This window comes from Ochotona princeps, chromosome 14 (assembly GCF_030435755.1).
Source record: "Ochotona princeps isolate mOchPri1 chromosome 14, mOchPri1.hap1, whole genome shotgun sequence".
Classification (NCBI taxonomy): Eukaryota; Metazoa; Chordata; class Mammalia; order Lagomorpha; family Ochotonidae; genus Ochotona; species Ochotona princeps.
The window spans coordinates 60,730,326-61,018,683 of record NC_080845.1 but is presented as its reverse complement, the minus strand read 5'-3'; the positions used below and the strand labels follow the sequence as shown (position 1 = coordinate 61,018,683).

At 45.4% G+C, this 288,358-nt stretch overlaps 2 protein-coding genes and 1 non-coding gene across 4 annotated transcripts; 2 read left to right on the top strand and 1 right to left on the bottom strand.

Annotated features, from left to right (window-relative positions):
* The first annotated feature begins 80,531 nt into the window (after positions 1–80,531).
* LOC118759985 (U6 spliceosomal RNA) lies at positions 80,532–80,638 on the top strand. The gene has a single exon (XR_004996509.2). It is a non-coding gene; the product is annotated as a U6 spliceosomal RNA (small nuclear RNA).
* A 23,125-nt stretch (positions 80,639–103,763) lies between these two features.
* S1PR3 (sphingosine-1-phosphate receptor 3) lies at positions 103,764–116,218 on the top strand. 2 transcript variants are annotated; one of them, XM_058672415.1, is made up of 3 exons: positions 103,764–103,953; positions 108,723–108,840; positions 114,636–116,218. In XM_058672415.1, the coding sequence occupies exon 3, from the start codon at positions 114,771–114,773 to the stop codon at positions 115,884–115,886; it is 1,116 nt and encodes a 371-aa protein (XP_058528398.1). In that variant the 5' UTR covers positions 103,764–103,953; positions 108,723–108,840; positions 114,636–114,770; the 3' UTR covers positions 115,887–116,218. The 2 variants fall into 2 exon arrangements, with proteins under 2 accessions (XP_058528398.1, XP_058528397.1); XM_058672414.1 differs by lacking the exon at positions 108,723–108,840.
* Positions 116,219–124,930: 8,712 nt separating this feature from the next.
* On the bottom strand, positions 124,931–283,264 carry SHC3 (SHC adaptor protein 3). Its single transcript, XM_004581265.4, has 12 exons — positions 282,411–283,264; positions 240,202–240,272; positions 182,419–182,482; positions 179,912–180,031; positions 177,378–177,431; positions 174,310–174,361; positions 169,046–169,172; positions 159,680–159,830; positions 158,361–158,448; positions 155,511–155,669; positions 146,994–147,289; positions 124,931–125,294 (listed from the first exon to the last, which is right to left on the bottom strand). Exons 1-12 carry the CDS (start codon positions 282,900–282,902, stop codon positions 125,142–125,144), a joined length of 1,827 nt encoding a protein of 608 aa, XP_004581322.2. The 5' UTR covers positions 282,903–283,264; the 3' UTR covers positions 124,931–125,141.
* Positions 283,265–288,358: the final 5,094 nt, after the last annotated feature.

The following is a 288,358-nucleotide window of genomic DNA, read 5'->3' as shown; positions in this document are numbered from 1 at the left end:
CTTGGCTGCCCTACAGGTAGGGGCCTTTCTGCTCCATGGGCTCCTTGTCTGTGATAGTCACAGGGCCATATGCTCTCAGTTCCCAGGTGGGAATCTTAAACTCACTCTTCATGGAACTTGCTCTGGTTGTCTCCCCAAGACCCCAACACCCCAACCTGTTGCACCGCCACATGTCATAGGAGGTGAGTTTTAAGCTGGTATATCCCTGACAAAACCTTTTGCACACTGCCAGGCTGTGTTTTTTTTTCTCCTGCTTTTATCTCCTGTCATAGCAAGTGACTCGTTCTGGGGGGCCCATCCCTGGGGTGGGACCAGGACTGGCGTGAAAACTCTTCAAAGAGTATGATAGGCTTTGGAAATTTCCTCTATAACATTTTGTCAAAAAAGTTCATAGAAGATGGATGCTATGGAAAAATCATGTTTGTATTAAAACAAAATTTTGCACTAAAATGAAGTTATCTTTTAATCTCATCTTTCCATGAACATTGCTGGTTTATTCCCCAAATGTCTGTAACAGCCAAGATTGGATCAAGCTGGACAGAGGAACCCAGAACCCCATCTGGGTCTCCTACTGGGTAACTTGGGCTATCACCCGCTATCTCCCAGAATGCACATTAGCAAGAAACTGGATCAAAAGTGCAGTAGCAAGAACTTGAACCCAGATACTCCAATACGGGATGCCAGTGTCTCAGGCAGTGACTTCATTGTTGGGCTAGAAGCCCACCCTGTCCCCTGCCTCTTCCCACTGACAAGGAAAGCCATTAAAATACCTTTTTTTGATTTTGCGTATTTTTATTTTTATTGGAAAGGAAGATATACAGAGAGGAGGAGAAAAGACAGAGAGGAAGATCTTCTGTCCAATGATTCATTCCCCAAGTGGCCACAACAGTTGGAGCTGAGCCAATCTGAAGCCAGTAGCCAGGAGCCTGTTTGGGTCTCCCACACAAATGCAGGGCACCAAGGCTTTGGGCCATCCTCAACTGCTTTCCCAGGCCATAAGCAGGGAGCTGGATGGGAACCAGGGCTGCCGGAATAAGAATTGGTGCCCATATGGGAACGTGCCAAGGCGAGGACTTTAGCTGCTAGGCTATCACGCTGGGCCCTAAATACTTTTAATGGCAGTCATTCCAACATTTTCTTGATTTTATATGTAAATATGCATGATATATGTTCTAAAAATCGGGGGTGGGGTGGCGAGGGCATTTCCTGTGGCATAGTGAGTTAAGCTGCTATGCGGGACACCAGCATGTCATATTGCTGTGCTTGGGTTTGAGTTCCATCCTGGCTGCTTGTGATCCTGCATCCTAGGAGACAGCAGATGTTGGCTCCGGTGCTTGGGCCCTGGTTACCCCTGTGGGAGGCCCAGATTGAGTTCCAACTTCTGGTCCCACCACAGCCTGGTCCCACCATGGCTGCTGAGGGCACTTGGGGAATGAAACCATGGACTGAAGATCCTGTCTTCATTTCTCTATTGCTTTCTTTTTTTTTTTTTTTAAGATTTTATTTATTTTTATTACAAAGTCAGATATACAGAGAGGAGGAGAGACAGAAAGGAAGATCTTCCGTCCGATGATTCACTCCCCAAGTGAGCCTCAATGGGCCGGTGCTGCACCGATCCAAAGCCAGGAACCAGGAACCTCTTCCGGGTCTCCCACGCGGGTGCAGGGTCCCAAGGCTTTGGCCCATCCTCAACTGCTTTCCCAGTCCACAAGCAGGGAGCTGGATGGGAAGTGGAGCTGCCGGGATTAGAACTGGCGCCCATATGGGATCCCGGGGCATTCAAGGTGAGGACTTTAGCTGCTAGGTCACGCAACCGGGCCCTGCTCTCATACTCTCTGGCTCTCATACTCTCTCTCACACACCTCCGTTGTTCCGTATTTCAAGTAAATGAATACAAACAATAGAAAAGAAACTTAAATGAGATCAGAAAATCTCAGAATCTATTAAGAATATAATAACCTGTTAAAATAACCTCGGTATCTTCAGCACTTCTCCGTATATTAAACTCACTCCTTCTGTATCACTTTTAAGGGACTTTAAACTATCATTACAATGTATGTGTCAAATTTGTTTCAACTCATCTCTTATCTTTGGACCTTCAACATTCTCTTCCCCTGTAAAAATCTCTTGTACTGTTAAAGGATGATTGGTTGCCGGGCTATCAGTAAGACGAACTCTCTGCCAGGTCAAGAAGGAGAAGTTGACAGACCATTGCGAACTAGTGTTTTCTCATGTGAATCATGCCTCGTACTCTTTGCCCAGTTCCTTTAGCATTTGGGTTTACGTTTTCAGAATTAGAGCACAAAATCTTCTTCACAAAGAGTGCCCAACTACAGTTCCTTTTAGCTGTTTGTCTCTGTGCTTTGTTCAGTATGCATACCACACCTGTTCGTTTATTGTGCCTTGGGAGGGAAGGGAGGTCAGATCCAACAATGTTCAACTCCATCGTCTTTTCCTTTCCACATCTCATTTAAAAAAGCTTTTCTCACATGACATGTTTTGTCTCCCCAAGCTCACCAATATTTTCTTTCATTGTATATATATTTTTGAAAATTAAAATTTCATCTACTTGCGAGGTATTTATTTGCATAGCATGAACTTCAAAATTTTCCCTCACATGGTCAGCAAATTTTCCAATTTTTGAAATTTTGTTTTTCAAACAAAAGATGCATTTTTTTAAATACTCCCTTTCTCCTATATTAAATTCTTATGTATGTTTGGATCTGTTCCTGGATTTTTTAAGAAAGATTTTGATTTTTTTATTTATTTGAAAGTAAGAGTTACAGAGAGGGACACCGCGAGATCTGTTGGGTCACGCTCTAAATAATTGAATGCTCAGGGCTGTGTCAAGCAGAAGCTAGGAGCTTCTTCCGGGGCTCCCACATTGGTGCGGGGACCCAAGCACCTGAGCCGTCTTCTGCTGCTCTCCCAGATGTATTATAATGGAACTGAATCAGACAGATCTCAAACCAGCACCCACTTGGGATGTCAACATCTCAGGCAATGGCTTCATCCATCGTCAGCCCCATGTTCCTGGAATTTATGTTGTATTTATGTTGAATTTATGTTGAATTTATGTTGTATTGTATTGTGTTGTATTTATGTTGTATTTATTAGTCTATTTGTATTTTATTAGTCCATTTTTTGCATTCCAGAGACATTATTACAGTTTTCTTTTTCAAAAAGGTTTATTTATTTTTTAATTATTTGGAAGGTAGAGTGACAGAGGGACAAACACCATTTCTTACCCAAATGGCTACAATGGACCAGTATGGGCCAAGCTGAAGTCAGGAGCTAAAAACTCATCTGCGTGTCTTGCACAGGTGGCATGGGCCAAGCACTTGGTCCAGTGCTGCTTTCTCAGGTGGAAACAGAGCAGCCCACACTCGGACTCACACTCTGCTTTGGGATGTCAGTGTTGCACATGGCAGCAAGATGCATTGTTTCCGCATGCTGGCTCCACAGTCTTAAATTGTTACAGTTTTCAAATATGAATCTATATAATTTTCAAATATGATTCTGTTTCCTGTATATATGGTTCAGATGTGTCCTTCTGAAGTTCATGGATTGGAATTCCTGTGTAGATGGTGGGGTCTTTGGAAGATGACAGAGATTGGATGAAGTCATCAGGGTGGAAACCCCGTGGTAGCATCAGTGGTTTCATGAGAAGAGGAAGGGAGACCCGAGCTGGCATCTGCTCTGTCTCATCATGGAATGCCCACGCCAGGTGAGGATGGAGCAAGAAGCCCTCACCAGGTACCCAGCAGGTGCCAGCCCACATTCTCTGACTCCTCAGCTTCTAGGATCACAAACCAAATAATCTCTTCTTTATGAATTACTAGCCCGTGGCTTTGTGTCATAGCACAGAAAACACACTTAGACAACACTCTCGCCTTTCACTGTTCTAAGAAAGTCTAACGTTTTCTTCTCCCATGTAAAATTTAAGGTGAACGAAATGCATTGTGGGCCATGTTTTCCAGCAACCTACTGCTGGGCTCCAGGACGGCCATGACTTGTTGTGCCCTGCAAAGCCACCCTGGTGTGTCAATGATAAGTGCGAAAGGCAGGTCTTGCCTGCTTTTTCTTTGGTGAGTGTATGCTTCCCTTCCTCAGAACTGAAATACAATAAAAAAAAAAAAAAAAAGGAAGCATAGATGTGGTGCCTCACACTGCTTCATGCAGCTGCTGTCCTGTGAACCTGCACAGGGTGTGGTCTCAGCTTGGAAGAAGGCAGCCGACAGTGAGTTCAGTGTACAGAGAGCCAACAGAGGCCAAGTGCCATCTGAAGCTGACAGGGGCAGGTGCTGTCGTTAGAGAGAGACTGCCTTGAGTCTGACAGACACTCCATGAGTCTAAAGTGCAGGAAATTGAGCTCTTGGGGTCAGCAGCCAGATTCGACGTGCTGGAGGGCAGGTGTTCTGCATAGGGAACGCAGATGCTAGCAGCATCAAGATGGAGTTGGGACGTGGACCTTCCACTCCCTCCCCAGGAGTCCAGACCTCTCCTTGCTCCTCACATTGCAATTATGATGACCACTCCTGTGGAGCTAAAATGAGGATAGTGAAGACAACACATTTCCTACATGAGAAGAATCAGCACCAAGAGTAGTGAATGAGTGAACAAGCAGGACCTGCTTTGTGGGCAAGCAACTGGGCACATGTACTGAGCTGCGGCTCCAAAGGGCTTGCCCTTGGGTCAAGGTTCTGCTATTGTCATCTTGAAGTTCCCGACCATTCTAAACAAGAGGCCTGCTCTTCTCCTTTTTCTGTGAGCCCGGAAACTGCTTAGGCTGGTCTAATCAGTGACTCAGGGAAAAGGCAGGCAGACTTGCAGAGATGAGCAACATGCAGGCCCACTGTCCCTGAGGTCTCAGCATAGAGGGGTGTGTGGCTTGGCCCCAGGAAATCCTAGAACAAGGTCTGTGCATTGGCTTGTGCTGCTCCTAACAGTGTGTGCAGGGGAGTTGGCAGGGGACAGTGTGAGGGTAGGCCCCGAGGTTGTCAGGAAGGGCAGCCCATATCACTCCTGTCCCAGCAGATAAATGTGCTTCACAGCAAGACAAGCCCGCTTTAGAGGTGCAAGAGGGGCCAGAGAGAGGCAGCGCATGGTGGTGTTTGGGTCATGGTGGGAAGCATTGACCAGACACTGTTGGTGGAAACCAGAAATGATGTGATATGTTAGGGGAGGATGGAAGCAACCAGTGGGGCAGGCATCCTACAAGCACCACCAGGATTCACTAACTCACAGTAAACCCCTTCCTGCTGTTAGGCACTCTTAGTCTGGGTGGTCATGCGCTGGCTCTGACATCTGACAACTCTTTCCTCCCTTGCCCCTTGGAGTCTGTCCTCATGAATATTCAGAAAGCTGTTTAATTCATGTCATGCCATAGGCCTTCTCAGATGCCTTAAGGTGGGGAGCCTGTGGAGAAGGCTGACGTCTGCCTGCTGATGGTCTCAGCAGTGACCACAAGTGTTCCTGACCCTCCGTCTGGGTCTCCAGGATCATTCCTCACTCCCACACTCAGCCCTCCAGCCCTTGATCTCAGCATGCAGAACCAATGACTGCTCCCCTGGCAAGCCCTTCCTGCTCTGGCCTTGACAATACAGAGTGCCCACCATCTGGGCTGCAATTGCTCTTGCTACACGAACTCCCTCAACACTATGCCTTACAAGGTATGGCAGGAAAACTTCAAAAATTTTTTTTAAGAATTTTATTTTTGGTGCTGTTCACAGAGTTGAGAAGAATGTATGGCCAGGTAGAGCACCAGTTAGGGTGGGAAGGGCCTGGGAATGGGGGAAAGTGGATGAGACAATTGTTTCCAATTTTCTTCTCTTTTCTTTTCTTTTCTTTTGTCTTCTTTTCTTTTCTTTTCGGATTTGGGGGAAGGGGAAGGGAGAGGGCCACTTCCAACGGCCTAACTGCATCAGTCCCCGGGATGGAGATAACCACTTGATGTCATCCCAGGGTCCCCAATGCAGAGCATGTTCTGAGGGCACTGTTAAAGCTTTGAGATGCTGTTGATTTTGTTGCTCCAAGGTTGAGGAAATCCTTCCAAGGTCCATTGGCTGACCTGGTCTCTACTTGTCCAGAAACTTACTGTCAAACCTTGCCCAGGGGAGTTGTCCAATTTGTTTTGCCCTCCATGGTATTAGACATTCTTTGCATGCCCCAGTGAGCTCACATGCCCACTATGTGCATCTGGACATGCTGTTTACTGCACAGGCTTCAGCAACCGAGGAGGTCCAATTCTGACACATGTACTCCATGGTCATACATAGATTCTATGATTTTTCGCACTGGTCCAATTGGGGTGGGGAGTCCCCAAAGAAACCCCACCAGAAGTGACCCCAAACCTGACTACTGTGTGTGCCAGCCAGTGTAGGGTTCAACTCAGTCTGTCACCCACCTCAGCCTACACACACACTGGTGGTTGCAGTTTCTTGGTCAGCTCTGTCCCCAGCCCCATCTCATAGGTAAACCAATGGATGCTGTGACCCAGCCCATCCCTCCCCACTACACACTTGGCCTTCACAGACACCAGTGGGTACTGCAGCCCAGTTGGAGTAATCCACAGTAATCCCTACCAGGCCTGCTTGCAGCCATGGTTCCTGGTTCAGTCTGTCCTGCATCCCATTTGGCATTTGTACAGATCAATAGATGTTGGATCCTAGCTCAGTCTGATTAACTTCGCTATCTGGTTCACACTGGTGCCAGTGAGTGCCACCACCTGTCCAACCAGTACCATCCCCAGTCCTGGTTCCCATGCCTGCCAGTAGGAGCTGCAGCCCCTTAGAGGGGTGCCCACCATTTCCCTACTAGAGCTACTCCCAGCCTTGGGTCTTGCACAGGTGGTTCTGTGGTCTAGCATGACAGGATTTGCCGCCAGTCCAAGCACCTGTTATCTGACACTGCAGCAAAGCCCAACCAGCTTGTATTTACTCTGGTTCATGCATGCCACCAATGGATACAGTTGCTTAGCCCAGCCTGACTCTTGCCCTGACCCAGCTCACATACAGACAAATGGGTTTTGTAGTCCTGCCCAGTCTGGTCTGACCCCAGTCTCAGCTTTCACACTCACCAACTGGAGCAGTGGCCCAGCAAAGAAACCCCTGCAGATCCACAATGGGCGTGCTCTCCCCCACTGGGTCTTACATGTACAGGTGAGTGCTGTGGCCTAGTCTGGCATGACTTGCCTCACCTTGGTGTTGGGAGCCATATACTATAGCCATACTGAAGCCATTTTTGAATATAGATCTAGGTCAGTGGAAAGTATCAGCTAGCGAAGTACAAGAAAAACCAAGTCCTAAGACACCCTGCGGTTCGCAAGTCATCTAGCAACCCACCCTGCTCTGACCACCCTTGGTGCCCATGACAGGATATTGGCTTATGCCCTGCCTGCAAGCATCCTCTTGTGAGCATAAGGGGGTTTGGGAAATAGCTACCCAGAAAGAGCTGTGAAGCCATACCCTGGACCCTATTTCCTCTTTCCCCTCACCCATAGATTCTGTTTTGCAGACTATAAAGCCTTGTGTGTGAAAAATAAAATTTGGTCAGCTTGATCAGACCTACTGTCTTGCTGTCCGTTTCTTGTGTCTCTTGTTTCCCATTCTCTCCCAGGCTGGTCGCGACCCCCGTTGACTGTCCCACTGGACAGGACACCTTGGTATTTGCCAGCAAGTGCTGCAGCCTGGTTTGGCCCAACCTGCAACAGTTGCAGCTCATGCTGGTGGGTGCTGCAGGGCAGGCGGCTTCTGAAAAGGCCCCCAATGCTCCTCCCACTGGATTGGACTTCCCAGTTGGGGTTAACAATGATGGCTTGCTCTGGGTTGGTCTGTCTACTTACACTGCAGAGACTACAGCTTTGCTCTCCACTGTCATGCTTACTGGAGCAAGGCGCTGTGCTGGGGATGCCCACATGGCTAGGAACAAAGGGCACAGCCTGAGAGAAACTGCATCATCTCCATGATCTTGGACATCTGGAAGCAGAGCTTTCAACAGGCAGGCATCGTGACAACCATGGCCTGGCCAGCACAGTAGAAGCAGTTAAGAGGAGATTCTTACACAGAGGTTATGACTAAGACATTCTTGTATTCCTGATGCCAGAAACCACAAGACAACAAAAGTCTGTTGTTCAAACTGTTAACATTTCTGGCTATTGTTCTATGCAACTGTAGTTAATGAATACAAGAGCCCAGTTAACACTCTTGAATTGGACCCAGCATGAGGGCCCAATACTCCTCCCCTTGCAAGCACCAAGAGGGCTCCATATGGGCACAAGTTTGTATCCTGGGTGCTTTACTTCCTATTTAGCCCTCTGCTTATGATCTGGGAAAGCAGTAGATGACGGTCCAAAGCCCTGGGACCTTATACTCATATGGGGAACCTGGAGGAAGCTCCTGGCTGCTGGATTTAGATCAGCTGAACTCCAGCTGTTGTGGCCAATAAATGGATGGCAGATCTTTCTCCAATAAAAATAAATCTTTTTTTAAAAGCAGCTAGCACTTTCGTTTTTTTAATTTTATGGGACAATTTCATACGGTTTGAGATTTCCGCCCCCCCGCCCCGCGCCCCAAGTTTTCACCCCTGACTGATTTTCCCTTTATTATTAAAACAGTATAGTCCTTCATAAACAGTCATAAATCCATCAGTCTGCTATCTATGTGTGTCCTGACATTTCTGATACAGACAGTGTCAGACAACCCATCATCCCATTGTCTAGATATGTCCAACAGTTTCACTGGGAGTCCATCTTTGATTTGAAAGTAGGGATGCGTATTGCATTATATCTTCACATATGGATATGGTAGTCTCTACCACGCCATTACTATACATTTCTTTAAATGAGAAACCACAAAGCAAAATCAACAACAGGCATGAAGTTAAAACAACAATAACAACAATTATAGCACCAAGGAGTTGAAAAATGCACCACTGAATAAGCAACACATGGATGATGAAGAAAACACAAAAGCCTCTTGGATAAAATGATGCCACTGTGCTATCCATGAGCTAGCAATGAATTCAACAAGAAAAAAGCAATCACTTGGAGGAATGAAAATGAAATAAAAAATATCAAAGCACATGGGATGCAGCAAAAGCAATATGGAAAGGGTTATTGAACTTAGAATTTTCATGAAGGCTGCCTTATAATAGAGAGAATACATGGTATTTGTCCTTTTGGGATTGACTCATTTCACTGACTATAATGGTCTCCAATTGGAGCCATCTAGTTGTAAATAGTATAATTTCATTCTTCTTAATAGCTAAATAATATTCCATGGAATAGATATACCACAGTTTCTTTAACCACTCTTCTTTGGACGCACATCTGGATTGTTTCCATGTCTTTGCTATTGTGGATTGTGCTGCTGCAAATATAGGATTACAGATCCCCTTCTCATATGCAGACTTCATTTCTATTGGGTATATTCCTAGGAGCGGGATAGCTGGGTCATGTGGTATATTTATTTGCAATTCTCTAAGCACTCTCCATACTGATTTCCACAGTGATTGTACCAGCCTACACTCCCACTAGCAGTGAAGGAGGGTTCCTTTCTCCCCACATCCATGCCAGCAGGAGTTGTTAGTTGAGTTCTGAATGTAGGCCAGTCTCACTGGAGTTAGGTGGTATCTCAATGTGGTTTTCATTTGTATCTCTCTGATGTCTAGGGAGCCTGAGCATCTTTTCATATGTCTGTTAGCCATTTGAACCTATTTTTTGGGAAAATGTCTGTTCATTTCCTTTACCCATTTTGTTACAGGGTTGTGTTTTTTTTTTTTTTAATTTTGTTGTTTGTTTTGTTTTTTTGCTGTCCCTGAGTTTCTGAAGCTCTTTATAAATCCTGGATATTAGTCCCCTATCACCTGTGTAGTGTGCAAAAATTTTCTCCCATTCTGTTGGTTGCTTCTTCTCTTTGTTCGTTGTTTCCCTTGCTATACAGGAGCTTTTTAGTTTAATGTAGTCCCATATGTTCATTTTGGCTTTAGTTGCCTTTGCTTTTGGTGTCTTTTTTAAGAAGTCTTTCTCTGTTCCTAGATCTTGGAGTATGTTTCCTATATTTTCCTTTAATAGTTTGATGGTTTCTGGGTGTAGATTTGGGTCCTTGATCCATTTAGAGCTGATTTTCGCATAATGTGACAGGTGTGGGTCTTGCTTCTTAATTCTGCAAGCTGCTATCCATTTGTCACAACAGCATTTGTTGAATAGTCCAGGATTTTTGCCTGAATTGTTTTCAGTTTTCTTGTCAAAGATTAGTTGACTATACATGTGTGGGCTCCCCTCTGGTATTTCTATTCTATTCCATTGATCTTCTTCTTTATTTCTGTACCAGTACCAGACTGTTTTGATAACCATTGCTCTGTGGTATGTCTTGCGGTCTGGAATTGTGATTCCTCCAGCTTGATTTCTGTTTTTCAGGATCGCTTTAGCTATTTGTGGTCTTGTGTGATTCCAGATGAACTTTTGTATCATCTTTTCTATTTCTGAGAAGAATGTTGTTGGGATTTTGATTGGGATTGTGTTAAATCTGTATATTGCTTTTGGTAATATGGTCATTTTGATTATGTTGATCCTGCCAATCCAGGAACATGGTAAGTTTCTCCATTTTTCAAGGTCTTTTTTTATTTTCCTTTTTAATGTTCTGTAGCTTTCATCATAGAGGTCATTCACATACTTAGTTAGCTTAATTCCTAGGTATTTAAAATTCCTCTCCTCTATTTTAAAGGGGACTGTACTTACAATTTTTTCTCATCCATGGAATTATTTGTGTACACTAGTGCCATTGACTTGTGTTCATTAATTTTGCATCCTGCTACCCTACCAAAGTCTCTTATGAGTTCCAATAGTCTCTTGACTGAGTCTGTTGGTTCTCCTATGTAGAGAATCCTGTCTTCTGTAAATAGAGGTTTTCATTTCCTCTTTTTCAATTTGGATTCCTTTAATTCTTTCTTCTTGCCTAATAGCTCTGGCAAGGACTTCCAATATGTAAGAGCAATGGTGACAGTGGTTTCCCTGTCTAGTTCCAGATTTTAGTGAGAAGGCTTCCAATCTTTCTCCATTTAGTATGATGCTGGCATTGGGTTTTTTGTAAATTGCTTTGATTGTGTTGTAGAATGTTCCTTCTATGCCTATCTTGCTAAGGGTTTTCAACATGAAGTGGTGTTAGATTTTATCAACTGCCTTCTCTGCATCTATTGAGGATCATATGGTTTTTATTTTTCAATTTATTGATGTGATGTATCACATTTATTGATTTGCGGATGTTGAACTATCCCTGCATGCCTGGGATAAATCGCACCTGGTCCGGATGAATGATCTGCCTGATGTGTTGTTGGATCCAATTGACTAGTATTTTATTGAGGATTTTTGCATTTATGTTCTCAAGGATATCGGTCTGTAGTTCTCTTTTTCTGTTGTTTCTCTATCTGGCTTTGGTATTAAGGTGATATTAGCTTCATAGAAAGAGTTTGGAAGGATTGCCTCTCTTTCTATCATTTGGAAAAGATTGTGTAGGATTGGGGTAAGTTCCTCTTGAAACGTTTGGTAGAATTCAGCAGTGAAGCCGTCTGGTCCAGGACATTTCTTGGTTGGGAGGGTTTTAATTACTGATTCAATCTCAATGCATGTTATTGAGCTATTTAGATTGTTAATTGCTTCTTGATTCAATTTTGGTGGATTGTATATGTTCAAAAATCTGTCCATTTCCTCTAGGTTTTCTAATTTGTTCGCATATAGTTGCTTGTAATAGTTCCTAATGATTCTTTGTGTTTCTGAGGTATCTGTTATATTTCCTTTCTCGCCTCTGGTGCTATTGATGTGTATTTTCTCCCTCCTCTTTTTGATTAGTTGGGCTAGTGGGGAATCTATTTTGTTGTTTTTCTCAAAGAACCAGTTTTTTGATTCATTGATCTTATGTACCGTTCTCTTGGTCTCTGGTTTATTTCCTCCCTTATTTTGATGATTTCTTTTTTCCTACTTTGCCGTTGTTTTTCTATCTCCTTCAACTGTAAGGTTAACTGATTTACTTGGTGCCTTTCTGATTTCTTAACATAAGCTTTGATTGAGATGAACTTTCCTCTTTTTTTTTTTTTTAAGATTTTATTATTATTATTGGAAAGCTGGATATACAGAGAGGAGGAGAGACAGAGAGGAAGATCTTCCATCTGATGTTTTCACTCCCCAAGTGAGCCGCAACGGGCCAATGCGTGCCGATCCGAAGCCGGGAACCTGGAACCTCCTCCGGGTCTCCCACGCGGGTGCAGGGTCCCAATGCATTGGGCCGTCCTCAACTGCTTTCCCAGGCCACAAGCAGGGAGCTGGATGGGAAGTGGAGCTGCCGGGGTTAGAACCGGCGCCCATATGGGATGCCCGGGGCTTTCAAGGTGAGGACTTTAGCCGCCAGGTCACGCCGCCAGGCCCAGAGATGAACTTTCCTCTTAACAGTGCCTTGATTGTGTCCCATAAGTTTTGATAAGTTGTGTTGATGCCTTCATTTGTTTCAAGCAATTTTTTAATTTCCTCTTTTATTTCACCACTAATCCATTGCTCATTTAATAACATATTATTCAGTCTCCACATAGTTGCAAATCTTCTTGAGTGTTTTGACTTCTTCAACTCCAACTTCACTCCATGATGGTCTGAGAATATGCATGATATAATTTCCCTTTTTAAAAATTTGCTGAGGCTTTTTTTGTGGCCTCTAACATGGTCAGTTCTGGAGAAGGTTCCATATACTGATGAATAACAAGTGTATTCTCTGTGGGATGAAAGGTTTGGTAGATATCAACTACGTCCATTTGCTATAGAGTTTGGGTTAGTTCTGTTGCTTCTTTGCTGAGTTTCTGGGTTTTTTTTATCTGCCCATTGATGTTAAAGGTATATTAAGGTCATCCACTATGATTGTATTGGAGTCTATTTCTCCCTGTAAGTCCATTAATGTTTGTTTCATGTAGCTATATGCCTTGGCATTTGTCCCATGTATATTTATTATGCTGATCTCTTCTTGCTGAATGAATCCCTTGATCATTATATGGTATCCTTCTTCATCTCTTTTAATGTTTTTTACACTGACATCTATATCATCTGATATAAGAATGGCTACCCCTGCACATTTTTCCTTACTGTTCACTTGGAATATCTTTTTCCATCCTTTCAGTTTTGGTTTCCTCTGATGTCTGTTACTGAGATGTGTCTCCTATAAGCAGCAGATGTTTTTTGATCCAGTCCTCTAATCTATGGCGTTTGATTGATAAATTTAAACCATTTACATTCAATGTTAATATGGATAGGTGGCAATTTGGTTCTGTCATCTTAGTAATGTGCTGTTCTTTAATTGAGTGTTCTGTTGACCTTTTAGTGGGATTTTCTCCAAATATGCCTTTGGCTTTGGTAGCTGCTATTTCTTTTCTCTTTCACTAGAACATCGTTGAGTATTATCTGTAGGCTGGTTTGGAGGACACGAATTCTTGGAGTTTTTCTTTACTGTGTAAGAATTTTATTTCATTTTCAAAGACAAAGGAGAGCTTTGATGGATACTTTATTTTGGGATGAAAATTTTTCCCTTTTAGAATCTGGAATATGTCACTCCATTCTCTTCTGGCCTGTAGTGTTTCCTCTGAGAGGTCAGCTGTGAGTCTGATTGGGGTTCCTCTATAGGTCACTTGATTTTCTTCACATGTACGTTTAAGGATCTTTTCTCTATGTTTACCATGTGTCGTGGTGAAGATCACTTTATTACCATGTGCCATGATGAAGATCGCTTTTGATCAACGCCATTGGGAGTTCTGTGACCCTCCTTATATTGTTTTCCAATTCTTTCTCCAGATAAGGGAAGTTTTCCTTCATTATTTCATTGAATACACCTTTATTCCCAGCTTCTCTTTCTGTGCCTTCTGGGACTCCCATAACTCTTATATTGGGTCTTTTAATCACATCTTTTAGTTCTTTTTAAATTGTAGTTTGACCTAGCTCGGCTTCCAGCTTTTTGTTTGTTCCCCCTGGTGACAAGAAAATATCTTCCAATTCTGATATTCTTTCTTCTGCTTCATTCATTCTATTTTTAGAATCTCCATTGTACTTTTAATTTGGTTTACTGCATTCTTAATTTCTGATATATCAGCTTTCTTTTGATTCATTTCCTGTGTGGCATATTCTTTAAATTTCTTGAATGCCTGCATTATGTGCCTCTCATTATTGTTCAGAGCTTTATAATGAGTTTGCTGAATTCTGTACCCCCCCATTTTCTTTCTCAGTTAACTTGGAGGGTTATAGAGGCTTTTGCTCCTTTGTCAGAGAATCTTCAGGAACATTCGTCCTGTCTCTGTCTCTTCTTTTAGCTTTTGTCATTGCAATTCTGGTGGGTGGATTCTTCTCCTTAGGGCAGATTTCCTAGATTTATCACCTACAGGTGTACAAGTCAATTTTATGTTCAATCAGTGTCTCAGATTATGAAAACGCCAGCTGTCCTGACTAACTGGGTGTTGGTGGTGCTGATCTTGTCAACACGTGCTGGCCACTAAATCTGAGTGCTACCTGGTGTTATTTTGAGTGGAGACCGTAGAGTGCAACAATGCAACTGTTTTCTCTGAGGGGCCTGTGCAATGCTCTAAGCTGGAAGTGGTTTTGTTCCCAGCTTGGCTTTTGCATAGCTCAGCTGTCTTCCCTTCAGTCTAACCATGCCTGGTCCCATGGAATTGGCACCTGATTCTTACTGGTTTAGCAAATGCACTTTACCACTGCTCCTCCCATCCTCTGAGCCTTTGCCCCTCTGTGCAAGATGGTGCCAGTAGGATTCCAATGGAAATCCAGTGCTGCTGACCATCAGATACAGGGAACACACAGACCCTGCAAGATGTGAATTGGCACTGCTTTCCCTGTGGTCTCAGTTCTGTGTGATTAGCTAGAAATGAGTCCGTGAGCCTGGTGTGATAGCCTAGCACCTGAAGTTCTCATCTTGCATGCGCCCGGGATCCCACCAATCCCAGCGGCCTTGTTTCCCATCCAGCTCCCTGTCTGTGGTCTGGTAAAGCAATTGAAGATGGCCTATTGCTTTGGGAAACACATGTGGGAAACACAGAAGAGGCTCCCAGCTCCTGGCTTTGGATCGGCTCAGCTCCGGTCCTTACATCTGATTGGGGAGTGGATCATCAGATGGAAGATCTTCCTCTCTATCTCTCCTCCTGTTTGTATATCTTACTTTCCAATAAAAATAAATAAATCTTTTTAAAAAATGAGCCTGCTCCTGGCCGTCCCTTCAAATTCCCACTCTCTGTCCCACTACACAAGATGGTTCCTGGTGAGGCATTGATGAAGAATCAGAGCTGCTGGCTTTCAGATCCAGGACCTCACAGACCCTGCAGGACATGAAGCTGCTGCTGCCCTCCTCATGGGATCAGCTTAGTGTGATCAGCCATCCCTTCAGATCCATACTTTCTGCCCCATCACACAAGATAGCACCTGATCTCTGTGCTGTGAGATCCGCCTTGCCACTGATCCACCCCCCGGGAGTCTGCCACTCCAAACTATTCAGCAAGTTGGGCAGGTCTGCATTCACCTCCTGAGCTCTCTGCATGAACCCATGCTCCCACCTGGCTGCCACAAGAGCCTTGGCCACCACTGGATCACTGTCTGCCACTGGAACCCAAATCACTGGAGTTTGGATCGCTCTTCACCAGCTGCTGGTGGGTTTTCTGCTCAGTTCACTGCAATACCACTCTGCCATCGCCGCTGCTTCTCTGTGTCCAGGGGGTCTGCAGTACCTCCTGCCAACTGTCTGATCTCTGTCTTTTCTTGTAATTTGCTCCCTGTGCTTCACCCTAATGATTTTCTCTCACCCCAAACCTGTCTGAATCCTATGCTGCTATCTTGCCTCTCCTAGCAACTAACTCTTGAATCACCAGATAGATTCTCAGGAAAGCCTAATGGTCCGTCCTGTCTCTCCACACTGTCCTCCATATGCCTTCATCATAACATTGATATCAGCTAAAATTATCTATTTGTGCCTATTTACCAGAAAGATAGAGGAATAGACACACACACAGTGTGATCTTCCAGAGACTGACTCACATCCCAAAAGCTAGGGCTGTGCAAGGCCAGAAGTGAGAGCCAGGAATTCAATGTGGGTCTTCCATTGTGAATGGCAGGACCGCAAGTACTTGAGCCATTACCTGCTGTCTCCCTGGACACAATTGTAGTAGGTGCTATCTCCTTCATGTTGTGATTTCCATGTTTTGTGATGAGCCATATACCTTTTTATTGCATCCTGGACATTTTATTCAGTGTATGTGAATACTCTGGATCCCAAGACATTTTTTTATTTTAAAAGGCAGTCACAGCATGTAACATTAACACACAGTCTGTCCTGCTTTCTTGTATAATGGTTTTAATGACAATTTTATTCTGGGGGGGGGATGATTGTAGTATCTACTGGCCCACTGAGTTGGTCTTGTCTGATCATCTGGGCTCACCCAGATCCCTGCTGATGCTCCCTGAGAAGGAGAAGGGAGTTTTTTCAGGTCATGGGCTCCTGGATAGGAGAAGTAAGTCTCCACCTGTGTGGATAAAAGGCACTTACTTCCCACACAGGTGCTGCCACCATGGGCTCACCCCTGCTGGAGCTCCACAGTGTCTCCGGTTGGGGCAAAAGATCCCAGAGGTGAACGAACTGCCTCTCAGACAGGACCACCTTCACTGAAGGAATCCTCACCAGTGCCACCAGGGGCTCAGGGCTTCAAAGGAGAAAGGCCTCCTTCATTCTATGGGTGTGAAGGGACTTTCATGGGACAGCTCCTCCGTATGCCTCAGCCTCCTTTGTCTCTGGGTGGAGGAAGGAATTCTTCAATAATTTGAGGCATCCACAGGCCTCTGGGGCCAGGCTACCAGCTATGGAGGCATCTCTCCAGTGTCCAACTCAGAGGGAAAAGATAAGGATCATGGAGAAGGATGTTCCTGAAGACGGAAGCCATGCTAAGTTCCCAAGTCCACCACCAGGCTTGGGCTCAGGGATGGTGTGGGCAGGACAAGGGGAGCAATGGGCCTACCTAGGCTGATCTCTGTCACCAGGCTGAGGGTTGAGGAATACTCGGCCTGAGTCACTTCCCATTATTCATGTCAGAGCACACAAGATTGTCGCTCCACTGCTCCTCTGGCTCTGGACCCCAGAGGCTGACAATCATCCTCTTTCCACCTTTAGAGTGCTCTGGCTGCTCTTTTGTTGTTTTGGGGGGTGTTCTTAGTGCGGGTGGGGGAACAGAAAGGTTTGGCCACACAGTGTCATCTAGACAGGAAGCACAGGAAAGAATTTCACAGAGAGGGACAGAAGCCTGACATGTGTGTGGCGTGTGAAAGGAGGATGTGTGTGCGTGACTACATATGGATGCATGTGTCTATTAGCATGTGTGGACAAATGACTATGCGTAACAGTGTGGTGTGTGGTATGGTATCTGATGTGTGTGTAAGATGTATATCTTAAGTGTAGGGTATATGTGTACAGTATGGTGAATTGTGTATGTGATTTGTGGTACATGTGAGTATACATGGTGTATGTGTGTACTGTTTGCAGCATTGTGAGTGTGTGATGTGTATATTTGTGGTATTTGGTAGAAATGTGTGGGAGCTTGTGGTATAGTGTGTGTGGTATGATGTTTCATATATGTATTTTTTGTGGTGTGTGAGTGTGGGGTATGTGTTGTGTGTTATGTACAAGTAAGCTGAGTGATGTGTGTGGTATGGTGTGTGGTAAGTATGTGTGTGTGTTCTGTGGTGTGGAGTGTATGATAAGGTGTGTGGTGTACATATGTGTTTGTAGTGTGGCTGGTGTGTGAGTATGCTATGTGCGTTCTCTGTGTGTGTGTGTATGAGGAAGGGATGTGTGTGTCTGGTTGATGAAGACAGCTGGATAAAACACTGATGACATCATCTCAGCTCCTAACAAGCCGTGTGCCTGCGGCTCCCCACCACACAGCCGGCTCCGCCCCCAACAAGCCAGCACAGGGATGGAGGCAGATGCTGAGTCAGTGCAATCTCCAAGCACAGGCCCGGGATGCTGGGCCCCACTTCCCTCTTCCTCTTCTCTCATTTTGACCTCCAGTGATGACGGGAAGCCAGGAGAGACGTGGGCACACTCAGACTCTGCATAGCACAGATGCCCACAAACAGATTCTCGCACGTTCCTGGAAGGTGTGGCGCCTCAGACCAGAATGACTGCAGTGCTGAACACAGGTGGCCCTAACATCAGCAGCTGTGTGACTCTCACCCATCAAGCATGCAGCCCGAATTCAGAGTCCAGCCTGCCCCCTATCTCGCAATGAGCCACTGGCCAGTCATCTGCCTCCCTGGCTTCCTGCTGTGACCACAGGTCAGCAATAACTGAGTCTTGTGAATCTTGTGAATCCAGCTTCTCTCTCTATATTAACCACAGCAGGAAGACAGCTGTGAGTGTTTTGGAATTACATGGCTGTTCTGAGAAGGGACATCCACTCAATGCTTGGCTGAATGACCACGGCAGCAGCAGCAGCTGAGCCCTGGCACGAGCCGACTTGGGTCCCTCCAGGAGTCCACACAAAGTCTGACTTGAATGGGGTTTCTGAAGTATAGCATATCCTCATTGCTGCGTGTTCTGTCTTCCCCTTAGTCATTCTGGAATGTTTTCTGGGGGGCTGTTGGGGAGGGATATACACAGATTCCAGCTTCCCCCACAGGAAATGACAGCGAGATGAAGGGCACAAAGCTTGGGTTCATCAAAAGAAAGGGGATTTCTCAATCCCATTGTTGTACTGAGGTTGAGCCAGTAAGGAATCCTGTCACCAATGGTGCCCTCTGCTTTGGCAGCCTGGTCTTTGGGCATGCTGTGAGAGGGAAGAGGCGATGAGACAGGAAATGAGAACCCACAAGCCCAGCTCCCTCTCTGGGTTGGTTACATGTTTGACCAAAGACAATCCTGGGGTCAGAGGCATTGAGGATGCCTGGTGGTCTGTTCTGCCGCTGGTGGCTGGTTGGACTTAGCCACTCTGCAGCTCCCACAAGGCTCCCGCTCAGAACAGGAGCAAGGCATCCCTGAAGTCATCCGCAGGGGGCCTCCTCAGGATGGAGGCAGATGGAGGGTTTCTTCAGAGGCTAACCCTATGGGGATGAGGGCAGCATGACCTTTCGTGTGGCAGTGGCAAAGTGCCATCTGTGCTGAGGCCACCATAAACTAGGGTGGTCTCCAGGGGCAGAAAAAGCCATCTGGGTCTAGATTTTCAGATACCAGCTTGGCTATGGGACAAGGCACCAGTATCTCAGGCCTGGGCAACCTAGACCCTGCAGTACCTGAAGGGAGAGCTCAGAGCAGTATAGGGGAGTATGAGGCATCCTCTGTCTTCCCCTGCCCTGGAATCATTTGTAAAGTGAGGCTGAGGAAATATCTGAGACTAAGGGAACACTGGTTAGTGGGGTGGGAGTTTTCTTGTTGTCTAATATATGGAAATTCTCAAGGAAGAATGGTTGGGGTGCTTACCCCTGCAAGGTAATGGATTTAGGACTTGGGAGCTTTGGGAGGTGATTGGGTCATTAGGATAGAGCGCTCTCCCCCGAGGATTAGTGCCTGGGGGTTCCTAAAAGACCCATGCCTTTCCATCAGTTGACAATGCAACAGAGATGCACCTTCTATGAGCTGGGAGTGGGCCCTCATCAGATGCCAAATCTGCTGGCATCGTAACTGTAGTCTCCCCAGTCTCTAGAACACTTGTGAAGCATGAATGTCCATTGTCCATAAGTGCCTAAGTGACGATACTGTATTACAGCAGCTTGGATAGACTAAGATTGTGAGAACATGAAGTGGGGTGCTGCCCTACAAATGGCTGCCTGTGTGGAAGTCGATTTGTGGCTGGCACAGAGGATAAAGGTTAGAAGAGTCTGGAGTGCATACTAAGGCTTGCTCTGCTATGAAGGGAGCATTCAGGATGCTTCTGCTGCAGGCTCGGAACAAAAAGAGGAGAGCTCCAAAGGTCGGTCTCATTGTTCATGGAGAAATCCAAGCAGTTGTGAACAGAATACTTGCAGAAAAGGGGCAGTGAAGGTCATTCTAATTAGGTTCAGACAAAAATGAAGAGCATGAGAAGGACAATGGGAGAAAAACCATCCTTGCTGTAAAGGGAGAAAAGACTTGGCTGAATTGTGCTCTTGGTCTATGGTTTTAGGGGACCCAGAATTTGTGAGCAATGAAACTTCATGATTGGTTTCAAAATTTGTACATTAAAAACTCCTAAGCAAACTCTCAAAGGTACAGTTTGGCTTCTCTTAAATATTTATGGTAAAAGAATGACTTAAAGCCAGAATCATCTGTCAAAAGGGAAACAGCATTTAATTTTGGAAATTTTGCAGCCTATTCATCCCTTAAAGAATGAGATAGACTGCTCAACAGTGACCACCCCAGAGTGTTACAGGGTGATCGATTGCCCACCTCAAGGGAAGCTGGGTGCTAGTCACCAAGATACTGTAAGAATGACTTGGAGGTTTATGGGGATCACTGGAGACACAATTTGGGACATGAAGTCCTGGAAGACAGGGCAGAGCTGCTGCCCAGAGCTACTCCCCATTTACACTCCCTCCCTATAAAATGTCACAATACTCATTGAATCCCCAGACAGAGATCCGGTGAGCTCAGTGCAGCATGTTGTGCCCAGCACAGCTGTGGAGGATTGATCAATTCCATCTAGATTCCAAAGGATGCCCTAGAAGGCAATGGGGTCAAGGCAGAGATCTGCTGCCAGGGTGGTCCCATCACAGACAGCCCCCACTAGAGCAATGTCCTTCAGAGCCATGGAGATAGAGTTGCTCTGTTAAGATTCCATGACACTAGACCCACAGGAGCAGGTTTGCAGCCCAGGAGAGACAAGGGTATATGACCCAGGCACAGAGAGCCACCTGAGGGGCAGGGCCACCAGCCCAGGGCACCTGGAGGACAGAATACAGAGTCAAAGCCTCATTCTGGAGCCTGGAGGCTTTGTACTCACTTGGGATCTGCTACCCTTTCCTTCTTCTCCACTTGTCCCTTTTGGAATGGGGATGACTTTCCCCTGCCTGTCCTCTGGTCTTGTGTTTTGGAAGCAGGTAATTTGCTTGATGTCACAGGCTCAAAGCTGAAGGGAGATCTGGCTCATGGTGAATCATGCCTTCAGCCTCACCCGCACCTGATTCAAATGAGACTCTGGCTGTGGACTTTGGTGCTGATGCTGAAGACATCGAGTATTGTTGGGATGGAAGGAATGCATTTTGCATGTGAAAGGGACATGAACTAGGGAGGGCTGGCTGTGGCATTTTATGGGCTGAATGTTTGCATCCCTCTCAAACCTGTGAGTCCAAATCCTAGAGATCAAAGGCATATATAAGAGGTGAGGCCTCTGGGAGGCGATTGGGTTACGGAGGTAGACGCTACAGAAGTGGGACTGTACCCTTATAAGAGACCCCAGAGAACACTCTCACCCCTTCTTTTTAAAAAAAGACTTATTTTATCTTATTTTTTGAGTTAGAGAAAGAGACAGAGAGATGCTTTTTCCATCTACTGGTTCACTTCCCAAATGGCTGTAATGGCCACAGCTGGGCCGATCTGAAGCCTGCAGCTCAGAGCTGTTTGGGGTCTCCCATAAGGGTTCAGGAGTCCAAGGACTTGGGCTATTCTTTGCTGTTTTCCCAGGTCATAAGCAAGGAGCTGGATAGGAGTTAGAACAGCCAGGACATGAACCAGTGCCTGTGTTACATACTGGTGCTATTAGTGGAGGATTAGTTTATTAATCCATGGTGCTGGTCCCACTCTCACATCCCTTCTACCGTGAAGGTGCCATTCATGAACCAAGAGGTATGCTCTGCAGGTGCCACAGTGCCTTACTGTGTCCGACACTGTGAGTCACCTAGTCTATGTTGCTTAGTTATAGCAGGTTATCACTCTCCTTGGAAAGAGAAGCAGCAGGATGATAAACTTTGAAACCTGGATGTAATGAAAAATCATGTGATTACAAACAAAGCAAAGAAGAACCCAGAGCAATCCTCAGCAGTTCCAACACAATCCTCCAGTGAGAGGCTGGAAGCCTTGGTCTCAGGCTGACCATGCTCAGCCCAGCCAGCTGGCCTCCTGGGAAACGGCTCAGAGGTTTAACCCCTAGGGGAGCAGGCCCATCAGGGCTTGCTGTGCTGCTGCTTCTCCCTCCACACTTCCTGTTGGACAAAGAACAAGAACAAAAAAGATTGTGTAAGTGCTGGGTAGGTTACAAGCTGTGGCTGCTTTTGTTTGTTTGTCTTACAGAAAAATACATGCTGGCAAAATGAGGATTTGGGAATTGCAATCTAAGAAGGAAATGACAGTTTCCCCATCACCAGATGCTGGCCAAGGGGGTGAACTGCTGTGCAAGGGGGTAGACAGGGCTGAGAAGTCCTGAGTGGCTGTCTGATCTCCAGTATTTCAGTCCTACAATGTGCATCAACGCATGTACCCTGAGATGGGTTTTACAACATTCCCTGCTGGTCTCCTCTGAGCAGGAGACTTCCTAGGAAACAGGCACACCCCCTGGACGATGCCATGAAAAGCCTTGAAGATGAAGCAGGAGACTTCTTAGGAAACAGGCACACCCCCTGGACGATGCCATGAAAAGCCTTGAAGATGAAGGCAGGATGAAGAGTCACACGCACTTCAGGGATGTGCTTGTGAAAATGTTCTGGGTTCTTTATTCCTGAGCCCCACAAGTGCTGGAGTCAGGGCCTGGCTGGCTGGAGGCTGGATCTGAGCTTGCAGTGGTGGGGACATGGACAGGGGACTCTAGGGGGCTGTGGAGTAGTAGGTCTGTCCTACTGCTCCCAGGGCCCCAACAGTCTCAGAGAGAGGAGGGGTCAGGAAGGCCTGAGGGCTCATTCAGGGTCAGCGGGACCCTTCTCAGGAGCAGAGAGAAGGGTTGGGGGCAGATGCCAGGTGGCACAGTGGAGGCACAGTTGTGCAGCTGTGTATAGGGGGACGGGGGGAAGGGCAACGGAGCACATGGGCGGAGGCTCTGTGAGTCTCAGCCTTTGCAGCAAGCGAGTGTATGAGCATCTGTGATGGGTATGTGGAGGCCAACAAAGTGCATGGAGGCAGGTCTGAGGGCTAAATGAGAAGTGATGGGATAGGTGGTTTGTGCTCTGCTTTTTATTTTCTTTAATACATTCACTTGTTTGAATGCCACAGCAACAGACAGAGAAAGAGACATTTAGTGGTACCCTTGCCAAATAGTTGCAATGACTGGGGGCTGGGCCAGGCTGAAGCTAGGAGCCTGGGGTTCCATCCTGGTCTCTCATGTGGGTGATAGAGGTCCAGACATGTGGATCATTCTCCACTGCATTTCCAGGTACATTAGCAAGGAGCTGGGTGGAAAGTGGAACAGCCAGGACTTGAACCCACTCACTGATACATGATGCTGGCATCTCAAGGAGCAGTTGACCCTGGTGCCCTGGTTTGGCTATGGTTGGAGTGTGTCCCCAAGGATTCCTGGGCTGGATGTTTAGTATCCCTAGCATGGGGAGGATGGGAGGTGGTAAAGCTGCTTAGAGGAGCCTATGGGAGGTTGTTGGGTCACTCAGGGTGCTGTCTTCGGAGGAGACTCACATAATTCTCACAGAACTCTGGTCACTTCCAAAGAGAGCAAGTTTGGTGATAAGAACAAGCCTGACCTCTGAGTCCATCCAGCTGCCTGACCCCCTCTGTGGCCTCCCGCCCAGACTCCTGCTATGATGTCATCCCTCAAGAAGTTTTCACTAGACCTCATTAAAGCCAAACAGAGGCCAGGACCATGCCCTGGGACCTCCAGAGCCATGAGACACAGAAACCCATTTTCAAAGAAAGCACCCAGCGTTGGGCACTCTGTCACAACAGAACACAAAACCATTGCGACCTAGAAGAGAGGCCGGAAGTCCAGTGGGTGAGTTTCTGACTCTGGCAGGCAGAGTGGTGGAGGGGTGGTGAATCATACATTGCCTTCTGTGCTCCTCTGCAGCCTCCCGGGGCAGCCATGGCCCTAAGTGTGAGTTCCTGCAGGCTCATGTGTGAGTGATGTTAGCCAGGGAGACCAGAACGAGATGAGTAACCAGGCAAGGATGGAGTCAGGAGTGCAGTAGGGGAGAGGATACGCCTGCCAAGGCTGAGGAAGAAGCATCCAGAGCTGTGAACCAAAAGTCTTCCAGGAAGCCAGCTATGCCTGGGAGGAAACACCATACTGTTGTTCAGACAGAACTGAGTTCTGCCACAGTACATGCTGCAAGGTTGCCAACATGGGTGGGCTCAGTGGTAAGACACAGGTTGTAGAGGATGGCATTCCAAGTCTGCTGGGGAAACAGACTGTGTTCAGGGGTGAGGGAACCTCCTCCTCAGGTGATGGTGGCTGAGCGGCATCACCATCTTGCCAGGATGGGAGCAGGCTGTGGCCAGCACAGTTGGAGGCTCTGTCTGGCTCACAGATGTACCTCCCTGGGTGGCAAGATGCTTGCGATAGCATAGCGGATAAGGGTTTGCCTAGTTCTACATGCAGGTCAGTAAAGGCCAAGAACCCAGGGCACCTGCTGAGTGGCAAGGAAAGAGCAAAGTGGGATAAGGAAGGAAGGGACAGAACTTGGGAATGAATGTGAACGAGGCAGGGAAAGGAGGTGCCATCAGCAGGAAGAGTCCTCCAACCCAGCCCTCCCCTGTTTTCCCAAGTGATTGCAGGGAAGGCACGTGCATGTTACCATCCTAAGACACCGTACACAAGACCATGCTCCTCAGGGACATGAACTTTGGGTGGGTGCCTGTGCAATTAAGAGCATGTCTGTTCTCCAAAACCTGACAGGCGAAGGCTAAACCAAATCTTGCTTTTCTTTTATCAAAATGAGTGATTTAACTTCCTGGGTATTTAAACAACATTCAGTAAAACATTTTCTTCTCTATTGAATGTCTGAGTTTGTTTCTTGTAAATATTGATGAAATGAAGATTCGAGAAACTTTGGTTTTTATTCCATGCCTGCGAGGGCACACCCTTGGCACAGGATACTCGGTAAACGCAGGACCAATGAGGCCGTTTACCAATCCGGTTCAGCCAGCTGGATCAGTGCCAGCCACTTCCCCTCACGCAAAGACATGGGGCATTCCTTGATTTCCACTGCAGTGAGATTACAACATCCATTTGTGCCCATTCCAGGAAGACACGGGCAAAGGAAACAGCTGGTGCAGGTGCTGTTGGATTTGACGGAGATCATGGCCCATCATGGGATTACACACATGTATGGGTTCAAATATAGGCCCCTTCTTTTTTTGTTACTAACATCACAATATTTATGTTACAAAATTACAGGAATATTGTCTATTATGGTTCTTCTCGTGTAAGAACAACTGAAATTCCCTTCATTTCAAGGAGGGAGAGAGGTTACATATTTTAGTAACTGTACCTTTTGTATACTTTAAGTAACTCTTTTTTTCCCCCTTGGGCAGTTTTCTAGATTTCTCTCTCTTTTTTTTTTCAATCTTTACATTAGTAATTAGGGCACAAAGGTTCAAGGGCTATAGGAAAGTGGGTAAGACTATTATTTCCACATTTTTTTCTGTATCTGGGGTAAAGGGGGAGATAAAGAAAGAAGTCCCACGCAGCCTCCCACCCACCCCAGGTCCCCAATGTGGGGCATGCTCCGAGGGTCTTGCTCAAGTGATTTTGATAATTCAACAGTTATGAATTGCTATCAGTCTCGCCATTCTAAGCACAATGAGGTCGCTGCAGAATCCACTGTTTGACATAGTCCACCTCCGTTTGCCCAGTTTTTCACTGCCAACACTTGGCTGGGCCAGTTGATCAATTTGTTCTGTCCTCTGTTGTGATATGAAGTGTCCTCTACAGGCTCCAATGTACTACCACATCCTCCATGTGCACCTCATTATGCTCTCCACTGCTCCGTCTGAGCCTCTGAGGAGCCTCGGCTCTGGCACTTGCACTCCATGGCAGACCATGGAACCTGCATTTCTCTTCATGGTTAGGGATCTGAGTCCAGCAGTTTGATTGGAGAGATCCCCAAAGGAACTTTGTCTGAGGTGATCCCAGACCAGATTCTTGTGTGTACTTGCAAGTACAGGGCCCAGCCAATCGCCCCAATCAGCTGGTGGTTGCAATTGCTGGGTTGGTTCTGTTTCCAGCCCTGTCTTCCACTGGAACCAATGGGTGTTGCAGTTCAGCCTGATTCTGCCCACTTCATACTCTACCCTCACGGAAACCAGTGGGAGCTGCAGCCTAGTCAGAGCTACCCACAATAACCCCCACCAGGCCTGGCCCCTGCCCTGGTTCCTGTGCTTGCCAGTATGCACAGCAAACTAGTTCAGTCTGTCCCACATCCCATTCACCTCTCCTACGTGTCGATGGGCATTGAAGCCTAGTGCAACCCAACCAACCCTATTATCCAGTCCACACACATGCTGGTGGGTACTGTTCTGTCTAGCCACCCCTGCCCCTGTCCTGATTTTCATGCTTTCCAGTGGGAGTGGTAATCCAAGAGGGAGGTGCCCACTATTTCCCTCCTAGGCCATTCCCACTGCCAGATCATGCACTTTCCAGATGGTTCTGTAGTTTAACTTGACAGATTAGCCACAGGTGCCAGTATTTGCTATCTGATAATGCAGCAGGGCTCAACCAACCCTCACCCATTCTGCTTTATATTTGCACCTGTAGAGACAGTCAACCAAGCCTGGCTTTTCCCTGATCTGGCTCGCATGAGGCCCACAGGTGTCATAGCCTTGCACGGTCTGGTCTGCCCCCATGCCAACTCATACTCTCCAGTGGGCGAGGTGTTCCAGCAGGGGGCCCTCCACATTCCCCCTACCAGCTTCACCCCCTCCCTCCCTGGTTCCTGCTAGCGCTGAGGCACAGTCTGGCATGGCCTGCTTCACATCGGCATTTGCTAGTGGGTGCTGTAACCTGGTCTGGCCTGGCCCACCCCCAATTCTAGCTGGCGAAGGTTACAGCCTAGCCCAGCCCAACGTGTACCCTATCCCAGCTGTAATGTGTACTGCTATGGGTTGCGACCATACCTGGCCCGACCCACACTGTTCTAGTGCTCAGATTTGTCAGCGGTTGATGTGAACTGGTTCAGCCTGGTCCTCCCCTGACCTGTGTCAAATGTATGCTAGTGGATACCTTTCCCTTGCCTGGTCTAGGCTGTTCCTTATCGTGCTTCCTGCACTTACCTGCAGGTACTGTGTCCTGCCAGAGGAGTTGCCCAGGCTCCTCCATCTGAACCTCTCCCAATGTATAGGCCTCTTCTTACGCACTAAACTTTTTTTAGATTTATGTATTTGAGAGGCAGAGAGAGGAGAAGATAAAGAGTGGTGGAGAGATGAAGAAAGAAAGAGAGGTGGAGAGAGATATCTTCCACCTATTGGTTTGCTCCCCAAATGGCTTCAGCAGTTAGGACTGAGCTAGACTTAGGCAAAGAGAAGCCAGGAGATCCATCCAGGCCTCCCACATGGATAACAGAGACCCAGTTACTTAAGCCATCTTCTGCTATTTTCCCAGGTTCATTACCAGGAAAGTGGATTAGAAGCAGAGCAGTCAGGACTTGAACAAGCCCTGTGATATGGAAGGTTATAACACACTGTTAGCCCCCAGTAACAGGCTTAATGTCTCTGTTTCTTATGAATGAAAAGATAGCTATGAATCTTCCAAGCTTCTAGCATAAATAGACAGGCATACCGGTCAGGAAATGCAGGCATGGATCATGATAACATTTCAGTCAATGATGGGTCGCAATGTACCACAATAGTCCCAAAAGATTATATGAAATAAACTGGAAAATTCCTATCACCTTATAACATTTGTGCCCTCTTAGCTTGACTGAGAGATCTTAATGAGGTTGCTGTAAGTAGGAAACCACCTAAAAGATACATTTCTCAACATGTGTTCCCATTGTTAAGCAATAGATGAACTCAGCATCATGACACTTATTCTTGTAGCATTTTCCATGTATTAGATTATCAGAATTCAAAGCAAATGGAAACAATCTCAAGTCACTGCTAAGGCATGACGCCCCCAGCTCTGGTTCCCTTTTGGCAAGGGTTCGCGGGTGCCTATGCTACAATACTCACACAGCTGCAGGTCAATAAACTCGCAGTGAATAAGGGAACCCTTTATTCTCCATTCAAACATACATGGGCGAGGTGTAGATGACTGGGGATGTCAGATTATAGCATAGAGTTCTAGTGGAAGTGTCCAGTGGTGGGCCTCCAGAACACGGTCATTGTGAGAACCATGAGGAAAGGAGCAGTCTATACCATGGGAAATCCTGGGCTCACCTGGGTTCCTCCAGGTGCTCCTGGGAAGTCTGGCAGGATTCCCTCCACACACAGCTGGGCGCTCAGTTCAGGGATTCTGTTGTCTTCACAATGATAGGACTCACCATATGGCTGCTCAGAATCAGCTTGGGGATGATTCCTTGGAGCGGAGGTTACTCTTCCCTGCTATCACTAATGTGAAAGAGCCAGGAGACTGATTCATGGGTGTTGGACCAAATCCCTGTTACTACCAATGTGGATGGCCCATGGAGAGGCTTTGTGGGCACTGGGCTCTCTGCTTGTCTAGGTCCCTTTCCCTGATGCAGTAAGCATAGCAGTGATTCATTCTCTCCATGGAAAAATAAAGGCAAGGAAATAGGCAGTGCCAATATTGAAAATGCATGGTGGAGACCTCTCATCTCTGCCCCAATGAGCTGCTGAGAGCACACGGGTGCCTGGTCCCTGCCTGGCCCCCAGAGTTAGACACATTGCTTCTCTGTCTTCTCCCTCCTCTGGAGACCATGACCACAACTTCCTCCCACTTTTGCCGCCTGGAACCTCTTCCGCTGGCCTCTGACTCTTCCTCGTGCCAATATGACTCTGGATTTTTTCCTTCTCCTTGCTGTTCCCTCATGGAACGTATCATCTTCTCCACTGACTGGACCCCAGGAGTTGGCTCTTGCTGGGTCTGCTTCCTGAAATCTCCCCCATGGAATTACTGGGTCACTTTTGAATCCATTTAGCCCTTGATGTGGCCACACAGGACTGGCAGAAGGACCCTGGGCTGGGTCAGGGAGGTCCAGGTTGGGTTGTGCACCCCAGTTCTGTGACCTTGACTATGGTCTTGGAAACACGTGCTGATTGAGATTTCACCACACTGACTTCCTTGCCACTTCGACTAAGTGTTTTTGTAAGGTAACTGTGATTCAGAAAGAGACATGCCATGTTTGCAGGGTGTGTGGGGCCTAGGCAATGTTCACACCAGACCTCAGGGTTCCAAGCATCTGTGGACCCTTACGGGATGTTTCATACGATGATCGCTGCTTCTCAGTGTTGTTATGATGAGCAAAAGGACCTCAAACACACAAAAAAATGGGGTACATGGGATGGGCACGTTTTATCCACTGCAATTTTCCAGGCATCCAGAACTGGACCCCCCAGTGCACGGAACAAGTACTAATGAAATGCTTTTGCGCTGGGCAGAGGCAGGATCTCACAAACCATAGTCATAGGAAGAGTTATGCAGATGAGGGCACCTCCAAAGCTGATACAAAATGAAATGAAACAGTAAGCTCCTTTTGGTGCAAAAGCACCAAACATACAGGCACATCGTCAAAAAACTCCTGGAAAATGCATATGATGTAAAAGCATGCACGAATTTCAACATGCTATTTTGCACCAAAATGAACTTATCTTTTCATTTCATTTCCCAAGAGCTTTTTGAAACACCCTCGAGTACTCACGTGACTTACTCATTATCCACTTTCATCCTCGTCACACCCTCTGTGGTTGGGTGCCTCCAGCACCCAACCTAGAGCTTGGCACCTGCTTGCCCCTTGACAACTATGTATGTGCTGCCACATGAATGCAGCCACATGGAGTACAAAAGGGGCATGCCAATCCCTTGGCTACCATGGTCCCAATCAGGGGTCATGTACATAAGGAAAAGAGGCCATTTATTTAATGTTCACTCTAGGTTAAGCCTTGCAAACATGCTTTTCTGGGACTCATTTCTTTTAGTTCAAAGAAACTTTTGCCTGCTTTGAACAAGAGGAAACTGAGGCCTTCAGCACTGAAGTGGTCCATAGGCATGAGAACTCAGAGAATCACAGAGAAGCACTCTTCCCGTGTCTACCACACGGTGAGCACCGAAGAACATGGAGATGTCCTAGCTGGCCCTTGCTCACTGTGCCACATGGCCCTGGAGGGAACCAAGTCTCAGAGACACCCACCCTGGGGTTGTCAGGAGGCTGTGCCCTGAGGAAGTCACCCTGAAGAGTCTCCCCCTGCACAGTGAGGTGGGTACATGGGGATGGGTGACCCCCACAGCCTGCACTGGCATCTGTGCTGCTCCCTCCTTGTCTGTGACAACACCGGCTGCTGGCACCCCTTCCTTTTTTACAAAATGATAATAATAATTAGAAAACAAATCCCCTGTCATTATTAGGGGAAATCCAAAAGCAGCTATTCCCACCCTCTTTTGAGGAAGTCCTGAGGACCTCATGGGTTGCTATCAGATGCTTAGGACAGTGACTGGCAGGCAGAAGTCATGTAACAGCCTCATCTGAATGCTGCACAGCTGTCTCCCTGGGTGGAGACACCCTCGTCTCTGGAGCCTGTGCAGCAGGACCTGCCAGAGCCCAAGTGCATTTAGAAGACGGCCTGGGGCTTCTGTTTGTCCAGAGGTGGCAGGGTGCAGATCAAGAGGGCGTTCCATTTCCTGATGGGCAGCAGAGAAGGCCACGCGGTGATGGCCTCTCAGAGCTGCCTCTCATGTTTCTTGCTAAATGAGACTTTTTCCTCAGTAATGGCAAGAAAATGCATTCCCACAAGTAGATTATTCTGGAAGAGTTTCCTTGCATAGTGTCTCCAGAGAACATTAATATATTCATGAGCTGATCACTTTCCAAAGGCCTTCTCTCCTGACACTGCTACCTGGAGGAATGAAGCTTCAATGTGAGTTTGGGTGGGGACAAGCAGTGTTCAAACCACAGCACAGCACAAACTTTTGCATCTGGAACCTGTCCAGGAGTTGGAGTGATCAAGCAGTTACACATCATCTCCTGTACTCTTGACTGTGTGGGAACAACATTACTTAGGCTGACAGGGTATCTGGGGAATGAAATCAGACTTGGAGCAGGTCTTAGTAGCTATGCTAACTTGGGAGATGAAACACTCACACAGGTCCCCATGCCCAGTAGGACCAGCCATGTGCATGAGTCGAAGTCTTGGGTCAGAGAAGGAACATGCCATGCTGGTGATGAAGCTCAGTGTATCTGAGAACAGAATCCAAACCATGAACCCACGGGGACAAAGCTTGGTGGATGCAGGAAGAATGAGCCAGAAGAAGTGGGCAGGGGTACAAGTGGTAAGGAGGTTGTGTTTTAGTCTCTGCATGATCCGCGCCAGGGCATGCACGGAGTAGGACGTCATAGCCACTGAGTGATGTTTCCAGTCATCCTGGCTGAACAGTTTGTCGGGCAACAGGACGCCACCCTCGGGGGCGTGGGGGCTCAACTCCAGGCCCAGGAATGAAGATGCCAAGGAACACGGGTGCATGGTGATTCGTATAAATATTCATGGACTTTTGCTGAATTAGAAAGCCAATTTGAAAAGGTAACCTATTTTATAGCTCTACTTGTGTAACACTGACAAAAATGACAACATTATAGAGTTAAGAGGGTAGGCCAGTTTTGTGGCAGGGGTCAGAGACAGGGTGGCATGAAATGGGGAGGTAGGTGTGGGTACGGGAGTGCTGTAAGATGGTCATAAGATGATGGATGTTGGAAATGGCCTGTGTTGATGCCTCTATCAGTGTTAGCATTCTGATTATGATATTGTACTATTTTTTGGTAAGATATTGCAAAATTGTGAATTTAAAATCGTATTCAAAGCAAGCATTTAATTTCTTTATAAAGTGAAGGGACACCATGAATGAATGTTAGCTAGAAAAGAGTGGATGAGGAAGGACTCCAGGCTTAGCTAAACTGTGATGGAGCAAGGGCCTTGGCCGTGAGGACACCAGGGAAGGCACATTGCAAGAGGAAACAGAAGAGAGAAGTCCTGCTCTGATAAGCACACAGACCGGCTGCTTGTGTGTTTCCATGACAACTCTGGTAAATGTGTTTTATCATCACCAGTTGCTGTGCTGTATTTCTTTAGGTGAATGTACCCTATGTATTTTGTTAATCCTCTGTTGACAGATATTGCGTCTTTTACAATTTTTCTGACTTGATTGTAACTGCACGTAGTACCTCTATGATATGAATTAATCACTGTTATAAAATAATGAATCATTACAAGTCCTACTTTTATGTGTTCCTTAGTTAAAAATCTGTCAGATATCTATTATAAATTCCTCAAAGACGGAAACCGTGCCCTGCCCTCGTGGTAAAACTGATGCAAGGAAATAAGATGTTCCTCACCATGAAATCAATTCATACTCTCTCTCTTTCGTTTTTTTTTTCTCTTTCTAAATGCTAATTTTCTAATGGGCCAAGGAAACTTTGAAATTGTGACAGTAACTATATCATATACTGTTAAGTTGTGAAAATACTCACTTCAAAAATACAAGTTGGGAGGAATTCCTTCAATATCACGTATGTGGTTTGCTTGTGATGGTCTGGGATTCATTCACTACTTAACGATAAATAGCAGAAGCAGCCTAAATTTCAATTGTTAAGTTTTAATTCACATTATTGATTAGAATAAAACCATAAAAATGAACAGAAATTCAATTTGGAATGACACATAAATACTAAGTGGTTTAGAGAGGATATTTAAATGTTCTAATCAGCAAAAAGGCTAGACCTATGAGGTTATAGACATATTAACTATGTTGATTAATTTTTTCCACAATGGCTTATCAAATGTCACTTGTCCAGCGAATAGTATCATTTTATTTGCTAATCACACCTTATTGAAAATGTGATAGAATACAAGTAAAAAAAAAAGATGACATCAGCAAAAGTGTTGTTCCCTAAAAAAGAATGGTAAAAATAACCAGGACTGCCCTCACCAACTTTGAAGAAGTTCAGAGAAACAGTAAAAGAATACCACAACCAAGGAACCACCAAATCAAGAGAACTCCATTTTCAGAGCCCAGTGTGGTAGCCTACCAACTAAAATCCTTAAGTTAAACGTGCTGGCATACCATATGGTGCCGGCTCTAATCCTGGCAGCTCCACTTCCCCTCATCCAGTTCCCTGCTTGTGACCTGGGAAGGCAGTCGAGGATGGACAAAGCCTTGGGACCCTGCACCCGCGTGGGAGATATGGAAGAAGTTCCTGGCTCCTGGCTTCAGATTGGCTCAGCTCTGGCCATTGTGGCTACTTGGGGAGTGAATCATCGGATGGTAGATCTTTGTCTCTCCTCCTCTCTGTACATCTGACTTTGCAATAAAAATAAATAAATCTTTAAAGAGAGAATGAGAGAGAGACTCTATCTGCTCTTTACTTCCTCAACACCCACAACAATCAGGACTGGACAGGGCAAAGCCAGAAACCAAGAACTCTGTAGGTCTACCATGTGGATGCTGGGAACTAAGGCGTTTGGGCCATCATTTGCTGCCTTCTGGGTGGTTTAGAGGGAAGCTGAACAGGAAGTGGCAGAGTCAGGACTCTATCTCAGGGGATCTGTAAGGGTTATAGGGATCCTAAATGGAGGCTTAACTCACCTTGCCACAATTAACCTTGATTTTCTACTGGCAGGAGAGTTTTCCAAATCTCTTCCACCCAGAACCAGAAAGAGCTAAGTAGATATTATTTATAAGTTACTGTACACATTTGTTCTAATTTGCCTGGAGGCTCCTTAAACGACACAAATTGCTTGCTGTAGTTCAAATGTATCCCCTCCAAAATGCAGGTGTTGTCAATGGAATAGCACCAAGAATTCTGGCCTTCAAGAAGTGATTAGGGCAGAAAGCATTTTCCTTCATGAGTGGAATTAGTGTACTTACACAGGAGATTTCCGGGGCCAGTGATGTGATGTAGTAGATAATGCTACTGCCTGCAACATCCTGCAGCCCATATAGACACAGGTTCATGTCTCAGCTGCTCTGCTTCTGAGACAGCTCCCTGCTTATTGCCTGAGAAATAAGCAGAGAGGGGCCCTAGTCTTGGGCTCCTGCACCTCCATGGGATACCTAGAAGAAGGTTCTAGCTTCACACCAGCCCAGTTGTGGCCATTGCAACCCTTTGGGAAAGAGAGCCAATGGATGGCAGTGGCAGGCTTCTTCTCTCTCTCTCTCTCTCTCTCTCTCTCTCTCTCTCTCTTTCCGTTAGCTCCTCTCTATATGTAACTCTGCCTTCCAAATATATAAAATAGGCCTTTTTTTTGCTTTTAAGAAAGAAAACTTCACTCAGCATTTAGTCACTCTTGCCGTTCCACCTGTCCCATGATGCAGGTAGGAGGCCTTTACAGATATCAACACCTTGAGCTTAGGCTTTCCAACCTTTGTTAACTCTGAGAAAATAAGTTTCTGTTCTTTCGAAGTTACCTTGTCTCTGGCGCTTTGTCACATAGCACAGAAGGGCTAGGATAAATCTCATCTGTTGAAAGAGTGGCAGAGGCTGCTTAGAAAAGATACAGGGTGGATTGTAAGCTCACAGGTGCCTGGAACAATAAATTAGGAGTGGAGACTAAGAACAGACCACCTAAAGGCCTAGGAGAAATTGGGGATATGAAGATGCTGCAAAGAAGTTTCATGTATGGAGATAACTCGGAAAGCTGTGCACATGATGGTAGACAGGCAAGATTCAAGCTCAGAGAAGCTGAGAAAACCTTTGGTTTTCTTTTGTTTTTTTTTTTTTCAAGGAAAAATTACTTGATGTTTATTTACAGTTTCCATGTCCATCAATCAGTATTATGCTATATTATTAATTGATCTTTTTTTCCCTTTTTAAAAATGATTATTTTAGGATGCAGTTCCATAGGTTCTGGGATTTCCCATCCCTCTTCCCCAAGCCCCACCCCTCCGCTGATTTCCTCTCTAGTATTACAATGGGTGGTCCTTCATGAACAATCACAAGTCCATCATTCTACTATCGAAATGTTTCCAAGCATTGCAAACATGGACAATGTCAGCGAGTCCAGCATCCTACTGTCAGGATATTTTCAACAGGTTCACTGGGAGTTCATCTTTGGTCTGGATGCAGGGACGTGTACTGCCACATTTGGACATGTCAGTCTCCACCACACTTCTATTATAACTCCCCTTAAGTACAGGGCCAGAAAACACAGTCCACAACAGGGAGAAAAACAGAATTATTTCATCAGCATGAAGTTAAACAACATGCTACAGAATGACCAATGCAGCACTAATGTGATGAAAAAGAAAGTAAAAAACGTTCTTGTAGAAAATGGTGCTACTGCATGGCCCATAAAGTGCTGCAGAAATGACAATAAAAACAAGAACATCAATGCCCATGAGATGTAGCAAACACAGTATTGGAAGGGACACTTACAACATTAGGTGTTAACAATCAGAATGTCTTATATGAATGATCTATTAATGAATCACAAGGACTTACTGAAAAAGACACGAATGAATAGGGAGTGCGAGAAGGTAAAATTCACAGCAAAAATAATTGGATTTGAAACCAAAAAGCTACAAACTGAAACATGAAAGAGCCATTCCCTAAGAAGATGAGCAAAACAACCCCTCAGCCATATTAACAAACAGCATCACAAGAGAATAACCACTTAAGGTTTTTAAGTTTCGCTTATGCCAATCCCTACATTCGGAGCAGGGCTCACTGTGTGGTGAAGGCATGAAGTAATGCAGAAGCAATCTGCCAATCCCGGGAGAGGTGTCTGTCTTCTCCCTGCCTCTTTCTTTCTCTCCCACTGTTCTTTCTTTTCTCAGCTGTTAGAATAACTGAATACCAAAATTTTGAATGACATGGACAGAATGGACCGCTTTCTAGAAACACAATCTACCAGACTGAATCATGAAGAAATACAAAATTGAAATACACCTGTCACAAGTAAGCAGATTTTACCAGTTACCTAAAATTCTTTTTTTTTAAGATTTATTTATTTTATTACAACGTCAGATATACAGAGAGGAGGAGAGACAGACAGGAAGATCTTCCATCCAATGATTCACTCCCCAAGTGAGCCGCAACGGGCCGGTGCTGCGCCGATCCGATGCCGGGAACCAGGAACTTCTTCCAGGTCTCCCACGCGGGTGCAGGGTCCCAAAGCATTGGACCATCCTCGAATGCTTTCCCAGGCCACAAGCAGGGGCCTGGATGGGAAGTGGAGCTGCCGGGATTAGAACCGGCACCCATATGGGATCCCGGGGCTTTCAAGGCGAGGACTTTAGCCGCTAGGCCACGCCGCCGGCCCAAGTTACGTAAAATTCTTGACCAAATTTCTTTGCTGCTGAATTCTACCAAATACAGCAATACTTGTCCCTTTCAATTTTTTACCCCCAAAACTGAAGAAGGTAGAACACCTTCCAGCTCGTTTTACGAGCCCAAATTCACCTATTGTTAAATCACACATGGATAACTCAAGAAAACAACAGACCCACACCCATTTGAATATTGACCCAATAAACCTAAACAGAATACCAGTAGTTTGTGTCACCTATTAAAAGGAATTTACAGCACGAAAAAGTCAATTTATTCCTAGAATACAGGTAGTGTCAACATACCGAAGTCAATCATTATAAAATATTACATTGATGCAGAAAAATAATTTGATAAGAAGCAGCATGCTTTCATGATTAAAAAACAAAGCTCATTAAGAATATAATGAAACTCCCTCAACATGATGTGGAAAAACTCGAGGCAACATCTTGTTCATTGATGAAAGACTGAAAGCTTTGCTTGTAAGATCTGCTTGTATTCAACATGGTACAGGACAGTCTAGATCTACTGCAACCATACACAAAAATCAACTCCAAGGCCCAGGGCAGTGACCCAGTGGCTAAATCCTCGCCTTGCGTGTGCTGGGATTTCCAATGGGCACAGGTTCATGTCCCATATGCTTCACTTCCCATGCAGCTGTGGCCTGAGAAAATGGTTGAGGATGGACAAAGCCTTGGGACCCTGCACCCGTATGGGAGACCCTGGAAGAAGCTCTTGGCTTCTGGCTTCGGATTGGCTCAGCTCTGGCCATTGCAGCCACCTGGGGAGTGAATCATCAGATGGAAGATCTTCCTGTCTCTCCTCCTCTCTGTGTACCTGACTTTCTGATAAAAATAAATAAATCTTTTTTTAAAAGTGCAGCACCTGAGACTCAGGTGTTCACATGGGATGCTGGCATTGTAAGCTGCAACATAACACACTATGCCACAAGAGCAGTCTCCATATATCAATCTGATCAAAAAAAAATTTCAAATATATTTGTAAATACATGTGATCAGGGTCAGATGTTTAGTCCAGCAACTCAGATGCTGGCTAGGATACTTACATATCACCCCGAAGTGCCAGAGTTCGATACCTGAGTCCAATACATGACTCCAACTTCCTCCTGGAAGGCGGGGTCTCTTCTGCCCCCCACGTGGGAGACCTGCATTGAGTTCCCCGGTTCCACCTTAAGGTAGTGCTCAATCCTGCCATTTCTGTCACCTAGAAACTCTTCATCTTTCCCTCTTTTTCTGCCTTCCAAATAGGTATGTATATATATATATATTTAATTAAGTGCTTTTCTAGTCAAGGGAAATGATCTCGTAATAGAACAAGCCTACTTTACATATAGGCTCAAAACAGACCTCCTCAATTAAACAGTGGATTCAGCTATATTCTGAGATGAAAAGAAAATAAGAAACAAACAATTTCATGCTTAAGGAGTTTCCAAAATCACATGCCAGTAAACAAATTTGCTGATTGTTATTTAAAAACTAAGAAAAAACATACTTGGAGTTTAGCTTGTCCTTATTTTCCCATTATTTTATTACAGAAATGAATTCAATATCTCACATGATATCCACAGCTAGTGCTTTTAAGTTATAGGAACAGGTAAGGAAATTTAAATAATTTATCAAGCTTCATTGTATGAAACTTTGTTGTAATTTCCAAATCCAATTATTTCGTCTCTAAATCCTTCCCTACCCACTTCCTTTTTGGCATAGTCTTCGTATCCACCCTACCCTGTGCCTTTCTCCTTCCCTTTGTGGCCCCATGCTGCCACCCCAGTCCCTGGATAGTTAGTTGTCTGTGTCCTCTGACCTCGCCACATCAAGGGCAGGCAGTTGTGGCTTTCCCTCCCCCACAGAAGGTTCAGAGTTCTGAACTCCTAAAGAAACACAGGTTTTCCCTAGACACAGTTGGAAGAAAGAAGGCAAAGTGGGGGTAGAAGGAAATCATTTCCCTTGGAAAATTTTCTAAAACCTAAACCTTGTCCCCCACCCCCATGTCACTTTGACCCACCTATTCATTTCATGTTACCTGACCATCAACCCTGTCATGTTCACTTTGCTTCCCCTTAGCATCACAGCGATAGATTAATGTGAGAGAGGGACCCACAGCAACCTTCTCTTCTGTCTGCGGCCCTGTGCCACATGGCCCATGGTGATGCCCACCCAGGTCTCCTCACAGCAGCCACCTGCCTAGCTTCACATCTCGCTAACAGACACTTTTTTTTAAACAGTGGTATTGGGTTTAAGGTTTCAAAGTCCAAGTCCCCATTGTAGCGTAGCTTCTCACTGAAACACACAAAACTGTAGAAAAGAAATGAGGACACTCCCATTAGTGAGTTTTGCTAAAGATCACTGAAAATAGAAGAGAACAGAAATTATTGAAATGCTGCCAATGCTAGCCCACTCACCAAGCCGGAGGGAGGGTAGCAGAATGTCAGCACCACGGCCATCACCACAGTCTTAGACTCAATGGTTGATTTTACCAATCTAAAAGCACAGCGGGAGTGGATGGCTATGTGGTGCTTGGGAACCTGCATCCCGTACCAGAGTGTCTGGATCTGAGTCCTGACTCTGCTCTGCATTCCAGCTTCCTGCTCTGTGCGCCTTGGGAGGAAGATGTGATGGCTCAAACACTTGGCTCCCTGCCACTCATACGGAGGACATGTCACTTGAGTTTTAGGCTCCCAGCTTTGACCTGGCCCTGCTTTGGGTCTTTCAGGCCTTTTGGGGAAATGAATCAGCAGGTGCAGTGCTCCATCTTTCAGATAAACAATATTTTTTTTTTCAAAAAGTACAGCTTTAAATTGGTTATGATTTTTAAGGCTTGAAAGACTAGTTTGTATGACTGGTCCATGGGCTGTGAAAGATTCTATGAGCTCTGAACAATTAGTGGAGATAGACTTCGTTCACCTTGAAAAGAAGGGAGCCAGACACTGTAGGCAGTATTGGCTCTGAATGACCAGGGGCAGGGTTTAGAAGCATTTTAAATGGTTGATGGGAATTAACAGGATCCCTCTCTCTCCCTCTCCTTTCGCCTTCCCCTCCCTCTCCCTCTGCCCCATCCTTCTCTTTCTCTCTTTGAGTGTGTCTGTACCAGCAATGTCAGGGCACACTTAAATAACAGACTGATGGATTTATGACTTCTTATGAAGGACTATAATATTGTGATAATATGGGGAAAATCCCAGACCCTGTGGAATTGTACCATAAAACTCAATACATATATATTATGTATTGAATATATATATTTCAAAAAAGAAAGAAAAGAAGTAAATCTGAAAGAAAGAAAGAAAGAAAGAAAGAAAGAAAGAAAGAAAGAAAGAAAGAAAGAAAGAAAGACAGACAGGCCTGGCATGGTAACCTAGCGGCCAAAGTCCTCACCTTGCATGCGCTGAGATCCCATATGGGCACCGGTTTGTGTTCCGGAGCTTCCGTTTCCCATCCAGCTCCCTCTTGTCACTTGGGAAAGCAGTCAAGGATGTCCCGAGGCCTTGGAACCCTGTACCAGCATGGGAGACCTGGAAGAGGCTCCTGGCTTCTGGGTTTGGATCAGCTCAGCTCCTGCCGCTGCGGCCACTTGGGGAGTGAATCAACGGACAGAAGATCTTCCTCTCTGTCTCTCCTCTCTGTATACCTGACTTTCCAGGAAAAAAAAAAATGTAACAAAGGAAAAAGAGAAATGAAAGAAAGAGAAGAAGAAAGAAAGAGAAGGAAGTGGGGGGAGGGAGGAAAGGAAGGAAGGAAGGAAGGAAGGAAGGAAGAAAACAGGCTTTTGATTTTACAAAAACAAAATTTTTGTTTACAAAACTGATTACTCAAGTCCAAATAAACCATTTCTTTTTGTGTTTGGTATTCCTGGGATTTTTTTAATAGAAGCATAGAAAAGCAGGTTCCTCAATTCTGACAAATCTCTAGGATTCTAAAATTAATGTTCATGTTATATGATTCATTAAAAAATATGCATATGCATTGAAAGCTTGGCAAGAGTAGCCTACAAATACCAGGGTAACCCAGGGACTATAGTGTTTGCAAATTAAATAATTAACTACAAGTGGCACAATTTCTGCCAGCATCAGTTTATAAAGGAATTTTAAAAGGATGCAACGTACAACTGCCTTATCCAGGAGACAGACAGTGGCAAAGCCAGATCACCCAGTTTTTGAGAAGAGCTTCCCAATGTACTTCGTTATTCTTAATTCATTTATTAAATAAAATGAGTGTTGCACATTTGTTGTAAAGCAGAACGTGTTCTGGGATCCAGGACATTGCTTGATCTATATAGCATCTTGTTAAGGATGTTTTCCAATCACTCACTTTGCCTCTGATCAAAACGATGTGCAAGTTCTCAAGTGAGCAAATGGAAACGCTTGAAGAAGTGTCCCAAGCACTGGTGCTTGTGAATTATAGCAAAAACAAGTGAAGACCCAGTTGTTACGAGCACTCCACTTCCAACTTACGTTGTCTAAAACCTTAAGACCCTTTGTGTAAGCCAGCGGTTTACTAGCAGGTTAGAATATAAATTCACATTTCCTCTTGTGTTGCAAAGTCATAGAAAGAGAGAATAAATTTAGAGTATCTTTTCTAGTTTGATTGACTTTCAGATAACTTAAAATCGAAACCCCTGTGGAACCACATCACAGCGTTCCCATAAAGCTTAAGGTTAAAGCACACAGAACTTTGTGTTAGGGTTAACGCAACAGGTTCTGAAAGAAACCCCAAAGTTAAATCCAAGTAGAAAGAGCTCCTCGGTGGGGAAACGTATGATAGAGGAAGCAGCATGCTCTAACACTTAGAATCATCTTCCTGAAGAGAGTATGCATCTCAGGCTCGTGATACGCCTCAGCTAGGGACAGAAATGGACTTTATTTAGATTAACATCTCCTTTGCCCTGCCCTTCCTCTGCTGTTTCCCCTTTCCCTCCTCCCTTTTCCTGTCTCTGCTCCTTCTCCTCCTTTCTTCTCTTCTCCCAATTGTCAAAGGCAGAAACAGTTCCTGCAGCTAGGAAACCTGATTCAGGCAGATTTGCCTCCCCATTCGTGTCACGCAGCAAGTGTTCAAAACATTAAGACAGTTGGCTATCTGGTGCAGCAGTAGGACATCTGCATCCCCTAACAGAGCTCTTGGGGTTGAGCCCCAGGTTTGGTCCCAATCCAAACTTCCAGCTAATGCAGACCTTGAGGGGCATCAGGCAACGGTTCAGGTTCTTGGGCCCCTTGCCATATACATGACAGATCTAGGTGGGTTCTCAGTCCCTAGCTTTGGCTTAGAACTCTGAATCGAAAGTGGGTATGTGAGAGACAGCCTGGAGTTTCCTAGGGGAGATGGATAATGGCATGGATTAGAAGCAAGTCATGGCTCTTGGGGTGGATGAAAAGGGTCAGGGATGTTTGCAAATAGGGGTTAAGCTATAGAAATGATGTTTTTTGTTATATAAGCCAAACCAGATTGTTTGGCTCTTCTGTTTCCTCATTTCCTACTTTAATACAATTTGATTTATCTTGTTTGCTTTTGTGGTCTGCTCTTTTTGGTCAAACGTGAGGAGGAGCAGGCATGCTCCAAACTGAGTTGCCTGGATTTGAATCCAGTCTCCGGCTCCTGACTGCAGCTTCCTGCTAGTGTAGACCTTGGGAGATATCAGCAGGGCTGAAGTACTTGGGCCACTGCCACCTTGTGTGGGAGTCCTGGATTGAGTTCTGGGCTCTTGGCTTCAGTCTTACCTGGTCCCGGCTGTTGGGATGTTTGGAGAGGGAACCAACACATGGGAGCTCATTGTCTTTGTCTCAAATCAAAAAGAAACCTAAATGGAGAATTTCTGGACACTCTGCCCCAACCTGTGCATTTGCTGCTCCTCAGGACTCAGTATAACTGCCCTGCAAACAGGAGCAGAGTGGCCCAGATGTGGGTGCTCTGCAAGTGTCTGCATCTCCTTCTGGTTGCCACTTGCCACCCTAGACTCATGACTCTATCATAATGAAAGCTTACAACTCCCAGTAAACAGAATCCACAGTTTGCTAATCTCATATTTCCATAGGTCCTGACAAGGAACATTTAAGTATGTAAGGAGATAATCCTGCACATCGGGATACAATGCTGATGTTTCAGTAGGACTTGTATCCTTCAGTAGGACTTGTATCCTTCATAAACAATCAAAGGAGGGGCCCTGTGGTCACGCTGTCTCCATAAAAGTGGCCACGCTGACTAGCAGCAGCGCTTATTGCAGTGTGGACTTTATCCTATCAAAGGTGTGAACCAGAGCCTTTGTAAACACCAGATCCCCTGCTTTGTCCAATACAAGCCTGAAATGACTGACCGTTCATTGACACCTATCTCTGCTTTTGCTGCACTTTTGGGACATCTGAACCTGACTCAATTCTTGCAGATTATGTTATAATCAAACTCGGGCTCGTGGGGTTCTCTTCCTGGAAGAGGCTCAGGCTCTGCTGTCCACAACCGAGGTGGGCAGTTTGAGCCTCCTTAACTGCAGGGAGCTGGATCACATTCCCAAGTCCCAGGACCACCCACCTGCAGCTGGATGTTCACGGAGTGTCCCACACAACCATGTCTCATGCCTGTGGTCTCTGAACAAGTAGTGACAAATGCTATGTCTTCTGTTTCCCAGAAATACATGAATGCCCTGTTCCTGACCAGGAAATGCTGGTGGTTTTGTTGGTATGTACAAAAGGAGCTGGCCTCACCCATCTCCAGGGAGACCCTCAACAGGTTGTAAGCAAATCAGGAATTTCTTTAAAATACGCCACAACTTCTAGGAACCCAGACAACCTACGGTCAATTTCATTACAAGTATATATCTTCATCTCTCAACTGACTTTAAAGGGAATACTTTAATTTTCGCTATTGAATAGCAGTTAAAATTCTGGGCTTGGAAATGTCTTTACTTGGATTCACATGTCAGCTCTACCTTTCACCTCACATATGACTTAGAACAAAAAAATTTTAAGATTTTTATATATATAATATAATATATTATATCTTAATATAATATTGGAATGTATAAATATATTTACATATTAATATAGTATATATTATACAATATATATTATTGGAATATATATATATATTATTAGAAAGTCAGACATAGAGAGAGGAGGAGAGACAGAGAGGAAGATATTCCATCTGATGATTCACTGCCCAAGTGACCACAACAGCCAGAACTGAGCCAATCCAAAGCCAGGAGCCAGGAGCCTCTTCTAGGTCTCCCACACGGGTGCAGGGTCCCAAGGCTTTGGACAGTCCTCCACTGCTTTCCCAGGCCACAAGCAGGGAGCTGGATGGGAAGTGGAGTAGCTGGATCATGAACTGGTGCCCATATGGGGTCCCAGCACATGCAAGGTGGTGACTTTAGCTGCTGGGCTACTGCTAGAACAACAACAAAAAAATTTTTAACAATGATTAAGTGATAGTGTGAGTGCCGCTAAACTTTTTCTTTTGATCCCTTTCTCAATATTAAAATCTCTGTGACATCAATTTCATAGTATAAGCTTAGAATTTTCTTATCTTTCCATAGACTTTAAATCACATAAATAGGTCTGAACTACTGATCTTTTGAAAGATGGGCATATCAAATTAGGCAAGAACACTTTAAAAAATTTTTAAAACAATTCCTTTCCTTTTTTTACGTCTGTCTGAATTTTGTTTTAATCTCAGTCTACACTGAGACATCTTCTACTGCTTTTCCGAGGCGTGTTAGCAGGGAGCTGGATTGAAAGTGCAACAGCCAAGTCTTGAACCAGTGCCCCAAAGGAATGCCGGTATCTCAGACAGAGGCTTAACTCACATGACACAACGCTGGACACAAATTCTAGAAATATATAGAAGAATAAACAAAATCTGATATCCCAGATATGATATCTGATATCTAATATGAATGATCACAATAAGATACACAGGAAAGCATGAGTCATAACAATTAATACATGAGTTGACCAATAAAAACCAAAATAAACAGAGAAGATTTTAGAGATTTTAGAATTAACAGATAATAACATTGAAATAATCACCGTATTCCATATGTTCAGAAAGTTAACTAATGGAAGCTATAGAAAAACAAAAACAAAGATAAAATGAGATTGTCGAATGGGACTGATAACAGATTCAGAACTGCGAAAGACAAGGCCAATCAATCTCAGAAATCACAGCAGAAATTATCAGAAACACAACAGAGATGAGGGAGAGATGAAATAAGGCTTTTTAGGATTGTTTTTCTGGTTTTTGTAGAGAATGCCCATTGAATCTTTAAATATTGAATCCATGATAAGCAATATTTTTCCACTTTCTGATCTTTTACTTCTTTAAATTTATTCCTGTTTTTTAATTTTAGATATCATCAATAGGATTCATTTCTTGATTTCTTTTTTTAGTGTAAAATTTTTAATAAAAATCAAAACATTATGAACAAGTGTTTCAGAATTATATTCCCAACAAAAGGACACCTAACAAACAAAAACACAGCATTGCCCTCCCAATAATTGATTTCTCTTTGGATGAGATCATTATTGATACACAAAAATGATGCTATGTTTCGCATGATGATTTTTGTAACCCAAGACTTTAATCAATGAGCTATTGGTTCTGACAGCATTTTGGTGCAGTGTCCAGCTTCTCTTTGTACAAAGTCATGCTATGTGCAGACATGATATTTTGAATACGGTCTTTCAACTTTGATGCCTTTGATTTCTACAGATCATCTTTGAAAGAGAAAAATTTCATCTCGGCCTGTGAATAGAGTTGTCAGACAAAGGAGCGGACACAGGTCAGAGGGAAGCTGGAGCGTAAGCCTGAGTCCCCAGAACACTGTTCACCCCATCCAAGTCACCTTCCCCGAGGGTTTGTCCCTGCATCTCTGGTCCAGCCCTGCCAGGGCAGCAGCCCACATGCCTCCCACGGCCAGGGCAGTGAGGAAGTACCCGACCTTCTTCACGGAGCTTTCAATCACAGCTGCAAAGCTGAGCACTGCTTGTCCCAAGCCTGTCTTCAACAGTGGGTCCACTGGACTATGCTTATCCAAATGTTTGTTTTAGTGCCTTTTCTTCTGTTCTCATCATTTTTACATCTTCTTTTATGCATGCACAATGCAGAGAGAGTTATTCTTGTGATGGTTATGCATTCTCAGTGTTTACTTTCATTTATTTTTGTATCATCTCCTAAATTCTCAGATGATTTCTGATTTTGCCTCAAATACATCGATATTCTTTTTCCTATCATTTGCACATCATGCCCTAGGATGTTACATTGCATTTGCTCTGCTCAGGTTCATACCTATATTCACAAAAATTGAGTGTGAAGCAATTGCTTCCACAGATCCAGTAATGTAAGGGAGTAAAGAGACAGACTATGTTTAGCTGTCTTCTTTTATAAAAAGATTGATTTTATTTCTTAGAAGGGCAGAATAGCAGAGAGAGAAAACGAGGGAGGGCTGCAAAAGAAGCGAAAATTCTTCTATCCACTGATTTACTCTACAGATGGCCTCACAGTCAGGATGCGTTTAGACCTAAGCCAGAAGCCAAGACCCCCATGTGGGTGGCAGGCACCCAGGTACTTGAGCTGTCTTCTGCTTCTTCCCCAGGCACATTAGCAAGCAGCTGGATCAGAAGCGAAGCAGCCAGGACTCAGACCTATGCTCTGGCATGGAACACCACAGGCTATGGCTTACCGCACTATACCACAACACCAGCCCCCATAGATGCTTTCACGTAAAAAGTGTATTGCTCATTGACATAGAAGTACTTTTATAAGCATAAGTGCTACTGAAAAAAATTTTACCAAATTATAAAAGTGTTATTCTCTTATGACTCTGTGGTCAGCACATTCCTGACAGCATTTCTAAAATGTGCTTTTTATGTTTCATTGATATTATTATTTTATTGACAAATCATGTCTCATTATTGATGTCAGGAGGGTGACAAATGTGACTTACAGGGAAATTTGAGTCTTATGTATAAACTGTTGGTGAAAAGAAAGGCTGGTAGAATTATGAATTCTGTGTTAGAAGAAAGCCGAGGTGGGTATCATGCCGCGCAATACAGCCCTGTTTGAGGAATCTAGGTTTTGGGAAGGAAAACAAAAGACTAACCAAGCACCTCAACCTAAGGAATAATACAGTAGCAAGTTAGTAGCGTTTTCTTCTGCCTCTTATATCCACAGGCCGGACAAGAATAGCTCCAACAGAAGCTAGCTCTCTTTAGCCAAGGAAAGGAGCTGCCTTCCAAAGCATTAAACTTGAAGTCAGTGGCTGCTCTGACTCACCACAAGCAACACACAACACACTGTGTTTCTATCCTTGCCCACACCAGGAAAGGCCATCTGGGGAGCTTGGACTTCCAACCTCATGGTTTAATGAATGACTCCAGCACCAGCTGCTCTCCCTGTCCTGGGAGTACTGAGCCCCAGCTTGTATTCCTCCTCAGCACTCAAGGGCTCTCCCTGCCACACCAGGCTCTCATGGAGACCACATGAGGGAGGACCCTAGATTTCCATCCACTCTCACAGTAATAAAAAGTCGAGAATGGAAATCTTACAGGGAAAGGAGAAAAATAACAGGGCCCAAAATACATTCTCAGAAATAATGGCAGACCGTATCTCAAATTGGGCAAAGGTCCCAAGGAAGATCAAAGAAACCAACACCACGAAACAGCAAAACAGAAGGTCAGAAAACTAAAAGCTCTGTTGTTACGTGGAACAGTAAGGGAGAAAGGGTATGTGGCTCACAGGTGAGGAACACTTTGGATGATGATGGGTGTCTCATTAGAAATCAAAGACTAGAAGGAAGGGATATAATATTCTGTAAGCGCTAAGAAGAAAGTACAGTCCACACAAAGCTTTCATCCTTTGGGATAAGAGAAATCATAACATTCTCAGATGAGAGAAAATGAAGAAAATTTGTCATCAGCAGCCTGACTTTAGGAGGATTGCTAAAATAAGTTCTTTAAAAATAAGAGATGTGATTGGAAGTCTTGGAACATTGGGATGAAAGAAAGAACACAGTGAAGTGTGAGCATGTAATAGAATTCCTTCTTCAGCTTTCTAAAATACGCTTGACAGCTGTGGCCAAGCTGTAGTGATATCTAACATGATTCTAAATGTTTGTGAAAAATATTTAAGAAAATTTGATCATAAATGAATGAAGATAAGGAACATAAAGGCAGAGTTGGTTTTTGTATTTCATTGAAATTGATAAAATCAGACTGATAAATACACAACTAAATCAACCTTTATAAAAGCTATACAAACAAACAGACTCTAAAAATACTAGACAGGCAAAAATTGAATTGTAGGATAAGTTCAAGTAACCCAAAGCCACCTCACTCAAATTTATATGTCAACAGATAAGCAGAGAGTGAGCAGAAAAGAAAAATAAAATGCTTGTTCTTTAGTGTATATCAGCAATTGCATTAAATGCAAATGTAAATTATATAAATATATCAATTTAAAATGTAAATGGGCAGCATAGATTAAAAACCACAACTTCTGCTGTCTGTAAGATACTACCAATACGGGCAGGATGAAAGTAAAATTATGCCATGCAAAAATTAACATAAAGATAACTTGGAGAAAAGTTATTGGAATCATACAGTTTTTTTTATAAGCAATGTAGTAAATTAGAAATCGATAATAGAGGGGCTAGTGTGACGGCTCATCAGGCTAACCTTCTGCCTGTGGCACCATCATCCCATATGCGTGCAAATTCAAGTCCCGGGTGCTCCACTCCTGATTCAACTTCCTGTTTAGAGCCTGAGAGAGCTCCTGCGCTCTCTTTAGTCCTTGGGCTCCTGCACCCATGTGGGAGACCCAGAAGAAAGCTCCTGTTCTGACTGAATTGACTCAGCTCTGGCCATTGCAGCCATTTAGGGTGAAACAGCAGATGAAAGATCTTTCTCTCTGTCTTTACTCCTCTCTGTATATCTAACTTTCCAATGAAAATAAATATTTTTTAAAAAATCTAACAGTTCCTCTAATATACAAAGAAGTGAAGATACATTGTAGTATACATTCCCAGTGAAACTGTTAAATATATCTTGACAAAAGGATGCTGGACTTTCTACCATTGTCTATACCTGTAATGGTATATCTACAAGTGTATACAGGATGCACTTGAATAGCAGAATAAAGAACTGGTCGCTGTATAAGGGGAAATCTGTGGTGTGTATGGGTGTGGGAGAGGTAAGTAGAGATGATGGGAGGGAGAATCCCTGAGTTTATGGAGCTGTATCATAATTTTTTTAAAAAATTTCAAGGAAACCTAACAAACAGATAAAAAGACACAAACCCCAAACATCAGGGATGAAATAATGCCTATCTCTATAGACTCCATGAACCTCAAAGGACAGTGAGGGGATGCCATGCGGAAGTCCACACACATACATTTGATTACTTTTGTGAAATGGACCAAATCTTGACAAAATACAATTTGCAAAAGTTACCCAACAACTCAACTCGAATAGCTATGTAAATGTTAAATAAATGAAACTTGTAATTTAGTCTTCCATCTTCCACTTCCCTCCCCTACAAGCAGCTGCAACAGGTAGGTCTGGGACAACCTGAAACCATGACCTGGAAGCTCCATTCTAGTTTTCCATATGGTTGGCAGAGACCTAAGGACTTAGACCACCTTTTCTAATTTCCAGGCACATTAGCAGCAAATTGCATTGGTATGGGACTCTAGTCAGCACTCGGATACAGGATGCTAGTGATACAAATGATGACCTGACCCACTGCTCTGCAATGCTGGCCCCTCAATAAGGCTTTAGAATGTCAGTTTATAGTTTACATATAAATTATGTTTATATATACTAGCGATAAACATATGGACATCAAAAGCAAAAATAGAATGTATCACAACTGCTCAAAAAGACAATGGAATACCCAGTTGTAAATCTAACCAACCTGGGCTCGGCAGCGTGGCCTGGTGGCTGGGGTCCTCGCCTTGATCCCATGTGGCCGCTGGTTCTGGTCCTGGCAGCTCCACTTCCTCTCTGTCTCTCCTCCTCTCAGTATATCTGACTTTGTAATAAATATAAAATAAATCTTAAAAAAAAAATCTAACCAACCTGAACAGGACTCTAAGTAGAAATTACACAGTGCCAATGCAAGAAACCAACATAGGTCTAAATGAACAAAAAGCATACCGTGTTTATGGATTGGAGAGTTGGCAAAGGAAAAGTTCCATCTGTTCTCAAACTGGTATTCAAGTTTAATACAATTCCCTATCCAAATTACACTTTATAGGTTATTTACTTTTTAAGACTGATTCAGTTTTTATCGGAAAGATTTACAGAGAGAAGAAGAGATACAAGGATCCTCCATCCCCAAGTGGCCACAACAGTCAGAGCTGATCTGATCTAAAGCCAGGAGCGTCTTCCGGGTCTCCCACACGGGTGGAGGGTCCCAAGGCCCTGGCCATCTTCCACTGCTTTCCCAGGTCACAAGCAGGGAGCTAGAAGGGAAGCAGAGCAGCTGGGACACAAATGAGCACTCACATGAGATCATGGCGCATGCAAGGCGAGGAATTTAGCTGCCAGGCCCTACGGTTTATAGGTATAGACAAAATAATCAAGTTTATATGGGAGAGAAAAATAACTAGAGTAACTAAAATCATTCTGAAAATTAAAAATTAAAAAGCAGAAAGTGTCAGCCTACCCAATTCCAACACTTATTATGCAGCTAATAATCAGGAATGTGTGGTTTTGGGAGAAGGAAAGACATAGTTCAAAGGATACAGAAGTCAGAAAAATGCAGGAGGGAAGTATGTGAGGCTATGCAAAGGGCAGCAGTGTCCTTCAGAAGGTGGGAATGTTCCGCCTGTGGACTGTCCATCTTTGTGAACTTGTAGTACTGCCCCTATTGGGGAAAACTGAGCAGAGGAAACACTGGGTCTTTCTGGATTGTTTCTTCCACAACCGCATGTGAATCTTCAAGTCTCCCAAAGCAAAAACTAACAAATTACAAGGGAGCTTTCAAAATTTCATGATAATGTGCATTATGGAAAGACAAAAAAAAACAGAGAAAAGCCTATGGACTTTGAAATACTTTTGCAGCAAAGTCAATTATCTTTTCATTGCATTTTCTATGGAGTTTTTGAAGTAACTAAATGTGCTCATTCAGACAAAAAAAAGCATGGCATCCTTCTAGCATAAAATGCAAGGTATTGTGAGTATCAAGGTTTGCCTCAGTCTCATCAGAACAATGATAGGGACTTGCTTTCTTTCACAAACCACCCACCTTGATTTGTTCTGACTCAGCCACTCCCAGTCAGAATCATGCTGGAGAATCAAGACCCTCATCTGTAGCCTACAGCGCTCTGCGGGTCAGACCCAGGGCAACTGACATCAACTGCTCTGCCCCATCCAAGCATCCAGAGCTGTGCCCTGTGTGAGGTCTGGTCCCCGCTGCCCCACTTGGACCCTCTGCTCCCCGGACCAGCCCTCACTGGGCCTGCCGCTGTACCCCGACACCTCAGCTGCCAATGAGGCTGGATTTGAATCTGTCCACTCTGCTCCCAGCCTGTCCACAGTCCCTGATTTTGAGCGAACACAGCAATACCTGAGAAACAAGGAATTTGAGTTGAAAAAAGCAAAAAACAAAACCCTTCAGTGAGATACAAAGTGCTGCTTCTGTTTGTCCCACAGACTCCAGAGGTGATGTTCCTGTCTGCTCAGAGGGCTTCTGAGCCAGAAAACTCCACAAAGCCAAAAGAGAGGCAGGGAAATTCCTCCGAACGCTGGACAGCAGACCAGGAATCCAGCTGTGATGTGGAAAAATCAACAGGAGCTCAGACATCGCCCGTGGCAGCACTGTAGCCAGAGCTGTTGGCAGGGTGGGCTCTGGGAGACATCATGGGCTGGCAACGCATCTGTCCTTCAGTTTCAGTGAGGGGTAGGAGTGCTGAGCTCTGGGGAAATAAGATGGCAAAGTCTGTCAAAGACGTTAAAGGCATGACAATCTCTCTCTCTGTTTGCTGCATCCACCCCTCCAACGCCAGGCCCCTTGTCTCCTGCCCAGCTTACACTAATGCCCTGTGACAGTCTCAGCCTGGAATGTGGTCTTTGAAACATTGGTCCAGCTCCAGCCCTCTGTGATCTTTCAGAGCTTTCATGCAGCTGCCCACATCTCAAAGGAACCTTACAGTTCCCAGAGAACAGGAGAGAAAAGCTGGGAGAGACGGAGACAAGGGAGGAGTGGGTGAGGTGGGGAGAGCAAGGCAGTGTGCATCACCAAATCCCAGTCCCAAGCGGGAGAGGAGAAATCAGAGTTGCACATTGGCAGAAAGCTGGGTCAGAAGTGGAACAGCTGGGACTCGAACCGGCACCCACAGAGGATGCAGCGCTGCAGACACGACTTTACACGCTATACCATGGTTGTGACCTTGTATAAACTTATTTTCCATTTATTTGGTAGAGGGAGCGTGATGGGGTGCAGCCATTGATTGCTCGCACCTGCTTGTCAGGTTAATTGACAGTGGACAGGGTAGGGCACCCTGCCCTTCCTACGCCCTCTGGCACTGTTCAAGTTAATTGAAGGTGCAAAAATTTCATCCATCCCTCCTGTCTTCCGTACCATTCAGAACAACTGACAGCACAGAAATTGGTCCAGAGGCTCTGCGCACGTGGCTGCTCCTGCCTCCTTGCGCAATAGATTAGTTAACTATAGAAGTTTGGGCTCTGGTCACCCTCTTCCTGCCTGAAACTTTGTTCGTACTGCATGGCTCTCAGTCTGATTAGAGGATCTCTCTCACCCTCTGCAACACCATGAGTGGTGCAACTTTTGGGAAACTGCTCAACCTTTGCCATGATCAGTATCCTCTACATAAAACCAAAATAGAAACAATAGCAGATTGTATTTCAAATGGGCCATAAAATGGGTTGAAAGGTTTTAGTGGCGACATTTCCTGAAATGTGTGCACACGTGGGGTTGTCAACAAGTTAATGAAAAAAGCATATTATGAACAATTATGTATAAATTTTAAGGTAATTTTTCTTTCCATTTTCATGAATGTTTTTGGAGTTCTGTCATGATCATAGAGGTGATAGATTATTGGGAGGGTCAAATTTGTGTGTACAGGGAGTGCATTTGGTACAACAGTTAGATGCCACGTGGGATGCTTACACAGAATGCTTACAATAGTGCCTGGGCTTGAGCCCTGTTGCCACCGACTTTCTAAGGCACATCCTGGGAGCTCACAGGGGATGGCTCAAGTAGTTTGGTCCTTGCCAGCCATATGAGAGACTCACACTCAGTTCCTTGCTCCCAACTTTGGTCTCTGATGTTATAGGCATTTGGGGAGTGAGCCATTAAATGGCAGTGTTCTTTCTCTCCCTCTCTCTCTCCCTCTCTCCCTCTCTCTCTCTCTCATTGTGGAATGTGACAGAGAGATCACACTGGACCCAAGTGTAGGATGTTAAGAGGAGTCTTTATTGCCCAAGCTTGGTGACAGCAGCTCCTGCTACACTCCAGGAGTCATTGCATGGCACAGGCAGCCAGGGGTTTTTAAGCTCTCATCCTCCAATCAGACTGAGAGCCACGCAGTACAAAGTTTCAGGCAGGAAGGGAGTGACCAGAGCCCAACGCTCTCCTATACTTAACTAACCTAATAGACTAGGAGGCAGGAGCCACGTGCGCAGAGCCTCTGCACTGATTTCTGTGCTGTTAGTTGTTCTAAATGTTGCCGAGGGAGGAGTGGGGCGCACTTTTCAGGCCTTCAATTAACTTGAATTGCGGGAGGCGATGTAAGAAGGGCTGGGTGCAGAAACTCAGCTTCCCTACCTTGTCCACCATCAATTAACCTGACAAGCAGTGTGTGCCATCAATGATGGCACCCCATTACAACAGAGGGCAAACCAGGCTGAGCCCAGGTGGCTCTGGAGGGATTCCCATCCCGTGATCTCCTTTCCTGAGGCTTCCAGGTGCTGCAGCTTGCTCCAGCCTGATTCTGCCTCACAACATGAGCAGTTCAGCCCCACACTTCCAAGCCAGGCCTCTCCCTCTCTCCTAGCCATCAGGGGCCCCTCCTCTGAGAAGAGCACTGTCTGAGAGAACTGATTTTCCAGCCCCACCCACACTTAAGAGAGAACCACTCAAGCCAATAGTCTCACCGACGACATTTAAGAACCTTCTGGAAACCATAGCTTGAGCGTACAACTCAGAAATTTTTCAAAGGAAATGACTTAAATCCATAAAAGATTTGAATAGGTCCCTGCTGTTTGACAGTGTGAAAGCTCTGTGACTTTACTTGCCACTTGTCAAATGGATGAAGCCTGTGCAGTATGAGTCCAGCACCTTGGAGACTTCCGGGGCAATGCAATAGGCAAAGCATGCATCAGTAATGCTCTGTGGTTTGCAAATGTTCTTGGGGAGTCATGCTCTTTTGTTTGTATTCTATGCAACTCTGAAAGTGAAAGCGTTTGTTTTCCATTTTGTCACCTTCCTTGTGTCGCCCAGACCAGCCTTCAGGAGCAGCGTTTGTGCTGTTCCAACGTAACCTTCAACAAACAATGTGAATGAAGGTTTTTAAAAAAAATGAATCTGCCAGAAGAGCGACAAAATACATGACTACAAGCTTGTTGAAGGTATACATCATAACAGACAGATCTCATGGACAAGCGTGCGAAATATTCTTTGCATGCTCACTATTCTTTTGAGAGCTCAAAAAGACAACCTTTCTTGTGCAGGCTGTCCCAGGTCTGCACACGGTGAATCTTGCACACTCACCAAAGAAGCTGCAGTAGCTACAAGGTCGGTGGAGCAGCAGGGAGAATGCAGGCGTTGTCCCTAAAGCACACTCCAACGCCTAGGGGAAACAGGATACAGAGGCACCATACAGCATCTCCTGGTCTCAGAGACAGTACTTTTCAGCAACTTGATATAGCACAATGCATCACGTGTCATTATGCCCTGGTTCCCAGCTTGCCAGAAAGCACCATGTCAGCTCATAAGTGAATTTTCCGGAAGGAATGTTTGTGTCATCCATTATTAAGCAGGTCCACTTGCTTAAGTGAGTGACCAGGGTTAACTGTGATAGATTTTTGGGAAGCCCTTGTCAAGCTGGTGTTACTGCTCTGAAACATCTAGTTGAAGGGACATTCTGGACACTACACCAGTATCTGCATACAGATTGTAACTTCGGTTGGACCCTCTAAAGGGGACTCAAGCTGTAGATGTGCCACTTGTCACGTGGCTGACATGGCACACATGATGGTCTCAGAGCTGAGCAGGCATGCCTCACATGAACTGTCATGTGTTGACAGGCCGTACCTGCTGCATCTTCATACAGGAACACCAACTGACCCTGCTCATGTACCTACCTAGGAAAATCCAGACTTTACAGAAATGCTGACTCCACACTTGGAAATTCTGACCCAATCATTCACAGTAGCCAAGCTTCTATGAAGAGATAAAGCTAGGATAAGCTGCAAGGTGATGGCTGTTGTGAAGTTAAACAAGGTCACAGATCCAGTTTTAACAGGGATTCATCATGATGGTTTCCTGGGATGCAAGTTTCTTACCAGTTATTCCACTAAACAACTGCAGCATACATAGTTAGATTTTTTTGGTTCTTGATTTTTATTGTGATTTTTTAACTCTTTATTGTGGAGAGGTTTAGAGATACCAAAGAAGAAATGCTGTGACTAACTGCTCTCAGCACCTGCAGGTGTGTGACAGTTAGGGACCCTCTGCACTTTCCCTCTGCATAGCCAGTGGCCACTCTGGGTACTGATTTGCAGGATGTATGTGCAGGAAGGTCTGGCTTTGGCCACTGAGGTCTTTCAATAGCCCCCGTAGGAAGTGGGACAAGATGGAAGAGTGGGCCTCCTTCTCTCAATCCCATGTCCATTGGCCAGTGCCCTGCTCCAACATCTCTCAGGGTGGGCACAGCTATACAAGACCTAGTGCATGAGTGCTTCCTGATTCAAAACAAACTGGAGAAGTGGGCGAACTGGGTCAAACGCTTCCTTAACAGGTGGATCCCAGAGAAACGCTGGCTTAGGTGCAAGGGAATCCTACAAGCTCCGCTACCTCAGGCTGGGGCAGCGATGGCCTGCAGAGTGAATGCCATTCACGGCTCTGTTTTATTCAAGGCACGAAAAGTGTTACAGGGAAAAAACGGAACAAAATTGAAAAGTCCGAGTTTGTAGCCTTTGTGTGTGGGTGCTTTAACAAGGCCATAATTCCATTTTTATACTTTCTCTTATGTTCAAAACTTTCTGTAAGAAGCATGCATTAGTCTTGCACTCAGAACAATGTATGGGATGAGTAAGAAGGGTTTGATCTGTAACTGAAGCTGAAGTCTTGCTAAGCTTAGTGGGAGGTGGTGGGAAGGGTTTGTCCAGGGACACAGAGTCACTGCAACCAATTCCTTCTTGTGGGCTTCCTGTTTCTAAATAACATCTTTTGGTTTTACCTTTTTCTTTTACTGATTCATACACGGTTCTGGCTGAGAAGGTTGGCCCTCCGAGATGTGAGTTGCTGCCAGCATCTGGAGGTAGCAGTCCCTGAGGCTTCCTGCACCTGCTGCCCATCCTTGCCTCTACTGTCTACAGAGGGCCGGGCACTCCCTGTAGAGTTTCGCAGCTTTCCGGAGGCATAACTGACACACACAGTTGTAGGCATTGATGGTATATGCCCTGATGATTTGTATACAAAGGCATTCTTAAAAGTTTGTGGGGAATGGGATTAAAAGGCAAGTTTATTTTAGTGCCCAAACGTTTGAAATCATATACACTCATACATTGTGAAGCAATGATAACCCCTCTAAGTTACCGTGTACATGACCATGGGTGTACGTGTTCAAAAAAAAAGTCAACATAGAAATACAAACATTACATGACCCCACATACTGCGCGTACTCTAACACATCAGATTCATGGTGATTGCGCAGGACAGGGAGGTGGGGGAAATGGCAAGATGTTGGCCAGAGAGTACAAATTTTCAGTTACCTGGTGAGTAAGTTGTGAATTTCTGATGTGCTTACACGATGAGCTTCTGACGCACAGCTGGGTGACTCTTGTTTACAATAGTGTGTTGTGCACTGGAAGTCCCCTTATACCCTGGAAGAAATGTGTACTCTTAGGAGAAAGGGCAGCTAGCATTGTTTAATCCTGTTCTGCCATCTAGGAATCAGCAAGTTCCTCCGTCCAGGAGACTTCTGCGTGCATCTCCATACCATCCACACTGTGACACCCACCACGCCCACCATGCACCTGCCACTCTTGAAGTCTGCAGCTCTCCATCATGTGTGCAACGTAGGCACAGAAAGCTCTGGGCCACGCTGGGAGCTGTGTGCTTCTCCCAGGCCCTTGTAAAGTATTCATTGTCTTCAGTGAGTTCATGGCTTTTACAGCAATTATTCTTAAGCTTTCTTTTAAAAACAACTTATGTCTCTAAAATTTTGATGAGTCATGGACCTTCTTTTCAAGGAAATGGGAACACACAGGCATGCATGTGTAGAATCTTGCATGCTCTTTCAGGGAACTAATGCATGTTTAGAAACACATGCGTTAATTATATCAGGAATCTATGTGGAAAAATATAAAGAGAGTAGATGGTGCACACTCTTACCAAAAAGTGATAACCATATGTGGTGTTGCGTTTGTTACTTAGCTAGTCATAGTCACTCCACACTCCAAAATGTGTGTGGAAATGAGTGGAATTAACTTTGGAGCAAAAAAAAAAGTCAAGATTGATACTTTTTCATTACATGAATTTCCATAAACTTTTTGAATGCCCCCCCATATTCATGGATTTCAAAATTCTCTTGCACTAAAATGAACTTACCTTTCAGTTTTATTTCTACCCAAAACTTCTTAAAATGCCAATAGATTTCAAAATGTCATTTTGTATGTGATAAACACATTTTTTACCTGTCAATTAAAAAATTGCTCTCTCTACTTCTCAAATAAATAAAAAAATTAAGTCTCATGACAGCAATAATAACACAGGAATACAGTGCTTTGGCCATTTGAGACTTAAAAGAAAGCAAAAACAGTAGCTTTGTTTCTATTTCTAAATGGTAATTCAGAAAATAAAATAACATGAGATTCTTTAGCCTTCTTCCTCTGCCCTTCCTTCCTAAGAGTTTCGTTCTTAGTTTTAAGGTCCATGAGATATTCGATCAAATGCCATTAACAAATGTGAATACCTCATTTATCTATATAAATTGATAATGAGGGGGTCCAGCATGATGGTTCAACTGGCTAACCACCCAACCTCAAGTCCCAGCATCCCAGATGAGCACTTGTTCATGTCTCAGATGCTCCACTTCCCATCCAGCTCCCTGCTTCTAGCCTGGGAAAGCAGTAAAGGATGGTCCAAAGCTGTGGGGCCCTGCACCCAAATGAAGACACAGAACAAGCTCCTGGCTCCTGACTTTGGATCGGGTCAGCTCCAGCAATTGTGGCCATTTGGGAAGTGAACCACAGGATGGAAGACCTTCTCTGTTTATCTCTCCTTCATTCTGTAATACTGCCTTTCCAATAAAAATAAATAAACCTGTAAAAATCATATAATGTTACTGAAAGTAGAGAAGATTAAAATCTTCCACCATCCCAAATCCTTAATAAAAGCATTTCTTATTTGGTGTTGTATATATCACTTAGAGTGTGTGTACAAAAATTTGTGGAAAAATGTAATTCAAAGATAAAAATTTAAAAAGGACACACAATTACTTAACAGAAGCTCCGATGAGTTCCAGACACTTTTGTAAGTGACATGGACAGCTGTTTAGTCCACCCCTACAGAATCAAGAGTCCTGGGAACTTAATCCCAGCAGGGTAGACAGTCTTGCATCATCAATGGAAGGAAAATGAGGAGTGCTATTTAATGTTATTTCCAATGAAACCGGAAGGAATGAAATCAGAATGGCAAAGTGGATGCCTAATGTTTTCCAATGGAACCTCTCCTGTAATTGCCCTTGTTCAATGTGAGAAATGAGCTAGGGCATTGCTTGGTGGAGAAAGACTCGCTGGGGGAAGCTTTCCTATGCATTTTTCTACTGGTGCTTTGTCTCACTGTTGGCAAACAATCCCACAAGAGATGCCATTGTGCTGGAGTCCCCAAGAAACAAACTAGCAAAACGTCTTGAGTATCCCAGAAAACATGACCTTAGTAGAGAAGATGGTGTCATTTTGGTGAGAATCTAGACCCAAAAGAAAAAATGGACGGAATGGGATAGGAAATCCAAAAACAGAGCCACACTACACAGACTCCTGAATTTTGGCCAAGTTTCAAAGGCAACTTGATATAAAAATAACAATCTTTCCAATAAATAGTTCTGCAAGAACTGGATGGGCATATGTCAAAAAGATGACATGGGCTTGTTTAATTCAGCTGTGTCGCTAGTGGAAAAAAAAAACCCTTCCATTATAGTAAGAAGGGTGGTGTAAATGTTGGGACCATGAGGCATCAGTAGACCATGAGACCAGCATGGGACCTTGTATCTTTGGTAGATACTTGTGAGTATTATTAGGTTAATGTAACAGAGGAGAGATAAAGAACAACAATAGCAGAGAAGATCGTAAAGTCAACAGTTTCTAAAGTGACTTTTTTTCTCAGAAGGTGAGCTATAACATAACATAATGTGCAGGGCCACGGGAAACTTGTGGCCTATCAGGAGACAAAGACCTCAAGTCACTGAGGTGATTCTGTTGGGTTGTCTGTCGCACTGAGGTTGAGCTGTGAGTCAGGAGAATGCCAGAAAGACCTCAGGGCTAGAATCTGGGAATAGTGGTCTGATCTAACGTGTAATACTCAGGTGAACTCAGCTCACGCACTGCTGGCTGCCCTACTCCTGGCATCGAAACCACGTGGCACGCAAGGGTTTGACTGCACTTACTTCAACACTTGCCAAGTTCACCAGCGAAGTTCAAAAGGAAAGTGCAGTTACCGTCATTCTGCTGAGAGAACTTGTTTGTCCAGAAAACACGTCTCATGCCTCCCAGCTCTATCTGCCTCTCATTGCAGCAGTCAACACGGCAGTGTCTGTCCGAGGTTCGCCAAAGTTTCGTATTCGGAAATGAGCAAGTCCTGCTGCCTCTGTGCAGTGAAAACAGCCCAATTGGTTTGCCAGAACCCACAGACGCTGAGTCCCAGGAACTCTGTGTGTGGTCTCGCACAGCCTTACCCTGCCAAGGGCAAACTCTGGACGCATCCCCTGAGCAGGTTCACCGGGGCTAGGGGTTGCTGGAGACAGTCACAATCCCAGACCCCCATCCCAAGACCACATTGACTTTTCTCCCCTAAGGCTGTCATAGCCTGGAAACTAGTGCAGAGCCCAGACTAGTGAGACATCTCCAAGAGCTGTGATTAGATGTTTCAAAACGGTCCTGTTACTCTGGAAAAACTCCAGTCATGCTGATAGCCCAACAGAGGAGCTGTGCTCCTTACAGAATCCAGGGAACCAAGGGACATTGGATCTCAGGGTGAGGAAGTCGCAGCTTCCTTCGTTTCTACCTGCACAACTGTTCAGTCATCTCAGCAGAGGAAAACCTCCAGGACTCCATGGGAACAAACGTAAGCTCTCTGTCCCACCATTAGAGTCTGATGTCTGTCTTCCCCAAAGGAGGTGGCACTAGGGGTGCAGGCAAGAGTCGCCCAAGGAAAGAAAAGGGTTATTTTTTTGTGTGTGATGAAGCGGACAAATGGAACATGAATGCCCTGAATCATTTTATGAGGAGCAATAACGCTTTGCATTTACAAGGAGGCTTTCTTCAGAAGATCTAAAGGCCCTTTCAGAGCTTCTGTTTGCTGCAACCTGAAAAACAAGACACTGTTGTGAAATAAACATCAAATACCCAAATCCTGCCGATGCAAGAAAGAAAATACCCTGAGAACCCTCCCACTCTGCGTGCCCACAGAGAAAGCTTGTGGCAGGTAGAAGCAATGGCTGGGGGCGTGCACGGCTCTGGCGCCACAGCCCCACAGACCCTGCTCCAGCCCACACTGCTGCCCTGCTCCTGCAAAGGAGGCTGGGAGCAGGTGCAGGATGCCATGCCAGTCTTGGATTCCTTTTCGTAGAAGTAAGTGTTCCACTTCAAGATATTTTTAGGTTTTTGGCAAAACAGAGAGGGGGAGACACAACATTCCCACGTGTCCAACACCCCCAACACACATAGCCTGCCAATCACCTACAGAGGTTTACTTCCCAAATGCCTGCGACAGGTGGGGTTGGGTCAGGCTCCAGGCAGGAGCCCTGAATTCAACCTGGGTCTCCCATGGCAGGAATGGAAGTACCTGAGGTATCACTGTTGCCTCCCAGAGTGCACGTTAGTGGGAGACTAGAGCCAGAAGCAGAGCTGGGGAGCAGCATTGTCTTGTAGCTGGTTCAACTGCTATTAACAATGCCAGCATCCCTTACAAGCACACTGGCTTGAATTCCAGCAGCTGCAGTCCTGACCTGCTCCATGCTAACACGCCTGACCAAGCAGCAGCAGAAGGTCATGTGCTCGTGTTTGTGTCATCCATGTGGGACACATTGATGGAATTCCAGGTTCCTGGTTTTGGCTGTTTAGGGAGTGAATGAGCAGATGAAAGATACCCCTCTGTCTCTCTGTGTGTCACTCTGCCTCTCAGATAAATAACACAAATCTTTTTGAAAAAAGAAGAAAGAGGGCCCGGCAGCGTGGCCTAGCAGCTAAAGTCCTCGCCTTGAAAGCCCCAGGATCCCATATGGGCGCCGGTTCTAATCCCGGCAGCTCCACTTCCCATCCAGCTCCCTGCTTGTGGCCTGGGAAAGCAGTCGAGGACGGCCCAAGGCTTTGGGACCCTGCACCCGCGTGGGAGACCTGGAAGAGGTTCTTGGTTCTCGGCATCGGATCGGCGCGCACCGGCCCGTTGCGGCTCACTTGGGGAATGAATCATCGGATGGAAGATCTTCCTTTCTGTCTCTCCTCCTCTCTGTATATCTGACTTTGTAATAAACTGAATAAATCTTAAAAAAAGAAGAAGGAGAATAACTGGAACTCAAATCTAGGCTCTCCAATATGGGTTGGAGGGGTCCCAAGCAACTGTTCCAAATGCCCACCAATGCTTCATTTTTTTTTTGATCATGCAGGCCTTGGTGGGCACACACAGCTAGAATCAGCCAGAAACACCTGCAGCAGGCACAAGAGGAAAGGGAGTCCTGAACCTCAGCGTGGTACAGCATCCTAAGTCACAGGCCAAGGCGATTGCCCTGCACACAGCGAGGTACAGCGGAGGAGTCCTTCAGCTTAAATGACGTGTTCAAGACCAAGGCACTGATGGAGTGCTCACTGGGTGTCAGACGCTCCTGTTTGCATATCTGACCCACCAAAATCCTCCCCAGCAGGCGCATGTAGATGACAGATGCTGCTTGTGGCACCTCTGGAAATGGGATCACAGAGTACGGCACAAGACCGCAGCCTTGCTGGGGTCAGCACTACTCTGCTGCTTGGTTTCATTGGGATATCTGCGATTCACTCATGGACATGGAAGCACAGGGGACCCAAGTCTTCAGAATAGAGGATGAGTGATGTGGCACCTGTAGGTACACAGGTGAGAGTCAAAGGTGAGGAAGGAGAAACCAACCTTTCCCAACAAAGCTTTTTGCATTGTTCTGCAAGTAAGCTTGAGTTTTGCGGCCACAGAGGTCTTCGTTTCTTTAAAATAAAAATGACATAGGCATTAGTGCTGTGGCATAGCAGCTAAAGCACCTGCCTGTGGTGCTGGTATCCCATGTAGGCGCCAGTTCAAGCCTTAATCTGATTATTTTCTATCCAGTTCCTTGCACATGTGCCTGGGGAGGCAGCAGAAAATGGCCCAAATACTTGGGCACCTGCACCCAAGTGAGAGATCTGGTTGAAGCTCTTGGCTTTTTGTTTCTACTTGGCTAGCCCTGGCCATAGAGGTCATTTGGGTAGTGAACCATCAGATAGAACATTTCTCTGTCTTATTCCCCTTTCTCTGTAACTCTGCTTTTCAAGGAGATAAATAATTCTTTAAAATAGAATATTATGGGGGCCCGGCTGCGTGGCCTAGTGGCTAAAGTCCTCGCCTTGAACACCCCGGGATCCCATATGGGCGCCGGTTCTAATCCCGGCAGCTCCACTTCCCATCCAGCTCCCTGCTTGTGGCCTGGGAAAGCAGTCGAGGATGGCCCAAAGCTTTGGGACCCTGCACCCGCGTGGGAGACCCGGAAGAGGTTCCTGGTTCCCGGCATCGGATTGGTGCACACCGGCCCGTTGCGGCTCACTTGGGGAGTGAAACATCGGATGGAAGATCTTCTTTTCTGTCTCTCCTCCTCTCTGTATATCCGGCTTTCCAATAATAATAAAATCTTTTAAAAAATAAAATAATATGGTTATTAGATAGTCCTTGCAAAAAAGTTGCAATATACTGATGAGAAAAAAAATGATATTTTCACCTGGTTCTACTAATTCTGTGTATATGTTATAGAGTAGATTTTATTAGGTATATTCTGGATTTTTTTTGCATGTACAACTGATTCTATTATAATAACCTGAAGCTAACCTTCTTCATTAATGGAAGATGCATATTAAAAAACTGCAAGGATTTTCAATCTTTTTGTACCAGCAGAAAGTTGTCTTTAAATTCTATGTTTCCATAACTTTTTGAAGTACTCTCATATACTCTAAAACATAATATTACATGAAATAGAAATATGCATTGTTAGCTGTCAAATTAAAAAGTTTTAGTGGCCAGCATTGTGGCAAAATGGGTTAAGCCACTGTCTATAACACCAACATCCCATTTGGGTTCCAGTTTGTGTCCCAGTTACTCCATTTCACTCAGAAAACCACGAGTACAAATGCGTTTGTTTTAATAGCAGCAGCAGTAAACATGGTTAATGATTGCTTTTAAAGCGATGCCAAGTTTTAAACACAATCTTAAGGTCTCTGAGCAAAGTAATGGTTAGCTGGCTCAGCTCCATGGAAGCTCCCCGTGGAAGACACAGGCATTGCGGAAGAAGGCTGAGCGTGGAGGCTTTGGGGAACCAGGCCCTTTGTTGTGTGTCTTTGTCTTTTCTCCCTTGCACAGTCATGGAAAAGCTGTGTGGGGAATGGCAACAGTAACAGACTCCAAGTCTAAACCCGTTACCTCTCAGGCCTACAGCAATGAGCAGTGAGATGGGAAGGGGAGGCTACTGCTGTGCCTCCTGCCCTCTTGTTCTGTCTGCCCCCAATGGAGGATGACATCTCCTAGAGGGCAGAGGACTAGAGGAGGGGCCACCCTTGGGAGACCCTGGGAGTGCCCTTCTCACAACAATGCAGCCAGAGGAGGCAGCTGCTGCTCAAGTCAGCCCATAAGAACTTATTGTCACTCTGTGTAGCAAGAGTAGTGATACAGCAAACTGATTTAAATCACAGGTCCCAGGGTACTCCAGAGATGTTCATGGAGAAGTAGAATCTAAAGTGTTGTTCCAAAATCTACGAAAAGCTTTTTCTCTCTCCTTTAACAATTATTTCTCAGGTCCGGCACGGTGGCCTAGTGGCTAAAGTCTTTGCTTTGAATGCGCCAGGATCCCATGTGGGTGCTTGTTCTATTTCCAGCAGCTCTGCTTCCCATCCAGCTCCCTGCTTGTGGCCTGGGAAAGCAGTCGAGGACAGCCCAAAGCCTTGGGACCCTGCACCCACGTACAGGAGACCTGGAAGAAGTTCCTGGCTCCTGGCTTTGGATCGGCGCTGCACCGGCCATTACAGTCACTCGGGGAGTAAATCATCGGATGGAAAGTCTTTCTCTCTATCTCTCCTTCTCTCTGTATATCTTTGTGATAAAAATAAAATAAATCTTAAAAAAAAGAATTATTTCCCTGCAGGTAAGGGGAAGTGGAGACTGATGGTTCAATGCAAACAGAGTCTCAGTTTTGCAAGATGGAAAGCGTTCTGCAGAGGGATGGTAGTGACGGTTGCACAGCAGTGTGGATGTGCTCAGTGCTACTGAATGCTGCACCTGCGGAGGATCGAGATGGTAAACTTTGAGTTACGTGTATTTTTCCACAATGAAAAATCTGTTTGATCAGTTTGCAGACTGTGCTTTTCCCTGTCTTCCGAGTGCATCAGTCACTAGTTGACAGGACCGTGTTAGCCACAGGAGCACTACTTTGCTTAAGATAGAGTGCAAGGTGACTTTGGGGGTACTCCATTCAAACTCCTCCTTAGTTGATGGTGATGGTGATGGGATGACGATGGTGTTGACGGTGTGATGATGATTTACGACAAGGTGATGGTGATAATGGTGATGGCAGAAGAAAATGATTAAAATAATAGTATGAGAAACCATTTTATAAATGAGAAGATAAAGCTTAGAGGCCCAATAGAGTGCATCCACAGCTGAATACATCCATTTTCTTTTTCTTTTTTTAAGATTTATTTATTTTTATTGCAAAGTCGGATATACAGAGAAGAGGAGAGACAGAGAGTAAGATCCCCATCCGATGATTCAGTCCCCAACTGACTGCAACAGCCGAAGCCAGGGGCCAGGAACTTCCTCCAGGTCTCCCACGTGGGTGCAGGGTCCCAAGGCTTTGGGCTGTCCTCGACTGTTTTCCCAGGCCACAGGCAGGGAGCTGGATGGGAAGTGGGGCTGCCGGGATTAGAACCGGTGCCCACATGGGATCCTGGCACGTTCAAAGCGAGGACCTCAGCCACTAGGCCACCGCGCTGGGCCCCATCCATTTTCTTAAAATGTGTTTGTGTGTACAACACAGGCCATCCCTGAGGTCCCTCCAATCCTTCAGCAATGGTTATGTTATTTTTATTTCCAAACCGTATCTCTTAGTTTTATCCTCCTCACGTCCATCATCTCTGTTCTCATGTTACTAGTAAGCCTTTACAGGGCCAGGCATCTGCAGTGGGCAGAGTTCTCAGAGCCCATTTGCAGCTCTGGGAAATTACAAAAGAAATTCTAAAGCAATTGTGACATGATTTGGAAGGTGCAGACATCATCATCACAGCTGTTCTTTCGGCCATAAACCTTGCAGCAGGTGTTTCAGGTGGGTAGCGGAGGTTAAGGGACTTCTGAAGTCCTATGTGAAGGACGAAGGAAGGAGGACCCAGAGGATGCCCTGACCTCACCAAGAGTACCTGATGAACACAGAACTTTGGAATAAAGTCATTGCCAATAGAAAGGCTGATCCATTCTCCACGATGGCGAAGGAATTGAAGATGAATTTGATGCCCACAGCCACATCTCCCCAGCCACTGCTGGAGGTTCCATGTCCTGAGAGTCTCATTGCAAAGACCCAGCCCTGCTTTCCTGATTCTTAGTTTACTGCAAATCCATATTGATCCCAAGTCTCCATTCTAATAATGAAGTTCAATGTCCTATCTCATGTTAAAGAAGTTTCCAGCATCTTTGCGCAGGGGTGTAGGGACCATAATTTGTGGACAGATATACTAGGTCCACTCAAAAGCGTGGTGCTCTCAGTCATTAGAATTGTTCCCAAAAGAGGTCTAAGACTTAAGCTGCAAACCTGGATTGTGGTATCTGGTGGAAAGAGGAACACTTGATTATTTCTGTAGGTGCCACAGAGAGCTAGGCTTTGGAATGACAGAGGTGGGGGCATCTGATTACTTCAACGGGAAGAGAAATAGGTCTTCTCAACATTTCAAAATTGGCTAAATTTTAGAATAGTGTAATTTACTTTAATCTGACACACAGGCTCTCCCATGCACACTCACGGGAAGTATGGAAACTCTGTGTTCAGCAATAGGGAAGTAACAATGTAAAGGTATAAATTCCCAGCAAATTCTTACCAGATGTGCCCCAGTATCACCACCATTCCAGTTGTATGATTTACTCTGATTAAATGTTTTCTTTATTGAGTCAGGAAAGGATGATGATGGGGGGAGTGGCAAGAAGCAAAATCTGATGAAGGTATTTTATTGAAAACTGTAGCCTCAAGTATCTATGTAACTGTGTCACATAATACAATGTAATTAATGAAGTTAAATAATAAATAATAAAAAAAAAAGAAAAGAAAAGTGTAGCCTCAAATCCCTAGAGATGCCCTGGAATTCAGCTGCGTCATCAGGGTTGTGTTCTGCCTTGTTGGCTAAATAGGAGACCAGTTGCTTAGGAACTCAGTCCCTCATGTGGTCTAAAAAGTGTTTGTGATTCCCTTAGGAGTTGTTTGAGCATTCAATATAAGACAATGGCTTTCTTTTTTTTTTTTTTTTTCAGATTTATTATTATTGGAAAGTCAGAGAGACAGAGAGGAGGAGAGACAGAGAGGAAGATCTTCCATCCGATGTTTCACTCCCCAAGTGAGCCGCATCGGGCCGGTACGCGCCAATCTGAAGCCGGGAACCAGGAACCTCTTCCGGGTCTCCCACACAGGTGCAGTGTCCCAAAGGCTTTGGGCCATCCTCGACTGCTTTCCCAGGCCACAAGCAGGGAGCTGGATGGGAAGTGGAGCTGCCGGGACCAGAACCAGCGCCCATATGGGATCCCGGGGCTTTCAAGGCAAGGACCTCAGCCGCTAGACCACGCCACCGGGCCCGACAATGGCTTTCAAAAAGACCAGAAGCAAATGCAGCTCACACTCTCTGTGTGGACAACTGCAGAGCCATTATTAACCTACCTGCTCTTTTGGGCCAATAGGAGCCTCAGGGCTGAGGGTAAACCAGAACCAATGCCCTGAATGGGAGCACACATGAGCTCCTCCAGGGAGCACTCAGTAGTCTTGCACAAACACCTTCCAGGGGCTTATCACAGGCTGTCATTGTGGGGAAGCATCCCGAAGGCTGGTGTCGGCTAAAAGGCTGATGTAAATGGAATGTGGGCCTCCCTTAAGATTCAGAGATCAAAGTACCAGGAAGAACAAATCTGAAGAGTGAGCAGCTTCACCTGGCTTCTGGCAGTTCTGGCAGTGGTCAGCAGTTGCCTTCCACAGCCTGGAAAGATGAGAAACCTTGAGGACTTTTTATTCCCTGATGTTGTTTGAAGATAGTTTGTCTGGAACTCACATTGTAAATTCATTGCCATCTAGTGATGTTGGAAGGTGAGGCCTGCCTTGAAAAGGTGATTAGGTCATTAAAAAACAGCAATGTTTTTTTTTCTTTCTTTGCACAGGACTGGGTTAATTCCTGCAGAATCGAATTGTAGGCATGCCTCGCTATACTTTGCTTATTGGCTTTTAATTTTTATTTTTATTTATTTGTCTGAAAGGCAGAGAGACAAAGGAGATCAGGGAGGAGCAGGGAAAAGCAAGAGAGGAATTCTCTGGTTTATTCCCCAAATGTCTGCAATGCTCAGGACTGAAGCTAGGCCAGAGTTAGGAGTGGGACACCCAACCCAAGTTTCCTGTGTGAGTTTCAGAAACCCAACTTTGAGACATGCCTTGCTGCCTCCCAGGGTTCACATCAGCAGGAAGCCGGGTTTGGTAGCCTGACACCAGGCACTTTCATGTGGAATGCAATTGCCAGGCTATGCCTTGCTTAGTTGCTCTTCACAGATACTGCATGGCTTGGGTTGGATGTGGGGAGGGGGTTGGGAGCTAGCATTTTCTTTTGTTTGGGGGAGGCAGAGACACCTAGAGAGAAACAGACATTTTTCTGTCCAGTGGTTCACTCCCCAAATGTTCACAATTAGCTAGGACGGGCTGTAGCCGAAGTCAGGACCAAGAAACTCAATTCAAATCTCTCACATACGTGGCAGCAACCCAACCAGTTGAGTGACACAACTGCCTCCCAAGTTCTGCATTGGCAAGGAGCTGGAATCAAACCCAGGTACTTGGATCTCATAACCAACATCTTAACCACTAACTCAAGGATCTATTCCAATACTGACTTTTTCTTAACATGTTGAAGATTTGGAGCAACTTTGCAAAGGCAAGTCTACCAGCCACATTTTTTTGACAACTCAGATGATCACTGGCATTTTTAGCAATACTTTTATTTTTTTACTAAGGCATGTACATATTTTTAGACAATGTCATTGCACATTTAATAGCCTACAGTGCCGTGTTACTATACTGTGTGTTTACTGAGGAAAACCAAACAATGTATATGACTCACTGTATTGCCACAGTCTGGATTGAACCTGCGACATCTGTAAATCTTTCTGTAATGACCCTGGGATCAGGTTGTCAGGGTGAGGCTGCTCCTTGTATCTTGTCTCTTCCACATGCATTATTTCCTCCCAACAGCCATCGTATGAAGCAGCAGGAAGCCCTCACCTGATTCAGCCTCCCAATCATAGACTTGCCAGGCTGCAGAACCAGGAGCTGAGTGAAATTTGTTCCTTCCTAAATGATGCAGGTTCATGTGTTCTGTTACTGCTACGGGAAAATGTGGGAGGGGAGGAATGGGACTTCAGACACACATTCTGCCCTCCACAGGTTCTTAGACTGTGGAAGACCTGAGTATTTTAGTTAACCAACAAGGTTCACACCTATCAACTCATTCATGGGAGAATTCAGATTCCCAGGACCCATAGCCAGGAAATTTAAGGTCCTAGGCTCCCACAGGGCTGAGGGAGCGGGGCCGACTGATAGGATCGCTGGTAACAAGACCTGCCGTTCTAACCCACACACCACATTCCGCCTTCTGCAGTGCAGCAAACATCACTCAATTCTGAAACCACCTCTTACTTTTTTACCTGTTTCAAACTAGTTTTTAACTAGTCAGCAGCATCTTGGTCAATTGAATTCTTAAAGACATTTAAAATATAGACCCTGAGTATCCTTTGACCAAACAATGGGATTGATCTGTTCGATGGAACTGCACAGTGTATAGGAAAGACATTGCTTTTACCAGAGCATTCTTGGGATACCAGTTCAGTAACGCAATGATCCAGACAGGCAATTCATTCTCAACAGACTCCGATACCCTCAGCCCCCAATTCCATCTGTATCACAAATCTAACAGCCCCATGCTTCAACTGGGAAGAATTTTGCTGAAAGCTCAATCCCCAACTCATTTTGTGGAGATGGGGTCATTTTAATAGCAAACTCCCTGTTTTCTTAACACCCCCATCTGACCAGTACCCACCTACTGACATATGGAATACACACGGTCCCTAATTTGTGATGATCTGACTGCAATTTTTTAAAATTCCTGGAGTCAATGCTGTGGTATATCAGGTAAAGTCAGTTTTTGTCCCAGTGGCTCTGCTTCTGATCCAGATGCCTGCTAATGTACCTGAGAGAGCAGCGGAGGATGGCTCAAGTCCTTGGGTCCCTGAACCCACATGGGCGACCCGGGAGAAGCTTCTGACTCCTAGCTTTGGATCAGACCAGCTTTGGTTGGCCCCGTGCACCACTGCTCCCAGCCCTGCTTCCCCTGCCAATACAGGTGGGCTGTATTGACTGGGTGCGGGGGCTTGCTCCAGTCACCTGTTGTTCCTTCAACAGAAGTACCAGCTCTGCTGGACCAGCAGGCCAAAGGGCTCCGTCCTTCAGGCAAGAGTATATGTAGTCCTGCAAACATTAGGAATCAATTGTAAGCCCTTGCCCAGAGTGGTCTGAGGACGGAGAATGGAAGAGTCCTGCTGTGGATGGTACAAATGTGGATCAGCTCTCCAAGAACAAGAGATGAACCTATGCAAGGTGTCTGCATGTCATAGAGCCAGCAGCTCTATGGGTCTGTTTTCCATTAAATGAGTGGCAAGGTTTTGGGGGGCATTTTCTATTGCTTTTAACCCCAACCAGACATTGCTCTAATAATACACAGTCAGTGAATAAAAATTGCTGACACAGGTGATTCTGCCTGAGCTGTATCTCCAGAGGACAGGTGTATATTGAGATGCCACTGAGCCCAGATACAGGACCTGTGGGGTTGAACACACGTATTGTGTTTAAGTGTGTGAGATGAGAAAAGCTACAGAATAGGGCCCGGCAGCATGGCCTAGCGGCTAAAGTCCTAGCCTTGAACGCACCGGGATCCCATATGGGCACCGATTCTAATCCCGGCAGCTCCACTTCCCATCCAGCTCCCTGCTTGTGGCCTGGGAAAGCAGATGAGGACTGCCCAGAGCTTTGGGACCCTGTACCCGCATGGGAGACCTGGAAGAAGTTCCTGGTTCCCGGCTTCGGATTGGTGCACACCGGCCGTTGCGGCTCACTTGGGGAGTGAATCATCGGACAAAAGATCTTCCTTTCTGTCTCTCCTCTCTGTATATCTGACTTTGTAATAAAATAAATAAATCTTTAAAAAAAAAAAAAGCTACAGAATAAAGAGTCTCCGTGATTTCCCCGAAACTCACACACTCAGGTCTTCACACACATGAAATAACCCACATGAAAACACTGTTGAATTAACAAGGGGCCTTCAAGAGGTGCTGGGGAGTTTTTATTGGAGCACGTGATGGGAAATGTTTGGAGGGCATGGCACTGCCAGAACAATTATTAGGATCTTAAGGGCTTGTCTCTCAGCAGGTTATCTCCACTCTGAAGTGCTCAGAATTCTCCAAGTTCTCATGGAGCTGGCGTAGAGGCGACTGAGATGAGAAAAGAAGGAGAGAAATACACATTGATTCTTTTGGAGTTTCTGGTAGAAAATTCTGTTTAAAAAATCCAGTTCTCCAGTCAGGGAGGGAAAAATCAGATCTGTGTGAAGTGGATGTGTTTATGGGGAGAGGGGAGGAAGGCAAGGTGCTGAGATGCCACCTGCCCATTGCTTGCCCCTGTTATTGTCATCTCCTCCTCTGGCATGTGGTCAGAACCTGTGGCATGCCTCTCGGTGTAGGACCTAGCTAGGTGATGCATGTTGCTTCTTGGTGAGGCCACAACACACATACACATGAGGGTCTGCCTTGCCAAGTACATAGGAACACTGCTGCCACTATTGAAACCACACTGTCTGTGGGCAGCCTGGAAACTGTGACCACTTATGCCCTAGCCACAAGGAGGCCCTTACTTATGCCAAGAGCTTGGAAAGGGGCTCCACCTTCACGTGAGACCACCAGCACTCCAGCCTTGTGAGCTCCAAGCAGAGTGCCGAGTGCACTGGGCTCCTGACTCACGTTTGTTATGAGATCATCAAAGATGGCTCTTCAAAAAACAAACCAACATCTATATTCTTTATGTAATGATTCGAGGGATTGCTAGAAAGATTTTGGCTGCAACGTTTTACATTCCTTCCAGGAGCGCACAAGGTTTCCAATTTCCTCACATTGTATTCAATGCTTATTACATGTTTTTGATTATAGCTGTGAAAAGGATGCACAAACTGTCAGAATTAAAATGAAGCTGTCAGCACTAATATAAAAGGTAATCAATAAAGCCAGGAGGTTCTGAAAAAAAGGTTCTTATGCATGATCACTTGATAGTAACCATCACACAAGACTCCGACAGTCACAAAGGAAGCCACTACCTAACACCAGAAGTACTTCTAGGACAACAGCTGTTCAGCAACTGTTCAACCTTGGACTAACATTACCCTAGTTGTAACTCATGGCCAGCAAAGATCACTGCTTCAGAGTATGTGATTATGTTCATACCATTTTTTTTTTAACCTTTAAATCTTTACTTGCCTCAGTCTCCTTGAGGCCATAGCTAACAATGGCATGCACATGCCCAGTGCAAGGCTCTGGTGTTCCCAGATGCCGTTGTTACTATTTTTTAAAAAAATTTAGGCCAACAAGCCAATCTAATGACTGTGAAGTGTGTTTTGATTTGTATTTCCCTAATGACAAATTTTCATGTACATATTGATAATTCTGTATTTCTTGTATAGAACTGTTTAAACTCCTTGCTCATTTTTAACTTGGTTACTTGTCTCTTTAATCTTCAGTTATATGCATTCTTTATGCAGTATAGATACAAGTCCTTTGACAAATATATGATGCTCAGATTCTCCAATTCTGTGGGTTGTCTTCATTTTCTTAATGTATCTTTTGTAGAATAAACATTTTTAATTTTGATAAAGTCTGACTACTTTTTCTTTTTCCATTTGTGCCTTTTCATTACCCAAGAAAGTATCACCTAACCCGATATCATCCTTGTTTTCTTCTAATAGTTAAAAGGTGCAGCTCTTCCATTTGAGTTGATGAGCCATTTTAAGTTCTTCTTTTGTGTACAATGTGCAGTTTGGGAAGCCCACTCTCAGTTTCCGTACATGTCTATCCAGCTGCTCCAGGAACATTTATTTAAAATGATTCTTTCTTCCACTGAACTGTTGAAATCACTTAGTCTTTGTCAAAAATCAAGTGGCTCTAAATGCAATGGGTTATTTATCAATGCAATGGGTTATTCTATTCCATTGATATATCGTGATGCAGTCTTGGTTACCGTAGCTTTACAATAAGTTTTTCAATTCGAATGTATGAGTCCTCTAGGTTAGATTTTAGCGTTCAAGGTTATTTTTGTTATAAATATCTACTTTTGTAAAGTTGTATCTTTTTTTCTGTTTTTAACTTTTTAAAAGATTTATTTTGCTTATTCCAAAGGCAGAAAAACGAGAGAGAGAGAGAGAGAGAGAGAGAGAGAGAGAGAGAGAGAGAGAGAACAAGAGCTCTTCATTTGCTGATTGGATTTCCAAATGGCTGCAACAACCAGCATTAGGTCAGGCTGAAAAAGGAACCTGGAATTCCATCTGGGTCTCCCACGTGGGTGACAGGGGCCCAGGTACTTTGGTCATACTCTGTTTTGTTCTCAAGCACATTAGCCAAGAACTAGATTGGAAGTGGAGCAGCCCATTCTCCAACGATAGCTCCTGTGGGATGCCAGTGACAATTTAACTTGATACACCACAATGGCGGACCCTTCTTTTGTATTGATCAGTGTAAGTAAAGTTTCATCAGTTATGTTCTTTTCAAAGTATAATTCTGATCTCAGTCCTTTTTATGTTAGTTTTTCTGTTTCATTAATTTCTTCTCTAATCTTGATTATTTAATTCCTTCTCTTTATCTCAGGTTTAGTTTGCCCTTCCTTTTTCCAATGTCTTAAGGCAGAAGTTTAAAGTATTCATTAATTTCCTTTATGTTTTTAAATTATGGATATTTTATGACATTAATTTCCCTCTAAGTCTTGCTTTAGCTACTTCCCCCATGTTTTTGCATTGCTATGTTATTCTATTCATTCACCTCAGATAATTACTTCATTTTGCTCTTTTTCAGAAAAAGATTTACTTGCTTATTTATTTAAAAGGCAGAGAAAAAGATTTTCCATCTGCTGTTTCATCCCCTGATGGCAGCAGTAGCCAGATCTGAGCCAAGCCAAAACTAAGTACCAGGACTCTCTGCCTGGGGCCTCAACACAGTTAGCATGACCCCAACTATTTCAGCCACGTTCTACTGCTTTCCCAGGTGAATTAACAGGAAGCTAGATCAGAAACAGAGCATCAAGCCAATATGTCAAAATTTGTTGCCAGTGTTGCCAGTGGCAGCTTAACATGCAGCTTTACAAAGCTGGAAAATACAGACATCAAGATCATGACCCATGCAAGAGTGTGTTGTTAACTTCGACACATCATGCATTACTTCATGTCTTTCAATGGACTACTTTATACTTCATTTCATTGTTTTAGAACCATATACAAAAAATTCTTTGTGTGATTTTAAATTTATTGGAGCTAGTTCTGTGGGCTAATATGTGGACACTCCTGGAAAACACTCCTTATGGCTTGGTAAGGACTAGTGTGGGGGCAATTTGCTAGCTAGCTAGAGACTTTGAGCATTTGGGGTATCCTACTGTTCTTTCTGCTGAGAAGTAAACCATGAATTTTATTTGGGTTCCCTTGTCTTGAAACCCATTTTTCTCTTCCTGCTGTCTTTCAACATCTGACTGTGGTGCATGGAGTTCAGCATGGATCCTCTCAGGTGATCATATCTGGAGTTGGCTGAGCTTCCTTAGTAATAGGAAATGGTTTTCACCAAATTTGGTAAGTTGTGAGCATTTTTACTTGAGGTATTTCTTCTGCTTTTTTTTTTAAACCTTCTTCTCTAGCTGGCACCTCCCTTGCTCCTGTATCTTCAATCAGCTGCCCCTGCGGGAGAGGATGAGAGTGTGCAGCTTGTAGTAAAAGAGCTGAGTAAGAAATGAAAGATCTGGTCCTCTCAGCTGTGCTGGCCTGGAGCTTCTGCAGCACAGGGCTGGGAGTGAGGAACACCGCAGCTCACCCAGCCTCAGTCCTGGGGAAATAAAACCCATATAACTGTAGATACACAAACACAGGCACACGCAAGAATATAGACCATCCCCATTTGACTTAACAATGGTCCAAAATGAGATTTTTTTTCAACTTCTCCCTAATACAAAGGGGACACGCATTTGGTAGACACCATACCTGGGATGTTGAATTTTGATTTTTCCTGGTAGCATGGTGTAGTCCTGCTGATGCTGGGCAGGGACAGGGACAACGGAGCCACCATCGTGAGCGAAGCACCCGAAGTGTTCCATTGTGCTGTGCTGCTGAAGGGTCCACCCACAGGAGGATTGGGGAGGTTTGGGCCATTTCCACTTACACCATTGTCAACTAGCAATGGATTGTAACAGGAAGTAACTGTTCCACTTCCCCGAATTAGCGACTGGAAACAGGGACACCCAGGGAGCCACAAGCACATCAGCACCAGCTCCTGCTTCCTCAGTACCGTTTCCCAACTAGCAGAAGTGCAAAGTCCTAGAGATGTGCCTAATTCCAGCACAGGAGCAAAGAAAACACAAGATGGGCCTGAAACATCTTATAGCATCAGAGGTTAAGAAAATGTTCCCAAAACAAAACAAAACAAAACAACAAAGGTATTTGACAGAAAGTAGGAGCCAGTCTGAAAGAAACCCCAATGACTAAAGTGGAAAAAAGTTGAGTAACAATGAATAAGGAGAGTATCAGATTGCAACACGTAGAATGCAAAAAATTCCCATGTGTACGTGGTGATGTAGATAATGGTTGAAAAATAAATAAATGGGGGAAACGGTTGAAATTCTCCAAATAACCAATTTAGATGGAAAGAGGATTTGAAAAAGTGGCTGTGGCAAGAAGGATCTACCACCCATTGCAGAAGTAAGCAAAGGAGACTCGCAAAGAGATAATCTCCAAGTCCAAGATGTTTACTGACCATCATGGAGGTACTAACACAGGCCAACAAAGCTTTGGATGCTACTCCAAGTGGTGGGTCTTATTTCTCCTGCCTGAAATGAGAGTTGAATTTGGCAACTCACACCTGACCAATGGAGTAGAAACAAACAACCAAACAAAAAACAAAACAAAAAAACCCATTGCAACTTGCTGGAGGAGGAACCTGGTAAGTTGCACCTCAACCAGCTGATCTCAGCTTTCATCAACAGGGATGTTGTCTGGTACCAGACACCCCCTGATATGAGGCAGTGAGTATATGTCATCAGGACTCTTTAAAAAGTTCTTGGAATGAGTGTATGTTTGCTGCAGTGGTTGAGACACCCATGTTTCTTATCAGAGTGTCTGTTCCACTTACAATCCAGTTTCCCATTAACATATGCTTTGGGAGGCAGCTAGTGATGATTCAAGTACTTGAGTCCCTGTCTCCTGCATTGGAGAGCTAGACTGAATGCCAGACTCCTGACTTTTGCCTGGCCCAGCCGTGGAGGATGGCAAGAGGGAACTGATAAGTTAGTAAGCAGTGGAGATTACGAGCTCCTTGATGATGTGCTGTCAGGTTGAACTCCACATCCAAAGATGATCCCACAGGATTACATCACCCAGTACTGCTGTTGTCATCTTAGTTTGTGCAAGCACACCCTATAGTGATCAAAAACAAAAAATTATCTAAGGATGTAGCTCCCAAAATGTGTCCCCATTGTTAAGTGATATGAGACTGTATTTTGCTCAAGTCAATAAAAAGGAGACCATCCTATTGGCAGATTCAGGTGCTTTTGTTACTCCAAGTCAGTCTTCAATAGGGGCTTGGGTACCTAAGGATTTCTCATCGAAATCCTAACACTCTCACTTTTGGAGCTTTGGGGTATTGTGTCCCCCTCCCCCATCGTAAGTGAAGGACTACATGGTGTGGTCTTCAGGTCACTCGCACACAAAGGTGCTGAGCCCAGTGACAAAAATTAGTCACTAAACCGACCCTTTGTTTTGGTATCTTGCTGCACGTTTCCTGTAGAAACACACTTAGCTAAAACAAAACTGCATTCAACGGCAGGCCATAGACGCAAATAGAAGCCTGCGAGACCAAACAAAAACTAGGGATAAACAATAAAATGTTCCCAAAAAAGAACCTTTGTGTAAACTTTCAATTGTTTGCCGGAGAACGAAGCAGGTCAGGGGTTCATAAGGATTTGGCCCACATGGGCTTCAGAAAGGCAGTGTGCCTTCATGAAAATGAGGCAGCTAAGCTGGGAGGAAACTTCACATTCTGAAAAAACCCTGACTCAAATACACTCTGATTATTCCCTGAGGCTCACATGCAGCTTCCTGGAGAAATTATGGGAAACCCACATGGATCTTCACAAATATTTCCTATTGAGAGCTGCCAGACAGGGATCCAGGGCATTCCTTGAGGTAGCAGGACCCTGAGAGGAGATGGGGTCTCCACATGAGACCTTTGGGAGCTGGTGACGTCACTGCTTCCTCAGATGCCCCTACAATGCAGGCGAGCTCAGGACCCGCTTCAAGGTCCAACGTATTTCATCATTTGCTGGGAATCTGGATACTGCCATGGTGACTCAAGGAACGAAAACAAACCAAAACCAACTGGAGGGCAAACCCCCTGAGGGACAGGTGTGTGATGAGGGCACCTTCACTGGAACCCTGAGTGTGAGCCATTTCTCCTTCATGAGATGAAGGAGAAATGGTTTAACAGTCGAAATTTGTGTCCAAATAGCAATATTTGCAGCACACATTGTGTCTTCTGGCTATTTTTTTTTTAATTTATTTATTTTTATTGGAAAGGCAGATATACGGAGAAGAGGAGAGACAGAGAAGAAGTTCTTCCATCTGATGGTTCACTCCCCAAGCAGCCACAATGGCCAGAATTGAGCCAGAAGCCAGGAGCTTCTTCTGGGTCTCCCACACTGGTGCAGGGTCCCAAAGCTTTGGACAATCCTCGACTGCTTTCCCAGGTCACAGGCAGGTCACAGGCAGGGAAGCTGGGCTGCCGGAATTAGAATCAGCGCCCATATGGGATCCTGGTGCGTTCAAGGCTAGGACTTTAGCCGCCAGGCTATCACACTGGGTCATGTCTTCTGGATATTTTTTACGTATTCTATTTCGTATTTATGCCTGTGGCACAATAAAATTATACATCCCTAAAGATGTTCGAAAAGTTCAGGGAAAAATACCTCCTACGAAAAATACTCTACATATTCACATTTTTTGCACCAAAATTAACTCATCTTTTGATTTCATTTACCCATCTACTTTTTTTAAGTATCCTCCTGTCTGTCATTATGAAGTATCCCAGAAATGCAAAAAATGAGTAATGCATAATAAAATGAATGGGCACCTGTGTCCACACTCCCCTAGTCTCCTTATCCTTGTCCATTCCACAATGCTCTGGGTGGCCCAGTAAGGGAGTGGGGACCCCTCACCCCACCCACCTCTCACACTGCCCCGCACCTGACATCTTACGTGATTTATCACGTTTGCTTTACGTGCCTTTGAACGCTCTGTGAATTGTGTCATCATACATGCATTCCTGTGCAATTTGCTTTTAGCCCTTGAGCATTTTGTTTGGGAGGTTCATCCACATCGTGGGCAGTATCTAGGTCACTCTGTCTCACTTTGTAAATGCCCTGCCATTGATTTCTTGCGGCTCCTGTTGATTGGCATGAGGCTCATTGCTTTCGGCAGAGAAACCTGCTCCTGTGAATCCCCTGGTGCGCGTCTCTTGCTCAATCGTGGGTTTTCTTTGGGACACAGAGCCAAGAGAATTCTAGGCCTGAGGACCTGATTATTAGGTCCCACCTTTCAGACTGGGGTGTGACACACATGCTTAGATGAATCACTTCTAAGAAGGCCAAGAGCGTTGGCAGCGTCCAAACCCACCGAAGCCAGACCCTGACGCAAATAGATTTTAAAAAGGAAAACACATGAGGTTCCGTGACTCTGTTAGGCTTTTGGTGGACTTGGGTTTTTTTTAAAAAGGTTTTATTTATTTGAAAATCAGAGAGTGAGATCTCCCATCTGCTGGTTCCTTCCTTGGGGTGGTTGAAACACTGAACCAGGCTAAAGCAAGGAGCCAGGAGCTTCATCTGAATTGGCCTCCTTGGTAGGTGGCGGGAGACCAAATGCTTCAGCCAGCTTCGGTCTCCTTTCCCAGGCCATTAACAGGGAGCTGGATAGGACACAGAGCAGCCAGGCATGGACCAGGAGCCGTATGGGATGCCAGCATCACAGGCTGCAGCTCTATCAGCTATGCCCCTCACCCACACCCTGACTGTTGCGCTGTTTCTTTGTTTAAACCAAGAATGAAAGTCATACTTGGTTTCAAACTAAAAGCATCCAATCCAGACACTGTCAGCAAAGGGAAAGCAAGAGGGCAGGAGGGATGGAAGGAAGCAGGGAGGTTTTGTCTCACTCTGGAATCACTGCGGGCAGACAGCAACCATGCTGGTCCTTCGGGGACTGACTCCAAAGAAGGAAGACTGAGCAAGGGGGGTGGTCAGGGTGCTGTTGTAAGAAGTGTGTGTGTATGTGTGTGTGTGTGTGTGTGTGTGTGTGCACGAGGGCAAGTGCAGACACATATGTATGTGTAAGGGTGAACACATGTGTTGGCCTGTACATCAAAGTGCATGTGTGCTGTGTGCTCCTGTGTGTGTAGAATCACGTGTGTGCCTATGTGAGTGTCCATTGTGATGGAGAAGCACAGAGTGATGCTTGCTGCACACGTCTCTTTCTTAAGTTGAAAAGTTAACTGTACTTAATTATCTGCTCTAATTTTGTCTAAAAGTCAGGGAGGTAGACGAGAGCAAACGATCTCCTACCAGCTGATTCGCTCCACAAATGCCTGCATCTCCCACGTAGGAGTTAGGCATCCTAATGGACCATCCATCACCTGCTGCCTTCCAGGGTGTGCATTAGAAGGAAGCCAGACCCAGAAGTAGAGCTGGGACTGGAACTCAGGCACTTCAATTGGTACCAAGGAGCCAACGCCGTGGTATAGTGGGCTAAGCCACCACCTACAGTTCCATCATTCCATAAGGTCACCAGTTAGAGTTCTGGCTACTCCACTTCTGGTCCAACTTCCTGCTAATGCACCAGGGACAGCAATGGAAGCTGGCCCTGGTGCTTGAGCAGAAAAAGTTCCTGGCTCCTGGTTTCAGCCTGGTCTAGTGCCAGCCACTGCAATTATTGTGGCCACCTGGGGAGTGAAAGAGTAGATGGAACACCTCTCTCTCTCTCTCTCTCTCTCTCTCTCTCTCTCTCTCTAAGTCGGCCTTTTAGATAAATATAATAAATCTCTTTTTTAAAAATGCTGCACTAGGGCCCGGCGACGTGGTCTAGCGGCTAAAGTCCTCGCCTTGAAATCCCCCGGGATCCCATATGGGCGCCGGTTCTAATCCCGGCAGCTCCACTTCCCATCCAGCCCCCTGCTTGTGGCCTGGGAAAGCAGTCGAGGACGGCCCAAAGCCTTGGGACCCTGCACCCGCGTGGGAGACCTGGAAGAGGTTCCTGGTTCCTGGCTTCGGACTGGCGCACACCGGCCGTTGCGGCTCACTTGGGGAGTGAATCATCGGATGGAAGTTCTTCCTCTCTGTCTCTCCTCCTCTCTATATATCTGACTTTGTAATAAAATAAATAAATCTTTTTAAAAAATGCTGCACTAAATGTCTGCCCCTCTATCTCTCTCTATTTAAACTTTCCTTTCTGTTTAGCTGGATAAATTCTCCCAGTTTCTTCTATCAACACTCTTGAGGGACTTTTTAAATAATTTTTTTTTTTTTTTTTTTTTAAATGTCATGGCTATTCAATCACTCTTTTTTTTTTTTTTTTTAGATTTATTTTATTTTTATTACAAAGTCAGATATACTGAGAGGAGGAGAGATAGAGAGGAAGTGGAGCTGCCGGGATTAGAACCAGCAGCCATATGGGATCAAGGCGAGGACCTTAGCCACTAGGCCACACTGCCAAGCCCTTTTAAATAATTTTTTAAGCTGCTTGTGACAGAACAGGAGTGTTGCTTGATTTGTCTTTCTCTGGCTAATGCCTGCCAGTTTTGAGTCATCCAATATATCTACCCTAATGTAAATCCCCCAAGTTGGGATATGGTTTCCTACCATTAGGGATAAGGATGTTGGAAGACATAAATGAACTGAAGTGCTCGCTTTGACAGCACATATACTAAAATTGGAACAATACAGAGAAAATTAGCATGGCACCTGCGCAAGGATAACATGCAAATTCGTGAAGCAATCCACATTAAAAAAAAAAATGAACGGAAAACCTTTAGCAAACCTGGAGTTTGCCAAAAAAAAAAAAAAAAAAAAAAAAAAAAAATCTTTGAGGCTTTAGGGAGGGAGGAGCCTCCAGGCCTGGAGGTGCAAGGTGGCACACGCATGCTCTGCCCAGGCGCCTGGCCTCCACTCTGGGGTTCAGCACAGCCTGAAAACATCCCTGCTGGAAATGCGCCAGCTCAGCACTCACAACCGAGCGGCTGCCCCTGCAAGGTGGGGGATTTTCTTCCCCTTGCGTGGGCAGGTTATTGTTAGACATCTGGAGTGTGACCCTAGACACCCGGTGCAGTTTATTTTAAGCTTCAGCGCGCAGACAATGCCCACATACGCCTGATTGGGAAAGTTCAAAGGCGGAAGAGGCGCTCTCAGAATAGAAACTTTTACTCCCTGTGCTCTCAGTGTGGCCCGAGTATGTGACAGTGGTGACAAGCCACCAGCCCAACCTACCCACAGCACAGGCTGGTAGCTTCCACCCCACGCATCCTGGAGCCACGGCGCCTGGACGTGGAGCCAAGGTCAAAGCTGTGGACAGCCCACACAAATCCATTGAGAAACTTGCTATCTGCAGATTGTGCATACGAATTCTCAGAGACAGAAAGCCGGAGCATTCATATTCCAAACACTCCAGGCCAACAATCTGCCCTTCTGCGCGCACACACACACACACCCTCCTAACGTCCTTATTGTTCAGGGATTCCTTTGCCCAGTATCTCACAGCAGAGTTACCTGCCCTGGAACTCTCTTCAGAGTCCATGCCTCCTGTCTGACACCTCACGTTTCTCCAAGGCAGTGCCTCATCTGTCTTCATGTTTCCAGAGAGGAAGTTAGAGAGCTGATTCTGTAGATAGGCGACTTGAGTATGTTCTGGCTTGTCTAAATTAGCCTCTGCCAAAAGACAAGGACCGTATGTTGTTACTCACTCTCTGAAGCTGAACTATCCATCTGGGTTGTGAGAGCCTAGGAAGGACAGGGGGAGACAGAGAGATTAGTCAACAGGCACTGAAACATGGATGAGTCCTGGTATTAGATACAACCGTGGGGAAACTGTGGCTTACAATCGGTTATTTCAGGGCAACAGAAGGGACGTAGGAAGATCGTCACACATAAAAAGCGATTCACCTATCTAGAGATGGAAATTCAAATGGCCTGAGCAGATCATTAACATGTGCACCCCATAAAAATGTACACGCTATGCATTCATTCATAAGATGCCCAATGAGTGGGCACTTGACCCAGCCATCAAGATACCACCTGGGGTGCCCACATTCCATGATAGAAGGCCTGGGTTCAAGTCCTGGCTCTGCTGCAGATTTTAGCTTCCTACTGACAAGTGATGGCTCAGGTGCTCGGCTCCCTCTCATTCACAAGGCTCCCGGGAAGGAGTTCCAGGCTCCTGGCTTAGTTCCGACCCCACCCCAGCCTCTGCGGGCATTTGCAGAGGGAACCAGAGAATGAGAGAATACTTTCTCTCCACCTTTCACAGGAATAAAGTAAACAATTTTTTTGTTTGTTTTACTGGTTAGACAAATAAGCAAACAAATAAATGGATGACTGCTGGGAGCAGTCTCATTACCTGGCTAGCCCGGGCATGAAGAGCTCCCCGAGCCCTCTTTACAGTCCTCAGTGGTTCCACTGGCAGAGCAGAAGCATTCGATGCTCTAGCACCAGTAAGGCCAATGCCACATTCCTGTATCCACTTAGAAGCCCTGTAGACTTTCTGTCCCCTGTAACTCTCAAGCAAACTTTCAGCTCTGAGGTTCAGGAAGCCTTTGGGACTTTGAGGAAAGCGGCTGAGGACACACACATTTGCTCACAGAAACACTCTATATTGCTCAAATTGTCAACTTCTCATCCTCAATAGCCAGCTTCAGCTTCTGGGACTGGGGCCCCTCTTCCTCCATCACAGACCATGTCCCCCAAGAAAATGGGCTTCCTGCAAGAGTGCACCATCCCTGCCTGGGACTGGGTTGCCTCCCTCCCAGGCTCACTGCATTCTGCACAGAGTCTGCTGGGGCCTGCAAGCTTGCATGTTCCACTTCATTAATTGTGCCTTTCACAACACCACTCTTGTGAAACAGTCTTATACAAACATATCTCAGACAGAAGCAAAAGAGACAAAAACATCTTTTTTTTAGGTCACCTAAGTGTCTAATCCCTGGTGGGATGGAATTTGGAGGAAGGCTCTTTGGGGAGGTAGGTATATGAGGCTGAGAGGCAAATAGTGATTTTCATGAGTGGGACTGATGCCCACGTAAAAGGGGCCTCACTGTCTCAGTCTTTTCCGCCATGTGACAATACACCAAGGTGACCCTGTCAGCTATGAAACAGGAAGCAAGCCCTCACTGGATGCCAAGTTCGCTGCCACCTTGGAAGTCCACTGGACTTCCAAAATGATGAGAGGTTTAAGCACATACAAGAGGAAATCAAGCAAAAAAAAAAAAAAATCCAAGTCACTGTCATCAGCAAGTGATGCTTCTCAAAGACACCACAGTTCAAGCCAAAGGAAACACACGCTGTGGTTGTCGTAATTCACCCCCAAGAAAGCACACAGCAATGAGGTGGGTCCAGCGTGGGACGGTGTCTCCGGTGCTGCAGGCCATTCTTTGATCACTTTTGTTCCACCTCCACTGCTTTTCAGAATGGTTTTGATAAACTGAGAGAGCCTTGCAAAAGGAAATTGTGGCACATAGAGGGTCTAAAGGTTGAATTTGAACTCTTTCTGACAACCAAAGATGGTTTAGAATGTTTTCCGTGTGGCAAACATGCTGGGGATAAATGCAAAGGCTGTACCAGTTGGGGGCGTCTTGAGTTACTGTAGATGTTGACATTTTAGCTCCTTGTCAGCCAAGGGTTCTTTTTTGCATAGCCCCCTGCCAATGAGTCGGTGATTTCTATGGCCCGGTCTTGGGGTTCCAGATGATGTACTCTGGTGGTTTAGAGAACACAGAATGGATTTCAACCCACTCTTGATTGTTTGGGAGATGGGCCAATCCAAACCTCAGTTTAAGGATTTCACCTCAGGCGCACTTCTGGGTGGTCATAACCACATTGTGTGATCTGAGAATGCTGTGTTTGTACACATGCATACACATGCATGTGTGTGAGTCCCTGCCCAGACACAAGGACTTCCAGCTCAGTTTAACCAACCCCACTGTTTGAGGCATCATATATTTGTACTAGCTGCATTGTTCCCACGGTGTCTCCTTGTCTAGGCTTTGGTGCACAGATGTTTGGTCCAAAAGCTACTGTGAAGGTTTTCTGTAGGTGTGACTCACCCTGAAACGTGTAGACCTTATATAAAGAAGGTGACCCTTTACAATGTGGGTGGGCTTTGTCCAGTCAGGAGAACAACTGATCCCACCAAGGGGGATCTTTAACATTTAAGTTTAAATGTGAAATGTTTAAATTGGATGATGCCAACCTGAGTTAACCCAAAAGAAAGATGGCAATCTCAAAACTAGATGCGATTGCCCCCTCGGTAGCCAAGAGGAGTTGGTTCCAGGACCCCACACAGATGCCAAAACCTGAGGATGGGTGCAGTATTCTCTGCAAAACAGTGAAGCTCACACCCCCCTGTGTAGCTTAAAGTGTCTCTAGATGGTTTATACTGTTAGGATGTAAACGCTTTGTCAAGAGCTGTGAACCCTTGTTGTTCAGGAAACAATGATGAGAGAAAGCCTATGTGAGCCCAGCACAGCTGCAGTTTTTAGCAAACACATTCCATGGGAGGTGGAGCCTGCAGCCATGGAGCTGGCAGATAGAGACTTGGAGTATGGAAAGGACCCTGGCTCATTAAAATGTCCTGATTTGGTTTCTGTTATGCTATAACAAGCACCCAAAGGTAGACTGAGTTATTGTCACTCTCTTGTTGGATAAATAACTGGGGGACCCCTGGGCTGCACGTGAGTCCAGTTCAGGAAGAGCCTTTGGAGGACACCAGTGACTGCTCCCTGCTGGAGGGGTTCATAGAGTGGGCTGTGCCAGGAGGCTGCTCCTGGGAAAGGGTGCTGCGGCCAGCACTAGGAGCACCCTGCTGATGCTCATGGGTGGGGTGAGGGATCCTCATCAGAGATTCCCTGTGTACATTCTCCCACTGGCTTCCTGTCACATGAAAGCTAGAACCCTAAGCTCCTATCTAGCTAGCAAAGACAGCACAATGTCCCTCAGGAGGTCGCCATCCTTGTTCCTCTCTGTGAATGTGACACCTCACACAGCAAAGGGTGTAGGTGGCATCCCAGCTGCAGCTCAGCTAATGTTGACAGGGACCATCACCCAGGCTTCTCCAGGGGGCCCTATGTAGTCACAGGGTCCCCGGGGGGGGGGAAGTGGGGCCAGCGGAGATGCCACCTGGAGGCCCTGGGCCAGCAATGGTGTGGCTGACTATGAAGACAGAAGCTGTGAGCCCAGGATGCACTGTCCTCTGTAACTGCAGAAGTCTAGGGTCCCCTGGAACCTCCAGACAGAAGCTGGCCCTTACACACACCTTGGTCCTAGCCCAGTGAGAGCCAATCAGGATGTCTGGCCTAGAGAGCTATGGTGTAATGAGTTTGTGTTGCTCTAGCTGCTGGCTGTGTGATCGTTTGTTACAGCTGTCTTAGGAAACAAATGCCAAGCCCCGCAGGATCCACCTGTGGCCCAGGCAAGTTCACCTGCTCTGAGGACTGACTTTCTCATTCTTCCCCAGCATCTCAAGCTGCTTCCTACTTCAGCTGTTCTTTTGCTTACAGTCTGTAGTTACTCCAAGCCATGGGTCACAGCCACAGGAAAGCACATACTCTGAGAGGTCTCCCACAGTCACCCATCAGGCTGCTCTGCTTGCTCACAGCAGTGAAAAGCTGGCAGCTGGGGAGACAGATCTGCTATAGGTTCAAGGCTATCACCAGCAGGTTCCTTCTTAGGGATCCCATTGTGATTTTTGATGTGTCTATGTCTGCTTGCTCAGAAGCGGTACGCATGAAGGGAGAGGCCCTTTGTGAAAGACTGCGGAAGCGGTGGGCCATGCAACAGGGGATATCCAGGAAAGGCACAGTGCACTTTGCATGACTGCGTCGATCAGCAGCAGTAATGGGCTTTCACCTGCCTTAGCCTGGGACGACACACCTTGGGAATCTCTGACTTTGTGGAATGTGTCTGTTGGGGTGAGACTGCTAAAAGGTGAGGACAAGGGGGAAGGGGACAGTGAGGAGGTTTCTGGGCAAGGCCACCACGCCACCACAATCATCCAGCCTGTCACCCACACATATGCAGGCACAGATAGAAACACCACCCCTTCCAGACACTTCCACTTTCACCTTCCTTCCTGACTCCCACCTTCACCTTCTCGCTTCTTCTTGACAAGTTTTGCCGTTTTCTCCAGCATGACAGAACTCAAACAATGCATCACTCCTTGGGCTGCCTTAAACCTGAGCCTGGTAGGGACACACAGACACTTCAGTTACACTGGCCCATTGCAAAGACTAGCACGGCTGTGAGATGAGCTGGGGATGGAATATTGTTACAGGATGAGACACAAACCTGGAAAATCCCTGGTGGTCCCTTATGCTCCTACTTTGCAGAGGCACAGGTGGCAGTTAAAACATCAAGGGTATAGACTTAGAAACATATGGTTGGGACAGACACTGTAGCACAATGGTGCAATGGGTTAAGCCTCTGCTTGCAATGCCAGCGTCCCATGTGAGTGCTGGCTCAAGTCTTGGCTACTTCACTTCAAATCCAGCTCCCTATTAATAGCCTAGGAATAACAGCAAAGGGTGGCCCAAATACTTGGTTCCCTGCTGCCCACAGGGGAGACCTAGATGAAGCTCCTGACTCGCGGCTTTGGCCTAGCCTCACCCCAACACAGCCCCCCAGCCATTGCAACCATTTGGGGTGTGAACCAGAGAATGAAAGATCTCTCTCTCTCCTTTCTCTCTCTCTCTCTCTGTCTCTCTCTCTCTCCCTCTTTCTTTCCCCCACTCTGCTCTTTGTAACTGTCTTCCAAATAAATAAGCAAATCCTAAAACAAAAACAATTGTTTTGCCTAGCAGATGTCTTCATTCTTGTAACAACTTTTGAAATCAATGTCTTCGGGTTGGAACAATGGCTCAACTGGCTAATTCTCCACCTCCAAACACAGGATCCTATATGGGCTGCATTTCATATCCCAGCTGCTCTACTTTCCATCCAGCTCCCTGCTTGTGGCCTGGGAAAGCAGCAGAAGATGGCCCAAGTCCTTAGGCCCCTTCACCCATGTGGAAAACTCAGAAGAAGCTCTTGGCTTTGGATTGACTCAGCCCCAGCTCTTGTAATCATTTGGGGAATGAACCAGCAAATAAAAAATCTTTCTCGGGCCCGGCGGCATGGCCTAGCGGCTAAAGTCCTCGCCTTGAACGCACCGGGATGCCATATGGGCGCCGGTTCTAATCCCGGCAGCTCCACTTCCCATCCAGCTCCCTGCTTCTGGCCTGGGAAAGCAGTCAAGGATGGCCCAGAGCACTGGACCCTGCACCCGTGCGGGAGACCTGGAAGAGGTTCCAGGTTCCTGGCTTCGGACTGGCGCGCACCGGCCGTTGCGGCTCACTTGGGGAGTGAAACATCGGATGGAAGATCTTCCTCTCTGTCTCTCCTCCTCTGTGTATATCTGACTTTGTAATAAAATGAATAAATCTTTAAAAACAAAAAAAAATCTTTCTCTGTGTCTCCTCTGTAAATCTACCTTTCCAATGAAAAAACATAAAAAGAAATGCATGCCTTTCAATTAATAAAATCACTTTAAACAATATTAATTTTTCATAAACACAAAATCTATTTTGTTACAGTTTCTTAAGTTTATTTCATCAATGTTTTGTAATTTTTTAGATCTCTCACCACCATGTTTAATTTATTGTTACATATTTTTGTTGGTGTTATAAATGAGGATGCTTTCTTTAGGAGATAGTTTATTGCATAGAAATATTACTGATTTTTATATGTTGAGTTTGTATGCTCAACTTTATTGCATTTGTTCCTTAGTTCTGAGTTTTTTGGATGGTATTGTCAGAGATTTGCTATAAGCAAGATCATGTTATTTGCCAAAAGAGACCATTTTTTCCTTTCTTTTTCACTCTGGATGCCTTTGATTTCTTTTCTTTGCCTAATTGTTCTGGCTAATACCTCCAGGTCTAAGTTGAGTAGAAGTGATGAGCATGGGCAGCCTTGTCTCATTCCTGATTTTAGAGAATGCTGCCTGAAGATTCTGTTGAACCTATCAAAATTCCAATGACTGTTTTTTCACAGAAATGTGCAATATCCTGAAACGTATAGAGCCACAAAACACCCCAAACAGTCAAAGCATTTGTTCAACAAAGAACAAAGCTGGAGGCATCATTATGCCTGACTTCAAAATAGATTACAAAGCTACTGAGAGAGAACAGAACCTGCTCCCCAAAACACAGTGCTCTGGCTTGTTGATTATTTACAGCGGCAGGTGCAAGACCCCTCAGAACCTCCTTCTGCTTCTGAAAACCAGGAGACAAGATTTTTGTCACACAGATGCTGTTTCAACACCAAGAAGAAAGCCTTATTCTCATCATGTACAACAGCAAGTTGAAGGCCAAAGAAGCCTGCATGAACAAACTTGCCTATTCCTGGTCACTGCTCCACCCAGTCAGTTACACCAAACCAAGACATCCCCCTTCAAGGAATGTAACTGAAGGACTTCAAATCAGGACTTCTAAGAATCGCCTGTGCTCCTTCCATACTCATTGAACAGTATTCAGAACAGCCATGAGTTGGGATCAACCTAAGTGCTCATCAGTTAATGAAGAGCTAAAGCAAATGGACTCAACACAAATGCTACAAAAAGTTTTGTGGAAATGCCTATGATGAGAAGCTATGCGTGGCTTTAGAATTTTTTGCACCTAAATGAATATCACTTAATTTCATTTTTTGCCAACTTCTTGTGGTAACATTGTCTGCTCAATGAAATACTAATAACTTGTTTGAAAGAATCAAATTTGGGGGCCAGCATTGTACAATTGGTGGTCTCTACTGCAACATTGGTGTCCCTTATTGGTGTGCCAGCTTTGAGTCCTGAATGCTCTGCTTCCAATCCAGCTCCCTGATAATGTACCTGGGAAAGCACCAGAGAATGACCTAATACCTACACCCCTTACCATCATGTGGGAAACCCAGGATGAAGTCTTCGAGTGAACCAGCAAGTAGATCTTGATATCTCTCTTCCATCTCTGCTGCCCAACTTTGCAAATTAATTAAATAATTAAGCTTTAATAATAACAAAACTTGCCATTTGCAACATTTGCCTGGTCTAATTCTTACATGGAATCTTTAAAAAGTTGAGTTGATACATACTGGTTACTCAAAACCATGTCAATTCCATAATGTTGCAAATTGCTGTTGATGTTATATTGGGACTCTTAATTGACTGTGATGATATTCTACCAGCTCTAACTTCGGACCAGAAATGGTCTCCTCAAGAAACCGTTCAACCCATCTGGACAATAAGTAGCTGGACTCTATGCTTGGTATATGTTTGCAAGGAAAGAATCTTGATTGAATTTGAACTGTAATGCTGCATCAAGGTGGAGGATTCCACCAGGGGGGGAGGGGAGGGGGAGGGGTGGGGGGATTCCCAGAGCCTATGAAACTGTCACATAATGCAAAATAATTAATAAAAAAAAAAAGTTGAGTTGATAGAAGCAGAAAGTAGAATGGAGATTGCTGGGGTGGCAAGATGGGAAGGGTGATGGGAAGAGTACTGGCCAAATTGGCTGAACTCAGGTAATATAAATACAGCTGGAGATCTGTTATGCGATGGTGCCTACAGAAATAACAATGTACTGTACACTTGGAAATTGCCAAGAGATTAGATCTTAAATGTTCTCACCACCGAAGAATGATAAGTATGCAAGAAGATGAATGCATTAACTAGCTTGATTTAATCACTGCTACACCATGCAACATTAATACGTATATTTATGTATATATTTTAAAGCTCCATATTGCGTGCTGTAAATACATACAATTTACATTTGTCTGTGGGAAATATACTTTGGAAGTTACTCCCAACCTTTTAACAAGTTCAAGAATAAGAATCAAGATGTAAGTTTGTTTAGATGCAAAAACATAGAAAACGCCTGCTTGCTTGGTTTTTTCACATATGACTTCAGTGCATAAGTACAATACACTGCACTCAGTCATACCTATGAACCTTCATGTGTAGCTGGCAAGGTACCTGCTCTCCACTCTCAGCCCTTTCCAGCCAAGCCCCTAAGAGGAGGCCTCTATTCCAACCTAGTTAGCCCAAAGCTGAGCTGCCCCATCACACCCTCAGTACATTGGATGCTGAAGTCTTTAACAGAAAGCAGAATCCATCACGATGGCAAATGTTTTACAAATCAAGTCCCATTATAAGTTGAGTTTCTAAAGTCCCAGGAAAATGTGGGAAAGGACTACCAAAAACTAGTGGTAAAAGTAGCTCAGGTAGATGTTCCTCAGCGAGCCAGCTTCAATCAGACCAAAATGCCACCCTCTCAACACAGCTGGGAGTGGACAGCGGAGAAGGGCTCCTTCGGAAGGGGGCTCCCATGGGTTAAAGTGCAGGACTTGCTGCTGTAAAAGCATGCCCGCCTGAACATGCACAGTGGACACTCTCTAAGGCACAAATGGCTCCATGCGTTTCAGTACCTGTGCAAAGATTCCGGAGGCAATTTGAAGCAGCATTATTCTTCTGTCTGAATCTGTCAAATGGGTCACCTTTGAGGACAGACCTTCTGACCCCCTAGGGTGTCTATCTGATCCTGCTCTCACTTGGAGTGTCCGTGTTTTGGAGTTTAATAGCTCTCTGGTACCTCCGGAAATCACAATCTGTTGTTGAAGTATGTTTCCAGGTCTTTACGCTGGATCTGCAAATTCTTGTCTACATTGCCCTCATGACCAAGCACTGGGGACCCCAGGAAGGTTTCTTATCTGTTAAGATTCTTGCCTGATGAGCACCCTTTGTTGGTTACCTTCTGCAAAAGCATTTGGAAAAAAAGAGTGCTGCTCAGTGTTAAATGTGCCTGTGATTCTCAGAGCAGAGAACACAGGGGAAAAGAGGGAGCAGGATCCTGTGAGCACCAGGAAAGCTGGATGCCAGTCACGCCTTTACTTAACCCTTTGTCAGGCCTCGCAAATGTCCCTGCTTGGAGGATCATCTTTAAGAAGTCTCCAGAATGGAAACAGGCTGGCTCCTATTGCAACTTAACTCCCACGCTGCTCATTTCTCCTGAATGCATTATCCCAAATACATTATTTGTTACGTTGATGGGCCTTGAAACTTTAAAAGGAAGCAGGGCTCATGGTGTAGGAGCATCCTGCACATGCCTTTGTTAGGGTATACTTTCTTGAAGATTTATAAGACATCCCCTCACTCTGGGCCTCGGTTCTGATTCTGACCTTGGACGGCACCTTGTCCTTTTCCTCCACCCTGTGCTTGCATGTCTGGGACGTCTCTGCAGTCCCTCTACCTACAGACCACATACTGTTGTGACTGTGCCATTCTGCAAAGACTTTGATCTCAGTTCCTGATAGCCCATCTGGTCTGGTGTAGGAATTTATTTCCTCTGCCCTAAGGCAGGTGTTGATAGAGTCACAGACCCCCTTCATTTTCTCAAGAGTCACCCCATATCTTATCATCCTTCACCTGGGTCTTGGAGCCCATTGTTTGTAGCTCCCTTCTGTATCACCTATTTTGTGCCAATTAGAACATCACATTCCTGCTACTGTGCATGAGGTAGGCCCCTGGGCCCCACAGCGTCTGCCCTAGACAAGTTCAGCCTAAACTCCCACAGCCCACTGGCCTTGGCCCCACGCCTTTGGCTCTGGTCCACTGTAACTGCCATACCCCCAAAGCACAGCCCTCACTGGCCATTGTCCTTTTTGGCCCATAGTACCTCAAGACCACTCAGAAGTCTGCACTGGTTGGGGAAGCTCCCGGGAGCTGCCTTTTGGGAGCCCTGCTTGGGATGTTTGCCTTAGAGATGTTACTATGAGAGTAAACTCTCTTTGCCTGGTGTGTGACACATCGTGTCCTCTACGGTTCTCTTGCTGTCACAAGGAGCAGAATTTGTTTGCTTGTTTTTAAGGCTGAATAATATCCCACAATGACAGAGACCATGGCTTTCAATCCATGCACACATGACAGACGCATCATGGCGATTGTGAATCTTGCTGCAGTGAACCTAGGAGACCTCACTCTCATAGAGGATGTAAAGAACATCGAAGCAGAGAGGGAGGCAGTGGCTGGGAGAAGCTGATGAATGCACGTAGTGTCACAGTCAAGGGAGAAAGTTGGCTGGCTTACTGCCCAGTTAAGTGGCTCCTGTGTTGACTGCTTTAGATGTTTTAAAACAGGAAACAGATAGAATTTCAAATGTTTCATCACAAATTACAAGGAGACTTCAAAAATAGGTGGAAAAGTTGAATGAAAAGACCGGAAGTTTAAAATCCACACATGGTTTTTACATAATAGGCATGTTCCATGTGCCTCATTTGGGCATGGACATTTAGCCCAATGGATTTAAATGCCAACTAAGATATTCTGTCCCACACTGGAGTACCTGGGTTTAGCTCCCAGCTCTGATTCCTGACTTCAGCAGCTGCGAGCACGTGCTCTCTCTATGTGTGTGTGTGTGTGTGTGTGTGTGTGTCCTTGTCTGTCTTTATCTCTCTCTCTCTGTCTTTGTTTCTCTCTGCCTCTCAAACCCATGGTATTGGTATTACTGCTGCAATAGTGTACAAATCTCAAACATCATTGTTCCATGGAGATTCTCTCTCCAATTGTTATTAAGGTTGACATAGCCAAAAGGCAGCTGTGGGAGAATGCTTCAAAATCGGTAAGGATACAATGGGGAAAGCCCATTGGGAGATGGATGGCAGCCAGGGGCTAGGTAAGACAGAGGAATTTGGAAGATGGCACATCTGGGTTTGTGCCCTACAGGCCTCATCTGTGGGTGTGGGGAGGTCAGGCATGGATGCCAGGGGGACACTGAGGTCAGTGGATAAGCAGGAGGATGAGAGGAAACCTTGGGGCAAAGGGTGAGGATGCAGGAGAGAGACAGGAGGGCGTCTTGGTCAGAAGGATGGAGGTTTTGGATCCACACGGAATGGGAGGCAGAAGTCAGGCAAGGAGCAGATCAAAGAGGGAGGGTGCCAATCTGTCAGGAGAACCTGGCAACTGGGACCCCAACAGACACTGATGTGATGCCAGGATGCTCCAGACATGCTGGCTCCAGTGCTCTGGATGGTGGCCTAGGCCTTGGCCTGAGGGGTTTGCCAAGTTGCCCAGGTCATTCTCCCAGCCCGGTGTGCCCAGGAGACTTCTGCAGCGCCCACTAAAATGCTGGTTCTGGTGCAAGAACTCCAGGGAGGAGGGGCCTGAGACTCTATCTTTCTAACAGGCTCTCAGATGCTGCCTGCCAAGGTACATGGAAGATCAAGGCCTTACAGAGTTCTGTAACAAGACTTATTACTGCCTGAGTACATATCAATCGAACAACCAAAGCATATCTGAAACACACATACGCTTCTGGGAATACAAACTAATTACAATTTCTAAAATGACACCATGTGTAAGTACAGTACTACCTACCCACCTCAGCTCATCTGTTTTCCTGTCTCCATTCTCTTATGGAGAATGGAGTTCCCAGGGATTCCCCCAAGAGGGTAGGCCAAGGCCTCTGTCTTCCTTTTTTCCCCCAAGACTGCAGAGGAAACACCTCCTCTCCATGGGCAGATGTGGACCCAAAGAAGTCAATGAGTCTCCCTGGTCACACCCAGAACTAATTTAACCACATGCCTCAGAGAAGGGCAAGAGGAAGCCAAAACCCAGCCACATGTGTAACCAGCCCTGTAGATCTCTTGGTGGCTCTCACATCTCCTACAGATCCTCAACCTCCTGTGACATACGTCTGGTTTAAGACAAGCCACAAAAGGGATGAGACTTCAGTGTCCAGGGCATTAATGGTCAGAGACAGCAGGGGGGCAGTCCCCCAAGCAACTCTCTAAGGGTTGCTGGGGGCTTCAGTGACAGTATTAGCAGCTATGTTGAACGTTCTGGGTTGGAGCTGGTGTTGTGATGCAATGGGTTAAGCCTCTAAGACAGTGGCTTCCTGTATCCGTGTACCAGTTCAAGTGCCAGCTGCTGTACTTCCCATTCAGCTTTCTACAGTGTCTGTGGGAAAGCAGTGGAGGATGTCTCGGGTGCTCGGGCCCCCTACCAACCACATAGGAGCCCAAGGTGGAGCTCCTGGCATCTGGACTCCGCCTAGCCTAGCACTGTCTGTTGCAGTCATGCGAGTGCGGGGTGACCCAAAAGAAGGAAGATCTCTCTTCTCCTCTCCCCTTCTTTCCCCTAATCTCCTCTCCTCTCCTCTCCTCTCCTCTCCTCTCCTCTCCTCTCCTCTCTTCTCTTCTCCTCTCCTCTCCTCTCCTCTCCCTCTTTCTCACTCACTTCTATCACTCTACATTTCTAATTACTTATTTAAAAAAAAAAAACAACTCTGGATTAACACAAAAAATACTTTTCTTCGGTTTACTCCAACTCAGATAAGGACAGTGGCAAAAAAGAGTTTCGTTTAATAGTTTCTTTCAACATAGTTAAGAAAAAATAGGTTAGAATTTCTAGAAATGCAAGTTGTGATTGGTCTCAAATATGCACGACTCATTGTCAGACCCATGAGCATCAGAAACAACCACTAAGCAAGAACACTGGCGAGACAGCAAACTCAGTCCATTCAAGCTGCAGAAAGCTGCTTTGTCCAGTTCTGAGGTCCTTGCTGGCACAAACATGCACATACCCACATGCGTGCACACGTTCACATGCCCCATACTCATAAGCCTGCAGGGAATACCCATGCACACATTTGTCAGTACATACACATGTACATACATACACCAAACACACACAGGCCAGCGTGACCACCTGTGTGCATAGTCACACATACACACACACACACACACACACACACACATACACACACGTGCTCTCTCTCTCTCTCTCTCTCTCTGCCTTTATCCCAGGGTCCTTCTGAGCTTCAGGACCACAGAACATCTGAGGAGGCAACTCTGCCATCTCCAGGCTTTGACCCTCTGTGGTCCAATCCCTGGTTGCCAGCATAGATTTCCCTCTTAGCTTACCCTAAGCAACCAGCATTTTAACTGAGCGAACACAAGACTCCTGACCTTGGAAAGCTGATAAGTGAATGGCACCTTGTTCTTCCTCTGCAAGGGGGCTCTGTTGGGCATATCTCTGCCCTCTGGGCTCTACACTCCCTCCTGAAGATCCCAGCACCAAGCCCTGTCAACACCCAGAAGTTCCACCTCCTGGGGAGTTCACTGCTATCATCAGTTCATTTTACTCATGTGAGGTGAAAATATATGGAGGTCATTCTATATAAACACTAGCATAACTACAACCACCCCCCCCCCCCCCGGCCCCCAAGGAACCGTCAGGAACGGGATCTTTTCAAAGCAAGCAGACCTGGAAGCTGCATTTGCAACATGTGGAAGAATGGAATGCTGCCCTCCCTCCCCTGGGACTGGGACTAGTTTGAAGTATGTAGATTCTCAGAGATGCCTTCCAAGGGTAAGAGAGACCCCAGCCTTCCCGAGGTCTGGATCTCAAGGAAGATGCAGCATTTGGGTAAGGGAATGCTGGCAGCCATGGGAGGAACCCAGAAGACTCTACTGACAGACACTGCTGAGAGAACCACAGGAAATGACGGTGGTGCTCCCCTGCCCACGGTTCCAACACGCTGCTACCTCTGCGGACGGAGGCAGAGATCAGCCGATATTTCACAAAATCCCCCAGCTTCAACAAGGTCACCGGAAGCAGATGGTGGAAGCCCAGATTCTAGGACAAATAAATATAATTCAAGGAAGAGGAAAAAGCTCATTAAGCATAATCACAGTCGCAGAGAAGGACAAGAACATGACCTGGGAGAAGCAGAGTCCAAAACAGCCTCTGAGGGGATGCTGAAAGCGTTCCTGGGTCCCTGTGAAGGGTTTCAGGACTCCCATAAACACTACAACCTAAGTCCCTTCTATAAAATGTATTGTGTTCGCACCTGCCCATGTACCTTAAATCATCTCTAGACTGCTGATCGGACTTCACATGATGTAAATGCCATGGAACTAGCCGTCACACTCTATCTCTAGAGGATGACAAGAAGAAAGTAGATTGTAAATGTTCGGTACAGATACAATTACTTTCATTTGTTTACTTTGTCTACCGGAGAGGCAGAGATGCAGAGACAAGGGAAAGGTCTCTTTTTGTCTCTGACTTATTTGGGGCTATTCTACTTCCCCTGCTGTTCACAGGCAACACACACTCTGGTCCACTCACAAAGGACGTTTCTCCACCCGGGGCAGCCCCCACTCACACCGAATATATGTCCCCTCTATCACTTTTAAAGCAATCCTGCTTTCACTTGTGCCCCATATGTGTGCCTGCACTTTGAATTCTTCTCTGCGTAGGGGCAAGAACCTGGATTAGAGATTAGGGTATGTGGACCTATGTCGAAAACCACAACCCTACTGCTTCGCAGCTGTGTGCCTCTGGGAAAATTGATGAAGATTTCCGTGTCTCAGCTTCCTCACCTGGAGAACAGGACAGCTCTGGCAGCGATCGGGGCTTTCTGAGGAACGAGGGAGCGGCCATGGGTGATGGCTATTGGAGCAGTGCCTGGCACAAGCTAAGTGTCAGCAGTGTTTGCTGGGATCACCTTTCCTCACCCCATCAAACCTCCTTCAGTCCTTTCTACTTCGAGCCTATGGCCCTTGATGCATGCGTGAAGAAATCAGCAGTTATGGCCTATATTCATCCCCACACTCGTTTTTCACCTGCACCGCCAAGTAAAGCCTCTAGCAGCCAAGCAAAATCCAAGTTCTTGTATCAGGCTGTTGGCATGTGCTGGAACCGTGGGCAGAGTCCATGGCCCAGCCTTAGCAGAATGCAAACCTAGGAGGTTTGCTCACAGCCTCTGCAGCTACTGCCTGCAACCAAATAGAGGGATAAATACCCCATGCACTTCAGGAACCAGCTGTGGCAAAGTTGCTCCAGCATCCAGCTCCCTCCACGACGACTTCCCAGGGCTGGCTTCCTTTGTCTTGATGAAGGCAGGGCCTCTTTTGGTCTAACTGGGCTTGGAGCATGGGAGCTGCTGCAGGTGACACCACTGCCTGTTTGTGGACTTGGATGCAAACATGGTCCCAAGCTCTGCAGCCGCTGTCTTCATCAGGACAGCAGAGGGAATCCAAAATGCTCTCCCCGGCACTGAGTCTGCCCACCCGTATTTCCTGTCTCTCTCAGAATACACAAGCGCTTACCAAAAATGTGCACATATGCACAAACACACCAGCCATCACCTGCATTACCAAGTTCTTCCTTCCCTTGCAAGCTCAGCAGCTCCTGTCATGAGCGTTGGTGATTTGTTTTCACATTCTCTTGTGATGCTACAAGCTGAGTGGAAGAGGTTCCCCTGGGGATCGCACAGCAGGCAACTTCGCTCCCAGGTGAAGCCACTCTGAGCAAATGTTGTTGTGGCCGGCCTCTTGCTGCAATTACAGCGACCCCATTTGCTCCCCTTTCCTCTTCTCCAGTCGGGTCCCTGGGCTGGGAAGGGCTGAGACAGGAATCGGTGGTTTTCCTGCTTATGGGCTATGTGACTTTGGATGGCTTTGAATCCGGTTTTCAGCCCGGTTTTCTCCTCTGCAAAGCACAGCAAAGCCTTTCTGTTTCACAGAAGGGTGGAGCCTCGAGCAAGCCCATCTTGTCTTTCCAAAGGGCATTTTCGAGCTGCCCCTCACCCACCACCTGTGTCTCCTTTCAGTAAGACATTGTTTCTTCACAGCGTCGCTTGCTCGCTGGATACTCACCACGCACACAGACGTGTTTGGAGACATGCTGAAGACGGATGCCCACCAGGTTCTTTTTAAGCCTGTTGCACGATATCACTTCCTTCTAGGCATTCTTCCAACAGTCTAAGAGCTTCTCATTCTACTACGAGATGGTTAAGTACAGAGGGTGGTCACTTGCCCAAGGAGAGATTAATTTCCATTCTGTTATCAGTTAGGAGCAAGTCTATGATGGTTTTCAAGCCTTCAGGTTTCTTCCAGAGACGACCAGCTTTAATATTCTCCCTGTCCTCAAGCACTGAGGACTCTCCCTGTTTACCAACTTGGCATGATGTGTCTGTGGGCTGTCAGCTCAGATGTGCTATTCAACCTGCAGTTCAAACCATGCTGGTCCGGAGAGAGGCTGTTGGGAAGAGGCAGACAGGGGCTCTTGGAGGAAGCAGGAAACAATCCAGGTCTCACTGGGGATCTCAGGCTCTCCTAGGGGAGCCCCATGGCTGCCAGGCAGGAGGGGAAGGCACAGCAGGGAGAGGAAGGTGGGGATTGGGGGAAGGACAGCCTCTGCTATGTCATCATGCCACACCTCCAAAAGTGTATGGTTTGTGCAAAAATCTAGGGTGATTTTACACACACAGTAACACAGATACACCTTGCTTGCTGTTCTGCCTGCATGCAGCACTGTGGCTGAAAAGCCCTGCCACCACGCCAGCTACTGTTGGGGACAATTACACAGTCCCCACCTCTCGCCTCTCCAGCCTTGCTTTAATCCACAAGCTTTCCATGTATCTGGCTGAGCCTTTTCAAGTATAAACACAGGAAGGAATTCTCACAATGAAACAGCTGATGAAAGGGTATGTACAGTTAAAACCTATGGCGGTGACCCCAGAATGTCCTCCAGAACGGAACCATGTGTCACATTCACCCCAAGAGATGCGGACACAAAAGCAAGGGGGACCAAGGGCCTAGTCAGACACAAAGAGACAAAGCCAAAGCCCGAGCCAGGGCAGCCTCTGAAAACAGTGTCATGAAAGCAAACAGCAGATACCGTCTGCCCCCTATCTCCTGGCCTCTCGCCTCAGCTGCAAGTGTCCATGCCCCGCCTGTAGCTAGCACAGAGATTTACTCTCTGAACTGAGGGAGTGGTACAGCCCACCCTGCAAGGTTCAGTCGCAAGCACCAGGAAGTCGTTCGCTACTAGGACATGGCACCTTGGTGGTATTTTTCCCAGGATTTAGATGAGACCAATTCTACACAGGGGCAGAAAAACACCACCTGCATGTGGCCTGCAGATCACCAAGGTCCATTTGGCCATCATAAAAATTCTCTACAGAGCTCAGCACCTACAGCATCACAAAGGGTGGACACCAGGAGCACCACTGACCAACCAGGGAGAGAGACCCGAGCTGAACATGCACTGCCCCCGACTTAAGTCCTTCGTCCCTAACCCCTCGGGGGTTGTGCCCTAGCCTCCTGCCTCCTGGCTCCATGGCCTGCAATAAGTACATCCACCCTCTTCACATCCCATGTCACTGATTGGCTTCCTGTATGTCCACCTTGGGGACTTAGTTTTGGAGGTTCCATAACAACTCCTCCAACCAGTGTAGGGGGTTGGTTATTCTAAAGTCGCTAGGCCCAGAAAAATGACATTCAGTTCTACTTTGACACTAGCTAACTGGGGGTGAATGCCAACCCCACAAGGGGGTGTGTGCCCCAAGACTTCCTCTATGGCAGAGGTCAGTCATAAATGGGGCACCCATGATGCCTATATTTCTGCCCAGACAACCACCACCTCATGCCCCTCTCAGGCTTCCTGGTTTGCCAGAACTCACAGAACTCAGAAGAATAACGTGTTTACTGCATTGTGGGCTGATTATAAAGAGGGTTCAATTCAGGAACAGCAGGATGGAGAGAGGAATGGGGTAAGTACAGGTGGGGGGCATGGAGTGCCCATGCAACAGGTGCCCCTGTGTGCCCAGCAGCCTAGGAGTCCTCTGAACCCCAAATCCCTCCTGTTGCTCAAGGGTTTCAGGAAGGTTCCACTACACAAGCACAGCCGATGACTTCATGGGCCATTGGTGATTGGCTCACCGTTCCCTCCTTAAAGGTAAGGGTTAGGTAGGAAATTTTCCTTCACCTCCACTCCCATGGTGGGGTCTGTCTCACCACAAGTCTCCATCCAAAGTTACCTCAGGCCCTAGATACCAGATTGTCACTAGCATGCAAAGAGTGAGTTCTAAGTGTTCCTGAAGCCCTGCCATAGCCCAACACTCATGTTTTACTACAGCTCCTAGGCCAGGACTCCTGCACACAAAGTCAGACATGTTCCCTCCCTCCCCAGCACACATACAGCCTGTCACACATCACACGCTCCTACAACACAACATAGCATACACATACACAACACAGACACCTATACCCCATGTTGCATAGGATATACATTATATATCTCACACATTTTACATAATGTGGTATAGCACACATGTATACCACATACCCTACATACAAGCATCATCGTCACTCAGTCTACAGTCACACATATCTGCCACATATCCCACACACACACAGAAAACACACCACACACCCATACAACACAACATACATTACACACCATAGCCACACATTATATACATTTACCATACACATATTCACCATTTTATACACAACACATACTCTATACTCTACATACCCCATACAGCGTATTACACTACTTACATGTCACACATGTATGCTATAAACACACACCTGGATATTACACACAACACATACTGCATACTTTACAACCCTACGTAGTACCACACAGTCTCCACATCACACACACATAACATTCAACAGTCTGCATACCCAGCACACCCCACACAACACACATCCCACAAACAGACCATACACACACACAAGTTATGTTTGTGAATAGTGGAAATTCAAATATTTTCTTACAAAATATGAATTGTGCACAGAATGGAACTTCTAACTGGTCCTGGTTGTGACACAGAAATGGATGCAACACAGATATAAAGGTAGCCTCATGGGACTCCACAAAACCTGCTTGGTGGACCTCTCTGTCCCCAAGGGGACTGGAGCCCTTTAGGTTCCTATAGTGAGTCAAAGACATCATTTGGGTCTAGACTGGTTATGGCACAGAAGGTCAAGTTCTAGTCTGCAGATCTACATCCAGCTCCCTATTTTAAGCCATTTCTCTTGAATTCTGTGCAGCAGACACAGCAGAAAGGAAGAGGCTTAGGGTTACTGCAACCACAAGACCGGTGCTCTGACATTACCCAAGACTGCTTTCTACCTGCTACAAGCCACTGTGTCTGCCGGGGCTCTGCAGAGAAACACAGCCAGTGCATGTGCGTGCACGCACACACGTCATAAACAAGCGGCTCACACACAGTGCAAGCTGACAACCCAAGCTCCATGTTGGCGTAACTGTCCCATGAAGAGCCCAGGGTCTGATCTCTTGGGACCCAGCCCCACCCAGGAGGAAGACCATGAGTCATTCTCACACTACTGATACACACACTCATCCCAGCCACATTCACAGCTGTGTTTGGCCAAATATCTGGGTACTCCGTAGCCATCAAACGCCACATGAATATCAACCGTCTTGCATACCTGGCAGCTCCCACCCTGAAGAGAGGTGGGATGCCAGTATCCTGTTGTGTTGGCTGCCAGGGGAAACACCTACCTTTATTTCCTTTTTAAACTTTTCATTAAGTATGTAAAGCTATATAGCAAATACATATGTACATAATTTTATATATAGTTAAATCTATTACCGATAGATAGACCACTTAACCTAGGCGACATGTTCTGAGAAATGTACTCTCAGACTATTTAATTCTTGTGCCAACACCTTAGCATGCACAAATCCAGATGGTCTAGGCCCATCACTTGCTTCAGCAGCCCCTGTGTACAACCAACAGCCGTCTTCTGCTGTTCTCCCAGGTGCATTTGTAGAACGTGGGTTGGAAGTGGAACAGCCAGGATTCAAACCAGCCCTCAGGTGGGATGCCTGCACTACAGGTGGTAGATTAACATGCTGCACCACCGTGCCAACTCCATGCCCTAAGTTTGTTTCCCTATAATGTCATTAAGCTTATTGCCCCAGCTCTTCAATTTACCACAAGCCGGGAGTCAAGTCCAGAGACTGGGTGACTGATTGAAGTTAAGCATTGTTTTGTAAAAGTGAAAATAAATATGTAACATTATATGACATATATACAAGGGTACTTCAGAAAGCTTAGAGAAATAGTTAAAAATTTAATTTAATGCAACACATTTTCAAAATCTATAAGTTTTTCATGCATTTGAAAAACCCTTTGAAGATCATGTCAGCAATACAGTATCTGCTATGCTGCCGGCTCCATTTCCCCACCATGTGATGCCAAGTTGAGCAAGTTTGAGGGATGCTGAGATTGAACCCTTCCCACGGTGTTCACATGGTGAGTGCCAGTTGTCTCCATGAACACAGAAGACCTGTTTTCTCTGGTGAGCACTGCGCTTAACCAGTTCACCGGCACACTTCCACATGAGGCTCCACATGCCTGGCAGGAGCACTTCACTTCACAGAGGATTGTAGCAATGAGAGGTTCCTAATCCTCCTCTTGCTTCTCCATTTATGAGCTACTGTTCACCTTGGACCAGCAGTACAGAGCAGATTTTTATGCCAGAGAATGTTAGAAAGGGCAAACTCTTTCCCCCAGATGATGTTCTCCAGGGATTCTTCGAGGGCATGGAGCACCCTTGTCGGGGTCCTGAGTCTGCCCCAGGAATGCGACACTGGGCCACTGAGAGGCCTGTGTGGGGAAGGTTGCGCAGGATGGGGAGCGACTGGGGAAAGGCAGTCTTGGTGATGCCACGGGGCTATTCCTTGTTTCTCTCTTAGGCAAATGGACAGTAGTGATTGCAGAGCTGCATCAGTGGCAAGCGCTCAGCCTGGCCGTTAAGACACGCCTTGAGGAACCTGCATCCCTTCTCAGAGTGTGGACTGCAGCTTACAGCCCTTTTCTAACGTGTGGGTGACGAGTCCCTGCTGTGCACAGGGGAGATCAAGGTGAAGTTCCCAGCTCCTAATTTCAGCCTGCTTTTGCTGGGTTGGCTTCATTTGCCAGGCACACCCCCGGTAAGCATTGGCCCTGGTGCTCCGAGGCTTGCTCTGGACGAGTCCTCCACAGGCCAGAGGGCCAAACAGAAGAAGGGAGCTGCAGACTTGGTGTCAGCACCACCTCCCAGCACTCCCCAGGGACATCAGTCACACCAGAGCCGCAGCGCTGTCCGGCCAGGGGTGACAGACCGGCTGGAGACTCGGGCCTCTGGTTCCATCTGCTTTCGCTCTCTTTTCCTTCTTCCCTGCTCCTCCTTCTCCTCCTGCCCTTCCTCTTCTTTCTCCCCCTTCCCTCCAAAGCTTCTAGAAGGTTTAAAGTTTGACAGAGATATCTTCTCGGCGGGACCCTTCAGTATGAAGACTTGGCCTGAATTGTTTCTCTACAACAGGATAAATCCGTGTGTTGGCGGGGAGAGGGCGGCTGAGATGCGATGGCTGAGGGCCTGGGCGTGGAAGCCCCCTGGAGCCCCAGAAGGAATCCAGGGTCAGGGCGAGGACTGGCACGACAGGCCAGGCGGGAGGGATAGGGCAGGCAGGAAGGAGGGGGGCCGGAGAAAGCGCCGGGCGCCCAGTGCTAACCACAGGCCAACCCGGTGGTCGGTCCATTTCAAGCGGAAATGGCAGCGACCGGAACAATGACAACACTGATAGAATAACAATAGTGATCACGATAACTCAGGTCTTGGCTGTCAGCGCAGCAGGCTCCTGCCCAAACCCTGTCCGCCGACCCAACAGGGAGACTACTCCCGCCGAGTCCTAGGACCTCCGGGATTAGCACCTGGAGTACGCCTGGTGTGCACAAGGACGAGGGAGAGGAGGCGAGCGGGAAAGGCTGTCCAGGCCGGTAGGACAGAGACCAGAGAACTGGGGGCGCTGGAGGCTGGGGGGCGGGGAAGGAGCTGCAGGCGGAGAGTCGGAGGAGGGGGCCGGCAGCTGGGGACAGAGAGGGGGACCTGGGGAGGGGGCCCAGAGTCACTGGCGGGAAGATGGGGGGCGGGGAGATGGGGATGGGGGCGGGAGCTGCCGAGCCGGGAGGGCGGGCCGCTGGAAAAGTTTGCGCCCTGACTAGTCAGGGCAGAGGCTTGGAGTAAGAACGCGCTTGGAGACACGCTTGGAGACACGCGACCGGGGAACCGGCATTTAGCACGGTGACAAGACGAGTCCCAGGGGCACCCCCAGGCCACAGGCGACCTGCAGAGCCTCTTGGTTACGTCGTCTCACAGCCCCGCGGGGTCCCTGAGCAGAGAAAGAGGCACCCCGGCTGACCCTCGCCAGGATGCCGGCGACCCAGCGCCCTTCCCAGCCCCAGGTGAGCCAGGGCGGGCCGGGACTGGAGGAGACAGGGAGTGGGAGGCTAGATGCGGACGCCAAGACTGGGGTGAGCAGCCGGGACCACGGCTCCACTTTTCGCCAGAATTCCAGCGGTCGCGGTGCGGCAGTGACCGGATCGCGCTCTGCGCCTCTGGAGCACTCCGTATCCGCACCCTTCCCCGGGGCGGCCTGTTGCGGCTGCCCCGCCAGGGAACAGAATGACTAGGAATGCGGCGTTTAACGCGGGTCACCCGGGAGGGAAGTCAGTCTCTGGGGACTAGTTCCCGCTGTGCTTTTGCTTGAAAGAGCGAAAAGTTAGGCATCTCCATCCTCCAACTTCAGGGTTGTGGGCTCGGGGATAGGGGAGAGCTATGGTAGTTCGCCTGGAAAAATTTATTCTTCTGAATTACATATGCCACGAAATTCCATCTTTCCGGACGTTGCTCGAGCAAGGCGATCGGGGCTGTCAGACTGGGGCTGGAAGACAAAGTTCTCCACACACGCACTCGTTAGGTTCCCATGCAAAATCGGCGCAGAGCTTTCTGAGCCGGGAGCAGGGTTTGCCAGAGGAGTTTGCTGCACAGCCACGTAGTCCTGCCGAGGGTCGCTGGGCGCGTCTCTGTCTCCTCCGCTCCTTTTCTGGCTCCGGGCACTCCCAGTGGCATTTTTCTTTGTGGTGTTATTATATTTAGACCTAAGAGAGGGATTTCTCATTGGATTTTAAAGGCAACACACTTTGGACATCACAATGAATAAAGACTGGCGACGGGGGCAATATTATTTTTAAAATGCAAGGCCAGCCCTGGGCATAGCACACGCTCCAGCAAGCAGAAAAGGGAAAGAGTGTGTGCTTGGAGTGTGTGACAAACAGGGACCGCAGATTCAGGATAGGACGTGGTGCTGTGTGCTTGCATGTGCACACGGAGGAGCATGTACCTATGTGGACATGCACGTGTGACCTTGTGTGGGGGCACTCGCGTGTGTCCATGGACTTGAAGGGTGGTGGAAGTCTGAATGGGTGCAGAGGTAGGTGCTGGGGCAAAGGTGTGTCGCTCTTGAAACAGCACACATGGAATCGTCCCATACACTCGCATCTCCCTGGAGCCTGCTCTGTCACTCCTGTCTCCTGGTACCAGGGGGAGGACTACAGAGCCTCCCGCCCCCATGCTGATGACCTCATCCGTGGACAACCACCCTCGTCTGCATGTGTGTGAATTTCTCAGGTGTGCGACTGCTCTCCTTGTCTGCCATTTACAGGTGGCTCAAGCTCTCACTTTCTGTCGAAGCAACTCGCTGTGTTGGCTCTGTGGTTTTAGTCCTCTAACTCGGGATGGCTTTTCCTCTCTCTGGAGTGTCATGGCACCGGCTAGCTTCCACTGGTTCTCTTCTGTGCACCTTCAGGGAGTGTATATACTGCTTTACCCGGCAAAAAAAAAAAAAAAAAAAAGAATTTGAGCCTTCCTGAAAAAACTGGGGCTTGTCCTGCTGTGGAATCCATTCTCGGGCCAGCCCCTGGCACTGGTTTCCAGGCCTGCCAGTGCCTGGCTCCACCCTCACCGCGCTGTGTGAGTTGAGCCTGCAGGCTGTGGCTAAGTCACCTGAGCCTTTCTCTTCCCTCCACTTGTCTTTGAAATTCCTTTCTCACCAGTTCTGGAGACTTTTCATGCAATTCCCTTGCCATCCATTCTCGGTTGTATTTATTGTCTTAGAAGATGTTCCGTAAGCTGCTGAAGATGTGTTTGGAAAAAACATACATGGATATGCAAAGGATTTCAAGGACGTTTTGCCTGAAAGTGAACTTTTAGTTGTGTTTCTCACGAACTTTCTGAAGTATACTTGAATATGCTAAGTGGAAGTGTGTCTGGTTTCAGTGAGGAATGCATTTCAATTACTGTTTCATTACAGCTACTGGGCTTAAAGCCCTCCCTCTTTCTCCTCTCTCTCATCTCCTCTCCTTTCCTTCCTCTCCCTCTCTCAATCTGTTCCTCTGTTATTAAAGAATTGGAGCTGTGTCTGTAAGTTGAGTTAAGGTGTGTTCATCAGAAAGGTTGTCCAGTGGGGACTGGGGCATCTAGCGGGTGGGTTTTCAGGATCAGCAACCCCTCCTTGGTGTCAGTTCAGTGCACTGAGGCATGGGTCAGTTGACCACACTCTCAGTTGAACACTGACACTCTATCAGCAGTAGCCAGGAGTGATTTGGATCTATAGCATGCTGGACAAGCGCTTGTCACCTTGTAAAAGACGAATGGAAAGCTGTCGCCTCCCAAGGGCTTGGTCCTGTGTCCACACCACATGGGATCTAGCCCAGCTGGCTCTCTTGGACCAGGGACAAAGGACCCCTGGCCTCAGAGTCCCCTGTGGACATTCAGGAGGCTCCAGATACCATGGGAAAAAAGACACACTGTGCCAGTGTTATGCCCTAGCACTGAGGACAAATGGAAACAACACAAGCTGGACCCTGGGCAGGACACTGGCTGCACAGGCCTGTAACTGTCTCAGAATCTGTTTGCCCACACTGGCATTTGTCCGGTGGCAGTGGCTTTCTCTCCTTTTTCCTTCCATCAAGGCAGAATTACAAAGAAAAGAGGACAAACAGAGAGAGAGAGAATCTCTTTCATCCTGGCTCACTCTCCAAACAGCCACATCAGCTAGGACTGGGCCAGGCCAAAATCAAGAGCTTCTTCTGGGTCTCCCATGTGGGTACAGGGGTCCAAGCACTTCAGCTATCCTCCACTGCTTTCTCCACACCCTAGACATGGAGCTGGATCAGAAGTAGAGTAAGCAGAATTCAGATCAGTGCCTCTATGGGAGGCTGGCATTGCATGCAGCAGCTCTACTCGCCACGCCACAGCACTAGCTCTAGCAATGACTCCTGACAGTATTTCAGTCTTGTTCCGTCCCCCAACAAAGAGCAGTGTGAGGAGGGGGAGTTTGCAAAAAGAGTGGGGGAGAGACCAGGGTGAGATTTTGGAACCAAATACAATTACCTTCCCGGGGATAAACATGACGCCGAAGAGGCTGTGCCTGGGATAGGGCCCACATTTGTCATAGCACAGAGCCCTGTCTGCTAAGGAACGGGGCATCAGGAAAAAGCAGGACATCCCACCAGGCCAGCCAATTCATTTCCATGCCCCAAAGAAGGAAAGTAGGAGGAAAAAGTCACACTTCATCCTGTTTGTCTGTAATGGCTGTTGGTTCCCAGGCTGCGGTGTTAATGGGCCGAGATCAAAGAGACTGGCCTGGGAGGCTGTGTGGGTGATGCCGGCACTGGGTGATGAGGGAACTCTGTGAACAGGGTGAGGTCACCCAAGAAACCCAGGGCAGAGGAACGTACTCATTAGCCAAGGAACCTAGCTGCTGCAGGGAAAGGGCCAGCGCGTTATATTCTTTCTGAATTCCTCTACATGAAAACAAAACAAAGCAAAAAACTTGCTTTCCAAGAAACTGTGCTTACTGGCAAATGCCTGATGTTTGAATTCGCTTTGGAGAATGGACGTGTGGACACCCCTGGGAGGACATGACTGAAAACCTCAGTAGCCAGTCTCCAGCCGGACAGATTTCTCACTCTCTGTGCTTTCATTTTTGATGCAGGAAGAGGGGTCCAGACTTGGGGGAAATATTTTTTTGTCTTCTTCCTTTTATAGCTTGTTTATTTTCCAAGTGGACATGTATAGAGGAAAGTGAATTGCCAGTGCAGAAAGCACATCTGGAATCCATCTAGGCTCCTTCCAAGGCCCTCCTCCCACACCAGTGTGTGCTGGTGCTGCTTGGTTTGGGGGTGGAGGGCACCCCAGACACTGGAAGGGGCTGACTTGGGTTCCTCCACCATGGAATCATATTCCAGAAGCTTCTTCTTTTCTCTCTTGCCAAGAAAGCAAACATGCTGGTGTGTGGCTGTTTTTGGAGAGGAGGAACTTCTGGGTAACCATGTCCTGAGGGAAACTGGGAGGTGGGCAGCGTCTCGATGCAGACCATTTAGTAAGATCCCAGCACAGAGCTGTAGAGGGGCTGGCTAGCACTGTGCTTGGAGTCATGCTTCGTGCTGAGACTCTAACTCAGGCTGGAGGCTCCCAGCAGGGCAGCCCGCTGCTGGAACCTGGGTTGGTCAGCGGTTTGTCCTGTGTGTGAATGGAACAAGGCATAGACTCTGCCCCAGAGCTTGTCTGTGCTCTTTCTAACTTGGTACAGAATGAGTCTGCATATACCTGTATATGTGTGTATGTGTATACAGGTATATATTGAGTGGAAGTCAAGCAATGACTGACAGCTGGGCACACATCTTTTTAAATTACACAGAACATTCTGAAATTCACAGAACCTTGCCAACTCAACAGGAAAAGAAAAACCAAAGCACAGTTTAAGCATGGGCACCGTGTGAATCCTGCCCCCTGTGCAGGGCCATCCCCCCCCCCCCCCCGCCCCGCCACACTCCTCACAAGCAAACAGACCTTGCAGACTGGCCTTGCCAGCATCACAGCCTCACTGCTGGGAAGCCCAGGACCTCTATACCCATCCCAGGGGCTGGCATGGTGGGGCAATGGCTAAAGCTGCCACCTGTGACGCCAGAATCCTGTATGAGTGCTGGTTCGAGTCCCAGCTGCTCTATTTGTTCTATTTTTTTATGTTAATTAATTTTATTTTTGATGTTGTTTATATAGTTGAGAAGAGCATATACCCACCTGGGTCACTGATTAGAGTGTGGAGAATTGAGGCATGGGGGAAAATGGATGAGACAATTTCTTCCAATTTTTTTTTTTTTCTGGGAAGGGAGGAGAAGAGAAGAGGAAAGGATTGCTCCCATCAGCCTAACTGCTTCACCACCCAGGGATGGAGTGCCGCCACTCAATGTCATCCTAAGATCCCCAGTGTGGAGCATGTTCCAAGGGTACTGCTTTAGTGATTTCAATAGTTCTGAGATGCTGTTGGTTTTGTTGCTCCAAGGTTGGTTGAGGAAATCCTGCCAAGGTCCACTGGCTGACATAGTCCACCTTAGAGTCTCCACTCGCCCAGATACTTGCTGTCCAGGCTTGCCCAGGAGAATTGTCCAATTTGTTCGGCCCTTTATCCTCTGCCGTGGTACTAGACGTCCTCTGCAGGCCTCAGTGATCTGTCATGCCCCCCATTTGCATGTGAGCATGCTGTCCACAGCACAAGCTTCAGCAACCAAGGAGGTCCAATTCCAATACGTGCATTCCAAGGTCAGACCCTGGATCTTGTGATTTTCCCTGTGGTCCGAGTTTTGAGCCCAACAGTTCAGTTCAGGGTAGGGGGGGTCCCCAAAGAAACCTCACCTGAGGTGACCCCAGACCTGGGTCCTGTGTGTGCTGGTATGTTCAGCAGACTGGTCCGGTCCATTCTGCATCCTATTCAGCTGTCATATACACCATTGGGTGCTGCAGCCTAGCTCAGCCCATCCGACTCTGCTATCCAGCCCATATGAGTGTTGTTGCCTTGTCTAGCCTGGCTGCTCCGCTTTCAATCCAGCCACCTGCTAATGTGCCTAATGGAAGATGGCCCAAGTGCTTGGCTCCTTGCCAGCATGAGGCAGACTAGGACTCCCGGTTTGAGCCTGGCCCAGCTCTGATCCTTGCAACCATTGGGGGATTGAACCAGCAGCTGGATGATCTCTCTCTCTCTCTCTCTCTCTCTCCCTTTTCTTTGTAACTCTGTCTTTTAAATTAAAACACACACAAACACAGAGACACACCTTAAAAGAAGAAAAAAGATCAATTGCAAACATCAGCTCAGAAATCCATCACAGCTGGCAAACACAGGACACGTGTTCACTGAGTGAGTGTCCCACTCACCTGTCATCCACATGTGGCCACAGGACAGGCTAAAGCATGTCTCCACATGGCAGTGAGTTGGGGCAGTGGGTCCCTGTGCGCAAGGGAACCAGTGAGGACTTGTCACAGCCACAGGCATGACTCACTGGAGTGTCCTGGTGAAAAGCACCACTCTATCGTGTGGATTCCAGTTATGTGTACAAAGGTCAGAAAGCAGCTGAACGCACCCAGGTGGGCAGCCTGACTGGTGCCTCCAGGGGCCAGTCCTGCTCTGCTGTACTTGCATGCTTGACTCACTAGTGACTAGGTTGCAGCCTTCTCTGAGCCATGGGCAGGCTGGCCTGGCACTCCTGCAGCAGCTGACCTAGCGGTGGCTCTTCCATCCACTGGCTTCACCCTGAGCAAGGCTTGTTGCATCCAGGGGATGGGTCAGGGAGAGGGGCCAGCACTTTCCTGCATCGTCTCCAGGTCTCAGGAGTGGAAGGAGGCACAGACATACTCCGTGATGCACTGTGACCTTCCGATGCATACAAAATCAATCCGGCTGTGAGCCCAGCACTTCACTCACAGGCTGAGCCCACTGTGTCAATATTAAGAATGCAGAAGGAATAAGCTCTTAAAGTCCAGAGAGAAGCATCTGCTTTCCAGTTATGCCAACATGCAAGGAATCATATTTAACAAGCTCAAAAACAAAAGTTAGTTTTGCAGAGATATTTTATGAGCACTTCATTCATGAAAATGATAAATCAAGCATGAATGGAAAAGCACCATGCCCCTCAAGACTCACAGCCTCTGGCACTTGGACACTATTTCCTGCTGGCTACCCGTTTGTATTTCTAGACTGTTTTTTACTTTGATTAATTTTCTCTGTCAGGGAAACCCCAGCCATGTGGCTTTCTTCCTTTCTTCCCCCTTTCCCCTTCCATCCCCCAGAGCAGGTCCAGGGCTGACCATTGGTCAGGGGGATGCTTCCCTCCTCTCCTCACCGTGTGGCATGGCCAACGCCAGGCAGGACGTCAGAAGGCTCCATGAGCCTTGTAAAGGGTAGAATGAGGACTTCACGAGGGAAACAGGTGCAGGAAGGAGTTAACACTAGAACAGCAAGATGTACAAAAAGAGGCCTGGCACAGTAGCCAAGAGGCTAAAGTCCTCGCCTTGCACATGCCAGTATTCCATCTGTGCACCGGTTCTAATCCCGGCAACCCCGCTTCCCATCCAGCTCCCTGCTTGTGGCCTGGGAAGGCAGTCGAGGATGGCCCTTGGGACCCTGCACCCGCTTGGGAGATCCGGAAGAGCTCCTAGCTCCTGGCTTTGGATCAGCTCAGCTCTAGCCAGTGCGGCCACTTGGGGAGTGAATCAGCAGATGGAAGATCTTCCTCTCTGTCTTTCCTCCTCTCTGTGTATCTGACTTTCCAATAAAAATATATGTATATATATTTTTTTAAAAGATGTACAAGAAGACCTGATGCTGGCTCCATGGTGTAGCAAGCTAGGTCTCTGCCTGTAATGCCAGAATCCCACATAGGTGCCAGTTGAGGTCCTAGCTGCTTTAGTTGCAATCCAGCCGCAGTCCTCTGCACCCGTAGGAGAGCCCTAAAGGAAGTTGCAGGTTCCTGGTGTAGGCCTGGCCCAGCACCGGGTGGTGCGACCATTTGGAGAGTGTACCAGTGGTCTGTCCTCACCCCCATAGCTCTGCCATGCAAATAAGTAAAGCATAAATGTTTGAAAAAAGTTGTATACAAAGTCTTCAGAAAGTTAGAGGAAATAACTATTAAAATGAAAAAAAAAAAAAAGTAGACATGGCTTCCAACAGTTTGGGCACAGAAATGAACTTGTCTTTGAATGCCATTTTCATGAGCTTTTTGAAGCACCAGTGTGTTGTACTAAGGTTACTGAACAGAACAAGGAAATGGACTTGTATTTGGATTTCTGCCTTAGTTGGGGATACTGGATTTGCACCATGCATAAAATATGCTAGTTTCAGGGCAGCTGGGAGATGCTCTGAGATGAAGCCCAGATATGTAGCACCATGGGCAGTGCAGATGGCTGCCTGGCACGGGGGCACAGGAACGGGTCTGCAGGCATGGTGGGAGCTGGGCTGGTGTCGGGGTTCAGCAGCCCAGCGAAGGCTGTGGCTCTCTTCTGGGGCTTGTTGACTTCACTGGCCTCTACTGTGACCAGTGCTGCACTCACCACTCACAGGCAGGCAGCCAGGCAAGGAGGCAGAGCCTCCACTGAGCACAAGGCACCAGGAGGCTCCTGTGAGTCTTGGCGAGCCAGTAAGGGGCATGGAGCTTCTGCAGGCAGTCGATGGACAGCGTGCAGGAGGCCAGCACAGTTACTTTTCCTCTTCAAAAGGCTGTGGGCAGTTGTTATTTTTAAGGGGCCAGATGGCCTCAGAAGATGCTGGAAGAGCAGGTGGAATTTGTCATGGGGCTGGAAGGACAGACAACCCTTTCAGTAAAACTCAAGAGCGGGAGGAGCAGGAGGGAAGGCTGTTGACAGGCTCTGGGAGAAGTTGCAGCTCAGGTCTTTGGTCCTGGCTGCGTCATCATCCAGGCAGGTGGCAGGAGCTGAGCCAGCATGGCAGGGCTGGTGTGGAGTGACCGGGAGGTTGGGCAGGTGGCTTCCCCTTGTCCTTTAGGTCAGACCGCAGGTGCATGTTCTTTTCCTTTTTGCATGTAGATGAGGTCCAGGCCAACAGAGTGAAGATTTTCCCCATGCTTGGTTTTCGAGCTGACCTCTACCGAAGCCCTCAATGGTTCCCATATAGCTGTCACTGAGGGGCCAGAGAAGGGGCAGGGCACAGACGTCAGCCTAGGCAGCCCCAGGACCTCCAGATCCCATGACCTTGCAAGCTCCAAGACACTGAGAGGCAGCTCTGCAAGGAGACCCAGCAGTCTTTTGCCCACGTCGGGAAAACTCCAGCCCTCTAAGTGGTGTGCAGGAGAGACGCCATGGAGGGAGGCTGCTGGCCCTGCACGATCACAGCACCTGGAAATCATTCCACACCCTCTCCTCCTTCCCCCGCTTCTGCTTCTCAGCCTCATGGGCGAGTCCCTTCCAGGGACTGAGGCTCCCACTGGACCTTGACTCTTGCCCAGAAAAGCGCTCACAGGTGCATGAAGCCATTAGATCGTATCACACCCCAAACACAGTGTCCTCCAAGGCTGGAGAGTGGTCTGTACATACCTGATTTCTAAACATCATGAAAAACAAAGTTATCTCCACCGGCCACACACTGTGGGCTGTGACATCTGAACCTCATTAGGTATTTCACGTCTTGGGTGATTTTCACTTAAGTATGTTTGAAAAGACAAACGCTGCCTCTTGGCCTTCATGCGGTAGCTAAGATACTGGGCTCCTACATTAGACAGCAGGTGGTGGCCACCAGGTGTGGGTCAGGATAGGATAGGGCGGATAGCAGGTGCCCAAGGAGAGTGAAAAGGACTAGTAGCTTGCAGCACACTATGGTAGCCACAGCTCACAAGCACTTGCTACGTATCCCATAAAGAACAAGAGAGGCGTGTGGAGGGCCCAGCACAGACACAATAAATGCTGAAGGAGGTAGAAATGCGGATTGCTCTGGCTTAAGCTGATCATTACAGGTGGTACACAAGCATCGAATATAACTGCAATTGTTATTAAGTTCATAATCTTTTACCAAAACATGTATTTTTTATCTGAAATGCAGTTACAGAGAGAGAGAGATGGCAAGAAAGACTGAAATCTACTGTTTTTCACTCGCCAGATGGCCACAATGGCTGGAGCTGGGCTGGTCCAAAGCTAGGATCCAGGAACTTCTTCCGGCTCTTCTGGGTCTCCTGCAAGGATGCAGTGGTGCAAAGACTTGCTTTCCCAGGCAACTTAGCAGGGAGCTGAATCGGAAATGGAGCAGCTGGGACTTGAACCAGTGCCCATTTGGCATGCCAGTGCCACAGGCAGAGGCTTACCCTACTGTGCTATCATGTCATCCCCTAATGAATGATATTTTTTTTTTTGAAAGTAGGTGAGAGGTGAGTCCACCGTGAGCACTTCTGCCTTAGATGGCGGGGTCTGCTTCCCCCATGACATCACAGAGGGGCTGGGTAGACCAAGCCAAGATCTAGTGGAAGAACTGACACCCAGAATCCTCCGAGTGCCTGGTTCTGGGCGCGCCACTTCATCCTGTTGCCATATTCCCAATTAGATGCTTCTGCCAGCACAATGCATTGACAAAATGGAACCTACTATTCAAGCCACTGAATTTTCAGTGAGTGAGTGCATGTGGCTTGCACACTTTGGGCTGTCTTCTTTTACATTCAGCCCGCTCGTCTTTCACGCTTCTGCACCTCTGCCTTCCCTGCCAGTTCTCAGCTGCTCCCACTGGGGTGCCCATGAGTCATGCTCAGCTTTAGGGCTGCATGGTCAGACCCGAGGGCTGTCCCTGGGCTAGATGGATGGTGCCCCCAGACCTGATCTGTGCTCCTGGCCCAGGCCCCAGAGGAGGCATCCAGGAAGTGTGGACGTGTCTCACAAGGGCAGTCCGAACAGGCCGTGGAGTCTTGGATATAGGCAGATCCAGCTCCATCCTGTTTATTTGCCCTGAGAAAATCCTGCTTGTCTCTCTGGGTGAGTGGGCTTAAGGTTTCCCAGCTCCTGGGCGGGACATGAGGACTAAGAGGTTAGCATTTCCCGTTGCTCTGAAATTTCCAGATGGGGGTGTTATCTGGGTCTGTGTGGCCTTGTGTGAAGTCTATTTTGGCATCTCCGCATCCCTCCACTTGGGATCGTGGCCTGTGGTTAATGCTGTCCCAAGGCCTCGGCGTTTCTCCCGCATTTCTCTGACACTGTTGTGGCTTGCTGGGCACCATCCCCCTTATTCACCCACGCCTCTCCTTTCGCCTCCTTGCAGGAATCCATTTTCTGTGACACCCCTGGCTTCTGCATTCCTGAAGTCGCAGCCCCAGCAGGCCTGGTCCCTTGAAATGGACGTTCCTCGGGCGCCCTCTGGAGGACCGTGGAGGTAGCCGTCCGCGAATGCCGAGCGATGGCCACCGCCGCCCTGGGGAACGGGACACTACAGACGCATTACAGCTACGTGGGGAAGCTGGAGGGCCGGCTGAAGGACTCCTCCGAGAGCAACACGCTCACCACCGTGTTCGCCCTGGTCATCTGCAGCTTCATCGTCTTGGAGAACTTGATGGTTCTGATCGCTATCTGGAAGAACAATAAGTTTCACAACCGCATGTATTTCTTCATCGGCAACCTTGCTCTCTGCGACCTGCTGGCCGGCGTGGCCTACAAGGTCAACATCCTGATGTCAGGCAAGAAGACGTTCAGCCTGTCGCCCACCGTCTGGTTCATCAGGGAGGGCAGCATGTTCGTGGCACTGGGCGCGTCCACCTGCAGCTTGCTGGCCATCGCCATCGAGCGGCACCTGACCATGATCAAGATGCGACCTTATGATGCCAACAAGAAGCACCGCGTCTTCCTGCTCATCGCCATGTGCTGGCTCATCGCCTTTTTGCTGGGCTCCCTGCCCATCCTGGGCTGGAACTGCCTCCACAACCTCCCTGACTGCTCCACCATCTTACCCCTTTACTCCAAAAAGTACATCGCCTTCCTCATCAGCATCTTCATTGCTGTCCTGGCCACCATCGTGATCCTGTATGCACGCATCTACTGCCTGGTCAAGTCCAGCAGCCGCAAGGTGGCCAGCCAGCACAACTCGGAGCGCTCCATGGCCCTGCTGCGCACCGTGGTGATCGTGGTAGGTGTGTTCATCACCTGCTGGTCCCCGCTCTTCATCCTTTTCCTCATCGACGTGGCCTGTAAGGTGAAGGAGTGCCCCACCCTATTTAAGGACCGCTGGTTCATCGTACTGGCTGTCCTCAACTCTGCCATGAATCCGATCATCTACACACTGGCCAGCAAGGAGATGAGGCGTGCCTTCTTCCGTCTGGTGTGCACCTGCTTGGTCAGGGGCCAGGGGGCCCGTGCCTCGCCCGTCCAGCCAAATCTCGACCCCAGCAGAAGCAAATCAAGCAGCAGCAACAATAGCAGCCACTCCCCAAAGATCAAGGAGGACCTACTCCACACGGCTGTCTCATCCTGCATTGTGGACACGAGCAAAACACTGCACAATGGGATCCTTTGCAAGTGAACCGCCACGCGGCTCACTGTGCGGCCCCATCTTATTTATTCCATGTGTGACTGCATCTGCGTGGGCCTTCTTGTGGCTGCTTGGTGGATGCCCACTGGTCTGCCTTGTAGACACACTGCTAGGGAGGGGGCCTCGGGAACTGCTAGCCATGGAGGACATCATGCCTTGTCTGTTGGAGGCTGCAGGGACTTGGAATTTACGAAGTTGCTAACATCATCCACTCCTTCCCATTTAATCACAGAGCCTACTGTTCTCGAAGAGGGCAGTCAGGGACCATACCACACACACACAGAGAACCTTGTGCCTCTGGGTGACACGCGTCACAGCATGTATTGCCCATAAGGTGGAAGGAAGGGTCTCTCTTCCTTCCTTTCTGCGTCATGCAGAATTCCTGTTCTAGATTTTCCCTATGTGGTACCTCCATGAAGTCTTGACACCCCAACATGGCTGTGTAGCAGTCTCTGCAAGCATGTTCCACCTGCACCTCTAGGTACCAGGACATGGATGCACTTCAGGTGTACATGCGATCCCTAGTCCCCTCAGACCGGCATCAAGCCTCAGTCACAAGGTCTCCAGTTTCCAAGACTTGTTCAAAGCTAGCTCCGCATGTGCAAGAGTGACTCAACCCAGCCCTATGATCCTTCATTTCTGTGTTCCTATACAAGCTCATGCACATCCACAGAAAAGCCAGCCAAGTTCTTCCACATGCTGGAGCCCTTGGCCGACCAAAGACAGACCCCCTGGGGGAGAGGCAGAGACTGGCCTTGGTCCTGTTCACCTCCCGAGTGCTGGAGAGCCATCGTCTGCCCAGCGTGACGGGGATGACCCCGGGGAAGAGGCTTCTAGTACCCTGGTTCCACATCAGGTTTGATTCTGCATGCGAAGTGTCAAGTCAGCATCATCCATGCAATCGCTAACTGGTGGCTGGGGCCATCGGTAGAATCATGGCTCCACAAAGCCAACTTGAAGAAGGTTGGGAGACATGATCTGGTAGCCACACCTACATGCTGCCACGGTTCCACTTTACAATGAAAGTGGAGCCTTGTTTCCCACACAAAAGGATGCTGTGGAAGACGTTGTTCTGCAGGCCCCTGCACTCAGATTCTCCGCGCAGTGCCCAAGGGTGAGCACCTGTGAAGCCAGCGCAAGCCCACTGAGTACCGCGCTGAGTACTTTGCAAAAAAATGGACAAAAGCAGCCAGCTTTTAGAAGCACTCATTCACTGGTGACTGTCACACCACCACCCCCAAGTGCTTTCTGGGTTCAGTGGGGACTTTTGCCCAGGACCTACAGGAATACTCAACAACTCCTGCAGTCTGTCATGGAGGAGCACTCCCGTGGGTCTTGGGTCACCACCACACACTGACCAAAGACCCCCTGACTCTTGTTCCTAAGGAGACAAACCAAGTGGTGTGCAGATGCTCACAGTGGCATTCTCTGTGTCACTGCAAAGCTGATTCTCCCTCACTGGCATGAGGAGGCACAGGGCATTTCTGGGAAAGCAAAGCATCAAGATTTGGAGTGAAGCCTTCCCACACTGAGAATGAAAGCATTTCTGCACTTTGTGTCACAGGTACGATGCTCATGGGGACCCCGGGATCCCTCTGCCCCTGAGCTCAGTCACCCTACACTCTATCACTCAGTTTCCTGACAGCCATTAATGCTTCTAAGGTATCAGAGCCACCAGTGCCATGAGAAGACTTGCCTGTGATGCAGGTGCCTATGGGAGAACACAGAGGCCAAGAAAGTCATTGTACTTACTGGATAGGAACTAAAAACCAAAACCTGGCTTTGAAACCCATCTGTATCTTCCCAGCCAGCCCGGTAGCAGTAGCTTAGAAACTGTGGGATTCAGAGCCTTCCCTTAGAAGTTTGGAGACAGGGAATCTTGTACGCCGCCGAGCACCTGTGCATCAGATATCTCTTCAGTTAGTGCCTTTGCCATTTCCAATGTATGTTTGTTTAAGAAAGAAAAAAAAAAACAACAACAAATAAAACAGAAAGCCTTTGTATAAATGTGTTCTTGGAAGTCCATTGTTTTCGTGGGGGCCACCCTTCAAGATAGGCAAAGTGGATGTGCCTGCTCCCTCCCTGGCACCTGCGCTTCTTAGCTATTCAGGAATGAAAGCGCGCTGAGAGCCCCACAGGCCCTGTGCAATCTCCTCTCCCACCCCCATCGTGGATGGCGCTTAATGAGGTGAGCTAGGTGTCTTTTACAACAGCTGGCGGACATCCTGCGGGGTTCAGGAAGAAAAGGGCCCTTTGGAGGAGGAGAAAATCCTGAGTCTTGGCAATGAAAACACAGCCCCGAGATAGAACACTGGGTTTTGCTTTGTCGGCTGCTGTCTGTGTGAATAGAGGGGGCAGATCGGAGCCAGTCCCTCTGCCAGCTTTCGTGTTTTGCAGCCTCTGTCGGAGGTCCTGCCGAGCCCATCCTTGGTGGAACCGTTCTGGAGGTGACATTATGGTGACTCGGGTTGGGATGCCTGTACCTGACACACCCGAGGGCTGCAACTGCGAGCCCACCCGTCCAAGGCCGACTGAAATGCCCCAGCCAAGCCCACCCCTTTGTGCCCCTGACGGATGGAGGTTTCCTAGGAATCTAATGAGGGAACTGAGAAACCTACTTTCTAGGGGGAAAAAGTCACACTCCATTCTCTCTCTCTCGCCCTCGCTCTCGCTCTTAACACAATGCCAGACCCACATTCAAGCACAGGAGATTTTTCCCAGTAGCTTTTATTGCCAGACTCACACTGACAGTGAAACAATTAGCTATATAGAAAATGGTTTTACTCAATCCTCAAGTTAACTGCGCTGGTCAAGGGCCTTTCACAGAAATGTAACAATATACATTGTATAGAAAACATCTAAATTACTCGGCCAAGTCCATGCTTCTCAATTGTGTCTACAGGTTGACACCTCAACACCCAAAGGTTTTTTAGTATCAAATTTCCAAAGGGTTTGCCACATGGAGCAGCGACGTTCACCCACCCTTCAGGTAATCAAGGCACAGAGTCCAATCGCCAGTTACGACGACAAGAAGCGCGGCGTCACCTCCACCAGGCAGCTCCTTCTCCCTTCTGGGCCCTAGTCGGCTCGCAGGGATGTTGCATGATCCCCTCGCTGGGCGGACCAGAAGCCCAGGAATGGGCTTGTGATGGAAACCCCATGGTTTCCAGCATTGGACTGCCTGGTCTCAGAAACGCTAGCCAGGTGACTTAGGTTTGGTTGCTTAGGTGAGTGAACAAAGATTTAAAAACTTGGAGTGGGCTTTGTGTTTCCAACTCCTCAGAGACAATGCCCTAAAGGCCAGGACCCTCTCCATGTCAAAGTCAGGGGGCGGCCAGGCAGCTACAAGCCAGAGCACCGGCCGAGGGGATGATTTCGCTTCTTGAAAAGTGAATGCGGACAGCGTCGTCAGACAGTATGCATTTACCAGTGTGTCGCATTTACCACCCAGCGGCTTCTTAAAAAAGTAGCAAACATTGAATTTACATGGAGTTGTCTCCTGATCCTGGGATTTCAACACCCAATATTTAGTTTTTGCATAAAAAGAAACATTCACATACTTGATTTTTACAGTAACCCAAAACAAGTATATTCAGAAGTCAAAAAGAACAGAGAACATTGTTTGTAAGTCACGCCCCGTTATGACCACAGGGGGCAGGCAGCTAGCTGGCCACTCCCCAAAGGATTTTTCATTCATTTCAGCTTGGCTCGCGGTCACTTGATCTCTGTGGTTACAAACATTGATTGTGTTTAAGGTGTGCATGAGCGTGAACTCATGACCTCAGCAGCCTGGGGCCAGGGCACTCACTCCCTGTCTGCATGTTTTTCTAACTAGCTTCTCAAGGTGAGACAACAGGAAACAACACAAAATTAGAATCCTCTGAGGTTTCATTTCTGACTCTCTCTTCAGTGAGAAGGGTCCTCCCAGCCCTAAGGAATGAGCCTGTGTGTCTGGGGACTCTCAGGAATTTGCACATCAGGGGCATCTGTGCCAGCAGGGAAGGAAGAGAAGGAAAGTTAAGACCACTGGCCCCACCTCTACCCCTGGCATTCGCTCTGATGCCAGCCGTTCACCTGTGCCAGATGAGCTCAGAGCCTGCCACACCTCCTTCTGTGTCCTCTGACAGCAATGTCCAGCTTTTCCAGAACCTTCTCAGGGTCTCACGGCAACCTAAGTACCTGCCTTCACTGGACCTCTTAAACCTGGGCACCCCCACGTCATAAGGGCTGGTCCCACTCCAAACCCTTTGTATGTCTCTCCCCTGTGAAACTAGAAAGGTAGGCAGAACCTTCACACACTTGCTTCTCTGTGCTCTGAGCCTGCCACAGGGCCTGCCACCTCAAAGCCGATGCACCAGTGAGCTTGGTAAGGAAAGCTGAGTAGTGCCCACCGTGTCCCCTCTCCTACCAAAGGACAGTCAATGCTACCTCCTTCCCCGTTGACTCCCAAGGCTTCACATCACTTTGACTTTGCAATTGTCCTTGTAAGTGGCAAAACCACAATCCCAACAGGGCGCACCTTGCAGAGCCAGTCTGCGTCCATACACAGAGATGCTTGTCCATTTTAATCAGCCAAGTGTGCGCAAGTGTGTGTGTATATATATGCAATTCACACTCAAAAAAATTCTTGTCTGAAGTCGCAGTTCTCCTGGCAGCCATAAAACACACCAGTTGGAAAGCTGCATTTGTTGCTGCAAACTTATAAATATGTATAAGCCCCATTATAAATAAATTGTGGCTGGCAGATGGCATTTTATGGAGTTATCAATGTTTCATCATCTTCCACCTATAATTTCCCAGCATGGGCCCTGGGATCCATGGCATGAGATAGAATGTAAACTTCATCATGTGGGGGCGGGGGGAAGCCATCAACAAGAGACTGAAAACTCGCTCCAGTTCATGCTTCTCAAACTCATAGGGTACCCACACCAGCACCAACTGGAGACTGTATTTAAAGTGCAGATGCTCAGGGATGGGGCCCAGCAATCTGCAGGTGCACCAGCACGAGCGACTTATGCTGCCTGCCTCCCAGTCTAAATCAGCTGATCACCAGTGCCTGGTTGTGTCCCAGGACTGCCCTGCCTGAGCATGCACGGGGAGGTCTGAATCTGTCCTCAGAAACATCTCTCTTCCAATGCTGGGCTTGGTGGACAAACAGCCTGGCTTCCTCCCCCTCCACCGGGCTGACTCTGCAATGCCCCCAGCTGCCCACGTCAGGCCAGCCTTCTGCGTGCCCCTTCTTTCTCCATTCTGAGGCTCACTGCACAAGTGAGCAAGAACACACACTCTAATTCCCCGCTCCCCAGGTCTGTGTCTATGAGCCCTGCTATGGAAGCGGCCACCATGCTCCCTGGAAACAGTGCCAGTGTAAAATCAGAGGCAGGAGTGCACTTGCTGCTGTCATAGGGTGGGACTTAGGAAGCCCCCCCACCTCCTGCCAGATTCAGCCAAGGAATGGGTCCTTCCAACCAGCCTACCCTGTAAAGCCCCCTTCCTTGTGGTCCCACACGGGGCTTTGCCGCCTATGCTCAGAATGAGGTCTTGTCACTTTGCCCTCATCAGCACCAGTGCTTTGTGAGAAAACCCAAGTCTCATCCTGAGACCCTCAGGGATCCTTTGCCAGGGTCCTATAGTGGCTGATTTGCAGTCTTCCTACAAAATTCTCCCATCTGCTCCCACTTGACCATCCACAGAAGCATCCAACCTCGGGTCAACAGGAGAGATCTAACACCCTAGGGGGGGAAATGAAGACTCCAGAAAACAAGCGTTCTCCACGCTTACACAATTCACCTGCACCCCCTCCACACACACTGTCTCATAGTGCCACCCTGCAGTCTAGCGTGAGCCCAGGCTCAGGTCTGGGGTACCCAGTGTGTGACTGATGGTCCTGGCTGTGCAAGAGCTGGGCCTGGACAGAGGTGTCCAGCACAGCCAGCACTACCTCCTGGGAAGGGCTGCAGTGTGGGCTCGGCTCCCAGGAAGGCCATGTGGTCTGGCCTGCAGGTGCCACCAAGGCAGATGAAATGAGGACCAAGGCATCCATGTTTTGAAGCATCACTTAGGGAACAGAGTCCCCTTCATCAGTGATTCAACTGATGCTCCAGAGAACACTGCATTTTAGAGCTAGAGCATCAACAGCACCCCCAAGACAGGGTGCGGGGGACTGGGTGTGGCCGCTCCTTCAGCCACATTGCTTATGCAACCCCCACCCCCTATTCTGCAGGGGGCTACGTAGGGGAATCTTGTGGGTCAAGATCAAAGCTAACCTCAACCGCACTAAATCACACTGACACTTGGAGGGCTGGCTGGCCTGAACAGGATGCAGACGCAGCTTAAAACGGACTGAGTCACCCAGAAGGGCAGCAGGTGAGGGCAGGCCACTCCTTGGGAGCAGAGAGGGGCCCTTGAGGATGGCCAGCCTTCCTCATGCTCCTGCAGACCTCAGGGGTCTGTGTGGAGTGGTAGAGGCACCAGGACGGGGCAGCAGGGCCTGGACACACCCATGGGCCCAGAGTGATCCAGCATGTAGTGATGGCGCCCCTGTGTGCACGGCATTGTTTTGCTGTGCCTGTGGTCAGCAGCCCTGCCCTGCCCAGAGAGCGCATGAGGATGAGAAGCCTTGAGCTCGCATCTGCCTCTGAGGTTCCAAGCACTGGCTGGCATCTGGCGGAGTTGCAAACACTGAGTGAGTGGAAGAACTCTGCAGCAGCAGCCTGCAGGGACCTGTGCAAGGTGTGGCCCTACCCAAGCATAGGTCCCCCACTGCCACGTGTGGCTCACAGGCAGGGCTCACCCACATGGCATGTGATGGGGGATGAGACAGCTGGTGTGGACTCCAGTTCCCTTTACAAGGGACAGGAACCGGGATCAAACAACTGCCGGTGGCCCTGACATCTGAAATCTGCTCTGAGAGCGTGCTGAGGGTTGTGCCGGTTTACTCACAGGGCGCTGTCCAGGGCAACTCTGTATTTGGAAGTAACGTGGAAAAGAAAGGATATGACTCTGGTGCTTTAAACGGTCTAAATTGTTTTCATGCAATAGTATATTCTAGTTGCCCACCACCTTTTAATAAGTGCTCACTTCAGAAGAGATCAAAACCTCAGATTTACTTTCTTGAGGTGCCAGTAAGAGTAAAAATACAGCCAATCAAACCATATGCCACTTGCATCCTACTTTGCTAACATCCTTAATGGTTGCTTTTTTTGGTCTGTGGAATGCAAGACCTCAAGAGAAGCTTGCTTGATATTTTATTTAATTCAGACATTGCTAGTTGACTCCTCAACTATGCCCACCAGCCAGGGCTGGGCAGGGGTCAGAGGCAACAGCTGAGAACTCAGGCCAGGTCGCCCACGCAGGTGGCAGAGCCCCATGTGCTGAGTCATCACCACGGCCTACCAGAGTGTGCATTAGCAGGTAGCTGGAGTCAGGATTCGGAGCCGGAAATCAAACCCAGGCAGTCCAAAGTGAGTAGGATGTGGGTTAAATCTTTATAGGCTGTGGACTTTGGCACACAAGAGAATTGGACCTGCATATGGCCTACAGGGCCACAGGCCTCCCTGGGTGCATAAGTACAGTGTAGCTCTCAGAGCCACTGGATGTCGGGAGCCTGAGCCAGCTATTGCCAGCATCCCCACCCAGCCCATCACGTCTGGGTGATTTGGAGCAGCGCAGCCACATGGCACTCCAAGAAGCCATAGGGCAGACCAGAGTGGTGCCAGAACCCCAATCCACCAGAGAACACTCAAGAAAATTGATTCCATCATCTGCATGGACCCCCAAAGGGCAAGAATTCCAGAGAAGGGTAAGAGTGAAACCTGGATTATGCTTCATCCCCACCCAGTAGCTCTTCCCTGTCCCACAGTGCCGGGCACGCCAACCAATGGCTGATAGCACCACGCTGTCCCGCCTGGCTCCAAGTGAACGCCTGCCACCTGTCCTGAGCCACTGGACCATGCAACATTCCACAGGCACAATTAGAAAATCACAAACTCCACATCCCTTGCTCCTCTTGCAGTATCCAGGCTCTCACTGCATAACTCCAAGTGTGTGAAGGCATCTTGTTTCTCACAGAGCAAGTGTGCCAGATGCCACGGCTGCCACCACCTTGGGGAGGAGGAGAAGGGGTCAAGGCTGTAGCGCCAGTGAGTGAACAAACACTTTCACAGCCTCTGTCACATCTCAGGGTCATCTTAGCCAAGGCATCTCGAGGACAGTATAAGCACTACCAGCTTCTGACACCAAACGACCCATCAGGAAATGACAGTGGAGGGAAAGTGTCCCCATTCCAAGCGAAACCACTTACTGACACTGAAGGGCCAGGAGTGAGGGTGGCCAGGTTGGCCTCCAGGCCTGCACTGGTAACCTGTATGTACGCTCTGCCTCCAGCACCCCTTACCCACTCCCCATGCAAGTGTTTTCTCTGGCCAGTGAACATCCAGGGCAGGCAGGAAGCAATTCACCAACAGCTGCTATCAAGCCCTATGAAGGAGGACATCTAAACAGACCTCTCTTACAGATGCCCCTCTCATCACGGTTCAGATGAGAATGGCGGCCCTTTATCAGTGAGGCCTCTGTGGTACCACATTCGGCATAAAATGCATCCCCAAGCCTCTTTGCACAACAGGAGTCAAGGATGACAGGGTGCCCTTGGGGGAACCGGGAACCCACCTGTTTGTCAGTCGCCTGTGCTGAACTGTGCACAGGCGTGCAGTGCAGAGAGCACGGGGGTACCGTGCAGAGGAGGCAGAAGGAGCAGGCAACGCCACCAGCAAGCCGACGTCGGTGGTGTGGCCAACGCAAGGCCAGCCAGCCTCCAGCAGCGCGCTGCCTTGCTCTGTCACAATCCCAGGTGTGTCCCCGATCTTCCTGCCTGCCTCTTTTTCCCTCGGATTGTGCTTTTTTAGGTCCAACCGCAGCCTACGCCTTTCTGGAGGGGTTTCCCGGCAAAATGGATCATCAGAATTCAATTTTTTTTTTTTGCCTGGACAACTACAGTCAAACATTTTTTTTTCATTAAAAACATACAGCACAGAACATAAGTCTTACATCTTTCTTAATCTTAAAAAATATAAATATAGAGGGACGCTTTGTACAGGATGTATAGGTATATACACCTTCCGCAGGCATATGAGAAATCTGCAACAAGTTTATGTCACTTGAACTTGAAGGAAGCCCTCTTCCAGGGGTGGGGGTTTCCCCAGCAGGCTCTGAGCCCACAGGTGGTGGGCGGGTTTCCAGAGCCCAAGCTCACTCCAGCCCAGGCGCCCCTGGCTGCAGTCTCCTCTCCACTGGCTGCTGCAGGCTCAGCTCGCTTCCTGCGGAGATGATGGGCACCCTGCTCTCCAGGTGGTGGTTGATGAGGTGGCTGATGCTGTCGAAGACCCTGTCCTTCGTCCGGATCTGTAGAAGTAGAAGGGAGGGTGAGCATGCTTGCTCCACTTTCCTGCATGTGAGCCCCTGGGGGATCCTCAAGCTCCTGCCAGCATCATCTTTTAAGCTTCCTGCATGCACCCCCCCCCAGGTTTCCATTAGCATGCCATCAGGCCACTGTAAGCCACTCAGCCCAGGCTGTGCCCCAGGCAGGCCCAAACTTACTCTTTAATTCCCACTTAGTGTAAGACTTTCTAAAGATACCTTGTAGAGGCTAGCCAACATAAAACACTACATTTCATCACAGGTATGTAGAGGAGATATTTTTAGCTAAAGAAAAATATAAGCTGACTTCATTTCTGTAAATTCTTACTGACAGTCAAGTCTGCCCAGAGAACTGGCAGTCCACAGAGCTGTTGCTGTGGCCCCAGAGGGAAGAAGAGAAAATTAGCCCTCAGGACAGAAGGAAATAATGAAGAAATCAGACCAGAAATCAACACAAACAGGAAATCAGTACAGAAAGAACATGAGCTCCAAAGCCAGTTCCTTGAAAATATTCATTGAATTGATAGGTTTCTAACTAGGCTAAGAGAGAAGGAAGGGACTAAAGTAACGATACTATAAATCAAAAAGGGTCATCAATTACGACAGACTCCACGCGCACCAAAAAATAACCAAGGGGCAAGCTGGATCCCTCTATGCCCTTAAATCTAACAGCTTACATGATGGGATGGACCAATTCCTTAACGGACACAGTCCGCCAAAACTCACAGGAGAAGAGAGTGGCTGAATGCTAAAGAAATTGAATCAATAATTAAAAACCTTCCAAAACAGGGTCTTCGAAACATTGTGATGCTAGCGGAAACAAACGATCCACAGACGAGTGAAACAGAACAGCTTCCAGAGACAGACCTACACAAATAGGTCAATTCACGACGAAGCCGCAAAGGCAGTGCAACCGACAGAGCCTCGCCTTTCCAAGAGACGACCCTGAGGCGGCTGCACAGCGACACAGGCCTGACACCTGCTTCAAAAACTGACTTCAGGTTTATCACAGACCTAAAGGTAAAATGCAAAATTACATAAAACTCCAGAGGACAGTAATAAGAGGAAACCCAAATATTCCTGGGTTTGGCAATAACTGTTTGAATATGATATCAAAGACACAATCCATGAATGAAAAAAGAGAATAATCTGGACTCAATCAAAACAAAAAATTATGCTCTGCAAAAACACACTGTCAAGAGAATGAAAGCACAGCCTAGGACACAGGGAAAAAGGCATGACAGAAGTCAGTTATAAAAACTGTTACAATAAATACATAAAAGTCTGTTCTATGTAACACAGTATATATGGTTATAACCACAGAATACACACTGCATGTATATATATATGTATACCATATATATATACCATATATATATATATACACCATGATTAATTAAATATGTATACTGTGATTAATTAAATATATGTATTAAAGATCAGCAATAAGAAAATGGTCCATCTAAAAAGTGGATCAAAACCTTAGCAGGAATCTTACTAAGGAGGTGTAACAGAAGGTAAATAAGCTTATATAAAAAAAAAAAAAGATGTTCACATGACATGTCTTCAGCAAAAAGCAGACTACAGCAGCAGTGAGGAGCCAACAGACCAGAGCATGGACCATCCCAAGTGCTGGGGAGGGTGTGGGTCAACAGGGACTCTAATCCACGTTGGTGGGATGCAGGTGTGCAGCTACTGTGGGGGACGGGGCCTTCCTAAACGCAGATCACAGGACCCGGCAGCCATTGCTCCGTGGTGTTTATTCAGAGCAGTTGAAAGGCTAAGCCCGCCCACAAACCTGTGCATGGAAGACAGCAGCTGTCAAATCTTGTAGGCAACTAAGATGCCTTCAGCGGGTGAAAGACTCAATGGTGGCATATCCAGACAAAGGAGCATCACTCAGGGCTAAGAATAAATGAGCGTTGAGCCATGAGAAGACAGGGAGGAAGTCTAAACGTGTAGCTCTAAGGGAATAAATAATGCAGTTTAGCAAGGCTAACTAACTGAGGAATCACATGGAATCCAGAGAAAGGCAAAACTACAACTATGAAGCCAGTAAAAAGATCGGCAGTTTCCAGGTACTGGGAGAGAAAGTGGAGCCCGGGGTCTTAGAGCAGTGGTACTCCTTTGTAGGACAGATCCAGGACACTGGCATTTCCCAAGCCTGCGGATGCTGTGACGCCACAAGGAAACTCATGTAGACACTGATACTGAGGTGTCCCACCCCAGGCGGCGGGGAGGAGGCAGTAGTGTTGATGGTGGAGGAACTCAGTTTGGCCCTGAGTTTAAAACACTTCCCAAGAATAAAACCATTGAAAAACAAAGAGTAAGAAGGCAGGCAGCATAATGGCACACCTGGCTAATCCTGAGCCTGCAAGTGCAGGGCCAGTGAGTGCTGGTTCATGTCCTGGCTGCTCCAGCTCCCATCCAGCTCCCTACGCACAGCCTGGGAAAGCAGTGGCGGATGGCCCAAATCCTTAGGATACCAGGAAGAAGCTCCTGTTTCTGGCTTTGGATTGGCTCAGCTCCTGCCATTGAGGCCATTTGGGGTAGTGAACCTGTGCATGGAAGATCTTCCTCCCTGTCTGTCCATAAACCTGCCTTTCCAATAAAAATAAATAAATCTTTTAAAAAGAAAGAAAAAAATATAGAGTAGATTATTGAGCTCCAGAGCATCTGAACATCAGGAAGGACTAGGATTTGGGAGGGGTGTCACCTGCTGCTGCTTAAACAAGGGCTCTGCAGCTCACTCTGGAAGGGTCTCTGGTGGGGAATTCCTATGTGGGGAGAAAGCAGGCTTGATTTCTCTAAAGCATTACTGCTAGCAATGGGTTTCTGGTCGCAAGGTTGATTAAAAATAGGCCCTTTCCATGCCTGGCTCTGAGTGGGTTGTGGTCAGCAGGCATCCCCGCGGTAACCAGCAGTCCTGTATGCCCATCAGGAGCAGTGCTAAGACGAGCGGCCAGGGTGAGGGTAGGGGTGGGAAAGCCTGGTGGAGAGTGCAGAGTGGGGAGTGGAGACGGAGTGCTCATTCTGTGGCAGGAGCGTTCCTCACACATCAGGGCAGGCAGGGGTCGCTGCGGTCTGGGGACAGCTGGAGCAGGACTGTCACTCTGTCCTTCTTCTCACTCCGCAGAAGGTTGGTGGGTGGGGGAGGGATGTGAGGACTCCTCTGACCATGACCAGGTCCAAAGCAGGAAAAATCAGGGGCAGATTCTGGTGCCAGCATCCAGGACCCACTTGACTATCACTATCCATAGAATCAGATGGGAAGTCATCGTCCCAGGTGTCCCCTAGGGCTAAGAGGAGGTGGCGGGACATTATGGGAGAGGGAGCCTGGTGAGCATCAGCCATGGGCGTGGACACAGGCCACAACCTCTCACCGAATCTCCTGCTCCATTCCTGGTGATTACAGCTGCCTGTGGGGACGCCAGCATGTTAGGACAGAAGCCTTGCCGTACCCAGGTGACACAGTGCCCCATGGTGAAGCCTCCTGTGCGTGTGAACCTCACAAGGGACATGGGATCAGGGAGCACCAGGATGGGCCATGGAACCGCTGCCCTACTCCAACTGCTCCTTGCATTGCACACCTAGCCCTGGGCAGAGATGAAGGCAGATGGAAACAAGACACTCAGCAGCATCAATCCTGCGCCATTTCTTCTAATCACGTGGACAGGACATGGTTGGTGTCAGCCGCTACTGCCAGATCCTCCACCTCCAAAGTTCCAGAAGCAGTTCTGCAGCTGGGTGGGACTATGGCACCTCATCCCGGGAGTGTCTCAAGGGACCATGCATGCAAGCCTGGCCCCTCCCTGCGACCCTGGGCTACTTGGGAGCTGAGCTGTCCCCATACGTTCTCCCACACTTGACAAGCATCATTGTTCAAGGAACCAGGAAGAAGTCTTCCTGCAGCTACACAAAGGGTTGGCTGAGATCAGTGCCTGCAACATCCCCAATGTCATCTGCCCACAGTGCCCTCAGTGACCAAGGTCAGCTCACGGAGGCGAGGATCCAGGCCCAGGGCACTAGCCCAGGACAGAGCTGTTCTCCCAAACTGGCTGGATATATTAGTTAAAAACCCAGGAACCCACAGCAAAACAGAGGGTGGGGTCTGGAGGGAAGCGAGCAGCAGGCCTCTTCCTGCAACCCACCAAGGCCACTGGGCAGGAGAAGCCCACTGCCTTTGCCATTGACAAATGAGGCCCTTGCACGCCTGCTGGGTGGAAGCTGTGTGCTTCTGGCACCCTCTTGTGGCCAAAATGCACAGCAGCAGGAAATTTGAAATGAGAGCCTGCAGGTTCCTTGGGCCTGCTGCGGGTCAGCAGTAAAACCCTTGTCTTGTATGTGCCGTCAGGATCCCAAATGGGTGCCAGGTCATGTCCCAGCTGCTCCACTTTCCACCCAGCAGCCTGCTTGTAGCCTGGGAAAGCAGTAGAAGATGGCCCAAAACCTGGCTCCCTGCACCCGCATGGGAAACCCAGAAGCTCCTGGCTTTGGATCACATCGAAGTAGCCTTTGCAAAATAGCCTTTGCTATTGGGGAGTGAACCAGTGGACAAAGGATTTTTCTCTCTGTCTCTCCTTCTCCCTGTACATCTGGTTTTCCAATAAAAATCACAAATAAATAAATCTTTTTTTTTTTTAAATTATTTCTTCTTAGCCATGGGATGCTATCACACAGAGCTCCACTCGGGTGTTTGAAATACACTACTCAGGAGAATGATGGAGTTGGCAGACTCCAGAACACTGCCATGGGCACTGCCCTTCCCCAACAGGCTTTCAATGGCAAAACCAGGGGCTGGCCCTTCCCAGGTGTGAGCAGAGGCATGGTGCTGATAATAGGGACCAGCAAGTCACCCCACAACGGGGCATAGGCCTCAGAGCATTCGCAGGAACCAACCAGGATCCTCCAGTAGGAGCCTCCATGACCATGGGTACGGTTCAAGCATGCTAACCTTGCCCACGTGGCCCAGAGGTGTGGCAGGAGAGGCGCAAGGGTCACTGCCTGGAGAAGCCACGCAGTAGGGAGCACCCACTGTCAAAGTCCTCCTCCACACCTGCTCCACCAGCCTGGCCCCCTGTCACTCATGACTGGGAGGGTTTTCTGGGAGTGGGATGGGTATAAACCAGTCAGCCACTGCTGGTCTGGTCATATCTTGGAGGGGGCAGGCGTGGGCATTCTCCATGGGACACACTGGTTAGGAAGATCAGCTTGGGGCCTCAAACACACTCAACTCTGATTAGGATGGTGGGAGCCGACTACCTTTAGATACAAGGTGTCTCAGAGGTGCCAGGAATATTTTTAATTCTTTCAAATCAGACACACACACACACACACACACACACACTCATCCACTGGCTCACTACCTATACACCTGTACTGCCTAGGGCTAGGCTGAGCAGAAGCCAAGAGCCAACCACCTAAGCCTGAACTCCTACAAAGATGGCTTGAGCCACCACCTGCTGCCTCCTAGGGTGGGCAGCAGCAGGAAACTGGAGTCATGAGCCCTAACCAGGAATTGAACCCAGATACTTCAATATAAGACTTGCATGTCCTAAATACTCAGTTCGCAATATTTTAAATCACCTATGAGAGTCTAAAAGCAGAAGCCACCCCGTTCCCACAGGTAAGCTGCTTGGGAAGGAGTCAACCCTTGCACCCAGAACCGCTGAGTCTATGTGGAACCAAGGATGCTAGGCGCTTAAGAGGCAGATCACCAGTGGTGGGAAGTTAACACAAATCACAAATATTAAGTCGATTCTGCCTTTCCAATCCACTATCAAGGCCCTAATAACTCCTTGCTTTCTTTTTCTGCCACTATAAGATTGGTTTGGTCTGGAAAAGGGAAAATCCTTCCTGGCTAGTTCTGTCACTCTCACTGGCCTTGCAGCGTTCAACTGAAATGAATCTCCAATTACACACACGTGGATCTTCTACTGCTGCGTCTTGACGGCCACGTACAGCAAGTATCTGCTGGCACCCCAGATCCGCCCAGAGGCCTTGCCTTTGGCAGGTGGAGGCCTGAGAATCTGCATTTCTGAGCCTACCACAGGTGGTGCCGAAGCCACAGGATGAGCACCCGCTGCAGCAGTGCCGGCCTGAGCATCAGCTCCATGCCCACGGACCCAGTCTGCATCACCACCAGGAACCACCATTGTCCTGCAATCCACCTGCAGTGAGGGCACTTCTCGGGCTGCCCCAGAGTAGCCTGGTAGCCTCAGTGCCTGCTCCTGATACACAAATGCACCAGGTACCTAATGTAGGTGCCCCAGGCCCTTGTACTCCCAAGGAGCAGATGTCTGGTGCCTGACAAGTGACAGGGAAGCAGTTTTGAGCACCTACCACGTCCTGGTGCCCCCCAGTGGCCAGCTTTTAGCCCCTCTGTAAAGCAGTTACCCCTTAAGACTGCTTTTGGCATTAAATGATGAGTACTGGGGCAGGGCCACTAGGAACTACCCAGGACTGGTTCTCCGGTTCTATTTTCTCTCCATATGGAACAGTTGAGCATTCCCCTGGAGGCAGCAGACTATGGAGGATTTTAAGTAGAGAGAGAATCTTCAGCTGGCAGTGTTTGGTGACACTGGGGAAGGAAAGGCAGCTTTCAGAGATATTTGGGGGTAATTTGATCAACACCATATCTAAGGGAATAGGAGCCCCTCGGATAGCAATATCCATGGATATTGGATAGGTAGTATCAATATCATTAAAATGTCTATACTGCCAAAAGCAATATATACATTCAATGCAATCCCAATCAAATTGCCCAAAATATTCTTCATGGAACTGGAAACAATGATTCAAAGGTTCATCTGGAAACACAAAAAACCACGAGTAGCTAGAACCATCCTGAAGAACAGGAAGTTAGCAGGGGGAATCACAGTTCCGGACCTCTGGACATACTATAGGGCAGTGGTTATCAAAACAGCGTGGTACTGGCACAAAGATAGAGAGGAAGATCAATGGAGCAGAATAGAAACACCAGAAGCAAACCCACACAGATACAGCCAAATAATCTTTGACAAGAGGACAAATGATAATCCAGGCAAATGGGAAGGTCTGTTCAATAAATGCTGTTGGGACAACTGGTTAATAGCCTGCAGAAACAAAAAGATAGACCCACATCTCTCACCATACACCAAGATCAGATCTAAATGGATAACAGATCTAAACCTACATCCAGAAACCTTCAAACTTTTGGAAGAAAATGTTGGAAATACTCTGCAAGATCTAGGGGTAGGTCCCGACTTCCTAAAAAGGACACCAAAGGCAATAGCAATCAAGACCAGAATAAACAAATAGGACCTCATCCAACTAAGAAGCTTCTGTACAGCAAGGGAAATAATCAACAAAGTAAAAAAGCAACCCACAGAATGGGAGAAGATCTTTGCACACGACATAGGTGATAGAGGGCTAATCTCCAGAATATACAAAGAGCTACAAAACAACCAAAATGTCAAAACAAACAAGCCACTCAAGAAATGGGCACGGGAAATGGGCAAACACTTCACAAAGGAACAAACCCAAATGGCAAATAAACATATGAAAAAATGCTCAAGTTCCCTGGCAATAAGGGAAATCCAAATTAAAACATCAATGAGGTACCACCTAACGCCAGTAAGACTGGCCCACATGAATAAAAGCACCAACAACACTTGTTGGCGAGGTTGTGGGGAAAAGGGAACCCTACTCCACTGCTGGTGGGGCTGCAGGCTGGTACAGCCTCTGTGGAAATCAGTATGGAGAACATTCAAACAACTCAAATTCAACATACCGTATGATCCAGCAATAGCACTCCTAGGAATATATCCAGAACACTGTTTTATGAGAAACCAACATGCACTCCTATGTTCATAGCAGCACAATCAGTAATTGCAAAAACATGGAAGCAGCCAAAATGCCCATCAGCAGAGGATTGGATAAGAAAGCTATGGTTCATCTACTCCATGGAATACTACTCAGCTATTAAAACAAACAAAATGCAGTTCTTTGTGGCCAAATGGGCCAAACTGGAAACCATAATGCTAAGGGAAATGAGCCAATCCCAAAAGGTTAAATACCACATGTTTGCCTTAATTTAAGATGATATGATGTTATGTATAACATGTTATGTTATGTATGTTATATGTTGTGTATAAACTAAAATTGAAATGTCAAAAAAAAAAAAATGGAGCAGCTTTTGCATGGAGCCTGGGCGCCTCCTGCTGCTCACTGTCAAGCATGCCCGAGTAAAAGGAACACGGACGTGGTCAGAGCCAAGATGCAGTTGCTCCTTAGAAAAACGCATCAACAAAGCTGAGAGGTTATGAAGGCAACGTTCTTCCACGGAACTGCCTGAAGGTCACCAGCACTCGAGACCCTGTTGGAGTCACACCCCCAGAGGCCACTGTGACCTTAAACAAAAAGCACTTGTACAAGGACATGTGTCAGTGGCTGCCTGTTCCCTCTGGGACTGACATCACCCTGGTCATTAAGCCCCAGGCCTGAAGCTCAATGTTCCAACTGTGTGATGTAATCCTCCTCAACTTGGCCTTCAAAAACTTCTCCTTGTCGCAAGCAACCTCTGTGAGTACACGCACGGTCTCCTCAGACGCACGCACTCCCGTTGAATACACGCCAACATTCTTTACAGAACCTTTCTTAGGTACATTTCATATTTTCAACTGACACATAATACCCTGTGAATGCCATGTAAACAGCTGTGACGCTGCACTGTTCGGGGGAGAGCAAGTGGTGTGTGCATGCTTAGCTCAGAGGCACCTTCTGTTTTAAATGCTTTCCAACCACAGGTGCCGAGCTCCCTGGAAGCAGAAGCTGTGGACAGACAGTGAATGCATTTGAAGGAGCACAAGCAGAAAGTGAGGGGGTGACCGCCCATCCCCAAGCTGTGAGAAGGACCCCAGGGAGTGTGGCCAGGCGGGACGTGGAGATCCCACACGCCACCATGGACACGGTGGGCTCTCACTGCCCGCAATGCAGCGGCGTTCACCTGTGGACAGGTAGAAACCTCACCAAGTGCATTCGGGCAACGACAAAGTGATCAAGTCTGGCCCTTTCAGAGGGTCACCTTGGCATGTCAGATGGGGATGTCTTCTGGTTAAAATTTTGATCGTGGGGGTAGGATGCTGCTAAGGACCCCACATCTTTGGAATGCCTGGGTCCTGGTCCCAGCTATGTTGGCAGTTTTCACTTCCTGCCAGTGCACACCCCAGGAGTCAGCACAAGATGGCCCAAGTACTTTGGCCGCCCCTGTGTGGGACTTGGCTTGAGTTCTACTCTGCTTCAGCCTGGCACAGGCCTGGCTAAAGAAGGCGTGTGGGAAGTGCACCAGCAGATGGAAGGTGTCCCTCCCTCACTGTCTTTCAATAGAATGAAGATACATACATTTTAAAAGTCATGTAGGAGACTGACAGGGATGCCAAGTAAAGTCCTCTTGGAAGAAACTAAAAGGCCAAACCCCTTCTTTTTTCTTGGTCAACCATTGCCCCTTGTGACACATCATTGCCTCATCTTCCACTCTCCCACATACCACGCACAGACACACCCACTGATGTTTAGGTCAGACTAAACCAACTCTTCAGAAACTCCCCCAAGAATTAGAAAGGCAAGGAAACACAACTCCAAACTCACGCTGGGAGGTGCCAGCATGGTACCAAAAGACACCATAACAAAAGTGTCCCTCATGAATAAAGATGGACGAATTCTCAACCCAGAGGGATTTATCCCAGGAACGCAAGCTTGGTTCAACATCTGAAGGTCAGTTAACGCAACACATGGCAACAGCATTAAAAAAAAAAAGAATAGCAAAGGAGCTGACAAAATACAACATTTTTTCATATTGAAAATACTGAGCCAGAGCCTGGCACGGTAGCTTAGTGGCTAAAATCCTTCCTCACCTTGGACATGACGGGATCCCATATGGGCAACGGTTCTAATTCTAGCAACCTCGTTTCCCATCCAGCTCCCTGCTTGTGGCCTGGGAAAGCAGTCAAGGACAGCCCCAAGCCTTGGGACCCTGCACCCACGTGCGAGACCCAGAAGAGGCTCCTGGCTTCTGGCTTTGGATCAGCGCAGCTCTAGCCATTGCGGCCACTCTATCAGCGGATGGAGGATCTTCCTCTCTGTCTCTCCTCCTCTCTGTATATCTACCTTTCCAATAAAAATAAATAAATCTTTTTTTAATGAGCCTAACTAGGAGTAAAGGCAATTTCTTCACCTTGAAAAAGAGTATCCCTGAAAAGTCCAAAGCAAGCAAGTACATTTCCCCCTACAGCCAGTAGAAAGACAAGGTTGCCTGCCCTTACCATTCCTGCTTATTATTGCATGGGGGGTGGGGGTGCGGCTCAAAGATGAAGTAACTAAGTAATATAAAGAAATAACATCGTACAGATTAGGAAGGAAAAAAAATAATAAAACCAGATCTGTAGATGACCAAGAGACCCCTAAGAAACTGAGTAAAAGTGTTAGAACTAACAAATAACTCCAGTAAGTTAGCAGGGGGAAAAGTCACTTGCATTTAGACACACTAGCCATGAACAATCTGAAAATGAAAGTAAAAAACAATTCTATATGAAGAGAGTACTTGGACACAAAATTCAACTGTACTAAACTTTATAAGCAATTGAAACATGACCGTAACCAATGATAATTATATTTGCATTTGAACACAGAAAGGGTGCAAGAGGCAACTCAAATTTACTCTAAAGTATTTCTTCCATAATAAATTTAGCTTACTATCACTTTTTTCTTTATATTTAGTTTATTTTAAAGGCAGAAAGACAAACAGACACCTCTCCTCCACTAGTCTACTCTTAATGACCCAAACAAACCCGAGATCTGGACACCCCAAGTGCGTCTCAGCCGCTGCACCAAGCATCCATCACTTCCCTTGAGAAACTTTCAGATCTTTTTAAAAAGCACTTTGATTCAGTTGTACTAAATAAATCAAACATCAAACATTTTTTACAGCTTTCCAAGAATATTCTCTTTATGTCATTCTACAAACTTATTCCTATTAAATTTTTCTTAACTTTAAAAACTTTTTTTGTTGTTAAAAACTAAGACACAAACACATAAATTAGCCTGGGCCTCCACATCACTGCCTTCCTCCTCCACAGCTTGTCCCGCCGAGGGTCTTCAGCGACAAGGACCAAGCGCTCATCTCCTACCACAACAGCCACCAACACCTTCTGAGTTTCTGCCTGAAGCTGTTTTACAGGCTACTCTGTTTCCTTGGTTTTAGTTTAATAGTAGAGGGAATATCCTTTAAAGAAAGGACAGAAAGTAGAGCATGGCAAATAGCCATACTCAGATATCACAGGTTACATATAATCGCATGTGCTATACGTTTTTGTGACTGGCAGCGTAGTTGTGTTTTCATTAGTACCATCACTGAGTCATGCATTGCCTTCCGTTACCGTGGTTACAATGTCACTAGGCAACAGCAATTTTTCACTTGTGTTACTTTACAACTACTGTTGTATGTAGGGGTACTTCAGAAAAGTCTGCAGAAAAAGTGAAATTAAAAGATAAACTCGGGCCTGACATGATAGCCTAGTGGTTAACGTCCTCACCTTGAACGCCCCGGGATCCCCTATGGGCACTGGTTCTAATCCCAGCAGCCCCACTTCCCATCCAGCTCCCTGCTTGTGGCCTGGGAAAGCAGTCAAGGATGGCCCAAAGCTTCAAGACCCTGCACCCATGTGGGAGACCTGGAGGAAGCTCCTGGCTCCTGGCTTCAGATTGGCTCAGCTCCGGCCGTTGAGGTTGCTTGGGGAGTGAATCATTGGACGGAAGATCTTCCTCTCTGTCTCTCCTCCTCTCTGTATATCTACCTTTCCAATAAAAATAAATAAATCTTTTAAAAAAGGATAAACTCGTTTTGCAAAATCAAAAATTGAGATTCACCTGTAAGTTTTTCATAATACACAATTTCCATGAACTTTTTGAAAACCTCCACTAGGTAGAATTTCAAAAATTTTTTGCAATAAAACAAAGTTATCCTTTCATTTTCTTTTTTAATGAACTTTTTTGGAAGGGCTTCGTACATAGATTACTGTTGGCTAAAACGTTACGCAGCATCTGTCACCATTACCGTTACTAATGTGTAGTGCTCACGCAGCCCCCGTCAGAAGCACAGCCAACTTCTTTGCACAAGTTCACCAATTATTCTAACATTCATACAGAGCTGCAGGCAATCCAAACAGACAAAATAGCTTAAAAACAGCAAGGTTGAGGAATTCAGCCTTTTAAACTACAGGGTTTAAAAAAACAGCACAGGGGAAGATGTTATGTCACAGTGGTTAAATTGTCAAGGGGGATGCCTACATTTCATAGAGGAGTACCTGATTTAAGTCCCAGCTACTTTGCACTTCTAATCCATCCTGCTAGTGCTTACCTAGGATGCCTCAAGACAATGACCCCTGCAACCACGTGGGAGACCCTGATCGAGTCCCTGGCTCCTGGCACCTGTCTACGCATCCCTAGCTGTTGGTATTTGAGATAGAAATCCTTAATTAGATAATTATAACAAGCCCTCTTGCAACTCAATAATAAGAGACAACGCAGTAAAACAACAGGGGAAATATCTGAATCTACTTTTCTTTCATGAGCTATACAAATTGTCCACAGATAAAGGAAAAAATGTTTAGCATCCTTAGTTCTCAGGAAAATGCAAATTAAAATCACATTGAAATTGTACTTCACAACCTCCAGGATCATTGAAACCAACAAGTCAGGAACTGTCAAGGACTGACAAGCATGTGGAGAAACCAGAACCTTCTCACACCGCCGGTTAGAATGCAAAATGCTGCAGCCACTTTGGAAAACACTGACAGTTTCTCAAACAATTAAGTACCATAAACAGTTACCATGGGATCATGATGTTGTACCCCTAAGTTTATACCAAGAGAAATGAAAGCGTGTGTTCACATAACAACTTGAATATTTATAGCAATGTTATTTATGGTAGTCAAAGTAACCCTAGTCTCCATTAACAGATAAACAAGAAAATAAAATGTGATGTGCCCACGCCATGGAGAATTTCGCAGCTCTTAAAAGAGAGAGGCACTATGGCCTGGCGTGGTAGCCTAGTGGCTGAAGTCCTTGCCTTGCATGTGCCAAGATCCCATGTGGACACCGGTTTGTACCCCAGCTGCTCCACTTCCCATCCAGTTCCCTGTCTGTGGCCTGGGAAAGCAGCAGAGAACGGCCCAAGGCCTTGGGATGCTGCACCTACGTGGGAGACCCATAAGAGGTTCCTGACTCCTGGCTTCAGATCGGTTCAGCTCTGGCTGAACCAGAGGATGGAAGCTCTCTCTCTCTGTTTCTCCTTCTCTCTGTAGATCTGACTTACAATGAAATTTAAAAAAAAAAAAAAAGAATTGAGTGAGGCACAGATGCTACAACATGGGTGAACCTTGCAGGCATTGAGAGAAGCCAGACACCAGAGCTCACACTCTACATTTTTCTATTTATGTTGAAGTCCGGGATGGGAGAATCAATAGATGGGAAAACAGAGCAGTGATGGCTGAGGGCTAGGTGAGAAAGCAGGGTGGGAGGTCAAGGAGGTGACCTAAACAGCACAGCGGTCCTTTTCACGGTGACAACGCTCTAAAGCCGATGGCTGCACACAAAGTCTTAGAAATCAGCAAGCTAGGCACCTTCGGGGAGTATGGCGTGTAGACCACAACTCATAAGGCTGAAAAAGATCCTTCTGTGTGTCAGTTCACGGAACACACAGAGGACAGAGGCACAAGCAGCACATCACAGAGCAGCAGGTGCAGCCAGACCAGAGCAAGGGGATCTCTCTGGAGAACTGTCCAGTTTTACAAACCTCTGGTGTGGAGAAGAGGAAGAAAAACTGAAGCAGCCAAAAAAAAGCGTTAAGGGACCCAACAAAACACAAAAGTGCACCTTAGCGTGGAAGGAACACACTGGAGGTAACAATGCCATAGGGCTTTAAATGTTCTTGTTGAAGAGGACATTTGTGATGCAGTAAGTTAAACCACGGTGATGCCTGCTTCCTCCAGCCTGCTTTGTTTCCAATCCAGCTCCTGATTAACTTTAGCACCTGGGAAGGCAGAAGATGGTTCAAGTTCCTGGGTCCCTGCCACCCCTGTGGGAGACCTGCAAAGTGTTCTTGGCTCCTGGCTTCAGCTTGGCCCAGCTCTGGCTGTTGCAACCATTTGGACAGTGAATCAGTGGATGGAAGATCTCTCTGTCTCTGTCTCTCTCTCTCTCTCTCTCTGTGTGCACTTCTCAAATAAGTATGTGTAAAAATGTAGGGATGCACGCTGAGGCTTTTATAGGATCAATGACAAGTACTAGGGTATTCCTAAAGGGTATTCTGTGGAAGAATGGTATTAAAATATATGTTTAGCTTGGGGCAAAAATCCAAATTGTCTATATGAGTCTGAAAAATTCATGGAAAATGTGTTGATGAGAAACACTTGAATGCACTTCAACATTTTAAAAATACATATTCATTTATTTGATAAATAGAACAAGAGAGAGAGAGAAAGAGAGATGAATCCTCCATCTTGGTTCTCTCATCAAACGGTTGCAAAAGTCATGGCTAGGCATGGCCAAAGCCAACAGCTTGGCTCTCCCTGAGGTTTCCCACATGAATGGAAAGTACACAAGTAGTTGTCATCCTCTGCAGCTTTCCTAGGCACATTAGCAGGAAGCTGGGTTAACAGCAATAGTGTAGCTGGGACTCAAATCAATAGTCTGCTATGGAATGCTGGTGAGGTAAGCAGCAGCTTAGCCTGCTGTGCACACTGACCTCAAACTTCAACATTTTTCGACACCAAAATAAAGTGCTTTTTAATTCCGTTTTCGCTGCGAACTCTTTGAGGTGCTCAATAAGCCTGGAACTCATGGTTTCCGGTAGATACTGATAAATATAGAAACAAATACATGTTTAACTTCTACCTGTGCATGCATGCACATGTATGTATATGTGTGTGCGCATGTGTTGTATGTGTGTGAATATGAGTATGAGACGTAGACGTATGTGCGCTCATGGAGCTGTGCACATGTGTATCTGTGAAAGTGAGTGTATGTACGTGGTCTACGAGCATGCATGTGTGCACACTGGGTGTGTATCAGGATGTGGGCGAACGTGTGTGGGGGTGTATTGTGTGCATTCACGTGTGGGTGCACATCTGTGTACCCTGTCTGTGTTCACTGGAGGCATCCATAGTCAACCACGCCCTCAATAACTGCAGGCACATGTAGTTCTCGGTTTCAAAAGACCAAGGAATCCATAACAGGTTCCCGAGAGCCTTTGGAGAACTGGTCGATCGCAGCACAAGGCATAGAAAGATAAGCCAATTATGTAGCTTTGAATTCAAAGGAGGGAGATGCTCCAAGACAAGGGACTTGGCAGAGAGACCAAGAAGCCAGCCTGATGGGGCATGAGAACAAACATCCACGAAAGAAGACGGCAAACCACGGACCCACACTGAAAAGAACAGATTAATGAACAGACTGAACATCTGGTTGGCAGTATTTAGATAATATCAAAATGTCTCCCTGTAGGGCTGCCACTGTGTTGTACTGGGTAAAGGTGCCACCTGCAATGTTGGCATCCCGTATGGGTTCTGGTTCATGTGCTTACTGCTGCACTTCTGATCCAGTTCCCCGCTAAGGGCCTGTGAAAAGCAAAAGATGACCCAACAAGGCCTTGGGCCCTTGCCACACCCATGTGGGTGACCTAGAAGAAATTCCTGGTTCCTGACTTCCGACTGGCTTCACTCTGGCCCTTGTAGCCATTTGGGGGAGTGAAACAGTGGAAACTCTCTCTCTGACTTTCAAATAAATAAATGAATATTTTAAAAGGAGTACTGATGTAATATTTAGTAGCTAGCAAGGGAAAGGAATGAGTCTTTGGGGTGAAAAACTCCAGCAGACGCCTCCTTACTGAAGTGACGACTCCCAAGTGAGCATCGTCATTCACCTTCACCTGGCATGGCACGGAGAGACACAGTGCCTCTGTTGTGAGATGCTGGCCTCAGCCCAGCAGAGATGCTCACACTGAGAAGTGTTCTGGGTGAAGGAGGCCACAGACAAGACAATTTGAGGCAGTGCACCATTCAGAGCCAATTCTTTCTGCCACGGAGCACGTGGCTGGGGACAGTGGGTGATGCCCACGTGGACCCTGAAAGATGGGATGGCAGGGATGGAGGTGGGCGGCATCAAGGTTGGAGTCTTGGATTTGAGGGTGAACTGTGGTTATGCAGGAAAATTACCTTCTGGACAGCAAGTTTGCCTTCTAATGTCCGGGGTGACAGAGTACTTGTACAAGTCACCCCCCAGGGATAGCTGAGACAAAAGTTCTCTGTTCTAGACTTTGAAAGGAACTTCAGGGAGTGGGGAGTTTAGCTTAGCTCTGAAGACTCACATCCCGTAACAACCGCATGCGTTGGCTCCTGACTCCAGGTTTCTGCAAATAAGAACTGGGCATCAGAGATGCTAAATCAACTGATTGGATTGGGTACCTGCCACCCACATGGAAGACCTGGGTCGAGTTCTGGGCTCCTGGCTTCAACTGTTGGAAGCACTGGGGAAATGCATAGCCTGCTCTCTGTTTTCACCCCACCTTTCTACCTCTTGAATAAGTAAACAATTTTTAAAAACACTCCAAACTCGCCTGAGGTACAGGTGGGTTAGACGGGCCAGTTCTCCATGGGGGAGGGGAGAAAGTCATCAGCTGTGGTTGTCTATGTGGATGGCACAAAGCAGAGAAGCTTGATGCACTAAAGGCACAAGTGCAAGCACTAGGCTATAGGTGATCTAAAAAGTTTGCCAAAACTCAAAAGCAGCAGCAAGAGTGACCTGAACTTTAGTTTTTCTCTTGCAACATGAGGAAATGCTACCTGAAATACTGGATGAAAGAGTGACAGCTTACCGTGCCCTTAGGATGGGGTGGCCCTTGTCCGCGGGATTTCCTTGCAGTGAAGAAGAGAACTGTTGGCAGTGATACTGCTGAGAAAGAAGGTGGGACAGGAACAAAGGACTAGTGCATTTTGTGGCACATTGTGGGGACTCGGTTTTCATTCCCACCCCCTTGTCACATCAGGTCAGGACTCCTGGACCACGAGGGGAGTTGGCACCTACCAGGAGAGAACCATTAAGCTTTCTCCATTCCTCTGTGCCCCCCAGCCAGTGCGCGAGAAGGCAAGTGGAGGAGATACGCCTGTGATGGACAATGCTTGGGACCTGAGTCATCCAAGGATGAGGGACTGGAGGGAGCAGTGTGGCCCATGGAGTGGAGGTGGGGAGAGTCCATGAGGGCACTGAACCTCTAGTGCAGGAAGCCCCCAAGGAGTCAGACTCAGCCTAGGCCAGGGGATGAACTCAAAGGAAACCTGAGGACGACGGCAAGTCGGGAAGAAGTAGAGGGCATGAGGGGACTTGGTGCTTTCATCATTACGCCTGTGGGGTGGGGACTGTTATCCTTATTTTGTGATGGGATGGGTAAAAGCCGCAGGGTGAGCTCTCGAATGTGCAATGACCTGAGAGCCACAGAACAAGGCCCTGGGAGGCTCTGTGGATCCCTCCCGCGGGGGACAGCGCCTGCCTCGCTGAGCTGGCCCCGCAAGGCCAGAGGATGAGTCAGCGATGAGTGACTCAGGGAGTAATTTTAGACACTGGAGGGCTGGCAGACCGATCTAGAGATGCTGAAAAAGAAAAACAAGTGTTCCAGACTCCATCTCTCTGAGGCCACTGTGACCGACCCAATCTCTGGCTCTCTCAGCTGCTGCTTAGGGCTGGAGTTTTCCGCACCTGTGCCTGGGAGGCTGGGAGAAGTGAGGTTCTGGGGTCCTCTGTCCAAGGGAGGGCTTGAAAGTTGGTGGGCTCTGGGGTAAACGAAGTTGCTGAATTGGTTCACATCCTCATCCCTCTGAGCTCTCTGTTCTGCCACGTTCCCCCTTTCTAGTCAGGAACCCACAATTACCATGAAAATCAGATGAATAAATATTGAAGAGAATGTGCTCAGTATCTATTTTAGGGTCTCGCACGAGGAAGTGACATTACTTTTGTAATTAAGTCTTTCATTTCCATTTCTCCCTAAGCTAGCACTGTGTTCCGTGTGATCCATTAAAGCAGATAATCAGATTCAGCTCACCAAAGGATAGTCGTGAGTAGCTGGGACTCAGTAGCACTATAGATTCTACCACCAAGGTTAAAATCACTCAGCAGCCCAGCTCTGAGTGCTGGCTAGAAACCTGCTTAGCCATATTGCCATAAGTTTATTTTCTCCTTATTTTTGACACCATCTGGGTACTTCTTTGTGAATGTATAATAAATGTATTATTATTAGTACACACCTCTTTTTAAAAAGGATTTTTTGGTCTATAAGAACTGAGTGAACAAAAAGTATTTGGAATATTTGGTTTATGAAGTGACATTAACTTTCTGTTTTCTTCAATAACTAAAATTTTCAACTGACAGGTTTATATTCCCATCAGACCCACTTGTGTATTTTGTCTTCTCCCACGAAACTGTTGCAGAGTCTAGGTAAGCCAAAAGGAGGATTGTTTGTGATCCTCCACGTGCAAGGAGCAACCTCACGCTCAACATCTTCTCCTTGGGCTCTCAATTCCTGACCTGTGCAAGCTGGCCAGGGCTGCTCCCCATGCTCATTCAGCCACTGCTTGTTGGACACCTGCCACGTGCTAGGCACTGCTCTAGGGGGTGGGCTCCATGCCACTCCCACGGAGACGATGGCCCAGTGGAGGAGGGACAGCCAAACACTAAGCAAATGTATGAACACATGCTTATTTGTGGAAGTGATTTAAAGCAAAAAATCAATCAGAACAAAGGAGAAATCCAGGAGAATCTATTGGAGATCAAATGAAAGACCACCCTGACAAGCTCTCTGCACCTGGAATAAGGCTAGCTCATTTGAAGTGGTGACCATGACTGGGCCACCTTAATCGTTGCACCAGATAAGCACAGACAAGGAAAAACAGCAGACAGATAGGGCGGGTTTCACCTAGGAGGAGACACCAAAAAAAACAAAGTTCCAAGGAAAATATTTGATGATCAAATCCGCACGATCACCACATCAGGAAGAAGCAGGGTTTGTGACGGCACTAAAACACCAGAAAGATCTGCTCCTCTAGGTTCTATATTTATGGATTTAAGAAAACAAAAGCCACATTATTACCTAAAACATCCGAAGAAATATTTGATGACGTTAAAGACCTATGGTGACACATGGAATTAGGTGGTTATTACATATAAGAGCTACAAGAGCTGAGATCTTTCTGCATTAGTTCGGATGTACACAAAGTGCCAAAAATAACGTCTGCATTCAGTTGGCATTCAGTACACATTGGCTGAATGAGTTAGTGAAGTCCTTTGAGAGAAGGTGGTAATCTCTCCAAAACCCACTGCCGTTCTTAACAGAAAAAAGACAAACCAGACACAGGAAGACCAAAAGCACCCTCCTCTCTCACATGGGGAAAATTTTAAAAAGTTTTCATGAACTTAAAATTCTGGTTAGCAGAGGTTGGAAAGAGTTGGGGAGGGGGACTAAGGACAGAGGCATCAAAACACAGAAACAAAGGACAGTCTACTATTGCATGGTGGAGCGGGGTGACTGCAGCTCACCATCACGATCAGCTTCCCCAGAATGAACAGGGAGAGAGGACCTGGAAGGCTCCAAGCATGAAGACTAGGAAACAGAAACGCCAGTTGCCTGGCTGGATCCATTTAGGCTGTGCATTTCTATTGAAACATTGCACTGTGGCCCATAAAAATGTGTAACTAGTATATGTCAATCAAAAATTAAATGAAAAAAAAAAACAGAACCTCTTCAAGTGTTCCTTTTTAGAGCTGTCAAGATTTATTATAGCAGTAATTGCTAAGAAAGTCCTTACAAATCACATACATTTACAGCAGGAACTAAAGCCAGGCACCAGGAAATACCCTAACATAGGCAATACATGAGCCTCCTGGAGAGAATCTTGTAATTCTAACAAGAGACATGTTAAGAACTGAGTCAATGAAGACTAAAGTCCCATTCATAGATATGATGCATGGTCCAAAATTTAAAACCATCTGTTCTCCTCCCAGTGATTCTATGTGTTCAATGTCAATCATATCAAAATTTCAGCATGTGTTTTTTTGGTGACTTGAAAGATTCTAAAATCAAAATGAAGAATTAATGTCTGAGAACAGCAAGGACAATCTGGACAAGAGAGAACTGAGAGGAAGGGATCACACCACCAGATGTTGGGGGAATCTCCACGCCCTGATGATTAAAACTTGCACAAGGAATACTGAGTGAACTGAAAACAGAACTAAGAATCTGGACAGGGAGAACTCTCCACAGTACAGCAGGCACATGGATGCAGCCTAGCAAAGATGAACAGCCTAGCAAACCATGGTAGAAACAAGCAGCCCACGAGATAGTCTTTTTTTATGTGAGGTCCCTTTCTTACATCATAATGCAAAGCTCCTTCAGTTGGAAACGAAAACCCAATTAAGCAAAATAAAGCTATAAAGTTACTAGAAGACAATATTGAATCCTTGCATATTTGTGATTTGTACAGATGCTGAAATGCAAACCACAAAGGGAAAAACTGACAGACTCCAGGATGTTCCCAAGCAAAACTTTCGTCTGGTGAAGTACATCGCAAAGTGTCAGGAGAGAAGAGGCAAGAGAATACTTAGGGAAAACCCATTGCTGAAAAACTCAGCAGGAAATCACAAGAAAACAGAGGGGAAAGACAAAAATTTCACAGAAGAAACCCACTAATTTGCAAAGGAGATTCAACCAAAGCCATTACCCCTGGGCTCTTCACTAGACAGGTAATTCCATGAAGCAGCAAGGATGCAGGAAGACATGACGTCTGTACCTGAGACACCAAGCCATCCTGGATGCAAATTCAAACCCTATGAAGTTACATGTATGCTTATCCTTGTGCTCTGAAGGTCCACCCAAGTACCCTCCTAAGAAGACTGTCCCAGCTACAGGGGAAAACATTCACGAAGGTTCAACAGCCTAGACGTCCTTCTCAAGAGCTCAGTGAGTGACATGAGGGGGCATGTGCAACCCATCACAGTTACAATCCAATGCAGAAGGCCTAAAACACACATCAAGGAAAAAGGAAATGCCTATAAGGCAATCTGTGAAATAAGAGCATGCTTGTAGATTTCTGAGAGGCATAAACACATGCAATAGATCCAATAAAGAGAAAAAGAGACAAACAAAGGAAGGATAGAGAGAGAGAAAGGAAAAGCAGAGGGAGAGGGAAAGAAAGGAAGGAGGGAAAGAAGGAAGAAGAGAGAATGAGAGAAGGAAAGAAAGGAAAAAGAAAAGAAAGAAAGGAAGAAAGGAAGGAAGGAATATGAGGAGAAAGAGAGAGAGAGAGAGAGAGAAAGAAAGAAAGAAAGAAAGAAAGAAAGAAAGAAAGAAAGAAAGAAAGAAAGAAAGAAAGAAAGAAAGAAGAAAAGAAAACAAACGAGCAAAGAAGGAAGGTGGGTAGGCAGGCAGACAGGCATATATATCAAGGCTTTCAGACTGGACCATGACATATCCCAGGTTCTGTAACTAGCATCGGGCCCTAACAGTGGGTTTCTGACAACCCGTTCCAGTCTGAAGGTTTGAATCCTCCACTGAAGGAGTGACCAGGCCGCAACAAGTCCTGTGCCATCCTGCTATGCACTCACCGTGCCTTCAGGGTCCACAAGCAGCAGGTGCTTGGCCTGGCCATTGTGCATGCCTGTGAGGACGAAGGAACCAGAGTTGGTAGTGCTCTTCCTGACCAAGAAGTCTCCATCTTTCTCCAGCAGCCCCTCCGCCTCTTTCCTGCTCATCTCTCCTTGGTACCAGGGCTCATCCTTCAACGTCTCCAGCATCTTGGCATCCGGAGCTTGGGGTGAGACAGGACTGATGCACTCCACAGAGGCAGCCTTGTTCAACACAGGCCCTATGGACTGGTTCTTGAGAGCATCTTCAAAAGGTCCTGTCAACAACAACATTTGCCAGCACAGGTCAGGTCCCAGCAGGCCAAGGAAGGAAAATGCAAAGTGAAAAACCACATTGAGGTTCCACTTCATCCCAGTGTGAGTGGCTAGGATTCAAACAATCAGAAAACAATAAATGCTATAGAGGATGTAGGGGAAAGGTGCCCTAATCCACTGTTGGGAGCGTAAACTAACAGAGATCTGAAAATCAATCTGCTATATGACCCAAATATCCTACTCCTGGGAACCTATCCAAGGGAAACGAAATCAGTATTTAAGAATCATCTATACACCCATGTTTATAGCATGCATACTCAATTCACAATAGGTGATAAATGGAATCAACTCAAATATCCATCAGTGGATGACTAGCTAAAGAAAATTTGGTATACATACGCTATGGAATATGATTCAGCCATACAAAAGTGAAATCCTGTTTCTTGCAACCAAATCAATGCAACTGGAAGTCTCACTAAGTGAAATAACCCAGTCCTAAAAGGACAAATACCTTATTTTCCCTGATTAGTGGTGACTAACCACACAGAGTACAAAAATACAATCTTTATGGGTGACTGACATTTTGAGATTTGGTTATTCTTTACATCCTTTGTGTTTATTCTTGTGGCACAGTTTTCTTTAAAAAATAGAATGTTCTATTACTATTGTTTTAATGACCTGTGATTACTTTAAGACTTACTATACATGAGTGAAATACTCTTTTCCCATTCAATTGTTTATCATCACTGTCTAAATTCCCACTAAACTAGGGTCTTTCGCTTATTACATGTTAAGCTTCTTATTCAGTAAAGTATTAAGCCTTTTCATTATAATGTAAATATAAAACATGGTATCTAAGAAAAGAGAGAAAGAGAATGAGAGAGAGAGGGGAAGCAGGAAGAGAAGAGCATTGTGTTCTCAGCATTTTATCTACAAATCACATTGAATCTGTTATAAACTAATTAAAAAGTAAAACACAATTTTTTCTTTTGTTTTCCATACAGTTTTGTAAGTATAGGGATTGATCTCGCCCCCTCCCTTCTTCACCCCTCATTTTGCCCTCTTGCCATTTTCCCCTGTATAAGCGTAACTTTCTGCTATTTGAATGTGTCATGACATGATAAGTACAGTCAAAGGTAGACAACCTAGTATCACAACATGCAGGTGTATTTATAAGTTTCATTGGGAGCCCTACTTTAAAATAAAACTTTAAAAAATGTGAGAGGCAGGAATACAAAGGTAACTCCACCATTTAAAAAAAAAATACTAGAGGGGCAAGGCGGGCATTGTGGCGCAGTGGGTTGGGCTACTGCTTGGGATACTTCAACCCTCCAGAGAACTGGTTTGAGTCCTAGATACTCCACTTCGATCCAGTTTTCTGTCACTGTTCCTTTGGGGAGATTGGATATGAGGTTCCTGGTTCCTGAGTTCAACCTGGCCCAGATTCAACTGTAGCCATTTTGGGAAGTGAGCCATCAGATGGTAGGTCTCTCTGTATCTGTCTCACTGTGCCATTCTTTCCAACAAATAAGGATATCTTTAAAGAAAAAAGTAAAAAAAAAAAAATAAGTGGTTGGTAACATGATCAAACTTGGCATAACATGTACTTACAAACACAGCCTGGATTTGGGCATGATTCTTTCTGATGAGTCTGCTTTCCACAGACAGCAAGAAGGCACACACTGTGCGAAGATCCAGGCATCACCCTGTCTAGACTGCAGAAGGATCTCATTTTGCATACCATCAGGGATCGTGTAAACTGGATCCCAAATACTTTCTCGTGAAGATCAACCAATCTCTCTAACAAATTCTGAACAAGAGTCTGTCAATATCACAAGAAATGGTGAGCCACAAAACTTTGATTTCATACAAAACTTAAACCCACCCAAGGTCTGCTTCTACACCTCTACATCAGACAAACATTTTAAATTGACATAAGTGATTTTATGCAACTTGCTCTAGGCTGGGAGCTATACCTCCCCCTGACTGTCACATCCCTGAGGAAAAGTCTCTTGGATGTGGGCCTGACATTTCTTATGAGAGCTGGTTCATGTCCTGACTGCATGGCTTCCGATCCAGCTCCCTGCTAATGCACCTGGGAAAGTAGCAGCAGATGGCCCTTGCTACCATGTGGGAGACCTGAATAGAGCTCCTGTCTTCAGCCTGGCACAGACCTAGCTGTGACAGCCATTTGGGAAGTGAATCAGTAGACAAAAAACTTCACTCTCTTTCTCCCTTTCTCTCTTTACCTTGCAACACTGCCTTTTAAATAAAATTCCATGAAGTTAAATAACTTGTTACTGAAGGACCAATGTGTCACTGAAGAGATTGTCAGTACTATCATCACCATCACCACAGTGATCATCATCTACTCCATCACCTTTTTTATCAGCATCACCATCATCACCACCATCCTCACTATCATTACTGTCTTCACCAACATTATTGTCATCACCACTGTCATCATCATGGTCATCACCACCCCTAACCATCATCACCATCAGCATCATCAGCATCATTACTGTTAATACCATCATCATCATCATTTCCATCACCGTCACTGTAACAATCAACATCTCCATCTACACTATCATCAGCACTGTCATCACCACCATAACCATTATCACCATCATCATCTACATTGTTGATACCATAACCACCATCATCACCATTTCCATCACCATCACTGTAACCATCATCATCAGCATCTCACTATCATTATTACTGTTGTCACCATCATCATTACCATAGCGATAATCATACCCATCTACATCATCACCATCTTCACTATCATTACATCACTTTTGTCAGCATCACCATCATCACCGTTACCACCATCTACATCATCCGCACCTAAACCATCATCTTCACCTTACACATCATCACTATCATCATCATCATTTATGCCATCCTCATCATTGGCATAATTATCACCAACATTCTCGTTTAGCTCTAGTGGTTCAAGATAAACAACACAAAGTACTGGCCTTTCCCATTTCCATGCTTTTCCATAGACACTGGCTTTTCAATGGCCCATTCTGTGTGCTGTCTTCCCTGCTCTGGTTTTGGGAACAAGTGAAGAAGCTAATTAATGTGAAGATACTGGCTCTGATTCTCATTTGTATCATCTCAAACTCCAGCCTAATCTGACTCTCTTCAGGTTCTGGAGCTAAAAGCCATTAGTAAATTGACTAAATTAACCAATAAAAATGGCCTAACCACAAGCATAATGACTGAGCTATGGGGGGAAGTGAGAAACTTTAATGTGCAGAGGGAGGCTGGGAGAGCCAGGAATTTGCTCCGCAATGTGGTAAAATGACTTCACATTTCTTGGGCTGTACCCATAATTGCTAAGTGAAGGAATTGGATAAAGGTATGGACAAAGTGCTTCTGAGTACTGAGGTGCTGCACTTCTTCCGACTCAGGTGATTTCTGTAAGTCGAATCAGGAGTCCAGTGCCTGGGAAGCCACCATGACCATCGGTGTCACAATGCAGCCTCAGCAGAAAAGCTCTGATCCTTGTTGTGACACTGAATCTCACCATAGCAAGCACTCAACCAGTGGGACCGCCTTTTAAAGTAAGTGGGCTGGGATTGTGGCACAGCCGTTTAAACCGTTTCCTCTGCTACTGACATTTCTTATGAGAGCTGGTTCATGTCCTGACTGCATGGCTTCCGATCCAGCTCCCTGCTAATGCACCTGGGAAAGTAGCAGCAGATGGCCCTTGCTACCATGTGGGAGGCCTGAATAGAGCTCCTGTCTTCAGCCTGGCACAGACCTAACTGTGACAGCCATTTGGGAAATGAATCAGTAGACAAAAAACTTCACTCTCTTTCTCCCTTTCTCTCTTTATTTTGTAACGCTGCCTTTTAAATAAAATAAATAAATCTTAAAAAACCCAAATGATAAGCTTACTTACTCTTCATATTTTTCCATGTCCTTCTCTGTAAAATGGGATGCTGATAGACTTAATAGCACATACTTGAAGGTCATTGTGAAAACTAATGAAAACATAGGTGTCCAAGATGTAGTAGGATATTCAGTGCTACTCTCTTCCCCTCACCCTCTTAAGCCTGTACGATCCACAAGCAATTTTTTCAAAAAAGAAGAAACTTAAAGTTTAAGGGACTTGGGAAACTCTTTGCACATTCTTTAACAGCAATTTTCACTTTCATGGATAAGTCCATGAATGATTTAATTTTACTAATCCGCATGGCAAAAAGAGAGCCCACGGTGCACATTCCCTGCACCTTGAGTCCCCGTGGATTCCCACCACTCTCCTGGCCCTGGGAAGGCAGGGTTGTTCATGTCAATCCCATGGGAGTAGAGATTTTTTTTTAATATATATCTTCAGTAAGTAGGAAGGTTTCTGGCACATAGTAGGTGCTTCATTAATATTTGGAAAGGGACAGAATGAGAGAAATAGACATACAGAGAAAGAGAAGACAGCACAGGGGGAAGAACTCTCCAAAGACAGAACTACATTGCAATTTCTCAACAGATTGAGAACTCTGCGGAGAAAGAGACGTGATGTCTCATTTCTAAATAGCTGATGAATATCTAAGTGAATATATACGGACACATTTCCTTACATGTCATGTGTCTCAACATTCATGCAGATCTTTCCAAGGAAAGTCCATTCCTAACAGCGGGACAGAAGGGTGACTGCAGGAGGTGTTGAACCTCACAGCCTCCCACTACCCCTACCTCCTGGCCCAGGTCCCGCACCAGGAAAAGGGCAGGCCATCAGCACCATTCCTCAAAACCCTGCTAGTGGAAACCTCAGTACTCACTCAAAGTTCTCGCACCAGGTCCAATCAAAATAAGTCTTAAAGAAAATAAGACATGGAAAAACAACAGCAGAAGAGCCCCACACACAATAGGAAACAAGAAATCATCAAAACAAGGGAGGAAATCAACCAGATAGAAATAAAAAAAACCATACACAAAATCAATGAATCAAAAAGCTGGTTTTTTGAGAAGATAAACAAGATAGACACTCCACTGGCCCGACTGACAAAGAAAAAACAAGAGAAGGCAAGAATTACCAGCATCAAAGATGAAAAAGGCAACATAACAACAGACACCGCATCCATTAAGGCCATAATTAGAAATTACTACAAAGCACTGTACTCCAACAAATCAGAAGATCACCAAGAAATGGAAAAGTTCTTAGACTTCTACCACTTGCCAAAACTTAGCCCAGAGGCAACAAACGACCTGAACAAACCCATAACTGAAGTAGAGATTGAATCAGTGATTAAAGACCTCCCAACAAGGAAAAGCCCAGGCCCAGACGGCTTCACTCCAGAATTCTACAAAACATTCCGAACAGAGCTGACCCCAATCCTCTACAAACTCTTCAAAACAATAGAAAAAGAGGCAACCCTTCCAAACTCATTCTATGAAGCCAACATTACCTTAATCCCAAAACCAGACAGAGAACTAACAGAGAAGGAAAACTACAGACCTATCTCTTTGATGAACATTGATGCTAAGATTCTCAACAAAATCCTAGCCAACAGAATTCAAAAACACATCAGACAGATCATTCATCCAGATCAAGTAGGATTCATCCCTGGAATGCAGGGATGGTTCAACATTCGAAAATCTATAAATGTGATACACCACATCCAAAAACTGAAAAACAAGAATCACATGATAGTATCAATAGATGCGGAAAAAGCTTTCGACAAAATCCAACATCACTTCCTACTAAAAACCCTAACCAAGGTAGGCATAGATGGAAAAATCCACAACATAATTAAAGCAATATATGAAAAACCCAACGCCAGCATCATACTGAATGGAGAAAAGCTGGAACCCTTCCCACTGAGATCTGGAACAAGACAGGGATGTCCACTTTCTCCACTACTATTCAACATAGTCCTAGAGGTACTCGCTGAGGCCATAAGACAAGAAAAAGAAATCAGAGGAATCCAAATGGGAAACGAAGAAGTCAAGCTCTCACTATACGCAGATGATATGATTCTTTATGTAGAAGAGCCAAGAGACTCAATACAGAGACTGCTAGAACTTGTACGAGAGTTTGGTAGAGGGGCAGGGTACAAAATTAATGAACAAAAATCAACAGCCATAGTGTATGCGAACAGCCCCAAGATGGAAAAAGACTTAACCAGCAAGATACCATTCAAAATAACAGAGAAAAGTATGAAATATCTGGGAATAAATCTAACCAAAAATGTAGAAGACTTATTTGAAGAAAACTACAATCTGCTTAAAAAAGAAATTGAACAAGACCTCAAAAGATGGAGTAATATCCCATGCTCCTGGATAGGTAAAATCAATATCATTAAAATGTCTATACTGCCAAAAGCAATATATACATTCAACGCAATCCCAATCAAATTGCCCAAAATATTCTTCATGGAACTGGAAACAATGATCCAAAGGTTCATCTGGAAGCACAAAAAACCACGGATAGCTAGAACTATCCTGAAGAACAGGAAGTTAGCAGGGGGAATCACAGTTCCGGACCTCTGGACATACTATAGGGCAGTGGTTATCAAAACAGCGTGGTACTGGCACAAAGATAGAGAGGAAGATCAATGGAGCAGAATAGAAACGCCAGAAGGAAACCCACACAGATACAGTCAAATAATCTTTGACAAAAAGACAAACGACAACCCAGGCAAATGGGAAGGTCTGTTCAATAAATGCTGCTGGGACAACTGGTTGATAGCCTGCAGAAACAAAAAAATAGATCCACATCTCTCACCATACACTAAGATCAGATCTAAATGGATAACAGATCTAAACCTACATCCAGAAACCTTCAAACTTTTGGAAGAAAATGTTGGAAACACACTGGAACACTTAGGGGTAGGCCCTCACTTCCTAAAAAAGACTCCAGATGCAGTAGAAATCAAGACCAAAATAAACAATTGGGACCTCATCAAACTAAGAAGCTTCTGTACAGCTAGAGAAACAATCAACAAAGTAAAAAGGCAACCCACAGAATGGGAGAAGATCTTCGCACACGACATAGGTGATAGAGGGCTAATATCCAGAATATACAAAGAGCTACAAAACAACCAAAATGTCAAAACAAACAAGCCACTCAAGAAATGGGCACGGGAAATGGGCAGACACTTCACAAAGGAACAAACCCAAATGGCAAATAAACATATGAAAAAATGCTCAAGTTCCCTGGCAATAAGGGAAATCCAAATTAAAACATCAATGAGGTACCACCTAACGCCAGTAAGACTGGCCCACATGAATAAAAGCACCAACGACACTTGTTGGCGAGGTTGCGGGGAAAAGGGAACCCTACTCCACTGCTGGTGGGGCTGCAGGCTGGTACAGCCTCTATGGAAATCAGTATGGAGAATATTCAAACAACTCAAATTCAACATACCGTATGATCCAGCAATAGCACTCCTAGGAATATATCCAGAACACTTGTTCTATGAGAAACCAACATGTACTCCTATGTTCATAGCAGCACAATCAGTAATTGCAAAAACATGGAAACAACCAAAATGCCCATCAAAAGAGGATTGGATAAGAAAGCTATGGTTCATCTACTCCATGGAATACTACTCAGCTATTAAAAAAAACAAAATGCAGTTCTTTGTGGCCAAATGGGCCAAACTGGAAACCATAATGCTAAGGGAAATGAGCCAATCCCAAAAGGTTAAATACCACATGTTTGCCTTAATTTAAGATGATATGATGTTATGTATAACATGTTATGTTTTGAATGTTATATGTTGTGTATAAACTAAAATTGAAGTATAGGTGAGGTGGTCACAGAAGGTGGCTGGGAACCCGCATTTACTTTTAACATATTGGTTACTCATTACTATGTCAATTAATTCCATAATGATGTAAATTTTTGCTGATGGTATGTTGGAGCTTTCAATTGACTGGGATGATACTCTGCTGGCTCTGTCATCAGACCAGAGAGGGTATACCTAAGAAACCGTTGAACTTGACGGGACAATAAGATGCTGGACTCTATGTTTGGTATACGCTTGCAATGGGGAAACCTCAACTGAACTTGAGCTGTGGTTATGCAATAAGGTGGAGGAATCCACCATGGTGGGAGGGTTTGGGGAGGGGTGGGGAGAACCCAAGTATCTATGTAACTGTGTCACATAATACAATGTAATTACTGAAGTTAAATAATAAATAATTTAAAAAAAAAAAAAAAAAAAAAAAAAAAGAAAATAAGACGAGAGATAAAGGGAAACCCACTCATGTCGAAGAGGTCCCTGCGTGGGCTGCTCTCCGTGCTGCTGGACACTGCTGGCGGGGCCTGCGTGGGCATGCGCTGTGTGTTGACGTAGGTAGGTGCATCTCCCGCAGGGGCCGCCTGTGGTTTCCCCTCTGGTGTGTTATAGATGTCCAAGGAGCCTGTAACAAGACAAGGAAGCCCGTCTAGGTTAGGACAGTGTTGCCAGTGGCAACTGCAGTTACATCAGCCAGCACTCCGTAGAGAAAATGCTTCCTGCAGAATCCCATGGACCACATCTCTTCTGGGCTTGTCACAGCATACTACTGTGTCCTGACTAGAATGCTTTCCAGTCCCTCACAGCCGCCTGTGATCTTCCAGCCAACACCAGGATAGACACTGATCATGGGGGGCCTTCCCAAAGACTCAAGTCTCACCACCCCAGAACCACGCCAGCAGAACAGAGATGCACCCACTTCCTCTTCCTTACAAAGTGCTACCAGATCAAAGACCTGAGCAGAACCCCAAGTTGAATCTCATTTCAACTGTTTGTTTTTAAGTGGAAGGGAATGTGAACATCCCACAGGACATGCCTTCCTTACAAAATGGAGCTGGCACTGCTGAGGTGGTTTTACAAAGAGACCCCAGGATGAGTGTGTGCCTGAGAACTCCCCTTCCCTGAAGCAGTGACATGACCTCGGTAGACTTCCCAAATGGTGTGGCTGAGGTAGGGCCCAGAATCCCCGCCTGTGCTGTTGGGTCACCATGTGCGCCCTCTCTTGAATCCATTGACACAACCATTCACAGGAACAGCTGTGGCACTCACGGGTCTGTAAGGAGAATGTCTGGAATGTCCTATGGGCAGCGGTGTGTTGAAGCCTGCTGTATGTACTTGTCATGGAGTCAGTTCAGAGTTTTCAAAAAGCTTTCCCAAGATCCTTTGGGCACCAACCTTTTGCTTCCCAGTGGAGAATGAAAAGCCACACAAAGAGTTCTTTGCTACAGAACAACACCCACTAAATCTTGAAATGTTATGATCTTCTGAGCTCCTAGTCTTACCTTGACTTCTATGTTGAAGGGGCTGTTCTTGGGTTATCAAACCTTTCTGAGGGACCACTAGCTGCAGGTTAAACATCTATCTATATTGCAAACAAGTCAGTCTTCAGAAAAGAATGACACAAACTTAACTTTTTAAAAGGGAAGATGAATGATTTTCCTGTCAGGACTTTCCAAGTAAAGATGATGGCAGGTACAAAGCCAGGACAGGCACACATACCCATGCCAAATCCATATGCATAAGGCCAGTCCTGCAGGGCAATCCTAGTCCACTCTGAGACCTGGTTGCTTCAGTTCCCTGCTAATGCACCAGAAGATGACACTTGTGCTGGACACACACGTTAGAGACCTTCATAAAGCCTGGTTCATGGCTTCAGGCTAGTCCACCCCTAGCTGTTGCGACCATTTGGGAAGCGCACCAGTGGATGGAAGATTGCTTCTCTCTCTCTCACCCTCTCTCTTCCTCCAGCTATGTGTGTGTGTGTGTAAGAACTGCCTTTCAAAGAATTAGAGTAAATCACTTGATAAAATTCATATGTACAAAAACATCAGTGGGATCCATTGTCTTACAATCTATAAACCTAAATGGCAAGGTTAAGAGCTACTGAAAATCTACAAAATTTTTTGAAAATCTGAAATATTTTAAGCATAGATAAATGACCGATTAATGCCTGGATAGGTAACAGAGATATAGATGGCAAATAATAATAGGACACTTGACAAATTATAGATATGATCTATGCATAAATACATTTAAGTGTATATAAATAACTGTCTAGAGAATGAGGGCTTATGTGAGAAGCAAGCAGCTGGGTTCTTACAGCTACCTAAATTATGACAGCTCTAGCTTGATATATCTAAGTTGTTTTGAGGCACCTAAATTACAGAGAGTTAAATCTAAGTTAGGTGTGGTTACATGTATATTACGCTCAGTGTGTGCTTCCGTTGCCAAGTGTGATGAGCACCTTCTAAGAGCACTGGCAGGACTCACGAAAGGCCAACAGCTTCAGTGCTGACCCTGAGTGATGGGCAGGTGGGAAGGGAGTGAGACAAGGAAAGAGAGGCAGTGAGAACTTGGAGAAGGATGAAATCAGCAGTGATGCTCCTGGGATGTCACTTCCTCAGCAGCCCCGAGCAAGAAAGTTGTCCATCAGGAGAACCCTTCAGTTGACAGTAGCAGATGTTTGGAAAGGGCAAGTGCCGACACGGTGTGAACTGGATCTGGTACTATAGGATGCCCCCTTTAGATCTGTGCCGAAGGGTATCTGTGACAGTGTTTTCAATTCTGCGCCCTAGTTGGGACTCCAGCACTCCTACTATAGTTTGGATGTGGCGTGTCCTCTAAAACTTTCCATGCCAAACATTTCATCCTCAATGTAGTAGTGGTGGGAGGTGGGGCCTTGAAGAAACAGCACCCAGGGAAAGCAGTTAGGTAGTTGGGGGATATGCTTTCAGAAGCAATTAAGGTGGTTCTTTGGGACCCAAAATAGTTCACAAGAGAATGTGGTTATAGCACGCTGGTTCCTCCCCTCTCCTGACTTCCTGTCTCATCATGGGACCTCTCCTTCTGTGCTCCCACCATGATGTTACCTGCCATGATGTGACTCAGCTTGCAGGCAACCACGGGCAACACGCTGTACTTTACCAAGGACCCAGTGTTAGGCATTTTATTTCAACAACAGAAAACAAGTGGATACACCATCCAGGGGGTCACCCTGTCCACCTCCCCTCCCGAGAAAGTGGAGGCCTTACCAGATAAACACATCACTTTTTTAGAAGCTTTTTGTTTTGTTTTTTTTTCCCCCAAAATTTCTCACCTTGCCTGACTGGTGTTTGCTGCCAGTCTTCGCCAAATGCATCTCCCAAGTGTCTTCCCTGATAGTATGTTTGCTCTTTTCCTGAAAACTGTAGATACATGTGAGAGAATTATATGTAGACACTCAGAATGATGATCTCCTCATTTGTGAATGCCACAGGACACAGGACAGGCCTTAGAGGTGGACACATCTACGTTCTCTATTGTACCCAGTGTTCCCTTCCTGCCTCATGGTTGGCAATAACATGTAGGCAACAAGTCTGGGTGGATGTGAGAAAAAGGCAGCACCTCCACCAAAGCCACACACATCCTTTTCTTCTGTTTTCATCACCTCCTCCCCACGATTCCTCCAAAATGTGTGACTGTATGCCAAAGTTTTCTATATCTATTAGTCCCATCACTCAGCTTAACTTCAATTGGGGATCACCTGTGTGTCGAAACTCCTCCACTGATAGTGGGATTAATTTCAATGAACCTGTTCTAAGCTGAAAATCTTGTAGTCTACACTGCCTGCTTCCTCTTGACCTCCCACACATCCTAGCTCAGCAGCACCTTGCAAATCCTCTGGGGATCCCTTGAAGCCTACTGGACTGACCCAAGGCTGCTCTCTGCCATCATCCAATGTCACTAGAGGATGGAACCACTAGCTGGGAAAGATCCAAACTGAATATTCCAGGGAGGGCGACTACTGAATGCATGACTCTTCTGCATCACCACAAAGTCAAATCATTTTAAGTTCAGTCGCTGTAAGGCAAGGACTGTGTGTGCCGCCCACATACGCAGAATCCTATACTCTCAGCCAAGCCCAGTGTCTGAAAACCTAGAAATTCTCTTAAGGGTCAAATCCTTAATTTCAGTGCTATGTTGCCCTTGTTATTTGTTCCATTATTATTTATATAAGGTAGATTATGTCAAAAATGTCTATAAGGAGATACAAGCAGAAATATTGTGACTCTAAAAGCAGTTGCCTTCTGAAATTTTCAGTTGGAGGGAAAATAAAGGGAATGAATAAAACAGAGAAACCAATTCCCATCAATTGAAGAATCAACAGTCATTCTCTTTTCAGAGAATGTAAACCACTAGGCCTTTTGAAAAGTCATACCTCCAAGTCACAATACAGTTCCAGGGCATATGACCAATGCTTTGCCACGCTTAAAAAAATAGGTTTTATTCTTTGTGTGCTTTGTGAAATCCAATGAAAGAAACCTGGTGAGTTACTGTGTCAGAAACTGAACAGTGTCAGTCTGAAATTAAATGAAAAATAAATAAGAGGAAGTAAAATTCAGCTAGCCTCCATCCAAGGGCAAACGCCTGGCTTACGTGGGCTGTGTCAGGAGCCTGGGGTCTGGTTTTCAGCCGAGCATCTAGAAACCCCCCTGGCGGAGGCATCTTGCTGGGGAAGCTGTTGTAGTATGGGTGGTCGGAGCCCTCCGCTTCCTCCTCTGTCCAAGGTTCGTCCAGACTCTGCATTCTGTGAAAAGGGGATTTTCAAAGGCTTTAGTAAAAAAGTGAGCTGGGAGTCAAAACTAACATCTAACGCTAGTATCTGTTTCCGAGGAATGACAGTTTAGTTCCTGTTCCCCTCCAGCCACCCAGTTCTCAGGTATGTTTGAAAAGCAGGTGGATGGCTTGGTCAAATATCTCTGCATTATTGGGGGGGGGGTCCTACCTACTGGAAAATTCCTACCCAATTTGAAATAGGCTATTTTTTGAAAAGTACATTTTAACTAAGGAAGACATAATGTATGTCTAAAGATAACCAGAGTCCCACAGCCGGGTACACATTTCAGTAAGTCGTGAAATTTACCCAAAACAAAATCAACTAAAAAAAAAAAAAAGAGTGGAGATTTAGTAGCAACCGAGAAGATGGCAGAGTAAGGGCCTGCAAGAATTCTCTTCTCAATAAAAGCAACAAGAAAACTGGCACAAAGAAATCTTCTTTCAAAACCAACTTTGCCAAAACTCTGGACAGGATCCAGAAGCTTAAGTAAGTCAGGTAGTGCTTACAGCTGAAAAAAAAAAAAAAAAAAAAACAACAAGAAACGGTATCTTTGCAGCATTTTAATCACTTGCTTCCACACCTCTGGTAGCCTGGAAAACCAACAGCCCTGAATCTCAGTGCAAACCAGCTTGCCAGCAGCCACAGCCAGGGCACAATGGCTCTGATGCTCCTTCAAAGCCGTATTCCAAGAGAAGGGTCATGACTGAACCCCTCCGATCCTTGCTGGCTTGCAAGACCCAGCTGCCAGGCTGTGTTTATCTGACCTGATTTGGAGCTGACTCAGGGCAAAGTTTCTCTTCTCCCAGGGGCATCTGTCAAAAACAGTCACAGGCAGCTGTCTAACATTTGGGTCAAAGCTTGAGCAGAACTGGGAAATTCAATGTTCACCAAGACTTGCATAGCTCTGACATGGTCCTGGAATCGAGAAGGCTCAGGCGCGTGGAGAGCTGTGTTCTCAACCAGGCCATGTGCCCACTCAAGATAGACGTGAGAATTCCATGGAATTTCAGAAATACCTCTCTGATAATAACCAAACCAAACAGAGCCAAGTAATCCCATGTGAGGAGTCTTACCAAGAAGTTCATGGAAAATGAGCGTATGAGGGATCTTACAAAACTTCACAGAAAATTAATATTATGAAAAAATTAGAAGCCAGCATGATGACATAGCAGGCTAATCCCCTGCCTGCAAGCGCCGGCATCCCATGTGGGCTCTGGTTCACATCCTAGCTGCTCCACTTCCAATCCAGCTCCCTGCTTGTGGCCTGGGAAAGCAATCAAGGATGGCCCAAAGCCTTGGGACCCTGCACCCACGTGGGAGACCTAGAAGAGGCTCCTGGCTCCTGGCTTTGGATCAGTGCAGCTCCAGCTGTTGCAGTCACTTAGGGACTGAATCAGTGGATGGAAGATCTTTCTCTCTGCATCTTCTTGTCTCTGTATATCTACCTTTCAACTTAAACAATTTTGCTTTTTAAATAAAAATAATTAATTTCTGTTTTTTTTTTAAAAATACATGGATTCCAATACATTACACCAATATAAATTTAACTTTTAACTCCATTCTTCCATAACCATTTGACGTCCTTTTATAAATCAGAGAGAATATAGACATTAGAGGACAATTTCAGAAAAAGCCATAAGACAAGGAAAACAAACAGCAATGACAACAAACTCTGCGGAAGGGATAAACTTTATTTTCAATGTAGTACATTCTATTATTTAAATCCCCAGTCTTAACAAAATATTGTGAGCCATGCAAAGAAACAAGAAAGTATGACTCATGTCCAGGAAAAAAAATAACAATCAATAGAAATTTTCCCTGAGGAACTCATACTGCGGACTAACTAAACAAAGACTCTCGATTAATTACTTTAAAAATCTTTAAAGGTCTAAAGGAAACAGTGCATTCAAAAAAAAAAAAAAACTAAGCATAGAATAATACCTCGTCAAATAAGGAATGCAACAGGAATACAAAGATAATTTAACATTATACAAATTCTAGAGTTGAAAATCGTTTCATGAAATGAACAGCAGGTTCATTCAGGATGAGAGCATATGAAGTTGAGATTATCCAGCGTAAGAACTATAAAGAGAAAAAAAAAATCAAGAAAAGTACACAGGATCTCAGAAGCTTCCAAGACACCATTAAACCTCCTGACTTACACCCGACAGGATCCTGCAAGGAAAGCAAACATCGACAAAGCAAAAAAACATATTTCAAAGGATAATGGCTGAAAACTTCCTAAACCGGTGCAAAATACTGATCTATATATACAATTGGCTTAAAAAAACTTCAGATAAATTTAAAGAAATACACTCAGTCTGTTTGAAGCCAACGAAAAAGAATCTTGAAAAAGGCCCGGCAGGCGGCGTGACGCATCGGCTAAAGTCCTCGCCTTGAACGCCCTGGGATCCCATATGGGCGCCGATTCTAATCCCAGCAGCCCCACTTCCCATCCAGCTCCCTGCTTGTGGCCTGGGAAAGCAGTCGAGGACGGCCCAAAGCTTTGGGACCCTGCACCCGCGTGGGAGACCCGGAAGAGGTTCCAGGTTCCCAGCATCAGATCGGCGCAGCACCGGCCATTGCGGCTCACTTGGGGAGTGAAACATCAGACAGAAGATCTTCCTCTCTGTCTCTCCTCCTCTGTGTATATCTGACTTTGTAATAAAAAAAAAAAAATAAATAAATCTTAAAAAAAAAAAAGAATCTTGAAGCAAAAGGAGAAACTACTCACAATGTGTACATGCTCATCAGTAATGTTACCAGCTCATTTCTTGCCAGAAACGAGAGAGCGGAAGACAGTGGAAGGACAAAAACCAGCTGCCGAGAGACTGTCTACCAAGAACTCCAAGGCATAAAACTATCCTTCAAAAGCAAAGCTTAAATAAACATACTGTCAGATAAAGATGCAGAAAACTTAGCCTGACCAAACCTTCCCTTCAAGAAACACAGAGTGCTCTAGGCTGGAAGGAAAGAGTTGTCTAACACGAAGAAATACAAAGTAACAAGAAAATTAATTGCAAAGCATAAATGTAAATCTGCCAAGAACTCTCTTATTCATCTCCTCTCATTTAAAAAGCAGCCAAATAAAGCAATCATTACAAGTCATTATAAATGTCTGTTGATGAGGACACAGTGCGTGAAAATGTAATTTTCCATAAATGTTAACATTACAGTGCATGGAGAAAAGAATGGAATTAGATAAGGGCAAGACTTCATTGTTGAAGATACTGACTGAAATCCGCACTACGGCATGTAGCTTACATTTAGGAGCAAAGGAATCATCACTTAATAACAGCCAACACATTTGTATGATACCAATATCCCACAAATTCAGAAGAAAGATATTCCAGACAAAGGCATCTACGACTTCCCTCTTGGCTCTTTCACTCACATTGGTTCTCGTGGCTCTACCCAAGACAACACATGGGATCCAGATTAGAAAGGAATAAGTAGGGCCCGGCGGCGTGGCCTAGCGGCTAAAGTCCTCGCTTGAAAGCCCCGGGATCCCATATGGACGCCGGTTCTAATCCCGGCAGCTCCACTTCCCATCCAGCTCCCTGCTTGTGGCCTGGGAAAGCAGTCGAGGACGGCCCAAAGCTTTGGGACCCTGCACCCGCGTGGGAGACCTGGAAGAGGTTCCAGGTTCCCAGCTTCGGATCGGCACAGCACCAGCCGTTGCGGCTCACTTGGGGAGTGAAACATTGGATGGAAGATCTTCCTCTCTGTCTCTCCTCCTCTCTGTATATCCGACTTTCCAATAATAATAAAATCTTTAAAAAAAAAAAAAAGAAAGGAATAAGTAAAAACTATCTCTATTTGCACGTGATGGGCAATATATATTTTCAAATTCTAAAGTGCTACAAAAAATATTTTACAAGTAATAAGTTAGTCAAACATGACTGAGGGACACAAAATCTGCATACAAATTTAATTGATTTGGGCCCGGTGTGATAGCATAGTGCCTAACCCACATCTTGCATCTGCAGGGACACCAGGTGGGTGCTGGCTTGTGTCCCAGCTGCCCCACTTCCCATCCAGCTCTCTGCTTGTGGCCTGGGAAAGCAGTCAAGGATGACCCAAGGCCTTGGGACCCTGCACCTGTGTGGCAGACCTAGAAGAAGCTCCTGGCTCCTGGCTTTAGATCAGCTCAGCTCTGGCCATTGCGGGCACTTGTGGAGTGAACCGTGGATAGAAGATCTTCCTTTCTGTCTCTCCTTCTTTCTGTAAACCTGATTTTCCAATAAAACTTCTAAAAATAAATCTTTTTAAAAAAACACTACTAATGAAAAAATAAGATTAACAAACACTTGGATATACTAAAGTATAAAAAAGAATAAAATATTTAAGAGAAAATTGGCCCCCAAAATACAAAATCCATACAGTGAAAATCCTAAAATTTTATCAAAAGAAGAAAGATCTAAATAAATGGCAGGATGTGTTGTACTCATGGACTGGAAGATTTAAAATAGTTAACATGAGACTAACCCTCTACTTGGTCTCCAGGCTCAACCTAATCCATGTCAAAATTCCAACTGTCTTTTTTGCAAGCTGTCTGAAATTCAAATAGAATTGTGCGGGACTTAAAATAGTCAAAACAATCTTGAAAAAGAACAAGACGAGGGGACTCATACTTACAAAGATACGGTCTTTCAGACTGTGCTATACAGTATAAAGGATGTAAGAATAGACATATAGCTCAATGGAACAGAACTGGTATTTCTGAAATAGATCCATGGATCTGTGGTCTGCTGTTATTGAAAAGTCTGTGTTTTACCACATGGTCTCAGAGTAACTGGATATCCATATATGGAAGAATGAGGTAGAAGCTCTGCCATCACACACACACACACACACACACACACACACACACACACCATCCAAATGAATTAAAGACCTAACAGTAACAGTCAAAACAATAGAACTTTTTAGAAGGAACATAGGCATAAATCCTTACTGTTAATTTAGGCAACCTGACTCCAAAGGAAAAAGCAATCACATTGGATTTCAACAAAATTTGAAACACTTGGGACCAGTGCGGTGGCTCAAAATGCTAATTCTCCACCTACAAGCGCCAAATCTCATATGTGTGCCAGTTCGTGTCCCTGCTGCTCCACTTTTAACCCAGCTCTCTACTTATGGACTGGGAAAGCAGTGCAGGATGACCCAAGTCCATGGACGCCTGCACCTGGCTCCTGGCTCCTGGCTTCAGATTGGCTCCAATCTGGTCCTATGGCCTTTTAGGGAACGAACCAGAGGATGGAAGATCTTTCACTCTGTCTCTTCTTCTCTCTGTCAATCTGCCTTGGCAATAAAATAACTGAATCTTTAAAAAACATAAAAAGAAAAAAAAACTTGTCCTTCAAATAAGTTCCCTGGTAAAATAAAAAATGCAACTCACAAAAATGGGGAAAATATTTGCTAATCACATATCCAAAGAGAGACGCGTGTCCAGGATATTCAATGAACACATAAACAATTACAAGACAGATCTTTAAAAGCTGCCAAGGATTTGAGCAGACATTCCTCCGCAGAAGACGCAGAGTGACCACGAAGCACATGAAAGAAGCGAGATGTTATTAATCACCAGGAAATGCAATTCTACATTGCAATCAGAGACAATTTCATTTCCTCTAGGATGGCTACAATAACAAAGACCATAACAAGTGTTGGCAGAGATGTGAGAATGGTAGATTTCCCATGCCTGTGTTCTAACTGCATGGGAGTATAAAATGATGGAGCCACTTTGAAAAAAGAGCTGGGAAATGTCTCAAAAACCTTAGCTCAACAACCCCATGCTGAGGTGTACACACAGGAATATTGAAACCCATGTTTGCACAAGACCTTGTATACAGACGTCTTCATAACAGCATTATTCCTAGGAGCTAAGAAGTGGTAACAACCCAAATGTCTGTGAACTCACAAAAGGGTGACTAAGAACGCTGTAACAATACAAAGAAGAAGAGCCTACAATATGGTGAATCCTAAAAGCATTCTTCAAAGTTAAAGAAGCCTAATACTCAGTGTAATGATCTGAAATGTGTGGAATTGGCAGATCTGCAAGAGGCCAAGATTCGTGGTTTCCTGGAGAGAAGAGGGCAGAGCATGCAGGCAGTGTCTGCCAAAGGGGACAGGCTTCCTTTCCGAGGGAGGAAAACACTCTTGAATTCATGGTGATGACTGTGCAGCCTTTGAATATACAAAATCTACCGGACCGCTGACTTGAGAAGGCTGCATTTTATCACCTATGAATGACATCATGTTTAAATATGAGAAGTGGAGCTTTTAGTTACATATGATTTATTTCCCATTGTTTTCTCTGGTTTTTATTGCAATGTCCTTGGATTCCTGCAAGAAAAAAAAAATCAGGCCTTACCCCAAAACCTCATTCACTTTTAAGTACTATTTTTCAATTTCCAGCTAAAGATAGACGATGAATCAAAATCATAAAGCCTCTGCCTGGAGAATCAACACAGTGGAGAACGAATAATTCATCAGCCAACAGATATGTATACTCACCGGGGCAATTAAAAAGAGAGAGAAAGAGGAATCCAATTCCACACCCGGACAGCAGGCAGGTTCCCTCTTAGATTGCTAGCCTCTAACACTGCCACACTCTCCATCCTCACCTATTCACTGTCCAGGTCGCCATCCCAAGGGATGTGAGCAAAGACATGAATGTAACAAATTCTTCCCCCACCAGGTATCTCCCAGCCTGAGGGAGTGAGCAGAAAACCCAGCCAGAAGCCCTTCTCTTGCCTTATCCCTAGAATGTTGGTGCCTCAGAGGGAAACCCTGTCAGTGTGGTCTATGCCCACAGCCCGGGAACTTGGGGCTCTGGAGTGAAGTTTCTCATAGCCCCAGGTTGCTCCACAGGAGCCTGGAGAAGAGGGTGGAGCAAGTCCCAGAGCCCCCTCCTCCCTCTGACTCAGATGCGTGTGTCTGCATGGCAATAAGACCAGCAGGGTAAGTCTACAAGGAGGACCCTGTTTCTTATACTCTAGAGATTACATGTTAATATTTGCTTGCTCTCAGTGGGTAAGGTCCTGTCTGCTTAATTTTGCTTCCTGGAAGTTCTTTAGACGTTATTGTTTGCAAATATACACAGGACTTGATGCCTAAGTGTGTTGCCAGAGGGATCCAATTGTGCAAGCAACTGGCCTTATTCCTTTGTGTACCTATTATTTTGTCTTATTACAAGATTCATTTTGCCCATTTGAAAAGCAAACAGAGAATCTTCCATTCACTGGTTCACTCCCCAAATGAATACAACAGCTAGTGAACCTGGCCAGAGGCCAGAAGCCCGGACCCCGGAACCACAAGTGGGCTCTCTCATGTGGGTGGAGCCTCTTGCACTGGTCCCCAGTGCATTAGCTGGGAGCTAGATTGGAGGTGGAGCAGCCAGGACTCAATCCAGCATTACATACTGTGCTTAACATGCCGTGCCACAATGCCAAGCACTCATGTTATTTCAATAGCATGTATGTGATGCCTACACAAACACTGAAAAAAATACATAAAACCATAGTAACGTATATGAAAGTTATTTGTACATCCACTCCTGAGCTGTTAGGGGCAGATGTTTGGGCTCGTGGTTAAGACACCAGCTGAGACACCTGTAACCTATGTCAGAGTTGTTAGATTGGGCAGAGTAGAAGTGACTCCAGCACCCTGCTCAAGTCAAGCTGACACTCTGACCTGGGAATGTTTGGAATGTTGGATCACCCAGACCTTGTTTCTACATAGAAGGTCAACACCTGCCATGAGGAGTACCTGAGCTACACGTCACAAGCATGCCCAAACCTAGGAACTGCTACCTTCTCCCATCCACAGCCAAGATGTATAAAGGCCCAGTGCTGTATACTTTGAGTGGCCATTTGCTTCACATCACAGGGAGAGGTCCTAAGCTGTCTTCCTGGCAAGGATCAAGCCATCAGACTCTCCCGTAACAAAACTCTTTGCCTAAACTAAAAGACTCTCTTTCTCTCAATAGGCTCTTAACCTAACAGGAGTTAGGTCTGGATTCGAACCCCATCTCAGGGCTCCTGAGCTCAACTTTCTGCTAGTACAGATCCATGGACACAGTGGTGATGCTCAGGTGGCCGATTTCCTGCCACTCACATGGGAGACCTGGACTGAGCTTAAGGCTCCTGGCTTCAGTCCAGCTGTTGTGGACATTTGGCAAGTGAACCAGAAGGTGGCATCTCTGCCTGTGTCTCTCCTTTGTCTCTACGCTTCTCAAATTAGTGAACAAATCTTTTTAAAATGTTGAGTGGCAGAGAAACAAGGTGGCAGACTAGGGCATGGACACGTTTAAGCAAATGGGCAATCAGTAGCCAGGGTGAAGCAGAGAGACCATGATCCCAGAAATAAGGGAGGACAGGCTGATGGCAGAGGAAGACCCATAGACACAGCGAAGCAGCAGAGACAGCAAAGAGGTGTTGCAGTAACCAGATACCCCAGCAGCAGGTGGCAATCGGAGCTCCACCAGTAGCAGGTGGGAAGGGGAGTTCACCAGGAGCTCAGGAAGTAAAACCAGGCATAGAACAGTCCATCCTACTGATTTGCTTGATTTGACCATGAGCAAAGGCAAAATGACAGAGACCAAGTAGATGGGAACATGAGATAAACCCTGAACATGTTCTGTAATAAATGACATACATCACATTCATTGTTCACATTCACTATCATTTCCATATTATACCCAACATGGCTGAGGTTCGGGGAGAGTAGAGAGCAATCCCAGAGCCACACAGAAAGGGAACATGCTACAGTGCTGGTGTGAAACCAAGCCCAGTAAAGCAGAAACAGGTTGGGAGCCAGCAGGCGCCTCCTGCAGCAGGATGTACAGAACCTGAGGTGACATAGATCCAAGGAGGCGACATATGGGAGCATCACATGGTTGCAGAGAGAATTGAATGAAAAAAAAATCACAATGAAGTCACTCTTCTGTAACCTTGACTACCATCACTATTAGTTACAAGAAATGTTTCTGCACATGCCAAGCATCATCCATACACTGGCTTCTATCTGCCTTGTCCCAGTGTTGACCAGGTATCTGTAAGTGCAGGAAGCTGCGATGAATTGGGCTTCTCCAGAGCACAGCTCCGGGTGAGACAGTGTTCAGAGGAAAGCTCGTAAAATACAGTGGAGCCAAGGCCAACAGTTGCCACGGGGCTACTCACCGGTCCTGAAGAGCAGGAATCTTGGAAGGACACTGCAAGTATTGCTTAAACCGGAGCTCAAAGGCCTGTCCAATGGAGCCAATGACATCCTGGGCCAGCCCATCACAACACTCCAGGATGTGACAAGCTGGGAGGGAAGGGGACATAGATCCATTAGAGATGGACACTGATGCTCTCCAAGTCCCTCTTCTTGAGGATAGAGGGGCAAAGAGGTTTGCACTGTCCTTTCCAACTTGATAAGCCAGTCAACTTGCAGTTCCACTGCTGGGGCATCCACAGCCATAAGATTTCACAGCACGCACACACTTCTTAGCAGCCTATTGTCCACAAGTGTGGATTCCATCACTAAAGGGCTTTCAAGTCCAAGTGGATGGTTCTTCAACTTCTTTAGAGTGTGTCAAAACACCAATACTGGTCTCTACAAGGAACTGTTTAAGATCATACCCCAGCAGGACAAAAGCTCTGATCTTCACAAACTGAATCCCTTTCTGGTCCCATTAACCTTAAACAATGAACTTAAGCTGGTGTTTGGTGGATCATTCTTGGTCTAGGCAATGGACTTAGAGTAAATTGTCTGCTTACCTACCAACAGGAGTAAAGCTTTGGCCATTGAGCATGGCCACTCAGAACATTAAGTGTAACCTTCTCACATGACTGCAAAGGGGCAGTAACTTTTAAAAGTAAATCAGTACAACCAACCTAACTGCATGCCAAGTGCATCACCCTAAAATGCAGGATGGATATTTACACACATTTCTTAGAAAGGCAGCTCATGAAAAGAGTAGGTAAACATTAGCCATGCGGCAAGATCACAGCGAGGACCAACGGAGAAGCCCAGAGCAGTCTTCATGCTGGTTGGCAGGGGCTGGCTATCACATGAGGACATGCTGTGCTTGTGGAGGTAATCCAGGGAAGGTCTTCAGGAAAGAGGGTAGGATGGGGCAAGAGGTGTGAGGGCCTCCCAGCCCGTCTCAGAAGGAAGTCCTACCTCTGAGTATGAACAGTTAATCCAGTCCCCCATAGCATGTGCATGGCCCCACCAGAACTGCCATAGCCCTGCCCCTCAACCACAACCACCTCTCATCTCAGAGGGGCCCACAAGCTGATGCTCAGGAGCAGCAAGTTAATCAACTCGATTGTTGTGCAAGGTTGTGGACCAGCTCCAACTGATCCAAGCAGAATGGGGCCACTCCTACCAAATGCTCCATCATCAAGCTGAAGCTATGCAGCAGTGGACAAACCCTAAAGCAGGTCAGATTTCTATAAACAGACAACAGAGTACCTGAGTCAGCATAACACAAACGTGCCCCAGCTCTAAGCTCACCATGAGGAAGTGCATTTCCATAGGGGTTGCTGTTCCCTAGCCCTGGCAGGGACTTGGGACTGCTTCTGTGGGGAGTTTACGGGAGAAAGCATTTTCTGGGAAGAACAGGCATGAGTACATTGTGGCCTCAGTGTGTGTGCTGTTCCTTGACCACGGCAGTCCTATTTCAACTATGGCCTAGAATCTCTTCCACAGAGATACAGGCATCCTGCTGGCTCTTTTTATTGACTCCTAATATTATTTTATCATGGCAGTACCCAACTTCATCTCATCCATCAGAACGCCAACTCCCCATCCCTCCCAAAAAGCAGACGGGAATGGCCACACCTGTCCATCACACCCTGACCATTTGCCCATTAAGTGGTCTGCAGACCAAGTGGACCCTCCAGGAGGTGGTATAAGGCATGCCCAAGTGAGCATCTGGCCTGTCACTCCTACCCCATCAGTCAGGACTGGCCACCAATGCCATTCTGATGCATCACTCCCGCTCACCCACATCCAGGCAGCTCTGCAAGTGGATGCCTGACTAGTCCAGGCTGCTCTGCCTTCTGGGTCCTGGGTCACAACATAAAGTCTCTTCCACATACTATGGAGGGAGGGGTGGCACAGCTCTGTATCAGCACTAGTGTTCCTTGCAGCCAGCTCCTTCCAGACAGGACGGATGGCAGGTGCCATCTTTCGTAAGCTTGGAAGGAGAGGGGAGTGCAAGGAAAAGAAGTTCATTCTCCATAGCTTATAACAGTCAACCACAGTTCAAAACACGTGAAATGGAAATTTTAGAAACAGCTAATCATACATTTTAAATGGCACACCATTCAGAGTCCATCCTGCCTGGAATGCACTTCAGCCCTCCGCCTAGCGTGTCCACACTGCATTCCCTGCCCACCCACCAGTCATGGGGCAGCTGTCTGGGTTATCAGATAATTCTCACGGTATCACAGTGCTTATCCATAAAATGGCAGGACAACTCTCTACCTAACAGGAAAAAAAGAAAATGTGTATGCTGAGAGACTGTGAAGGTCTATGGTAAGAGCAAATCTTGTATTGACAAAACTGTGAAGAAAAATGAATAAATTCATCTTTTGCTGACACACACCAAGCTGCAAAAGTTACTGCCACTGTTCATAAAGAGTGCTTAGTCAAGATACGCAAGGCATTAAATTTCAAGGTTCAGTGCTAGCCTTGGCTTCAAGCGTCCACTAGGGGTCTTGGAATGGAACCCCACAGGTAAGCAGAGCTTCCAGTCCAAGTCCCTTCCAATCCAGCTCCCTGATAATGCCCTTGGAAAGGCAGCGGATGTTGGCCCAAATGCTTTGAGTCTCTCACACCTGCTTGAAAGACCCAGATGGAGTTGATGGCTCCTGGCTTCAAACTGGTCCAATCCCAGCTGTTTGGAGTTTGGACCAATGAATAGAAGAACCCTCTCTCTTTTGCTCCCCTTCTTTCTGCAACTCTACCTTTCAAATAAAATACATAAATATTTTTTAAAAGATAAGATAAAATAAATAAAACTTTCAGATGTCGTATTAGCCCTGAAAGCATTACACTGTCAATTTTTTCAAACCATAAAAAAATCTGAGGGCACTTTGGAAAGTTCATGAAAAAAATGTAATTAAAATAAGCTGATTTTTGGTGCAAATACGTGGAAATCTTTACACATTCTTTTTTCCCACAATATGCATTCTCTACGATCTTTTTTGAAGCAGCCTAATACTTTGGATATAGTCATCATGTCTACAGCCATACCACCCTGAATACATCCAGTCTCGTCTGGATATAGTCATCACTAATAGCACTAGATAGGAATTCATGTTTCTGTCTTGGAAATGCCTCTCTTAGTCATTTTAAATTTGGAAGGACTACATTCTTAATTAATTACACTATCATTATTTGTATCTTGAAATACAACTTAATAAGTAAATGTCATTTATGCCCTTTTCAATTTGTTTCCTGTTTGCTTGAGTTTCTCTTATTAGGACAATTTCTGATGTATAGTTTTTTTCCAAGAAGTATAGATTAGTTAAAACTAGTCAATAGAGGGCTGGGCTGGTATGTGGTATATCATGTTAATCCTCCTTCTGTAGCGTTGGCATCCCATAAGAGTGCCAGTTCCAGTCCTAGCTGCTCCACTTCTAATCCAATTCTCTGACAATGGCGTAGCAAGGCATCTGAGGATGGCCCAAGTCCTTGGGACCCTGTCACCACAAGGGAGAACTGAAAGAAACTCCTGGCTCACTGCTTCAGACGAGCCCAGCTCTGGCCATCATGGCCACTTAGGGAGTGAATCAAGAGAGAAAAAACTCTCTCTCTCTCCCTTTCTCTCACTCTCCACTCTGTAAATTTGACTTTGAAGTAAAAGAAATATAATCTTTTTTTTAAGCTAGTTAATAGTTAATAATGCAACGCTGTTTGTCTGTTTCTGCTTTTGCTATGTGTGTTTTTAAACTCTTTTCTAAAAATTTCTTGCCCATTCCAATGTTCTAAACTACTCAGGTTTTCTTCTAACAGTTTCTTTTTGGGGTCTTACATTTATGTCTTTAGTTTATTCTAAGTGGATTTTTGTGTGTAATAAGAGGGGGGATCTAGCTGTATTTTGTATGTGGATTCCCAATTTTCCCAACACTATTTTTGAAGAGACTGCCCTTTTCCCAATGTTGGTTCTTAGTGTCTTTGTTGAAAACCAGTTGGTAATAAGCACATGGACTTATTTCTAGGATCTCTATTCTGTTCCATTGACCTATGTGTTTTTGTGTCAGAACCATGCTATTTTAATTACTGTAGCTTTGTAATATACTTCAAAGTCATACTGTAATGCCTCTTGCATTGTTTCATTTGCTCAAGGTTGACTGCTGTGACTACTCAGGGTTTTATGTTAGATTCCATATAAATTTTGGAATCTATTTTTCTAATTCTGAGAAGAATGTTATTAGTATCTAGGTGGGGGGTTACATTGAGTCTACAAATCCAGTCTAAAGAGGTCCATCTCATGGAAACAGAGAGTAGAAATGTGGTTCCCAGAGGCTGGAAAGTGGTGCGAAGAGGAGGAGAAGGGAGATGCCGTCTAAAGCATAAACACTTAAAGTTAGACCAAAGCAAGACTTTTTGAGAGAACTATTGCACAACACAGTGATATGCTGTATTCCTGGGGGAAAAAAGTATGTGATCAATGGGTGTTCAATACTCTTATCACAAAAATGCTATGAGATCATTGAGCCATCATGTAAGTGTTAACTGTGCAGCAAACCATCTCACTTCAAAATATCTTGCTACATAAGAAAAACCTTTAATGTTAACTACCAATTTATAATTTAACCAGCTATAACCTAGCTATAAAAGGTGTCTCCACTACCTCAAGACACCTAACTCCAGTTCTTCAGCAAGCCAAGCTCTCGACAGCCTGCATGGAGCTCCTGTCCCCAGACCCTGTGGCCAGCAATGACTAGCACATGGACTATGCGCCACAAGTCACTGTGCCTTTTCTGTGTCATACTGGAAATGCTGCCCTCAGTTCCAGAGGAGGCGAGACTGCAAGGCAAAGCAGCCTTGGATGGAGTCACTGGGTTTCAGCTTTGGCCGGGCCTCTTTCTGGCTGATGCAGATATCTGGGGAGTGAACCAATGCATGGAAGATCTCTCTTTCTCTCTCTCTCTCTCTCTCTCTCTCTCTGTGTTTCTGTCTTTCAAATAAATAATATAATAAATTAAAAATTGAAAGCAAAGAATTGTGAAATGATACATAAGACTGCTGGAGATGAGAGTTACTGGGTAGTAATGACAATTCCAAAGCAAAAAGAACACGATAGGGCCCCATGATCTTAATGACACAACGAGACATGTGCTCATTTTGGTGAAAGGGGCTGGGATAATGAGGAACAGCTGGCAGACAGTCTCAAGCCTGGCTGTGCAGAAATAAGAGATCGAAGGAGCTACCCCTGGCTTACCTCTGCGGTTAACAGGGTCCTTTGCTACATAGGCGACATAGTCCGTTGTGTCCTGTGGAAGAAAAACAAGAGGCTACATCACTCATCGCAGGGAGAGGCCATCGCCCAGATTCAGTGCACTAACCACAGTCTGCGAGGACTTCACCCTCACAGAACGGAACAATCGAGCCTGCCTAGCCAGCACCTGTTCAGGATCCTCCAGGAAAGCCTAGAGATGTAGACCCTGACATGACATCCCTGGGCGGGTTCCAAGGTCCTGCATTTCCAGCCATTCTTGGCATGCAGGAACAGCCAAGGCGCTTCAAAAACACTGCCGCCTAGGGGTGGTTGATGGGTATAGCAGCAGATGATACTGCTTAGGGCTGGGTCCTGGCCCCAGCTCCCACAGCAGCTTCCCCATTGCAGCTTCCCGCTAATGCATTCCATGGGAGGCAGCAGGAGGTGGCCCGGGTCCCTACCATCCATGTGAGAGACCTGAATTGCATTCCTGTTTCCAGATTGCAGTCTGGCCCTAAACCCAGCTGTTACAGGCATCAGAAGAGTGAAGCAGTGTATGGAAAATGTCTAATCGGCCTTTCACATAAATGCATAAATAAGTCTTAATAATAATAAATGAACAAGGCCTGGTGCAATAGCATAGTGGTTAAAGTCCTCGCCTTGTACGCGACGGGATTCCATATGGGCGCCGGTTCTAATCCCGGCGGCCCCACTTCCCATCCAGCTCCCTGCTTGTAGCCTGGGAAAGGAGTCGAGGATAGCCCAAAGCACCCGCGTGGGAGACCCAGAAGAGGCTCCTGGCTCCCGGCTTCGGATTGGCTCAGCCCAGCTGTTGCGGCCGCTTGGGGAGTGAACCATCGGATGGAAGATCTTCCTGTCTCTCCTCCTCTGTATATCCGCCTTTCCAATAAAAATAAATAAATCTTTTAAAATAATAATAAATGAAGAGAAAAACAAATGAAAATCATGACAGAGAATTTTTAAATTCAGCACACTAAGTGTGGAAAAGGACCACAGCCAGCACGGATTTATGCCACCGTGGCTGGGATGCTGCTTCGAACAACTGCATCCGGAATCAGAGCACCTGAAGCCCAAGCTCTGCTTCTGGAGCCAGCTTCTTGCTTCTGCGCATCCTGGAAGGCAGCATTGAGAGCTCAGATGCTCAGCTTCCTGCCGCCCACCCAGGAGACCTGGATTAAGTTCCTGGTTGCTGGCTTTGGCTTGAATCAGCCCTGACTCTTGCAGATACTCAAGGAGTGTGCCAACAGATAAAAGATCTCTCTCTCTTTTTTTTAAATAAAGAAAATAAACAGAAAAGGAAAAGGGCCATTGCCATTCAAACCTACAGAATGGCACAACTAAAGGGTACTCCAGTCACCCTGGACCACTAGGCAGAAAAGGAGCACCAACTCTTCAGCAGGCTGGGCCACACCCTTCCTGTGTGGAGTGTCCAGGCTCAGCATCCGAGGCGTAAGTCCTACACAGAAGTGGAAGCCTGCCTTGGCAGCCCAGGCTGGCCCTGGCAGGAGCGATGTCCCTGCTGCTGCGGCTGGGCGGGGAGGAGCTCAGCTTTCCTGCCACTGAGAACTCGGAGCTCTGGGGCCCGCACTACACACTGTTGTCTCTTGGATTCCCAATACGCCCCCAGTAGTTCTCCTTCCGGTTACCGTGTGAGAAGGGCAGGGGCCCTGGAGAAATTCCACTCAGCGACTACAAAACAGACAGGATCCCCGGCCTAGCGATAAATCATTAACACGAGGGAACCTCCCTCAACTGTTTGTGGAAGATGGAACTGAAAGGCAAATGTTGGAAGTGCGAAAATTTAAAAAATTGAAAGTTATGCATCGATTTTTCTAAATAGGAGTTTTCCACAAACTTTTCAAGTATCCTTCCTATGCATAGAAGCAAACTTAAATTTTAATTCCATTTTCTACAAATGTTTTGAAGCACCCTCACATAATGTGCAAATTATCTGAGCTATCCGGGAACAGGAAACTTCCATGTAAAATCTGGGTGTGACCCACTGACAAGTAGCCTCATAATATAGAACAATAATAACAGCAAAAACACTGCTCATAAGCCGTCATTGTTCAACTATGAAAGGGCCATTTAATGCCAGAGAAATGAACATATAGGACTTTTTTTTCCCAATTGAATCAGTTTGGTTCTAGGTTTACTCTATGATTTCACCTTTGCGATTTCCCTTGGACTGGTCTGGACAGAGCCCAGTGGGATACAGCAGCCTTCATGGCTGAACTCTGTCCCCTGTTTTTGTGGTCTCCCCCTTCCTCTGCGCCCCACTCCCGGTGATGGAGCACTTCCGCCTAGTCTATCTGAAGGGCTGGCCAGGGAGCCCGAGACGACATCTCCAGGGCAGGGTGTGGTCCTCCGAGTCCTGCCTTTGTGCTTCACTGAAGCTGGGTACTGACGTCAGATCGCAGTGCCGCTGACCAAACATGATGAGATGAACCACTTATGACTCAACCTTCCTCGTGTAAGACGCAGAGAAGAAACAGGACGACCTCATCTCACTCTCCATTCCCTCTGTCTCTTTCCCTCCTCTACAACTCTGGGTGTTCTCTCTTTCTCCTTCTCTCACTTGCCTGTCTGTCCCTATGGCTACCTCTGTCTCTCTCTGCCTCCTTTTCTATTTCTACCTCCCCGTGTCTCTGCAAATCTCTCCTTGCTAGCCAAGCAAACCATGAAAAAATACCTGCTACATTCAGAGAGAGGAAAGGTCAGTTTTAATTTACCAAAACACCAGACTAATTAAATTCATCATCTCTACAGAGATCTCAAGGATTCAAACACAGGCCCTTAGTGAAGGCCCAATAGTCAAGTCCCCACGCAGGACTGGCCTGTGGCTGGTCAGAAGATGCTGGGAGCCGCTGGCCATTGGGCCAGCGCCTTCAGGGTTCCCCACACCCAGGGCTGACAAAATGAAATGCAACTGAGAGGCCGACAGTTTTGGGGGATTGGCTGGCTATCTTCATGAGGGCTCAGGAGCTCACTTCTGAGGCAGGGTCCCTCTCAGGAACTCCTCATGAGAGTAAGAGTCCAAGAACACTTACCGGGTCTCCCCCAGAGGCAAAGGAGATGGATTGCATGTGATGGTTCGCTATGATCTGTCCAAAACAAGAAACGAGACGTGCCATCAGCTCCCTGTGTGTGCCTCAGAAACCTAGTCGTCGGGTCTCAGGCCAGACGATGGACAAGTTTTCCCTCAGGTTGTCACGCAGGAGAAACGAGCAATCACAAAACATCAACAGGTCACTTGTCATGAGGGGCCACACCTGTAGCTGCCATGCTACTACATGACCAGAGCCATCAGCAGGGCTGTGCTGCAACGTGGGGACTCCAAGCCCTAACCCATGCCTCCTCCACAAGGAAAATGTCTCCGCCATATACACACACACTTCCATGAGTCCCTTCCATCTCCTACAGCACATGGGGCCTCTGACACAGATCCTGTAGCTAGGATAGGAGAGGCTGTGGGCAGGGGTGAGGACCAGGGTGGCTAGGTCCTTCTCCCTCCATCCCCTGGGGTACCTCTGTACATACATTAGAAAGCTGGCACCCAAGATTCAAACTCAGTGCCATCTAAAGCACTCTTGTCATTGATCAATTTAAAAACTCGAGAGGACATTCCAAGTTAATTTTTAAATGGGAAATTTCCATTAGCTTTATAAATTGCAATGTACAGTGGAATTTAGTAGACACTGAGTAAATTGGATGCTGCCCTAAATTTAAAAAGCTGTGTTAAGTCTTGTATGCTATTTTTATCTTTTTAAAGACAATGCAATGACATTGAAGAAAAGTTTCACAGGGTAGGAGTGGAATGCTTGTCTTTATCCTAACATAACCAGGTCTATTTCTGCACAGTCTCCCAGGGCCTTGACTTCTCAGGCAGGTAGAATCCATACACTGCTATCATCATGCCAGCCGAGGGATTGCTCTAAATAAGCTCCTATAAAATTCGAAATAAAAAAAAAAAAAACCAAGCTACAAGATATTTTTAAATGCCTACTTTGTGTGTTGGCACTTGCAAATCTTCGGAGCCTAGAAAAATCTGAGTATATAAATGAATGCACACTAGGGAGGCAGGCTGGGTGGCCTGCACCCCAACCCCGGCTGAGTCAAACTGATCCCAGTCACCTCACAGCTATTTGAAACTTTGCCTCCAGCCCAGGGCGGAGATTTCCCGGGAAAGCCCCGAGAAAGCACTCCCTAAATCATGATCAATGACAGCTGTCAAAGGTGTTCATGTTCATCTAGAAGGTAACTCCAAAACTGGGAATTGGAAGCTATGGTTTGGGAAACAGGTACATGGATATCACATGAGGAATTAGAAGGTAAGTTGATGGAGCCGTCACTCAACACAGCAGTCAAGATGGCAGCATCACACACCAGAGAGCCTGGGTTTGATGCCCAACGCTGGCTCCTGTTTCGGGTGTGCTGTTATGAAGACCTTGGAAGGCAGTGGTGGTGTTGGGTTAAATCCCTGGGCTCCAGCCACTCACAGGGGTGACCCAGATTGAGTCTCTAGCTCCCAGCATTGGCCAAGCCCTGCCTCCACTGGAGTGGGGTATTTGAGGAGGCAACCATTAGATAAAAGCACTCTCCCCCCCTCTTAGTAGATATTTAATAAGCACATATATGCATTAGGCAAGTTTATTTTGTTGGAAAAAAATTCGAAAGTCATGCATATATCTCATGAGAACATATTTTCTATGACTTTTGGAAGATATATCAAAGCTCTTTTGTGCAAAAATAAGCTTATCTTTCAATCCGTTTTTCAGTAAAATGTGGAAGGACCCTGGAATTTGGCCAGCACAACACATGACCATTACTATGTGGTTGTAGGGCAGGACCAGAAAAGCATCTACTTCCTCCCACTCCCTTTGCATTACACAAGCCTCTTCCTGTCTTCGCCTGCCTGACTCAACCCTAAGAACAGCTACTCATATACTCTTTGTTCCAGCTGCAGGAGTTCATGATAGACAAATCAGAGAAACCTGAAAAACAGAGACTGCTCAGGGAGCAACCATCCCAAACAAAACTTCCCTTAAATGTCAGAGCTGGGTCTCCTTGGTCAGCTCTGAATTCACTCCACCTTGCGTTCACCATAGAAGACCTACATCCCATTTATCTGCAGCTCTGTGAATTGTAAGATGCCCCTAAACACTGAAGCACTAGGGGAAGAAAAATCTACTTCCTCTATGCCATCTAATGCCACTCGGTTCTTAGGGGACAAAATTAAATGCAGCTTATAAAATCAAGGAGGAAAAATGGCATGAGAGAAGAAAAAAACAGAAGCAAGGGCGTTAAAAGGAGAGTTTTGTCAATACTCATACATCACCTCTTTATATGGTATAAATAAGCCAAAGGTTTCATGTATTATCCTCAAAAAAAAAAAAAGGTAATTTAGAACAGAATTAAAAAGAGCTAGTCTCATCCATCATCCTATATGGATCCTTCCAGGAGACCGATCAAAGCTCACAGATGAACTGAACTAGGGTATAAGTGTATTCCATGAGGGCTCACAGCCTGCAGAACACCTGCCCCTGGTTCCGGGTAGGGCTGGAAGGCCTGGGCATCCACGCACCTGTTTGGAGTCGGGTGTCCTCAGGTTGAGGCTGGCGGTGGAGATGGTCAGGGAGATGCTCATCCCTGCGAACTGGAGGTTGCTCTTCCCCAGGATGCTGGACAGCATTTTGCTTGGAGGCTGTGAAATCAAAGAGCATTCATCAGCTCTTTATTTACCAGAGAACTGTGAGCGTGGGCATGTGCGTGTCTGCCGGCTCCTGCAGTTGCCCTCACCGCTCCTTCCTCCTCAAGCCCAGGAACTAGAAAGAGCAAGCTGGAAAGATCGGCACTGGTGCTAGCATGCACTTGGTAGCATATGCCATACGCAAACTGCAGAACATCTACTAGACAAAGGTCAGGACAATCAGAGGGCTCAGTCTTCGGCCACACTAGGGCCTCTTCTGCGGGTCCCTAGTAGGTAAATCTGGGGGAGATGTCACAGGCTATGGCTGGTCAGCCTGGCTTTGTCACTCTGAGAGTGACACCAGCTCTGAGAGGGAAGACTAATGTGGACCAGTTGGTGGGGTGGACAGGACATCCTGCAGGATCAGAAGCGCACCTCTGACCTGAATGTGCACAGGACAGACACAGTGTGGCTCTCATGTCCACATCATCACAGCATGAAGGTCTGTCCTTGTCCCAGGCACGAACAGGCTGTTTCCTAACCAGGTGCCTTCTCTCAGCCACTGAGAGGGCTCCACCAACACTTATCTCTCTATCCTTTGAGACACACCAATCTTTCTTCTGGGATTAAGACACCCTCTCCTTTACCATGCCAATTATTCTTATTCCTGCTTTTTATTGTCCTAAAGGAGCCAGCTGAAATACAAGTGTCCAGGCCCCATCTGGAAGGTTCTGAGCACACATACTCAGGGTACAGCCTAGAAATCAGCACTGTTTCCTCCACTCCCACCAACAGAACCAGGAGGATGCCCCAAGATTTTGTAGCACAACTCACTCTCAAAAGACAAACCTCCTGCTCTCTGCTCCCAGAGGCCTTTGGGGCTGCTGTACTCAGAAGTCTACAGCTTATTTGGTGCCCAACATTCCTCAGCAGTGAGCAGAACACGGACTGGCTCATCGCAACTCTCACCTGAAACCCATAGCCCTGCAGCTGTGTGAATTGTTCCCAAGCTCCAAAGACAGAAGTAACACAGTGCTTTGGGCATAGCAGAGCAAAAAAGGCAGCATCAAGAGCAGACACCCACATGCAGACTCAGAGTGTGGCTGGGGGTACTTATCCTGCTGCTCAGTCTAGGCATGGAAAAGTTTACGTGAAGGGCCGGCACCATGGCATAGTAGGCTGAACTCGACATCAGCATCCCATATGAGTGCCATTTCGTATCCCGGCTGCTCCACCTCCTATTAAGCTCCCTGCCTGTGGCCTGGGAAAGCAGAGGAAGATAACCCAATGCCTCGGGCCCCAGAGCCCATGTGGGAGATCAGCAAGAAGCTCCTGGCCCCTAGCATCAGCTTGGCCCAGCTCCAGCTGTTGCAGCCGTTTGGACAGAGGACCAGTGGATGGAAGATCTCTGTCTCTCCTTCCCTCTGTAATCCTGCCTTTCAAATAAAAATAAAAAACCTTGATGAGGACATTTAGTTATATATTTACGGACACTTAACTAAAGAAATTTGTTTTTGGGTTTTTTTCTTTTGTACCTTCTCTTAATGCATGCATTTTTTTTCCTCTAACACAGTCTTGGGACAGGAGCCTTGGGAGCAGGTGGTTTGGACTTGATCTCAGCCCTACTCCCTGCTCACATCATGACTTATCAACTTGGCACTTAGGTTTTTATTGCCGTGAACATGTGGATTTCCACCAACAGCTTAGATCAGCTAATGAGAGCCCATTATTCAATTTATAGGAGTTCTATGAGCTGGTCATTAAATGTAGCTGCTAGTAAAAATTAATTTATGTAAACTCATAATTAACCTAATTGCATCTAACAGAGAACATTTATCACGTCCTAAGTATTTTGCTGCATTCACAATTAACTGTGCTTTTCGGGATATTAGTGCCTACTCTACCTGCACAGAGAAAACATATAGAAAGAACGATGCACTAGCAAGGTCAGCTTCAGAGCGTGAAGTCAAAGTCAAAACAGTCCCACCAGAGACACTGGCAAACGCTACAAACTCAGCATAACACACCGTCAACCCCAAGAGGTGGCTGTTCACCACTGCCAGCACACCACAGGGCTATCTACTACCAAGAGTCATTATAATTCAGCAAATGCATGTGACGTTTTGAGGGCTCCCTGGGCCCACTGTGTCTGTTACTACCACCGTCTTCAAGGTCTAAACCACAGTAAGGAATGCAGGTTTATGTTTTGTATATGAGAGCCAGCTCCCCACTACCTCTCCCCCTCTACCGCCCATCATGTAAGAGAGGGGGCTATTTTAGCTCTTAGGTTTTTAGCAGTGACAAGGGCACAGAAAACGGCTCTGCAGCTGAAAATGCTTCATGGGGAAATGAGGAGAGCTTTAAGGGAAGCCTTGGTAGCTGTTCAGCCTCCACACCAGTACCTTTCTCTTCCTGAAGGCTCCTTTGGCACCGGGCACAGCTTCACAGACACGGCTGATGGCTTCCCTGGGAGAACAGGGAGAGAGACGTGAGAGGGATTAGCACACGTGGGCAGGGATGACGTGACTCAGATGCTCACTACCGGCACACCCAGAGACGAGAGCCTGGACAGCAGACCTGCCCACTCCGAGTCTCCCACCACCCTCAAAAGCAACACCTCATAAAGCACCAACAGGTCACTTGAAAACCCCTAACCGACACCCTCCCAGCTATTTCTGGATGCTGCTGTACACCAATATCATGACTTGTCTTCTTCCTGGTACTGCCTTCATTGCTACAAGTCAGGGCTTAGGAGCCAACTCTAACAGACCACCTTTACGGATCAAAACCCTCATGCAGTGAGTTAGGATGCAATTAAAAGGAATGTGGTCCTCTGAGTCTTATTCCTGGTGCTTGTGGGTATAAACAGCATAAATCAACTTCCAAGGTACAAGTTACAAGTCTTTGGCATTTGGATGGTGTGAAAGCCACCCACATTGACTAGAAACTACACATAGCACTTTGAATTTTGATCTTTTCCCATGCTAGAATCATGGAGCCCCACCCTCTCTTGCAAAGTCTACCTGCTGAGTGACATCAGTGCTCTGAGCACACGGCAATAAGTCAAGGCTCAATGAGAATATGCAGTAGATTCAAGGTATTCAATACATTGTCCACTCACAACTATTTCTGCTTTGGATAGGAAAGGTGGTTTTGTCAGGCCAAGACCCCATGTTAGTCAAGGAGGACCTGTTTTATAAGCCAGAAGGTTTTATGGAAAGGGAAGAACTCCAGTGGAAATCCCGAGTGAGCCAAGCAGGATGCCATGCGCAAGGCAGGTCCATGGGATACCATTAGGTAGACAGCTACCATGTCCAGGTTACTGTTCTGGGCCAAGGTGGCAGTGTCCCTAGAGTCAGGGGACATTGATATGAGGCCAGTAGGACAGGACCCTCCCATGGGGGTCTGATCTCATGGTGACAGGGGGCCTAGGAACGCTGAGAAGGCAAAAGGGGATTGCTGAGGACAAATGCAGATGGTTGACAAGGAAGGGGAAACTTGAAAGAAAACACAGCTTTGCTTTTGGATTCAGCCACAGTGAGGCATAGCAGGAAGATGGGTCCACCTCAGGGGCCCAGAAAGGGACTGGGAGAACTCAACTCCTATGTGGGAAAGGGGGGGACTATCACATGAACGTAGAAAAAAATAAACAGGAATTTGGAGACACATCGAATGTGAAAGAAAATAATGGGTCTTCAGAAACATTCTCCAAATGTCCCAAGCTGAATAGATCTCAAAATTACTTTCCAGGGTCTAGATGGAAAATCATCACCATCACAATGCAATGCTTTTAAGAGAAATATGTCATTGTCAGATTAGCAAAGAGACTGTTGAGCCAAGCTTACATTTACCATTTAATTCAGTATAGAGAGTGAGGGAGGAAATATTTTTCTAAAAGTTCAGATGCCAGAAAAACTGAAAACTATGATTCATCGTGACTTGAAGAAAGTGAGAAAGGAATGTTTCTAAGGTTTCTGAATCTCCTATTTTAGAATAATATTCTAACTGTAGTCCTTTCAAAATGATCAATCGCGAATCATCCAATGTACTTGCTAAAAGAAAGTTCCATATTGAAGAAGGTCGAGTCATCCCTTTGCAGAATTACATCAACTTTCGCGTCCATATCTTATCCATTGCATTTTAAAAGGGCATTCAAGTGGATTTCCGCATGGTGCTCAGTATGTTAAGTGACACATTCAGCTCAGCAGGACAGCTGAAGGTCCCAGTAGCCTGGGAAGTATCTTACAGCAGAATGTCTCCCTGGATCGTTTCTTAACAACTGGCCAGTACCTGCTACTTCTGGAGAGGGCAGTGGGCATCGTACATCAACCTTAAGATGAGCCCAACAAATCCTAGAACAACAGAGCAGGTCTACGCATGACACCATCACACAGGAAGGCAGGCTAGGATTTCAGGGGACATCGAGGGCCTCAATCGTTCATCCTTAAGCTTTGCAAATGTGACAACTCTCCCAAACCTCTCAGGGTTCATGTATCCAGCAGACCTTCAATCCTCCAAGATGTCCTCCAAATAACCTTTTTAGAACAACAACAAGAAATATGTTCCCTCTTCATAATCAGCCTAAGTTCATCGCTAGCATGCATATGCTACCACGTGTGTGTGAATCCTCATTTCAACCATCTCTCATGGAAACAGAAATGTGTCAAAACTATTCATGATGGCAACACTGAGACGCCTGAAATGAGTGACTTAAACTCCAAAGCCTAATTTTAAATATAGCTGTTCCCATTTTCCCTCACTGTTTTAGCAGAGTGCATTTTACTGAGCAACACAGTTTCAATGTGTTCATATAGTAATAACTATTTAGCTCTGTGTCATTCCCCTTAATCCTCGTTTGGGTCTCAGGTACCAATTTGGCCCTGTTTTTAATAACAGAGCTTGTTCCCTCACATTCTGTTCAGTACAACCTCACTTTGCCAAGCCAAATCCTGACCTCGGAGCTCAGCTAATGCAAAAATGGAACATTTGGCACCCTGCAAGTAAGTAGGGCCAGGCCTGCCCCAGATGCCAGTTCTCACTCTCTGCTTGACCAGCTTCCCCTCCCCAGCTCCAAACCCTTCTCCTCACAGCCAGTACCTCCCATATAATCACTTCTTCATTGAATTTTGGACTTTAGAACTGGATCCTTTGAAATCCAACAACACGCTCCTCTTTACTCATCTATCTCACCACTAACAGGCTCATCTTCCCCAGATACACACACACACACACACACACACACACACAGAGTGATCTGTGTGATACATGCAATACTGCACATCAGCAGAGAACACCAGCCAGGAAGAAGTTGCATTTGAGTGAGTCAATGGACAGCTCAAAATTTAACTTAGGTTACTGGCTCCTCCCACCTTGTAAGCATGTTGAATTTGTAATGAGACCATGAAAGTACAAAAAGAAAGCTGGGAAGAATTTGGTTTTCACTTACCTTCACAAAATCTAGAAACCATACAGGAAAATGCTGACACACCCAATAACAAAAAAATAACAATTTGTAAAATTGTGCACAAGAAAAACATGGTGGGGGATCGTGTGGTAGTCCTGTAGATTAGACTTCTGCTTGCCACACAGGCATTCCATATCACAGTGCTGATTCTAGCCCCGGCAGCTCCATTTCCAAGCCCTGTTAACCTGTATGAGAAAGTAGCAAATCATGGCCCAAGTGCCTGTGTCTCTGCCCCCACATGGGAAACCCAGATTGAGTCCCTGGTTCCTGGTACCTGGCTTCTGCCTGGCTCAGTCCTGGCCAGACAGTGGACTGAACCAAAGAATCTCTCTCTCTCTCTCTCTCTCTCTCTCTCTCTCTCTCTCTCCCCACACACACACACACACACACACACACTCTCTCTCTCTCTCTCTTTCTCCAACCCTTGTTGCACGGAGAGGAATTTAAGCCCTTGCAGAGGAAATGAGGTGATCAACTGAAGTGCTTAATGCAGATCACAGAACCTCCTTTACAGATAGACAAAGGCCTTCAAAACCCCAGCAAGCTTCACCAGCACACCTGGGACAGGAAGGAGACTGTTTACAACAGAAGTGCTGTCATCAGGGAGCAAATCCATCTTCTCCTCACTTCTGTTCATCTCCAACACCAAGTAGACCTCGCATCTTCCCAGACCCCACCTCTAAATCTTTGCAGGCAACTCTCACAACCTTGCAAGTGTGGCTTCTTTTCCAAGAGTGCCAGCTGCCACAGCAGAGGACTACAAGATTTTCGTCTCCAACCACCTTGGCTTCCTGGCCACCCTCCTTTGCGGACACACTGACTGCTGTGGTTGGAATATGGCTTGTCCCCACCTACCCTTAAGCTGAGGCTTGGTCCCTGCTGAGGCAGTGCTGGGATATGGGGTCTGGTGGGAGCCATGTGGGTTACGGAGAACATGGCAGCATCTTTTGAGGAGAATGTATTAACTATCATGGAACTCCGGCCCTTTTCTCTCTTCTACATATCCTCCAGCCCTTCTGCTTTCCACCAGGAGCTGAAGCTGCAAGAGTCCAAACAGATGCTAGCGCCACATGTTTGCACTTCCAGCCTGCAGAACTGTGAGCTGGACGAACCTCTTCTGCGTATAAATTGCCCAGCCTCATGTAGTCTGTTAGAGCAGCAGGAAGCCGACTCCCTGAAAAGGCCAGAAACAGACGGTACCTCAGGGCTCCTCTTCACAGACGTGTCTGCTCTGGTTGTTTACTGCCAACTAAAAGTGATGACTTCTGAGACTGGCTCTGCGGCATGGCAGGTAAAGCCTTCACCTGTAGTGCCAGCATCACCGGTGAATGCCAGTTTGCATCCCAAGTGCTCCACTTCCAATCCAGCTCCCTGCTAATGTGCCTGGGAAAGCAGCAAAGGATGCTCCAAGTGCTTGTTCCCCTGCACCCATGTGGGAGACCTAAAAGGATCTCCTGGCTCCCATGTTCAGGCTGGCTTAACTCCAGTCATTGTTGCCATTTGGAGAGTGAATGGAAGTATGGAAGATTCTCTCTCTCTCTCTCTCTCTCTCTTTGTTTTAATCAAATAGATCTTTTTTAAAAAATGATTTTTAAAAAGTGATGACTTCTGCAACCTTGCATCACTCCAGGCACTCACAAAGGAGATAACCATCCCCCTGGAGGACCTCATATTTCCCATCTTAAATGTGCATGGGGTTTTTTGCAGACAGCTACCATTTCAACCCATTTCATCAATCCCGGCCCGTGGGGCTCCTTGGCTGTCATCTAGCATCTCATAGTTCCTCTGACATCTCAGGACTCAGCAGGTATACAGATGTGGGTGGAAGAAGCAGACAAAGATGGGTTCAAGAAACAGGAAATTTTATACCTCAGCCCTGATTAGCAATCGTAAAACAAGGATGTATCATCCATATTGGTCCACATGCAACCTAGCAGGTTTCCCAACAGTGTCTGTTGAATCTGGCTTTGTACAAGGATTTCCCAGAGGCACAAACCCACAGAAAGTGACACTGTACTTGACCTCCTAAAGACATGCACCAAGTTTCTAAATCAAGGACACAGAATTTAGCAGTCCACAAGGCAGGACAACTACGCATGCTTCCCCAACATTCCTGGCTCTCCAGCAAGTAGCAGGTATTAGCGTTGTCGTCAGTATGACCCTCGAGGCTGCTGTACCCACATTCCTGGACTAACACACAGGGCTTCTGCCAGGCATCCAAGCCTCAGTCTGGGATAATGGCAATCTACCCCCATGGGCTTTCTGTAAGGCATCAATAACACTAAGCTTCTATAAGCGGTTAACAGTGCCCAGCCCAGAGCGAAGACTCCTTAACCAGTATAACATGATGACCATCATCAGAGTCTAATCCCAGATGTCCCCTCAGGTCATTCTTTGGATGTAAAAGGAGAGCTTCAGAAGATGGAGGCCTGTAAGCTGATGCTAAGGTTGGTTCCACACACTTGTGGGCTCTTCAAAAGGTTCATGGAGATATGTATGATGGGAAAAGGATGCAAAGGTTTCAAAACGCTTTGTACCAACAGAAATTTATCTTTTAAGTCCATTTTTCTATGAACATTTTGAAGTTTCCTCATACAAATGTATTATGGATATAGATCTATAGATAGATATAAATTATAAAGTTCTGGTAGCTAATTCTGGCCCAAGACATCACATACATTCACAGTGACCATAATCTGATTCATTTATAGACATAACGTCCCAAGAAACATATGGTCTCTCGAGAATTTGCAAAATAGGCAGATCCATGAGTAACCATGTGCTACTTGCTGCTGTGGAGTTCATCCTTGGAATAGCTTTTATTACTGTTATCATTGTTATTACATGCCAGAGACTACACTGAGGGGCAGGGGGTGATCTTGCATCCCTTGGGATGCAGCACCCACATCCACAGTCATGTTTGCTTCATAACTTTATGTATTACCTTTATGTATTACCATGGCGAGCATGCACGGGTGCCTCAGTTGGCTCCAGACATCCTTAGCGGCAATACACAACACTAATGAAAACTAATGGCCCTACTTCTCAATCAGGAAGATTGACTGAATCAAGCATGTATGCAGTACTCAAGTGGCTGGCAGTGAACAAATTCCAAAGGCTCATTCTCCCAAGGACCCCAAATAACATCTCCTGGACTCCTGAGCTGAAAGATGGCCGTTTCTTCTCCAACACAGGCCCCTTTGTGTTGAGAACAAATGAAGTGGAAGTGCCATGTGACTTATTCCACAAACACCCTCTCACTTGGCCTCACGCCGACTTGTGGCCAACCTCACAAACTCTCTTAGTGCTCTCAAGGACTGCCTAGGAGCCCAAGTGGTCAGGAGCGGAAGCAGGGCTCCCACACACCTGCCCCATGGGACTCGACTCTTTGATGCATTGTCACCTCATGTGCATAACATAATCCTTATTAGTCATAAGATGACTACAGATTGCTGCTACAGGCTGAGCAGGCTTAATCCAAAATGCTTGGGATCAGAACTGTCTCCAATTTCAGATACTCGAGTGTTTCCCTCTACATAGTAAGTAATATATCACTGGGATGTGACCCAAATCTAAACACAGAGTTTGTGCTTCCTGTACACCTTATACCTATGAAACAGTGCTTTTATTACACCTATATGTTAACTCCCATCCACTCACCTGAGGTTAGATGTGGAATTTTCCATGAGTGGTGTCACATTTGCACTCAAATAGTTTCAGAGTTTAGGTTTTTGGGATAGGGATGGTCAACCTGTATTAAAAATCAACTCTGAAGGATGAACATTGAGGAATACAAGCAACCAAAGTATAAACTCCTAGAAATAAATATTCCGTAAACCAAAAAAGTTCCATTATTTTTCAAAGAAGAAAATCTTAATAGCAGGGAAAAAATATAACATACTAACAAGTTACTCAATGGACACAGTCAGAAAAAAATGAAGGAGGCCCAAAGAAGAGCTTCACATAGTTCTTGGAGGCTGAGGGAATTTAAGAGAGAGAAGGAGGGAAAGACAAGCATAGAACAATCAAGGGAAGAGAAATATGGATGGGCCAAGTAGACCAGAGGTGCACTGCGATGGAAGGGCTACAAAAACCATCAAGGGGAATCCAAAAATGTCCATCAGGGTGACATCCCAAATGCTGGAGAAATGGTCTTCCTAAGAGACTTAAGAGAAGTGACCCATGAACTAGTAGGGAGGTGAGGGTATGGACAGAGAAACAGGTGAGAAGCTTCTCCCTCTGACAGAAATGGAGGTGGTGGCGAAGAGTTGAGAGGATCCCCAATGCAGGACAGCCTGATAAGACAGAGGCAACAAGTCAGGTGTAGCCTGCATGAGGAACAAGCAACACCATGTTGAAAGACAGAAAGCAACATCTCAGGGAACATCTGAGAGTTCAGGGTGTGATAAAAATTTAGATCCTAACCCAATTCATACAACAATTGAACTCAATTGTAACTGCAACCCTAAAGAGATCATTGTTACACAGAATAATATGTAAGGATGCAAAGAACGTGGAAAAGTTGTGGAAATTTTTTGAAAGATAATGAGAAAGAATGGCAAGGTAATACATAAAGTTATGAAGCAAACATGACTGTAGCGACATCAAAACAAGAATCCAAGGCAGGGTTTAGCCTGGTTACTAAGATGCCAGTCACAATGCCTACATCTTTTATCAGAGTGCCCAGGTTCCCAAGGCTAGTTCACTCACCAGCTCTTGGCCAGAGTGAGCATTGGAGAATGAATCAGTGTGTAAGAGCTCTCTTTCTCTCTACCTCTCATGTTCACTTCTCTATCTATCTATCTATCTATCTATCTATCTATCTATTATCTATCTTTTATCTATCATCAATCTATACCTATCTTTCTCCCTTTTCTTCCTTTCAAAGAAATACAGTAAAGAAAGAATCAAGATGGCAGAATAGGATAAGAACACATTTATACAGACAGAGAATCACTAGCCAGGGCGAAGCGTAGAGGACAGACTCCAGGAACTAGGAGAGGCCACTCCAACCGCAGAAGGTACCTGGAGACCTGTGTACAAGGAAGCAGTGGAGACAACAAAGTGATGTTGCTGTAGCCAGACACCACAGCAGCAGTCAGCATGCAATGATCTGAGCTCCACCAGTGGCCAGAGCTCTACCAGCAGCTAGGTGGGAAGGGAAGTTCACCAGGAACCCAAGAGGTAAATCAAGGCAATGAATTGCTCATCCTGCTGACCTGTTTGATTCAACAAGGTGCAGATATAGAGCAGCAGACTCCAAGCAGGTGGTGTAGGAACAGGGTGGATTTCACAGCCCAGACCCACAGCAGCGCAACATCAGGTGCCATTTTATGTAGTACAGCAAAGGTTGTTGAACTGGAAGGACAACAGCAAGCTGTGCATGTGCTAAGCCGGGAGCAAACTCATTTCCAACTCAGTGCATTGCACTGGCCCCACAGAGAAAACAGTGCCAACATGGAATTTATTATTATTATTATTATTATTGGAAAGCTGGATATACAGAGAGGAAGAGAGACAGAGAGGAAGATCTTCCGTCCGATGATTCACTCCCCAAGTGAGCCGCAACGGCCGGTGCTGCGCCGATCCAAAGCCGGGAACCAGGAACCTCTTCCAGGTCTCCCACGCAGGTGCAGGGTCCCAAAGCATTGGGCCGTCCTCGACTGCTTTCCCAGGCCACAAGCAGGGAGCTGGATGGGAAGTGGAGCTGCTGGGATTAGAACCGGCGCCCATATGGGATCCCGGCGCGTTCAAGGCGAGGACTTTAGCTGCTAGGCCATGCCTCTGGGGCCCCGCCAACATGGAATTTTACAGGTTCCATCCAAAATAGGTCTGGGTAGCCCCCAGACCTAACAGCCAGCAGATTCAGAACTCCACCAAGTGCCATGCCGGGCACCATTTGGTACAGTGTGACAAAGGCTGTGGGACTGGAGGGGCAACAGTGAGCTGTGCATGCACTAAGCTGGGAGAGAACTCAATTCCAGCTCAGTGCACTGCACTGGTTCCACAGGGAGAATAGTGCCACAGTTGGTATCGTATGGGTCCCAGCCAAATAGTTTCAAGTGAGCCTTAGTCCTAATGGCCAACAGGTTCCAGCAAGATTAGCACCACCACCAACTCCGGTGTCTCCCTAATCCTGGGAATTGCTCAAACTGGGAGTGGGAGTAAGGTTGGTAGCTGTTCAGTAACGTTGTACAGCAAGAGTGTAGCCACTGCACAGGATCACAGGGGACAGAGTGGTGAGTGGAGCTGGGACTACAGAGACCGTAATGGAAGCCTAACATAGGAGCCCAGGTCTAAAACTGTTGGAGGGAGTGGCACAAAGAACCGGTTACTGAACACAAGCAGTAAAACTGACCTGTAGATCAGTGGACAACACAGCATAAAACCTGAACTAAGGAGAGGAATCTGCTAACCAGAAGTGCAGTGACCAAGAGCAAAAGAAGAGACAGAGGTACAATCAATATTACTGATGCCTCCCCGTAAAGGAGCAAAAGCCTTTGTCAACCTCAGAGTTGACTAGGAAGACATCTAGGAAATGGGAATAAAGAACTTTAAAAACTTGCTATAAAGTTTCTTATCAACAACAAGCAGCACCTGCAGAAATTTAAGGAATATGTCACACAGGAAATAGCATCATTTGAAACAAAACCAAGCAGAATTATTAGAAATGAGGACACAATGGAGCAAATTAAAAATTCAGTGGAGAGCCTAAACAATAGAATGAACGAAGCAGAACAAACAGTCTCAGAATTGGAAGCTATTTCCTTCAACAATGGAGGAAAATTTTTTAAAAAGCTGGAAGAAGAACTGAGTCTAGCTAAGAAAAGTATTCAAGAATGAAGGGACACTATTTAAAGGCCAAATATAAGAATTATGGATGTTCCAGAAGGTGCAGAGAGAGAAGCTGGCTTTTCAAATGTATTCAATGAAATAATAGAGGAAAACTTGCCTGATCTGGAGAAAGAATTTAGCGGCAACACACAGAGTAGCACAGAACTCCCATTATGATTGACCAAAAATGATCTTCACATGACATATGATAATCAAGCTTTCTTCAGTAGAACATAAGGAAAATATCATTAAGAGTACATGTGAAAAAATAAATTAACATATAACAGAATCCCAATCAATCTCACTGCTGACTTCTCAGAGGAAAGTCTACAGGCCAGAAGAGAATGGAATGACATATTCCAGATTCTAAAAGGAAAAAATTGTCAGCCCAGAATAGCATACCTAGCAAGCTTTACTTTGCCTTTGAAAATGAAATAAAATACTTCCACAGTAAAGAAAAGCTCAAAGAATTCACTTCATCCAAACCTGCACTACAACTGATATTTAAAGATGTTCCTGTGACAGAGAAGAAGGAATAGCACCTACCAAAATCAAAGGCAAGTATGAAGAACATCCCAGTAAAATAACAACAGAAGACTAAATCAAACAATGAACAACCCATTGCTAAAATGGCCAAATTACCCATTCATATTAACCCAGAACATAAATGGCCTAAACTCATTAATCAACCAAGCGTCATAGATTAGTGGACTGGACTAAAAAGCAAAACCCATCAATCTGCTGCCTACTGAAGACAAATCCTACCAACAAAAATCAGTGGAAACTATATTTCATAGATTTGGATGTTCTGGTTTGTTTTTATCTATTTAAAACATTTTTTTTCTCATTAAATTCTTCACTGACTCATAGGTTATACAGTAGCAACATTTTCTTTAAGAAGGTTCTTGATTTTCTTTTTCATTTTTTCAGCAACACTTTAGTCATTCAGTAGTATGTTATTTAACTTTAAGGAGTTGTAAATTTCTATCTTTCTTCCTCTTGCTAATGTTGTTCTGTGACTTTTCATTTAAGGGGATGTATAGTAACTGCGTAATGCAGACTGTCATAGCCAGATGTGAGGATACAACACAGTATGCATCCCTACTTCCAGTTCAAAGATGGACTCCCAATGAAACTAAAATATATAAATATATCTTGACAATAGGATGCTGAACTCTCTGCCATTAGCCATGCCTACAGTACCAGGATACACTTAAATATCAGAATGATGGATTTATGGCTGCTTATGTAGAACTATACTATTGTAATAATATAGGGAAACCAGTGGGGAAGGAGGGGATTTAGGAAGGAATTAAGGAGTTCCCAGAGCCTATGTAAGTGTATCATAAAATAACACTAAAATGGAAAAAGAGTACACAGTAAAAAAAAAAAGAAATACAGTAAATTAAAAATTCATTAGTAGGATAAATGAAAATACTAGAAGATTCAATGATCTCTTAGTGAGGCAGAGATTAAACACAAGAAAACTGCCAGCCATGAATGACTGATTGGCAGACACAATCTAACAACAATTTTAAATAGAATATAAAAATATTTTCAGCACATTTAAAATCTCCAAGAAGTTTCCACAAACTGATGGAAAAATAAAGAATCCAACGGAAAAAAAAAATGGGCAGGTGATATGCACTGGTAATGCATATGAAAGGAAATGAAGCCAGCCAGCAAACAGATGCAAACAGATGTTGAAAGTGGTCAGCTTCCAGGTACACTAAAACCTCAAAGGGAACTATATGAATGGATAGATCTGATGACAGGGCTTGGGGGGGAAATGATAACATGAATAGCACTCAGTGCCACAAAGCTGGAAGAGAGTCAATTTCCTAAATTGCTTGGGACATTTGCAGCAGCCCACCTTTGGAGGATACCCTGAAAAACCCAACCCCAACACATGCATTGCAGATACAGCAAGAGTTCTGGCAGCTCTGCTGTGCCAAGCAAAATAAAACAAAACTGGGACAGTTGGCTGTATCACCCTATAGCTCAAATTCTTTGTAGTTGTGGGGAAAAAAATGAGTTAGGCTGTAACCTACTCTATCCAATCTAATCCACTCAAGAAAGAGCACATTACGGAATAACACATGTGATAGGATTTCCTTCCTTCTGTAAAGGAGAGGATCTTGTATATATATGTGTTGAGTGCGAAAGCGAGGAAAATAGTCACCAGCTATTAACATTAGTTAATTCTATCTTTTCTTTCTACATCACTGTAATTGCTTGACTTATTATAATAAGAAACAAAATGTTTACCATACAGTTCCATAGGCTCTAGAGTTTCCTCCTCCCTAAGTCCCCTCCCCCTTCTCCTCCCCACTGATTTTCCCTATATTATTACAAAGGTATAATTCTTCATAAGCAGTCACAAAATGTTGGTGCTAGAAACTGAAGAGGACACGAATGGGAAGCTATCCTGTGTTTGTTGGAGAATGTCCACACTTGGAGGGACCCAAGGTGGCTGAACAGAGATGCCTGGCACTCTACACCACAGAGAAGAACCAGGGTAACAAAACAAGGACTGCCTGTTGAGGCTGGTGACTGGGGTAGCATTCAGAAACTCAGCAAGTGAGCAGAGTCTCAGACAGAGTTCCTGCACCTACAACCCAGCCCGCGGAGGGGGGCTCCACGACGCAAGGCACCATCAATCCCTTCACCACTGGACACTAGCCCTGCTCATAACAGGAGGATGCCACAGCCCTTACTGGTTTGAGGTCCAGATCTGCCAAGTGCTCTGCTCCAAAGGTGGAATTCACAACCGCTGCTTGGCTCCATGATGTTTTAGGACCAGTCCTCACACCATAAAGCTACCAGCAACTCCCAGATCTTCACATAACTCCTGAGGTGGAATATAGATACTTCAATGTTCCTGTGTCACAAGAACCAGGATAACCTATTCTTTCCCTACGGGATCTGGGTTGGTTTCATGTCTTAACTATTGTGAATTGTGCTGCTATAAACATGGGGTTGCAGGTAACTCTCTCAAATACAGACTTTGTTCCATTTAGATATGTTCTCAGAAGTGGGATGGCTAGGTTACATGGTAGATCTGAAGAACCTCCATACAGTCTTCCGTAGTGGTTGTACTAGTTTACATGCCCACCGACAGTGCACTGTGGGATCTTTCTCCCAATCTTCTGACCAGCAATTATTTGATGATTTGGAGTTAGGTAGAACCTCATAGTGGATTTTATTTGCAAGAATTACTTTCAATTCCTTTTAAGCTATTCCAAAAAAAAAAAAATTAATAGGGAAAGAAAACCACCAAACTCTTTTATGAGGCCAGAATGACTCTTGTATCAAAATCAGACACAACAACAACTAAACTGCAGACCAGTATCTTTGATGAGTACAAATAAACAAGATACTAGCAAACCAAATCCAATAGCACAGCAAAAAGATCACATGCCATGATCAAATGGATTTATCCCAAGGATGCAAGGATGTTTCAAAATTCACCAATCAGAAAATTCAACAGGATGAGGAGCAAAAGCATGCCATCATCTCAATAGATGCAGAAAAAACATCTAATAAGATTCAACATCAGTATATAATAAAAGCTCTCAACGAACTAGGAACTTAAAAAATACCTAAACAGACTATGTGCTACAAACCCATGTACCCAAAGGTAAAAAGCCAAAAGCATTTCCTTTAAGATCTAGAATAAGGATGTGCACTTTCATTCACTCAATTCAATATAGCATTGGAAGTCTGGACAAGAACAATTAGGCAAGTGAAAGAAATAATTGAATGGAGAAAAATTATCCATGACATGATTTTATATTCACATAAAGAAAAATCTAAAGAATTCATCAAAAATTGTTATAGCTGATAAACAAATTCAATGAAGTTACAAGGTACAAAATCAACATATGAAAATACTTCTTCACAAAAAAGAAAAAAATTCACGTGCAATCATAAAAGACCCATAATAGTACCTCCCCATAAAAAAAATAAGAGAGAAAGAGTGAAAAAAAGAAAAAACAAGGCTGTAGGCATCACAGTACCTGACATCATAGAAGACCACAAACTTACAGGACTTCAAATAGCTTGGTAGTGATATAAAACCAGCGCAGCATAAAGAACCCAGAAATCGGACCCAGTGCCATACATAGCCTAGTGGCTAACGTCCTCACCTCGCACGTGCCGGGATCCCAAATGAGCACCAGTTCTAATCCCCGCAGCCCCACTTCCTTTCAAGCACCCTGCTTGTGGCCTGGGAAAGCAGTCCAGGAAGGTCCAAGCCTTGGGACCCTGCACCCACGTGGGAGACCCGGAGGAAGCTCCGGGCTCCCAGCTTCAGATCGGCGCAGCTCTGACCATTGTGGCTCCTTGGGGAGTGAATCAACGGACGGAAGATCTTTCACATTGTCTCTCCTCCTCTGTGTATCTGACTTTCCAATATAAATAAATAAATAAAATTTAATTAATCAATCAATTAATTAAGTCTCCTGTTTCGAGATTATGTAAATAAAATGGTTTGGGACATGAATACGTAGTGATCACATGATTTTTTACCAATGGTTAGTGGTAAACTCACATTTACCTGTACAGTCAGCTATCTACCTGTTTTCCTAAGTGCTTGTACTGTTTTACACTCCTACCTACACTAGTACCATGCTACGACATGGTGACTTCCCAAGGCATTGAACTGAATAACAGAAGCCAAATGTGTACTTGCATATACTTCCTGGGGTGGCCTGGGGGAATGTCTGAGAAGACTCATGATTACAAAAAGGCACAGGAGAATTGGCGAGGTGGGGAGGAAGAAGTGGGGCCATGGCCCATATTTAGACTGTGGTGGTAATGAACGCATTGTAGGCAATTGCCAACACTCATCAAACTGTATACATAAAACAGGTGGACCTTATTTATGCAAAGGGGAATGTTGTGGGCTAAGGAGTTGATTAGCACTTGTTAAACTGAGCACTACAGGAAATGGGCTTGCAGCTAAAAGCACCTGGTCTAATGGGACTCATTGGCATCCTATTGTTTGGTTAAAGGGCTTGGGGGAAAGAGTATATAAGGAGTACTAAAGAGAGGCTTGGGAGAGACTTTCACCAGCACTGGTCTCCTGTTGGTGCCTCATCCGCAGACCCTCTCCTGTCCACGTTATTGGCTCTGCTGGCTGGAGCAGGAGAGCAGGAACCTCAATGAAGCCATGGAAAACATACAGTCCAAAAATATTTTGAACAGTATAAGACATATAGCGTACACTTTAGGCCACCAGTTGCACGTAGGTAGGTGTCTAGGAGAGCAAGGGCTTGTACCAGCAGCAGTTACCACCGAGTTACTGCCCCTGTGCTCAGTGAGGACAAGGAGCATGCCATGGAGACAGGAAGCAGGTGGCTGCCTCTGGGAAGGCCAGAACAAAACCACGAGGCAAAGCAATTAGCAGAGCCGGGACACGCCTGCATGGGCAGGTGGACAGAGCCAGTGATGGGAGGATACTGTGGCTGGGACAGTTCAGGGCCCTTCTGGGGTCTAAGGACAGTTCATCAGAGAATCCCAGTCAGAGCCCTGGCTCTCCACACTTCACATGTGTGCCCTCTCCATAGGCTTGCTGTATCTCAGCAAACTGACACTCAATGCAAAAACAAAAACAAGTAGACCAGGAAGCAAGTCAAGCACATCATTTTCTGTATCCTTAGGAGTCTTGGCAGCTTTGGGATCTAGATAAAAAGGTTGACATTTATTTCAGTCTTAAAAATTCAAGATTGAAACTGTATTGTTTAGGACCACAAGGATAGGCAACTAGAAATAAGTAAAAGGAAGAAATAAGTAAAAGGAGAATCCACTAACTGACAGACATTAAACAACCTGCCGCTGACAACCAGTGGTTCACAAGAAGAAATCAAAGGGGAAATTTTAAAGTATCTTGACACAGAGGCCGATATTGTGACATAGCAAGTTAAGCCGCTGCCTACAAGAATGGCATCTCATGATGGGTGCCAGTTTGTGTCTTGCCTGTCCCACTTCAGATCCAGCTCCCTGCTACTGTGCCTGGCAAAGCAGCAGAAGATGGCTTGAGTGCTTGGTCCACTACCACTCACATAGAAGACCCAGAAAAAGCTGCTGGCTCCTGGCTTCAGATTGGCCCAACTTCAGGCATTACAGCCATTTGGGGAGTGAACCGGCAGATGGAAGATCTCTGTCTCACTCTCTCTATAACTCTGACTTTCAAATAAATAAGACAAATACTTTTTAAAAATCTGGAGACAAACAACCATGAAAACACAGCCTACCAAAACCTGTGGGATGCAGCAGAAGTCCTAAGAGGGAAGTCAGTCGTAACAAATGGCTACAGCCAAGAAAGAAAAAAGCTCTGAAATAGTCTAACATTATGCTTTAAGGACTGTAAAAATGAAATGACAAACTAAAACTCAAATGAGAGGAAGGAAGGAAATTATAATAATCACAGCAGAAACAGAGAACAGAAAAACCAAGGTGATTAACTTATTCCTTTAAAAATAAACTAAGTTGTCAGATACTCTAAAAAAAATGAAAATCAGTAAAATAAAAATGAAAGCAGAGCAATTCGAGTGAATGTAGCAGAGGTAGAGAGCCACAGAGATTTGTATAGACAATCACATGCCAGCAAACTGGATAACTAAGAGGAAATGGGAAACTGTCTACAAAAATACGACTTAAAAAGATTTTCTTCAAGAAGAAATAGGAAGTCTGAACAGACTAAGAAGAGATAAAGAGAATGAAGTAGTAATTAGAAACTTTCCAACCAACAGAAGTCTAGGACCGTTAGCTTCATGGTGGAATTTCACCAAACATTCAAAGAAGTTTTATTAAACTATGTCTTAAATGTTCCCCTCAAAAATGCAACTGGAAGAAACCCTCTCTAACACATTTACAAGGCCAGCATCTCTCTGATAACTAAGCCAATGGCATCACCACGAACGAGAACCACAGGCCAACATCTCCGCTGAAGACTGATGCATAAATCCTCAAATATTAGCAACTTGAGTCCAACCACACACCAAAAACATTCTGTATCATAGCCAAGTGGGACATATCCCTGTCATGCAAGGCTGGTTCCATTAGTATACTATCCTTCATTCACAGAATGAAAAAATCATATCTCAACTGATGTAGAAGACTCATCCAGCCAAGTCCAACACTCTTGATAAAAATTCCTAACAGTTTCTGTACAGAAGGAAAACTCCTCAACAAAATAAAAACACTCTATATTAAAAAAAAAAGTCACAACGGACACTGTAGTTGATGGTGGAAAGCTCAAAGCTTTCCCACTCAAATCTAATAGAAAGTAGAGATGTCTATTGTCACCACTGCTATTCAACATAGAATTGGAAGTCTCAGCAGAAAGTAATCAGACAAGAAAGAAAAGTACAAGGCATCTAAATGAAAACGGAAAGTAGTATCTGTACTGACAGATTCTACAACTCTGTACTTAAAAACATAAAATTCTAATATAGATATATATATGTGTCTATATAACATATATGTGTGTCTGTATAACATATAAATGTGTGTCTGTTATTAGAACTAATAAAAGGCTCTTGCACCTACTGGTCTGCGTGAGCCAGGGACGTTTAGCCACAGTGTCTAAGGCAGGGGTCAGGACAGGTGAGGGGCTGAGCCAAGCTGAGTCAGCAACCACTGGCATGCGCATGATCTATGGCTGGAAACAGGCCCGGTTGGGAGCTAAGGGGACACCCTAGCTGGGCCGAGTATGTGCTGGGGAGAATCAGACTGGACTGCAACACCCATTGGTTCCAGTGCAACTCGGGACTGAAAACAGAAACAACCCAGCAATTGCAACCACCAGCTGATCGGGGCGATGGACTGTGCCAGGCCCTGTACTCGCTAGTACATACAAGAGTCTGGTCTGGAACATCTCACACAAAGTTTCTCTGGGGATCTCCCCAATCGAACTGCTGGACTCAGAACCCTAACCAAGAAAAGAGAGGACAGAACAAGTCAATCAACCACCACAGCTATATGTTGGCAACAAAATACTGGGCAAATGGAGGCTCTATGATGGACTATGTCAATCAGTGGGTTCTTCAACAACCTCATCGTGCTCAGAGTGGTGAGATTGGCAGCGATTCATAACTGGTGAACTATCAAAACCACTTAAGCAAGTATCTCAGAGCATGCCCCACATCTGGGACCTGGGGAGGGTGGGAAACTGGGTGGGGCTTCTCCCTCAGTATCCCCCTTTACCTCAGATACATGAAGGAAACAATATGGACATAATAGTCTTACCCACTTTCCTATAGCCCTTGAACCGTTTTACCCTAATTAACCATGTAAAGATCGTCAAAAGTAAAGTAAAAAATGAAAAAAGAACTAATAAAGATATTCAGTGATATAAAACCAAAATTTAAAAATCAAGGAGCCATTATAGTGGTGTATTATGCTAAACCTATGCCTGCGGAACCAATATCCCATACAAACACCAATTCAAATCCCTGTTGCTCCACTTTTGATGCAGCTCCCTGCTATGGCCTTGCTTCACCCAAGGCCTTGAGCCTCTGCACCCACATGGGAGATGTTGGAAGAAGCTTTTGCTCCCAGTTTCAGACCAGCCCCAAGTCAGGGCAATCTGGGACAGTGAACCAGCAGATGGAAGATCTCTTCCTGTCTCTCCTCTTCTCTCTCCTTTTCTCTCTCTCTCTTTCCAATAAAAATAAATACATCTTTTTGTTAAAAATCTGTACTATTTCCAAATATAAATAATGATCTAACTGAAAAAGAAAATGCCCTCAAAACTGTGACAGCATCACAAAAATAAATACTGAGGTAAAATACAGTATGAAAACTATGAAACACTGACTATGTAAGTGACTGTAAGATATGCTGTGCTAATAGGTCAGAGGGATTAATATTGTCAAAATAGCCGTATGACCCAAAGCCATACACAGATTCAGAACTTCAATAGCATTCTTCACGGAAAAAAAATCCTCAAATATACAGAGAAACAGAAAAAAGACTTGAAATAGCAAGCACAATTCTGAGGAAGAAAAAACAAAGTTGTAAGTATAACACTTTGTGATTTAAAATTATATTGCAATGCTAAAGAAATAAAAAACATCATGGAACTGGTATAATATCAAATACATGTATCAATGGAACAGGGCACAGATTGGAAAGATGCCTCCAAACAGCTCAGGAGAAGGCACTCTAGAAAAAACTGGGCTTCAACTTAAACAGTTTTTAGCAAAATAAACTTCTCTTTTAACTATTTAATTCAATGGTGTGTATTCCATAACCATTTTCCAATGATACAATTTCACAAATATGGCCTAGTAAATTAATTCTTGAAAAAAAATATCTAAAGAACACAATGGGGAAAACAATCTCTTCAATGAGCCATGCTGAGAAAATCAAAATTCCACATGCAAAGGAAAGAAGAGCTTTATTTTATACCATCCACAAAAAGTAACTCAAAATAGACAAAACCACAAATCATAGATACTAGAAGAGAACAAGGGAAAATCTCCTAGCCATTTGTCTGGGCAGTGCTTTGGGGGCATCACATCTAAATCCCAGGACACAAAAGTAGACATAAATAAATGAGACTACACAAAACTAGAAACTTTATGCGTAGCAAAGGACACAATCAGTAAACAGTCACAACCGCCTATAGGGGAAAAAATACGTGAAAGCTTGGTATCAGATAAGAGGCAATATCGAACTCATGCAATGTATTCACTGGAAAACAAATAGCCACATTTTAAACACTGGGCAAAAGATGTGAATAGACATTTCTCCAAAGAAGACATAAAATGGGCAATTATAGGAAAAGTTGCTCAACATCAGGAAAATTTAAGCTCAAACCATTAAGAGACAGCACCATATATCCAGTAATATGGCTTTTTTATAACATCAGCGATGGGTATCCAGCACAGCAGCTCACATCCCAACTCAGAGCGACTGCGTCAAGGCCTGACTGTGCAGATCCCACACCCTGGGAGTCAGCAGAGGGGAGCCTGAGGATCTGAGTCCCATCACCCACGTGGGAGACCTGAACCGAGATCCACTCTCCTGCTGTCAGGCTGGCCCAGCCTCATCTGTTCTCAACATCTGGGAGATGAACCAGCAGACGGAAGAGTTGTCTCTCTGTCTTTTAATCGAACAAAAAATTGAAGAATAACTGTTTTAAAATGAAAAATGATAAATGTTGCGCCCGGCAGTGTGGCCTAGCGGCTAAAGTCCTCGCCTTGAACGCGCCGGGATCCCATATGGGTGCCGGTTCTGTTCCCAGCAGCTCCACTTCCCATCCAGCTCCCTGCTTGTGGCCTGGGAAAGCAGTCGAGGACGGCCCAAAGCTTTGGGACACTGCACCTGCGTGGGAGACCCGGAAGAGGTTCCAGGTTCCCGGCTTCGGATCGGCGAGCACCGGCCGTTGCGGCTCACTTGGGGAGTGAATCATCGGATGGAAGATCTTCCTCTCTGTCTCTCCTCCTCTCTGTATATCTGGCTGTAATAAAATGAATAAATCTTTAAAAAAAAAAAGAAAAGAAAAGAAAAATGATAAATGTTGCAAGAGTATGGAGAAAAGAGACAATTTAGAGACTACTGGTGGGAATGTAGATAGGTTCGGTCATTATGGGAAACAAGAAAATTTCTAAAGAAAATAAAAATAGAAACACCATATGATTCAGCAATCTCTTCTCTTCATACAGCCAACACAATGAAGCCACAACGCCATAAAAATCACTACCATCATGCTCATTGCAACATTATTCACAATAGCTAAACTGTGGGAAAAGCCCATGTGTGCACAGGTAGCTGGCAGACTGAAGAAGTCGGGATGGACTAGCAGTTGGTTAATCTTCCTCCTAGCAACCCATATGGGTGCCACTTTATGTCCTAGCTGCTCCACTTCCCATCCAGCTCCCTGCTTATGGCTGGGAAAGGATGCTCCAAAGCCTTGGGATCCTATTCCCCTGTGGGAGACCCAAGGAGGCTCCTAAATCCTGGTTTCAGATGGGCTCAGCTCTGGCTGTGGTGGCCATTTGGGGAGTGAACCAGCAGATGAAAGATTTTTCTCACTGTCTCTCCTTCTCTCTATAAATCTGTCTTTCCAATAAAAATAAATGACTTTTTAAAAAGCAGTTATGATATAAATTATTATTCATTGCTAAAAAAACCAGACTGGATGTTGCCATTTGCCACAGCAATGGAAAAGTCTGGAGGACATCGTGTACAGAGAATAAGACAGACACAGAAAGAGAACGTTGTACTGTTCCACACGAGGAATCTACAAGCTAGAGAGGTCAAACACAGAGATAAAGAAGAAAACGGTGGCAACTTGATAGGTCTGGAGAAGAAACTAGAGTGATGTCACCCAGACAGCAAGTAGCAGGTGTGTGGATGAACCATTTGGAAACTTGAGGACATCAGGTGATAAAGTGAAGTAATATTTGAGGTTCTGCTAAATGAGCAAGCCAGAACAACAAAAAAGCCAGGCAATGATGTGGCATGATCAATCTGTTAATTTACTATACTATACTAACAATTTTACCACCTGTACATCTCCCATAATCTCATGTGTATGCCTTAAAAATATATATATAGTAAAAAATTTTTTAAGAAAGTGATTTCAAAGTGGGGATGTGCTGATATTTTTCAGAAAGCCCTGAAGGAGGAAGGAGGGTCAGTCAGCTCATGAGGTGAAGAAACGAAGCTTGGGAGGCCTGAGACATGGCAGAAGGAAGGCCCAGATCCAAGACGCCTCTTGCAAGAGCCTGCAGGGACAGCACCAAAGTGGAGAAGGTCAAGTGTGTAACTGTGGTGCCAGCATTCCATTTGAGTGATAGTTCCAGTCCCAGCTGCACCACTTCTAGTAGCTGATGGATGGCTATCCATCCACAGTACAGAGGGCCCATACGTCGTTTCTTCTGAGGCCGTTAAATAAAAAAAGCAGGGCCCGGCAGCGTGGCCTAGCGGCTAAAGTCCTCCCTTGAACTCGCCAGGATCCCATATGGGTGCCAGTTCTAATCCCGGCAGCTCCACTTCCCATCCAGCTCCCTGCTTGTGACCTGGGAAAGCAGTCGAGGACGGCCCAAGGCTTTGGGACCCTGCACCCGCGTGGGAGACCCGGAAGAGGTTCCAGGTTCCTGGCTTCGGATTGGCGCGCACCGGCCCGTTGAGGCTCACTTGGGGAGTGAATCATCGGACGGAAGATCTTCCTCTCTGTCTCTCCTCCTCTCTCTGTATCTGACTTTGTAATAAAAATAAATCTTTAAAAAAATAAAATAAAAAATTAAAAAAGCAGAAATTCTGGCATATGCTGCAACACAGATGAACCCCGAAGATATCACGCGAAGGAAAGTAAACCAGTCCATACACAGCCTGGTAGAGTCCACTGAAGGGAGACACGTAGACAGATCTATACGGAGTAGCATGGTGCTTTCCAGAGGCTGAGTGGGAGAAATAGGGTATGAGTTTTCGAATAGGGACAGAGCTCCAATTCTGCAAGATGCAAAATTATAGGCATGGATGGTGGTGATTAAATATATATATATACACACACATATAGATATAGCAAATAAAGAAATAAAAAGCAATTACAAAGGAGCAAAAGCAAAATAAAATCGTGACTTGCTGAAGCCAAGCATCAAGTGGTGTGCACACAGTACCTAATGAAAACTGGCAGCCTGTCCCTTCACTCCCACCCTGCAGGCCTGCCGGGACCGGCTGAGCTCCAACGGAGCTTGCCGGTTCACCTTTCACACCAGGCATAACCAAGCCTTCAGTATTCCCTGTCAAATTCACCCTCCGTTTGCAAGGTATTTTTAGGCCTCACATGTTAGAATTCCTGCCCGAGCCTATAAATACACAAGCTAAGTGCTTTCCAACCTAAACGCTGAGGATGTTTCTGAGCGGCCGCCCTCAGCATCGTCCCGTGGCACACTCTGTCCTCCGCAGCTAGGAAAAGGCTCTGTGGGCGTCGGCCACATGGCAGGAAGCACTGCCTCCGATATAAACAGACCGTGGCCAAAAAATAACAAAAAAATGTATATGTATATATATATACAGAGAGAGAGAGAGAGAGAGAAACATCACATCTCAGAGAAGCCAGCTCTACTACATATGCAAACGTTGAATGAAGACAGAGCGACATTCAAAAGAAAACAAGAAGTCAGCCAACCACGCAGAGCAGGTTGCCTGTGGAAGAGGGCACAAGATGAGTGTGAACTCCCTCCAGCTGGGAGAGCCTTACTTTCCCCCAGTCTAAGAGGCGGGCCCCCAGCTACACACCCTCCCTGTCACAGGAAACCTGGGTTTTCCTTTGGCTTCCACTGAAGCGACAGTGTTCAGCAGCTCATTTCTGTTTCTACAAACTGAGCCAGCGGGAGAGGATGAGAACGATTGCCCATGCACCCAACTTAAAATCAAGCATGAGAACGTGAGAGGACTTTAAAAAGTGTGAAAACAGAAATAAATTTTAAAAGTAAGTGGAGTTTTGGTGCAAAGAACTTAGAGAACCATGCGTAGTGTTTTCATAATAACCATGTTTGGCTGACCTTTTTTGAAGGCCCCACACATGCACAGATTTCAAAAAGATGTGCACCTAACTCAGCATCCTTCAATTCCGTTTTATGAGAGTTTTGAAGTACCCTCATACGACACTTAAGAAAAAAAGGAAAGACACAGAATTTTTCACAGAATAGAAGGTCAAGTATGTGGAGTAAAGGAAAACTCTACCCCTTCTCCCACCCCTCCATTTCTTCTGCACTTACTGTCATTATTTTAATTTTCTAGTTAATTTGTGTTTGTGTGGTTCTTTTAATCAAGAAATAAAATTTGTTTTTTAAAAAATAGGTCTTGTGCTGTCATGAGTTAAGCTGGCATCCCACATGGGAGTGCTGGTTCGGGTCCTGGGCTCCCTGCTCCTGCTCCAGCTCCATGCTCCTGCACCTGGGAAGACACCGGAAGAGGCCCAAGTACCCAGGCTTCTACCTGCACGGGGAAGGCCAAGATGGAGTTTTTGGCTCCTGGCTCCTGGCTTCAGCTTGACCCAGCCCCAGCTGTGTGGCCATTTGGAAAGTGAACCAGTGGATGAGATTCTTTCTCTCTCTCTCTCTTTTTCCCCTCTGTCACTCTACCTTACAAATAAATCAATTTAAGTTTAAGGGATGCAGGGTAGTGCAGATAGCAGTTTTAATACCCATGTGACAATCTGAAGGCAGATTTGATTGTCATGACGTCAGGAGAGGAGTGCTGCTATGGCATTTGGTCAGTAAAGGTTGGTGGGGGTAGGTAGCAAATATCCCCCAGCCTAACACTGACACAAGATAAGCCATGTCCTGGATGAGCAGCCAGGCAGTCGGTCTTCTCTGTGACCAGGGCCCCTGCTGCAGCCTGGGGGCCTTGCTCCCAGCCATGCCTGGGAGGTGTGTTCTCTCCAGAGAACACTGTGAATGTGTAACACACTAGTTTTATGTCTTTTTTATTTGAAAGGCAGAGAGACGGGGAGGAAGCATGAGTCAGACACACAGAGTGTGCAGTCACCTGCTGGTTCACTTCCTGAATGCCTGCAAAGCTGCAGTTGGAAACTCAGCCTAGGGTCTCCTACGGGGGGAGCAAGGACACAAGGACTTGAGCCATGACCTGCAGCCTCCCAGGGTGTACGTTAGCAGGAAACTGGGTTGTGGAGCAGAGCAAGAACTGGAACCCAGGCATTCTGACATATGATGCAGCCCTCTAGGCAGTGTCTTAACTGCTGCTCTTCCCAGAATGCTGGATGTGCACTGAGGCAGGCTGGTCCATCACAGTCACTGGAGTAGCTACTTGCCAGCACAAGGCAGGAGTGGCTGTGTCATCTTTGTTCTGCTGTCTGGCAGGTCTCATAGAAGCATGGAAAAAAAAAGGTAAGAGTTTAGTGGAGCAGGCAGGGGGAAGAAGGGAGAATGCAAAGTGATGGTATAACAGGCTAATCCTCCGCCTGTGGTGCCAGAACCCCATACTGGCATTGGTTCACGTGCAAGTGCTCCACTTCTGATCCAGCCCCTGCTTATGGACTGGGAAAGCCGAAGAGCAGATCCAAAGCTTTGGGGCCCTGAAGCCAAGTGGGAGAACTGAAACCAGCTGCCTCAGCTTTGGCCATGGTGGCCATTTAGGGAGTGACCCAGCAGATGGAAGGTCTTTCTATCTCTCCATCTCTCTATAACTCTGCCTTTCAAATAAAGCCATACCATATTTTGAATAATTTTTAAAAGAATGTAAATGGGAACATTCTAGGCCAAACAACAATAAATTCATGTTCTTAATCATGTATCACAGTCGATAAACAGGGAAAATTATTTTTCCCTCAAAAAAAAAATGCTGGGTTTTCTGCATTCCCTCCCTCCTCACCTGACACACAGGGTAGCTATTTAAAGACAGATAATTGGGGGCCCGGTGGCGTGGCCTAGCGGCTAAAGTCCTCGCCTTGAACACGCCTCGAATCCCATATGGGCGCCGCTTCTAATCCCGGCAGCTCCACTTCCCATCCAACTCCCTGCTTGTGGCCTGGGAAAGTAGTCGAGGACGGCCCAAAGCCTTGGGACCCTGCACCCGTGTGGGAGACCCAGAAGAGGTTCCTGGTTCCCGGCTTCAGATTGGCGCAGCACCGGCCGTTGCGGCTCACTTGGGGAGTGAAACATCGGATGGAAGATCTTCCTCTCTGTCTCTCCTCCTCTCTGTGTATCTGACTTTGTAATAAAAATAAATAAATCTTTAAAAAAAAAAAAAGGGCAGATAATTGGGACTGGGTGGTTCTTGGGAACAGCAGGGAGGGGACTGCAAACACCTCCCGAACCAAGGTTCCAGGGAGTCACAGGGTGACCTAGACCCTGCAGACACTGCAGGAGAGGGAAGGGCCCTGTGGTCACCCACATGACACTGCTCTGCTGCGCTGTTTCTGGGACACTGACAACAGAACAAAAGACAGGTAGGGCCTCACAGAAGCACCACTGAGGAGGTGACCTGCTCTAGGATGGCGAAGGGCAGACACTGTAGCACTGGAGACACTGCCAGGAAAGACCAAGTTGCCCGAGACACCAGACTTCCACCCAAATGCTTGAGTGGGGAAAGACGCCTAGAGGAGACATTCAGGATCACTAAACAGGGAGACCAGAAAAACATAGGAGGGACCATGTTCCCAGGGGAACTGTTGGGAGAAATCTGTAGTGAAATGTGGACAAAACAGAAGAGAGACCCCCCTCCCATCAGAGCAGACAGGACAGCCATGCAGTTGCTGGCTGCACGCTGCCACACACCTGCAGTTACACAGCTGGTACTCAGCTGCAAAGTGCCACCTTCGCAAGCAAGCTGAGAAGGCTGCCTCACGGCTTTGCCTGAAGGAGAATTCCATGGTGCTCACCGATTTTGAGTCCAGTCTGAAGAGCTGGTGTGGGTGCTAAGCTTTGATCCATGAAGACAGACACATTGCTTCTCTCCGCTCCCCCTACCCAAGTGCAAAACTAACTTTGTTGAGGTGGAGCCACAGGCAATCTCTGTTCTAACTAACAGAATAATGGGAAGCTTGTGCCAGTAACCAGGCAACAGGTGGAACAAAGACCCATCCCTCTGGACTCTGTGAGTTCTGACCACAGACCATGCAGCTAAGAGGGACGAGGACTGTGACATGTGTGCCCATGCAGTCTGACTGGGAAAATGCAGAGGAGCCTGCATGCCAAGGATGGGTCTCTCACAGGGCTCAGGAAACATTCCATGACATGCCCAGGTGGGAAGGGGCACAGGCACCATGAGCTCCCCTCCAGGCCATCAATCAGCTGACCCACCTTGGCACAGAGAGAGGCTGAGGCTGTGAACACGCCGACCAGCTCCAACATTCCCTCCCCCTATTGACTGTATCCAGAAGTGCTACAGCACACCCAAAGTGGATGTCACTCTGCAATCTTGCTCTATCCACAAAAGGTGGCCAGGGCTCTCTGGCACTGCCCAACACACACCAGCAGAACTCCCACACGAGCATCAGGCACTCCATCAAGCCAGAGTAGCACACTGCCACAAATAAAGCCATCAGTTGGAAGAGATAACAAACGATCCCAGGTGTGTCAAAATCAACACACATGAAGGTGTTGGCTTGGCGGTTCGCATAGCTACCTTACAAAATCAACACACAAATGTGAGACACATGAAAAAGGAGGGAGATGGGATTCCCCAAATGGAACATAGTAATGCACTAATACTGGACTGAGAAAAAGGAGAGATTGACATTTTTTAAGTTACTCAACAACAGTTACATGAAGTAAGGAAATTTGTATGTGACATGGACAGGAAATTCTGCAAAGAGATAGGGACACTAAGAAAAGTCAGACAGAACTATTAAACATAAAGGATTTAAGAGACAAAAATACAATGGAAAGCATTGACAACAGACTTGTGTGAAGCATAAGACAAAATGCTTGCTATAGAACACAAGCCTTTTGAAATGTCTTCGGCAAAGAAAGAAAGGAAGAAAGAAAGAAAGAAAGAAAGCCAGCCAATTAAAATTTGAAAGACCAAAAGCCCCAAATAGGCATAAGCAGAAAACATCCTTAAGTCAACATATTATAGTAGAACTTTAAAAGTAAAATATAAAGAAAATGCACTAAAAGTGCAAGAAAGAAATGCCAAAACACCTTTAAAAGACTGATATCAGATTTAGCAACAGAAACCCATAAGCCAAGAAAGAAAGGAGAGATACACTACAGGTCTTGGAAGAAAAAAATAAGCCAAATACTTGCCACAGTGAAGGTTCCACTCAAAACCTTTAGACCTAACCGCCAGCAGGTTCCAGCAAGATTAGCACTGTTGACTACCCAGCAATTTAGAACGGCTGGCATCTCCCTAACTCCAGGCACTTCTCTAACCAGGAGGGGGAGAAAGGCTGTTCAGGAAATGGGAAGGAGTGGAGAGCTGGCTATGTGGAGACTGTGGAGGAAATCCAGTACAAGAACCCAGACCTGAAACTTGTTGGATGGAGTGGCACAAGTGCTGTAAATGAAGAACTGGGTACCAAACGCAATCATTAAAATTAACCTGAAGACCAGCAGGCAACACAGCCTAGAAATTTGCACTAAGGAGAATCTGCTAACCAGGATAGCAATGAACAGGAGCAATAAAAAAAAAAAAAAAAAAAAAAAAAAGCCTCCACAAAGGAGCAAAAGCCTTTGCCAACCCCAGAGTTAACTGAGGAAGACATTGAGGGATGAAGAACTTTAAAAACTTGTTATAAAGCTTCTTAGCAACAATGAGAAACACATGCAGGACTTCAAGCAATTTAAGGGTTATATCACACAGGAAGTAGAATCACTGAAACAAAATCAAGAAGAATTATTAGAAATGAAGAACACACTGAGGCGAATTAAAAATTCAGAGGAAAGCCTCAATAATTGAATGAGTGAGGCAGAACAAAGAATCTCAGAATTGGAAGATATCTCTTGCCACAGTAGGGAAACAATCAAAACGCTGGAAGTAGAGCTGGATCGATCTAAAAAAAAAATTCAAGAATAAAAGACGATAGGGTAAGGACAGGCTTAAACAGACGGAGAAATATTAGCCAGTGTGAAGCAGAGAGTGCACATTCCAGGAAATAGGAGAGGACAGAACAACAGCAGAGGGGCACCGGGGGACTGACAGACACGGGAGAGCAGCAGGCACAACGGTGTGGTGTTGCAGTGACGGATGCCCCAGCAGCATTCAGCAAACACCAGCAGCCAGAACTACACCAGCAACAAGGTGGGAAGGGACATTTACCGGGAGGCTATGGAGGGGAACCCAGATAAAGAACTGCTCGTCCTGCTGTCTATTTGATTTGACCAGGAGCAGAGACAGAGCAGCAGGTCCCAGACAGGCGGTGCAGGAACAGGATGGATTTCACAGCCCAGTCTGCCTCCTAAAGCCGAATTGGGCTCCATTTTGCAGAAGAAGGCAAGGGCTATGGGGCAGGACTGCGCTTGTACTGAGCTGGGAGTGATCTCATTTCTGGCTCAGTGAACAGCAACAGCGTGGCATTCTATAGGTACCACCCCAGATAGGTCCCCGGGTAGCCCTCAGACCTGCTGGCCAGCAGATCAAGAACTCTAGTAGTGGCACATCTGGCGCCATTGCTTACAGTGTGACAAAGAACTTAAGACTGCAGGGACAACAGTGAGCTGTGTATGTGCTAAGCTTTGTGAGACCTGAATGAACTCAGTGCATTGTGCTGGTCCCACAGGAAAATAATACCAACTACAGTATCGTATGGGTCAAAATAGGTTCGGGTGGCCCTCAGACCTAACAGCCAACAGCTTCTAGCAAGATCAGCACCACCAACAACCGAGCTATAAAGGACATCTGGAGTCTCCCTAATCCTAGGAGCTACTCCAACTGGAAGTGGGAGAAAGGTTGTACAGACAATGGTGCAGCCTCAGCACAGGATTACAGGAGATGAAGAGTGATGACCCAGGAGCTGGGGCTACAGAGACCATGGTGGAAATCCAACATAAAAACCCACATACGGAACTCACTAGAGGAAGTGGCACAAGTGACTACAAAGAGTTGTGTACTAAGCATAATAAGTGAAATTGAATTGTAAACCTGTGGGTGACACAGCTTAGAAACCTGCCCCAAAGAGAAGACTCTGATAACCAGAAGTACAATGACCAAGAGCAAACAAAAGAGAGGCACAATGAATATTATTGAAGACTCCCCTGCAAAGGAGCAAAACCCTTTGCCCACCTCAGAGTTAACTGTGGAAGACATCGAGAAAATGGAGGATACAGAATTCAAAACACTTGTTATAAAACTTCTTACCAACAATGAGAAGCACGTAATACAGGACTTTAAGGAATTTAAGGAATATGTCACACTGGAAATGAATCAAATGAAATCTGATATATCAGAAATGAAGAACACAGTACAGCAAATTAAAAGTACAATGGAGAGTCTCCAAAATAACATGAAGGAGGCAGAAGGAGGAATATCAGAACTGGATGAAACAAACACAAAGCTGGAAGCAGAGCTCGATCAGGCCCAAAAAAGTATTCAAGAATTGAAAGACTCTATTAAAAGGCCAAATATAAGAGTTATGGGAATCCCAGAAGGTGCAGAAAGAAAAGCTGAGTTTACAAATGCATTTGATGAAATAATAAGGGAAACTTTCCCTAATCCAGAGAAAGAATTGGTAAACAAGATCCAGGAGGGGCACAGAACTCCCAACAGGCTTGACCAAAAGCAATCTTCACCAAGACATATGATCATCAAGCTCTCTCCAATAAAACATAAGAAAAAGATCCCTAAATGTACACGTGAAAAAAAATCAACTGACATACAAAAGAATGCCAATTGAACTCAGAGGAGACCTCTCAAAAGAAATTCTACAGGCCAGAAGAGAATGGAGTGACATATTCCAGATTCTAAAAGCAAAAAAAAGGTTCAGCCCACGATAACATACCCAGCAAAACTTTCCTTTGCCTTTGAAAAATGAAATAAAAGTCTTCCACAGTAAAGAAAAGTTAAAAGAATATGCCTCTTCCAAACCTGCCCTACAAACAATACCTAAAGATGTTCTCTTGACAGAGAAAAGGTATAGCGCCCACCAAAACCAAAGGCAAAAGTGAAAAACATCCCAGTAAAATAACAGAAGAATAAATCAATGAACAACCTATTGCTAAAACCACAGAACCAAATTACCACCTATTTGTATTAACCCTGAATGTAAGCAGCTTAAACTCATCAATCAAACATCATATATTAGTAGACTGGATTAAAAAACAAAACCTATCTATTTGTTGCCTACAGGAGACACATTTCACCAACAAAGATCAGCTTAAACTGTATCTCATGGATTTAGATTTTTTTTTTTTTTAGTTTCACCTCTTCCAAACACTTTCTTCTGCTTAAATTATTCAGTGAAAATGATACAGAAGCATCATTTTCTTCAAAAAAGTTCTTGCTTTTCTTTTTCATTTATTCAGCAACACATTAGTCATTCAGTAGCCTGTTATTTAACATCACGGTGTTCTTAATTTGATCTTTTTCTTCCTGTTGTTGATTTTGTTTTGTGGCTTTTCATTTAAGGGATGTATAGTAACTATGTAATGGAGACTGTCACATCCAGATGTGAGGATACAATGCAGTATGCATCTCTACTTCCAGGCAAAGATGGACTCCCAATGAAATTGTTTGTTATATCTTGACGATAGGATTCTGGACTCTGCCATTGTCCATGCCCACAATGATGGACATATGACTGTGCATGGGGACCTCTACTATGGTAATGATATAGGGGAACTCAGTGAGGGGGGAAGGAATTGGGGAGGGGATAAGGAAAATCCAGGGTCTATGGAACTGTATCATAAAATGATAAAAATAAAAAGAAGCTAAAATTTAAAAAATAATAATAAAAAAAAGAATAAAAGACACTGTTAAAAGGCCAAATATGAAAGTGAAGGGAGTTTCAGAAGGCACATAAAGAGAAGCTGGTCTTAGAGCTGTACTCAATGAAATAATTAAGGAAAAGTTCTCTAATTTAAAGAAAGAATTGGTAAGCAAAATACAGGAAGGGCATTTCCGATAGGGTTGATCAAAAGAGATCTTTACCATGACACACAACGATCAAGTGTAGGAGGACAGGGAGACTGGCAAGATGGCCGACATAGGAGGAAGACTGTGAGAGAGCTCACAGACAGAGAGGGCTAGAACGCGACAAAAGCTTAAGTGGAGCAGCATAGAACTACAGGGAGAAGAACGTGAAAGTCCCTGGACAGTGTGGAACCAAAAAAATCCACACAACTCGGAAGAGCAACCAGGGAAAAACAAAACGAAGGGCAGGGAAGACGACTTTCCGCTCCTGACCTGCTGAGTCACCTTTGAATGCAGACACTGAAAGCCGCCCACCGACCCACAGACGCTGAAAGCCGCCGACAGACCCGCAGACGCTGTGGCCGTGAGGACCAGCAGTGATCGGGACCTGCTGGCATCTGCTCACCCTGGTCACCAGGACCCGCCAGGACCTCCGCCCGCTGCGGACACCAGAACCCTGAGTCACCGGGACCCGCCGGCATCCGCCCACCCTGGTCGCCAAGCCCCACCGGGACCACCGCAGCCTCCAGGTTCCACCCGCCTACACCCGCCTACACCCGCCGGGACCAGCAACGGACGCAGTAGCCGGGAGACGCACCCGCGGCAAGGGTTCCCACCAGAGGAAGAGGCAGACTGCAAGAACCTGAGGTTTGAGTGAGTTGGGTGGGGACAGTGGTGGGTTGGAGGCTTCGGGAGTTGGCCCCCCAGGGGCATGCACAGAGCCTGAACACAACTGGTGCTCGTCTCCCCGCCCCTCCCCCACCCCCAGACTCCAGCGTCTAGAGACACAGGGCGAGTGCCTTGAAACTGCCAAAACTGTGTCTGGGAGAAAGGCAAAAGGCATACTGAATACTCCCCCGTGCCTTTGCGGTCTGGCACTCAGCTGGGCGGTGCTATCCCACAGGAACCCAAGCACGCCTCTGGGCTGGGCGGTCCCGTGCTAGCGCTGGGGCAGTCGGTCCCCTGCAAGTGCTGGGGTGGGCGGGCCTGCGCAGGAGGCGCTTCCAGAGAGCACCTAGAATACCCCAAGCCCTATAGTCCTGTGCTTGGGAGACGAACCAGGAGAGCACTGAGGACCCGCGTGCAGGAGGCGTTCCCAGAGAGCACCTGGAACCTCCACGCCCTGCAGTCCCTGGCACTGGGGACACACCGAGAAAGCACCTAGAATCCTCCGAGCCCTGTGATCGCGCGCACAGGGGGCGCGCACAGAGAGTGCCTTCACTCCCCCACGCCCTGTGGTAGCATACCTGTAGGGGACGAGCTGAGAGTGCGCTTTGAATCCTCTGGGCCCTGGAAGTGGCGGCCTGAGGTTCAGTGTTCTGGAGACACACCAAAAGTGCCTTGAAAATTCCCACACCCTGCTACTCCACGCCTGCAGACTCCGATCTCTACAGGATAGTGCTTGGAGACCCCTCAGCACACTGGTGCCTAGGTCTCTCAAAAAAGAAACACTAACACAATGGGAAGAAATACCAGAAAAGGTAATGATCCAGATGAGAGTGCCAACACCCTACCAATAAAGGATCGAAAGCCAATGTCTATTTCGGAGATGCGAGATGAAGACATAGAAGATCTACCAGACAAGGAATTCAAAAAAATAATGTTAAAATATGTCAGAGACAATGAGAAGAATTGGGAGGACTTCAAGGAATTCAAGAACCACATAGCCTCAGAAATACAACAAATGAAAAGTAAAATCCTTGACTTAGAGCACAAAATTGAGAGCCTAACCAACAGAACAAATACAGCAGAAGAGAGGATCTCTGAAACGGAAGACACACAAAACGAACATACCCAGTTCATTAAACAGCTGGAGACAAGTCTGAACAAAGCCAATAAGACCATACAAGAAATGAAAGACAACCTCAGAAAATCGAATATTAGGATTATTGGCCTTCCTGAAGGAGCGGAAAAAGAGTCAGGAATGCAAATGGTGCTCGACGAAATTATACAGGAAAACTTCCAAAACACTTGGAACATGAACCCAGCCCAAATCCAGGACGGTCAGAGGACTCCTAGCAGATATGACCGAAAGCGATCTTCACCCAGACATATGGTGCTCAAGTTCCACTCCAATGAAGACAAAGAAAGAATCCTGAGACAAGTACGAAGCAGAGAAAAGATCACATACCGGGGAAAACCAATCAGGATCACTGCTGACTTCTCTGAAGAGACTTTACAAGCAAGAAGAGAATGGACAAAGATCTTCCAAATCCTGAATCAGAACAACTGTCAACCAAGAATATTGTACGCAGCAAAGATCTCATTCGTATTTGAGAATGAAATCAAATACTTTCACAGCAAAGAGAAATTAGAAGAATATGCCAGCACAAAACCAGCTCTACAAAATCTCCTTAGAAATGCACTAAATCCAGAAAAAAAGGAGGTGAATCATAAGCAAAGATGGCAAACAGGAAGATCTCCCCACTAAAGTCCACACAAGGAAGGGCAATTACACAGATATCAACACCCACAAAAACAAGTATGGCAGGGCAAAATCACAACCTTTCAATTTTAACTCTTAACACAAATGGCCTGAACTCACCAATCAAAAGGCATAGATTAACAGAATGGATTATCAAACAGCACCCAACTATCTGTTGCCTACAAGAGACACATCTAACCAGAAGAGATTCGAAGAAGCTGAAAGTGAAAGGTTGGAAGCAGATATTTCATGCCAATGGATGAGAAAAAAAGGCTGGAGTAACTATCTTAATTTCAGATGATGTGGACTTCAATCTGACACACATCAAAAAGGACAGGGAAGGACATTATATATTGGTGAAGGGACTGATCCATCAGGAAATAATTACCATTGTGAACATATATGCACCAAATTCAAACGCACCTAGCTACGTGAAGCAATTACTCACGGACTTAAGGGGAGACATAGATATGCACACAATAATAGTGGGTGATCTTAAAACCCCACTAACAACTATAGACAGATCAACAAAACAAAAACTCAACAAAGAAACAACAGAGCTCATACAAACAATAGAACAACTGGACTTGGTTGACATTTATAGAATTTTTTACCCTAAGGCCACAGATTATACATTTTTTTCAGCAGTGCATGGCACCTTCTCCAGGATCGACCACATGATAGGACACAAAGCAAACCTAAATAACTTCAAAAAGATAGGAATCATACCATGTACCCTCTCAGACCACCATGGAATGAAGCTGGAAATCAGCAATTCAAAATGCCCCAGGAAATACAGAAACTCTTGGAGGCTGAACAATATGCTATTAAAAGAACAATGGATCAGAGAAGAAATTAAAGATGAGATCAAAAAATTTATGGAAACCAATGAAAACTCTGACACAACATTCCAAAATTTGTGGGACACTGCCAAAGCAGTGCTACGGGGTAAACTCATCGCAATTGGAGCTCATGTCAAGGCCCAAGAGAAGCGCCAAATACAAGAACTAAACACACACCTCCAGGAATTGGAAAAACAACAGCAGAAGTGCCCCACACACAATAGGAAACAAGAAATCATCAAAACAAGGGAGGAAATCAACCAGATAGAAATTAAAAAAACCATACACAAAATCAATGAATCAAAAAGCTGGTTTTTTGAGAAGATAAACAAGATAGACACCCCACTGGCCCGACTGACAAAGAAAAAACAAGAGAAGGCAAGAATTACCAGCATCAAAGATGAAAAAGGCAACATAACAACAGACACCGCATCCATTAAGGCCATAATTAGAAATTACTACAAAGCACTGTACTCCAACAAATCAGAAGATCATCAAGAAATGGAAAAGTTCTTAGACTTCTACCACTTGCCAAAACTTAGCCCAGAGGCAACAAACGACCTGAACAAACCCATAACTGAAGTAGAGATTGAATCAGTGATTAAAGACCTCCCAACAAAGAAAAGCCCAGGCCCAGACGGCTTCACTCCAGAATTCTACAAAACATTCCGAACAGAGCTGACCCCAATCCTCTACAAACTCTTCAAAACAATAGAAAAAGAGGCAACCCTTCCAAACTCATTCTATGAAGCCAACATTACCTTAATCCCAAAGCCAGACAGAGAACTAACAGAGAAGGAAAACTACAGACCTATCTCTTTGATGAACATTGATGCTAAGATTCTCAACAAAATCCTAGCCAACAGAATTCAAAAACACATCAGACAGATCGTTCATCCAGATCAAGTAGGATTCATCCCTGGAATGCAGGGATGGTTCAACATTCGAAAATCTATAAATGTGATACACCACATCCAAAAACTGAAAAACAAGAATCACATGATAGTATCAATAGATGCAGAAAAAGCTTTCGACAAAATCCAACATCACTTCCTACTAAAAACCCTAATCAAGGTAGGCATAGATGGAAAAATCCACAACATAATTAAAGCCATATATGAAAAACCCAACGCCAGCATCATACTGAATGGAGAAAAGCTGGAACCCTTCCCACTGAGATCTGGAACAAAACAGGGATGTCCACTTTCTCCACTACTATTCAACATAGTCCTAGAGGTACTCCTGAGGCCATAAGACAAGAAAAAGAAATCAGAGGAATCCAAATGGGAAACGAAGAAGTTAAACTCTCACTATACGCAGATGATATGATTCTTTATGTAGAAGAGCCAAGAGACTCAATACAGAGACTGCTAGAACTTGCACGAGAGTTTGGTAGAGTGGCAGGGTACAAAATTAATGAACAAAAATCAACAGCCATGGTGTATGCGAACAGCCCCAAGATGGAAAAAGACTTAACCAGCAAGATACCATTCAAAATAACAGAGAAAAATATGAAATATCTGGGAATAAATCTAACCAAAAATGTAGAAGACTTATTTGAAGAAAACTACAAACTACTTAAAAAAGAAATTGAACAAGACCTCAAAAGATGGAGTAACATCCCACGCTCCGGGATAGGTAAAATCAATATCATTAAAATGTCTATACTGCCAAAAGCAATATATACATTCAACGCAATCCCAATCAAATTGCCCAAAACATTCTTCGTGGAACTGGAAACAATGATCCAAAGGTTCATCTGGAAGCACAAAAAAACACGAGTAGCTAGAACTATCCTGAAGAACAGGAAGTTAGCAGGGGGAATCACAGTTCCGGACCTCTGGACATACTATAGGGCAGTGGTTATCAAAACAGCGTGGTACTGGCACAAAGATAGAGAGGAAGATCAATGGAGCAGAATAGAAACGCCAGAAGGAAACCCACACAGATACAGCCAAATAATCTTTGACAAAAAGACAAACGACAATCCAGGCAAATGGGAAGGTCTGTTCAATAAATGCTGTCGGGACAACTGGTTGATAGCCTGCAGAAACAAAAAAATAGATCCACATCTCTCACCATACACTAAGATCAGATCTAAATGGATAACAGATCTAAACCTACATCCAGAAACCTTCAAACTTTTGGAAGAAAATGTTGGAAACACACTGGAACACTTAGGGGTAGGCCCTCACTTCCTAAAAAAGACTCCAGATACAGTAGAAATCAAGACCAAAATAAACAATTGGGACCTCATCAAACTAAGAAGCTTCTGTACAGCTAGAGAAACAATCAACAAAGTAAAAAGGCAACCCACAGAATGGGAGATCTTCGCACACGACATAGGTGATAGAGGGCTGATCTCCAGAATATACAAAGAGCTACAAAACAACCAAAATGTCAAAACAAACAAGCCACTCAAGAAATGGGCACAGGAAATGGGCAAACACTTCACAAAGGAACAAACCCAAATGGCAAATAAACATATGAAAAAATGCTCAAGTTCCCTGGCAATAAGGGAAATCCAAATTAAAACATCAATGAGGTACCACCTAACGCCAGTAAGACTGGCCCACATGAATAAAAGCACCAACGACGCTTGTTGGCGAGGTTGCGGGGGAAAAGGGATCCCTACTCCACTGCTGGTGGGGCTGCAGGCTGGTACAGCCTCTATGGAAATCAGTATGGAGAATATTCAAACAACTCAAATTCAACATACCGTATGATCCAGCAATAGCACTCCTAGGAATATATCCAGAACACTTGTTCTATGAGAAACCAACATGCACTCCTATGTTCATAGCAGCACAATCAGTAATTGCAAAAACATGGAAACAACCAAAATGCCCATCAACAGAGGATTGGATAAGAAAGCTATGGTACATCTACTCCATGGAATACTACTCAGCTATTAAAAAAAACAAAATGCAGTTCTTTGTGGCCAAATGGGCCAAACTGGAAACCATAATGCTAAGGGAAATGAGCCAATCCCAAAAGGTTAAATACCACATGTTTGCCTTAATTTAAGATGATATGATGTTATGTATAACATGTTATGTTTTGAATGTTATATGTTGTGTATAAACTAAATTGAAGTATAGGTGAGGTGGTCACAGAAGGTGGCTGGGAACTCGCATTTACTTTTAACATATTGGTTACTCATTACTATGTCAATTAATTCCATAATGATGTAAATTTTTGCTGATGGTATGTTGGAGCTTTCAATTGACTGGGATGATACTCTGCTGGCTCTGTCTTCAGACCAGAGAGGGTATACCTAAGAAGCCGTTGAACTTGACTGGACAATAAGATGCTGGACTCTATGTTTGGTATACGCTTGCAATGGGGGAATCTCAACTGAACTTGAGCTGTGGTTATGCAACAAGGTGGAGGAATCCACCATGGTGGGAGGGTTTGGGGAGGGGTGGGAGAACCCAAGTATCTATGTAACTGTGTCACATAATATAATGTAATTAATGAAGTTAAATAATAAATAATTAAAAAAAAGTGTAGGAGGACAATTGATTGGCTAGCATTTGAATGGGAACAATTGATTGGATATACAAAGCAGAGATACATTCAGACAAGGGTGTGGAAACAATTGATGCATTTCACTGACAGGTTTATGGAAACTACGTTAGGCCCTCAATATCTTCTACCTTATCCTACGTGACTCTCAGTCTATAAGAGCCTGATACTGTGAATAAACTTTGGCTAGTGACCATGTCAGTAGTCCATGCATGTCATCAGCTCCATGTACCAAATCTATCACTGCCAGACAGCTAACAACCAAGCTCTCTTCAGTTAAATGCAGGGGAAAGGTCCTTAAATATGCATGTGAAAAAAATTAACATCAAGGAACCCCAATCAGAATCACCACTGACCTCTCAGAGGAAACTCTACAGGCCAGAAGAGAATGGAGTGACATATTCCAGATTCTAAAAGGACAAAAATTGTCAGCCCAGAATAACTTACCCAGCAAAGCTTTCCTTTGTCTTTGAAAGTGAAGTAAAATTCTTCCACAGTAAAGAAAACCTCAAAGATTCACTTCTTCCAGACCTGCACTGCAAATGATATTTGAAGTATTCTATTGACAGAGAAAAGGAATAAAACCTTCCATACCCAAAGGCAAATGTGGAGAACATCTCAGTAAAGTAATAACATAAGACTTCATCAAGCAATGGAGAACCTATTGCTAAATGACAAGACCAAAGTACTACCTATTGATATTAACTCTGAATGTAAATGGCTTAAACTAATCAATCAAGTGTCATGGATTAGTAGACCGAATACAAAACCAAAACCCATCTATGTGTTGCCTCCAGGAGACACATCTCATCAACAAAGATATACAGAAGCTCAAAGTAAAAAGGATGGTTGGCCTAGCGGCTAAAGTCCTCACCTTGAACGTGCCGGGGTCCCATATGGGCACCGGTTCTAATCCCGGCAGCTCCACTTCCCATCCAGCTCCCTGCTTGTGACCTGGGAAAGTAGTCGAGGACGGCCCAAAGCCTTGGGACTCTGCACCAGCGTGGGAGACCTGGAGGAAGAGCTCCTGGCTCCCAGTTTCGGATCAGCGCAGCACCGGCCCGTTGTGGTTACTTGGGGAGTGACTCATCAGACGGAAGATCTTCCTCTCTGTCTCTCCTCCTCTCTGTATATCTGACTTTTCAATAAAAATAAATAAATCTTTAAAAAAAAAAAGGATGGAAAAAGATCAAGAGTAAAGGACAAGAAAATGATATGGTGTAATCATTCTTATATCAGATAATGTTTATTTCACATTCTTATACCAGATAATATAGACTTCTATGTGAAAAAAAATATGAAAATATTGAAAGAAATGAAGAAGGGGCCTGGCATGGTAGCATAGTGACTAAAGTCCTGACCTTGAACATGCCGGCGTCCCAAATGGGCACCAGTTCTAATCCTGACAGCCCTGCTTTCCATCCAATTCCCTGCATGTGGCCTGAGAAAGCAGTCAAGGACGGCCCAAAGCCTTGTTACTCTGCACCTTGTTACTCTGCCCTTGGCTCCTGGCTTCGGATTCGCTCAGCTCCAGCCATTGCAGCCACGTGGGGAGTAAACCAGCAGATGGAAGACCTTTCCCTCAGTCTCTCCTTCTCTCTGTGAAGTTTGACTTTCCAATAAAAATAAACAAATCTTCTTTTAAAAAGAAAAGAAAGAAATGAAGAAGGACACCACATAATGATCAAAGAATCCATTCAGCAAGAAAAAAATCACCTTACAAGTTTCTTGGGGTGTTTACCTTTTCATCTCTAAATTTACTTGGTTTTTCTCTCTTTCCTTCCGGCTAAAAGTTTGTTTTGCTCATCTTCCTCAAAGTGGCTCTCTCTTGCTGCAATCTGTAGTTTTTCAGCTTCAGTTGCATTTATTTTTGCAGTGATCTTTATCATTTACTGCCTTCTCTTCTTGTTTCTTTTTCAACAAGTCCTTGAGATGCAGTTTTAGATGATGAGATATTTCATTTTTTATAAGCACCTGATATTATACGTGTTCCTTTCAATATTATTTTTGCTACATCTCATGGGTTTTGATATTTTTGTTTTAATTTTCACTCTTCAAAAAAGTTTTTTTTCTTATCAATTTCCTCAGTGACACATAGGTCATACAGTAGCATCATTTGATTCAGGAAGGTTTTTTATTTTATTTTTCATTTCCTCAATGACATATTGGTTACTTGATAGCATGTCATTTAACTTCATGTTGTTGAAAATTTCTATTTTCTTCCTGTTGTTGAATTTGTTTCATGGCTTCTCATTTGCAGGAAAGTACAGTGATGGCATAATGGAGACTATCATATCCAGATATGAAGATGCAATGCAGTACGACTCTCTACTTCCAACACAAAGATGGACTCCCAATGAAACCGTTGGACATACCTTGACAATAGGATGCTAGACTGTCCACTATTGTCCATGCCTATAATGTCAGGATACACTTAAATGGCAGAATGATGTACTTATGACTATTTTTGAAGGACTATACTACTATGGTAACATAGGGGAGATCAATGAAGGCCGGGGATGGGAGAGGGGAAATCCCAGAGCCTAAGCAACTGTATCACAAAATTATAAAATTTTTTAAAATGGAAAAATATCCTATGTTCATGAATTGGAAGAATCCAATGTCATCCAAATCTCTTTAAGCCCCCAAACAACATTAAGGTTCAGTGCAACTACGATTAAAACAGCACAGAGATTCTTCAAAACTCTCTAAAAATAATTCTAAAGCTCATGTGGAAACACAAAAGTCTCAAAATAGTCAATTCAACCTTTTTTAATTTTAATTTTATCATTATTATTATTATAGTATGGTACAATCACATAGAGTCTGGGATTTTCCTACCACTTCCCCAAATTCTCAACCCCTGATTGATTTTCCCCATATTATTACAATAGTATAGTCTTCATAAGCAGTCATAAGTGCATCAGTCTGTTATTTACATGTGCCCTGACATTGCTGGTACAATGTCAGATAGTCCAGCATCCCTGTCTAGATATGTCCAACAGTTTCACTGGGAGTCCAGCTTTGATTTGGAAGTAGAGATGCATACTGCATTGTGTCTTCACAACTGGATATGATAGTCTCCATTATACCGTCACTATACTTGCCCTCAAACGAGAAGCCATGAAACAAATTCAACAACAGGAATGAAGTTAAAAGAAAAAGTTTATAGCACCATGGAGTTAAACAACATGCTATTAAATAACCAACATATTGATGAAGAAATGAAAACACAAAAGCTTCTTGGGGAAAATGATGCTACTGTGTGTTCTACAAGTCAGTGACAAATTTGGTAAGAGAAAAAAGAAGGTGTTTGGAAGAAATGAAAATTAAAAACAAAAATATCATATCCCCTGAGTTGCAGCAAAAACAATATGGAAACTGTTATTGATCTTACAATTTGCATGAAGGCTGCATTCTATCAGAGAGAAAATATGGTATTTATCCTTTTGGGATTGACTTATTTCACAGACCATAATAGTTTCTAGTTAGGACCATTAGGTTGCAAATGGTAGAATTTCATTCTTTTTAATGGCTGAGTAGTATTCTATGGAGTAGACGTGCCACAGTTGCTTTGACCACTCCTCTTTGGATAGGCACCTGGGTTGTTTCCATGTCTTTGCCATTGTAGATTGTGCTGCTGTGCATATAGGATTACAGATCCCCTTCTCACATGCGGTTTTCATTTCCACTGGGTATCTTTCTAGGAGCAGGATAGTATGATGATTCCTCAAAAAATTAAAAGTAGACATATAACTCAGCAAACTCATTGCCTGAAATACACTCCAAGGAAATGAAATGAACATATGACAGAGCTACCTGCACTGTCATATTCAGTACAGTACAACCCATAATAACTAAGGTATGGAACCAACTTAAACGCCCATCGATTGCTGACTAGGTAACGAAAACTGGGCATAGATACACATGATGGAACATTACTCAGCCTATACGAAAGGACGAAATTATGACACTGGCAATAAAATGGATGTGACCAAAGATATTAATGCTAAGTGAAATGAATCAGACACAGAAAGACAAATGCCCCAAAGAAAAAAGTACATGTTTTCTATACGGGAAATTAATCTATAGAGAGGAAAAAAACTGTGTGCATATCATATCACCATGATTTTAGTTATAAATACTGCTTCACAGAATTATACCATGTATAATAAAATTCTCCTCTTTCCCCAAGTTAAAAGAAAAAGAAATATCAAGGAGAAGTGAGGATTTTTGGATACTTCAATGTTTTCTTCTTCATTTGGGTGTTGGATTTGAGCGGGGTCAGAGAGTAAAACATCCATTTCTTGATAATTAGACTGTATTTCAATAAAATGTTTCAAAATAAAATGATAAAATTAAAAATAGTGGTGAAAAGGCATATTTATCTCGTTTCTGATGCTACAAGGCAAATGCTCAGTTTTCACCTGCACGGTGGGAGTGGCTGCAGACTTTCTGTGGATGCCTCATTAGAGATTGAAAATGCTGCCTTATATTCCTAGTGTTCTTCAAGCAGTTAATCATGAGCTTATTGTTGAATTTTCTCAAAGAGTGTTCTGTCTCTGGTGAGCTTTTCCTTTTCAGTCTACTTATATGGGAAATTGTATGTATTGATTTCTTGAATGTCAAACCGACATCTCAAACCTTGGAAAAACCCTCCAACCTATCATGTATCATCATCTTTTTGAAACATTGCCCAATCAATGTGGGAAAATCTCTGGAGTTTTATGCTCCACGTTCATGAGTTTTCTTGTACTGTTTTGGCTTTTAGTCTCAGGATGATGTTGTCCTCACAACATGAACTGGAGGGTGTCCACTCCTGTTTTCTAGAAAACATTGTGGAGAATTAGTGTTAGTTTTTTTTTTTTCTAAACGTTTAGTAGAATTGACCAGTGAAACCATGGGTCCAGAAATCTCTTCTATGGGAAGGGATTTTTTAAATAGCAATTCATTTTCTCTAGCAGACATAGCCAATTGAGGGTACTTATTAGGTAACCTTTGTTACTTGTATTTCACATCCATTTCACCTATATTTTCAAATGTATTTGCTTTAATATGCATTTATTTTTAATTTTTATTTCAGAGGGAGGGAAGGAAAGATTTTCCATGGATTAGCTCACTTTAATACCTGCAACAATGTGGCTAGGCCAGGCTTGGGTCTCCCACGGGGGTGTCAGGAACTGAAATCCCTGCATGATCACTGCTGCCTTGTCTTTGTAAGGCCACTGCCACAATGGCAGCTACCCTTGAAGTGACCCAAAGTTAGCCATTACACTTGTGGCTTGGGAAACTCCAAAGGAGACAACTGGTGTACGTGTGCAAATCAAGGATACAGTATACGCCAACACCTCAAGCTTTTGTCCCCAGGGATGGGAAATCGGATAGGCTGGCACCAAAGGCTTTAGGTGGATGTTAACAGGATCCAGAACACAAAACTGCAAATCACCTTGTACTAATCAGATTGTTCTTTAGGATGCGGGAAACAAAAATTGTGTAGAAGCATGCTGTCTGATGTTCTTCCTCAGAAGTTGTCATCATTAACTGCTACTTCCGCATCTGATCAGTAAACACAGGACACTGGGGTGGCTGTTTGCCCTGGTGCCTCTGAGCACAGGGACCCCTGGTCCCTCCCTGGTTTTCTGAGACATACTGCCCTCATTCTTTCAGTCCCCGTCCTTCCGCCTTGTTCACTGCACCTGTTGTGTCCTGGCATACGCCGTGCTGCCTCCCAGATGTGCATCAGCAGGAAGCAGAGCCAAGACTCGAACCCAGGTACCTGGATGCAGGACACAGGCATTCCTAATGCTGTTTTTAACCACCTACCCCATACTGCCAAAATTATTGACGTAAAGGTGTTCATAATATGCCTTTACTATTTTTTTTGCAGTGTCTAGTCCTATAGGAAAAACACCTTCTTTCATTCCTGGTATCGATCACTTCAACTTTTTTTTGATAAATCTAAGTAGTCAATTGTCAATGCTAATGATCTCTTAAAAAAATACTTTAGATACAAACATTTTTACTATTTTTCTGATTCTGCCTTCACTGACTTCCAATGCTCATGGCATTGTATGAAGAACAATAAAACTTCAGGGAGGAAAAAAAAAACCACAGATAGGACCCAGTGCAGTAGCCTAACAGCAAAAGTCCTCGCCTTGCACATGCCAAGATCACATATGCGCACCAGTTCCTATCCAAGCTGCTCCACTTCCCATCCAGCTCCCTGCCTGTGGCCTGGGAAAGCAGTCGAGGACGGCCCAATGCCTGGGATCCTACATCCGTGTGGGAGACCCAGAAGAAGCTCCTGGTTCAGCTTCAGATAGGCTCAGCAACAGCCGTTGCAGCTACTTTGGGAGTGCACCAATGGACAGGAGATCTTTCTGTCTTTCCTTCTGTCTTATAAATGTGATTTTCCAATAAAATTTTTAAAAAACATGGATAATGATGACAGAACAAATTACTCCATAATATCCAGATCCTAGACGAAAAAGTTATGAGGCATGCCTTTTTTTCACAGCTCATAATTCCCTTTAAGCAGATGGACAAAGAATATAATGATATATATCTGTGTGCACCACTTTATACACACAGACACATCAGTTTATTCCAAGGGATACGACACCATTGCGTCAATGTTAATGGGCAGGGGTTTTTTTCAATTACAAAATCATGGAGTGTTTCACAGCAGATGTTTTATAGTGGATGAAAGATTTTCTGTGTCCTTTAAGATTCTAGTACAAGGTACAAGAAGCAAGTCTCTAGATGAATTCCACCCGATTATCTTTTGGTCTGTGGCTGGATATTCAAGCCCAAGCACACAGATACAATGTTTACAGGTGTTCCCTGTGGTTGGTGCAAAGGAAACATCACCAGGAATGTTCACAAAAGCATGTTGGGCACTCAAGGAGGACTTAATCATTGTACATATTCTGTAGATTGTGGGTGAACAACGGCCCCACCGCTGCTTGAGACCTGTGTCCAGCAGAGGCTGTTCACACAGGCCTGAACATCCAAGAAAACCCACAGGTGGAGATGTGGATGCACGAACTCCTATACGTGGAAGGGTTTTGAGCAACAGGAAGAGAATGCTATTCCAAATGAAAATATCAATAATAACCAACATGTCTGAGGCCTTCCGTGTCCCAGAAAGCAAATAAAGAACCTTTCTGATACTAACCACTTCTCTATCAATACCACAATGGCTCCAAGTACATCTCTGAGATACCAAAAAGTTGGAATTAGGTATACCAGAACAAAGCTGGGAAGTTGTAGAGCCTGGCAGAAAGACCCCGATAGGACACCTCAAGACCTACTCCACGCGGATGCCTCTGCCAGCGAGAAGGCATCCGCCTTCGTGGAATGATCTCTCTGGGGATGAGTGAGCTCAGAGCCCAACGGGAAAGGAGCAGTCAGAAGGGTGCCCTGTGACACGAACGTGCTTCTGGCAGGAGGATTCTAAATATGTGCCATCCAGATGGCCCTCAGGAACAGACTGGGAAGGAATACCACAGATTCGTGTCACGGATTCTATTTAAACCATTCTCAGCCACCAAGCTATCTACATTCTCCATTTGTAACATTTCTGCATGAGTGGGATCACTTGGTTGGGGGTGGAGGGGAATAGGCAGGCTCATCTTCAAAGCTACAGCTTCCTAGATGGTGGCTGCAAACAGCTCAGAAGTTAAAAATAGGATTCTAGGACACTGATTCTCAGAATGAGATATGAGGTACCTGGACCCATAGCACTGGTATCTCCTAAGAGTATGATAGAAATTTAAATTGGAGCGCACGTGCACACACACACACACACCCCTAGACCTGCCTGGCCAGAAGCTATGGGGTAGGTCCCAGAATCTGTATGGTCAGAAGGCCTCTAGGTCATTCTGATGATGTGCCAAACTTGAGAAACACTCTGTTAGAAAAGGAGATGATCTGTGTATCAATGATGGCCACCACGTTTACAAAAAATGAACAATGGAAGCTTAGTTTATATGACTACACCCCCCCAAAATGAAATACAGACCTAGTTTTTTTTCATAACACACATTTCCTGTGAATGTTTTTCAAGACCCTTGTATATTTATCAACTGTCTGGGGACCCTGCCCCAAGTCAGAGTCATGGAATGCAGACACTGCCCCACCCCCACTTCAGCCTTGCTCAAAGCAGCTTGCCTGATTCTCTACAAAACTCACACTCCAACGGAGCCCATTTCCTTTCCTTCTGGCACTATGTTCTTTTCACAGGATCCTTTGGGGTTGCCAGGACTTACCCTCCACCCCTGAGACAAAATCTCCATGGGGAAGCACTCTGTTTCTCCAGCCTTCAGAGAGACATCTCCTTAGAACCAGGCAGTTCCAATCAGGAGTGATGCAGAGCCAGCTTTGGGACTTACAAAGAAGTCTGGAAGTAAACTAACCAACAGATTTGACATTCCATGTGTTAAGCTCAACAAAGTCCTCAACTTTCTGTGCAAGCATTCTTAGGCACCATGTGTCTAACCACCTGCTCCCACGAGCTTGAAGTCTTTCCTCTACATTTCAATGACAACTTATCTAGCCACACACTCTGCCAGATCACTGTCACCCTCATGGCCAGCTGGCTGTCCACCCTCACGCTTGGGTAAGGAGCTGCTGGCACCCATCCATACCTAGTCAACTGGGACGCAGCCGTGGGGAAGGTATCCCCCTGGGGGTTCTCAGAGACATGACACCTGATCAGAAGTGTCCGTGCCCTGAGGCAACATATGTCCCTGCTGGGAGAGAAACAGCTGCATCCGACCGAATGCCACAGCAGCTGGCCAGAAAGGGATGATGAGTTGCCTGTCCTGACATGGCCTGTTAATCAGGGAATGAAATGACAGGGGAAACAAGGACACAGAATGATGTCTGTTTCCCAGTGCTGGTGGTAAACAAAGCCAGAGGGTCTTATTCAAGATGAGCAAAGAAAGGCAGACCTCTCCCGAGAAAGATGACACCTCATCCTTTCTTTCCAGCCAGTCCACACTGCTCTGCGCCCCATCTTGCCCACCTCATTCCAGACCTCCTACCTCCCCACATTCTACCCCATCCAGCAAGATGTTTACATAAATTGTTGTGTGGGTTTTTTGTGGGTTTTTTTTTTTTTTTTTTTTGGTTTTTGTTTTTTTGTTTTTTGTTTTGCTATAAAGACCTTCATCTTGTCCCATTTCCTTCTATTGTTAGGCAGAAATTCAACCAAGAATTGCTGGCACAGAGTTACAATAACAGTTGCTGCTCCCAAGATGAAAGAAAGCAGAAGAGAGAAGGGCAGCTTTGGCTGAGACCTCGTTAGTCCTGTAGTCATCCCTCTCCATAGGATGGCTAGTGCCTTGACAAGCCCTGCTTTCCTGTTGACTTTGTTCAAGCCATGAGAAACAGTACCACAACACTGTGAGAAACAATGTGCCTTGATTGTTTTTGGTATTAACTGGTGAGTTCCACCCTCCACAGGGTACCCACCTGCTCAGTCTCTTTGTGGGACTTCTGCTTACACACGACTTCCTAAAGGATGCAAAACCAAGTAAAGGACATCTATTGTTCAAAATACTTGGGGCCACAGTGTCTTCTCATTCAAATTTGGGGACTTTTGCATATCCATAATAATATCTAGTGGTAGGATTCAAGTCTAAGCACAAAATTCAGTTGTTTTTCATAGACCCTTATACATACAGTCTGAAGGTAATGTTATACAACAGACAATAATGTTGTGCATGAAGCAAAGCTACATGCTGTAGAAATCGCCACTTATTTCAGATTTGGAATTTTGGATTTTCAGACGAGGGATGCTCAACATAGAGGCAGACTGGACTAACTCAACACTTCCAGCTCTGGATTCAAACTGTTTTGTGAAACCTCAGTTTTACCATGTTCTAGTCAAGTATTCTCCAGCAATTTGTGCCGAGTTCCCAATGCTCAGCTTCCCCACCTCCCACCCTGTGCACCCAATCTGTCTCCCAAGTTACTGAGAAGATGCTTTGCACCCACATCACCACCCAGAGATGCTGAATGACATGAGCTGTTCTATGGTTCTCCTTAACAGACTGCTTATGCGGACCTCTCCCCACCAGAGAAGGTAAGCTCTTCCGTAGCACTTCATTCTCAACATCTAAGCAGTCATGAACATCGCTCATGTGTAATAAACATTGGTTGAATGAACAGATGGTGTGCTTATGGAAAAAAATGCCCTGGGGTGAACTGGTTGATAACCATAATAGTATCAATAAATAGTAGGTGTTGTCCTATATGGAAATGTATAAAGAGAACTTGTCAAGATAAGATTGGTGAGACCAGTGCTATGGCATAGCAGGTAAGCCAACATCTCCATGCTGGCATCCCATATGGTACTGGTTCAAGATTCAACTGTTCCACTTCCCATCCAGCTCTCTGTTAATGTGCCTGGGAAGCAGTAGCAGATGGCCCAAATACTCACGTCCCTGTACCTACATGAAACACCTGAAAGAAATGCCTGGTCCCAAGGTTTGGCCTTTCCCAGCCCATCTTTACAGCCATTTCAGAAGTGAACCAGCAGGTCAAAGACGCCTCTCTTTCTCAACTTTGCCTTTCAAATAAGCAAAACAAAGCTTTTAAAAATTATATTGGAGATAAACAGCCCTAAATCTGGATTTCTGAGTTTGCCTAGCACCTAGCTGTTCTTAAGTCTCCCAGTGAGCAGGTAGGCGGGGAAGGCAGTGCCATTCCCTGGAATAGGAAGGCTCCGTGCTCAGACATTTTGGCCCCACTGGAGAACATGTGTCCCTCTCTCAGTGGTTGCAAAGTGCCTGACCTCATTTTAACTAGCTAAGGAAACTCACATCATGTCCATAATCTCTGCTCCCAGGGGCCAATGCTAGCTTGCTGTCCAAAGACTGGAACAGAGCAGTTGTCCAAAGGAGCCCCACCAAGCAGCCCAAGGCAAGGAGACAGCCACTGTTACCTTCAGCCAGTGCCACCGGCTGGCAGCCCTGGCCACTCTGAGCCACATGGTCAGCCCCTGAATATAACCACTCTCCCTTGAGCAGCCGTGTCTGGTCTCCCTAATTCTAACCTTTTCCAGCCTCCTCAGGTGGCTGCTCTTGACCCCAAAGAACCAGGCAGTGATGAGAGCAGGAAGTTGGTGGCAGACACCCAGCTTCCCATTGAGCCCAGCACCCACTGCAAGCCCAGCCCCTGTGGTCAGCTCCACTCTGACTCCTTGGATAGGCTGCTCACACTTGATCTCAGAGGCTGCCTGGCAGCGGCCAGGAAATACAGAGACTCCCATGCCTGGGGTCTTTCCACCCCCATGACTGACCCAGGCATTTCCACGATAACAGTCTTGCTTGACCTCAAAATTTGAACTAAGCTAGTAGCATGCATTACGGTGGAGGGACTGGACATAGTAGATGAGGGTGAAGCCTGGAGGAAGCCCAGCCTGTGGGGCCCAGACGGACTCTGGTGGGCACCAACTGACCCAGGAGCTTCCCCAAGGGGACTCTGGCCCTACCATTGGACATGAATTCGAAATTGTGTGGGCTGATGACAGGATTTCAGGAGTGACTCTGTTCACCTTGCAAGGCACCTGGTGGTCTGGCCTGAGAGTCCAGCCCAAGTGTAAGCAATCACCTAGTCCTATGTCACTTTCAACTCTTCAAGTGAGGAGACAATCACCCTGGCCTAAATATAGTCCCCTCTGGGAAGTCTTCCTGGACTCAACTAGGCCCACAGGCACCCTCCTCCATATTTCCATTATAAGCTGGACACATCTGCAGCGAATGTGTATGCTACTGCCTCGCAGCTCCGGTCCCTGTCCTGCAACCCCCAAAGACCTGTAGTGGCACCCCTATATCTAACACTTTTTGCACACCTAAACACATTATAATTGTAGTTGGTATCTGCCCTGGTGAACTTTATTACAAAGGCAGCAGGCACACACATGCAGGTAACAGTATGTTTCAAACAGAATTCTAAACTGTGAAGACACCAAACCTTTGTAGGCCAGACCCTGCAGGGCAGGGTGGCAAGACACTCAGTTACAAAAGACATTTAGACAAGCACCTCTAGAATGAGGCCTGATGGCTGCAAGCCTACGCTAGACACTCTGCACAGGGTGGGAGGGATGTATTATTCACACCAGAGCTTTCCTTTCTGATTCTGAAATTCAACCAGCTTCCAACAATCCGCAAAAATGGATTTGCTCCTTTCCCTGGCACGTTAATCCTGAGTCAAGTCTGGTGGCATTTATTTTTGAGAATTGAAGAAGGGATTCTGGAAGATCAAATCTAAGGAAGATCAGGTGCAAGAGTCAGTTCTGTGTCCTACTTCATGTGTCCAAGGGTGCAGGTGTGTGTCTTGAACACCACTGCTGCCCTGGAGTTCCAAAGGTAAGACCCTTCGGAATCATGATTACTGGGCTGGGAAAGCAAGAAGTCACCCTCTCCCTAACACAATGCCCTTCATGAACAGACGGCACAGGCACTTGGTAGAGTTCATACTACCCACTCTCAAAAAGCAAATAAAGACCACAGAGCCTGAACAAAAAATACCCAGATCTCCATTGCCTCCGGGGCACTGGTGTCCTGCTACTGGACATGTGCATTTGCGCTTGCAAGGCATTCCCTTGACTTCTGAGGCTCCCTGAGTTCATCCACCTTCTGGTCCCAGGCACCTTCTCCAGCCAGAGCAATGTTCTGAAAACAGAAAATCCTCTACAAACAACACAAATGTCCTGTTGATCAATGTGGTCTCTCCTAACACTATGCAAGGTGCATGGTTGGATAACCAAATAAACTTGGGATTAAATATTTCTGCGACACAGAAATGTCTGATAGGGGATGTCAGTGGATGCTTGCGGGTGGTGGAGGTTGCAAGCACACACCCTGGCCAGCCCCTTTTCTGCAAGAAGTCAGACAAGGATGCACACGGGTCTCTGAAAAGGTGCTCACTCACACGTGAACAAGTGCAGTAGACTGGGATAGAATATCCATTGCTGAGGGTGCCTCTGGCATGGTGGCCTGTTACTGGAGTTGCACTGGTGCTGGCCTGTGTAAGTCTAGGTCACACAATGCTTCCAGGGCCATTGAAACTATGGTGACTTCCAAAATGAAGAAAGAAAAAATTAGTAAGGTAGATGCATTATTCACGCTGTAATTTGAGCAGGTAGATGTATGTTGATTCCTGGGTGGTGTGCTATAAACCCACCTGCCACCCACCCTGGAAGTGTGGCAGAAGCTCACACAGCTAAGTGCGTGTATCCTCAGGACTCTAGGTGGAAGTGGATCTCATGTTGGCACATATGAGCAGTGCAGGAAGTCGGCAGCATATACACACCCCAAATCCACACCAGGTATTTGCAATGTATACCTGGGGAAAGGGCCAGTTTGCCAAGTGCTTTGGGTTTAACTGTGAACAGATTTGTTTATAGCTTTCTATGTTCTAGGAATAAGTTGGGGTGTCTTAAGTAACATGCAAAACTAAACATCATAAATAAACAAAAAGATAAATAAGTAGGTGAGGAAATAAAACTACAGGGGAGAAAATGTCATATCTCTGAAGATTTAGCAACCAACAGGAGTTTCCTGCACATCCTTAGGACTGGGCCCCACCAGGCTGCAAAGATCAGATTCAAAGATCCTGGAGCTCAGCACCCCAGGTATAGTGGAGGGCAGAGAGGAAGAACCACAACCCCTCCACAACCACTGTACACTTTCAGACTCAGGATGACACCCCATGTTCACAACCCTCACTGTGAGATCTGGTGTGTTCTGCTCCTATGAGAACTACAGCTACACATCTCCCATCATCCCTCAGCATGAAATAACAGCAATTTTCAGGGAGGGATGGGTGGCACAGCAAAGCATCCGTCCATCACTGTGGCTGTCCAGCACCTATAGCCACAGAGACCAGTGTGAAAACTACCTGCACAACTCAGACAGGGCAACTCTAGCTTGCCCCCTCCCTGAACATTGGGGTGAAATCCAAGTCACAGACAGAGGCCATTGAGTAAGTTTAGTGAACTCTAGAATGGTCAAGTGTCACTGCCCGTTACAGCAAGATTTCAGTGTAGCCTTTGATTTTGTAAACATACACTGTGGATCTACAAGAGAGCAGTGTTATTTGCCACACTTCGAAGCCACATTCAACAAGACACGCTTTCAGGGGCCCGGCGGCGTGGCCTAGCGGCTAAAGTCCTAGCCTTGAACGGACCCCCCGGGATCCCATATGGGTGCTGGTTCTAATCCCGGCAGCTCCACTTCCCATCCAGCTCCCTGCTTGTGGCCTGGGAAAGCAGTCGAGGACAGCCCAAAGCTTTGGGACCCTGCACCTGCGTGGGAGACCTGGAAGAGGTTCCTGGTTCCCGGCTTTGGATCGGCGCAGCACCGGCCTGTTGCGGCTCACTTGGGGAGTGAATCATCGGACGGAAGATCTTCCTCTCTGTCTCTCCTCCTCTCTGTATATCCGGCTTTCCAATAATAATAAATCTTTAAAAAAAAAAAAAGAGAGACACTTTCAGGAGGCATGAGCGCAGGGCACACTGGGAAATAAACTTCATCAGCAGAATCTTTTTCTACTGGTGTGCGTCTCTGTACCCTCAAGAAGGCCTTCTCAATGGGCAAAGGAAATGAACAGATTTTTTTTTTATTAATCTCATTGCATTATGTGACACATTTTTTTATGCACTGGGATTCCCCCCGCCCCTCCCCAAACCCTCCCCGCCCCCCACGGTGGATTGCTCCACCTTGTTGCATTTCCATAGTTCAAATTCAGTTGACATTCTTTCATTGGAGGTTTTGACCAAGCATAAAGTCCAGCATCTTATTGTCCTGGTAAGTTCAATGGCTTCTTGGTGAGACCATCTCTGGTCTGAAGGTAGAGCCGGCAGAGTATCATTCCAATCAATTAAAAGTCCCAACATAATATTTCCAACCATTTACAACATTATGGCATTAATTGACATGGTGTTGATTAACCAATATGTTACTAGAGAAATGCATGATCTCGACCACAACCTGTGACTTCCTCATAGACATTTCAATTTTGGTTTACATTCAGCCGTGTTCTATATACCTTAAAATGGCTATAGATTGCTATTCAGCTGTCTCTTGTCTATTTTAATGTTAGTCTTTAGCAGTTTATAGCATTGAAGCATGATTTTGCTGAACCTGGTTGTTTTTCGGGTAGTCTAACTCTATAACTTTAACAGGACATATGTCAACAGTTTAGGTGAACGTTTTTGGGAGGGGTGTGCAGAGAAATCTTTATTACCCCAGAGAGGAGTAACTGATCTTTGTGTCCCACCCAGTGAGTTGTAAGTGCATCCCCGCTGACCATTTCCTGTCTGTTTCTAAGCTTTCCTAGTTGTTCTCTGTCTATCTATTCTAGTTTGTTTGTTCATTTGTTTGTTTGTTTTGAGGGGTTTCTGGAGCTATCCTGATGGTCCTTACGAGAGAGGGTGGGGACCCAAAGTTGAAGCAGGCAAGGGCCAGAGAAAGCTCCTCTCCCTAGTCCCAAAGGAAGTTTACTGTTCTTCTGTTTCTGCGGACCGCTCAGGGATCCTGGTTGTCGTTCCGATGACCCTGGATCCTGCAAGGCAGGAATTGGGCTTCTTCCATTCCACATTCTAGATCCAAATGGGGGTGGGTGACCTCAGAGTTCTTGGCCTCTGAAGGCACTCCATTTCCCCCGTGGTCTCCTTGGCAGTAGGGATGTAGTCCTCGGTGCTCATACTGATAGTCCTTGGTGAGGCTCGAACAGATATTTTTTAAAACAAATTCAAATGGCTAACAGACATATGAAGAGATGCTTAGGCTCCCTGGCAGTCAGGAAAATGCAAATGAAAACCACATTGAGATTTCACCTAACTCCAGTGAGGTTGGCCTACATTCAGAAACCTACTAACAACACCTGCTGGCATGGGTGTGGGAAGAAAGGTATCTTTCTTCATTGCTGGTGAGAGTGCAGGCTAGTACAACCACTATGGAAGTCAATATGGAGAGTGCTTAGAGAAGTAAACATTGATCTGCTGTGTGACCCACTTCTAGGAATATACAAAAGAATCTGCATATGAGAAAGGGGTCTGTAATCCTATATCTACAGCAGCACAATCTGTAATAGCAAAGACATGGAAACAATCCAGCCACCCATCCAAAGAGAAATCAATAACGAAGCCACTAAAAAGAATGAAATTCTACCATTTGCAACCAAATGTTCCCAACTAGAGACTATTATGGACAGTGAAATAAATAATCCCAAAAGGACAAATACCACATGTTCTCTCTGATATAAGGCAACCTTTATGCAAAGTATAAGATCAATAGCGCTTTCAATACTGATTTTGCTGCAATCCATGGGTTTTGATTTTTTTGTTTTTGTTTTCATTTCTTCCAAATAGCTTCTTTTCTCTTAAATTCCTCATTGACTTATAGATCATACAGTAGCACCATGTTCTGCACCATGTTCTTTTTTGTTTTCTGTTTTATTTCTTCATTGACACATTGGTAATGCCATAGCATGTTATTTAATTCAATGATGGTGGTGTACATTTTTTAACATTATTCCTATTGCTGATCTTATTTTATGGTTTTTCATTTAAAGGAGTGTGTAGCAATGGCATAACAGAGACTTGCATACCCAGATGTGAAGAGGCAGGGCAGTATGCATCTCTGCTTCCACTTCAAAGGATTGCCAATGAGACTGTTGGATATATCCTTACAAGAAGATGCTGGACTATCTGGCACTGTCTGCACTGGCAAAGTCAGGACACACTTGAATAGAGATTGATGGATTTATGACTGCTTATGAAGCATTATACTATTGTATTAATATGGGGGAGAAACGGTTGAGGAGATGGAATTTGGGGAGGGGGTAAGGAAGTCCCAGAGCCTATGGAATTGTATCATGAAATTAAAAATAAAATAGAATGAAAAAGAAGGCTTTCTCAAACACTGTGTTCTTTGGGAGTCAAGGCCAAACCTATACAGGTAGAAATCTGTAGACTTGGGTTCTACAGCTAAGCTGTCCCCTCCATGTACAGGGCACTGATTTGCCAAGCATTTCAGCCCAAGATGTATGGGCTGTGTGACCTGTAATAGCTACCTGGGCACTAACAACATTATTGACGCAACTCCATTCTTAGACATCTGTAATCCACACCTGGTGCCACGATCAATGTATGCTCAGATGCATGAAACAGTAGAAAATTCTACCAACCCTGACCAAAAGATGTATGATAAAGCTACCAGAACCTGCAAATTACATCTATGTATAATGCTTTTCTATCCAAAATTGAAAACAAAAGAAAGAAGATATTATTTAGTTTTTAAAATGCCTCGTATGTTTTTCTAAAGACGAACTCGGAAACAAACTTTTCCTAGTATCTGTATAGTATAACTTAACTTTAATATCCACTTTCTCTATATCTCTCCAAGAATGTCTTTGGTATACAAAGCAAACTAGTGACAGAATTTAGTCACAGGCACAACAGTTACCACTGAGATCTTCAAAGCTCAACTGAGTGCCACACCTACAGAACATGGCTGTGTGTACTCTGCTCAGGCATGCGAAGGGCTTCCTTCTGCTGTTCGCTTTGAGTGATCTCCAGTTGTTAAGCAAGTAAGAAGCATGCCACATGATACAAAGGCCACAAGATACAGAAAACTTCATTGTTGTGAGCAAATGCAGTTTCCAAAAAAAAAAAATCTACTAGAACCTAAGACAACTCTGGTACAACCAAAATTCAACACCAAGTTTTCCAAGTCCAACAATGGTGCTCAACCTGCTCCATTACACTGCACCTCCTTTGCACAAATCTAAATGGAGTGGGACTGGAGCAGGAGGAATCCTAACCTCCAATCCCATCACCATCTGCATCATCTTCTTTAACAGTATTGTCACTGCTTCTTCCCATTTAGGTTCCATACCAGAGAGTACTAAAATCACATCCCCCAATGAATGGAAAATTAGTATTATCATCTTGTGCATCCATCCCAGACTCACCTCCAAGGAACAGAACCAGGTAAGTGGACATCAATGATCTGCATAAATATCTTTGTCCCCAACACTAGGAAACATTGCAAAACAGAAAGCCTTGTTGCCTAGTTCATTGTGTGTGAATAGCCAATAACCAATGCTCTATAAATGCAACAGGAAAACTATGACATGAAATCATCTCAAAATTCTGAAATCTGTAATTGGAGTCCAGCCTCTCTAATCAATTGGTATGCCTTTGCAAACAGCAGGAAGAGTGCAAACAGTGTCATACAATGTACACATCCCCCCAAGCACTAGCAAAGTGGTCTGCACATGACACCACACCATGTCACCTTTTCACCAAGTGAATGTACAGGTGACTACGGAACACCCAAACTTCTTCGAAATGCTCTTGCTGCAAAACACCTATGACCTTCTCATTTTCTACAATTATAAGGGACCTTCAAAAAGCTCAAGTGTGTTATGAAAAGAAACACGATTCCAAAAAATCTTTTGCACCAAAATAAACATATGTTTTAATTTCATTTTCTGTGGACTTTCTGAAGTCCCGGTCTAGTCCCGGGCTATGAAGGAGCTGATTCCTTCCTTCGTGCAGATCATCAGCACTGGAATGCTGCCAAACCATGGGTCTCAAGTTGTTTTAGAGAGAAGAGAAACATCAATTTTTTTATCAAAAACTTCTTCAGTGAAGAAAAATAGGTGTCAGTTTGGTGCTTAAATCAGAACCCAGGTGCATACATGACTTAGCAGCTAATTACCACACAAATTGCTTCCTAAAGCTCAAGTTTTAGACTGGCTGTCTAACTCAAAGGCGTGACTTAAAGGAAGTAAGCAAGAAGGCATTTTCTGAGGTCACTATTTAAAATAAGCAATTTTACAGTGCAGAAGCAACTTAAACCTCCTATATCCATAGAAATATAGCAGTTTCATAGAATCCTTCCCAAACTTCAAAGTGACTCAGAATGGACATTTACCGAAAGATGCAACTTCTACCAAGAATTACACCATGCTAAAATGTGTTACAAAAGTAATGCTTAATTACTGGCTCTCAAGAAGTTTAGCATCTAGTTGGTGATAGGGAATATACAAAACCTGGTCAAAACCACCGACACCTTATAGAACTGACCTGCCTATTAAAACGCCCACTTCCATTCATATTCCATACTCAGGTTCTATGCAGTTTATTCTCAGTGTACACTGCTGGAAATTCTCACTTCACATCTTGACTTTCTTTTATGAAAATTATATGGTTTGGCTAATTTTTGAGGTATCAGTTATACGTGAGAGCTTTGTAGATTCAAGAAATAAGCGTAAGCACAATGGTTGCTTGATAAAGACCTTGGGAGGGCACAAGTCCTTGGAAATGCCCTTGCTAAGAGGTACGTGTTACATAGACAAGCCAACGTCTTGGACACATAGTAAATCTTGACACACTGCTACCAGCCACTGACACTCCAATGGGAGGTGTTTCCTTCTAGGAGTTTCTAGACTATTAGAGGTCTGAGATCATTCCCTTTTGCAGCAAAATCACAGGAGTTCATGTTTAAGGTGAGCTTACCTGGTAATCTGTGTTCTCGTACTGAAGTCAAGAGACCTCATGGAGCGTAGAACTTCAATGCATCCCAAGTACTGCAAGAGCGAAAAAAAAAAAATAGAAAACATGAACCCTGGGGGCTGGCATGTGACACACATGTCTTATACTTTAGATCCTATCACAAGGATTCCTTCCATTTCTTTAAAAAAGCAATAATGAGGGCCCGGCGGCGTGGCCTAGTGGCTAAAGTCCTCGCCTTGAATGCCCCGGGATCCCATATGGGCACCGGTTCTGGTCCCAGCAGCTCCACTTCCCATCCAGCTCCCTGCTTGTGGCCTGGGAAAGCAGTCAAGGACGGCCCGATGCATTGGGACCCTGCACCTGTGTGGGAGACACGGAGGAGGTTCCTGGTTCCCGACTTCGGATCAGCGCGCACCAGCCCATTGCGGCTCACTTGGGGAGTGAATCATCGGACGGAAGATCTTCCTCTCTGTCTCTCCCCCTCTCTGTATATCTGACTTTGTAATAAAAAATAAATAAATCTTTAAAAAAAAAGCAATAACGAGGGGCAGGTATTGTAGGGTGCAGAGGTTAAGGTGCTGTGTAGGACAGCTGCATCCCATATCACAGTGTTTGAGTCCCAGCTCTATTCACAATTTCAGTTTCCTGCCAATGTGCACCATTGGAGGCACCAAATATTTGGGTCAAATACTTGGGATCCTATCACACATGGGATATCTGCATTGAGGTATAGGTTCCTGGCTTTCTTCTGACCCAGTTCTTTCAAATAAATTTTATTTTAACATTTTTTTCTCTTTATGTGAAAGGCAGAGTTATAAAGAGAAGGAGAGACAGAAAGAGGGAGATCTTCCATCTACTGGTTCACTACCCAAATGGCCACAACATCCAGGGCTGGATCAGATCAAATCCAGAAGCCTAGAACTCCAGCTGAGTCTGCCCTGTGGGTGGCAGGGCCCAGGCAGCTGGGCAGTCTTCCACTGCCCTCCCAGGTGTATTAGCAGAGAGCTCGATCACAGCACCTGGGATTAAGTACAGACAGCAGTTTAATCCACTGGGTCACAGCACTGACCCTTCTATTTAAGAGTCAACACCTCATGCCCATAACAAAATATCCTGAGAACTTAGATTTGCCTTTCCAAAATTCATTAGTAAGTTCATTCTATAAACATTCATTCTATAAACACACACTATAAAATGCAGATGTCTCAGATGTCTGTTTCAACGATGATTTAAACATTTGTTTGCACTGGACCCCAACATCATATTTCTACCTCTCTATATGGCTCCTAAAAGTTCGTAGCTTTTAAGAAAAGAATGGAAACACTACATGACAATATTAAAGGTTTTAATACATATACTTTGGTATCTATTAATAAGCTATAGAAGACTTTGGTTTGCCAAGAAGTCCTCCTCTGCCATCTTTGGCAGGAACTTTCAGAAATTCAAATTTATTCATTATGTATAACTAAATTTTGATCAATTTCACATATAAAAATGGTACATGTGAATATATGGACATACTTACAATTACAGATAAAGAACTAGGTGCAATATTTATGCTCCAAAGTCTTTGAGTAGTTTGAAGGTACAAATGTGTTAGAAAAAAGTTAAATTTAGATTTAACAGGAAGAGATCTCATGGTATGATCCAGAAAATACTGCATTTGAATTATTCAGAAAACCCAAATTTTTGAGACTGGCTTTGTTATATATTATTATACAACTCTAAGCAAAACATTCAAACTTCTCTGAGCCTAAGTCTTCATCAAGAGTCAATCACTAGGTCTATTCTACTCACCAACACCATAAAATTCTTGAATTCTACTACCCCCATCATAAGAGAATTCCATGGCCAATGTCACAGAGATTCATGAACTAAAACCACCTACATTACAGTTATGAAATTACAATCACTAACATCATAGGTTCATGTAATGGGACTAATGTGACATTGTTACATGCTAATCAACATCACAGGGAGTTGTATGGTGTGAAATTGCCTAGATTAAGTAATATCTAGAAATCTAGAAATCTAGAAAAGCATTTCTGGGGAAGGGGAGGGATATCTCTTATGGCATTTCCAAATGACATTTGCCCATGAATCTGAGTGTGCCAGGTGGGAAGACCCAGCCCCTATGCGGGAGAGCATTCAGTGGGCTGTGGGGTCTGGAAAGACTAAGTGAGAAATGATTCAGGACTCCTTCAAAGAGGAATCTAGGGCTCTTCTTCACAGTTTGGCAATTGGACTTCAGCATTATACCTGCTGCCTCCAGCCAGGACTTGGGTCTTCAGGCCTCAAAAAGTGAGACTCAGATCCTCAGCTTTTACTACTTTTCCACACTACCAGCAACCCAGGCTCTCCAGCCTGCCCAAAAGACCCATTGTGGAACTAAGCTGCCACAATGGCATGAGTCAAACCTCCTACTAAATTCCTCTGCATATGCTTATATGCATATTCTGTCAATTCTGAATTCTAGCGAACCCTACCACAACCAATAGCACCAGCGTCACAGAGTTATACAAATGAAGCATCTCTGTTCCAACGTGATAGGAAAACAATAACCAAGTACCAACACTAACAACACAGTTGTTGTAATTCACAGTTGTGAATACCACAAATGGCAAGGTTATAGTTACGGGAGTACTAACATCACCACTGTGAAGTCACAGTAAAACCATGATTCATGTTACAGATTCACGAGACTATTACCAAAAGACGTAGCACAGGTACCATCATGGTAGAATTGTGTGCCATGACAGTGTCACAATTATGTGAAAACAGTGACTAAAAGTTCAACACTGTTGAGAGTTGTATGAACATCTGCCCCAATATGGGTGCATGCTTATATGCATGACATGACCAAAGTCACAGCGTTAGGCAAATACCTGTCCACTATCATAGAGTTAAGCTGAAACTAGGCCTGATGTTTGCAGTTGTAGGAATACCTACTCCACCAGAGACTTTTTAAGTGCAATTTAAAAAGGTCATACAGAAAGATGAACTTCAAAGTTTATTTTGGTGCAAAAATAACTGAAATTCATGCACACTCAGATTATCAAAAAGCTCCTAGAATGTGTGTATTGATTTTTAAAAAGAACTATACATTAATAGTTATTAAGATAAATTTATATTTTAATCCAATAATCCATGAATTTTCAAAGTACCTTCATATTTATGTGAGCACTGTGACTGAAGGTGCAGGTGTGTATGGACAGCATCACCCCTCTTTGAGGGCTGTGGTATTTCCACCGTGTCCAACACCACAGTTCTAAAAACACCACTGCCCGCAACAGCGTGCAGCTATGTGAACTAACAAGAAACAACTTCAGGGATGTGCGTGAAGGCCACAGTCAGAGGCGGTGTGCATACCACAGCTATCACAGAGTTATGCCATCACCACTGTCACTGTCCCCAGGATGCCAGAAGACTGCAAACAGCAGTGCAGAGCAATGAGCTCACCATGCCTGCAGATGACTGCTGCTATCATCACAGAGTCATCTGAAGGGCACGACCACAACGACAGTGTTAAAGGAACACCATCACTAAAGCAGTCATCTGAATTCCACCACCAACAGCACTGCAGTGCTTTGTGAAAATCCTGACCAAAGTCACAGGTTTGCAAGAATACCACCAACAACCATGCAGTGCCACGTTAAAGCCAATGGTGTGCCAAAGTCAATCAATACCATGACCAACTGGCCATTACATGAGTTCCCACCATTGCCGTCATCACAGCACTTTACCACCACCAATGTCACAAAACAAACCAAAAAAATTACCAATGCCATTCAAAACCATACAGGGTTGAATGAATACCACAATGAATTTCATAGGACATGTGCATCAGACTAGATCAATGTTACAAGGCCATGTGAACACACAACCACTCTCATTTAACTATTTGAATACCACATCTGACAATAACATGGATTATATCAATACTGCAAACAATGTCACAGTGTTGGTTGAATAAGATCAACAACATCATAGAATTGCATCAACAGAACCTCTGCAGCTGCAGAATTACATGCATTCTCACTAAACTACTATCTTGTACTTACATGAATACCATGCCAATGGCAGATTTACATCAACAGAAATAACTGTGATGTCCCCATGACATCATAGGAATATATGAACGCCACTACCACTGATGCCACAGAATTCTTGTCCAATGAAGCAGTTATATAAATACAGAACCAACGACACAGTTATGGGAAGACCACCACCAACACTTTAGCAGAGTTTTGTGAACACCATAACTGTGTCCCAGGCTGTTATTACCACCGCCACCATCACCGTTCTATAAATATCATGACCAACATAGCAGAGTACCACCTGTACCAACTTCATACAGTATTTTAGTAACACGTGCCACATCCCAGAGTTAGATTAATGCTGTCACCTACATCACTACAGAGTCTTGCCAATGTCCCCACTAACTGCAGATTTCTTAGAATAATCCAGGCAGCCATTGAGTTATATGACTGTGATCATGACAAGTGTCCCATGGTGGCCAACATCAGAGCACCATCACAGCAACTCAAAGCCATATGAAGTCCATTACCAACACGAAAGCATTGTGTGACCACAGCAGCCACTATAATAGATCTATATGAATACACATATATGAATACACAAAATTATGTAGCCACCATGGCAAATATCACAGGCGTGCTGATGACAAACATTAGAGGTATATATGAATACCACCACTGCCACCGATTGAGAATTACACAAATACCACGATCACAATGTCACAGGACCATGTAAATACTTCCATCAATACAAAATAATGACAGCACCTTGAAGAATCTCTCAAAATGACCTGACTACCATGGTGATCATCTTAGAGTTATACATATACCATATGAACTTCACATGTCAATCTCACTAGCACCAGTGTTGCTGAGTTGTATAGCTATCATAACTACCATCTTGAATTTAACTGAACATTACCTCTCCCACTATCACAGTTATGTAAATACTCTGAACAGTGTCACTGGGTTATGCAACTACTACCAACAACATTACAACCTCGTAGGATACTATCACCCATGTCACAGATTTATGCAAATACAACTGCCACTACTATTGCTGTGGGAATACAACCATCACCACCATCACAGAATTATGTGGACACTGTGACCAATATCACAAAGTTCTGTGGATACCACCACAAATGTCACATAAATATATAAAGACCACCACTTTCACAGTGCCAATGCCACAATCAACATAAGAGCTATGCAATTTCCATTAGCAATGTCATCGCAGAGATATATGTATACCCCAACTAGTGTTTCAAAATGAATGCTTTGAGTATTTTTGTTTTGTCACTACCAAAATGAACCTCGGAGTTAATACCAGCATTGCAGATACACCACCAACAACAAAAATACCAGCATGCCATGTGCAGAACGCCACCACAATGTCACATGGCAATGTCAATGCCAACAAATGTCTTGAGTGATGTGGATATCATTTCAAACTTTTCATATGATGTGACCACCATCATGGTGTTTTGCAGTACAACCAACATAACAGAATAATGTAAACACCAATAGCACCACATTGCAGAATTACGTGAATGCAATCCTCATCACCACCATGGAGTTCACGGATACCATGACCAATGCCACCAATGTGGCAGAGATATGAAAACCATCACCACTAAGATCAGCACATCCTGTAAATACCACAAGCAGCAACACAGTTATGGGACCATCATCAACAATCACACAAGAATAAATAACATCAAAATCAACACTCAAAATCGTATGAACACCATGAGTGCCAGTATCACATGTGCACATAACTATGAGAAATGTCACTGAGTATGTGGATCTCAACATTATCCATCTCAGAATGACCTAAACACCACCAGCAGCATAACAGAGTGATAGAAAACACCACGAACAACATTGCACAATTATGGGGATATCATGACAACATTACATTTATGTAACTCCCACCTACACCACGTGATTTGTGATTTGTACCACAATCACTAGCACAGGATGATGTGAACACCGCTATTACTCACTATTACCACCACAGCACTATGTAACTGCCAATCTAGAAAAGCTACACGGACATAGAGGACAGAGGAATCTGAATGCTGTAACCAGCCCTGCACAGACAAGGCCAGTCATCACCACCACCATGGCAGAACTGCACCATCACCAGTTGTTTCCATTCATTTTCTATTGTCATGATGAAATATCTGAATCTGGGTAGTGTGTAAAGAAGCTCATTTAACTCAGTTTTAGAGGCTGAAAGCTCATGGTTAGACACCTCATAGACTCAGCCTCTGGTGAGAACTCCCTTGGTAGAGCAATCACAGGTCCTGTATGCTGGCAGGATTGTTTCCAAGAAAGAAAGTTCACATGACAAGACACAGAAGCCTAGAGACATAGGGACCATGCTAGGGCTTTTGTAGCACACTCCCCTGAGAACTGATCAGAGCCTCACCACACTCTCTTAATGTCTTTCTGCATGATGCTCCAAGTAACCCCATTACAGGCACTCCCACTCCTTAAAGGTTCCAACACACCACAGTTGGGACCAAGTCTCCAACACATGATCTTTTGGGGAAGAAGTCCCATCCAAACCACAGCATCAGTGTCACAGAGGTATGTGGTTCTCATGTACAACATGGCAGGATTGTGTCAGTAATAGCTAGAATTACACAGTGACATAATTCACATTTGTCTGGCTTTTCTGTCACAGAATTCAATTTAAAAATCACAAACACTGCTGCAAATGTATATGAATGTTACATTGCCCCTGGTTCCCATGGTGGCTCCATGACTATCATCACAGAATTCATAATGCCATGGTACCCTTGCAAAGTTGTGTGTGGACAGGACTAATCTCTCAGTTATATGATTTCCACCACATTTGCAAAGGACATGAACACCACCACCACCAGTGTCACAGAACCGGACGACCCTCTCACCAACAGCAATGCACAGGTAAGCACGGTGGTCTCCACCTTCACACCACCATACCACATCCATCTTTGCCAGTGATGGGCAAGGGTATCTCATTTTTGTTGGCTTTGTGGTACATCAACTTAAACACAGTCTGTGACACTGGTACCACATGGTGCCAGTTTGATTCCTAGCTGTTATGTTTCTAATCCAGCTCCCTATTATTAATACTCCTGCCAAAGCACTGGAAGACAGTCTGAGTGGTTGAGGTCCTCCTATGTACATGAAAAACCAGTGTGGAGTTCGTCACTTCAGTCTGACACAGACATGGCTCTTGCAGCCATTTGGGGAGTAAGCCAGCTGAGAAAATCTCTCTCTCTCTCTGTCTCTCTCTCTCTCTCTGTCTCTTTTTCTCAGTCAACCTGCCTTTTAAACAAGTAAGTGGATGACAGTCTTTTTTTTGGGGGGGGAGAAAAAATATTTTAATTTACATGTTCTTCATGTTTCAGTCTTTTTTTCCTCATTTATTGATCATTTGAGTTTCTTCTTCTGCTAATCGCATCTTTTGCCCAAGTTATTCTCCAGCTTCTTGTCTTCTGCTCACAGATTAATATGCAAACTCTTATTCTGTCATCTTTGGTTTCACAGTTTCCATATTTTCCTTAACAGTCATTTCTATATGAACACCACAGTAACATATACCCATTATTTTCTCCTGTTTAAATATTTGCTTATTTTTATTGAAAAGTCAGATTTACAGAGAGACACAGAGAAAGATCTTGCATCCACTGATTCATTCCCCAACTGGCTGTAACAGCCAGAGTTAAGCTGATCAGAAGCCAGGAGCTTCCTCCGGGTCTACCACATGGGTGCAGAGTCTCAGGGTTTTGGGCCCTTCTCAACTGCTTTCCCAGGCCACAAGCAGGGAGCTGGATGGGAAGTGGAGCAGCCAGGATTAGAACCAGCACCCATATGGGATCCCAGCGCACGCATGGCAAGAACTTTAGCCACTGGGCTACTGCACCTGGGCTGCCCACTACTTTCTGTGTGACCTCTGAGTGTCCAGTCTTCCAGTCTTGCTGAAGAAGGCTTTTCTAACTCTTGGTCCTTACAAATGTTCAGCTATACTTTATTTTAATAAGATGTATTGATTATTTATTTCTTTTTTTTTTTTAAAGATTTTATTATTATTGGAAAGCCGGATATACACAGAGGAGGAGAGACAGAGAGGAAGATCTTCCATCCGATGTTTCACTCCCCAAGTGAGCCGCAATGGGCCGGTGTGCGCCGATCTGAAGCCGGGAACCTGGAACCTCTTCCTGGGTCTCCCACGCGGGTGCAGGGTCCCAAAGCTTTGGGCCGTCCTCAACTGCTTTCCCAGGTCACAAGCAGGGAGCTGGATGGGAAGTGGAGCTGCCGGGATTAGAACCGGCGCCCATATAGGATCCCGGGGCGTTCAAGGCGAGGACTTTAGCCGCTAGGCCATGCCGCCGGGCCCTGACTATTTATTTCTATCTGTAGTTATTTATTCCCACGTTTCATTTCGTGTTCTTCCTTTGCTCCGAATATCTGTGTTTCCTTAGGGTATCATATGACTTTTAACAACCTTGGACTATTACTTACCCACTTGAATTACCACTTGAACTGTTACTTACACCAGTGTCATTTACTTAACACTCATCCATTTCTTTCTCAACTGATTGGCAACTTGGTGGTACAATAAATTCTGATGTCCATGTGGACTCTCATATGAAGCCTGTTCTGCTATACACCATTTACCAGAGCTGCCTCCTATGTATATTTTTACTCCAGAATTCAAGAATCATTTTTTGATGTTCGCTCACTGCTCTAAAACTATTTGGCTTCTAATTGAAATTTTATATTACATCTTTTCTTTTTTCTCGTTTTCTTCCTCCTTTTTTTTTTTAATGTTTCAGTCCCCATGGGGATTGAGAGTAATTTCTTTCAATTCAATTTTATAGATCTGCTAGCAGAGAGAAAAATCTATTGATTTAGGTGAAAGTAACAATCTCAATCCATGGACTCTAAAAATGTACAAAATTGACGAATTAGAACCTGGGGTGACGGCATAGTGACGGAATCCTCACTTTGCATGTGCCAGAATCCCATATGGGCACAGAGTCGTGTCCAGCTCCCCCACTTCCCATCCAGCTCCCTGCCTGTGGCCTGGAAAAGCAGCAGAGGATGGCCCATGACCTTGGGACCCTGCACCCATGTGGGAGACCTGGAAGAAGCTCCTTGCTCCTGGTTTACGATCAGCTTAGTTCTGGCCATTACAACTGCTTGGGGAGTAAATCAGCAGACAGAAGACCTTTCTCTCTGCCTCTGTAAATCTTACTTTCCAATAAAAACAAATGAATCTAAATTTAAAAGTTATAAAAACATTAAAAACTTACTACAGTTGGACAGTGGATTCCAGAAAACTCCTAACGTCAAAAAACACTGAAACACACTTGTTACACAAGTGTAACAACTTAGATTTTAGATCTGTCTTCCTTAATGTAATTCAAAGAAAATAAAACTTAAATATTCAGTAACAAATCAAATAAAATGATTAACATTAAACACAAGAATGTTCCTATTTCCAGAGCTCTCTCAGAGAATAGATGGGAAAAGGAAAAGACGCTACTCGTGGACATTTGGTAGCTTCATTACAAGACAAAAACATCAAGAAATATTCCAAGAGTATTTCATGAGTAGGGGGAAAAGCAGGTTACTCATGAAGGAAGCAGACTCGTGGCGACAAAGTTTTCTGCCAGCAGCAAAACACGTGAAGACAAACAACATCCTCAAAAATCTGAAGAAGAGAAATATTGAGCCAAGCTTCTTGTTTCCACCCAAACTAGCAAGCATGTGGGAGGGCAGAACGAGAACTCAGAAAGATACCACCCACAGATGATCTCAGAAAATTATTCCAGAAAAACAGTGAATACAACGAAGAGGAGGATGTGGGCTGCAGAAACAATGAGGGGAAAAGAATCAGCAAAAGCTACAGGTACACGCTTTTCTCCCTAACTGCAAATGCATTTCTTCAAAGATGCATTTGTAAAAACTACTGTCAGGAACCCAAAATCTCAGAAGACAACCTGCATGGTAAGCACAGATTCCGATGCAAAGTATTACAAGGGCGATTGTGTTTTGTGGAAGAAGCTCCAGAATGGATGGGTTCCAAGTAGCAAGAGAAAAACATATTCCCATGTATGTAAAAGTAACAGTAGAATTATTGACCTCAGATTACAACAGAACAAAACAAAGAACCAAATGAAAACAGCCCACTCAGAAGAAAGGATTAAAAATTAAAAATGCACAAGTGAAAGGCAAAGGAAAAATATGAACATCAGCAATAAATCAAAACCCATCAGTAATCACAACAATCGTGAATGGATTAGACCTGCCAGTTAAAAGCTGATGCTACTCATGTGGGTTAGAAACATACATGTGCTTTTAAAAAATGATAAAGAAAATAGTAAGAAGGCAAAACAAAAGAAACCCAAAATATAATTGGAGGGAAATTATCTCATTGACAATAATAAGAAAGAAAAAGCATGAAATCCATTTAGCAAAAAATGCACAATGCTAAATTGAAGAATATTTTCAAGAAGGATGAGTAAATTAAAAGGACCTATTACCCACATGAAAAAAAATTCCATTCTTTCTATATTACAGAATTTAATATTAAAGCATGACAAATCTCCCCCAAATGATTCTGAAATTTTTCTGCAATGACAATTAGAGTCCCAATAGGAATTTTACCCCAGAAGTTAGAAAATTAATTCTGAAGTTTAAATAATAAAAGAAGATCCTTAACCACACACACACACACACACACACACAATCTCAAGAAGATAAAAATGAGAAGGAACAGGTGAAAAGTACCTGATACTGCCATGGGAACAGCCAAACATTTAAACATTAGCATCCAGGGAGGAAAGATACATATCTATGATAACCCCATAAGAAAAGGTGGTTGAGGTAATAAGTATGGTGATATATTTGATCAGACTCTAGCAAAAGGACATGTACACTGAGCTCAGCAGCAGGGTGCTGGGTGGTTTTATGGGGTGAAGCAACAAAGACACAATAGAGAATCTACTGCCAGAGACCCTTCTACTGCATTTGAAAAGACCACCCTGAGCTGTCCCCAACCCACCCTCTGTATTTCCTTCCAACCACCTTGCACCCAGAGAGCAAGACCTACCAAGGCTGAAATGCCCCAGAAAAGCCACTCTAGTCCTTACCAACTCCCCATTTCTTGAAATTCCCCCCACCCCTCTGAACATTCCAAGACTCCAAACTATAGAAAGCCCATCCTGCTGAAGGACTGGGCCTCTGTGTCATGCTGCTTCTGTCTGCGCAGTCAGCAGCTGGGCACCTCTGTGGATTTTATTAATTGTTAATAAACTCAATGTGGCTGGAATTCACTCCCTGTTTCTTCTGTATTCTTCACCTCTTTCCCACCATTAGGTGACCTGTTTCTGCAACACTTTACTTACATAAGGTCAATGTTACACATACCGGTAAAGGAGTGGCCCTTCTTTTCCAACAGGCCCACCTTAAATCCACACACAAAAATAAAGCCTAAAGGGGTCAGAAGGATACAGCCAAGAAACAGAATTACAAAAACATTACAATAATGAGAATAATATTTTTTCAGTTTCTTTCTTTCATCCACTGGTTCACTTCCCAAATGGCCCAAACAGCCATGCTGGGCCAGGCCAAAACCAGGTCTCCCATTAGGCACAGGGAGTCGAGCATGTGGGGCACTTTCCTCTACTATCAGGCACACTAATAGGGAACTGGATTGGAAGCAGAGCCGCTTAGAATTGAATCAGTACTCATAAGGGATGCTGGTATTGTAGATAGCAGTTTCACCTGCTACAACACAGTGCTGGCCCCAAAAATATTTTATGACAAAACGTAACAGTTAAATTCTGTAAGTGCACTCGCAAAACTCAATAATTTTCATGGGGCAAAGCCAATGACATAAATAGCATGAAAAGGCAAGTGAACAACTGAGGAAAATGCAGTAGACTTAACAGAAAAAAGCCTACAGTACTCAATGTCTATGAGTGACTAAGGATCTCTATCAAATGAAGAGGAAAAAATGGGCAAAGCATTTAAATAGGAAATTCACAGAAGAACCAACTGGTCAACATACATCTGTAAAGACTAACAGCTGGTGTCTAAACATGGAGTCCAGCATGGTAATCCTCTGCCTGCATCCGATGTCCCATATAGATGTCGGTTCAAGTGCTGTCTGCTCCATTTCAGATCTAGCTCTCTGCTTACAGCCTAGGAAAGTAATGGAGAATGGTCCAAGCCCTTTGAGCCTCTGCATCCCCATGAGATACCTGTAGAAGTCCCTTGCTTCTAGCCCAGCTCTGGCAATTGCGGCTATTTAGCTGGCAAATCGATGATGAAATATTTCTCTCTCTCTTCCTCTCCATCTCTTTCTCTGTAACTGATTTTTCAAATAAAATAAATACATCTTTTTAAAAAACTGACAATCAAGAAATACAATTTTTATTCGAAATTGGAAAATTTTTGATTTCTTAATTATAATTGTAACACTATTCATATGTAATTGGATGATATTATATGCAATACATTCATGAATTGCTGGCCCAATGGATTAAAATTTTTAAGTTTCTTCCCCAGTGTTTATTGATAGAGCTAGCGTGAATCCAACTGGTACCAATTTGTAAATGATGCCCTCATGAGGTGTCAAACAACAAAATATCACTTCCTCTATATCCTGTTGCTTAAAGCAAGTCACACAGGTCAGCCCAGATTCAAGCAGGGAGGCTTCCCTGAAGTGTGAGTAATGGAGCAGGCACAGAGCCTCCCCAAAGGCGTCAATGACCATCAGAACTCCAGAACAGTAAGCAGGCAGTTCCCTTGATATGGACTCAGGCTCGCAGCTAGTTCAGAATTGCAAATCTGGAATCCACACGTTCTCGTCTATGTAATCCTTCTGTCCACCTGTAAGTCAAAACGACACATATCTATCATTACCTGGGACCTTGGGGTGGGGGTGATTGTCTAACCATTCCCCTTTCAAGCCCGGTAAAAGCCCAAGCGGAGGAGAGCGAGCCTCTCCTCTGCACTATAAGGACAGACTCACAGACTCTGAGGATGGAGGGTAGCAATCTCCTCCCTCCCATCCCTTCCCTTCCAGGCCACTCTCCCGGAACTTGGCCGTGTGCTTCTGTATTCCTCACCTACGAAATCTAGCCTACCTCAGCACAACTGGGAGACTGGATTTATGGCTACAGGCTGCAAGCAGCCACTATGACTCCAACCAGCCCTTCATCGACTGGCTGGAGGCCAACACAGAGCTGGCTCTAGCCTTTGCTCCCCATACCACCCCACTCTCCTTTCGAAAGTTCTCCTGCTAACTTGCAAATTGGGAAAAAGCATAACGGGGACTAACAAAGTTGGCTTTCCCCCCAAGACAGCCACCTTTTTGATTAAACCTGTTCTCTTGCTTCAACCTGGTAAACAGGCTGTCCAGCACCCAGCAGCCTGTACCTAATTTTAACTGTATCACTGAGAATAAATGGCTCCCTTAAGTCTAGGTTCTTACGGCCACCTTCACACATGTGGTTGAGGGCTCTGCTGCAATTCATGCCGAGCTAGAAGTGGCTTAAGTTTCTAGGTGTTTCATTTCTTCCAAAGCGACCTTGAAGATTCCAGAACACTGTGGCTTGCTCTGGTGACAAAGTGGTCCTACAGTAAGTCCTGGGTACATGACTCCTAGTCAGGTCACTAGTGAAATCCCCAAAACTGGAAAAGTAATGGCACAAAGTGGTAGAAAGACTTTTTGGAAAGTTCATGGTATTTAAAAAAAAAAAAAAACCTAATTCTGATCAAGTTTCTGAAATCTTTTCTTTGGGAAACAGGGATGTTGGGGAAACAGCATTGTAATTAAAAATAATAGCTCAAGGGTATAGAATAAAACTGGCTTTCTGAATGAGAAACATTAAAAGCAAAAAATCCTGAGGGGTGGAGACAGAGTTCCTAGAACAGAAATGAGAATGTCACCAACAGAATAGACTGAGCTAGCTTGCAAAAGAATTCAAAGAAATAATGGGGAGTGTGTAGGCAAGAAATCAGAACCATCAGAAAAAAAAGAACTGCAACTTAAAAGGCCTCAAAAGAAAATTCAATTCATCAGGAGCAAGAGGCAACTATGTGAGCCATGTTGTTCCTTCAACACATGAAAACAGCAATAACAGCCTAGAGCACAAGACAAAAGCCATCATTTTCTAAAGCCAGCTTGCTGAACACCTTCTTCTGCAACTGTATGTGAAAAGCCAGAAGCAACACAAGAACAGGGAAGGCTAAAGTTGCAGCTCTGTCACCCTCTGTAGACCCTAGGGGCTCCTGCCCCACCCTTGAAATCTGGGAGTTGCCATTTCCCCAAACTCTAGGCAGTGCTGGGATTCTTGGAGGGTTTGGAGGGTTTGGAGGTTTAGGAAGCACGTTGTTGAAACAGAAACACAGAAGAGTCAACAGAAATGCACAACAGAAAATTTCAAGGCTCCTCAAAACAATTAAAAGGGCCAAAAGATGTAGGGGAAAGAGACTAGGGACCTTACTTAGTTAATAGGTATGAGTACATGAAGAAACCTTGACTACAATCTTTATCATAGCTGACCCCAAGGGCCACTGTGCAGTGTTGAGATACAAACTTTCTGGACTGTTAACATCACCAATCTGGAAGCAGTAATGACTTCTACCCCAAAGCTCTCCCCAGTGTGCATTTTCCTGCCCTTCTTATCTATAGCCATTGCGGTTTCCATGAAGATAATTTATGCTTTCATTCACCGAATTTTCATTATAATAGTCTTGGCTGGAGCTGACACTTTGTTGTAGGAGGTAAAGCTGCCAACTGTAGTACCAGCATGCCATATGAGCACTCATACCATATGAGTTCGCTATCCAGCTGCACTACTTCCAATCCAGCTCCCTGCTAACGTACCTGGGAAAGAAACAACAGACAGTCCAAGTTTTTGGGCTCCTATACCCATAAGAAGATGCTGAAACGGCTGCTGGCTCCTGGCTTTGGGGCAGCCCAGCTCTGGCCATTGTAACCATTTGGGGAGTGAACCAGCAGGTAGAAGAGCTCTGTTTCTCTTTCTAACTCTGCTTTCAATAAATTAATTAAATTGTGTGTGTTTTCCCAAAATAACACATTTAATGATTCAATACCATTTTCTTACAAGATTATGATGAAATTCATTTAACAAAACATCTACCACTGATCAAATTTATATTGTTTTTCCCCACTATAACATATTTATTCACAATCAGTATACTTATAAATGCTTTGAGGATCTCCAACTTTTATCACAATGAATTCTCAAAAATTTTTGAAGTTAAAAGGGAAAAACATATTTCCTTCAATTTTAGTTTTTAATGCTTCAAAACACTTCATGTGTGTGTGGATGTGATGTTGTTTAAACACACATGAGATAAAATATGGTATTCTGACCATTCTTAAGGGTGCAATTCCATGGAATTAAGTACCGGATCATTTTTGTGTTGCTTCAGTATGCTTTCTCCCTGAAATGATTAAATTGAAGTAGTTTAATATATCCATGAATGAGGTCAGAATCTATGCTTGCACTGAATTAGCAACTTCTCTGGGCTTCATCAGTGTCTGTGAGGAAAAATGATTTTTAAGGGACTTATATGCAATATATTGGGCTAAGAAATATAAAGAATAGAATTTATGGAGACGTTTTCACACATTTGTCTCAGAACTGAAAATCTTTACCATTATGTAGGACTCTCATTTAATGAAGCTATTCCTAACAGTGCAAAAGCAGCAGTGTTATCAAAAAGCAATTAATATGAGCCTGGCATAGTAGCACAGCAAGCTAATCCTCCATCTCCAGTGTCAGCATCCCACATGGATGCTGGCTCATGTCCCAATTGCTCCTCTTCTGATCCAACTCCCTGTTTGTAGTCTGGGAAAGCAACAGATGATGGCCCAAGTCCTTGGGCTCCTGTACCCATGTGAGAGACCCAGAAGAAGCTCCTCTTTTTTAGTATTTTATTTTATTATTCCATGATACAGTTCCATAGGCTCTGGAGTTTCCTTTACTCCCACCCCAAATCCCTGCCCCCTCACCGATTTCCCCCATATAATTACAATGGTATAATCCTTCACAATCAGTCATAAGTCAATCATTCTGCTATTTAAGTGCATCCTGACATTATAGATATGGACATTGGCAGATAGTCCAGCATCCTATTGTCAAGATATATTCAACAGCTGCATTGGGAGTCCATCTTTGATAATGGAAGTAGAGGGTCACATTGCATTATATTTTCACATCTCTGTGTGATAGTCTCTACTACATAGTTTCTACACATCCCCTTAAGTGAAAAGCCATAAAACAAAATCAACATCCATCACTTGGGTAAGGTCTTATCTCTCTCCAGCACCCTTCCTAACCCTCACCACCTCTGGGGACCATCATTCTACTCTCCATTTCTAGATCAGCCTGTTTCAGATTCCACATGTGGGTGAGAGCACACAGCGGCTGGCTGGCTGTGCCTCACTTATTTCACTTGACATACTGATCTCCCGATGGGTGCATGTTGTTATAGACTTCGTTCTCCTCAAAAGACTAAATACTACTCCACTATGCAAACACCACATTTCCTTCTTCCATTCTCCACTGGTGGACACTTGGATCGATTCCACACTTAGTGTTGAGGTAGCAGCAGCTTTCCGGTGTAGTACAGGCCACAGCCTTTTGCCATTTGGAATCGGCATGCTCCTAAGGGCTCACAGACAATGAATATGAAAGAAGTGTTTCTCAAAAGCACTCACCGAGGCTAATGAAGTTACAACGCTTTTGACAACCTCTCAGCGATTGGGACTAGAAAGCTGACAGTACTCCACTTGATAATGCAGGAATCTCATGAATCACAATCTTCCATTAGCTTTTTATTTCACTTATTAGCTTCAATTTGCACTGCTTTGTGATATATAATATGTTTGAACTTCTCTGTGTTTCCCTAAATTACTGTGGAATACAGACATTCACTGTTAAGTGAACAGCCTATCTGCTTAGATATATTGGTCCAAGTGAATACCTGAGAGTACGTAGACAGTAGCCCAGGGGAGAAAAGGAAGTAAAACAGGCATTACAGCTGTAACTTCCTATGAGTCTATAACTGCTTCAAGACAAAACAAAGGAAATCTGAGGGGAAGAAGACTATCATGGCATTGCTATAGATCCCTACATTTGTCCTCAGTTTACCTACATGCCTGTATTTCCCTGTACAAAGTAACATGCAGAAAATGGACACACATGGCATTAAATTGAGACTACAGACACATATCCTAAAATATCAATAAGTAAATATTTTCTAAATCGCATGTTTAGGGCTTCATAATAATGAATTGTAATATTAACATGAATAATAGTCTCTAAACTGATTTTCTAATCTCTGTGCTATTGTCTGGCACAAGCCCTTCATCTGTAGCGTCTGAGTCCTGTGGATTTCTCTCCGCTTCCCCAGGGTTGGCTCAGTGTAACCACCTGCTCTGTACACAAAAGATCAAATGAAACCAGCTCACAGATGTGGCTGTTTTAATTCAAGCAAAGTATGGTTCCCAAATATTTCTCTTTAAAATCCTTTACAATTAAGCAACTTAGCTGAGGTTTAGCCACCTTAAACATCTGCATCCCACCAATCGTCTTCGCTTGTTTTCCATGTCCACATAACCATGGCCAACAGCCCCTTTCACAGGTCAACCACTGCCCACCATCCATGAGGCGGCTCCCATACTAAAGGAGAAAATGTGTCTTAGGAAAAGCCTATGCATGCATTTCGCATTTTTGCACCAATATATACCTATCTTTTAATTCCATTTTCCATGAACTTTAATTCCATTTACCAAGTTCTCCAAGTGTAACATCGCACATGCACATCTATCTGATGATACTATTGAAATCATCTGAGCTTCCATAATGACTCAACATAGCGATATCAAATTTAAAATAATCATTGCGAGGTTTGTGTGTACCTGAGGGGGAAAATTCTGAATTTCATTAATAAATAATAAGTCTGGTTTATTTTGCACAAGCCTTTATCAAAGCATATGATTTATAAAACTACCTTTAAATAATAACCTTGAATTTATTCTAAATTATGTGATTGAAACTGGACCCTGTGCAATGGCTTAATTAACTAATCCTCACCTTGCAAGCCAGGATCCCATTTGGCACCAGTTCATGTCCTGGCTACTCCTCTTCCTATCTATCTCCCTACTTGTGGCCTGGAAAAGCAGTGGAGGATGATCCAAAGCCTTAGGACCTGCACTCATGTGGGAGATCTGGAAGAAGCTCCTGGCCCCCCGGGTTTGGATTGGCTGAGCTCCAGCCATTGCAACCACTTGGGGAGTGAACTAGTGGATGAAAAATCTTTTCCTCCTGTCTCTCCGTTCTCCATAGAATTTCCTTTCCAATAAAAGTAAATAAATATTTTTTAATCGTGATCTAAACTAAAAGAATGGACCAAACTTAACAGTACTAATTTGATCAATATGTTGGCCTTTTTTCTTTTTCTCTCAAAAAGATCATTACTGTATTCTGATCAATGGCAGCAAAAGTCAGAATACTAAACTCCTCTGGAAGGTCCAGGACTGATGAAGACACTCAGCAAGGTGTGGGGAAGGGAGGGCGTGATTATGCTTCATTCAGTTCGCCAATGTGTACATGCACCCCTTGGATATATAGACTTTAAAAACTTCATGAAAATGAAATTGAAGATAAGCTTATTTTGTTGCAAAAATACTTGAAATCATACGATTTTTTTAAAGATTTTTTAATTTTTATTGCAAAGTCAGATATATGGAGAGGAGGAGAGATAGAGAGGAAGATCTTCCGTCCAATGGGTCACTCCCCAAGTGACCACAACGGCTGGAACTGTGCCAATCTGAAACCAGGAGCCAGGAGCTCTCCCAGGGCTCACACATGGGTGCAGAGTTCCAACGCTCTGGGCCATTCTTGACTGCTTTCCCAGGCCACAAGCAGGAAGCTGGATGGGAAGCAAGACTTCTAGGATTAGAACTTACACCCAAATGGGATCCCGACGCATTCAAGGTGAGGATTTAAGCCACTAGGCCACCACACCAGGCCCAAAATCACACAATTTTTTTTAAATTTTTCAAAGACTTATTTATTTGAAAGACAGAGCTAGAAACAGAAAGAGAGAGAGAGAGAGTTTTCACCCACTGGTTCACTTTCCAAATGGCTACAATGGTTGGAGCTGGGATGGTAGGAAGGTAAGAGTCGATGTTTCATCTGGCTCTCCCACATGGTTGATAAGGGCCCAACACCTGGGCCATCTTCCACTGCTTTTCTCAGGCCATAACCAGAGCTGGAACAGATAGAGCAACCAGAACTCAAACCACATAGGATGCTGATGCTGCAAGCAGTGGCTCCACAGCACTGGCCCCTGCGGTTTTTTCGTAAAATGCTTTCCCTGATCTTTTTTAAAAACACCTCTATGCATGGATTTCAAACTTTTTTGCCCCAAAATCGAACTACTCTGGACTAAATTTTCTACCAATCTTGTGAAACTCCCTCATGTATGGGTGTGTGTGCTTGGTCAACTGGACACTTCGAGTGGCATTGTCTACTACATCTGTTGCAGCCAATAAAAAAAGAATAAAAGATCCCTTGGGGGGAAAAAAAAACTAATACAAGATCCTTTGACTTTTTTGTTTTTAATGCTCATCTCTTTCTACTGAAGAATGTATTTCACATGGAAAACTTCAGAAAAGATAAACATGAATCAAAAATTAAAATCGCTTCAACCAATCCATTAAAAAAAAAAAAGCCCTGCTTAGAAGACAATTGCTGCTGGCAAGCTCATTACCAGCACAGTCAACTCCAGCAGCAACACAGGAAACTGCCCCCTAACCCTGACAATGATGAACAAGCCCAGTTGCCAAGCTCTTCCCACTGAAAGGGCTTCAGAGCAATGGTGGGATATCCCCCTGTCATTCATCCTCTGTGGCAGGTTTGTACCCTTGCTGCTATAGCCCCTGAAATCACGCACAGAAGCTGTGACCCCACACTGGTGACCAGGAAGGGCACTCGGGCCCCTCTAGCTTTGGATCCTCTCATCCCTCTGTCCACCTTGCTGGGTGTGAGAACAGCACATAGGACAGAGTGGATTTCTCAGGAATGAAGGGGCCAAGCTGGCACACAATTGGAGTCACAATCTTGTGACATAATAATGGTTTGCTTGCTCTCAAATAAAAGCAAATGTGAATAATCCATGCTTCAACTAAAAGCACAGGCTGTCTCTGACTCACAGAGACTTGGAGAGGTGAGATCTGCATTGAACAATAGAACAGGAAGTGGGCTCGAAGCAAATATTCTGGAAGCCTCTGCCACTTGCCAGGCACACTGCCAAGTTCTTGGCCGACTCCCATGCTCTTTGGTCCTCTGGACAGCCCTCTGAAAGCAGTGTTGCTGTTGGCCCGTTGTACAGATAAAGGGGCTTGGCACTCAGGCACACCCTCTCCACTTGATAGGTAACTTGCCGGGGAAGTGGAATATTACAGGGCAACAGGAAGTTGCCATCGTGGCCAGGGAGTCCTGGTACTTGTGGGAACAGAAGGATTGGGTCTGAAGAGGTGCCAACCCACCTTCAGTTTTCCTGCCTTCTTTCTCAAGTCCTTCTCCTAGTTAATCCAAGGAAGATACCAGCCATTTGGGCACATCCTTTCTTTAAACTTCCACAGCTAGTGGGGACCACTCTCTTTTCATCTCTCCTCTCCGGGGTATAACTGCATTCCTATAAAAGCCAAATAGGTGTTCATCAGAAGACCTGGGAGCCTGTGTGAGCGCACGTTGGTGGCATGTGTCATCTGGCTCCTGATGAGGAGGAAGCTGACTCACTGGGAGGAAGTATGACTGAGAATTGGTTCCGAGTAACCCTCTGTGCTGAGTTCCACGTGGAACACGTCTGCTGCTCAAAGTCAAGGACAAGAGAGAAGAAATAGTCTCCAAATACATACTGGAGTCCAGCTTAAAGCCACATTCTGGCTAATGTGGGAGGGGTGCAAAGTTAACAGGCCATTTGTAGTCTAGTACCTTTCCATTTGCCACTCTAGAGCTCTCTCTGATGGTAAATTGTGCTGTTTAGCGTCGGGAAATGCCTTCTCCTCAATATGAGCGTTAGCTGTCTTCACTCAGACCCCCAGAAAATGACACTATGCCAAAATAGGCCTGGATGCAGCCGGTGGAGCTCTGCCCTCTACAGCTCAGGCTAGGGCTACTAGCCAAGGTCTTGATCCTGTGTCCAGTCCGATGATGCTGTGCTCTTCCTCTTTCCTTTGTAGCCTTTCGGCATACTCTGCATACCAGTCCCCATACCACTGGCTTGGACTGTCTGTGGTCTGGGTTTTGCTCCACTCCACAACACCATCCAAAAAACCCAAAACTTTCCTCTTAGGGAAGGCCTATTCAGCATTTGGTCTGCTCAAGTGACGTGGGGCAGGCACAGTGCTTATTTTGAGGTTCTCAGCTCCTCCATTCTGAACCACTAATGCTTACACATGATTTAAAAACACTGCCTCACAGTGACTGGCATTGTGACAAATCATGTCAAACCACTGCCTGCAATGCCTGCATCTCATGTGGGCACTGGTTCATGTCCCAGGTGCTCCCCTTCTGATGCAGCTCGCTGGGCAGCAGAAGATGGCCTAAGTACACGGGCCCCTTCACCCATGTGGGAGACCCAGATAGAGCTGCTGATTCCAACCCGGTGCACCCTTGTCACTGAGGGTCACCCAGAAAATGCAAGATCCTTCTTGTTCTCACTCTCTTGCCTATCTCTAAAACTGCCTTTCAAATAAATAAATCTTAAAAAAAAAAAAATCAGTACCTCAAGGATGTGCACGGGCCACACTGCATGGAATAGTACTAGGCTCCATCCCCTTTGAAACAGTCGGCAAAGTCTTGATGCCACCAGCTAACATTATGGAGTTGCTCTGGGTGCCATCAAGCCTAATGGGACCACTCCAAATAGCCATGCTGGTTCACAAACATCAACTGTTAACCCTGGCTTCAGCCTGGCCTCGAACCACATCTGGTCTTCAAATTATCAGTGACCTGTTTGTTCCCCCACGTGGCTATGTTTGTGTGAGCTTCCTGTGTCTCATTTTTAAAAATTATTCATTCATCATTAATTGGAGATGCAGAACAGTATCTAGGAGAAGTTCCATCACTCCCCAAATGGCAGTAATAGCCCTGGGTTTTTGCCAAGAGTCAGCCCAGTTCTGGTCAAGTTACCCTGGCATTTATCTAGTCCGTTTTTTATTGTTATAATGAAAAACCTGTGATAACAACAGATGCTTATCGTGTTCACAATACTGAATGTTGAAAGCCCAAGATCCAATGGTCTTATCTGTTCAGCTCTGGGGAAGAAGATACAATAGCTAACATCACAAGACAGGAGCACACGTGGAGGAGGTCATGTGGCCAGACAGGAAGCCAGTGTGACCCACAGGCCATGATCATTTTGTTTACAACAAACTATTCTAACAAGAAATCACTCACTCTAAGAAACCAGCACTAATCTCTTCCCGGGGTGATGCCCCCCAATGACCTTGCCAGGCCCAGGACCTTGCCCTAGGTCCCACCACTTAAATATGCCACTATATGGTTATCATCATGGTGGTGAGGACCAGGTTTTTAGCACACAAACCTCTGGGGAGAAACCACACTCATACCACAGCAGTAGCTGATGGTTTGTCTGCTGTAACTTCCTCAAGCCCCAGAAATGCACACCTGCATCAGGTAGCCTCCCCCACCCCCGAGAAATCTCTTGGTGGAGCCCAGCTAAAGTCCTCACCTTGAACAGGCCGGGATCCCATATGGGTGCCGGTTCTAATCCCAGCATCTCCACTTCCCATCCAACTCCCTGCTTGTGGCCTGGGAAGGCAGTCAAGCAGCGGCCAAGGCTTTGGGACCCTGCACCCATGTGGGAGATGGGGGAAGAGGCTCCTGGCTCCTGGCTTCAGATAGGCTCAGCTCCGGCCATTGTGGCCTCTTGGGAATGAATCATCAGACAGAAAATCTTCCTCTCTGTCTCTCCTCTCTGTATATCTAACTTTCCAATAAAAATAAAATAATATTTTTTGAAAAAAAGAAATCTCTCAGTAAAGCAAAGCCATTTCTCTTAAAGACCAGTGTTTATCATCAACAGGACTTATTTTTACACTTACCTGTTCTATTGCTTATTATTTATGTACTATTTATAGTTATTATTATATATTTATTATTTTGGTGCTGATTTTTTTAGTTTTAATTGCTTCTAAATACCAGTTGTTTATCGGGCATTTGGTTTCCAAATATTTTTTCTCATTTTGTAGTTTGTCATCTTGCTTTAAAAAAAGCATTTGTAAAATAAAATTTTGTAAGGTCTAATTTTTCATTTTCCCTTTATATGATTGTACTTCCCATGTCAAATCAAAGGACTCTTTGCCTAATCCTAAATTCCAGAATCTTTTTTCTTATTCTTTTCTTATGAGTTTTGTAATCTACATTTTACTCCTACGTTCGTGATTCACTTTGAATTAATTTTTATATAAGTTATGAGATTCAGGTCTTGGCTTTTTAAAGGGTTCTTTTATTAAGATATGTATACATATGTATATAGTGATTCTTCCCATTTTATCCTTCATTTTCAAATATTCTCACATCTGCGACTTTCATATACTTTCTAGAATAAGTTTGTGTATAAAATACCTCGTGGAGATTTGGGTTGGAATTGCATGAAAACTGCAGTTGGGGTAGGTGTTTGGTGTAACCATTAAATTGCCTGTTGGGATACCTGCCTCCCATACTGGAGAGCTCGGTTCAAGGCTCAGCTTCCAATCTAGACTCCTGACCATGTCCACCCTCGTAAGCAGCAGGTGAACAGGTCCCTGGGTGCCTGCCAGACGTGTGATAGACTCAGATTGAATTTTAGATTTCTGGCTTCAATCTGTCCCAACTATGGCTGTTGCAAACATTTGGGGAGTAAATTAGCAATTGGAATATTTCTCTTTCTCCCTGTCTTTCAAATAAAATGAAAATAAAAATTTTAACCATAAAAAAACTATTATCAATTTTAGGAACTGACATATTTCATGGGTTGAATCTTCATGAAGTATGTATCATTTTGCTCACATGATATTGATTTCTTTCATCAGAATTTTGTCATTTTTAGCATAAATCATCTATACACTTTAGTTAGGTTGATACCTGAATATTTCATTTCACTGTTAGGATTGTAAATGATCATTGATTTCAGTTTCCACATGTTTGCTCTTAGTATTAGAAATGAGACTGGTTTTTGCACAGATGCATTGTCTGTGAAAGCACTTGTTTTTCACTATCATGTGTGATGTTAGATGTAGGGCTTTTATAAATGTTCTTTATAAAGTGAGAAAGTCCCCCCTTTGGCACAGTCCTTTTTCTGCTGCTTAAGCTAAATACCTGAGGCCAAGTGATTGATAAAGAATAAGAGTTCTCAGGGCTGGGAAGTTCCAGGGTATTGCACTGGGATCTGGCGAGGGCTTCTGGCTATGTTATCACACAGTGAGGCAGAGCCGATGCCAGCTTCTGTCCCTCCTCTTCCTATAAAACCACCTGTCGATGCCATCATGAAGGCCCCAGCCCTATGATCTCATCTGACCCTAATCATCTCACAGAGACCCCTCCCCCAATGTTAAGTTTCCCACATATGAACTTCAGGTGATGTATTCAATCCGCACCACTCCTGTTTCAGTTTTGGGTGGTTTTTTTTTTTTTTTAGATTTGTTTATTTTTATTGGAAAAGCAAGACAGAAAGACAGAACAATCTTCCATCCACTGATTCACTCCCCAAGTGGCTGGAGCTGAGCCAATCTGAAGCGAGGAGCAGCTGGGACATGAACCGGCACATGCAAGGAGAGGATTTTAGCCACTAGGCTACTGTGCCAAGCCCCCCGTTTCAGTGTTTTAAGAGCTTGTAAAGTGCATGGGGGTGGAACTTGGCCAGTGCTGCTTCTACATCAGTGGATATGATCATATGGCTTTTCTTGTTGAGTTGGTAGATCACGTTGATTTTCAAGTTGAGCAAAGCTTAAATATCCAAAATAAATTCCCTGCTGGTCATGATATTTAATTATTTTTGGCTATTGTGTACTATATTTGATCATGTTTTGCTGAAGAGTTTGTATATAGGTTCATGAGAAATGGTGCTCTTTTTCCTTTCTCCTGTTTGGCACCATTTTGTCTGGCATTGGTATTAGGATCATACTGCTTCTGGAAACTGGATTGGGACATGTTCCCTTTTCTTTTTTCTAGGAGATTAAGTAAAGGGGTGTTAATTCCTTAAATATCCAGTAAAGTTCTCCAGTGAAACCATCTGGATCTGGGTGCTTCTTTTTGGAGAGCTTTTTAATTACAAATTCAATTTTTTTAATGGTTATAAAGTGTTGAGATCGTCTCTTTCATGTTGGCTGATTTGGAGCAGTTAGTGATTTGAAAGAAATTAGTCCGTTTCTTCTAAGTTATTGAATTTATGAGCATAAAGTTGTTTGTAGTATTCCCTTCTTTTTCTGTTAATGGCCACAGAATGTTTTGATAGATCTATTTCATACCTGCTATTTGTGATTTGTGTTTTATCTCTTCTTATTTTTGTATTATTGGAAGCATACCAATTTCATTTATTTTGCTAAAGAGACATATTTTAATATAACTTATTTTTTTCCATTGAGTCCTTATTTTTAATGCCCCTCTGTTTCTGTTACTGCTACTTCCTTCCCTCTGCTTGCTTTTATACTTCTATTTTAGTTTCTTGAGATAGGAGACCATAGTATTGGTTGGAGAGCTTTTTTATCTGCTAATGTGAGAATCTGGAGCTATAAATTCCCCTCCCACTGCTCCAGCCCTGTCCTCTCTATTTCAATGTGTTGCAGTTTCGTTCTCATTCAATAATGCATTTTTGAAATTTTCGTGGAAACTTCTCCTTGTCCTGTAATTGATTTGTGGACATGTCCATTTGGAGATCTCCTTGTTGTCATTCAAATACTAATTTCTAACAATTCCATTTTAAATTTAGTTGCATTGTGATGAGAAAACATATACTGTGATTTTAGACTTTGGATTTTGCTAGGTTTGTTTCATACACCATATCTTGGTGAGTGCTTTGTGAATGCTTGAAAAGAGGGTCTGTTCTCTGGTTCGATGGCTTGTTCTGTGTCTGTATCCTAGATCTTGTTGGTTGAATGTTAGCTCAGTTTTTATATATTCTTTTTTTTTTTAAGATTTATTTTATTTTTATTACAAAGTCAGATATACTGAGAGGAGGAGAGATAGAGAGGAAGTGGAGCTGCCGGGATTAGAACCAGCGGCCATATGGGATCAAGGCGAGGACCTTAGCCACTAGGCCACGCTGCCGAGCCCCAGTTTTTATATATTCTTGATGCTTTTCAATCTAGTAGCTCTAGCAGCTGCTGACAGTGGGTTATTGACATTTTCAACTCTGCTTGTGGATACATAAACATTTTTACCATTGTTCCCAACACAAGAATGAGTTCCTACTACACATTCCATGTATGTGTAATGTCTCCCTCACACAATAATGCCCTGTGAAAACCTTTCAAGCCAATTGTACCAAATGGCTGTATAGTAGTCCCCAGTAAATGCACCAAAAGCTAATGCATGAACAGTGGGGCACTAGCTTTATTGATGGATGACAGAATGGCAGCAATGAGTCCACTAGCCTTCTCAGGATGAGTCTAGGTTTTGATGATGGGAGCTACTGACTCCAAACTTCTAATCATTGAGTGGCTTTCAGTAGGCAGCAGGTGGTTTTGGACATTGTCAACAGCACAACCTGTAGAACCCAACAAGCAAGGAAGAAAGCTCTATCACCTTTTGTTGACAAGAGAGAAGCCGTATCTCTCTTAGTCGTATGGGTGCATGAACAAAAGGCCCAGGTTATCCTTAGGACAGGCTCTGAAAACAGTATATATACTGTATAGATACCAACCCTAGCCAAACCCAGTAATTTCATCCTATTCTTTACCATGAGCAGCATCTCTTACACTTAATTGAATGACCAGAAAGTATAAGAGAAGCCAGGGCACATCAGGATCATGCTTCCAGGTGGGAAATGCAAGCCTGAAGGAGAGAAGGCTGAGGGTGAACATGCCCTTGGCTCTGGTTCTGCAGGGTTCCAGAGGCAAGCAGCTGCCGACTGGGGGAGGTCATCCCCTGTAGAGCACAGCAGCCAGCAACGGGCTGGTCACTCAGCAGGCAGCCACTGAAGGCATATGAGTAGAGTCCAGCTCCTAACCCTGGTTGGGTCCGGTCCAAACTACAAATGTCCACAGCTGTCTGCTGTCATGCCTCTCTCTGACCAGTCCAGTCTGTCACAGAATGTCTGTCCCATGCCCTTGGCCAAGGCCAAGCTAATGTCCATTCCAAAGAGCTCCCTGTCCACCTCCACCTCTCCACCTACCCCATCTGGATACTTCCCCACCTCCTTCATGAAGCCCTTCCTGGTAACTACAGCCCACCACTGATATTCTCCCACACATAATTAGTATATTGAGGAACAAGGCACTTTTATTTTCTTTTTTAAATGGAGCAGCATTTTGTGTTCAGCAGAATCACAATTTCCTTTCAGAAAACCACCTTCTCATCCTTCACACCCTCCAATACTTTTCAGAGCACAGAGTACATAATGATCCCTTGAAAACAACTTGTTGCACTGCTCACTTACCCATTCTTTTTTTCTATATCCCTATGACATTCATTAGAGGTAAGGGCATGGGGAAGTGTTAAGCATTTAGCTTTCTGTCCCCGTGAAATTTGGCCATACAATATTTTAACCTAATAATGATCTCCCATGGTCCTCATTAAAGCTGAGGTTTACTGAAACCCTCCTATAATTAACTTTTAAAGAGAAGGAACAGGAGGGGCAAAAAAAAAAGGAAAAGAAAACAAAAGCCACGGCTCTGCCAACAATGCTTTCCACGCACAGAACAGCCTAGAGAGCCTGTACGGGCTATCCCTGTGCACTCTAGCTCACAGAATTTACAAACAGAACAGAGTACAAAACGAGCCTCCATGGGGCCACTGTCTTAATCCCAACAGGTTCTAAGGTCACCATACTAACCAGTTGTTCCTCATCTTTCACATTCCCCCAGGGCTCAACCACCACCATTATCTCTGTGTTTTCACACACTAAGAGTTCAACACCATCTCTGTACCAGGAAAGTGTTGGGCAGGGCTGGCTGCTAGGGTTGAAATACCATTTGTTCCCTCTGAAACACCTGCTGGAAATTGATGGCCATTGCTACCTGCTGAGAGGTGGGGTCCAGAGCAAGCAGCTTGGGTCATGAGGGAAGAGTCTTCATGTATGGACGAATGCCATCCAAGCAGGAATGAGTGAGTTCCTGGCGCCTAACCCTCTGGATTAGTTACTGCGAGAGCAGGCTGTCTCGAAGGAAGCCACTCTGCACATTTGACCCCTTCTGCACACACCCACTTTGCTTGCACTTCTGTTTTCTACCACTGGCTATCGCAACACGAGACCCTCCAAACGTGTGCCTGCTCTATACTGAATTTTTTTCAGTCACCACAACTACCAGTCAAATAAATCTCACTTCTCTGAATCTCACCTGATCTCTGGTATTCTGTCATAACAGAGCGTGGACTAAGAATTACGTGACCACCTTTCCCACACAATTTGAGTCAACTGGGAGTGCCCTACAAATACATGCTAGACTGGGTGGTTTATTTTTTTTTTCATAGGTATAGTTCTTTTTTTTTTATTAATTATTTTGCATTATGTGACAGTTTCATAGGCTCTGGGAATCCTCCCACCCCTCCCCCCGGTAGATTCCTCCACCTTGATGCAGTATTACAGTTCAAATTCAATCAAGATTCTTTCCTTGCAAACATATACCAAGCTTAGAGTCCAGCTACTTATTGTCCAGATGGGTTGAACAGTTTCTTGGGGAGACCATTTCTGGTCCAAAGTTAGAGCTGGTAGAATATCATCCCAGTCAATTAAGAGTCCCAATAGAACATCAACAGCAATTTGCAATATTATGGAATTGACATGGTTTTGAGTAACCAGTATGTTAAAAAAAAAAAAAAAAGCAAGTCCTAACCACAACCTATGATTAGCTCAGGGTGGTTTAAACAGCATTTATTGCTCACAGCCCTGAGTGTAGCAGTCCGAGACGAAGGTGTTAGCAGATGCCTGTTCTCGTGAGGTCCTCCTTTCACTTGTGGGGCTGATTGTGCTTGTAAGACAAACAGATAGAAATGGCGCTGCTTACAGACAGCCGGAAAACTAATCCTGTTTGGGTCCTCATGACCTTGTCACCTTCCAAATGTCCCATCTCCTGATACCATCACCTGCTGAGAATTTTCAGCCTTGAATCTGGGGAGGACACAAACCTCCACTCCACAACACATTACATATCACACATGTAAGTCTCTCTGGGTTATGGTTTCTTTAAGAGCAGAGACTGTTAAATTCATCTTGGGCCCTCTGGGGCCCCAGCACTTATAATATGGACTGCGGTGATGAATGCAAGCCTAGACACACAGAGCTGTAAATGCCCTAAGCAGTGAATTGCTGGTGACCCAGGGATGGAAGAGAAAAAAGGAATGGGTGCTTATTTGCGCTGAGTTTTGAAGGCTAAAAGCCAACTTGTACTACAGAAAAGCAGTATCATGGAGGAAGTCTGAGTTAAGCCCAGAGGTTCAGTTGGTTTGGAGCAAGCCATGTAACTCCATATGGTTGGATTATTAGAATAGGAGAGGCTCAATCACAAAAATATGGTCAGACCAACAGTTTTTACATTCATATTAAGGAATTTGGGTGGAATCCTGTGAGCAAGGCAACCCACGAGGAACCTTTAATCAGGTTGATGAAAGACACACACTTCAGAAAGACAAATGATTCACCACATGCAGAGGAAAAGAAAAAAGGTACATTTTTATCTCAATAAAGAAAAAATAAAATAACATTGATAAGATACAGCAACCATTTCAGATCTTGTGAACATTTCTAAAAACTAGATCATAGGAAATTTTTCTTAACTTACAACAGTGTATATGACAGCCAATGTCCTGCCCTGGTTGGATACACTTTGTAGTCAGAGGCAAGTAGGAAACTTTGCCAACAGAATAAATCATTGTGCTCAAGGTGGCAGCCAAGGCAGTAAGAAGAGGATTAATACTAGCTAACAATTATCATCCACTCAGGCAAAAAGTATTACCCCAAATGGAGAAACAAATATCAAAGAGTGGTCACTATTTATTACTGCTTATGAGAAATTAGAAACTATGTATATGGCCATCAGTAAGAAGTATTTGAATACCTTTTAGCTCATCCATAAATGGAAAACTATAAAACAGAAATAAATAGAAGTCTTAATGCCGGAAGATTTCCCAGGCATATAAAATGAAAACAAGTTACTGAACAGCACATAGCCATGTGGAACGCTTTGTTTTGTCTAACAGAAAGAAGAAAAGGTGAAAGAAAGCAAGAGAGAAAGGAAATAAAGGCAGGACAGAGGGAAGAAGAAAAAAATGGCATGCCTGTTCACAGACCCACATTGGAGACAGCCAATGGTTGGTGCGATTTAACCCTGAAAGAAATAAACTGGAAACAATGGGAAGGGGGGTTATATGAGAGGAAACTTTGACTACTCATTCTGTACACATGTATATTGCTTGAAACATTACAAGGTCACAATATTCTGTGCCTTTTCCTCTGATTTAATGGGAAGATCCCCTCCCACAGCAGTCACCTGCCAAGATCAGTAGTCATTAAAGCAAGGAGTGGTGAGGGTGTGCATCAAGGTGAAAGGAAAGGAGAAGAAGGACGTGAAAAGCCTTGAAGTAGAAGAGTTTAGTGACTGAAATTTAACAGGCTTGGGGGAAGAAAGCACTCATGGATGACTCAGAGGCCTGTGGTTGGAGAAGCGGAAGTAGGGTGACACATTAACAAGAAACAGACGCAGGAGGGAAAGGTGGCAGAAACAGTGTGGGACAGGCAGTGCTGAAGAGGTCCCTGAAACAGTAAACGTATACCCTGTTCTGATAGCAACACAGACATGGGCCCGTGACCCTAGCCTAAGCTGCTGGCATCTGTTCGAATTGTCTCTCAATTGCCTCCAATTTAATTCTTCCTCTTCCAATCATTTCAGCACACAGAGACAGAATAATCTGGAAACTTCCAGTGACTTCCTTCTGCATTTGCCAACGTCCAGAGAGTTATGGTGACTCCATACACGCTGCTCACTGCTCCCAGCTCCTAGCTCCTCCTTCCCATGGCCCTAAACACACTCACACTCACCTGCACACACATGCTTTCCATCTCCTGGGAGAACCATTCCTGACGTCCACATCACCACGACCAATGTGGGTCCTGGCATTTTCCCTCCCCTTCTCCTCCATCAGCAAGACTAATTCCCAACTCCTAGGATAGGCTCAATAAATACCCATTGAATTAATCAAATGATAAATGAACTGATTAAGAGACACAGTAATGGATACATGAATGAAGAAGGTAATGCTCTTCAAGAATAATTCCAGTCAAACTTCTGCCTATAGCACTGACATCCCTGTGTGGGCACTGGTTCAAGTCCCAGCTGCTCCACTTCTGATCCAGCTCCCCGCTAATGGCCTAGGACAGCAGCAGAGGATGTCCCAAGTCCTTAGACTCCTGCAACCATGTGGGAGACACAGGAGAAACTCCTGGTTCCTGGTTCCTGGTTTCAGACAGACAAAGCTCCTATGCATTGCCTCATTCTCTAAAGGTCCACAATAACCGGGGCTGGATTGAGGCCAGAGCTGGGAGCCAGGAATTCAATGCAGATCTCCAGTGTGGGTGGCAGCAACCCTGCCACTGGAGTCACCACAGCACCTGCCAAGGTCAGCATTAACAGAAAGGTAAAGTCAGGTTCTGGAATGGCAACCTTGACTGTGACTCATCTTATGAGGTCAGGCGTGGAATTTTTTTCACTTGGCGGCACTGGGTTGGCACTGGAAAGGTTTTAGATTTCAGATTTTCACAGCAGAGATGTCCAACCCATATGTGAAAAACAAACCTAGCAAGGACTCCATTCACCCACATTTGCTTACATTTGGCTATAGGCTGACCCTACTTGAGTTCACTGCCAGTCTGTCTGCAGCAAAACTCAGCAAGCCTCACGAGGAAGCCACAGGGTGGGCATTGGTCACATCTCAAAAGCTGGCAAGCACAAACCATCCAAGTGCTCTGTCCAGGGGCCAGCTGTTAACAGCTCACCCATGTACACCTACCAGGAGCTCCCCAAGAGGCAGGAAAACAGACCCAGCAGAAGACAGCAAACGGAGGTAGTGAAGGGCCAGCAGTCGAACGAGCATCAGAATGCAGGGACTCCTCAGCCACCTGAGTTGGCCCTCTCCCTCTGACCTTTCCCAGTCTCCACAATCACTCTAAACTTTTGTCTGCTTCCGAATGGCTGTTTCTAAACTGCCACATAGGACAGAGACCATTCGGTATCTTTCTGTGTCTAGCTTATCTCACTTCACATACTGACCCTTTTCCTGTTGGTCTTTATTTGCTGTCTGTTCCGAGATTGGCCAAGGTCAAATAGAGCCATGTACCAAAGTACTTTTTCAGAGGAGTATCTGGGTTATACCCCAGACCCCTTGCTCGGCCCTCAGGAAATGTTGAAGGGTTTCTTTCCTGTTTTTCCATATGATACCCACAGGAGCAGTGGTAAATCTGAGATCCTTCCAGGTGCTTTTCATCTGTTGTTCCTCATGCTACACATTCACGTTGCTAAGGAACACATATCCTTGCAAATCCTTGTATCAGGCCAGCTATCCTTGGGCAAGTGTCAACTTGACTAGACCATGGGGTGCCCAAGGATTTGGCTAAACATTGAGTCTGTCTGTGAGAGGTTTGGGAAAGAAGTGGATTCCTGAAGAAAAAAGATGGGAAGTCACATTCATGAGCTTAGTAGAGCAGATGGTCGCCCTAAATGGGGTGAACTTCATGCATTCAGGTGGTACCAGAATAGAATTAAATGGATTACCACCCCCTGACAAGGAAGGGATCGCCCTTGTCTACCTGCCTTGATCATACTGGGATACACTGGGCTTTTCCTGCCATTAAGCTCAGCTGTGGTTTAATCTCAAAAGGCTTCCACATTGGAAGTACATAGTGAAGTCCCTGGGTGGAAGGTGTCCAGTAGGAGGTGATTATGTCATCAGTGGCACTGCCCTTGGAGAAGACTATGTCCGTCTCATGGGAGTGCATTGGCTACCAGGAGAGCAGATTGTTGTCAATCAAGTGACCTTACAGGTAGGCAATTCCCAGCCTCATAGAGCTCCCTTCCCCTTGTCATAACCAGACTGGAATTCCCATATACAAAACTGATTCAGAGTTCAGAGGCAGATGTCTGCCCACCCTGATTGAGGGGCAGGCAATATAAATGACACCAAGACCTTCTTTGTCCTGCCACCAGCTTGTGGGTGTCTCTCCTGCCGAGGGGACTGTGGAAGACCAATGGGTCCCAAATTGAGACTTAAGGAAGGAGAAGAAGCAGAAGCGGCATGCTAAGCCTGGATGGTGAAAGGCAATCTTTGAGGCCCAACACAGTACAACCCAGTGGCCTAAGCAGGAACTGTGCACTTGTTATGTATCACACTGCTTCTACAGTCTCTGTAGAAGGAAATATGGGTCACCAAGATCAGGAGGTTCCCAAGGGGATGATGAGACACAGAGACGCCCTCACCCTTAACATATTCTTTCTCCAAGTAGGACCTCAGTAAACCACAGGTAAGGTTCATTCTTCCCAGCTGAGAACAGCTGGTGCTGTCAAGTTTCGCTAGTTCTATCCTGAGCGCTCGCTGCTACCTGTTCTTTGGTGAAAGCCTTTCAGGACCCAGGCCTACCTCTGCTAACAACCACTGCACAGGCTAACTGTCCCTCAGCAAACCAAAAAACCTGTTTTGACTTCTAATTAAAAACAAACAAAAACCTCAGGTTTCCATATGGGCAGGTGGCGTTAGAGATTTTTTAGTGTCTGCAAAGTAAAAAGCAATAGTAGTAAACACACCATCCATCAGTCCCTCTAGACTGCCAACATTCCCATTTAGTGAACTGTGATCAGAAGAAGTCTATTAGAAAGATCTCAGCAGAGAGAAATTCCAGTGTGAGGCTGGGGGGAAGGCCAAGTGCCACGGAGTCTGAAGGCCCAAGTTTAAGCTCTTAATGTTCACAATGGCTTCCGGGCTTCTTTCTGCCTTCTCAATAGAAGGAACAAGGGATTCAGCACAATGACTTGACTAGCTAATGCTTCCCTTTCAAGTGCCAGAATCTCACATGGGCATCAGTTCATGTCCCAGCTGCTCCACTTCCCATCCAGCTCCCTGCTTGTGGCCTGGAAAAGCAGTAGAGGATGGCCCAAAGCCTTGGAATCCTGTACCCACATGTGAAACCCAGAAGAGGCTACAGGCCACTGACTTTGACTTAGCTCCAACCATTGCAACCACCTGGAGGAATGAACCAGCAGATGGAAGATCTTTCTCTATGTGTTTCCTTCTCTTTGTAGAACAGCCTCTCCAATAACGCTAAAATAAGTAAATAAAGTAATTTTTTAAAGGAAGAAGTTAAAAAAAAAGGACTCCTCTGCGGGGCTGTCGTGATACCCCAGGTTGGTTGCAAGCTAGAGCTTGGCAGCATGACAATATCACTCCTCAGAAAATCTCGGTTTGGAGGACTTTCTGGATGTTTTCTTTTTTTTTAAAGATTTATTTTTTTTATTACAAAATCAGGTATACAGAGAGGAGGAGAGACAGGGAGGAAGATTTTCCGTCCGATGATTCACTCCGCAAGTGAGCCGCAACGGGCTGGTGCTGCGCTGATCCGAAGCCGGGAACCAGGAATCTCTTCCGGGTCTCCCACGCGGGTGCAGGGTCCCAAGGCTTTGGGCCATCCTCGACTACTTTCCCAGGACACAAGCAGGGAGCTGGATGGGAAGTGGAGCTGCCGTGATTAGAACCGGCGCCCATATGGGATCCCGGTGCGTTCAAGGCGAGGACTTTAGCTGCTAGGCCACGCTGCCGGGCCCTGGATGTTTCAGAGACTTGTAGATTCAATGGACAAGGCATGGCTATTGCTCAACATTTCCTCGCTGCTGCTTCCAGCATTGTCTGGAACACCTTTTGGGAGCAGAATCACAGCCAGAAACCCAAATCTTCAGTGGTAACAGAACTGGCCAGACTACCTATGCAATAAGGTAAAGCAAATCTGAGCCAATCACAGAATCCAAGCTCCAAAGAAGTGGCTGCCGTGTGCCCTGGGAAGAAAGAGCAGAGGGCAGACTTGAGAGGGGACAACCAGAAGCTAAGGAGATGCCAACTGTCTTGCAGCAGCATCTGTCCTCTTTTTGCAGGCAAATCAGATGGAGCAGAAGGATCCAGGCACACCCAGAATCTTCTCTCTAACTCCCCCATGAAGACGAAGAAGCATGGCATGTGTAACAAGAGGAACCTATGTGGTCCCTTCACACAGCTGGGGATCAAGCAATCCAGGGAAGATGCCTGATCACCCGTCCCAGTGTAACTAACACAGCTCTCTTTGCTTATTATCACAGCTGTCTTAATTCTGAAATGATCACTCAGGAAAGTTACCAGCCATGGTACTGAGCACTTCAGGCTGATGTGCACCTCAGTGGACCACTGTAGTGCCTTGGCTTCATTCTGGTGGACGGGATTATAGTGACATCACAGTGAGGTTTACCCTATGTTTACCATATTTTTACCTCAACTAAAAATCAATAATTATGAATTTACCTCTGCCACTGCACACACATATATGCGCTCTTGTTTCAGTGTCAGTATCCACCCTATGCACCCATGTTCCATGTCAACTCTCATCCTATTGTGCAGTTAACATACATACAGCTTAAGTCAACATTTATCCTGATTGTGCAGGTACATATTCCCCATGTCAACACCCATCATGTGGTCACACACACACACACACACACAGCTCAAGTCTACATCTGTCCTAACATGCAGTCACACACACACAACACACATGTCAGCCTTCATCCTACTATACAGTTACACACACACAGCTCAGAAGTCAACGCTCACATACTCATAGGCTGTCCTATGCTCTAAGATTCCTACTGTGAAGATGCACTTAGAAACTGCATAGTGTAGACATTTCACAGGAAAATGCAAACTGTTTTCTTCTTGCCATTTTCCAGGAAATATGCACAGCTGGCCATTTCTTTCCATTTTGTCTGTAACTCTCTTGCTTCTGAATTGGATTATTAGCACTCCACTTCTCCTTGGGTATTTTTACTGGATGAGCTGGCTTCTCCTAGGGGGTCCCTATAGATCCTGCCTCCTTCTGTGGCTGACTACTCTGCAAGGTAGCCCACTGGCCATTTCTGCAAGCAACACCGGTATGCTTGCTCCTGATTCTGCCATGCATGTCCATCAGTGGGCCATCTTCCCCCAGTCACAGCAGGTGTTGGAACGAGGAGCCATCCTGGTCGGGAAGCCACTGTTTCTGCCTCAGACAAACTCTTGGGCTACAGGGACAGCCCCAGCAATGCCTGTCCACCTCTTCCCATTGCCATGACACAAGGCCAATAAGACAAACCCACACATGGACAGTGAGTGGAGCTGAGACCGAGTCTCCCTTTCCTGGCCAAGCCTGACCTGACTGCTTTTTTGGAGCCAAGACAAGAATCAGTCTGCATGTAGGAGGTTTGTCAGCGAGGTTTTCTGTTCCCAGGACTCTGCCTAAAGGGTATTTTTCATGCATTCTTGAGAAACAGGACATGCATTCCCTGAGGCCTTGCAGGGAAGCAGAGGAGCACCGGCCTATTCTTCACAGGGCCAAAGTCGCACTAATCATTCATCGTTCAGGAGGATTTTAAGCATGAACATAAATGAGATCATCGGGTATTTCTGGAAATATGACATACACGATTTTCTCACAAGAAAGAAAAACAGCTCCCATCCAAAGTCATCACAAGTCATCTACCTGCGATCTGTATAGTGTGTGTATAGTATATGTATGTATGTGGTGTGTGTGGATTAACAGCTTAATATATTATAGCTTCTTAAACTAGTTTTCAAATTCTTTGGACAATATTTATATGTAAGCTGTCCATGTTGTGAGACTTTTCAACAAGTTCAAATCCACATCAAAGAACAATGTTTAAATCTAGAACTAAAACCAACCTCCATCAGTTCTACCACAGCAATGTGTAACAGACACACAGGCGGTGACCAACTGTCACCAAGGTTCTGCCCATAAACCCCTCAGAAGCTGCAATTACGAATGCCCCCAGCCTCCCACACACCCTAGCCTAGTAACATGGTGCCCTCTAGCTCCTCGGCTGCTCCCTCAGGATTGCATGACTTTGGTGTTCACTGGAAGCTGCCTTTGCCGCCAGTGCCATCCAGAGATGCCACAGAAGATCTGCCTGCCCAGTGTTAGCCTGGCAATGACCCACAGTCAACACTCTGAGGACCACTTTCACCATCACCAAGTCCTCAGACCCCAAGATGGACCCCCACGAGTAAAGCATCATTTATCCCCAAGGTAGTGTTGTTGGTGACTGGTCTGTGTGGTCTTTGTTCAGAAACCAAAAATGGAGATCTGAGAAAAAAAAGAGAATGTAACATATTTTTATAGAAACCAAAGGGGAAAAAAAAAACACATATTCTAGAAAAACTCCAGTTTATACACACTATCTGTAAAGGTAACCAAATACTAATAACTAAAATAAATGATTTATCACACTCCAAATACCACCAGATTCACAAATGAGAGAAAGAGAATTATTTTCAAATAGTTCTTGTCAAAACAAGGTTTTATCCTGGGGAATAATTCACTCCTCTCCTGATTCTTAAAATCGCCTCTAAATAGCTCATCGTGTTCACTGTCATTCAAGATGTGACAAATGGAAACCTATGTAAGCTTAATGGAGTCATCAGAAATACTGACGAATGGGGTGATCTCACTCATTACTGCTCTTCACTGTATTAACAGCTCTGAGGAGTGACCGCTTGATTTCATCACTTTTAAACTGGGCCTCATTCTCACCATAAGCACTTGTGTCATTCCTAAATGTGGTCACTGCATATCCTTTTTAAGGTTGTGATGTGCCCTTAGGAGGAGTCATTCTTTTGGAGCACCACCATGGTCCAGTACTGCCTCCTCATTCATCCCCTGCATCAGGCACTTCTAAACTTGAAGCTCAAAACTGTTCTTGTCTAGGATCCAGAGACTCTTAAGAACTTAACATCCAGGCCCAGCGCCGTGGACTAGTGACTAAAGTCCTCGCCTTGAACACGCCGGGATCCCATATGGGTGCCAGTTCTAATCCAAGCAGCTCCACTTCCCATCCAGCTCCCTGCTTGTGGCCTGGGAAAGCAGTCAAGGACGGCCCAAGACCTTGGGACCCTACGCCTGCGTGGGAGACCTGGAGGAAGTTCCTGACTCCAGGTGCAGCACCAGCCATTGAGGTCACTTGGGGAGTGAATCATTGGATGAAAGATCTTCCTCTCTGCCTCTCCTCCTCTCTGTATATCTGACTTTCCAATAATAATAAAATAAATCTTGAAAAAAAAAAAAAAGAACTTAGCATCCAGAGCAGGCACTTGACCTACTAATTAAGAGGCCCACACCCCAAACTGGAGTATCTGGGTTCAATACCCAGCTGTGGCTCCTGACTCCTACTTCTCATTAATGTAGTTGTGATGGCTCAACTGACCTGGTCCCTGCCAGTCCCACAGAAGTCCTGGATTCAGTTTCTGATACCTAGTTTGCCCCACTGCAATGATTTAGATAGTTGGTGAAGCAAAGAAAAAATCAATCTCTCTCCCTCCCTCTCTCTTTCTCTTTCCCACGCCCTTACCAACTTCTTAAATAAATGCAATTTTTAAGAAGTGAAAAGATACAGACAGAATTTAATCTTAGAAAAAAAGTTAACCAACTGTTCATATACATCTTTTCTTCCTCCTGTCTTTGCCACAGGATATGAGGAAGGAGAAGGTGGAACTCCAACAAGCAACGTTTGAACTGCATCAAGATCAGCTGTTACCCTGGATGGAGGGGGCCTAACCAGCTCTGATTTCAAGGCAATAAGAATTTAAGGTGTACAGCACAAACATGAATACCTGATTGTATTTCTACCAACTGCTAGGTCCAAATACAAAATAGCCTTTACTGGGAATTCAACTAAAACAGTCATTATTCTTTGCAGTTGGATTTTTCTTTTCCATCCATCAAAGGTATATGGTGCTATTCGTTCCCTTTTACATCAGCAAAAGAAAAAGCACAGGTGTCAGATAAACACAGGGTGGGTAAGAGATGTCATCATGAAGTCAATTTGATCTAAACCAAAACCTGGAGACTGGCTAAGTTAGAGCCTTCCCCTCAAACCAACCTCACACTGTTAACAGCAAATGATAATGGCAGGAAGGGTCAGTTGCACACATTAGAAGCTTTGAATTCTTACACTTTTAAATTCTAGGTCTTTCCTTAATTAACATTACGACCTGCTGCCCCAACAGGGTGACATTTCTGAGACAATCAAAGCCCAACAGACTTTCATGTTCATCAATCCTGCTCTCATGTAGACAGATGAAGTTGAAATCATGTTGACTCAGAACTCCGATGTGAAATATCCCTACTCTCACCTGTAACTAGGTATTTCTATCAGAAGAGAAAATCTACAATGACACAGTAAGTGAATTTTCCAGGAAACCGGAAAAACATTTAGTGTTTTAGAAACTTTTAGGAAAAAAAAAACAAAATATTTTTAGGAAAAATTGACAAGTAAGGCAATAATACATTCATTGCCAAAATCTCAACCTTTGGATTTCATCACTGAAATCCAGTCTCATTATAAAGGGTCCCCATTTCTATCTACCCAAGGTTGTTTAAAGCAAGGACACCAATAGAACTACTCATGAAAACGTAAACAACATCAAATCATTTCCTTTTCAGCTTCATCATTTTTCAGTGAAACAAGTTCATAGTTTTAAACTCAACTCTGCGAGGATTTGCACCTGTATGCCAACAGAGGGCCATGTGCTAATTTGAATCCTATATGCATTCCAGAAATAATCCCTTCCTGTCTGGTTTCCTTTCTGCGTGATTTTAAACTGCTCTAGGAAAGCAGAAACCATCCATCTCTACCTTAACAACCCCCTGACACCATAGCTTACAGCTGCTCCTGGACAAAGGGACAAACTAGGACAGTCACCCAGGCACCCTGGAATCACCGCAAGCCTGAAACACGCCCGGCTGGGAGTAGCCACAGCCCTCATTGCTGCTAATGCGGACTCAGCCACAAAACCTCACAGCCACTGGATGGCCGTACCGAGCGGATTTATTTTTAATACATTCTCCAATTCTTTCTGCCAGTTTTGACCAATAGAGCTGGATGTCTGCCTGCCTTCTTCAAATAAGCAAAAGCAAAGCCCTAAGCAAAGAGATTTCTGTAAGGAAAGCTATAAGGTCATCAGTTGCCGAATTGTCCTCCAATTTGAAAACCCCCCTCTGTGTCCAACACAACAGGTATGAGAGGTCTTCAAAAAATCATTCATGTATATTAGGAAGATACTGTCTTGCACCAAAATAAACCAATCTTTTTATTTCATTTTCCACAAACTTTTTCAAGTCTTGTTGAGCCAAAAGGCTTGTCAATGTCTACATGCTTTAGATTCAGGCTTCTTTTGAACAGTAATCACAGCAACACTGTAGAAGACATTGACACACTCTGATGTCACTGTTTAACTTCAATATTTTCAGGGATTTTTTTTTCTTTTTGGTTTTGGCGTTGGTTACATAATTTAAATAAGCAACACAAGAACAGTATTCATTTCCTTTTAAGACAAACTCAACCCACTATGTGCATTTCATACTAACCTACATCTCTTTTTGGTAAAACACACTAATCCAAAGTCAGAAGCTAAAATGCAGGTTAAAATAAGGCATAGACTCCAAAGAAAAAGAAACCCCATTTTTAACACCAGTGGTCACATTCAGGAAGCCCGCAGAGTGATTTATGTCTATGTGTGTATATATACAAATACATACATATATATGTATGTACATACATATATATACTCCAAAATGGCCCATAGTGCTATACTGGACCTGAGGATGCATACTGTGGAAATCTTGCACTAGATTTTAGCCAGTATTTACATTCTGCTGGCTTCTGGATGTTACCAACGCATCCTGGGGACAGGGTTCCCGTCTTTTCCAATAAAAAGCCATGCCTTAGAGAGGCAGGAGTGAAATGGCCATTTAGATCTCCCATACCCCCTTGCCCAGTAGGCCCCCAGCAGTACCGTCCCTCCAGACGTATGGGAGGCAATCAGGGTCAGGCAGAGCAACGGAACCATGCTGAAGAGTTCCCAGAACAAGGTAAGGCACTTGCATAAGGGATGACCATATCATCCTTGTATAATTGCGTGCTAGAGGGAAAACAGCCCTCTCAGCCAGCCTGTGTCTCCTGATGCAGCCCAACCTCCCCCTTAGCCTATTTCAGTGGAAGACCACACCATTGCTAAGAACATCCCAAACTGTCTCTCTGCTGCAGTAAACCAAGACGGATCCTAATGAATAAAAGTCAAACACCAAAGTATGACAGCATGACAGCATTTGGTTAGTCCTGCTCAAAGTCAGGGAGTCTTGCTTTGGAGAAAAGAAAACGCAACCCACCACCACCCCTACTCCCCCACCCACCCCCGGAAGTAGTGACACTTCTGCCTGCCTAGCCCCACAAACCTCCCAGATCTAAATAGTGTGTCCCAGATAATATCAACCAGGCCTGACCCCCCACACACACAGCCAGGGACGGGCGCCCATGCCCAAAGGGACACCTGCCACACATTTGGGAAACCAGGCTCAAAGACTGGAGCCAAGAAGCCACCAGGGCAGAGTGAGATTACCTAGTCTTTCAACCTCTTCCAGGTGGATGCGGAAAAGGCGCATTTATAAATTCCCTCCTCGCTGCTGTCAAGCCAGCAGCTTGCTAACTGAAGAGCTTGACTCCTGGCCCCCGAAAGCGGAACGCGGGCAGAGGCGCTCCCCACATCCCAGGTTTCAGGGAACCGGTGTGCTCCGAGGTGGTCCCCCGTCCCCCTGTCGGCGCGGCCCACGCGACGGGGCACCCACCTTGACAACATAGGTGACTCCCGATCCCAGCACCTGGTCGTTGGCGTGCGGCGCCCCCCGCGGGGGTCTGGGCAACGGCTCGTCGCCCGGCCGACCCTTCCTGGCGGCGCTCATACTCCCAGCCGGGGCTCGGGACGCGGGGGCCGTGGTGCCGTCCGGGGCCGCCAGGCTGGGCGCGCTGCAGCTGCCCGAGAGCCGCGCGCCCGCCCGCTCCCGGGCAGCCGACGACAGGCCGCGGAGGCCCGAGCTGGAGAGTTTCAGGTGGGACACCTTGTGGAGCAGGTGCCCCAGGCTGCCGGGCCCATCGTCGGGCGCCTTGCGCAGCGCCTCGCCGGACACCAGGTAGGGCGACGCCGCGGGGGTCGCGCGCGCCGCCGAGACCTTGCCGCTGCGGCCGCCGCTGCTGCCGCTCACCGACAGGCTGTGCAGAAGGTCATCGACAGATGTCACCGAGTCATTCCTGAAACGGTTGTACTTGGTGCGCGGAAGCATGCCCCTCCGTGGGCTCGCCACATCCGCCCGGGCGCTGCTGGTGCCGGCCCCGGCGCGGGCTGCCGGGCATAGCAGGCGAGCCGCGGGCCCGGCCGCGGGACAGAACCTGGGGGTCCCGGGACAGCCTCCTGGAGAGGGACAGCAGAGCCAGGGCGCGGTGCCCTCCCGCCGTTAGAAGCCAGCCCAGCGGCGGCCTCGCAGCCCGGGCCCCTGCGCCCGCTGCTTGCGGTTGCACGTTTGTGCTGCCAAAGTCATAGTTGCTCTCTGATGGAGCGCCCAGCTGCTCCGGGCTGCTCACAGGGAAAGCATGACTCACTCGGAGAGGAGACCCTTCTCAACAAAGGCTCGAGAGCGCTGCAAATCACTTCCTGTTAGGGAGAAAAGGAGGGGGGGGTGGAGAAAAAGAAGAGAAAAAGCGACATCCACGCGCTGTCAGCACACTGGAGCCAATCAATTCTCAAATTGCCTTTTTCTACCTTCCCAGATATTCCCTTCCAGCCGCGGGTTTTTCACCTCCCCACCCCCACCCCCGCCTCCACTATGCGTTTGTGCCAAAGGTAAATCGAGGTCCTCCAGTGGCTCACACGAACTTTGTGAAACCCGATCTTCTAGGTCGGATTCTCCTCTTCCCGGCTCAGTTCATCGGGGGAGCCGGACGGCGAGGCGCTACGATGTGACGAAGGCTTTTTAAGAACAAGCCTTCAGCGAATCCGGAGGGATTTGAATAGGGAAGACAGCAGGAAATTTTTGGATAGCTAAAAAAAATGAAATAAATAAATAAAAGGAAATATTCACCTCCCAGGTGAGCATAAAATGCCAGGTTCCTGGAATTTTTCTTTCTTTCTTTCTTTCTTTTTTCTTTCAAATCAACAGAGCGGCCATGACGGGTCTCTTTGTGGCAATGCAGTTAAAAAAAAAAATTTGCCTAGGAGCTCATGCACAGTGCCAACCAAGGGGGTCTCCCTGTTCATTTCAATGGTCTTTTCCAGCCAAGGGTAAGCTGAATGTCTATTTCAAAAAAAGAAGAAGAAGAAGAAGAAGAAAGAAAAGCAGAATGCTTCTTTGATGAGTGGTAACAGGCTCCAGAAATTCATTCCCCCAAAGAGGGGGGAGCTGCCTGGGAAGCTTTATCCCAAATGAATGTGTTTAAGCTCTGGAAAAATGCCTGAGAGACGTCACCAACACATTGCGGTGTGCCCCTTCAGCTGCTGGTTGCAACCCTGCAGTCAGGAAGGGGGGAAAACTGCAGCGGTTTGCACTGCACATCAAATCCACAGGAGAAAAAAAAGAAGAAATGCCTTCTTCTCAAGCGCCAAGCTCAGGCTACAGTGAAACGCACAAGGCCTTATTCCTGCCAGTGCCGCAAGCCCTCGAGAACCTTCGACGGAGCCTCCGCAGCCCACTGGCCCCTTCATCCAGCAGGCGCTGCCAGTCTTCCTCACGCATTCGGAGAACCTGCGCCACCACGCAACACTGTCAAAGTTGTCCAGCAACTTTGGGGCAAGCAAAGGCATTCGCCCCTAGTACGCCGCCAGGTCACCCACCCCCCTGAGTCTAGGCCTGCCGCGCTTCCCCAGGTCCCAGGCGTTTCGCAGCGCTTTGCGCACCCCGGCTCAGGCAGCGCGGCTCATGGCGGGCGCGCGGGTGCGGCCGGCGCCGAGGACGCAGGGGCGCACCGGAGCAGCGGCAGCCCGGGCGCAGGAAGCGCGTCCCCCCAGCTCCCCGCCGATGCCGCAGCCCTGGCAGAGCAGCCAGCAGGCATTCATTTTTTCGCTTTCCCCGGCTTGCATAGCAACAGCAAATGCGCACCCCATGGACGATTTTGAGGTTTCTCAGAACACCCCCCTATCCTGAAGCAAAATAGCCCTGTCATTTCCCAAACCATGATCTTCATCAGAAGCAGACAAAAACAGCTAAATGTGAATGAAATGCTGTTTGTGTGAATGAAAGGGCTAGCGAGCGAGCCAGCAATTCTGTGAATGAAGCGGGGCCCTGCAGCCGGTGCCAGGCAATCCCCCTGGGCTGCAGCGGCCTCAGCCAATGGGCGGCCGCCCCGGTGACTCATTCAACAAAGGCTCGCTCAATAGTGGAAGATTCCATTTCAATCAAAGGCGGGATCTGTTACCCAACAGCAGTGTGGGAAAAAGAAAAAAATAATAAAAGAAAATAAAACTAGCCAGCCTAATCAAAAAGATGCGAAGCCGGAGGAAGCGGACAGCTGCCGCGGAGCGGGGAGGAGAGGCGAAGTCATTTCCTAGGGAAAGTCCAGATTCCTCGGTCAGGGCTGAACGCGAACCGACCGCCCCCACACTTGCACTCACCCGTTCATTTACATTAAGGAACAGCCATGAATGTGCCATTCGGTTCAGTTTTTATTATGAATGTACGTGGAAGGCACATTCAGAAAACCCAGGCTCCTGGCCCGATTGGTTTCCGTGGAAGGAATACCGAGCACCTCGGCCTGGTCTCAGTTTCCAAGGGAAGAGAAAAGAAAAAAAAAAAAAACCAAAGCGACATCTTTAACCCTTTCATCCATGGCAGGCTGTGGGTTTTTCTTCTCACAAGGTCGGTCAGTGGAGGGAAACTGATCATTGTAAAATAGCCGTAGCAATACAGACCAAGTGACACATCATCCAGTGGGTGGGTAAGGTCGTATTTGGGAAGATGATGTTGAAGTTTGGAACGTGGAAAAAAAGAAAAAAAAAAAAAAAGGAGCAGTGGCCAGAGGCGTCCCCACGCCGTGATAGAGCTGCCACAGCCACTCACAAAAGCTTGCACACCTTGCTCACCGGGCTGAACCACTGTGCTAGACCCTCTTCCAGAAAGCGCAGTGTCTTATCGGTAAGACAATGTGGAGATGGATGAGAAATGCGGCTGCCAGGCTAGGTCCCCAGAAATGTGAATGAAGCCTTCAGTCTGTGGCATGATTTGCATATGACTTCCTCCCTCTGGAAACTCAAGCTGAAATCTAATGCTCATTGTGAGGCCCTGAAAGCATGGAAACTCTACCCCAACTGCAGTGTGGCCCTTGGGAGGAGATGAGAGCTGCCCAAGGCCATCAGGGGAGGAGCCCCCACGATTGGGTCCTGAAAGCTTTGTCAGCACTCCATCCTGCCTCATCACTGAACTCTGCCAAACAAGAAGACTGAGACCTGTCTCAAGTAGTTGACCTTGACCATGGCTCAGAAATATGAGCCAAAGCATATCTCTTCTAAATTACCCAGTAGGTGGTACAATAATATTAGTAAGAGAAAATAGAATAAGACAGTCAACAACACAGACGAAGACACCTGGAGCTTTGAATGCTGGCAGAGTTGATAGTGAGGCTGCTTACAACCTGCAAGCCTGGCCTGAGTGGCAGGCAGAGAGAGTAACCTGTGTTTCTGACTTGGACAACTGAGGGGAGTTGAACCTGAGCCCTGAGTAGGAGGGGAGATGGGAGGGAAAGGAGAGGGCGGGAGGTTGAATGGCTCTGACTGGCACAGGTTCCAAGGAGAGCTGTCCAGTGCTGACCAGCTGCAGTGCAAATGTGAAAATGCCAAACCTGGGCCAGACATGGTAGCCTAGTGACTAAAGCCCTCGCCTTGCACATGCCGGCATCCCATATGGACGCCAGTTCATGTTCTGCCCAGTAGTCCCGCTTCCCACCCAGCTCCCTGATGGTGGCCTGGGAAAATAGTTGAGGACAGCCAAAGGGCCTTGGGACCTTGCACCCACGTGGGAGACCTAGAGGAAGCTCCTGGCTCCTGGCTTTGTGACTACTTGGGGAGTGAATCAACAGATGAAAGATCTTCCTCTCTGTCTCTCCTCCTCTCTGTGTGTCTGACTTTCCAATAAAAATAAATAATAAAGCTTAAAAAATAAATAAATAAATAAATAAAGGAAGATCCATTTTTTTAAAGATTTATTCACTTTATTACAGTCAGATATACAGAGAGAGGAGGAGAGACAGGGAGGAAGATTTTCTGTCCGATGATTCACTCCCCGAGTGAGCCGCAACGGGCCGGTGCTGCGCCGATCCGAAGCCGGGAACCTGGAACCTCTTCCAGGTCTCCCACGCGGGTGCAGGGTCCCAAAGCTTTGGGCTGTCCTCCACTGCTTTCCCAGGCCACAAGCAGGGAGCTGGATGGGAAGTGGAGCTGCCGGGATTAGAACCAGCGCCCATATGGGATCCCGGTGCGTTCAAGGCGAGGACTTAAGCCGCTAGGCCACGCCGCCAGGCCCGAGGAAGATCCATTTTCAAAAAAAAAAAAAAGAAGAAGAAGAAAGAAAGGAAGAAAAAGAAAGAAAATGCCCAACTTTGCAGTTAGTAGTTAAGCAAAAATGGTCACAACTTGGAGCAGAAATACAGAAACCTGGGTGGTGAATGCCCAGAAAGCATCTCGAAAGCAAATCCATGGTGATTAACAAGTGTGGTGGTGAGCACTGTGCCGACCTTGACCGAGTATTCCCATGCATTAAACAGTGGTCATGGTTATAGGTAGACCCATTTGGTACAATGGGTCACAGGAGTTGCTATAAAATGTGCCAGTACCACACTGTGTTAGGGACAAGTAGGAAGAGAGTAGAACAGGAGGACGTAGAGTGGTTTGACTCCAAGGCCCTGATCGTAACCACAGAATCACAGTGATGTGGGGTCCCATGCTTGGATGCCTGGTTTAAAGTCCTGGTTCTCCCATCTATTCTACCTTTCTGCTAATGTGCACCCTGGGAGACAGTGGATGGTCTCTGCTACCCTTGCGGGAGATGCAGACGGAGGTCCTGGTGGCGGGCTTCTGCATAACCCAACCCTGGCTATTACTGGCTATAGCCCATTTGGGGAATAAAGCAAAGCATAGAAAATTCATTTTCTCTCTTTCTCTTCCTTTCTTCCCTCCATCTCTTCCTCCCTCCTCCCCTTATGTTTGTCTTTTTACCTTTCAAAAAAAAACCAATCATTGTGATTTAGAGAGATTGCAAAAGGTACCTGTTGAGAACCACGCTGTGCAGGTAGTGATCATATCCATCTTCAGAATTTTAGCAAAGAGATTGGTATCAACTGAATGAAGGTGAGGAGGTGAGTGAAGAGTTCATACTTTACAAAAGATTGAAAGGTAAAATATAAGGCAGTAGTTCAAAAAATACAAGAGATGGGAGCCAGCATGTGGTGCCGTGTGTTAGGCCACTGCCTGGGATGCTGGCATCCCAAATGAGTGACAGTTTGAGTCTCAGATGTTCCCCTTCCAACCCAGATCCCTGCTGGTGCACTTGGGAAGGTGCCAGAAGATGGATGAAATGTTTGGACCCCTGTCATCCACATGGAACACCCGGATGGAGTTCCAGTCTCCCGGTTTAAGCCTAGCCCAGCCTCTGTTTGCTTTGTCCCTGCCTTTGTCTCACTGGGTAACTCTGCCCTTCAAGTAAATAAATAAAGCCTTATTATTTTTTTTGAAAAAAGAAGAGAAAATAATACAAAG

What these genes read in the sequence shown, in the direction of transcription:
- S1PR3 (XM_058672414.1), top strand. Translation starts at nt 114,771, where the DNA reads ATGGCCACCGCCGCCCTGGGGAACGGGACACTACAGACGCATTACAGC.
- SHC3 (XM_004581265.4), bottom strand. Translation starts at nt 282,902, where the DNA reads ATGCTTCCGCGCACCAAGTACAACCGTTTCAGGAATGACTCGGTGACA. An exon ending in GAGCCTTCAGGAAGAGAAAG is followed by an intron (nt 180,032 to 182,418) that starts GTACTGGTGTGG and finishes TTGATTTCACAG; the next exon opens with CCTCCAAGCAAAATGCTGTC. An exon ending in CAGGGACCTCTTCGACATGA is followed by an intron (nt 147,290 to 155,510) that starts GTGGGTTTCCCT and finishes TGTTGTTGACAG; the next exon opens with GACCTTTTGAAGATGCTCTC.